At 45.4% G+C, this 288,358-nt stretch overlaps 2 protein-coding genes across 3 annotated transcripts; one reads left to right on the top strand and one right to left on the bottom strand.

The window, feature by feature from the left end:
• Positions 1-59,514: 59,514 nt before the first annotated feature.
• SELENOF (selenoprotein F) lies at positions 59,515-90,567 on the bottom strand. The gene is made up of 5 exons (XM_073571503.1): positions 90,429-90,567; positions 84,506-84,673; positions 66,303-66,366; positions 61,995-62,044; positions 59,515-61,371 (listed from the first exon to the last, which is right to left on the bottom strand). The coding sequence occupies exons 1-5, from the start codon at positions 90,474-90,476 to the stop codon at positions 61,240-61,242; spliced, it is 462 nt and encodes a 153-aa protein (XP_073427604.1). The 5' UTR covers positions 90,477-90,567; the 3' UTR covers positions 59,515-61,239.
• Positions 90,568-90,684: 117 nt separating this feature from the next.
• Positions 90,685-256,827, top strand: LOC141085886 (heparan sulfate 2-O-sulfotransferase 1). Of its 2 annotated transcripts, none has more exons than XM_073571501.1 (7): positions 90,685-90,791; positions 204,480-204,718; positions 232,140-232,225; positions 232,657-232,795; positions 235,415-235,512; positions 253,372-253,529; positions 255,920-256,827. In XM_073571501.1, the coding sequence occupies exons 1-7, from the start codon at positions 90,740-90,742 to the stop codon at positions 256,144-256,146; spliced, it is 999 nt and encodes a 332-aa protein (XP_073427602.1). In that variant the 5' UTR covers positions 90,685-90,739; the 3' UTR covers positions 256,147-256,827. The 2 variants fall into 2 exon arrangements, with proteins under 2 accessions (XP_073427602.1, XP_073427601.1); XM_073571500.1 differs by lacking the exon at positions 90,685-90,791 and adding an exon at positions 90,876-91,267.
• The last annotated feature ends 31,531 nt before the right edge of the window (positions 256,828-288,358 follow it).

Below are 288,358 nucleotides of genomic sequence, written 5' to 3'. Positions count from 1 at the left end.
GTTGCATCATTGCCAAGAAGACTCATGGCTGTACTAGCTCAAAAGGTGCTTCTACTGAATACTGAGCAAAGGGTCTGAATACTTATGACCATGTGATATTTCAGTTTTTCTTTTTTAATAAATTTGCAAAAATGTCTACATTTCTGGGTGTTTTTCAGTAAAGATGGGGTGCAGACTGCACATTAATGAGCAAAAAAAATTAACTTTTTTGAATTTACCATATGGCTGCAATGAAACAAAAAGTGAAAAATTTAAAGTGGTCTGAATACCTTCCGTACCCACTGTAATGCCTTCCCACAGTGCTATGTATTAGTACATTGTGATAAGTGGGTATTTTCTGCAAATTGTGTGCAAGTAGCAAAAAAAATTAGTTATTTACTGTCTGTTTTCTATTAGTCTACCATAAACATTAATAAAACTTGTACATTTTATTATAGGTATTTCAGAGTTGTGCAATGAAAACCTAAAACTTATCCTGCAACAGACCAGCCCTTAATGCATGAGTTAAAAAAAGAAATGTTAGATATTACAAAAATATTGCCCAGAACAGAGGTCAGCAGGTGAGCACTTCGTCCATTCGTTTCCGGCCGTCCCATAGAGAATGCATGTAGCTGAAGAGCCACATTCTTGTGATCATTGGGGTTTTAGTAATCAGATCCCCAGAGATTAATAAGTAATCGTCTATACCAGTGATAGTGAACCAACGGCATGCATGCCAGATGTGTCGCTCAGAACCCTCTGTGTCGACACACGCCGTCGCCCCAGCACTATGACCTTTTCTGGGATTAGGCAGTTCTCTGAGCTGGCTGTCATGCTGACAGCTAACACAGAGAAGGTGCAGAACGCTGGCTCCCAGCAATCAACTCCACTTACATCTTTCAGATACAAGTACAATTGAAGACCTGAACACCGGTTCTTCTGGGTCAGGGTGCTGTCAGCAGCGCGATCACATCATCTGATCCCGCTGCTGATATCACTCACTGGTGCTGCAGAGACGCAAACAGTGTTGGTAAGTGCTCCAGTGGACACTAAAGATTTATTGTAATTGGAAGACAGTTTGAGGAGCGTGAATGTGGACAAAGAATGGGGAGCAAATCAGCGTTCCAACGCTGATCTCGTCTCTTCATATATCAGTCCTACCTGTGGGCACGTGCGCCATCTCGGCAATAGCGCCGCCACTCTCCTCAACCCGCATGCCATCCCCGTCCTGAGCACGCACGAAATCCCCATCCTCAGCACGAGCGCAGACTCATGGAACGGCGCGCAGCCTGATGGGAGAGTTAGGAGCAGAGGGGAGAGGATGCGGCGCTAGTGATGGGGGAAATTATGAGCAGAGAGTGGTGGCAGCGCTAGTTTTGAGGAGATGGCGTGTGTGGCCACCAGGAGGGCCCTGCGTACCCCCTCTGGCACGCGTGCCATAGGTTCGTCACCACTGTTATATAGGGACAGCCCTGAAAAATCGTATCAATGACCGTCTAATGCCAAGCACGTTTAATTTCTGCTCGTATTTTGGTTTCTAAAAATGGAAATATGGCGAAAATTTTGAAAATTTTGCAATTTTAAAACTTTAAATTTTTATGCCCTTAAATCAGAGAGATGTGTCACACAAATTTCTTAATAAATAACATTTCCCACACGTCTACTTTACATCAGCACAATTTTGGAAGCAACATTTTTTTTTTTTTGTTAGGAAGTTATAAGGGTTAAAAGTTGACCAGCGATTTCTCATTTTTACAACAAAATTTACAAAACCATTTTTTTTAGGGACCACATCATATTTAAAGTCATTTTGAGGGGTGTACACGACAGAAAATACCCAAAAGTGGCACCATTCTAAAAACTAGACCCCTCAAGGTGCTCAAAACCACATTCAAGAAGTTTATTAACCCTTTAAGTGCTTCACAGGAACTAAAGCAATGTGGAAGGAAAAAATTAACATTTAACTTTTTTTTGCAAAAAATTTACTTCAGAACCAATTTTTTTTATTTTCACAAGTGTTAAAAGAGAAAATCAACCACAAAATTTGTTGTACAATTTCTCCTGAATACGCCGATACCCCATATGTGGGGGTAAACCACTTTTTCAGCACACGGCAGAGCTCGCAAGGGATGGAGCGCCGTTTGACTTTTTCAACGCAGAATTGGCTGGAATTGAGATCGGATGCCATGTTGCGTTCAGAGAGCCCTTAATATGCCTAAACAGTGGAAAACTCCAACAAGTGACCCCATTTTGGAAACTAGACCCATTAAGGAACTTATCTGGATGTGTGGTGAGCACTTTGAACCTTCAAGTGCTTCACAGAAGTTTATAACGTAGAGCCGTGAAAGTAAGAAATCCATTTTTTTTCCACAATAATGATCTTTTTGCCCCCAAATTTTTATTTTTACAAGGGTAACAGGAGAAATCATACCCCCACAGTTATTGTGCGATTTGTCCTGAGTACGCTGATACCCCATATGTGGGGAGGACCACTGTTTGGGCGCATGGGAGAGCTCGGAAGGGAAGGAGTGCCATTTTGGAATGCAGACTTTGATGGAATGGTCTGCCCAACTCTAACCCTAGCCCTAATGGAAAACTGAAAAAAAAAAAATTTTTCTTTATTTCATTATGTTTGCCTATATAAGGGGGTGATAAACGGGGGGGTTATGTACTATTTTTTTTTTATTTTGATCACTATGATCGTTTATCATAGTGATCAAAATAATAAATGGAATCTGCCAGCCGGAGCCGGCAGATTCACGGCGGGCGCACTGGACCACGGGGGGATCGGGGACCCTATTTCTCTCTCCTCTGATGTGCGATCACATCAGAGGAAAGAGAAATTTAATGCATAATCGCGGCTTTTTTTTTTTCTTTGTGCTCGCCGTTATCGGGTTAATAACGGCGATCGCAAAAGCGGGGTCGGTAAAAACCGACAGATTCATGTTCTCTGGGGTCTCGGCTACCCCTGGCAGCCGAGACCCCGGAGAAAATCTGACACTGGGGGGCGCTATGTACTTTCTCCACAGCGCCGTGAATTAACGGCGCTGTGGTTTTAGTACACTCAATTACCGCCGTTAAAAGGCGTATTGACGGTCGTTAAGGGGTTAATGTCCCCAGTATATTTCCTATACCTTATAATAATGATGCTGCTCCATGGAAACTAAACGTGCTACAGAAAAACTATGCACATTTTTTAACTCAGGACAAAAAGATGATGCAGAAAAGTACAAAGTCACCTGCAATGATTACAAAAAATATTTTTTTGTAGACCTGTGATTATTTATTGCAAAGTGCCAACACGGCAATGTAACCTGAATACTGAGGTTTTAGTTTAGAAAAATTAACTCATACATGAACATTTTTTTTGTCTTAAAAGAAAAACATTATACAAGCAACTTTTTCGTAAGGGTAAAAGTTTACATTTGGCATGCTTCTCTGCAAAGTCATAGGTAGTCTTCGGAAAGCATTGTGTTAGCGTGCTTTCATATTGTGTTCTGTGTCCATGTCGGGGAATAAGTCCAAAATCCTCAACAGAACGGGGTTCAGACACATACTCTGACTGGGCGATAGACTGTAATAATGACTGCGTCTTAGTGTCTCAGGCAGAGCTCACGTTTGCTTTGCCGTCACCATTACAGTTTATGTGCCCGTCAGCACACGCATCCAGACCTCGTTTTGCAGGGGATTTTGGACGTATGTCCCGACGGGGACACAGAGCGCAATGTGAAAGCACCCTTATGGCTGCTCTCTAGAAGGCATTGCGTTATGGGTACTCTCCAGAAAACATTGTGATATGGGTGCTCTAAGGAAGGCACTCTGTTATGCGTACTCTACATAAGGCACTGTAGACTGACTCCTTGGCTCCAGCGCAAGTCATTCTAGTGGTCTCCGGCTAGACAGGGAGCAATAATATCTAATTCTTTGGCCACTTGACTACTCAGGCCTGTAACAGGGCATCAGCAGACGCACATCTGATGTTTTTTCCAGTCACCTGAGGTCTTAGTAATCAGGTGACCAAAGAACGGATGTCATTACTTCCTGTCCTGCTATCTGAGACCACTAAAGCAGCTTGTGCTAGACCCGGGGTAGGGAACCTTATTTCTGCTAAAGTCCATTTGGATATTTATAACTTAGTTCGGGGGCCATACTAAATTATCAACTTCAATCCCCAGCAGTACAGAAACATTGCCAGAACCATCATTAGTACAGAAACACGTCACAAGAATAGAAATACATCATCAGAACCACCAGCAGTACAGAAATATATTACCATCAGCACATGAATACATCACCGGAACCACCATCAGTACATGAATTCATCACCAGGTCCATCAACAGTACATGGTTCATCAATTGTAATATCCAATCAGCCCCATATAATTTGTATCACATGAATCTATAATTCCCAGTATGCCCTTAACAATGGTAAGAAGATGATGGTAGACAGTTATGATTATTAGTAATTACCAGAATGTGGATCATACAGGAACCACAGTACTGATGAGAATTAGTCAGTATCACAAATAAACATTTACACCAGGTACTTTATAGATGACATCTCTGATTGGAGCTGTTCTACTTCTTTTCTTCATCTTGTCCAGACCCCATGATGACTTTTCTCCTCCACAGCTCATCTCCACGGTCTTCCCTCTTCTCCAGTCTTCTGCAGCACATCACCACACTATGCCCTTAAAAATAGCAGTGATAATAATGCTCTTTAACCCCTTCCTGACATCCGACGGTATATCCCGTCCATGGGACCTGGGCCCCTATGCCCATGGACGGGATAGTACGTCGGGCGCGATCAGCGGCGCCCACGTGGTGAGCGCCGCTGATCGCGGCCGGGTGTCAGCTGATTATCACAGCTGACACCCGGCACAATGTGTCAGGGGCGGTCACGGACCGCCCCCGACACGTTAACCCCTTGCACACCGCGATCAAACATGATCGCGGTGTACCGGGAGTTAAAGGGAAGCGTCGGCAGGGAGGGGGCTCCCTCCTTGCTTCCCTGAGCCCCCCACGGCAGCGCAATGTGCAGCGCTGCTGCGGGGGACTCCTTTCCTCCAGGCCCCCGAATCCAAGATGGCGACGGGGGCCTTCGGGGGCCTGAGGAAGCTGGCTTCCTCAGTGCCTGCAAAGCGCAGGCATGAGGAAGCCTTCTGCAGTGCCTGTGTCAGATCGCTGATCTGTCACAGTGATCTGTGATGTGACAGATCAGCGATCTGTCACAGGACAGTGATGTCCCACCTGGGACTATTTAATAAAGTTAAAAAAAAATAAAAAAAAAGTGTAAAAATAATTTAAAAAAAAATCGCCAAATAAATTAGAAAAAAAAAAAATATTCCCCCAATAAATCCATTTTTTGGAAATAAAAAAAAAAAAAAACAATAAAAGTACACATATTAGGTATCGCCGCGTCCGTAACGACCCGCCCTATAAAACTGTCCCATTAGTTAACCCCTTTAGCGAACCCCTTAAAAAATAAAAATAAAAGACGAAGCAAAAAATGATTTATTATCATACTGCTAAACAAAAAGTGTAATAACGCGCGATCAAAAAGACGCATATAAATATCCATGGTACCGCTGAAAACGTCATCTTGTCCCACAAAAAACGAGCCGCCACACAGTATCATCAGCGAAAAAATAAAAAAGTTATAGCTCGCAGAATAAAGCGAGGCAAAAATAATTATTTTTTATATAAAATAGTTTTCATTGCATAAAACCGACAAAAACATAAAAAAAGACCTAAATGAGGTATCGCTGTAACCGTACTGACCCGAAGAATAAAACCGCTTTATCTATTTTACCGCACGCGGAACGGTGTAAACGCACCCCCCCCCAAAAGAAATTCATGAAACGCTGGTTTTTCTTCATTCTGCGTCCCAAAAATCGGAATAAAAAGCGATCAAAAAATTTCACGTGCCCGAAAATGGTACCAATAAAAACGTCAACTCGTCCCGCAAAAAATAAGACCTCACATGACCCGGTGAGTCAAAATACGGAAAAATTATAGCTCTCAATATGTGGTGATGCAAAAACTATTTTTACAATAAAAAGCGTCTTTTAGCGTGCGACAGCTGCCAAAAATAAAAACCGCCATAAATAGTAAATCAAACCCCCCGTTATCACCCCCTTAGTTAGGGAAAAATAAAAAAATAAAAAAAATGTATTTATTTCCATTTTTCCATTAGGGTTAGGGCTAGGGTTAGGGCTAGGAGTGTGTTGGGGTAGGGTTAGGGTTAGGGCTAGGGGCATGTTGGAGTTAGAATTGGGGGTTTCCACTGTTTGGGCACATCAGGGGCTCTCCAAATGCAACATGGCGTCTGATCTCAATTCCAGCCAATTCTGAGTTGAAAAAGTCAAATGGTGCTCCTTCCCTTCCAAGCTCTACCATGCGCCCAAACAGTGTTTTACCCCCACATGTAGGGTATCAGCCTACTCAGGACAAATTGCAAAACAATTTTTGGGGTCCAATTTCTCCTGTTACCCTTAGGAAAATAAAAAATTGGGGGCAAAAATATCATTTTTGTGGAAAAAAATGATTTTTTTATTTTCACGTCCGAGTGTTATAAACTTCTGTGAAGCACTTGGGGGTTCAAAGTGCTCACCACACATCTAGATAAGTTCCGTGGGGGGTCTAGTGTCCAAAATGGGGTCACTTGTGGGGAGTTTCAATAGTTTAGGTACATCAGGGGCTCTCCAAACGCACATGACACCCGCAGACCATTCCATCAAAGTCTGCATTCCAAAACGTCACTACTTCCCTTCCGAGCCCCGACGTGTGCCCATACAGTAGTTTTCTCCCACATATGGGGTATCAGCATACTCAGGACAAATTGGACAACAACTTTTAAGGTCCAATTTCTCCTGGTACCCTTGGGAAAATAAAAAAATGGTGACTAAAAGATCATGTTTGTGGAAAAAATACGAATTTTTTTATTTTCACGCCCGGGCGTTATAAACTTCTGTGAAGCACTGGGGGGTTCAAAGTGCTCACCACACATCTAGATAAGTTCCTTGGGGGGTCTAGTTTACAAAATGGTGTCATTTGTGGGGGGTTTCCACTGTTTAGGTACACTAGGGGCTCTCCAAAGGCAACATGACACCCGCAGACCATTCCATCAAAGTCTGCATTCCAAAACGTCACCACTACCCTTCCGAGCCCCGACGTGTGCCCATACAGTAGTTTTCTCCCACATATGGGGTATCAGCATACTCAGGACAAATTGGACAACAACTTTTGGGTTCCAATTTCTCCTGGTACCCTTGGGAAAATAAAAAAATGGTGACTAAAAGATCATGTTTGTGGAAAAAATACAAATTTTTTATTTTCACGCCCGGGCGTTATAAACTTCTGTGAAGCACTGGGGGGGTCAAAGTGCTCACCACACATCTAGATAAGTTCCTTAGGGGGTCTAGTTTCCAAAATGGTGTCATTTGTGGGGGGTTTCCACTGTTTTGGTACATCAGGAGTTTTCCAAACGCGACATGTTGTCCGATCTCAATTCCAGCCAAAAACGTCAAATGGCGCTGCTTCCCTTCCGAGCTCTGCCATGCGCCCAAATAGTGGTTTACCCCCACATGTGGGGTATCAGCGTACTCAGGACAAATTGCACAATAACTTTTAGGGTCCTGTTACCCTTGGGAAAATAAAAATTGGGGTGAAAAGATCATTTTTGTGGAAAAAATATGATTTTTTAATTGTACCGCTGTACGTTATAAACTTTTGTAAAGCCCTTGTGGGTTCAAAGTTCTCACCACATATCTAGATAAGTTCCTTGGGGGGTCTAGTTTCCAAAATGGGGTCACTTGTAGGGGGTTTCCACTGTTTAGGTACATCAGGGACTCTCCAAACGTGACATGGCGTCCAATCTGAATTCCAGCCAATTTTGCATTGAAAAAGTCAAACGGCGCTCCTTCCATTCTGAGCTCTGCCATGCGCCGAAACAGTCGTTCCCCCCCACATATCAGGTATCTGCGTACTCAGGACAAATTGCACAATAACTTTTGCAGTCCAATTTCTCCTGTTACCCTTGGTAAAATAAAAAAAATTGAACCTGAATTATTTTTTTTTATGAAAAAAAGTTAGATGTTCATTTTTTTTAAATATTCAAAAAAATTCCTGTGACGCACCTAAAGGGTTAATAAACTTCTTGAATGTGGTTTTGAGCACCATAAGGGGTGCAGTTTTTAGAATGGTGTCACTTTTGGGTATTTTCTATCATATAGACCCCTCAAAGTGGCTTCAAATGTGATGTGGTCCTAAAAATAAAATGGTGTTGTAAAAATGAGAAATCGCTGGTCAACTTTTAACCCTTATAACTTCCTAACAAAAAAAAATTTTGGTTCCAAAATTGTGCTGATGTAAAGTAAACATGTGGGAAATGTTAGTTATCAAGTTTTTTGTGTGCCGCATCTCTGTGATTTAAGGGCATAAAAATTCAAAGTTGGAAAATTGCGAAATTTTCAAAATTTTCGCCAAATTTCCGTTTTTCTCACAAATAAACGCAAGTTATTTGAATGAATTTTACCACTAACATGAAGTACAATATGTCACGAGAAAACAATGTCAGAATCACCAGGATCCATGGAAGCGTTCCAGAGTTATGACCTCATAAAGGTACAGTGGTCAGAATTGTAAAAATTGGCCCGGTCATGAACGTGCAAACCACCCTTGGGGGTGAAGGGGTTAATAAAAAAATATCTTCCTTATGCTGAACCCCTGAATAAAAAATTACCCCTCACTATATTCCCTGCACAAAATATGACCCACTCACACTCTAATGGTGGTAAATGCCCTCTACTCTGCCCTCTCCTTTCTATAATGGGCTCACATTGTGCCCCTCCTATACTGCTCAGTCTCTACAGTACGTCCCCTCATCACACTCTCCCTTCGCAACATACTGTTCCCTCCTGGCTGTGCCCTTACACTCTCCCCCCATGCTGCCCCCTCTCTATATTGACTTCCCACACTATCCAGTCTCCTCTTACTTCTCCCTGCTAACTGTACTGTCTCCTCACATATTTACCCCATTACTCTCCATACTATCTTCTCACATACCCAGCCAGCTAATGATCGGCCAACCTCTGGATGTTCGAGTTCGGCCGAACATTTAAGTTCAGTTCGGGTACCAGAACAATACCCGAACCTGAACCCAGAACCCATTCAGATGAATGGGGGGCCCGAACATCCATTGTTTTACACACTGTCATTTGCACAACAGCACGACAAACACTGCCTCTGATCGTCAGTAAGATTATTACTGCCATTCAGAGAGCTGCAGTTTACCGCCGTTCACAGTGGCGTCTGCTGATCAGAGTACTACTCCCATCAGCCTACATCTGCTGTGGCTGATAACAGCGAGAACAGGTGTCGCAGATGGGAGTATTCATAAATAAATTAATTTTTTTAAATGACTTGGGGTCTGTTTTATTTTTGATAACCATGGTGCTCGCAGTGATCTTATTGAGGTCACTGCAGTTCATCATTCCAGCTCACAGAGAAGTGCTGATGGGAATGCAGCCTCAGTGACCTTTGGTAACCTTGATGACATTATTTATTATATCTATTTTTTACAGGGGAAAAGGGCTTCAATAGAATGGTCGTAAGGTGAGAATAACTTTGATATCTTTAAATAAATTTGTAAGACTTTATTCTTGGTGTTTTTTATTTACAATATGACTATGGGGTTAGTAATGGACAGGTGTCTTAGGGCTTGATGTCACCTAACAAAACAATATACATGGCCCCTTACCAGCCTGAGAATATGAGCCCACAGCTGTCTGCTTTAGTTTGGCTGGTTATAAAAAATGGGGAGGAATCCACGCCTTTTTTTTTAAAATTATTTATTTAAATAATTTAAAAAAAAAAGTGTTAGAACCCCTTGTGATAAAACACTCCGGGATCGCCTTTGCTGGGGTCAAAGGTCACGTGCGTTCAGCATGAAACTCAGGCGCAGAGCTGGGATTCGTGTATAACTGACCCTGGGTCAGGTTTATTAACGGTGAAAGCAATGCAAAAGGAAATAAAACATAAAACAAATCCTTGCCTGTCCGGCACTAACTAAACAATGGACAACCTAACTACCAACTGGCGGGCTTCTCCCGTCCAGCCAAACCACAGTTGCAGTGGGCACTGCTTCCACTCACGTGTGTCTCTCACACAGACAGGCTCTCTGTGTTCCCAGGCTGAGACACTCACACAACCACCTTGCATCCTTTTATATCCACCTCCCATTATCCATTAGTAAGCAGGTGCGATACTGACCAGACTAGGCCACATAGGAAAGGAATCTGGGCGAGATATACCTGCCCTCATCCACTATTCCCACATGATTCTCACACCCTCTATTCTTGATAACCATCCATGATAACGTTGACAGCTGAAGGTTGCAGCCCACAGCTGTCAGTTTTGCCTGCACTGGTTTTCAAAAACAGAACAGACTCCACAATGTTTTTTCATTATCTATTTATTTATAGCGCAGACATTGGCTGATGAATATGCCTATCAGTGGCGCCTGCTCTCACTGTTATCAGCGCTCTAACCAGAGGTAATAATCTTACAATCGATCAGTGCCACCAGTGTTTGTCACTCTGTCATGCAGATGACAGTGTGGGAAACACCAGATATTAGGGGTGACTAACCTGAACATTAACACGGACTTTCTGGAGAAGTCCGTGTCTGGGTTCTGTTCCCAAACAGTAGGTGTTCGGTACAGACCCCAAACTTTACTGTTCGTGTTCGCCCATTACTACTTCTTCTTATACTGTGTCTGCACCCATCCCCCTCTCTCTCCATATTGTGTCCGCACCCATCACCTTCCCTTCCCATGTGTCCGCATACATTCCCTCTCTCAACACTGTGTCCTCATACATTGCCCCTCGTTCATCATACTGTGTTAGCACCCATTCCCTCCCTACCTCCTCATACTGTGTCAGCACCCAACCCCTCTCGCTCCTCATACTGTTTCTGCACCCATCCCCTCCCTCGCATCACATACTGTGTCCTGAAATTTCTTGCTCCCCATATTGTTTGCATTCATCCCCTCCCTCGCTCCCTCACCATACTCTGTCCTCAAATTTCTCCCTCCCTCTCCCTTCCCATGCTGTGTCCATACTCATCTCCTCCTTTGTTTTACATACCGTGCCCTCAAATTTTTCCCTCCCACCTCGCTCCCTATACTATGTCTGCACCCATCCCACTCTCATACTGTTTCCTCATACATGCCTCCCACCTCTGCTCCACATACTATATCTGCACCAACCCTTCTTCACTAACCAAACTGTGTCCTTAAATTTCTCCACCCATCACCATGTGATGGTGTCTCTGCGGCTTGTGTTTTTGCATATTTCCCATAAGGGATGGGGGCATTGCTCTAGAATCACTGTGTTGAGAAACACGTGATGGTGTCTCCGCAGTGTTAGATGTTGATCATAAGCTCATTCATCCTAATTTTTCACAGTCTTTTACTAGGCATTGATCCTACTAGCCAGTTTCCTACTCCACACTGATGAGGGGCAATACCCCGAAACAGCTGTATGTGGATGGATACCATGTTTTGGCATACGTGGTTTCCTTCATTGGAGACTGCCCTTCCCGTGGTTGTTCCTTCCCGGGGAAAGACCTGGCTAGTCATTGCTTGCGTTGAGAAACATGTAATGGTGTCTCCGCGGCTTGTGTTTTTGCATTATACAGAATGGAGCATCCTGTGGGACCATTTACAGTATGGAGCATCAAGTGGGACCATTATACAGTATGGAGCATCATGTGGGACCATTATACAGTATGGAGCATCATGTGGGACCATTATACAGAATGGAGCATCATGTGGGACCATTATAAAATATGGAGCATCACGTGGAACCATTATACAGAATAGAGCATCACATGGGGCCATTATACAGTATGGAGCATCGTGTGGGGCCATTATACAGTATGGAGCATCGTGTGGGACCATTATACAGAATGGAGCATCATGTGGGACCATTATACAGAATAGAGCATCACGTGGGGCCATTATACAGTATGGAGCATCACGTGGGGCCATTATACAGTATGGAGCATCACGTGGGGCCATTATACAGAATGGAGCATCGTGTGGGGCCATTATACAGAATGGAGCATCGTGTGGGGCCATTATACGGTATGGAGTATCACGTGGGGCCATTATACGGTATGGAGCATCACGTGGGGCCATTATACCGTATGGAGCATCACGTGGGGCCATTATACCGTATGAAGCATCATGTGGGACCATTGTACAGTATAGAGCATCATGTGGGCCATTATACAGAATGGAGCATCATGTGGGACCATTGTACTGTATGGAGCATCATGTGGGGCCATTAAACTGTATGGAGCATCATGTGGGGCCATTATACTGTATGGAGCATCATGTGGGACCATTATACAGAATGGAGCATCATGTGGGACCATTATACAGAATGGAGCATCATGTGGGACCATTATACCGAATGGAGCATCATGTGGGACCATTATACAGAATGGAGCATCATGTGGGACCATTATACCGAATGGAGCATCATGTGGGGCCCCGTTATACTGTTATAGAGCACTATGTGGAGCCCATTACATTTTATGCAGGACTATGTGGGGCCCATTACACTCTATGGAGCACTCTGTAAGGCCCATTACACTGTATGGAAGACTATGTGGAACCATTGTACTGTATGGAGGATATTTTCTGCATATTATACTGTATGCAAAGCTGTGTGGGGATTACCTTTGGAGAATCACACTGTGATGGGGGTCATCATTCTTTGTTGGGAGAATTGAGGGAGGGGGATAAAGTAGGGTCATCATACTGTGCATGGAGGAATACTGTGTTTATGTATCCTTTATATCCGGCCATTGGGCCATATGCTTTTTACTGCTGTTACATACAGTAACATATTATATTATTCCACTACAATTCCAAAAGTTAATTGTTTTAATTGATAAGGAAAAACTTCCTTAATTGTAGACATATTTTTTTAGACAAATATCAAGGTTGGCCCACGACTTTGTCAAAGCTTTTAATTTTGGCCCTGTGTGTATTTTGTTTGACATCCCATGCGTAAAGGGTTATTCTCATCATGATAAAGGGCTACAATTGCAAAGAGGTTTGCTACTGCAATCGGTGGCTAGTATTTTAAGCTTGGAGTGCAGCGCTTGCAAGCTCTTCTCTATAGACGCTATAGCACGCTAATGTAGGAGTCCTTTTTCTAATCTAAAACCTCAGTGTTCCGGTTAAATTGCCATGTTGGCACTTTGCGATAAATAAGTAGGTTTTAGATTGCAGTTTGGGCACTCAGTCTCTAAAAGGTTCGCTATCACTGCTATATAACATCTAACAGTAGTCTGCCATCATTGAGTCATTCCAAAAACCCTGGTAGCGATGTTCCATTACTTTATTGTGCTGGTGAAATCCTTTGCCTTTTTCATCGCTTACATCCCCAAGATTTTGAGGGAAGAAATCTAAATGTGAATGCAAAAAGTGCATTTTCAGAAACATGCGACATCCAAGACACTGGTATGCATTTAGCAGTTCCTCAACACCTTCAACATACTGTATTCTGGAGATTTTTTTTCCTAAGAAGTTTTCATAGATCCACTTGAAGCTTTTCCAAGATCTCAATTCCTTAACATTTAGAGTTCCTTCAAACACATCATTTCTCATAAGCTCTCTGATCTGAGGACCAACAAATACCCCTTCCTTCAGTTCTGCTGGTGAAATGCTGGAGAATTTCTGTGAAATGTACTGGAACCCTTGTGAATTTGTCTTTGCCATGGCTTTCACAAAGTTTTTAATCAATTCCAACTTTATATGTAGTGGAGGAAGAAAGATTTTTGTTGGAGCAACCAGGGCTGCCACTAGGAATTTCGGGGCCCCATACTGGCAAAATTTTCAGGCCCCCTTGAGATTCCATCCAGGCTCCACCCCAGCTCCGCCTCCACACCTCAAACCTTCCAGAGTCCCACCGTTCACTCTTGGAAAAACTCATCTTCTGCACCACGTTCTCATCATCTGATATTAACAGTTTCCAGCAGACACAAGATCACATACATAGCCAGCAACTTTTTTTTTGGCCAAAAGAATTTTTAAGCCACCACCTCGACAAGGTAAATTCTTTTGGTGGGACCCTACTCTAACCTATTAAAAAATTCTTAAAATATCCAAAACTTTTTTTAGGTCTATTTTTTTATTTTTCTTTAAGGGATTGAGTCACATATTTTTTAGAATGACCATTAATACCACGTACAAGGGGCAAAAACGGTCACACCATGACCAGACCATATATTACCACCACATAGTGACCAAATAATACCACATACAAGGAGCAAAGACCTCCATTCCTTTACCAGATCACATACTACCACCACATAGTGACCAAATAATACCACATACAGGGTGAAATACAGCCACACCATAACCAGATCACATACTACCACCACATAGTGACCGAATACTACAGTACTGATCATTAATAAAAAACACAACACTGATGCCATTATACACAGGAGCTCTGTGTATAATGTCAGTGTACAGGTAATACAGTGATCACTAGTGACATTATACACAGGAGCTCTGTATATAGTGTCAGTGTATAGGTAATACAGTGATCACCAGTGACATTATATACAGGAGCTCTGTATATAGTGTTCAGTGAACAGGTAATAGTGTATAGTGTTTACTGTACAGGTAACACACTGACTCACCAGTGATGTCTCTACCAGAAGTCCGTCATCATTGCTTGTCTTTTTCATGCAGCGCAGACCACCATCATTTCTTCCAGCCAGGACTTGTCTCTGCATAAAATAGCACAGTTACCTAGAGCCCCGCTTCCAAAGCACATTCCCCACTTTTTCCCTTCTACACTACACATCTGAATACAGGTGTGCTACCCACCATTAATATATAATTAGTTATTATGGAATCCACCTTTCCAAATATAAATTATAATCCACCACTGCGCCCCCACCAACTACAAATAGCCATTTTCCCACCTAATAAATATATACATTAATTAGCCCCTGTATTCTATCCCCCAATTCATTACCAGTCACTGCATCCTCAGCGCCCCCCACTATGTGCCTCCCGCTCCCCCGATTCATTATATTTACATGCCACATCTGCCCCAGTTCATTGTCATATCTTCTTTCTCCCACCCTCTATTCATTATCAACCGTTCTTCCCCACATTCAATACATCATTTACTCCCACCACTCTCAAAATTCATCATTATTTGCTCTCCCCAGGTCCTCATTTGCTCTCCCCATCCCCCACCTTTAATTCAATTGCTGTCCCCGTCCCTCACTTCATCATTTGCAGTCCCTCTCACTTCATCATTTCCTGTCCTCCTCCCTCTCACTTCATCATTTGCAGTTCCCCTTCCCCCCTCACTTCATCATTTGCTGTCCCCCTCACTGCATTTGCTGTCTTCCTCCCTCTCACTTCATCATTTGCAGTCCCTCTCACTTCATCATTTCCTGTCCTCCTCCCTCTCACTTCATCATTTGCAGTTCCCCTTCCCCCCTCACTTCATCATTTGCTGTCCCCCTCACTGCATTTGCTGTCTTCCTCCCTCTCACTACATCATTTGCAGTCCCCCTTCCCCCCTCACTTCATCATTTGCAGTCTCCTTCCCCCTCACTTCATCATTTACAGTCCCCCATTCTCTCTCACCCATGACAGCACCATGGAGAGAGGGGATCCGCCCTTCAGGGACAGGAACCTACAGATAAAAAGGGCGGTACCTCTCCTCTGCCTTCAGTTGGGTTCCTGTCCCTGACGGAGGGACCCACAGGACGGTACCTTTCGTGTGTCCAGAATCCGGGGCCGGCCTGACCGGGAGGGTGCGGTGCCCGAAGCCGCCACTGCTGGGGCCGATGGGGGCTGCCGGGTGAGCGGGCGGGAGTGACGCCGGAGCCGCCGCTCCGGAGAGGAGGTCGGGGCTCGCGGGGACCCAGTAAACATGCGGGCGGCGCCGGGGTACAGAGGTGTACCAAGATGGCGGCCGCCCCGGAAGTAGAAGCCGGCTTCCGGGTCCCCAGAACCAGCGCATGCGCAGGAGCGCTCTCCCGGGGACCGCGGTGCAGGATGGGAGCGGTGATGCCAGCCGAGAAATTTTAAAATGGTGGCTGCACAAGCGCTCCAGGCTGGAGGCGATCCTGAAGGGGATAGTGACCAGCAACAGGAGCAGCAAGCCAGGCAGCAGCTGAGCAGCAGCAGCACCACCACAATCATCGTCAAAAGAACGCAGTACAGATGGTCGTTCCAGTAGTCACTCCACGCAGCATAGCATGTCAGCTGCAAGGAGCAAATCGCCACCAGGAGAGCAGCCTATTCAGGACCTGACTCCATCTCCCGAATCGATACCTGCAGCCGCATACCTTTGGGTGAGTGATCTTCGTGAATGTTCACCATTGTATTTAAAGTTCCATTTCCCTTACTAGGGAAAGAATGGGAAAAGAAAAGGGAGTGCCCCACTTGTGCTAGTCCCCTACCTATTTCTTGGGAAAAAAACAAAAACAAAAAAAAAAACGGAGCCATGTACAAAAGAAATCCCCTGTTAGGAAACTCCGGATTTGGCCTCTGACCTAAAAGCTGCAATTAAATTGGAGGTCAGAGTGCCCTTACATCCCTTAAGCATAGGGACAAATCAAAAAAGAAAGACACAATGGTGACTTCCCAGTCGGATTCCTCGACATCGGAAGAAATCACGTCAAAACCCTCAGATTCCAGTTCCTCATCCTCAGACGAGGAAACAGAGGGGCGTCACTGCTTCCCCCTAGATGAGGTAGACAGACTAGTGAAAGCGGTAACGTCTACCATGGGGGTGCTGGACCCTAGGCCTGATAAAACAGTCCAGGACATAATGTTCGGGGGACTGGGCCAGAAAAGGCGCGGAGAGTGTTCCCGCTAAATGAAAATGTGCGGGGTCTAATCAAAAAGAATGGGATAAACCGGACAGGAAAAACACCACGGTCCCTTCCCTTAAAAGGAAATATCCCTGTGAGGAAGAGGGCCCGAAGCTCAATGTAGCTGTCGCAAAGTCCTCAAAAAAAAAAAAAAAAAGTTTGCCCTCCCCTTTGAGGACATGGGCACCCTCAGGGGTCCCCTAGATAAAAAGGCAGATACCTTTCTTAAAGGTGCATGGGAGTCAGCTGGAGGTAACCTCAGGCCAGACATAGCGGCAACATGTACTTCGAGAACCCTAATTGGTGGACCAACTAGGAAAGGCCACCGGCCATTCTAGGCCGAGCGTGACTGCATTCGTCAGGTGGCGGCCCCTAAGCAGCTTGAGCCTTGGCCGGAACCCGAATGGGAGACCAGCCCCAAAACTAAGAGAAGGGACGCCAAGGGATAAAATCCTAGACTCTATTCCAGTAATAAGGGGAGCGGCTGCCTTCCTAGCGGACTCATCGGCAGACTCAGTCTGGTTATCGTCCAAAGCAGCAGCACTCTCAAATGCAGCTAAGAGGCCCTTTCGGGATAGAAAGTTTCTTTAGCGGAGACCACCGAGAGAGCAAAAGTGGGCTGACAAGAGAAGAGAGAGAGGGTTCCTCCTCGGCAACTTGTCCTGAGACAAAAAGCCCTCTAGGTGACAGTTTTCTCAGGGTGGGGGGAAGGTTAACCCCCTTTTCTCCCAGCATGGAAAAGAAATCTCAAACAACCCATGGATAGTAAACCCCTAATCCAGGAGGGCCTAAGGATAAACTTTCTCTCCCTCCCGCCTCAAAAGTATGTAATGACTCCGCTAAGATCCAGTATGCAAGAGCAGGAAGCCCTAGGAAACGAAGTCCTAAGCCTGGTAGAAAAAGGAGCCCTCCAGGAGGTTCCCCTGCAGGGAAGGGGCAAGGGGTTTTACTCCCCTCTTTTTCCTGGTGACCAAGCCAGGCGGCAGGTTTCGGACAATTATAAATTTAAAAAAAAAAAAAAATTTTAAAACTTCAAAATGGAGTCAATCAGGTCCACCACCAAAATCCTGGTCCTGAACTGCTTCATCTCGGTGTTAGATCTCAGCGACGCCTATTATCACGTCCCCATTCACAAAAACTCCAGGAAATATCCCAGGTTAGCTGTCTCGATAAAGGGCGAGATAAGAGAACTCCAGTATAGAGCCTTGCCATTCGGAATATCTGTGGCTCCATGGGTATTTACCAAAATAGTGTCAGAGATGATGGCCCATATAAGGGAGCAAGACATAATAATAATAATCCCGTATCTGGGCTATTTTTTAATAGCAACCAGCTCGGCTCAAAAACGCTGGGAACAGAGGGACAGAGTGATGGACACTCTGCAAGGCCTGGGCTGGCTCCTGAATCTAAAAAAATCAAGATCGGAGCCCAGCAGAGTACAGGAATTCTTGGGTCTAACACTGGACTCAAACATTCAAGAGTGCCGCCTCCCAGACTGCAAGAAGGAGAAAATCGCTCAAATTGTAACAAGAGGCATCCAAAATCCCTCCATGACATTAAGAAAAGCGATGTCACGACTAGGTTCTCTCTCCGCCTGCCTGCCAGCAGTCCAATGGGCTCAGTTACCCACGAGAGATCTACAGTGGGATGTACTAGCCAACTAGTCTGCAAGTAGGGGGACACCTAGAGGGTCGTATTACCCCAAATTCAAAAACTACTCATTCCCTAACCTGGTGGAAAAGCCAAGACAACCCTTCCAAAGGGATCCCCTGGGTAACAAAAATAACACACATAGTTACCACAGATGCCAGTCCCACGGGGTGGGGAGCACACATGGGCAACGAAGTGGCCCAGGGTACGTGGGGAGTTCAAGAATTAGAAGCCTCCTCGAACCAGTAAGAGCTCTTAACAGTGGGCTACGTATTAACACACTTCTTACCCCTGCTCCGGGGTCATCATGTCCGCATATTTTCGGACAATCGAGTCACAATAGCATATATAAATCATCAGGGGGGGAACCAGGTCCCGAGCCCTAATGGACACATTCTCCAGAGTCCTCAAATTAGCAGAGGCAAACCTGCTATCTCTGTCACCACTACACATCCGGGGCACGGAGAATCAAAGGGCAGACTTTGAGTCGCACCCAATTACGACAAGGGGAATGGGTCCTAAAGCGGTCCGTTTTTCGGCAGATCGTAAAAATGTGGGGGGACCCGGGCATAGATCTGTTCGCCGACTTCAGAAACAAAAAGTGGGAACTTTCTGCTCCATAGACCCCAGGGGGAATCCTCTAGCTCTGGACGCCTTCATGCTCCCATGGACATGGGGCCTAACATATGCCTTTCCCCCGATCATGCTGATCCCAGCAGGGCTAAGAAAAGTCAGGGAGGATGGGGCAAGAATGATTTTAATAACCCCCTTCTGGCCCAAAAGAACCTGGTTCTCCTGGCAAAGAATATTCTCTCTAACCGACCCATGGATCCTCCCAGATCTCCTGGACCTGCTATCGCAGGGGCCAGTGTTACACCCTCAGGCAGGGATATTCCATTTAACAGCATGGAATTTGAGAGGGCACTGATGAGAGACAGAGGGTTTTCAGAGAACCTGATAACCACATTGCAAAAAAAAAAAAAAAGTAGGGAACAGGTTACGATGAGAGCCTACGGGAGAACGTGGAAAAAAGAAAAAATTCTTATCCACTTCTGGGGTAAAGGTTCAGGATGAGGTTCACATTGACAAAATCCTAGAATTTCTACAAAGGGGCCTAGAACAGGGTCTAGCGGTCAACACATTAAAGGTACAAGTAGCGGCCTTGGGCACCTTTATAACCATAATGTGGTAGGTAATCCTTGGGTGACAGATTATTAAGGCCGTATCCAGATCCATGCCGATAGCTAATCAAAGATTACCATCATGGGATCTAAATCTTGTACTATCCATGCTAACAGGTCTCCCCATTCGAACCTATTCACTCAGCATCCCTAAGAATCCTGTCGTTAAAAACAGTGCTTCTCTTGGCGCTAACATCAGCTCGCAGAGTGAGCGATATGCAAGCTTTATCAGTAGGGCCACCTTTCACAAAGATTCTAGATGATAGGGTCATTTTAAAGCCTGACCTGGCATATCTACCGAAGGTGTCATCACACTTCCATAAGTCCCAAGAGGTAGTCCTTCCTACATTCTGCCCAAATCCTAAAAAGAAGGGAGAAGACAAATTCCACACCTTAGACGTGAGGAGGTGCCTAGTGCAGTATCTAGAGGCCACCAAAAAATATAGGAAGGAAGGCTCTCTCTTTGTGTGTTTTCAGGGACCTCGGAAGGGACTCAAAGCATCTAAGAGTACCCTGGCAAGGTGCATAAGGGATGTGATTGCCCTGGCATATTCATCCAGTGAAAATACCATCCCGGAAGGGTTGAGAGCCCATTCCACAGGAGTGATGGCGACCTCATGGGCTGAAAGATCTGAGGTATCAATAGAACAAATCTGTAAGGTGGCCACCTGGTCATCACCTTCGACCTTTTTCAGGCACTATAGATTAGATCTAGCCTCTACGCCTGACCTGACCTTCGGGAGTAGGGTCCTTCAGGCAGTGGTCCCTCCCTAAGCTACCAATCTCTGTAATTCTCTCCGTGGTGCTGTCATGGGTGAGAGAGAATAGCTTAGTTACTCACCGATAACGGTGTTTCTCGGAACCCATGACAGCACCCGCTTATTCCCCTCCCCTTCACGAGTGTGGTGGGCACGTTTTACTGTTAGTAGAGTGTTTCCGTTTAGGCACGGTGCTTCTGATAATAAGCAATATTATAATGTTGTGCATATATTTCTGTTGTTTAACTAACCTGGAGACCCTCTGATGCTCTGTAACCAACTGAAGGCGGAGGAGAGGTACCGCCCTTTTTATCTGTAGGTTCCTGTCCCTGAAGGGCGGATCCCCTCTCTCCGTGGTGCTGTCATGGGTTCCGAGAAACACCGTTATCGGTGAGTAACTAAGCTATTCTCCCCCCACTTTATCATGTGCAGTTCCCTTCTATTCATGTGCAGTTCCCCTCCCCCCACTCCATAATGTGCAGTTCCTTTCTGTTCATATGCAGTTGTAACAAGGTGGCACAGGGTGGTAGTCATGGGCGAGTCCACTAGGTCACAATCAAATAAAGCAGCACTCTGTAGCGCCATAGCATGCAAATATGAAATATGAAAATTGAATTGTATTACTGCACTAGAAATATGGCCAATTCATGTGTACCTGGAAGCCACCTTAAGGCGATTCTCGTTTCCAGGACCTAACAATGCCAATCCTCTCTTAGACTAAAGTCTTCATCTGTATGGGAACCTAATGTGAATCCTCTCATGGACTGAAATCTATATCTCTGTGGAGGGGTAGGGTCCTGATGTGATTAAAAACGCCTGAGGCTAAGAGGCAGAGTGCTCAGTCAGAAGGCTAATGAATACAAATCAAGAAACTGACTGTCACATCCAAACATAAACTAGATGTGAAAAGGTGCTTACCTAGAGTCACCAACTCATATACAATCAAACAAATAAAGCAGCACTCTGTAGCGCCATAGCTTGCAAATATGAAAATTGAATTGCATTGCTGCACTAGGAATATGAAAAATTGAAAAAGCTTAGCGCATAAATAAGCCAATTCATGCTAAGATCTGTTTCATACCTCCGTCCAGAGGCATATCTAGGCTTTCTGGCACCCGGGGCAAGAATTTGGTTCGGCGCCTCCCCCCCCAAAAAAAAAGTACATATGTGACTTACACACTTAGCCATGTACCCACGAGCTGCTCTCCCTAATGCTCTCAATGTTCAGTAAAAAACTGAAAGCAGGAAGAGAAGCTCGTTGTCACAAGACCACATCTATGAAAATCGCATATGAGTGAAGTGTCCATGTGATGACACTGGAACCTGCAGAGCTGAGTCCTGACATTGGAGCTTCTGAATTCTCACAATGAATGCACTGCACACTTTTAGGATTCTCCCTTGCCGATGTACAGTCATGTCAGCACAAGTATGTGATTTGTATACTTCTGGCCACATTCCAACTAGACGTGCCCGGCCTCGCTCTGTTCATTTTCATTGAGTGAGGCCACACATGTCTAGTCAGCATGTGACCGCATGTATGTAAGTTACCGGCACGAGAGAATCCTGACAGCATTCAGTGAGCACTGTGAGAATTCAGACGTCTGCAGTCACATAGTATGACTGTAGACTCAGCACAAACCTGGACATCCCCTTTAATGTTCCTAACAAATAAAAACATGAGAATTAGTCAGTATCACTAATATTTACATCCAGGTACCTTATAGATGACGTCGTCTCTGAAGTCGTTCTCCTTTTCTTCTTCTTGTCCAGACCCCATGATGAGTTTTCTCATCCACAGCCGTCTCTGCAGACTTCCATCTTCTCCGGTCTTCTGCAGCAAATCTTCACACGATGCCCTTAAAGATAGAAGTGTCATTATAATGCTCCTAAATAAAAATGTCTGCAATATACTGTCGCCTCACACTATTCCCCTCCCTCCTCATACTGTCTCCTCTATCATCCTCCTGTTCACCATACTGTCTCCTCATATATTTACCCCCTCACTCTCTATACTGTCTGCTCACACATATCCTTGACTCCCCATACTGTGTCTGCACACATCCCATCACCCTCACTCCCCATACTGTGCCCACATAAATTCATCCGTTCGCACCCCTTACTGTCTGCACCCATCCCCCATACTGCTTCCTGATATATGCCCTCATACATACTCTTCATTTTGTGTCCTCAAATCTCCCCACACACGTTAAATACCATCCCCACTCCAAATCCACCACACACATTAAGTACCCCCCATCCCCACTCCAAATCCCCCCACACATTAAGTATCCCCCATCCCCACTCGATAATCCCTTGTCCCTACTCCCAAATCCCCCCACACATTAAGTATCCCCCATCCCCACTCCCAAATCCCCCCACACATTATGTACCCCCACCCCCACTAATTAACCCCATCTCCACTCATTAAACCCCATACATTAACCCCCCTTCACATTAACCCCCCCACTTATTAACTCCCATCCCCACATTAACCCCCATAGCCACTCATTAACCCCCACACTCATTAACGCCCCACTCATTAACCCCCATACTTTAACCCCCACACATTAACCCCCCCACTCATTAACCCCATCCCCACATTAACCCCCACACTTTAACCCCCATCTCTACATTAACCCCCATCTCCACTCATTAACCCCCCACTCATTAACCCCCATCTTCACTCATTAACCCCCCCCACTCATTAACCCCCATCCCCACATTAACCCCCTCACTTTAACCCCCATCCTCACATTAACCCCCTCACTTTAACCCCAATCTCCACTCAATAACCCCCCACTCATTAACCCCCATCCCCACATTAACCCCCTCACTTTAACCCCCATCCCCACATTAAACCCCATCTCCACTCAATAACCCCCCACTCATTAACCCCCATCCCCACATTAACCTCCTCACTTTAACCCCCATTCCCACATTAAACCCCATCTCCACTCATTAACCCCCACTCATTAACCCCCATCTTCACTCATTAACCCCCTCACTTTAACCCCCATCCCCACATTAACCCCCATCTCCACTCAATAACCCCCCACTCATTAACCTCCACTCAATAACCCCCCACTCATTAACCCCCATCCCCACATTAACCTCCTCACTTTAACCCCCATCCCCACATTAACCCCCCACTCATTAACCCCCCACTCATTAACCCCCCGACTCATTAACCCCCATCCCCACTCATTAACCCCCATCTTCACTCATTAACCCCCCCACTCATTAACCCCCATCCCCACATTAACCCCCTCACTTTAACCCCCATCCCCACATTAACCCCATCTCCACTCAATAACCCCCCACTCATTAACCCCCATCCCCACATTAAACCCCATCTCCACTCATTAACCCCCATCCCCACTCAATAACCCCCCCACTCATTAACACCCCCCCATCTCCCATCTTCGGTGGTTCTTCAGCTCCACAGAGGAGCACACTTACCACCAGCGTTTGCTCTGGGCACCGGGGAGTGACGTCAGCAGCGTGATCACATGACATGATCACGCTGCTGACGTCGCTCTGACCCGGCGGTCAGAGCTAATTGTACTGGCGTCTGTATAGACGCCAGTACAATTGCTGCCTGGGAGCCGGCGCGGCCTCCTTCTCTGCGTCGGCTGTCAGCTTGACAGCCGTCACAGAGAACAGCCGGCTCACAGGATGGTGGGCGGCAGAGTGCAGCCGCCGGGGGGGAGACACTGCGGACCACTGCATTAGGCGGCCCGACTGCGCCCCCCTGCTGGCTGCGCCCGGGGCAACTGCCCCGGCCCCCCCCCCCCTGGATACGCCACTGCCTCCATCGGTGGCGGTCAGTTGAAATCCGCCAAAGGATGAGAGCAACTGATCCTTGACAGATGGATGGCAGCGGAGTTGTTGAAGGAAGGATCAGCGGGAGAAGCGACGTGGCGTAATTTAAAGCGACCGCGAGTTGGATCGCGAGCGGTCGGCCGGGAGGTGGATCAAGAAATTCCGGTAGTTGGAGCGAGATCGCGCGGACGGGATGCAGGAACGTGAGGTGAGGAGAGAGAGATTTTAGCGGCTCCAGGAAGGGCATTTATGGGTTAATGTTCAAAATAGCGGACCGTCAAAGCAAAAAAACATTGCAGGGTCCGTCTCATCCGCCCGGGAGCCGCTAAAATCTTGGCGGATCCGTATAAAAACGGGTGGGACGGACGACCGTCAGTCAAGATCCACCAATAATGTAAGTCTATGGGGGAAAAAAATGGATCCGCCCCTTTTTGCCTGACGGGAAAATACGGAAGTGTGAAACAGGCCTAATCAATTGTATTCACGTCTTACAGACACAAGCACAATTGAAGCGCTAAACACCAGGGTTGTTGGTGGAGCTGAACACACTGAAGATGGGGGAGGGGTATTTAGTGCTTGGGGAGCATTTATTGCTTGTGGGGGAGTATTTACTGCGTGAAGGGGGTATTTACTACTTGGGGGAGAATTTAGTGAGGGTGTATTTACAGTGTGGAGGGGGTATATACTGGGTGTGGGTGGTGTTTACGGTGTGGGGGGTATTACTCTCTGCGGGGGTGTGCTTAATGTGTGTGCAGGGTACTTGCTTTCTGGGTTAGTACTCTGTGGGGGAGAATATTTACTGGGTGTGGGTGGTGTTTACTGTATGGGGGGAGTATTACTGGGTGGAGGGTGTATTTACTGTGTGGGGGGTGAATTTAATAACTTTGTGCGTGGGTGTGAAACAACACCGCTAAACGCCTAGTGTGAACTTAGTCTTAATGTCATAAAAACAGGAGAAAAGAGAAAGGGGTGGAAAATATAACCATGCTAGGAGCAGATAAAAATTGTAAGGGAAGAGAAAAAAACAAGAAAAGACTGAATAAATGAAAAGAAAAATAAAAGAGAAATAAACATGAAAAACAATAAAAATAAAATTAATAAAAATAAAAGAGGAAAAAACAAAGATAAAAGCGAAAAAATGGAAAATAGACAATAAGTAATGAAAAAACATTACTAAGAAAGAATCATTAATAATAATAATAATAATAATAATAATAATACAAATTAGGAAAAGCCTGATGTGCTCCAGATTCCTAAATACATGGGATGAGGAGATTCCGAATATAAAATGGATCAAGAAGAGTATACTGTTTTCTTGAATTAATGTATACTTTGATCTCTGCTACATTCACATAATTCTGATACTGCAGATGAGTGCAATGTCCTAAATATTAATATATTTTACTGTATTGCAATTATCTATTGTTAATTGTATGATACAATACCTACAACATTGTTTTAAAATGGATATTTTACAATAATTGTAACAATAATAATTCTGCACAGAGATATTCTCATAAGAAAGACCAAGCCTCACTTATATTTTCCTAAATATTCAGGGTTTAGGTTTATTAACCTTTTGAACTAACCAACAGCGCTGTAGATGTGTGTGTGTGTGTATGTATGTATGTATGTATGTATGTATGTGTATATATATATATATATATATATATATATATATATATATATATATATATATATATATATATATATATATATATATATATATATACACACATACACCAGCAAAAGTTTGGCTTGCATACTCCAGATTTTATATTTATTTATCTATAAAGAAAAAATCTATCATCTCTCTCATGGTGACATCACAATAAAACCGATGTCACAAGTGAGTGATGACATCATCACATTCTATATTCCATTGTTGCGGTCTAAGGGAAATCACTGCCTTACAGACTCCCTAGGCTGAGGCAACCCCTTTTGTTTTTCGTGACAAACGAAGCAAAAATTGATTACAAAATGGATAAAGACAGAAGAAGAGCCCAAAGACATAGGGTTCTGAGGGAGAAGAGAGGAATTAATGAAGAGCAGGTACCATTGTTCGCTTTAGGGCGAAAAGACTTTACTCTACCGGACATGGACATTGACGCCTCAGAAATGGCGTCCAAACGTCGAACTCTGGAGAAAATGAGAAAGACCAAAAGACATGAGATCCTTACAGAGAAAAGGAAAATAGAGACCCTCATGGAGTCTCACTCTGCAGCCTCTGGTGAGCTTCAGAGGGCCATTATAATCTCCTTGAAAAAAATTGGAGATCTGGTCCCTGAAATGAGGAGGAGGAACAAAGATGACATCCTCAATAAGCGGAGAAACATCAGTGCAGAGTTAAAGCTTGAGGAGGTTCTCCTAGAAACACTGAGACATGTCACATTCTCCAGATCTGAAAGTCTGGAGACACTGAACCTACAAAGAGCGGCAGCCCAGAAGAGGATCAGGAACAGCAGAGACTGGGTTGTCCAATGTAGGAGATGTCTCATCTATGCTAAACCCATTATAAATGGGAATGGTGCATTACTGCGGTCCAGGACATCAGCTGGGAACATCTCCATCCCAGAGAACAAACAGCTGAGTGATTCTCCACTAAACACCTCACCAGATAAAGAAGAACCAGGTAAGATGGACACTGCTCTGTGTAATAAGACTGGGGTGAGGGGGATTATACTCCTAATATTATGTACAGGCCACAGTTATCAAAAGTGCAGAAAAACTGTCCTTGTTGTCCATAGCAACCAATTACAATGCAGCTTCATTGTTCTATGGAATGTTAAGAAATGGAATCTGTGCTGTGATTCGTTGCTATCGGCAACATGAAAATTTTTGCTTTTGGACAGTTTTGATTAATGAGAGCCCAAATATTAGATATTTCCTGCTCATTTACATAATTCTGTTTAAAATTATAACATATGCTCTGGAGCTATATTTGTTAACCCCTTCTTGACGGGATAATATTCCGTTTTTTTGCATCCCTGCTTCGAAAACACATAACTTTTTTTAAAATTTTTCTGCCAATGTAGCTGTAGGTGGACTTGTTTTTTTACTGGACCAAGCTGTAGTTTTGCAGGACACTATTTATTTTATCACTCAAGGTTCTGGAAAACAGAGAAAAAAGGTTTAAAATGTGGTAAAGCTGTGGAAAAAATGATTCTTCCATTTGTTTAACTGTGTTTATTCGTTTGTGGTGAAAATGACCTCACAAGATGTTTCTCCACGCCAGTTACAACTAGGATAGTGCTGAACATGCATAGGGGTTTATAACAGATAATAAGGAATTATATTTATACATTGGTTCGTGTCCTCATTATTCTAAGACATTGTTAATGTTTGATTTTGATAACTCAATGGAGTTGTGTGATTTTTTTGCTCGGCAAGCTGTAGTTTTTATTGATACCTTTCCTGGGTAGAAACATTGTGATATCGTTGTGTTGCAATTTGCTGGGTGGATACAGCGCCCTCAGAAAATGCAAAAAAAAATCAGGTGGCAGCTATGTAATACAGTGAGCATCTTCCTGGTACGGTGCATGCTCAGCTACTGAGCCCGCTCCATACATTTGCTGCACAACATGACAAACATTTCCATTACGCATTTGCAAAGGGGTTAATAATCTTGTATCATCTCAGCAGATGGAAGCCTTATGATACCTTGTGGCCTAGCAGCCATGCCAGCAGAAGACCTTAGTGAAGATAAAATATGTATTTCACCCATGAAAGAAATGGTCAACACTCCAAATACTATTGATCTTGCCAGCCTTGAATTCCAGAAAGTTCTTACACACGGACGCTTCGGAAAAGTAAGTGTGAATTTATCCTCCTCCGTGTTCAACCAATGCATCCTGCACAGATCCCCAGGAGGGATGTACATATTCATTACAGGATGCTCATATGTAAGGATTATTGGGATAAACTAGTGACATATTACACAGTAATAGATGAGCTTTTGGTCTGATCTGTTGTGATTTTTCTCCAGGTCATCTTGACATCAGATCTGGTCAATGAAGGACTGCTAGCCATTAAGATCATGGACAAAAGATCTTGTAGGGAGGACATTTTCTCTACAGAGGTAGAAGTCATGAGAACGGCTGCTGGGTGCCCCTACCTAATGTCCATGCGGGCGTATATGGAGACACAAACAAATTATGCCATATCCATGGACTATATGGCAGGAGGAGACCTGTATTACCACATGGCAGATTCGATGTTGTTTAACACAGAGACAACAAGGTAAGTGTCTTGTACTAAATGTTAATAATCCGCTGCCCACACATTGTAGTCCTAGAGCAATGGACAATGACAATAGGAAAAAATAATTACATGAAAGGGACACATGTATGATCTCCTCATGTTCTTTGTATGATTGTGCTTGTAACCACTGATCCACCCTTTCATTTTTACTCCACAGACTCTTTGCGGCAGAGATGGTGTGCGGACTCCAATTCCTGCATGAACACGGCATCATACATAGGTAATCATTTCACCTCCATAATTCTGTCACCTGGGACTCTGTTCTCTCCTTACATATCTATTGTAGAAAGTTCTTTTCATGAATTATCCTCACAATCAGTGTCTGCTCCTTCTCCCTGCAGTGACCTGAAGCCAGAGAACATCCTGCTCCAAGACACCGGACACATCAAAATCTCCGACTTTGGCTTATCAGCCATGAATGTGTTTGAGAATGGCATAGTGAATAAATTTGTTGGCACTAAGGGTTACATAGCACCAGAGGTAAGAAACATCTCTGCGTGATTGGTGCCGATAGTAGGATTGAGGGATAATCTGATCCCAATGTATCCTGCTCACATCTAATCACAGACCGATTCTCATAGTCTCTTTGTATAAATCCTGTGCCTGGTATATTCAGCTTCTCTCCAATCTCATGTTTCCACAGATAATGGACCGTGAAGGCTACAACCATCTGGCAGACTCATTTTCATTCGGCGTCATCCTATATATGATGAGTGTAGGTAACCGGCCATTCTATAGCGAAGGCTCAATGGAGGAGTACCACCAGTCTCTGCGTGAGCACATCCCTTATTTTCCATCAGGGATCTGCATTAATACCATCGATATCATAAAAGGGGTGAGTAAGATCTGAAGGATAAGGATGATGGGGGATTACAAGAAGAGATGGAAGATAAGATGTGGACAGTCCATAGACATTGTGCAATAACTTATCAGTAATAATATATAATCTAATGACTAATGGTGGCTTTCATTTTCTAGCTTCTTCGCAAAACTCCATCTGCCCGATTTGCCATTACATCATTTATCAGATCCCATCCGTTCTTCCACTCCATAGACTGGAGCGATGTGGAGTGCGGCAGATCCGACCCACCATTCCCATATTACTATGTAAGTACAACACATACGGACATCCATAATGTTATGTCTACCTAGTAACACACTTACCCACTATACCCCTTATTGTTATATCCCCCAGTACACTGTATATAATGAATGTGAGGCGCTGATTCTCAGACGTGTATATTTCTCTTCTTACAGCAGGAGTATTAGGCTGATAACAATCAGCCCCATTCCAGTAACATCCAGGAATGAAGATTTACATTAATCGGATGAGACAACAAAAGTGGACTTTCTCATTTACCGGACTGTGACAAACCTACCGAGCTTCCACCACATAAAATCCATGTAGATTTGAGCACCAAACATCCAGGGATTTATTCCGATCGCCATATTTGGGGTCAGGAAGGAATTTTTTTCCCTTTATATGAGGATAATCCAAGAACGAATCCTCAGGGTTATTTTTCGCCTTCCTCTGGATCAACATAGCAAGTAATTAGCTGAAATTGAGGGACTTCTTTCAGCTATACTTGCTATGTCATCATCTGGACAACTCATCTACAATGTGGTGGTAAGGAGAAGACTACCAGATATGGACTGAACGAAGGCAGCGGCTGCTCCTTCACGTATCAGATATGGACAGAAAGAAGGAAGAGGCTTCTCCTTCCCTTATAGAAAATGTACAGACATAAGGAAGCGGTTGCTCCTTACCTTACTTGGTCATGTACAGGCAAAAGGCAGCGGCTGCTCCTTCACCTACTTGGCCATGTACAGAGAGAAGGAGGCGGCTGCTTCTTCACCTACAAGGCCATGGACAGACAGAAGGCAGCGGCTGCTCCTTCAACTTCCTGCCCATGGTCAGACAGAAGGCCATATGGTTGATCCCCATGCTGGAGGAATCCAGGAAAACTCCAACTACACAGATCACACGTCACACATTCCTGCTCTTCTCTCTCATGTGTGATCCAGACCTGGATGTCCGAAATCGGCACAAGTGCAAACCAAGGCCCGAGGAGCGGAATGATCATCATCTGCTCCTCTCTACAGAAAGCGACAGAATTTATACACTTTCTATTATCATCATTGCAAATTAATAACAACTTTATTGCACAAATACATTTATAAAACATCTATGCTGTTTTGGTTAGATTCTTCTCATATACAGACCTGCTTTTTTTATTTTTATCGATATCATCAAGACCTGGACAAGGTATTTTGGTGCTTAGGCAGATGAAACCAATGGCTCCCCACGAGAAAAGGAGTTGGTTAGAAGCTATAATAACAGGACTTCTAGCACTGCAGTTCTAACCTTCAATCAGTCCGGTAACAATCTCTGATGACCACTTCCATTAATTGTTACCTTTTTCACCAAAATATATCAGCAAAAGTAAAAAAAAATGTGGTGTACTTTAGAGGTGAGGTATAACAGGTAGCGCAATTTCAACTTCGCCTCCAGTCCCCACTAGCCTCCCCCTGAGCCCTGTTGGATGTGGGTCTCCAGTCACCACTAGCCTCCCCCTGGGCCCTGTTGGATGCTGGCTCCCTGGGCCCTGTTGGATGCTGGCTCCCTGGGCCCTGTTGGATGCTGGCTCCCTGGGCCCTGTTGGATGCTGGCTCCCTAGGCCCTGTTGGATGCTGGCTCCCTGGGCCCTGTTGGATGCTGGCCTGGCCCCCCTGGGCCCTGTTGGATGATGGCCTGGCCCCCCCTTGGCCCTGTTGGATGCCAGCATGGCTCCCACTGGGCCCTGCCCTCCCTGGGCCCTGTTTGATGCTGGCTGCCCGGCCCTCCCTGGGCCCTGCATGTTTGATGCTGGCCGCCTGGCCCTCCCTGGGCCTGTTGGGTGCCAGCCCCCCTGAGCCCTGTTGGCTGTTGGATGGATGCAGCCCAGCAGGCCCCCAGCCACCACTGAGCACTGTCTGCAGCCAAGCCTCTTTTCACTGGCCGCGACGCCTGGACTCCGGAGACTGGAGGGAGACTCACCCTGCTCGCCCGCCGCCTCCACCTGGTTGTTCGGTCTGCGGCCTGCCCGTCACCTCGTCTGGTCCACCTCCTCTGGTCTGGCCTGCCGCCTCCGCCTGGCCGTCTGCCGACAGCTTCCACGTAGCACACCGCACACTGCTTTGCTCCAGAATGAGGACGTGGAGCAGTGTGTGACGTCACGTCGGGACCATGATGAACTCGGCTTAAAGCTACAGTGCCCATTTCCGTTCACCCATGCATTTACAACACTGTGGTGTCTCTTTAAAACACCACAGTGTTATGATTCGGGGGGCGTTTGGAAGCTGCAGCCTGCCCTGAACAAAATGTTTGGGGGTCCGAGCGCGGACCGGGGGCCCGAGTGCAGACCGGGCTGCCAGCGTGCTTAGGGCCCTCGGCTGGGCCCCCATTTTTCCTCCTAATCACCGGGCCCCATACTGTAGTAAGGGCAGCAATGCCCTGATGGCGGCCCTGGGAGCAACTAAAGGATTATGCTGAACTTGGTCTCTGCCTGGAGCATAGATGTTTCCCTGTCCCCAATCACGATGAACATAATGCTCTACTGTATTTCTACTGTCCCATAAACACAAGAAGCAGCAATACTTTGTGAAACCTCCTTGCATTCCCATTAGCAGACCAATCACTTTCAAATCTCCACAGATATTCCATTGATGATGCTTATATTGTATAACATCCAAAACAACTGACAGATTTTCATAACTTTCCTTTAGATGACTTGAGTGAGCAATAGGAATTGATGTTTCATATTTCCATTGTGAAGCAACACTGCTTTCAAACTTCTCTGGGAAGAGTCAATAAACAATCGCCAATCTGCAACAAAATACTCTTGATTCAGTTCTTCAAAGAGACCATTCACATTGTTAGGCTATGTGCACACGTTGCAGAATTGCCACAGAAATTTCCACGGGAATTCCGCAACTCCCTGCCACGGGAAATATGCTAGAATTCCGCATGCGTAATTCCTGCGTATTTCCCAAGATAAATTAGCGTTTTGCAAGCGTAATTAGCTTGCAGAATGCTAGTGCTTTCCAAGCGATCTGTAGCATGGATTGGAAAACTGATTGACAGGTTGGTCACACTCGTCAAACAATGCATTCCTACAGTTGTGGCCAAAAGTATTGACACCCCTGCAATTTTGTCAGATAATACTCAGTTTCTTCCTGAAAATGATGGCAAACTCAAATTCTTTGGTATTATTATCTTCATTTAATTTGTCTTAAATGAAAATACACAAAAAGAATTGTCCTAAAGCCAAATTGGATATAATTCCACACCAAACATAAAAAAGAGGGTGGACAAAAGTATTGGCACTGTTCGAAAAATCATGTGATGCTTCTCTAATTTGTGTAATTAACAGCACCTGTAACTTACCTGTGGCACCTAACAGGTGTTGGCAATAACTAAATCACACTTGCAGCTAGTTGACATGGATTAAAGTTGACTCAGCCTCTGTCCTGTGTCCTTGTGTGTACCACATTGAGCATGGAGAAAGGAAAGAAGACCAAAGAACTGTCTGAGGACTTGAGAAACCAAATTGTGAGGAAGCAGCAGCAATTTCAAGGCTACAAGTCCATCTCCAAAGACCCGAATGTTCCTGTGTCTACCGTGCGCAATGTCATCAAGAAGTTTAAAGCCCATGGCACTGTGGCTAACCTCCCTAGATGTGGACAGAAAAGAAAAATTGACAAGAGATTTCAACGCAAGATTGTGCGGATGTTGGATAAAGAACCTCGACTAACATCCAAACAAGTTCAAGCTGCCCTGCAATCCAAGGGTACAACAGTGTCAACCCATACTATCCGTTGGCGTCTGAATGAAAAGGGACTGTATGGTAGGAGACCCAGGAAGACCCCACTTCTTACCCCGAGACATAAAAAAGCCAGGCTGGAGTTTGCCAAAACTTACCTGAAAAAGCCTAAAACGTTTTGGAAGAATGTTCTCTGGTCAGATGAGACAAAAGTAGAGCTTTTTGGGCAAAGGCATCAACATAGAGTTTACAGGAGGAAAAAAGAGGCATTCAAAGAAAAGAACACGGTCCCTACAGTCAAACATGCCGGAGGTTCCCTGATGTTTTGGGGTTGCTTTGCTGCCTCTGGCACTGGACTGCTTGACCGTGTGCATGGCATTATGAAGTCAGAATACTACCAACAAATTTTGCAGCATAATGTAGGGCCCAGTGTGAGAAAGCTGGGTCTCCCTCAGAGGTCATGGGTCCTCCAGCAGGACAATGACCCAAAACACACTTCAAAAAGCACTAGAAATGGTTTGAGAGAAAGCACTGGAGACTTCTAAGGTGGCTAGCAATGAGTCCAGACCTGAATCCCATAGAACACCTGTGGAGAGATCTAAAAATGGCAGTTTGGAGAAGGCACCCTTCAAATATCAGGGACCTGGAGCAGTTTGCCAAAGAAGAATTGTCTAAAATTCCAGCAGAGCATTGTAAGAAACTCATTGATGGTTACCGGAAGCGATTGGTCGCAGTTGTTTTGGCTAAAGGTTGTGCAACCAAGTATTAGGCTGAGGGTGCCTATACTTTTGTCTGGCCCATTTTTGAGTTTTGTGTGAAATGATCAATGTTTTGCTTTTTGCTTCATTCTCTTTTGTGTTTTTTCATTTAAGACAAATTAAATGAAGATAATAATACCAAAGAATTTGTGTTTGCAATCATTTTCAGGAAGAAACTGAGTATTATCTGACAGAATTGCAGGTGTGTCAATACTTTTGGCCACAACTGTATGTGTGTGGAATTCCCGCGATTCCGCACAAAGATTGAGCATGCTGCGTAATTTTCCGCGATGCGATTCTGCCGTGGAAAAACACGCAGCATTAGCACAGCATGTGCAGAATGCCATTGAATTCAATGGGTTGCTTATTTTATGTGTTTTTGCAGCGTTTTCGCTGCGAAAAAATGCGGCAAACGCATAAATTCCGCGGGAATTCAGGACGTGTGCACATAGCCTAACAGTACACCATTGGTCCATCAACTGTGAAAAATTGGGTTAGTGTTACTTCTGTTTTAGGTAATAACACACTTTGATATCATCATGAAGAAGACTCTTCTGTTTCAACCTAAATGCAAGAAGTTCAGCTTTATCTTTTGACAATAAAAGTCTCTGATGAGATCATTTAATTCATGTTTAGTGAAGCATTCTGGCTGCTCTGCTGCTCCATCTGGTAAATACTCATCTTGACTAGAGGTCTCCATGTCTTCGCCAGTAGCTTCAGCTCCATAGTCTTCATATTCTACTTCATTTTCATCCAATCCAGATGACGGTGGTAAAAGAACTGGCAAGATACCATCATGTGGAACTGGCCTAATAGCTGATTCAAGTTCATGGTAATTAATCTTATGTTTGTTATTTGTAGAAAAGCCCTTCAGTTTGACAAAACAAAACTAGTAGTCATCACTATGATTTTTGGGTTCTCTCCAAATAATGGGAACAGCAAATGGCATAGCCACTTTCCTCATATTCAACCAGTCTCAAAGACCATTTGAACAACGTGAGCAGATCACATGAGGGGCCCAGCTTTTGTCTTGATCACCAAGTGGACACGTAAACTACATTTGGTACATCTTTTTAATGTAGAGTTGAGCGACTTTGGTCGCATCGGGTTTCATGAAACAAAATTTGTTTCAGATGAAACTCGTCCGACTAGGGAAAAAAAAGTCGGAGTTTCGTCTGCTCAATGCCGACTTTTATTCCCCATTGACTTGCATTGGGGTCGGGTTTCGGACGAAACTCCGACTTTTTTTGCCCTAGTCGGACGAGTTTCATCTGAAACAAATTTTGTTTCATGAAACCCGATCCGACCAAAGTCGCTCAACTCTAATCATGAGTGATTGAACATACTTGGCCTTTTGGTGGAAAAGAACCACACACATAGCAGAATCTGTTCGGATGATTCGTTCACTTTCGGGGAATTTTTCTCCTTTAAATCAGATCATACAGTAGAGTAAGTTCAGTTCCATGGTGGTGACAAACTAAAAAAAAATGCGATGAGCCGACCGACTATATGTAGATATTTCCCCAGAGATGACAGAGGCAGCTTGTATTTAGAGCTGATGCTACTGGCGGTAATCTGGTAGATAACTATATACAGTTATGAGCTAGATGGGTCAGCCTATTCCTTACAGATGACCATTTGCAGACAGGCAGTTTCTCAGTGTGATAATGGCTGCTTTCAGGTTCTCTCTCTGTGGAGACCCTCACTCAGTTACACCCAGTGGCGTATCCAGGGGGGGGGCAGCCGGGGCAGTTTCCCCGGGCGCAGCCAGCAGGGGGGCGCAGTCGGGCCGCCTAATGCAGTGGTCCGCAGTGTCTCCCCCCCGGCGGCTGCGCTCTGCCGCCCACCATCCTGTGAGCCGGCTGTTCTCTGTGACGGCTATCAAGCTGACAGCCGACGCAGAGAAGGAGGCCGCGCCGGCTCCCAGGCAGCAATTGTACTGGCGTCTATACAGACGCCAGTACAATTAGCTCTGACCGCCGGGTCAGAGCGACGTCAGCAGCGTGATCATGTCATGTGATCACGCTGCTGACGTCACTCCCCGGCGCCCAGAGCAAACGCTGGTGGTAAGTGTGCTCCTCTGTGGAGCTGAAGAACCACCGAAGATGGGAGATGGGGGGTGTTAATGAGTGGGGGGGTTATTGAGTGGGGATGGGGGTTAATGAGTCGGGGGGTTAATGAGTGGGGGTTAAAGTGTGGGGGTTAATGAGTGGGGGGTTAATGAGTGGAGATGGGGTTTAATGTAGGGATGGGGGTTAATGAGTGGGGGGTTATTGAGTGGAGATGGGGGTTAATGTGGGGATGGGGTTAAAGTGAGGGGGTTAATGTGGGGATGGGGGTTAATGAGTGGGGGGGTTAATGAGTGAAGATGGGGGTTAATGAGTGGGGGTTAATGAGTGGGGATGGGGGTTAATGAGTCGGGGGGGTTAATGAGTGGGGGTTAATGAGTGGGGGGTTAATGAGTGGAGATGGGGTTTAATGTGGGGATGGGGGTTAAAGTGAGGGGGTTAATGTGGGGATGGGGGTTAATGAGTGGGGGGTTATTGAGTGGAGATGGGGGTTAAAGTGAGGGGGTTAATGTGAGGATGGGGGTTAAAGTGAGGGGGTTAATGTGGGGATGGGGGTTAATGAGTGGGGGGTTAATGAGTGAAGATGGGGGTTAATGAGTGGGGGGTTAATGTAGAGATGGGGGTTAAAGTGTGGGGGTTAATGTGGGGATGGGGTTAATGAGTGGGGGGGTTAATGTGTGGGGGTTAAAGTATGGGGGTTAATGAGTGGGGCGTTAATGAGTGTGGGGGTTAATGAGTGGCTATGGGGGTTAATGTGGGGATGGGAGTTAATAAGTGGGGGGGTTAATGTGAAGGGGGGTTAATGTATGGGGTTTAATGAGTGGAGATGGGGTTAATTAGTGGGGATGGGGGATACTTAATGTGTGGGGGGATTTGGGAGTAGGGACAAGGGATTATTGAGTGGGGATGGGGGATACTTAATGTGTGGGGGGATTTGGAGTGGGGATGGGGGTACTTAATGTGTGTGGTGGATTTGGAGTGGGGATGGTATTTAACGTGTGTGGGGAGATTTGAGGACACAAAATGAAGAGTATGTATGAGGGCATATATCAGGAAGCAGTATGGGGGATGGGTGCAGACAGTAAGGGGTGCGAACGGATGAATTTATGTGGGCACAGTATGGGGAGTGAGGGTGATGGGATGTGTGCAGACACAGTATGGGGAGTCGAGGATATGTGTGAGCAGACAGTATAGAGAGTGAGGGGGTAAATATATGAGGAGACAGTATGGTGAACAGGAGGATGATAGAGGAGACAGTATGAGGAGGGAGGGGAATAGTGTGAGGCGACAGTATATTGCAGACATTTTTATTTAGGAGCATTATAATGACACTTCTATCTTTAAGGGCATCGTGTGAAGATTTGCTGCAGAAGACCGGAGAAGATGGAAGTCTGCAGAGACTGCTGTGGATGAGAAAACTCATCATGGGGTCTGGACAAGAAGAAGAAAAGGAGAACGACTTCAGAGACGACGTCATCTATAAGGTACCTGGATGTAAATATTAGTGATACTGACTAATTCTCATGTTTTTATTTGTTAGGAACATTAAAGGGGATGTCCAGGTTTGTGCTGAGTCTGCAGTCATTCTATGTGACTGCAGACTTCTGAATTCTCACAGTGCTCACTGAACGCTGTCAGGATTCTCTCGTGCCGGTAATTTACATACATGCGGTCACATGCTGACTAGACATGTGTGGCCTCACTCAATGAAAATGAACAGAGTGAGGCCGGGCACGTCTAGTCGGAATGTGGCCAGAAGTATACAAATCACATACTTGTGCTGACATGACTGTACATCGGCAAGGGAGAATCCTAAAAGTGTGCAGTGCATTCGCTGTGAGAATTCAGAAGCTGCAATGTCAGGACTCAGCTCTGCAGGTTCCAGTAGTCATCACATGGACACTTCACTCATATGCGATTTTCATAGATGTGGTCTTGTGACAACGAGCTTCTCTTCCTGCTTTCAGTTTTTTACTGAACATTGAGAGCATTAGGGAGAGCAGCTCGTGGGTACATGGCTAAGTGTGTAAGTCACATATGTACTTTTTTTTGGGGGGGGGGGCGCCGAACCAAATTCTTGCCCCGGGTGCCAGAAAGCCTAGATACGCCTCTGGTTACACCTCAGTGGCTGAACTGTTTTCTTCTCTCTGAGGTGACTTGCCCTCCCAGAAATGCAGTGAAAATCCTCTCACAATGGCGGCTGTCCACTGCCTTCCCTTCTATCCCCCTGTGGCAGAGCTCAGATCCCCATAGAGGCCTGTCTCCTGTCAGAGTCTCACATACCAGTCCTTGCTGCCATCACCATCCTTTTCTGACTGACTCAAATCTTACCGCCTCATAACAGTTAGCTCCTCCCCATAACACGTGACTTTCCGAGGAGCAGTCATTGGGTGACTGCACTGTCAATACTCCTTCCCATAAAACTCACTATAACCTTTACTGATGTTTTCCCTGTAAGAAAATTCACAATTAAGTAAGACAAGCAAAGAAATGGGAATAACATAGGAAAAACCACATACATTGAAAATGCAGAAATAACGTAATGACAAAAATACTTCTATCTCAGAAACTTTATGTGATAGAGCAAAACTAAACATATTTTTGCAATCAGCACATCAAACTCCATAAAACAGACATATTACCTTTGCTGATGATTTTTGTGTTGACCAGTGAAGTGGGTTTTGGGTTGCAGTTTGGGCACTCGGTCTCGGTTCGCCATCACTGGTCTATACTATTAGTGAGGGATAACTTATATACTTTGTACAATCTCTTAAAGGGGTTAATTCACAATTAATTTAGGATAAAAAAAATAACACTATTGAGATCAGTTCTACATTTTCCAACTATATAAGCAATGGCTGTGAATCTATGTGAGGTCTCTCGGGTGCTGTGTGGACATATAGCAATGTCTGTCCATAGTATCAGATCAGTAATGGATGTCCGTGGTGGGTGATGGCCCCTGGGGCTTCACTCCTAATATTCCCGGAGGTGATGGAAGGTAATGATCCACAATTACCACGATTGGAATTTACCAAATTGTTGTGATTCATTGTGCCCAGAGATCAATAAGATGGATTGGAGCTCGGCAAAGTCATTGGAGCATTTAAGTATCCATGAACGAGCTAATCCATCGCAGGGGAAAGTCGTTGTGATTCACTGTGGTATTGACGTCTCGGGCAGGAGATCTATGTGCCGCATTGTTCATCGGTATTTTTAAAGGTTATCGGGATTATGATGTACGGCCGCTAGTGAGGGCGGAAAACAGGGAAACTGTGGGATTTCACTTTCAGTTAACTCTTTAGGGTTAGCACTACAGGAAAGCAATGGAAAGTTTATATTTTATATACATCTGCATGATCAGACATTGCAGGTGCGGCACAAAGCTCCAGCCCATGAGTGGTGTAGGCCATTGTTAGGCTAGGGTCTCAATCAAGGAGCACTCGGTGCTTCCAACGTGTGTCCGAGCCCGTGCGGCTATTAACAACCCATTTCATAAAACTAACAGCCTATTTGTGCTGTATCATTAGAAATTAATCATAAATGCTTCACTTATTGTTTATTTCTTCAAAACCATGTGTACATGAACAATAAGCAAGCAATCTCCACTGAAAAGGAATTTGTCACTAGGTATTTGGCCCCCTCATCTGAGAGTGGCATGTTATAGGGCCAGAGACCCTGACTCCAGTGATATGCCACTTACTGGGCTTCTTGATGTAGCTTTCATAAAATCCCTGCCGATCTACAGAACTCTGAATGCTGAGCTCTGTATGACCCCGCCCACACACTGATTGGCAGGTTTTTTATTTGTACTGTGCATAGGCAGAAAATTGCCAATGGGGGGGTTATACAGAGCTCATGAATATGAAGGAATACATGACATCCAGCTTACTAGTCCTCTAGTGATAATCTCCTTCTGATAAAACTGTGATTTTATTAATACTAGATAATGCAGTGCAGTGAGTGACACATCTCCAGAATCAGGGTCTCTGCCCCTACATCATGCTGCTTTCAGATTAGGTGGCAAAAACCTGGTGACAGATTCCCTTTAATTTCTAATTGTATAATGGAAAGATGCTGCAATTTGAATCGGACTCTCCTCCCCTCCCCCTAAATTGAAATCACTTACCCCTTTCCAGTGCTTAATCCCCCTACTCCGGATTATAACATACTGCCCCATTGCAGTAAGGATACCCTCACAACTAACTCCGTCCCTTATCATAATACAATCTGGTTTCTGCCCCCATCACTCCACTGAGACAGCCCTGACCAAAATTACTAACGACCTACTTGCAGCCAAATCAAATGGACAATACTCTATACTCCTCCTTCTAGACCTGTCCTCTGCATTCGACACAGTTGACCACTGCCTCCTACTACAGATCCTCTCCTCCTTCGGCATCAAAGACCTCGCCCTATCCTGGATCTCCTCATACCTTTCCAACCGCACATTCAGCTTCTCCCACTCCCACACCACCTCCTCATCCCACCCTCTCTCTGTTGGAGTCCCCCAAGGCTCTGTTCTAGGACCCCTACTCTTCTCAATCTATACACTTGGTCTGGGGCAAGAATCCCAGAGTGTCTATCAGCCATATCCTCCTTCTTCTCCTCTCACGTCCTCAAGCTCAATGTGGATAGATCTGAACTCATCATCTTTCCTCCATCTCACAGATCTTCCATACCCGACCTAGCTATAACAATGAATGACATCACGCTTTCCCCAGTACCGGAAGTTCGCTGCCTCGGAGTAACCTTTGACTCTGCCCTGTCCTTCAAACTGCACATCCAAGCTCTTTCTACCTCCTGTCGCCTCGAGCTCAAAAACATTCCCAGAATCCGTCCTTTCCTCAACCCTCAATCTACTAAAATGCTTGTGCACGCAGGGCCGCCATCAGGGCACTACTGCCCTTACTACAGTATGGGGCCCGGTGATTAGGAGGAAAAATGGGGGCCCAGCCGAGGGCCCTAAGCATGCTGGCAGCCCGGTCTGCACTCGGGCCCCCAAACATTTTGTTCATGACAGGCTGCAGCTTCCAAACGCCCCCCGAATCATAACACTGTTTAAAAAGAGACACCACAGTGTTGTAAATGCATGGGTGAACGGAAATGGGCACTGTAGCTTTAAGCCGAGTTCATCATGGTCCCGACGTGATGTCACACACTGCTCCACGTCCTCATTCTGGAGCAAAGCAGTGTGCGGTGTGCCACGTGGAAGCTGTCGGCAGATGGCCGGGCGGAGGCGGCAGGCCAGATCAGAGGAGGTGGACCGGACAAGGTAATGGGCAGGCCGCAGACCGAACAACCAGGTGGAGGCGGTGGGCGAGCAGGGTGAGTCTCCCTCTGGTCTCCGAAGTCCAGGCACCGCGGCCGGTGAAAAGAGGCTTGGCTGCAGACAGTGCTCAGTGGTGGCTGGGGGCCTGCTGGGCTGCATCCATCCAACAGTCAAGAGGGCCCAGGGGGGCTGGCACCCAACAGGCCCAGGGAGGGCCAGGCAGCCAGCATCAAACAGGGCCCAGGGAGGGCAGGGCAGTCAGCATCCAACAGGGCCCAGTGGGGGCCAGGCCAGCATCCAACTGGGCCCAGTGGGGGCCATGCCAGCATTCAACAGGGCCAAGGGGGGGCCAAGCCAGCATCCAACAGGGCAAAGGGGGGCCAGGACAGCATCCAACAGGGCCCAGGGGGGGGGGCAGGCCAGCATCCAACAGGGCCCAGGGAGCCAGCATCCAACAGGGCCCAGGGGGAGGCTAGTGGTGACTGGAGACCCACATCCAACAGGGCTCAGGGGGAGGCTAGTGGGGACTGGAGGCGAAGTTGAAATTGCGCTACCTGTTATACCTCACCTCTAAAGTACACCACATTTTTTTTACTTTTGCTGATATATTTTGGTGAAAAAGGTAACAATTAATGGAAGTGGTCATCAGAGATTGTTACCGGACTGACTGAAGGTTAGAACTGCAGTGCTAGAAGTCCTGTTATTATAGCTTCTAACCAATTCCTTTTCTCGTGGGGAGCCATTGGTTTCATCTGCCTAAGCACCAAAATACCTTGTCCAGGTCTTGATGATGATATCGATAAAAATAAAAAAGCAGGTCTGTATATGAGAAGAATCTAACCAAAACAGCATAGATGGTTTATAAATGTATTTGTGCAATAAAGTTATTAATTTGCAATGATGATAATAGAAAGTGTATAAATTCTGTCGCTTTCTGTAGAGAGGAGCAGATGATGATCATTCTGCTCCTCGGGCCTTGGTTTGCACTTGTGCCGTTTTCGGACATCCAGGTCTGGATCACACATGAGAGAGAAGAGCAGGAATGTGTGACGTGTGATCTGTGTAGTTGGAGTTTTCCTGGATTCCTCCAGCATGGGGATCAACCATATGGCCTTCTGTCTGACCATGGGCAGGAAGTTGAAGGAGCAGCCGCTGCCTTCTGTCTGTCCATGGCCTTGTAGGTGAAGAAGCAGCCGCCTCCTTCTCTCTGTACATGGCCAAGTAGGTGAAGGAGCAGCTGCTGCCTTTTGCCTGTACATGACCAAGTAAGGTAAGGAGCAGCCACTTCCTTATGTCTGTACATTTTCTATAAGTGAAGGAGAAGCCGCTTCCTTCTTTCTGTCCTTATCTGGTATGTGAAGGAGCAGCCGCTGCCTTCGTTCAGTCCATATCTGGTAGTCTTCTCCTTACCACCACATTGTAGATGAGTTGTCCAGATGATGACATAGCAAGTATAGCTGAAAGAAGTCCTTCAAGTTCGGCTAATTACTTGCTATGTTGATCCAGAGGAAGGCGAAAAATAACCCTGAGGATTCGTTCTTGGATTATCCTCATATAAAGGGAAAAAAATTCCTTCCTGACCCCAAATATGGCGATCGGAATAAATCCCTGGATGTTTGGTGCTCAAATCTACATGGATTTTATGTGGTGGAAGCTCGGTAGGTTTGTCACAGTCCGGTAAATGAGAAAGTCCACTTTTGTTGTCTCATCCGATTAATGTAAATCTTCATTCCTGGATGTTACTGGAATGGGGCTGATTGTTATCAGCCTAATACTCCTGCTGTAAGAAGAGAAATATACACGTCTGAGAATCAGCGCCTCACATTCATTATATACAGTGTACTGGGGGATATAACAATAAGGGGTATAGTGGGTAAGTGTATTACCAGGTAGAGATAACATTATGGATGTCCGTATGTGTTGTACTTACATAGTAATATGGGAATGGTGGGTCGGATCTGCCGCACTCCACATCGCTCCAGTCTATGGAGTAGAAAAACGGGTGGGACCTGATAGATGATGTAATGGCAAATCGGGCAGATGGAGTTTTGCAAAGAAGCTAGAAAATGAAAGCCACCATTAGTCATTAGATTATATATTATTACTGATAAGTTATTGCACAATGTCTATGGACTGTCCACATCTTATCTTCCATCTCTTCTTGTAATCCCCCATCATCCTTATCCTTCTGATCTTACTCACCCCTTTTATGATATCGATGGTATTAATGCAGATCCCTGAAGGAAAATAAGGGATGTGCTCACGCAGAGACTGGTGGTACTCCTCCATTGAGCCTTCGCTATAGAATGGCCGGTTACCTACACTCATCATATATAGGATGACGCCGAATGAAAATGAGTCTGCCAGATGGTTGTAGCCTTCACGGTCCATTATCTGTGGAAACATGAGATTGGAGAGAAGCTGAATATACCAGGCACAGGATTTATACAAAGAGACTATGAGAATCGGTCTGTGATTAGATGTGAGCAGGATACATTGGGATCAGATTATCCCTCAATCCTACTATCGGCACCAATCACGCAGAGATGTTTCTTACCTCTGGCGCTATGTAACCCTTAGTGCCAACAAATTTATTCACTATGCCATTCTCAAACACATTCATGGCTGATAAGCCAAAGTCGGCGATTTTGATGTGTCCGGTGTCTTGGAGCAGGATGTTCTCTGGCTTCAGGTCACTGCAGGGAGAAGGAGCAGACACTGATTGTGAGGATAATTCATGAAAAGAACTTTCTACAATAGATATGTAAGGAGAGAACAGAGTCCCAGGTGACAGATTTATGGAGGTGAAATGATTACCTATGTATGATGCCGTGTTCATGCAGGAATTGGAGTCCGCACACCATCTCTGCCGCAAAGAGTCTGTGGAGTAAAAATGAAAGGGTGGATCAGTGGTTACATGCACAATCATACAAAGAACATGAGGAGATCATACATGTGTCCCTTTCATGTAATTATTTTTTCCTGTTGTCATTGTCCAATGCTCTAGGACTACAATGTGTGGGCAGCGGATTATTAACATTTAGTACAAGACACTTACCTTGTTGTCTCTGTGTTAAACAACATCGAATCTGCCATGTGGTAATACAGGTCTCCTCCTGCCATATAGTCCATGGATATGGCATAATTTGTTTGTGTCTCCATATATGCCCGCATGGACATTAGGTAGGGGCACCCAGCAGCCGTTCTCATGACTTCTACCTCTTTAGAGAAAATTTCCTCCCTACAAGATCTTTTGTCCATGATCTTAATGGCTAGCAGTCCTTCATTGACCAGATCTGATGTCAAGATGACCTGGAGAAAAATCACAACAGATCAGACCAAAAGCTCATCTATTACTGTGTAATATGTCACTAGTTTATCCCAATTATCATTACATATGAGCATCCTGTAATGAATATGTACATCCCTCCTGGGGATCTGTGCAGGATGCATTGGTTGAACATGGAGGAGGATAAATTCACACTTACTTTTCCGAAGCGTCCGTGTGTAAGAACTTTCTGGAATTCAAGGCTGGCAAGATCAATAGTATTTGGAGTGTTGACCATTTCTTTCATGGGTGAAATACATATTTTATCTTCACTAAGGTCTTCTGCTGGCATGGCTGCTAGGCCACAAGGTAACAAAAGGCTTCCATCTGCTGAGATGATACAAGATTATTAACCCCTTTGCAAATGCGTAATGGAAATGTTTGTCATGTTGTGCAGCAAATGTATGGAGCGGGCTCAGTAGCTGAGCATGCACCGTACCAGGAAGATGCTCACTGTATTACATAGCTGCCACCTGATTTTTTTTTTGCATTTTCTGAGGGCGCTGTATCTACCCAGTAAATTGCAACACAACGATATCACAATGTTTCTACCCAGGAAAGGTATCAATAAAAACTACAGCTTGATGAGCAAAAAAATCACACAACTCCATTGTTATCAAAATCAAACATTAACAATGTCTTAGAATAATGGGGACACGAACCAATGTATAAATATAATTCCTTATTATCCGTTATAAACCCCTATGCATGTTCAGCACTATCCTAGTTGTAACTGGCGTGGAGAAACATCTTGTGAGGTCATTTTCACCACAAACGAATAAACAGTTAAAAAATGGAAGAATCTTTTTTCCACAGTTTTACCACATTTTAAACCTTTTTTCTCTGTTTTCCAGAAAATTGAGTGATAAAATAAATAGAGTCCTGCAAAACTTCAGCTTGGTCCAGTAAAAAAAAACAAGTCCACCTACAGCTACATTGGCAGAAAAATTTTAAAAAAAGTTATGTGTTTTCGAAGCAGGGATGCAAAAAAACGGAATATTACCCCGTCAAGAAGGGGTTAACAAATATAGCTCCAGAGCATATATTATAATTTTAAACATAATTATGTAAATGAGCACGAAATATCTAATATTTGGGCTCTCATTAATCAAAACTGTCCAAAAGCAAAAACTTTCTTTTTGCCGATAGCAGCGAATCACAGCACAGATTCCATTTCTTAACATTCAATAGAACAATGAAGCTGCAGTGTAATTGGTTGCTATGGACAACAAGGACAGTTTTTCTGCACTTTTGATAACTGTGGCCTGTACATAATATTAGGAGTATAATCCCCCTCACCCCAGTCTTATTACACAGAGCAGTGTCCATCTCACCTGGTTCTTCTTTATCTGGTGTGGTGTTTGGTGGAGAATCACTCAGCTGTTTGTTCTCTGGGATGGAGATGTTCCCAGCTGATGTCCTGGACCGCAGTAATGCACCATTCCCATTTATAATGGGTTTAGCATAGATGAGACATCTCCTACATTGGACAACCCAGTCTCTGCTGTTCCTGATCCTCTTCTGGGCTGCCGCTCTTTGTAGTTTCCGTGTTTCCAGACTTTCAGATCTGGAGAATGTGACATGTCTCAGTGTTTCTTGGAGAACCTCCTCAAGCTTTAACTCTGCACTGATGTTTCTCCGCTTATTGAGGATGTCATCTTTGTTCCTCCTCCTTATTTCAGGGACCAGATCTCTAAGTTTTTTCAAGGAGGTTATAATGGCCCTCTGAAGCTCACCAGAGGCTGCAGAGTGAGACTCCATGAGGGTCTCTATTTTCCTTTTCTCTGTAAGGATCTCATGTCTTTTGGTCTTTCTCATTTTCTCCAGAGTTCGACGTTTGGATGCCATTTCTGAGGCGTCAATGTCCATGTCCGGTAGAGTAAAGTCTTTTCGCCCTAAAGCGAACAATGGTACCTGCTCTTCATTAATTCCTCTCTTCTCTCTCAGAACCCGATGTCTTTGGGCTCTTCTTCTGTCTTTATACATTTTGTAATCAATTTTTGCTTCGTTTGTCGCTAAAAACAAAAGGGGTTGCCTCAGCCTTGAGAGTCTGTAAGGCAGTGATTTCCCTTAGACCGCAGCAAAGGAATATAGAATGTGATGATGTCATCACTCACTTGTGACATCGGTTTTATTGTGATGTCACCATGAGAGAGATGATAGATTTTTTTCTTTATAGATAAATAAATATAAAATCTGGAGTATGCAAGCCAAACTTTTGCTGGTGTGTGTATGTATGTGTGTGTGTGTGTGTGTGTGTATATATATATATATATATATATATATATACTGTGCGTTCAATTTGTATTTTTGATGAAACATTTCATTATTCAACAACTACAGCGCTGTTGGTTAGTTCAAAAGGTTAATAAACCTAAACCCTGAATATTTAGGAAAATATAAGTGAGGCTTGGTCTTTTCTTATGAGAATATCTCTGTGCAGAGTTATTATTGTTACAATTATTGTAAAATATCCATTTTAAAACAATGTTGTAGGTATTGTATCGTACAATTAACAATAGATAATTGCAATACAGTAAAATATATTAATATATAGGACATTGCACTTATCTGCAGTATCAGAATTATGTGAATGTAGCAGAGATCAAAGTATACATTAATTCAAGAAAACAGTATACTCTTCTTGATCCATTTTATATTCGGAATCTCCTCATCCCATGTATTTAGGAATCTGGAGCACATCAGGCTTTTCCTAATTTTTGTTAGAATTATTAATAATAATAATTTCTTAGTAATGTTTTATTTTTCATTACTCATTGTCTATTTTCCATTTTTTCGCTTTTATCTTTGTTTTTTCCTCTTTTTTATTTTTATTGTTTTTCATGTTTATTTCTCTTTTATTTTTCTTTTCATTTATTCAGTCTTTTCTTGTTTTTTTTCTCTTCACTTACAATTTTTATCTGCTCCTAGCATGGTTATATTTTCCACCCCTTTCTCTTTTCTCCTGTTTTTATGACATTAAGACTAAGTTCACACTAGGCGTTTTGCTGTGTTGTTTTTCACACCCACGCACACAGTTATTAAATTCACCCCCCACACAGTAAATACACCCTCCACACAGTAATACTCCCCCCATACAGTAAACACAACCCACACCCAGTAAATAATCTCCCCCACACAGAAGGTACTAACCCAGAAAGCAAGTACCCTGCACACACATTAAGCACACCCCCGCAGAGAGTAATACCCCCCACACCGTAAACACCACCCACACGGAAGTATGAAACAGATCTTAGCATGAATTGGCTTATTTATGCGCTAAGCTTTCTCAATTTTTCATATTCCTAGTGCAGTAATGCAATTCAATTTTCATATTTCATAGTTGCAAGCTATGGCGCTACAGAGTGCTGCTTTATTTGTTTGATTGTATATGAGTTGGTGATTCTAGGTAAGCACCTTTTCACACCTAGTTTATGTTTGGATGTGACAGTCAGTTTCTTGATTTGTATTCATTAGCCTTCTGACTGAGCACTCTGCCTCTTAGCCTCAGGCGTTTTTAATCACATCAGGACCCTACCCCTCCATAGAGATATAGATTTCAGTCCAAGAGAGGATTCACATTAGGTTCCGATACAGATGAAGACTTTAGTCTAAAAGAGGATTGGCATTGTTAGGTCCTGGAAAAGAGAATCGCCTTAAGGTGGCTTCCAGGTACACATGAATTGGCCAATTCATGCGCTAAGCGTTCTCAATTTTTCATATTTCTAGTGCAGTAATACAATTCAATTTTCATATTTGCATGCTATGGTGCTACAGCGTGCTGCTTTATTTGATTGTGACCTAGTGGACTCAACCATGACTACCACCCTGTGCCACCTTGTTACAACTGCATATGAACAGAAAGGAACTGCACATGATGGAGTGGAGGTGTAGGGGAACTGCACATGAATAGAAGGGGACTACACATGATGAAGTGGGGGGAGAATGGGGGACTGTAAATGATGAAGTGAGGGGGAAGGAGACTGCAAATGATGAAGTGAGGGGGGAAGGGGGACTGCAAATGATGAAGTGAGAGGAAGGAAGACAGCAAATGCAGTGAGGGGGACAGCAAATGATGAAGTGAGGGGGGAAGGGGAACGGCAAATGATGAAGTGAGAGGGAGGAGGACAGGAAATGAAGTGAGAGGGACTGCAAATGATGAAGTGAGGGACGGGGGACAGCAATTGAATTAAAGGTGGGGGATGGGGAGAGCAAATGAGGACCTGGGGAGAGCAAATAATGATGAATTTTGAGAGTGGTGGGAGTAAATGATGTATTGAATGTGGGGAAGAATGGTTGATAATGAATAGAGGGTGGGAGAAAGAGAAGATATGACAATGAACTGGGGCAGATGTGGCATGTAAATATAATGAATCGGGGGAGCTGGAGGCACATAGTGGGGGGCGCTGAGGATGCAGTGACTGGTAATGAATTGGGGGATAGAATACAGGGGCTAATTAATGTATATATTTATTAGGTGGGAAAATGGCTATTTGTAGTTGGTGGGGGCGCAGTGGTAGATTTTAATTTATATTTGGAAAGGTGGATTCCTTAAAAACTAATTATATATTAATGGTGGGTAGCACACCTGTATTCAGATGTGTAGTGTAGAAGAAAGGGAAAAAGTGGGCAATGTGCTTTGTAAGCGGGGCTCTAGGTAACTGTGTTATTTTATGCAGATACAAGTCCTGGCTGGAAGAAATGCTGGCGGTCTGCGCTGCATGAAAAAGACAAGCAATGATGACGGACTTCTGGTAAAGACATCACTGGTGAGTCAGTGTGTTACCTGTACAGTGACACTATACACTCTATTACCTGTTCACTGTACACTATATACAGAGCTCCTGTATATAATGTCACTGGTGATCACTGTATTACCTATACACTAACACTATATACAGAGCTCCTGTGTATAATGTCACTAGTGATCACTGTATTACCTGTACACTGACATTATATACAGAGCTCCTGTGTATAATGGCATCAGTGTTGTGTTTTTTATTAATGATCAGTATTGTAGTATTTGGTCACTATGTGGTGGTAGTATGTGATCTGGTTATGGTGTGGCTGTATTTCACCCTGTATGTGGTATTATTTGGTCACTATGTGATGGTAGTATGTGATCTGGTAAAGGAATGGAGGTCTTTGTTCCTTGTATGTGGTATTATTTGGTCACTATGTGGTGGTAATTTATGGTCTGGTCATGGTGTTACTGTTTTTGCCCCTTGTATGTGGTATTAATGGTCATTCTAAAAAATATGTGACTCATTCCCTTAAAGAAAAATAAAAAAATAGACCTAAAAAAAGTTTTAGATATTTTAAGAATTTTTTAATAGAGTAGAGTAGGGTCCCGCCAAAAGAGTTTACCTTGTCGAGGTGGTGGCTTAAAAATTCTTTTGGCCAAAAAAAAAGTTGCTGGCTATGTATGTGATCTGGTGTCTGCTGGAAACTGTTAATATCAGATGATGAGAATGTGGTGCAGAAGATGAGTTTTTCCAAGAGTGAGCGGTGGGACTCTGGAAGGTTTGAGGTGTGGAGGCGGAGCTGGGGTGGAGCCTGGATGGAATCTCAAGGGGGCCTGAAAATGTTGCTAGTATGAGGCCCTAAAATTCCTAGTGGCAGCCCTGTGTGCACGCCCTCATCATCTCCCGCCTCGACTACTGCAACATCCTTTTCTGTGGTCTCCCTGCTAACACCCTCGCACCTCTCCAGTCCATCCTTAACTCTGCCGCCCGACTAATTCATCGCTCTCCTCGCTACTCCTCTGCAAATCTCCTCACTGGCTTCCATTCCCTCAGCGTATCCAGTTCAAATTACTAATATTGACCTACAAGGCCATCTACAACCTGTCTCCCCCATATATCTCTGAACTAATCTCCCGATATCTTCCCTCATGTAATCTCCGGTCATCCCAAGACCTCCTTCTCTCCTCCACACTTATTCGTTCCTCACCCAACCGCCTCCAAGACTTCTCCCGAATTGCCCCTGTCATCTGGAATTCTCTGCCCCAACAAATCCGACTATCAACCACATTTGGATCCTTCAGACGGAACCTGAAAACCCACCTCTTCAAGAAAGCCTACAGCCTGCAATGATCCCGCTACCTCCTTCTCTCTCACCACTACCGGAGATATCACCTCAACCAACACCGGAACTGCTGCAACCCACCAACCTACTGTCTCCTTCCCCACCATCTTGTAGAATGTAAGCCCGAAAGGGCAGGGTCCTCTCTCCACTCTGTATCAGTCTGTCATTGTTAGTTTGTTTACTGTAAGTGATATCTGTAATTTGTATGTTACCCCTTCTCATGTACAGCACCATGGAATCAATGGCGCTATATAAATAAATAATAATAATAAATATTCACCTCCCATGATTGTAACATACACCCCCTGCAATAATAAACTCCCACCCTAGATTACACCGTACCCCGCACAGTACACCCCTGTTGTATAATTAGATACATTTCACCAAAATCAAATCCCAAATGTTCGCGCTGCGCCACTTTACCGCAGTGAATAAATAACCAGGAGAGCGCTGCCACAAGGGTGACCCAACCAGATGCCCATAAGCTAACGGCACCGGACAGCTCCACATTCTCGGTACTTCTGTATGAATGATCCATCAAACCTGTCAGTGTCACAGGTAGCCACGCAAAATGGCATCTTCCAGCCCACAAGTGCTACTCGCCAGCGGGTGACATGAAGAAGCGCTTCTTCAGCAGACGCTGCTGTGTTTGGGCGCATTTAACATATTGTGATGTGAACGCAGATGATTTACATAAGTCTACAATAAAGGTCTTTTGGGTACAATTAACCAGTTTATCCTTGTTTTACCTGGAATGTGCCTTGTAAGAGTCGTATACCGCCGTTACACTGCATTAGATGATTATGTTGAGTGTATTTCTTGAAGTATTGACAAAAGGCTGCGATGGGGGGGTCAATGTATTGGACTATGGTGTTCCACCATAAAAAAGAAAAACAAGAAAACACGCTTTAAAACGGCATTGAATGGTGAAGCAGACTGCGCTTTCCTGTAGAGTGAAGAGAAAGGTAAGCTGATGGGGGCATGGGGCGCGATGCTGGTCTTTCGTGTCATGAGCCGTCCTGGAGCATTGGCCAAACATAGTTAATAGTGAGGAGAGAACGTGGTCTGATAAGGAGTTATCAGAGTATCTCTGGCCTACTCAAATACTCTGTTCGAGTCAACGCGGCTGCATGTGTCACAGCTTGTTAGCAGCAAAAAGACAATCCCTGCATGTGTTGCTGCTGTCAAACAGCCGCTGCAGCCAGGGCTGTGGAGTCGAAGTAGTGAAGTTGGAGTCAGTGTCATGGAAATTGAGCAGTCGGAGGTTTGGCTTAATGACACCACAGCCCTGGCTGCAGCTGCGGGGACTGGAACATAGTATTCGAGCACGCCGAAGACACTCGGATAACACCCGAGCATGCTAAGATAACACCTTATCCCAGCGCACTCACTTATCACTAATAGTTAACATACTGAAATAAACTCAATCACTGATGAATCTCAGACCTGAAGTCACAATGTCTGCTAGTTGTTCTCAAACTGGCATGGGTCTTACTTGACAGGTATGCTGCCTGCTGACCGCCTCCACTGACTGACCGTGACATCCACTTGAAATGCTCCAACCAGGGAAATAAAATGACCTGGTGCCATTATTCAGTTCAGCTAGTGTCGCCGGCTAAGGACCCCCACACATGCGGATAGCAGTCAGCCATGCCTGACAACCCAATACACAGGAATCCTTGGCTCACACTCCAAATACGGGCTCTGAAATGCCAGAAACAACGGGTCAGTGAATTTCCATACTGTGCCGTGTGGATTTTAATCTTTTTTTTTTTTCTATTTCTTATCTTTTTGGTTCTTTTTTAGCATCATAAAGAAACAACAGTTTGTTAATGCGAATTGTAGATGAGCCTTTTTCCTCAAAATCCCCCAAATGTGCAGCACTCGAGCGGTACTACAGATATTGTGCTGCCGTCTGCGTTTACTCTGCGCACAGTCCTGCTGTCTACTTGTGCCGCACAGCTCCTACCTACGCCACGTGTTAGATCTAATTGTGCCTGGATGAGACGCTCATTTGGACACAGGCGAATTGGTCTCCATATTTTTTTTTTTTTTTTTACAAGACTCTCCTATTTTCAATGTGTATTGAGTATACTGCTCTGCATTACATGATCCCTGCACGACACGTCCTGTACACACCGCTCCCTGACGCTACGTTCCCATAGTGAGTTTTACTTGTTTCCATACAGTATTCCTGGATATTGTACATTCAGGGAGCGCGGCATTAAAAGGTTTGTCTTGGATTATTATATATTATTAGCAATTCCCTAATCCAGTGCCTTGCGAAAGTATTCGGCCCCCTGGAACTTGTCAACCATTTCCCACCTATCATGCTTCAAACACAAAGATACCAAATGTAAATTTTTGGTGAAGAATCAACAACAAGTGGGACACAATTGTGAAGTTGAATGCAATTTATTGGGGCGTGCAATATTATTCCGTCCCTTTAATTTAATACTTTGTTGCGCCACCTTTTGCTGCAATTACAGCTGCAAGTTGCTTGGGGTATGTCTCTATCAGTTTTATACATCGAGAGACTGAAATTCTTGCCCATTTCTTCTTGGCAAACAGCTCGAGCTCAGTGAGGTTTGATGGAGATCGTTTGTGAACAGCAGTTTTCAGCTCTTTCCACAGATTCTCGATTGGATTCAGGTCTGGACTTTGACTTGGCCATTCTAACACCTGGATATGTTTATTTGTGAACCATTCCATTGTAGATTTTGCTTTATATTTGGGATAATTGTCTTGTTGGAAGACAAATCTCTGCCCCAGTCTCAGGTCTTTTGCTGACTCCAACAGGTTTTCTTCAAGAATTGTCCTGTATTTGGCTCCATCCACCTTCCCATCAATTTTAACCACCTTCCCTCTCCCTGCTGAAGAAAAGCAGCCCCAAACCATGATGCTGCCACCACCATGTTTGACAGTGGGGATGGTGTGTTCAGGGTGATGAGCTGTGTTGCCTTTACGCCAAACATATTGTTTGGCATTGTTGACAAAAAGTTTGATTTTGGTTTCATCTGACCAGAGCACCTTCTTCCACATGTTTGGTGTGTCTCCCAGGTGGCTTGTTGCAAACTTTAAATGACACTTTTTATGGATATCTTTGAGAAATCGCTTTCTTCTTCCCACTCTTCCATAAAGGCCAGATTTATACAGTGTACAACTCCCGACTGATTTTTGTCCTAAGTACAGACTGTCCCACCTCAGCTGTAGATCTCTGCAGTTCATCCAGAGTGATCATGGGCCTCTTGGCTGCATCTCTGATCAGTCTTCTCCTTGTTTGAAATGAAAGTTTAGTCGGACGGCCGGGTCTTGGTAGATTTGCAGTGGTATGATACTCCTTCCATTTCAATATGATTGCTTGCACAGTGCTCCTTGGGATGTTTAAAGTTTTGGAAATCATTTTGTATACAAATCCGACTTTAAACTTCTCCACAACAGTATCACGGACCTGCCTGTTGTGTTCCTTGGTCTTCATGATGCTCTCTGTGCAGCAAACAGAACCCTGAGACTATCACAGAGCATGTGCATTTATACGGAGACTTGATTATACACAGGTGGATTATATTTATCATCATTAGTCATTTAGGACAACATTGGATCATTCAGAGATCCACAATGACCTTCTGGAGTGAGTTTGCTGCACTGAAAGTAAAAGGGCCAAATAATATTGCACGCCCCACTTTCCAGTTTTTGAATTTCCACAAAAATGTAAAATAACCAATAAATTTCGTTGAACTTCACAATTGTGTCCCACTTGTTATTGATTCTTCACCAAAAATTTACATTTGGTATCTTTATGTTTGAAGCATGATATGTGGGAAAAGGTTGAAAAGTTCCAGGGGGCCGAATACTTTTGCAAGACACTGTCTATCTCTGCGCACCCCCCCCCAGTTTACAGATAAAGAGCGGGTCTGGAGGGCAATGAAACTTTCCACGACTGTTCCACCTGATGTCTGACTTCTGTGGTCACGCAGATAGCACTGACTGCAATTAGCGCAATCCTTCAGTAAATGTGGACTTTTGCCTTTGTGTTTGGTGCATGATACAATTCATTTGTATGTAATGTAGTTTTCTTTCCGAGAGAGTGTAATATGGCCACGCTGTACAAATAGTATTAGCTTTAATGTGTCTCATACATTTTCTGGAGTTGGAGCCGTTCACCCTTCTGATCAGGAGATGGCAGCATAATATCCCTACATCAGCACATGTAGCGCGCGGCTGGGAAGTGCGTCTGACCTGACCCAAATGTGTATCAGCTTATTAAAAGACTTTAGTGTTATTAGGCGTGACTTGACATTTGTTTTAAAGTACAACTGAGAGCAAAAAAAGGAAGAATTAGTTTTAATGGCAATTCGGTTTCTAGGAACCTTCCATGACAGCGCCACGAGTTGTCTCTACGCCATAAAAGAGACAGCAGACAAAAAGGGGTTAAAGGGAATTTGTGACCAGGTTTTTGCCATGTAATCAGAAATCAGCTGTTTACCAAATAAGTAGAAAGACATCAATACTCAAATTATTAGTTTTCCCCAAGAATACATAAAGAAGGGTAGGAAATACTCATGCTGTTGTGGAGGGTTCATGGAATCCAAATGACTATTTCTAGTTTCTCTAGTCACCCACCATGACGGTGTAAAGAGACGGCGGGCGGTAGCCATGACCGAGCTGCTGCTCCATAACGCCCCGGCACTTTACAGGAAAATTGTGTCCCAGTCCCAACGTGCTGTCACGTGTGGGGTGGATCACACTGACTTGTAGGCCGCAAACTCTTTGGCATCACAGGCCTCCATCCTCAGAGCTGTCGCACATGGCTCTCTGACCTTTCCCGGCCCCAGCGCACTGCAGTACTTTACTCTGCCCTCAACAGGACAGAGAAGTAGGCCTGTGCAGAAGTGCTATACTGGGAGCGAGGAAGTAGGAGGGCGGCATTGCAAGAAGATGGGAGGTGCCGGACCCGGACCTGCGACACCCATCAGACCGGACCGCCCCCTTGGGGGAGTATAATAAAACGCATTTTTCTTATCGTGCAGGTCAGACCAGGGGCTTATCTACAGCATTATAGAATGCGGTAGATAAGCCCTGAAAGGCAGTGACCATATCTTATAGAGGCGAAAAGTGCTGACAGGTTCCCTTTAAACAATAAAAGTCACGACTGGTACAGGAGAAAAGAGGACCCTGCCCACGAGGGCTCACAATCTACAGATATGACGATTGCAATATATTAAGGGGATGAACACTTTGATGGGAGGAGGAGGAGTGCTTCTTTAAGTCCATTGGGGTAAAGAATCAAAATGGAGATCACTTTAGGTAGGACAATATTCAAAACCCATGATAGGACGACGTTGGAAACTCTTGATGATAAATTGAGAGACTGCAGTAAAGAACCTTCTTATCCAACGATGATCAGCCAGATCTTCATCCAAGTATGAACTTACAGCTGAAATCTGGTCTCTTGCAGTCAGTCTTGTAGAAAATGCAGGATTTTCATGATATCCGGGTGAACAAGATCAAGAAGAATTTCACTATACCAAGAGTTCAAAGTCTTCCATACTTTTTCATGAACATTTGCATCAATATTTTTTTTAATTATTTTGTAGGGTAAGGATGACGTTATCTGAAAGACTTCTAGCTTTTAAGATCGGGGTATAAGGGGTAATGTTTCTCCTTGTGGAGACTGACAAGCCAAGCCTGGAATGTCAGAGTGAGGAGACTTATAAACCATGCATGCTCCTCTGGGAAATGAAATATGCAAATTGTCTCTTCAGAGAGGAAGAGGACTGGAACTCTAGTGCCACCTATTGAAACCAGAGATCCTAAAAGTCAATATTGACTCTTTAACCTGAGTCCTCTTCCTCTCTGACAATTTGTATATTTAATTTCCCAAAGGAGCATACATGGCTTATACATTTCCTCATTCTGACATGTCAGACTTGGCTTGTCACTCTTCACAACAAGTTACCCCTTAGACCTCAGTCCAGAGCCGCTCATACAGCCAAATCAGATCTCACGCTTTGCACTGATGAGGAGCAACACCCCGAAACACTGTGTTGCAAATTGAGATTTTGGTTTGGCTTTTTACCCCAAGTCATATCGCAACACTCATTAAAAAGTCGATATCGACTTTTCAGATTGCTGCTTACTATGGGTGGAGCTAGAGTTCTAGTCATCTTCCTCTCTGAAGAGACAATTTGCAGCCTTTAATATCAAGCTTTTCAGAAGGCAGACTGCAGGGCATAATCTTGTTGACCGAGATCCTTGGTGATCGGAAGAATAAGAAGTTCTTCTAGGTAGCTTCAGTTTTTAAAAAAAATCTGAACTCGTCTTTGGTCAAAGAGGGGCTGTGAGTATTATCTGAATCCCTTCTGTTCTGATCGTTGTAAGGTTCTATATAAGAGAAATGCATAAGCCAACAACTAGCTCCCAATGGTGAGAAAAGGTGTCTACTCCGATAAAAAGGATTTCATGGGTTCAGAGAGAACAGAGTACTGAGAACTGAACATGCTTTTTGATGGGTTCCAAATAGAATGGCTTCTAGATAGCCTCAGCTTTGGGTTGTGATCTGAAACATCTTGATATTTAGATGCCAGTCTCCAGGATTCAAGACTTTTCTGTATAGCAAGTCTGCCTGAATGTTGTAAGACCCATTCAGGTGGAGCGCTGACAGGGAGAGGTGATATCGCTGTAGATTTCTTTCCTTGATAAAGCTGAGAAACAGTAATCATGTTGCCGGAATAGGTTTTGACATGAGTCCCATGAACAATGTTGACTGCAGCTTCGAGGGTGTCCCACACAGCTGTTTGAAGTTGGGTCTCAGGAGATCAGTCAGTAGAGTCCCTATAAAAAACTTTTGGGAGATCATGGCTCCACATCCCCCATTATAGGCATCTGTTGTATAGGTGAAATAATTATGGTTGAGGCATATTCCCCACTCACCATTGTGTGCACTTTTTTGGAGGAGTCAGGAGAGACACTGTTGTCGTCTACTCAAGCCACATTGCTACTCTGGTTGTGACACAGGTCACACAGTCAAGGATTGCTAAATGCCATAATGCAAGTCCGGCCACATTGCAACCCTTCAGATAGAGGCAAGCAACGCACACACAAAAAAGAAAAAAAAAACAGAACCAGGTGAAGTTAATTATTTTGTGATTTGTTGTGGTCTGTTGCAGGCAGCATCGTGGCCCAACTCACTTTCATTATGCAGCGACAAAGTAACTAGAGACCAAGCCTAAAGTTTTTTGGCCGATGTAAAAAAAAACAAAAAAAAAAACAAAACCCCAAAACACAGAGGTGTTATCTGCAATCATGTGCTTCTCCCCCCCCCCCACAGGGCAGCAGCAGCACCACCACCATTATTGGACCATAGCCTCTAGAAAAGCACCTTGCAATTAAAGTGACTGTCAGCACAGAATGACTGTCCCAACAAGAACAATAGCGTGGCCACACCTTTAAGTGCACCTTCCCATCTGCTTGTTTTCAATCTTCCTCCACCCTTCTCTGACATCATAGAACCAATCAAGGAAAATGGAGTGGGGAGGAGAAAGAGGGAAAACAAGCAGGTGGGAAGGTGCACTGGCGGCACCATCATACTTGTTGGAACAGTCTCTCTGAGAGTCCCATTAAAAGGAACTGTCAGTTTGGAAGTGGGATCCTTATATGTATATGTGCATGTAGCTCTTGCCAACGCCGATCCAACAATATGTTTAGCTAGACTGTTCTTTCCTCTGTTATGGAGAAATCTGCATTTGAATCTGTATGTAAATGAGGCTGAAGTGCTTTTGACACTGGAAGCACTTCCCAAGCCTCAGGTATGCCAGCTTTTTTCCCCCACCCAGCACTGCCTGCTTCATCTTACACAGAAAGGAACTGTCCATCAAGCAGAAGACTTCAGCACTGATCAGGGAAGCGATTCACCAGGGCAAAGCACTTCAGACTCATTTGCATATCGATTAAAAAGCAGATTTTGAAGGAGGTACAGACTGGCCATGTAAAGGTAGAGTGCTACATGTGCATAACAAAAATTGAGGATGTAGGAAGGGGGGCAAGAAAGGGTGATATTTTGCAAGGATTCCCTTTAAGTTCTGTGTAAATCAGTCATTTGACATTTGGTTTGTCTGTGGGACGAAATATGAAATCATGACCTAATTAGTTCTCAAGAGATGGAAATATTCATAGATCAGGTACTCAGTAGTGATGAGCGAGCATGCTCTGATAAGGTGTTATCCAAGCACACTTGTGTGCTAATTGGGCATTTTAGGTGTGCTCGAATACCATGTTCGAGTCCCCACGGCTGCATGTCTCGTGGCTGTTCGACAGCTGCAACACATTCAGGGATTGCCCGCTTGTTAGGCAATCAATGCATGTGTTGCGGCTGTCGAACAGCCACGAGACATGCAGCCGCGGGGACTCGAACACGCCAAAGATACTCTTAGCACACGAACCTGCTCGCTCCTCACTAGTGCTCAGCCTTTGAATGTGAATGCTGCACATATATTTTTCAATCATCAGATATGCTAGAGAAATCAGGAGCTAGACGTCTCAATGGTCATCCTATCATGGCGAATAGAGTCCCCATCAGTGATTTACATCCACATGCAGATAAAATATAGGGTAAGACACTCGAGGTTATTTTTCCAGATACATTTTTTTATTGAAACATTTCCATCGTTAGCATGTCAGTCTTTTCTTGACTCATATTCAAAGCAGCAGAGCTCAACATGAGGGTTCAAGACACAGCACATCAGACATCCACAAGCCTTATGAAGGTTTTCTGTGTAGTCTTCACAAAAGTGCATGACCCTAATGTGTCACATCTAATGCAGTGAACGGAGCCCTTTCATCATCACTAAACAACATGTCCTTTCAGCATCCGGCAAGATGCTGTAAATAAAAAAGAAAAAAAATCTCAGATACAAAATGCATACGAAAAAGAAAAAAGGGCACTAGAGGTCGTGGTGACAGCCATCAAATAGGCTTTAAATTGTGCCAAATAGAAAGATTACAAATTAGCATTTTTCTTTCCAATAACGCAAATCAAATGTGGCTAAATGTGATCTAATCCCCATGTAATGAAGACCACACCACACTTATAATGCCCTAGTTCATTGCACTTATCATAAATGAAAGCCATTGTTCTAACTAATGATTCGACCCCAGATTGGCCCAATAAAGTCAGTGTTGTGGATATAATGCAATTATTAGATGCGCGTTTCTTAGCACGCTTATATCTACGTGTGCAACCAATGTGTCCTTTACATTCCTGTTCATTGCTGGGCTAGAGTTGAAGGGGGGGGGGGTTCCATATGGCTAGGACATGCTATGAACTCTTGGACCCCCATGACCTTGAGAATGAAAGGGTTGCTGTGCAAGAGTTACTGTAGATGTCCAACTAGAAAAGGAAGCAGTACTACACCCCTCCATTCTCAGGGTCTATAGGACCATCAATAAAGGAACGGCATGTCCCACCTATGCATGGTAAAAACCCCTTTTGTCTAGGAGATGAGAAAACATGGCAGCTTTCTTACAGCTATGGTCTTTGGACTCTTAAGAATTACAGATCAGCCCCAATCACGTGAATGAAGCAGAGCTGCAAAACTCCCACAGCTAATGGGCGAGAGTGGCAAAGTTTCTTAAAGAAGTCAGACATGTTTTCTCATGAAAAACTATTTAATCAATGGTCAAAGGAAGTTGTGGTTTGAACTGATACATTACAAATGCAGAGTTCTCATGAACATCTGGAGTAGATTAGTGGGACTACAAGTGTCAGAATGCAGAGGCTTGTCTCCCACTGGAATTATAAGAAATGTATAAAGTAATATTCCAATCTACAAGTGATATTGGTCTAGGTCCCTGGAAGTGGAATTTGTGCTTCCTGATAATGTATAGATTAGATGTGTTTCTATGCAGAGGGCCACATTCAGGAAACAAATACCAGGTCTGACCAAGGTCCAAACAGTTTACCTACTGGGTTACATAGTCTACCTTGTACCGATGATGGCAAGAACACGATTGTGTAATCTGCGTATCATGGGTCTGGTAAGACCAGACGTTCATGGGCAGACATCGGTGTTCAGGCTAGCGTTTGCCCCATTAACATTTACAATTCTGTAAGTTGCAGATCGCTGTCACTTGCTTCTCAGCAACAAACAAAATTGTAAAGGAAAGGTAGTAAAAATCAGAGAGCCTAAACTCACATCTTAACTTGATGTGAACACAAATGTAACCACAGTTGTTATAGGGAGAAAATCAGGGCCGGTAGTTGATCGATATGGAAGATACCCAGCAGAATATGTGACACTAAGGAAGGATCTACACAGTCTGATGGAGCAGGCCTGGGATATGCATGAAAAGTTATAAGCGGTGCAGCTTCTCGCTCAGGAATTCTTCAACGATGTCTGTGTTCCATTTGGTGATGCTCAGTTCTTCAGAGATGTTCCCATTGTCATCCAGCAGCTTTAGTATAGGATCAGAGCCACGCACATACTGAAACAGGAGAAGAGAATCGCGGTTTACACATCTCAGGATAAAACAATGGCAACATTCCTGCTTTACCGTGCTTATTTCTGGAGGAAAGGAAAACAGAACGAGAGAACATCCAAATTTTATACAGATCTTGCCCTGTCAACTGCAATTTATAGTGGAAATCTTCATAAGGGTTCAGCAACTTCTCTTAAAGGGATTGCCCTGAGGCAAAAAAATGAATTTAAAAATGAAAAAGGACTCAGGATGGTATAAGTAATAATAACAGTAAGTAGCAATAGTCGCCTCACTGTTCTGACACTTACCTAATTCTCACTGGTCTCTATTCCCTGGTCCCGTCTCAACACACCAAAGATGGCTGGAAATTCCTGGTTAGCTAATCACCGACTGCGGAGAGTCACCGCTGTAGTCAGCGATTGGAAATTCCCATTTAGCCAGTCTGTTGAGTCAGAACCTGGAAGTAGGGACTGCTAGGAGATCATGAAAGCATCAGAATAGGAGCTGCGAGTTATTACGGATTTTATTTTTAAACGCAATCCAGTCCATGTAAATGTAAATTTTTATCCCCTTGAAAACAGATTTAGAATCAAAACAGTAAAGTATAGGCGGTCTAGTCCAATTCATACCTTGATTTGCAGGCCCCTGAAAAGCTTGGGCTTATCACTCCTGACAAAAGCTGAAACACAAGACATAAAGGTATTAGAAAAATAGAAGTATAAACATCCCCCCACAACTTTGAAAATCGAGAAAATGAATGAAGTGAATAAGTGAAAACTATTAAAATAAGATTTAGGCCCAGATTCCTCAGTGTTTTCACCACAAAACTGGCATAAAACACTGCAGAGTTGCACATTTTTTAGTAAGAATTTTGCAACTTGATACCATCACGTTGCATTGAAACCGCCATGCGAAAATGGGCAGAGCTGTGGAGGAGGCGAAGCGAGAGGGGTGACTATGCAAGCCAATCAAATTCTGGAAAAGTGGCAGCGTTTCTTACGCCAGAAATGATACTCCAATTCAGTCACATTTACGATCTGTGGGTGGGATCCAGATTCTCTCTTTTCCTTTAATACGAATCCTTAAGTCGCAGGGGCCCCGGGGTCTCATTTCCGCTCTATACACTTATAAGCTGTCTGTGGGAACCGGCTGTGCCCTGGTAGCGGTTAGGGGGAGGTGGGGTCTTATTCCTGATGCTCAGGACGAGGATTGGGAGGAGGTTCTTGAGTCTTCGATTGGGGTTTCTCCATCGATCAATAATAAGATGATTCAATTATATAGGATACACCAGTCACAGTTAACCCCGTCATGCCTCTTTAAAATGGGTCGACTCCAGTCTTCGGATTGTTTGAGATGTCACTCAGCAGAGGCAGACTATTCATATGGTGTGGAATTGTCCCATTATCCTGTCCTACTGGAGTGAGGTAACATCGCTGCTGACGTCACTAGTACAAATCCCGATTCCCCTTAGCCCGCTGGTTTGTTTATTTGGGGTGTTGGACGGGGAGATGTGGGGACACCATGTTAGAATTTTCTTGAGGGAGACCCTCTTTCTGGCTAGAAAGATGCTGGCGCTACGGTGGATGGGTGGTGCACGTCCTTTTCTCGGAGCATGGATTGAATTGGTAAATTCAGTTATACCGTATGAACGAACGCTATATCAGAACCGGGGCTGTCCAGGGAAATGTGATAAAATCTGGGATAGGTGGAACTCCTCTCCTCTCACCATTCTAGTGCGTATTGGTTCAGTACCACCATAAATACTATGGTTAAAATATTTTAGGTTCCTTATGGCATTGACTGGCTATTAATACTGCATAAATATGTTTGGCAGTGTGTTAACAGTAGTTGAAGGATAATTAGATATGTAGTGTCATTTTGAGATGTATATTGCCAAATGGATATAAACAAAATGTTTTGCTCACTTGTTGATTTGGTTTATTAACACTGCAACAATACTTGGACTTATGAGTTCAATAGTTGTACTAAGGATCTAACATTTAGGCTATGTGCACACGTATGCAGAAAATTTCTGCATAAAAACAGGACTCCTTCCCAGAAAACGTGCGTTTGTTTTTTTCCGCGCCTCCCCAGACACATAGAAAATAGCAAGAAATGCGGAAACAGTTTACATTCTGTAGATTTCCTTCAAGTCTGCAAGAGGAAAATAAGCAACGTGTGCATGAGATTTCAGTAGTTCTGGGACAGTAAAATGTTGCTAATTTTCACCGAAAAAACACCATGTGTGAACTAACTGCTACAATATTTCCCCCATTCCACCAGGCTGTCTTAATTAGGAGCAGTCCGAGTGAAGCCACCAGCCCTCAGTGCGCTCCTGGCCAGATAGGATCCCTGCAAAAAAGATATTTTTATTGGGGGGGGCACTAGCGCCTATTCAGCCATAGCACTAATTAATGATATATAAAAATGTACAGAACTGTGCAAGACTAAGGATCTCTTTTCCGGAATGCGCATCGGGGCGCGTTCTCTTCACACTGCCATCCACATCCAGGTATACTTATCTGTTTATAGATTATATGCGGTCCAGCACAAGTTATGCTATATTATCCCTGGCCTTTTTTCTATGGCACAGAGCTGAATGTTAGTTTAAGCTTCAATCATTGTCAACGTGCCTTAGTTAACCTATTGATGTTAATTGTGGATTCAGTTCCTCTTTTTGGTCTACATTTTAAGTGTTACCTGGTGGGGTTATTTTATTATCTTGTACATAGCTCATATCTTTTTATTTGTGCCACTTCAAATGTATTTATGGTTAGCTGGTGGGATTGACACAGCTTTTTTAGTGGCACAATATTGAGCTTTATTTATGCAATATGATTGGCGATTGTGTTGGTATATATATTTTTTATATACGGTAGTCTTTATTTTTTATTTTTTTTTTTTTAATTGTGTGCGATTTATTCAAATATATGTATTTTTATGACTTGTACACTTATTTGCCACATTTAATAAAGGCACTTTTATTATACATCTTTGTGCCTTTACATTTCTTCTCCCCCTTGTTGTGTTCTCCACTCCATTCCTACTGGCCCCTTTCTTTGTTCATAAAAATGTACAGACAAGTTCAAGTTTTCTTTGAAAGAGCTCATCTGTCCTTGAGCGTGTAACATGATAGATGGGACTGAAAGCCCAAACCTACAATTACTGCCATCAACCTGCCTTCTACATGGGGATCGTCTAATACCTCAGCCAGTGCAGGGCACATCTGCATTATAGAATTGGTTCTTACATCAGACAATGGTCAACAGTCTTGGAAGTGGCAGCTGAAAAGGTGATAAATTCTCACTTTGCCAATAGGCGTGAAGGCACAGGACATATTCCTCAAGGTTACCGCTACCAGTGGAGACCTTAATGGTTGAACCGCCATAATCTAACACAAGTACATAATTGATCTCACTGCTGTCTTTCTGGCAAAATATTACAGCTTTAAAACCTCCATAAAAATGCTGTATATGTGCAATTTCTACATCAGGAGTGGGGAACGTCTGTCCCGCAGGCAGTTTATGCCCCTTTCTCCATCCCCCCATGGCAGATTCCAAGGGACAACAGGACCCTTTAAATTTCTTCTTGCACTGTATGCAGCATTCACTGCTGAACACTGCATTGCATGCAATCAACGATTACATCCTGATGCTGGCCACTTCCAGCGTCTGGACGCACTTAATGGAGTTTGACCGCAGCTTCTCCCATGTGACGCATATGCCCCAGCGTCTCCTATGTGACGCATATGCCCCAGTCCCAGCGTGTCCTACGTGACACATATGCTCCAGTTCCAGCGCCTCCTATGTGACACATATGCTCAAGCCCTGTGTCTCCTATGTGACGTATATACAACAGTCTCGGTGTCTCCTACATAATGCATACAGCAGACCTCCAACTGCTTGAGTTCTAGGTTACATAAGAATGTCACATTAGGGGCCAGTTGATTGTGGCTCATAACGATGGAAAAATTGATTCTCTCCCCCCCCCCCCCCCCCCACAAAAAAAGGGGTTCCCCACCCCTGGTCTACATTGATTCAGCATGTCTGTTATGGTTTCATGACCTCCACCCGCACGGCGTCCAATGTGCTGGCATATCCTGGGGATATATGATGAGAAGAGATGGCATAGACCTAGGGGTAATTATACTCAAGCACCAATCATAGCTTCTTCTCAATACCCGCTTAAAACCAGTGCCACTTCCCAGCTCTTTTGGCACAAAATGGATAAGGGAATTACATTTTTAAAAACTTGGTTTCATGAAACCTGCAATCAAAAACAATTTTCTTCCATTATGCACAGACATCGCCAATCGCCCCCTCTCCATAGATAGCAGCGCTCTTTTGTTTCAGGATCCACACGTGCTGCAGAGATTTTTCTTGTGGTTCTGAAAGGGATTGATTTAACTGCGAGACTTAAACGTGAAGATCTGGAGAATACAAGAACAGCTGAGCCATCCCTTCTGCTTAATGCTAGGAGCAAGGAGGAGAACTCAAAACGGGAGCCGGCAGATGCAATAGTCATAAGAGACCGCGCCGTGCCAAGTCTTCCCAGCAATAGATTACACATCCTCAAGATTTACAATATGGAAATCAACAAATAATAGATCTCTGCAATTCCACAAATGAAGGGTCCGGTAATTGATAACAGGATGAGAGGGGGCGGGAGGGAGGCTCGCTCGTAAAATTTCGGAAGGCCGCTTCCCTGGTAATTCTGCAGCTTGATAATCCTTTCCTGCTGCCAGGCAACAAGCAGACAACATGAGTTACAGACTGACGAGGCATTGGCAAATTCGTAAAATATTAAGTTGCTCTCCGGCTGCCGAGGATACTAAATCCTAATGTACCTCATCAGCCAAATATTTACTACCCAATATTACAAAGAGCTGGAAGCCTGGCCGCAAAATATAGAAGAGACTGCAGAAGTATCAGACTTACCCTGGACTTGAGGGAACCTCCCCAGTTTTCATCCGCAGACCTCCAGGATGGCCCCTGCGTACATCTGTAGAGACATGGCAAGTAACAGGTTAATGCTGGAAGACATTGTATCTGTGCTACAATGAGCAGATTTACAGCTATAGCCTTACAGAAAACCCATCAGCGGCACTTCCAGCTCTAATGAGTGTTTGCGTACAACATTCCCTGAAAAAGTCAAGCAAATAGAGAAACTTTTTATGCAAGGAAACATACAGAGCGGGCTCTTCGGTTCTCCAAGTGTGGTACTGTGGAGAGGAGAGTGGGGGGGAATCTACGGACCCAGAACCATTTGTGCCTCATTCTTCACATAAATTCTGCATTCATTTTCCAGAAGTGTCCCATGCAGTTAATAAAAGGACACAATATTAGTTTCTACATATCTAGTTTTTTTTTTTAATAAACTTGCAAGGATTTCTACATTTGTTTTTTTTCAGTCAAGATGGGGTGCAGAGTGTACATTAATGAGAAAAAGTTTGTTTTTTTTCTCATCAAATGGCTGCAATGAAACAGAGTGAAAAATGTAAAAGGGGTCTGAATACTTTCCGTACCCACTGTACATATGTATATATATGTTCTCATGCCATTATAATCAGCATAACACCCTAGTATTAGCAGCTTTTTTTCTGCCGTAAAAGGTTTCTTTTTTTATGTGTACCATTGCTACCGTGTGGTGTGCAATAAAAGCCAAGCTCCACTGTGAAGTCCCATTAAATCTTCCCTTTGGGGAATTACACATTGAGGTCCCCATGTACATGTACTACAAGCAGGAGTGAGTGATGAATATTGTATGCTGCAATCTCCGGCCACAGTAACAATGCAGATTTATTACCAATACAGCAAATGAATGATGAGGGTCTACCGAGCGCAATGTCAGCAGATTTACTGGAGGAGTCATTTCCTCAATGGGTGCTTGCAGGATTCTCCAATAGATATTTGCTTGGTTTCTTAATGAAGTGAATTTCGCCAATCCAGCATTGTGATATCGCCCAGATGAGCTGCCACAAGCTGTTGGCCTATAGCGGTCCTCACCAGTCACCATCCGGAAGGAATGAAAAACCGAACAGAATGGGAAAAAGATGGCAACGTGAAGCAACGCGGGAAAAACTTGTGCAGCCCAGTGTTAAGCGGATGCATCAGACATAATAGGCGAGGTCACAGGGCCAGATACAAGGGTCGCTCTATGACAAGCCAGCTTTGTGAAGTGTTTCCAGACACTTTGGATGCCCCGAGAGCCAGAAGAATCCCATATTCTGCATACGGGATCGGATCTGTAGACTTAATCAAGTGTACTTGTGCTAACAATAAAGGAGGATATTCATGAAGCCAACAGCTGCGCTCCGCAACATAAAGCCGGGATTCAATTCAATCACATACGTTTAAAATGGCGCTCTGCAAAACGAGCCATTGCTGACAAGTCCTGCAGATATTTCTGCTGGGAGTGGAGGCTGTATCCTCAGACAAAAGACAAAAATAAAATTTGCATTATGAAAAAGTGAAACACAAATAGGCGCATATTTCAGTCCCGAATTCTGAAATCTCCTAACTAAATGCTAATTGAGTCAGATTGCAGTGCTGCATCAATGGACCCAACTGCTTTTGATGTAAGGCGGTTTCCTTTGAGCCCGCATAATCCAGCCCAATTCTTTACAAGGGAAAAATGCACTTGCAGTAGAAATCGCTGCAAAAACCATGTGGCCGTCCCATTCATCTGTATGGCATTTGCAGAAGTTTATGTCCATGCTGTGCATTTACATAAGAATCTGGCTGCATGCTGCGTGCACCCGGGTATATGCATGGAATGTAGTAAAAATGTGTGATACAAATAGTGATCAGATATGAAGAGACGTCCTAGTGTCAGTCACTTAAAAGGTAATCTGTCAGCAGGTTTTTTTCCATGTTATTGGAGAGCAGCATAGTGTAGGGGCTTAGACCCAGATCCCAGCAATCTGTCACTTACTCAGCTACTTGCTGTCATTTTGATACAAACCCTGTTTTCTCTGTTGCAGATCTAGCAGAGCTGAGAATGTAGAGCTGTGTATAATGCCACCAACAGATTATCAATCTACAGTGTGCACAGATCGATGATGGAAGCAGAGTTTACCCCGAACAGTTGACTGGGAGGCACGAGACACCTAATCCTCCAGTGATCATCTTCTGCTGAGGTCACTTAATTTAGTAAAACACAGTCCAGCAAGTGACACATCACTAAACAGGGTCTCTGCCTCTACATCATGTTGCCCTCAGATTACATAGCAAAATCCTGCTGACAGATTCCCTTTATTAGTTATATTCAGCCTTATATACTCACATTTTTTAATCACTTGCTTGCTTTGCTTCTTTCCTTCCTAGTTCTTTATTTGTAGGATGAACAAAGGCTGCTCACCACATTTTGGATACACTGGATTCTATATTGCACGACTGAAAATCGATTTGATGTATTATTTACATGATCGTGTTAGATATTTTACATAGCAACTGATGTGCTGCCACCTCACGTTTTATATTTCACTATGTTTGGAATGTATTTGACGTCCCCTTATATTTCACTATACATATATGTGCATATATATTTTTGTTCACATTATATAACTTATCATAGTTACCGGTATCTTTTTTCGTGTTTTTACTTCTTTCCTTGTTTATCCAAAATAAATACACAAACTGTATATATAGCCACTTGTATCTTTAGACACATTTGTGTGTCGATACTCGTGGGGCCTTTCCCCTTCTTGATCATAGGACGATATCTGTAAGGGTCTCTATGGGCTGCTCGACATTCTATCATTGAGTTAGGTTTGGAATTTCTTGAGCAATGGAACACTCATTCAGGTAGCGTTTTTTTTTCATCTAGGAGGCTTAGATTTGTATGCCTTCAAAGATATAGGAGTCTCGCTCATATTTTGGGGTTTATTCAGCTCCATTACATTACTCTGATATTTTTATTGTTCCCCTTTCTTGGTTTCTTATTGAGCTGGCAGCACACCATTTAAGTGGTTGTTATACTTTGCTTTTTACATATTATGTGGCACTTGTTAAGAATATTTTTCTTTTTATTGTTCTCATGAAAGCAACTATGCATTGGATAAATTTCCCTTCCACCATGAGATGATTGTTTGGGGAGGACCTTATCACTTTGGCCTTTGGGCGGTTTTGTTTTTAAATTTTCATGTGGCTTGTATGTTGATACATTAGCAAATATTTAAAGCTGATCCCTTTGTTTTGCATACTTTTTCTCTTGTTCCAACTCTAATCTATTCAGTATGCGTTAGGTTGATCCGTGGTCTAAGGCTGTGTTCCCACGATGTGATTTTTAAGCGTTTTTGCCGCGATTTTCGGCGCGAAAACGTTTCAAACTCGTACAGAACGCCCCCCATGCATTCCTATGGCATTCCGCACATGCTGTGCTAATGTTGCGCTTTTTTCCGCGGCGGAATCGCAAAGAATTGCCGCGATTCTGCACCCATAGGAATGCATGAGAACCGCTTACTTCCCGCATGTGGCTATGCCCACCATGCGCAAAGTTAAGTGTCTCATGTGCGGATGGTACCCACGGTGTGGAGGAGAGGAGACTGTCCTCCAGGCCCTGGGTACCATACCCCTGTAAAAAAAAAAAAAAAAATAAAAAAAAAAAAAAAATAAAAAATCGGGGTATATTTACCTTCCGGCGTCCCGTGCAGCCTTCCCGGGCCTCAGCGTTCCCAGTAATGCCTTGCGGCAAGGACCTGTGATGACGTAGTCTCGCGTTACTCTATCGGTCTCGTGAGATCACTATAGCAACGCGAGACCAACATCATCACAGGTCTCGCAAGGCATCACTGGGAACGGGAGCGTCGCTGAGGCTTCGCGGGACGTCGGAAGGTAAATATTCCCCGATTTTTAATTTTTTGATCATTCTATCTTTTACTGTTGATGCCGCATAGGCGGCCTCAATAGTAAAAAGCAGCTCACACTTGTCAAACACTATGTTTGACAAGTGTGACCAACCTGTCAATCACTTTCCAAGCGATGCTTCAAATCGCTTGGAAAGTGCTTGAATTTTGCATGCGAAAATCGCGGTACTGTCGCGCGGAAAAAAAAGCGCATTTTCTGGGAAGGAGTCCGGTTTTGAGAGTCCGGTTTAAAATGCTACGTGGGCACATAGCCTAATACAGATTATTTGTGGTGCCCACCATCACAAAGTATTTTGCTGCAGCTTTCCTCATTGAGATCAAACAGATTTAGAAGCAAAAAAAAGTACATTAAAATAAAAATAGAAAAATCTGCGGGAAAAAAAAAAAAAAAAAAAGTATCAAAAACGCTACGTGTGAATATAACCAGTGTGATTTTTGGGTCCCTGGTGTTGATACATACAGGAAGTATTTAGACTATGTGCACACAGTGCGGATTCTGCTGTGGAATTTTCCACGCCGATTTTGCTAAATCTGCAGGTAAAATGACCTGCGTTTTACGTGCAGATTTAGTGCAGTTTTCTCATGCAGTTTTCTATAATCGAGCAGGTGGAAAACTGCAGCAAAACCGCACAAAAGAAGCGACATTCTGCTTCTTTTAGGCTAAGTGCACACGTAGATTTTCCTCCTGCGGATTTCTTCCTTTTTTCCAGCGGTTTTTGTGCGGTTTTCCACTGCGGTTTTCCCCTGCGGATTTGGAGAATGGAGCAGGTGGAAAACCGCACAAAAGAAGTGACATGCTGCATTTTTTGTACCGCGCGGAAAAAAACGCAGCGTCTGCACAGCGGGTTTTTTTTGCATTGATTTACATTGTACTGTAAATCACTTTGCGGATCTGCAGCGTTTCTGCGCGGTAAAATCCGCTGCGGATCCGCAGGAAAAATGCATCATGTGCACATGGCCTTATTCCGCACCAAATCTGCGCAGAAAAATCTGCAGCATGTGCACAGCGTTTTTTGTTTTGCATAGCCTTAAATGGTACTGTACATCACGTGTAGTTCTGCAGGGCCAAATCTGCAGCGTGTGCACACACCCTAAGGCTACGTGCACACGCTGCAGATTCATCTGCGGTTTTTTCCGCGCTGATCCGCAGGTAAACCGCAGGTCACGTGACCAGCAGTTTATCTGCGGATTATCCTACGGTTTTACACCTCTACTATGGTAAAGGTGTGAAACCGCTGCGGAAAACGCCCAAACAATTGACATGATGTGGTTTGTAAACCGCAGCAACACCGCACAGAAAAAAACGCACCGTCAGCACAGCGTTTTTGAAACCCCATAGGGTTTCACTGTACTGTACTTTGACAGCGGAACTGCTGCGTTTCCGCAGGGGCAAAGCCGCTTCGGAAACGCAGCAGAATCCGCACCGTGTGCACGCAACCTACGGCTGAGTACACACGTGGCATTTTTTTCGTGTTTCCGCGGCGGTTTTAACCACGCAATTTTGCCGCGAAAAATAAGCATCCCATGCATTCCTATGGGATTCCGCAATGCTGCGGTTTTTACCGCGGCGGAATCGCTTCGCGGTAAAAAACGCAGCATGCTCATTAATTTCGCGGAATTGCAGCGATCCCGCACCCATAGGAATGCATTGTTCTGCTTACTTTCCGCATGTGGCTGTGCACACCATGCGAAAAGTAAGCAGAACATTTGCGGATGGTACCCACGGTCCGGAGGAAAGGAGACTGTCCTCCGGGTTTTGGGTACCATATCCCTGTAAAAAATAGAATTTAAAATAAAAAATATTGTTATTCTCACCTTCTGACGTCCCGCGCAGCCTTCCCGCCTCTCTCCACTCTCCTGGTCCCAGTAAGCCTTTGCGAGTGATGACGTCCGTTCTCGCGGGATCGAGAACAGACGTCATCGCGGTAATTGTCGCAAAGGATTACTGGGACCAGGAGCGTGGAGAGAGGCAGGAAGGCTGCGCGGGACGTCAGAAGGTGAGAATATTTTTTTTTTTTTTTTTTTAAACATTCTATCTTTTACTATTGATGCCGCATAGGCGGCCTCAATAGTAAAAAGTTGGTCAAACTCGTCAAACACTATGTTTGATGAGTGTGACCAACCTGTCAATCAGTTCTCCAAGCGATGCTCCAGATCGCTTGGAAAACGCTAGCAATTCTGCAAGCTACTTACGCTTGCAAAATGCTTGTTTTTTCCGCGGGTAAATCGCGGGAATTTAAAATGCGATTTTCCAGCGGAATGGAATTCCGGAATTCTCATGGCAATTTCCGCGAAAGTTCCGCTACGTATGAACCCAGCCTAAGACGATGTACACACGTATTGAGAAAATTTCTGTGTGAAAACGTGACTCCTTGCCAGAAAACGCGCGTTTTTTCCTGCAAGTTTTCAGTGCGTTTTCTGCACAAAAAACGTGTTTTTAATGCGTTTTTTTCCCGGAGCGGTCCCAGTCACATAGAAAATAGCTAGAAATGCGGAATTTTCCGCGAAATTAATGAGCATGCTGCGTTTTTTCCACAATGCGTTTTTTTCGGGGAGAAAAACGCATCAATATGCACAGAAAGAGCAGAATTCATTAAAATGAATGGGAAGCTTCTTTTAAGGGTTTTTTTTTTTTTGGTAAAAACGCGGAAAAAAACCCCGCAACGTGTGAACACAGCCTTAAAGGTGAAGAATCGTCAGGACATGCCTTTTGTGAAGACGGAGTGTAACAACCTCGTTCTCTCCAATACCTACATACATACAATGGTTCAGCTGCATTATACACACAAACAACCCCTAAGGGTATGGACTATAAAATATAATAGAAGGAAATTGCTGGGCAGATGGCTATGATTTTACAGCGCTTGCATCAGAGTCTCTGCATTACTTTTTAAAAATAATAGCCTACTGATTGCTGAGGTTCTGCAGGACCTTCTCTGAATGGAGGTCGCACATGTGCACCTCTGCTCCAGTCTATGAGAATGCAACGCCCTGATAATGTGGAATAGGAGCTGATCTGCAGTGCCCAGCAGCAACCACTGCACAGTGTAAAGAGGTCTTCTTAGCTCAGTGGTTACATCTGCCCACCGAAGGAGGAGCTTACAGCTGATCAGTGAGAGTGATGGTGTCCATCCATAGATAGTTGAATCATTAGTCTGGACACTCCCTTCTAAAGAAAACCAGTCAATTGTCGCTGGTTAATAGGGCAAAGGGATGAGGTCTCTAAACAAATCAGTATAGAAATGGTGTATAATGAGGAGTGAGCCACAGGCAAAATGCCACCATCTTTGAGGTGGTTCCTCACAGTCAGAGAGCCAGCTGCTTCCAACGTACAGTATGTGCAGATGAAGCAGAGGCCAGTAAGCCTCACTTTACTACACATGCGCAGGCCTCCAAATAAGTTACCAGATCAATGCCATTGAAGCCCAAAAGAGCAACGGCGTAACTAAGAGTCTGAAGGGTCCCGATGCAAAATTTGTACTGGCTATGTTGGTCAGATGTTTGGGCCCTTGTAGTGTTCTAAATCATACAAGGACATACGAGTTGCACCTCCTCCCCCATTACATAATAATGTTCCCCATCTTGGGCTCCTTCCTGATGTATATGTACCCCATCCTGAGCCCATCCTAGCATATAGGTCCTCACTCCTGGTTTGTATCTGCCTCTTATCCTGGTATATCCGGAAAAAAACAAAACATTATACTAACCTTCCCTCCACGCTGACATCAGCTGCTGACCTCAGATTGGTTGGCAATGTACTAACCCGGTAGGTCTCTGCCTTACAATACACTTCAGCTGAATGTGTGTCATTCTCCTGCACGAGCCAAGTCGTGACCTCTACAACTGCATTCATCTCACCCACAAGGAAGAGGTTGGTCAGCTTGACCGTTCAGAAGAGTAACCACCGCTGTGACTCTTCAGCAGTCGTAAGTGTGCACCAGCATTTTTTATGAGGAGGCCGCCATAAACACTATGCGTCTTCGTTCATCTACTCACATAATACAAAAACTGCATGCGCCTGTATGCAGAACCCAGGATTATCCCCACAGACTTAGGCAGGATTCACACATTGATGTGTTGCGATCTGGGTACACACTGATGGATCAACCTCAGGTTTCTTAACAGCCCATATCTTGCCTAGGAGGCTGTTGAGTTTGGACAGTTCATAAATCATGAACCGTGACACACGGATGTGTGATTGCAGCCCAAGTGAAGGGGTCATCAGAGACAGAATCAAATTGTTACTATACAAAATCCACAATGAGATGGATCTGATAAGTAGTGATTAAAGAAAGAAAAGCAAGTAAAGCAGCGCAAGGATACTGGTACAAGACGTATCTGGACTTAAGAGGAGACACCACATGAAGTCTAGTGGAATGGCTTTCTCATCGTAGACAACCGTATGCTCACCTGAAATCCGCTGCCTTGGAGTAACTCTCCACTCTGCCCGGTCCTTCAAACCGCACGTCCAATCCTGTCGCCTCCAACTCAAAAATATTTCCAGAATCCGTCCCTTCCTCAGTCCTTAATCTACTAAAACTCTTGTACATGCCCTCATCATCTCCCGCCTTGACTACTGCAACACCCTCCTCTGTGGCCACCCTTCTAACTCTCTTGCACCACTCCAGTCTGTCTTCAATTCTGCTGCCCGACTAATCCACCTCTCTCCTCCCATCTCTCCCCTCTGCAAATCCCTCCATTGGCTCCCATTTCCCCAACGAATCAAGTTCAAACTACTAACACTGACCTACAAAGCCATCCACAACCTTTCCCCTCCCAATATCTCTGAACTAATCTCCCAATATCTTCCCTCACGTACTCTTCGATCCTCCCAAGACCTCCTATTCTCCTCCACACTTAATCGTTCCTCACACAACCGCCTCCAAGATTTCTCCCGAATATCCCCTATCCTCTGGAATGCCATGCCTCAACACGTCCGATTATCCACCACCCTCGGATCCTTCAAACGGAACCTGAAAACCCATCCTTTCAGGAAAACTTACAGACTACAATAACCATTCTGCCACCACCTGAGCTTCCGCCTCATCACCACCAGAGCTGCTGCACCCCCGACCTGCTGTCTCTTCCCCGTGCGCACCACGTTACCGCACTTTCTCCTGACGTTCGGGATATGTACTTATGGCATAGTAGGTGACTCTTATGGGTCACTATTGAACGTAGATCCAGTCAGCATTTAGGACCCGTTTGTCTTCTATTTACAGATAATTCCTTGATAAAGGCCTGCGAGCCGAAACGTTGGATAATTTTGTCTGTATTTTTCATTTTTTTTGGTCCGTTTAAAAAAATTTTTTTGAATAAAAACTATTAGCAGTTATGTGCATCTTTTTCTCGAAATTCATATAAGTGTGCCGGGGTTATCTTTTCTATTAGTATTTTCTTTACCCCTGAGCACCCACTTTATTGTGAGCACCCCATTACCTATACTACATTATAATTTATGATAACGATAAATTTAGGTCTATATGTTTTGTGTTTAAGAAAAAAAATTAGCAATTTTCAAACTTATCCAGATAGCTATACCATACAAAAATATTGAATAGCATTTCCCACATGTCGGCTTTATATCAGCGCCATTTGTAAAATGTTAGTTATCTTATTAGCATTTTAGGAGGTTTAAAATAGAATTAGACTTACCGGTAATTCGGTTTCTAGAAAACTTCCACAACAGCATAGGAGGTTGTCTCCACACCCTAATGGGGGACAGGAAGCACAAGAGGTTGAAAGGTCCCTCCCACCTCCCTCTCACCAGTGACTTATAACTGATCACCATAGCACCAGTTACCTTAAGATTCTCAGAGTTTTGTCCAAGAATATAGGGAGGGAAATAGTGGTGTCGTGGAAGGTTTCTAGAAACCGAATTACCGGTACGTCTAATTCTATTTTCTCTAGCAACCTTCCACGACAGCATAGGAGGCATAACAACCTATACTGCACTGGGGGGGGGGGGGGGACAACAGCCTGAAGAACCTTCCGGCCAAAGACTAGATTCCTGTTGGACACAAGGTCCAACCTGTAGTGTTTAGTAAAAGTATGTAAGGAGGACCAGGTTGCTGCCTTACAAATCTGCTCTGAAGATGCACCTACCCTCTCAGCCCATGAAGTAGCGGTAGATCGTGTTGAATGCGCTTTGATCCCTGTAGGGGGAGTGATGTTCTGCGCCAGGTATGCTTCAGAGATGGCCCTCTTAATCCAATTGGCAATGGTTTTCTTTGCTACCTTTTTTCCCTTGTTTGGACGAACAGGTTGTGGTCGATTCTATAGGGCTTGGTACACTCTAAGTAGTGGAGAATTATGCGCCTTACGTCCAGCGTATGAAACACCTGCTCTTTAGTGTTTGCTGGGTTTTGACAAAATGAGGGAAGAATTATATTCTGTGATCTATGGAAGTCAGACACAACCTTTGGTAGGAACGATGGATCAAGGGAGAGAACTATGGAGTCATCTCTGTTAGGTAGGGTTCCCTGATTGAGAGAGCTTGGAGTTCTCCTATTCGCCTTGGTGAGGTTATTGCTATAAGGAAGGCCACCTTACAGGAGAGTAGCTGAGGAGTACAAGATGGCAGGGGCTCAAAGGATGATTGAGCGAGTCCCATAAGTACCACATTCAAGTCCCATGGTGGAATGGCAACTAGCCTTTTTTGGATGTAGCCTAGTGGCTGATGTAATGAATCTTTTTATCCACCTGTGGTTGGCCAAGTCACAGTCGAACATGGAGCTTAATGCTGATACCTGTACTTTCAGTGTGCTAGGCTTTAGACCTAGCTCAAGCCCCCTCTGTAAGAAATCCAGAATACGGGAAATGTTAGGGTTTTCTGGGTCAGGCAAATCTGGCAGACACCATGAGGAAAACTTTTTCCATATTTTGTTATAAACAGCAATGGTGACCGGTTTCCGAGATTTCTGGAGGGTCTTTATTACCACTTCTGATAGCCCCCTGGCCCTCAAGATCTGGGTCTCAGTAACCAGGCCGCTAACCCAGAAATTTGGGTGATGTAGAGGGCACTGCAAGAGAAGGTCGTTTTCCAGGGTTAGGAGGAATGGCCCGTCTACCTGTAGTTCTGTAATTAGAGAATACCAGCTCCTCTTTGGCCATAGCGGGGCTACTAGGATGGTTTGGGTCCGATCCTCACAGATTTTCCTCAGGGTTGCGGCAAGGATTGGAACTGGCGGGAAGGCATACGCCAGACGAAACCTCCACTTGTGGGCGAAGGCATCTACCCCCAGGATCTGTCCCTGGGGTTCAGGGAGAAGTAGTTTCTCACTCGAGCATTCTCTCTTGAGGCCAGTAGATCCACCTCTGGAAGGCCCCACCTGTTGATCAGCCTCTGAAAGATTCTTTCGTTTAGGCTCCACTCGCCAGGCTGGATGCATTTTCTGCTCAGGAAATCTGCTTGAAGATTGGAGGTACCCTTTAGGTGGACTGCTGTTAGAGAACAGAGGTGTCTTTCGGCCCAGCAAAATATTCGGCCTGAAAGGCCCTCTAGGCTGCTGCATCTTGTGCCACCTTGGTGTCTGAGATGGGCCACTGTTATGTTGTCCGAGTAGACTCTGATATGATGGCCCTGGACTAGGTGTCTTGCTGCCAGGAGAGCTTCCTCCACTGCCTTCAGCTCCCTGAAGTTTGAGGATTTTGAACTCACTTTCTGGCTCCACAACCCCTGGAATGGTTGTCGGGACACTACGACTCCCCAGCCTTTCTTGCTGGCGTCTGATGTTACCGTGACCAAGGGGATCTGGGACCAGTTGATTCCCTTGCACAGATTTTTGTGGTCCATCCACCATGCCAGTGAAGCTTTCACTTTTCCCGGGGTCTGGACTCTTTTGTTCAGGCAGGTGTGATCTCTGTTCCAGTTTCCTAAGATGTGGGACTGGAGTATTCTGGAGTGGGCCTGCGCCCAAGGCACTGACTGGATGCAGGAGGTCATTGACCCTAGTATGGACATGGCTGACCTGAGGGTTGGGGACCTCTGTTTCCTGAAATTCGAGATCTTTGATATTATGGACCTCTGATGTTCCTCCAGGAGGAAGGTCATTTGTTTTTTTGAATCTAGGAGGATTCCTAAGAATTTTCTCCTCTGGGAGGGTTGGATCTGCGACTTTTTTATATTCGGGATCCACCCCAGCGATTGGAGAATACCCAGGGTTTGAGTCACCTGGGTTTCCAGGGTCTGGTAGAAGGCTCCTATTATCAGCAGGTCGTCCAGGTAGGGCACAATGCATATGCCCTGGCTTCTGATGTGGGACACAGCTTCCGCCATAATCTTGGAAAATACTCGAGGGGCAGAGGATATCCCAAAGGGAAGCACGTTGTACTGATAGTGCTTGATTTCTGTACCCTGACGGATCGCAAACCTTAGATACTTCCTGTGAGAAGGATGTATGGGAATGTGGAAATAAGCATCCTTCAGGTCTATGGTTGCCATGAAGATGGCCCTATGAGAGGAATGCCGGTCTTTACCGACTCCATCTTGAATCTGTGATATGCGATGTGTTGATTGAGGCCTTTAAGATTTATTATTATTCTTGCCTCTCCTGTGGGCTTTTTTACTAGGAACAGTCTGGAATAATGCCCCCTTCCCTGTTCCTGTTCCTCCACAGGGACCCGAGAGATGGCGTTCGATTGCAGAAGGATCTGGATGCCGGCATTCTAGTGCTGGAGTCTCCCGAGGAGGTAGGGAGGCAACCCTTATACCCTGCGGGGGGGGGGAGGGTTCGAGTTCTAGCAGTGGGCCCTCAGTGATCACGCTGAGGACCCAGGGGCTATTGGAAATCAACTGCCAAGAGTGAAAGAACCTCGAAAGCCTTCTCCCCCACTGGGGTCGAGTCATTGTTTTTCTTGAGGCTGTTGCTGCTGGGGGGGGGGGGGACCAGGATGTTCCTGCCTCTCCCTCTAGCATAACTCCATCTTCCCATCTTTCCCTTCCCTCTCGGCTGGGATGGCTGATTCTGGGGGGCTCGAAAAAGCCGCATTTTTATGGTCCTCTGCTCAGGAAACACCTTTTTATTTGTGGCCTTTTCAAGAATTTCATCTAAGGCCGGGCCAAAGACATGTTCACCCTTGAAGGGTAAAGAGCAGAGTTTAACCTTGGAGGTCACGTCCCCGCTCCACGTTTTAAGCCAGAGGGCCCGCTTGCAGAATTGGACTGTCCCTTAGCCCTGGCTGAGGTGCGGATCATCTCCATTGATGCATCCGCCAAGAAGCCTGTAGCTCTCTGTAGTACAGGAAAGGAATTAAGGAGGTCACCTCTTGAGGTTCCCCAAGAAATATGACTCTCTAGTTCCTCTATCCATTGGAAGAGAGACCTAGAGACGCATGTGGACGCAATTCCTGACTTTAGGGAAAAGGCAGAGGTTTCCCAGGCTTTTCTTAGGAGGCTCTCTGCTTTACGATCCATCGGGTCTCTAAGCTGGGACGCATCATCAAATGGAAGGACCGTCTTCTTCACCACCCTTGCCACCTGGACATCAACCTTTGGGATGTCCCATTTAAACTCCTCTCCCTCCAGGGGAAATCTATGCCTGAGTTACGAAAGGGCCAAGTAGCGCTTCTCTGGGTACTACCATTCCTGAGAGATATCTACTATGCTCCTATGTACTGGGAAACCTATTTGTCTGGGTCCCTCAAATCCCCCAAACATGCAGTCCTGTGCTGACTGAGTAATGGGTTCATCTTCTAGGCCCATGGTGGCCCGTACTGCACTGACCAGCTCCTCCACATATTCCGCGGAAAGGAGGTATTTCCTAGTTTCGGCTGATTTAGAGGTTCCCGGTTGTTCCCAATTTTCGGAGCCTGAATTGTATGACCTTTCTGATTCGGACTCCGAGTCCTCTAATTGTATTTTCCGCTTTTTTGGGGATGGTGAGCCTACAGTCGGAGGAGGTGGAGGAGGAGGGGGACATGGTTAAAAGAGGCTAAAGAGGTCTGAACCTGATGAGTGACCAGGCTGCGGATCTCGTCAATCAATGACGGGTGCTCAGCCCTGACCACCCTGTCCGTGCAAGCACCACTAGGACCCACCCCAGGTACACTTACTGTGGCTGGGGCAGCACTGGGTTCTGCAGACGCAGGGCAGGAAGAACCGTCCATGCTGACAGGGGATTTCGTCTTACCTGTCGGCGTCTTCTGGTGGGTTAATAAGGGGTTAACCCCGCCCTCAGCGCAGCCTTTTCATTTCCCCCTCCTCCTCCCTGAGTCCCGGAGCAGGCACAGCAAGTGGTGCTGGCGTGCTCCACGCGCCGGCAGCTGAATGGGGGCTGCCATGACAGGAAGTCGTCACACATACCCCGGAAGTGACCACGCGTGACGTCACTTCCGGGTCACTGCACGGCGCGCAGAAGGAGGAGGAGAGACCGGAGAGCTGCGGGAGGCCTCCGGTCGGGGATCACTGGCCAGCTTTACTCCCCGTAGGGGAGCGCGGGTGGGCCAGGAAGGTCTCGTGTTCTAAGAAGACGGGAGCAGTACGAAGGAGTGGAGGCAGCGCCGCCGACCACCACTGCCTGGCTTAAGGATTACAGGTACGCTGCAGCAGCCGGCCACACAGCATACCGAACCTCTCCATGCCCCATGGGGGACAGGAAAGACACTGGTGAGAGGGAGGTGGGAGGGACCTTTTAACCTCCCGTGCTTCCTGTCCCCCATTAGGGCGTGGAGACAACCTCCTATGCTGTCGTGGAAGGTTGCTAGAGAAAAATGCACCAGCAATTTTGTTCTCTCATGGAAATTTATAATTTTTTTTTTTTTTTTTTATTAGGGACCTATAGAGGTTTGAAGTGACTTTAGGGGTCCTATATATTGGAAACCCCCCAAAAGTGATACCATTTTAAAAAACAGCACCCCCTGACATACTGAAAACTTGTCAGATTTTTTGTTAACCCCTCAGGTGCTTTTCAGAAATGAATGCAAAGTGGCATAATAGGAATGAAAACATTGATTTTTACCACCTAAATGTCACTAACCTTTGAACAGGCCACTGGAGCCGGCAGACTAAGGCCACTATTTGACTGTGAACTGCCATGGCAAACACCGGGACCACAGAATCGTGATCTCAGGGTGCCAATAAGGATAAAGCGGAAGCCCCCACAATCTTTTAACCATTTATATGATATAGTCACTATTGACATCAGCATCTAAGGGGTTAAACAGATATGGACGGTGCCAACACTGATCGTGGCTGATGCAGCAAGTTGTCAGCTATAGTGTACAGTCGACAGCTGCTGGATTGTCACCTGTGCGGGGATGCTATTCTCTTATATCTCAGGTCAGTAAAAAGACTTATTGATGATCATTAAGGGGTTGTCCACTAACTTTGTACTCATGACCTCCCCTTATACATAGTACGAGATCGGTGGCGGTCTGACACCTGTACCAGAGTTTGCACTAATCAAAGCGCTAAATAGCTTTCATCTACAAATGATCCCTCTTTGAAAGAATATTCCCCTTCCTTTCTGCTAGCCAGTACAGTCGTGGTCAAAACTTCCGAATGACAAATTGTGATTTTCACAAAGCTTGCCGCCTTAGTTTTTATAAATGCCAACTTGCTTTGACTCTGCATTGTTATTCAGCGTGATCACATGAACTACAAGAAAGTGCAGTCATTTCTTGCTATTTAAATTAACTGAATCACAAAAAGAACATTTCCACTGATTTTTGGCCTTGCCACAAAGTGACCTGTTTACATCACATCATTTCAGTGATCATAATCATTCAGAAAAAAAAAAAAGTGCTAATGAGGACTAGGTTCTCCGTCATGCTGGTTAAATTAGAAGATCACATTGGTTGCTTTAAATCATTGTCTTCTTGTGTTGATCATGGTTAGCTCCAAGGAACCGTGTGGTTACCATTGCTTTGCATCAAAACTGCTTTACAGGCAAGGACATTGCTAAATGTAATATTGTTCCAAAAAGCAACCATTTTTCAGATCGTGAAGAACTATTTATAGAGAGGATCAAGACAATTCAGCAAGTACCAGGATCATCTCCAAAAGAGGTTTTGGTACCAGTGCAGAGCTTGGTCTGGTATGGCAATTGTCAGTGCAATTGCATGCCCAGCAAGGCGAAGGCCGACACACATGTTCTGCTATACCGCCTGATGAAAAATCATTTTCTGGAGAAGAAAAAAAAAAAAAAAGAAAAAAAAAAAAGGATGGTAGCTACCATGAATGTGGTCATGTCAATAGTAAATTATCCTGACACTATTTGTGTGTGGAGTTTCTTTCCAATTGTGTGTGGGCTCACTCAATTTTACATAAGAACACTGTCAAAGAAAGAATGGAACATCTTCCAAGAGCATCTTCTCGCAACGATCCAGGAGCAATTTGGTGATGAACAATGCTTTTTGTAGCAAAATGGAGACCATGTCACAAGGCAAAAAGTGATAACCAAGTGGCCGGGCAACCAAAACATTGAAATTTTGGGTCCATGGCCAAGAAACTCCCCATATCTCAATCCCATTGTGAACCTGCGATCAATCCTCAAAATGCAGGTGGACAAACGAAAACATAGAACTTGTGATCCACTCCAAGCAATGATTAGACAAGAATGGGTTGTCATCAGTCAGGAATTGGCCCGGAAGGTCATATTCAGCTGACAGGGAGAAGGGCAGAAGTCTTGCAAAAAAAATAAAGACCAGCACTGTAAATAATCAGTCTGGGCATAAACTTTAAGTGTAAAAACCAATGAACTGATAAGTGTACATCAGTAACTACAGAAACATCTGGCTAAATGATCTAGAAAATGGGAGCAGCAAAGTTTAAAAAAATTTTTTTCCAGTCTCAAAACTTTTGTCTACGGCTGTTGGTAAATATAGAGATTTCGGCACACACAGTGTTGGTTTACTGCTTTTTTTTTTTTTACAAGTCTTTCAGAATGCATGCTTGGTCGGGATATTTCTAGAAAAAATTTAAAACACAGGTTTTCCATGATTTGCGTTCTTTTCTGCTAGATTAGGATCCAATGTCAATAGGCTTTATAATAAAAAAAGTGTCCTCTTCTTACAGAGACATTAACAGCACGGCCAGATAGTTTTACTATGGAGATCTTCAAGGCAGCTCGGTGTTGAGCATGTCACACTACGCGATATCGCTAGCAATATCGCTATAACTTGTGACGTTATAGCGATATTGCTAGCGATATCGCTGTGTGATACTTACCTACGACCCACTCCCCCGCTGATCGCACGAGAATGTCCTGGACAGTTTCTCGTCGTCAGCTTCCTGCGGAGAGACGAGCGTGGAGCCGGGCGGGAGGACGTCAGGATCGCCTAGTGTGACAGGTAAGTAGCGACCCCTGCGATGTCGCTGGTGAGATCTGCCTGTGTGGCAGCTCACTAGCGACCACTTAGCGATGCACCAGCGATCCTGACCGCGTCATATCGCTGGTCGGGATCGCTGGTGCATCGCTAAGTGTGACAGTACCTTTAGAGCTTAAGAAGTTTCACAACTATTATTGGCTGGAGAGAGGTCTGAGGTTTCTGTCCATTTCAAACGATATTGTACTGACAAGTCAATTATAAGCCTGCACTTCTTGCAAGTATTACAAGCACAATTATCCCCCCCCCCCCAGTCTATACAGAAGCGGAGCGATCTGTGTCCGAGCGTAACACATTTTAGACACCAACGCCGTTTCAACTCTTTCTGACATCAGGCACATATGTACAGAATCGAAGGAACTGTATAGAGCAGTCACAGAAGTTGAACGGATGAAACCCACCTACAGATTACTTTGATCCTGGCAGTGTAACCCCCTCAAATGACAGTCAATAGCGATCATAGCACTCGGCAGAGACCACTAGACAGTAGGACACAGCTCTACTCTGTACATCGCTTACATTCGGCTGCTGCCAAATGCAGGTATCAGCAGAATGGGGAGGGGGTCATATGTGAATCTCCCACCAATCTTATATTGATAACCGATTCTATTGATAGTTTAGCAAAATATTCGGCCCGTACAATACGATGATGGATTACAGAAATATTGCTGTGTATTATACCAGCTATTAAAAGATTTTTTGATCAAGTCCTCTACTAAACTCAGGCCTCATTTTGCGGTCCATTTTTACAGCTAGAAGATGTTTATAGCGGATTGAATGGTCCACAAGAAAAAAGAAAAAAAAAAAAAAAAAAAAAAAAGACAAAAACGCAAGCCGTCGTAGTTCAAAACTGACATCAAATAGCTGCAATGAAAGTGAAGAAAAAAACAAAAAAACAAATGACTGACCATGGTGGAAAGATGCTAGTGGAGTAAATTAAAAACCTACTTTTCTTGATTCCAAATGAGTCTCTTCCTGGCAGCATCGTCTACAAAAGGGGTCGATGCTGTTCAGCCCGAACTGCCCAAGCAGGTCACATGAGCTGCAGAGCAAGTTACTGGAAAAGCCAACATCTCTGCAGGCCTCCGAGGACAGCTCAGCTCCGTATGTGGATATCTGAAAGAGCAGAGAAAAGCCAGACATGAGATAATAGACAGCAGAATAATGTAGATTGTGGAAAGATGAACCTTTCACCAAACAGATCCTCTAAACACTTTTTGGAAGCTCACGTCAGTTATTTTTCTCATATGTAAAGACAAGCAATGACTTTTAGAAGTGTTTTGGATTAGATTTTCACTAATATTTGCTCAGAGAAAAGATTTTAGACTTGTGATGTGAAAAAAAAAATAAAAAAAAATAAAGATCCAACATGGTCCATGTTTTCGTACGTTTATAATATGGCGCAAGACAAATGACACTTTTTTTCTTAATTAATAACAAACACCTCTGTGTAAGGTTGAAGGCTGAAGGAAGTAATTCAGCTCACCATTACATGCAAGTGCGGTGATCCGGAGCACGGATAGTGTATCAGCCTGTACGCCCCAATTGGAGGAAGAAAGGAGGTAGTCCGGAATCACAGAATAAAATCTTTTATTGGGTGTGCAAATAGACCAGCGACAGGTTAAAATGCAATCGTCTACGAGTTTTTGGTGCCAAAAGGACCCATAGACATGATCAAGACAGAACGGTGCAGATGTTTGCATTCTAACTAGTACTAAGCGAATGAGCTCGCATAAGATATTATCTGGGCATGCTCAGGTGCTGAGTGACTCCGGCATGCTCGAAAAATATGTTCGAGTCCCCGCGGCTGCATGTCTCGCAGGGGTTCAACAGCCTCAATACATGCGGGGATTGCCTGTTTGTTAGGCAATCTCTGCATGTGCTGCGGCTGTCAAACCGCCATGATACTTGAACATAATTTTTCCATTCTTCCTCAAAGTTAAAAGGCACAGAATGGCCCATGGTAGTCTACTAGTGCACTACTATGGATCTGTTCTGTGCGTGGGCCATAAGGCTTAAGTGGTCTCTAGCCAGTAGTGGATAAAATAATCCTTATCACTGTGCAAAGCCGCTGTTGAGCACGTCAGTCTTAACTCTCATTCACATGTCCATATTTCAAACAGAAAGCACACAAAGGCAATAGAGGTGAAAACTGGACCAAAGTAAAGGTACGGTCACACTTAGCGAAGCACCAGCGATCCCGACCAGCGATAGGACGCGGTCAGGATCGCTGGTGCATCGCTAAGTGGTCGCTAGTGAGCTGCCACACAGGCAGATCTCACCAGTGACATCGCAGGGGTCGCTACTTACCTGTCAAACGAGACGATCCTGACGTCCTCCCGCCCGCGTCCACGCGTCTCCACAGCAAGAAGTTGACGACGAGAAACGGTCCAGGACTTTCTTGCTCGATCAGCGATAACCAGCGGGGGAGCGGTCGGAGGTACGTATCAGACATAGCGATATCGCTAGCAATATCACTATTACGTCACAAAAACCAGTGACGTTATAGCGATATTGCTAGCGATATCGCTTAGTGTGATGGGCCCTTAAGACTTTAGGATGTATCCTAGATAATGAGGGAAAAGCCTCTGTAAATTCTAACCCTGCAGTCACATAGATCAGGTGCTGATGTGTAGTCTCAGTACCCCAATAGGGGAAAACTAATGCTAGAACTACACAAAGCTGTGTCAGTTTCTAGACCAGATGCATTTGCAGTGACTGACTGGTCCACGAGCATCATCAAAAATGTTGACTAACAATTTGTGATCTGATGTGGCTTGTTAACAGATCGGGCCCATGGACCTTCTGAAGGGGGCCATAGCTGTACAACATGAAGTTTCTGTTACCTGGTGAAAAAGGCTGCTGCATCTCAGGTCAAAGTTTTGGCAAGACGTGCACCTTACAGAACACAGAAGCGGATGAGATGCTAATCAGCTTGAGACTGCAGGTATAAAAAGTGGCCTACTTGCAGTCACATGACAACAAACTAGCTAGTAGAGGCGAACCCTACAGTGTATATATTCCAAGCTACAAATTCCATAACTTGCTGAAAGTTTTCCCTGGGGTGGACAAGTCCTTTATCACTTAGAAAACAGGAATAGATGATCGACTATAGGGGCTGTTTGTGCTAAACATCCGCATCATGGACCCTGCCATGATTTCTCTTCCAGTGGTAATGACTTTGCATTTACCCTGGCATTACCAGCTCAATACTTCCAGTGCTTTCATCCAGAGCATCCAGCCCTCAGGCTGCACCCAACAAGATGAAAGGTATGTGTGAGACCCCAAATGCTCCCATACAACTCATCCCCCTGTACCAGCCTTGTGAGGTGTGCACAAAGGTCCTGGTAGAAAGTCACTGCACAAGCCAACAATTCTCTCCTGAATAGAATAGCCAGTTCTCATTTTTCTGCCATTTCTCCATCGACATACTTATACGAGGGGCATGTTTTTGTGGGACGAGTTGTAGTTCTGAGTGACACCATTTATTATACCATGGGGCAAAAAGGTGAAAAAGATGCAATTCCACTTTTTTTAGATTGTGATTTAGTGGTGATTATTAGACGGTAAAACGATTCTGCAGGTCAGTACAATTACAGCGATACCAAACTGGAATGGTTTCTTGCTTTTAATTAGCATAAACAAATATCAGCAATTTTAAAAAATAAAGTGGTTTGTGTCACCATCTTCAGAGATCGGTAGCTTTTCTGTCGGTGGAGGTGTATGAGGGCTTTATATGGGTGATGTTTTGGGGTGCATATAACACGTTTGCACCACTCAGGGGGAGCAGCAGTGACTGAAAATCAGCAATTCTGGCATTTGCTTTACTCCAAGTCTTAATTAAGCATGGTAAAAGTACATTTTGATATCCTCTATGTACAAAGAAAGCATTAAGTAGCGATTTTTTAAATTATTGCCTTTTTATGTACATTAAGTGTGCTTTAAACTTGTTTTTTGTACTTCTATATTCTTAAAGTTAAATTACTTCTCACGTTATTTTTTCACCCACTTAGCAGACTGAGGATTTGATTGCTTGTCCTATCTACTCCAATACTACAGTTTTGCAACATATAGTAAAATGAATGATCCCCTACGCACTAGTGCCGGGGGGGGGGGGGGCACTGCAATAGTGCCAAGGAGGAGGGGGGGGGGGGGGAGGGCGCTGCACTGGTGCCAAGGAGGAGGGGGGGGGGAGGGCGCTGCACTGGTGCCAAGGAGGAGGGGGGGGGGGAGGGCACTGCAATAGTGCAAAGGGGAGGAGGGCACTGCAATAGTGCAAAGGGGAGGAGGGGCACTGCACTAATGTCAAGGAGGGAGGGAGAGGGGGCACTGCACAAGTGTCAAGGAGGGAGGGAGAGGGGGCACGGCACAAGTGTCAAGGAGGGAGGGAGAGGGGGCACGGCACAAGTGTCAAGGAGGGAGGGAGAGGGGGCACGGCACAAGTGTCAAGGAGGGAGGGAGAGGGGGCACGGCACAAGTGTCAAGGAGGGAGGGAGAGGGGGCACGGCACAAGTGTCAAGGAGGGAGGGAGAGGGGGCACGGCACAAGTGTCAAGGAGGGAGGGAGAGGGGGCACGGCACTAGTGTCAAGGAGGGAGGGAGAGGGGGCACGGCACTAGTGTCAAGGGGGGAGGGGGCACGGCACTAGTGTCAAGGGGGGAGGGGGCACGGCACTAGTGTCAAGGGGGGAGGGGGCACGGCACTAGTGTCAAGGGGGGAGGGGGCACGGCACTAGTGTCAAGGGGGGAGGGGGCACGGCACTAGTGTCAAGGGGGGAGGGGGCACGGCACTAGTGTCAAGGGGGGAGGGGGCACGGCACTAGTGTCAAGGGGGGAGGGGGCACGGCACTAGTGTCAAGGGGGGAGGGGGCACGGCACTAGTGTCAAGGGGGGAGGGGGCACGGCACTAGTGTCAAGGGGGGAGGGGGCACGGCACTAGTGTCAAGGGGGGAGGGGGCACGGCACTAGTGTCAAGGGGGGAGGGGGCACGGCACTAGTGTCAAGGGGGGAGGGGGCACGGCACTAGTGTCAAGGGGGGAGGGGGCACGGCACTAGTGTCAAGGGGGGAGGGGGCACGGCACTAGTGTCAAGGGGGGAGGGGGCACGGCACTAGTGTCAAGGGGGGAGGGGGCACGGCACTAGTGTCAAGGGGGGAGGGGGCACGGCACTAGTGTCAAGGGGGGAGGGGGCACGGCACTAGTGTCAAGGGGGGAGGGGGCACGGCACTAGTGTCAAGGGGGGAGGGGGCACGGCACTAGTGTCAAGGGGGGAGGGGGCACGGCACTAGTGTCAGGGGGAGGGGGCACGGCACTAGTGTCAGGGGGAGGGGGCACGGCACTAGTGTCAGGGGGAGGGGGCACGGCACTAGTGTCAGGGGGAGGGAGAGGGGGCACGGCACCAGTGTCAGGGGGAGGGAGAGGGGGCACTGCACCAGTGTCAGGGGGAGGGAGAGGGGGCACTGCACCAGTGTCAGGGGGAGGGAGAGGGGGCACGGCACTAGTGTCAGGGGGAGGGAGAGGGGGCACGGCACTAGTGTCAGGGGGAGGGAGAGGGGGCACGGCACTAGTGTCAGGGGGAGGGAGAGGGGGCACGGCACTAGTGTCAGGGGGAGGGAGAGGGGGCACGGCACTAGTGTCAGGGGGAGGGAGAGGGGGCACGGCACTAGTGTCAGGGGGAGGGAGAGGGGGCACGGCACTAGTGTCAGGGGGAGGGAGAGGGGGCACGGCACTAGTGTCAGGGGGAGGGAGAGGGGGCACGGCACTAGTGTCAGGGGGAGGGAGAGGGGGCACGGCACTAGTGTCAGGGGGAGGGAGAGGGGGCACGGCACTAGTGTCAGGGGGAGGGAGAGGGGGCACGGCACTAGTGTCAGGGGGAGGGAGAGGGGGCACGGCACTAGTGTCAGGGGGAGGGAGAGGGGGCACGGCACTAGTGTCAGGGGGAGGGGGCACGGCACTAGTGTCAGGGGGAGGGGGCACGGCACTAGTGTCAGGGGGAGGGGGCACGGCACTAGTGTCAGGGGGAGGGGGCACGGCACTAGTGTCAGGGGGAGGGGGCACGGCACTAGTGTCAGGGGGAGGGGGCACGGCACTAGTGTCAGGGGGAGGGGGCACGGCACTAGTGTCAGGGGGAGGGGGCACGGCACTAGTGTCAGGGGGAGGGGGCACGGCACTAGTGTCAGGGGGAGGGGGCACGGCACTAGTGTCAGGGGGAGGGGGCACGGCACTAGTGTCAGGGGGAGGGGGCACGGCACTAGTGTCAGGGGGAGGGGGCACGGCACTAGTGTCAGGGGGAGGGGGCACGGCACTAGTGTCAGGGGGAGGGGGCACGGCACTAGTGTCAGGGGGAGGGGGCACGGCACTAGTGTCAGGGGGAGGGGGCACGGCACTAGTGTCAGGGGGAGGGGGCACGGCACTAGTGTCAGGGGGAGGGGGCACGGCACTAGTGTCAGGGGGAGGGAGAGGGGGCACTGCACTAGTGTCAGGGGGAGGGAGAGGGGGCACTGCACTAGTGTCAGGGGGAGGGAGAGGGGGCACTGCACAAGTGCCATGGGGGGTAACACAGGTGGTAATCAGCCACGGTGCGGTATTGAAGGAGCAGCCTTGGGGAGGCAGGAATCCACCACTGGCTGATAACAGAGAGCAGGCGCTGAGGGAGCAGCATCTGCATTGCGCAGAGATACAGAGCCGGGATCACGGGCTTCACTTCCGTGCAGCCGCCGGAGCAGGATACAACCCGGAAGAAGCGCGGAGCCACGTCACCCGTGTCACAGACAGAGGCGGCATCACCTCCCGGCGCCGCCAGCTCCGCCCCCACACCACGAGGGGTCTACACGAGAAGCCCCGAGGACAAGCCCCCCGCAGGGACACGGCTTACCGCCTGCAGCGCGGCAACAACCCACAGAAACAGCCTATCCGCCGCCATCTTGGAGCCGGTACTGAGCGGGAGGCCCCCTGAGCTGTCCTTATAGCTGCCTGAGGAGGGACGCTGGGCGCGATACACGCCACCTAATATAGATTTTTTTGTATACTCCGGCACAGGACGGTTCTCCTCCTCCTGCTCAATGACTAAAGACAGCGATACCCGGATATAGTTATCACGGATATTTTCATTCCGCAGTATTACCGTCACACGCTGTCTGGTACAGAGGAGAGGACGGGGTCTGTGCTGCGCGTCCTGTCATAGAAATGAACATATTTGGTTACGTGCTGTTATCCTGTCAGGCAATGATGAGGACAGGTATGTGCTAGGTCCCCAGAGTGTACGAGGCATCGCTCAATGGGAGAAGAGCGCCGGCCAATGGGAAGGTCGGAAATGCCCGGGTTTGGTTACCTAGCAACCAGTCAAACGGAGGAAGGTTGCGTTCGTCACGCGCAGGAGGCGTGGTAACGTGACGTAAGACGCAATGGGCCGGCGCTGCTGCTGCGGCTAGAGCTGGAGCAGCCTCAGTGTACAGACAGTGAGCGGATCACGCTGGAGCCGCAGCCTGTGGTGGCGCCTCCTCCTCCGCGGAACCTGCCGGGTGTCTCTGCGCTGGGGGCCTCTCGCCACAACCCCCGATGCCCACGTTATGTCGCCATAGATTGGGTTGATGGGTCTCCTAAGGATTATGATGCCGCCCAAGTTGCAGCTGCTGGCGGTGCTGACCTTCGGGGTCGCGATGCTCTTCCTGGAGAACCAGATCCAGAAGCTGGAGGATTCCAGGGGAAAGCTCGGTAAGCGGCCCCGGGGGAGGGACGAGGGATCCGAGCCCCAGACACTGCTCTGCATGTCTGCCTGCTGCTGCCGCCGGCCCTGGCGGAGGGGGGAACGACAGGACTGTGCCTGCAGCAATGGGGGCTGTGCTGGCTGGGAGTAGAGTCTGAGCTTGGGGCCAATGAGGGGAGGAGGGTCCTGGCTGCTGCCAACAGGTGATCACCCCATGGGAAGGAGTCTCTCCTGTTAGTGCAGTAGATGTAAGGAGCAGAGTGACCCTTGTTACTGTGATGCATCTCTTGCTATCTCTGCTGGATGGTCAGCGGTGACTGTGGCCTCACACTGTGCTGCTCGCTGTACACGGTCGGCGTCTCCTGCAGATCCTGTCGCTTTTTGCTTCCTATAAATGTCTTCAGTGTTCGTGTCCCAATGTTGGGAGTGGTTGTTCTATTAGTCTGTGCCTGATCCCCTGCCCGGCACAGACCTTCGTGGCTTCTTGTGGCTGGCAGTGATTGTGGCCAAGTGTGTGTCCCTGAGCCGCCCGCGGTCCCATCCTAGGAAGAAGATGCATGAAGGATTACTTTACAGTTCTCTGCTTGGCGCCTGTGTCTATTCCTAAACCACGAAAGAGCTTGTCATTCCGGAGCCTGGGATAGCTGGGTGACGGCCCTGATGGATGCTCTGTTCCTCTTAGTGGTCACCCAGACTGAATGAAATGTGTAGAAGCTTAAAAGGGGGTGACCAAAACTGGGCCTGCGCCTGCTTAAAGGGGTTCCTGTACTAGATAGTCTTATAACTGTGCCCCTGCTGTGTAATGGCTGTGTCTGACCGTGCAGTGACATGGTGTGATCATACCGCAGCTCCTGGGCAGGGGAGGAAGCAAAAGAGAGTAGACAGACATTACAGCACGGGATCACAGCTCCTGCTTTCTGTGAGATAAAACGTGTTTAAAAGCAAGCAGCAAATGTTTTATCTCACAGAAAGCAGGAGCTGTGATCACATGCCGTCCTGTCTGTATACTCTTTTTCTTTTTTTTTCTCCTCCCCTGCCCAGGATGTGGTATGATCAGACTATGTCCCTGTATGGTGAGACACAGCCATTACACAGTACACAGCTGGGGCACAGTTATAAGATTATCTCAGCACAGGAACATTGTTTGTTTTTTTTTACTCATCCAATTATGGAACATTTTTATTTAGAAAATATAAACCATACTAACGCCCCACGGAGCCGCTGATCCTCCAGTGTTGGTGGTGTTACTCCTCAGGGGAGGGTGTCACGTGACCGCTGCAGTCCTTCACCAGCCGCTTAACATCTGCCCCGTGTATTACTTCATCTGAGCAAACATCTGATCTGATGGAATATTGGCGAGCTGCAGCCGATCGGTAGCTGCTGATTGGCTGCAGCAGGTATGTGATCTGCTGGGAATAGCAGCGCCGTCATCGGGAGGACAGGAGCTTCTGTGGGAGTTGAGTATAAATTGTGTTGATTTTCTATGGGATGCAGCAGCCTCTGAACAGTCTATGGACTTGCACTGTTCTGCTTTGTACATTGCTTACGTCGGACCTACGCTGATTTTATAGTGATGATCTATCCTCGGGATATTGAAGTAGTGGACATCCCCTTTAAACAGATTTTTGCAGATCCATTTTTGTCAGAAGTGTCCAGTCCTGTCTACTTCTGGTAGAACCTCCATTGATTGGCTACAATCAATAGGGGCAGGGATGTCATTGAGCAAGTGTTCGTTTCTTCTCTAGCGCCCTCACAGGAGAGATTACGCATTACACACCATTAAATCAATGGTCAGATACATGATTATCCAGGGTCCTCCAGAACAAGGTTCTCCGCACGCTGGCTGATATATGGGGGTCTTGTATAGAGGTCCCCTTTTGTATGAACTCACAATTCCGATACAAATTAGGCTTGATAAGTGGGAGAAAAGATTTTAAACAATTCCACTTTTATTTTATTCTTTGCAGATGTTGCTTTTGTGTTCCTGTATCTGCAGATGTCTGACGCTCTTTGTGTGGCTCATAAAGTTGTATCTTGCACTTTTCTTTCGGTGCCCGGTATGTGGCATAAGAATGTCTTTGTCAGTGACCCCCAGGCGATGTTATTGGGTTTAGTGCAGAAGTCTGCAATAATCCTTGATGTGCTGTCAGTGCGCTCCCCCATTGTCCATGTTCTATAGCGCTTTCAATCTACATTAAATCTGATTTAAATTAAAAAGCTTTTGGCGCAGAGCAAATGACTGGACTCCGATGTGCCATGCGAATATTCCTTATGGTTAGATATCTCGGCGATAAAGTAATTCTATAATCACACTAATAATGGCTTGTGGTGCGGAGTTCTGTCTTATTTTTAGGAGCATTGCCCAATGTATGGCACTGTATATAGGCTCTAGGGATGGGCGAACGTGCTCCGGTAAGGTGTTATCCAAGTGTCTTCGGCGTGCTCGAATAATGTTCGGTTCCGCGCTGCTGCTGAACATATTATTCAGGCATGCTAAAGACACTTGGATAACAATTTATCCGAGCACGTTCGTCCATCACTAATGGGCACCTTACTGTTGTATCTTTGGCCATGGGCCCCCATAATAAAAACATGAAGGAAAAAAAAAACCTCACCCACACTATGCACAGTGAATAGGAAGGGACCTGCCAATCTAAGGGGCAGCGAGAAGCTACCGGAGACCTGCTTTGGACTAGGCATCCTCCAAGCTGCTTTTTATTTTATTCATTTATACAGCACCCTTAATTCCACAGTGCTTTACAGATCTCACCATCATTGTCCCCATTGGGGCTCACAATCTAAATTCCCTATCAGTATGACTTTAGCATGTGGAAGGAAACCTGAGAACCCGGAGTAAACCCACACAATCACGGGAAGAACATACAGACTCCTTGCAGATGTTCTCGGTGGGACTAGAACCCAGGACCCCAGTGCTGCAAGGCCTCTGTGGGCGCTGCCCCTCTTTGGTCCTCTGTGGGCGCTGCCCCCTTTGGTCCTCTGTGGGCGCTGCCCCCCTTGGTCCTCTGCGCGCTGCCCCCCTTGGACCTCTGCGCGCTGCCCCCCTTGGTCCTCTGCGCGCTGCCCCCCTTGGTCCTCTGCGCTCTGCCCCACTGCCTTTTCATCGTATGTTCCCACGTACATCCCAGTGTTTCAAAGTAAAAATGAAACCGCAGCAATAACGCAGCCACGTTCTGATTCTTGCTGCGCGTGGTCCTAGGGAGCCTAGGCATTTAATGGCTGCCATTCAGAGTTTGCTCTGCTTCTTTGTTGCTCCCTTATTGGATCATAGGAGGGAAATCCGGAGTTGTCTACTTTTGTGACATTGGGAAAAGAAAACGGCGTTGTACTGATGAGGGAACCTCATTTTTAAGGTTTGTCACCTATTTTGCACCAGCTCCCATCTTCTCCCCTCTGAACCAACACTTGATTAGGAACTTTTTTTTCGCAATACATTGATTTTTGTATCTTACCCCATTCCCACCATGCCGACCTCGCTCTGGATCCCACCTCTTATGTCTGCCCTGGCTTCTGTGATGTCCTGTCTGATGGTTTATCGTCTGGACACGACATCATATAGGCTGAATGGACTTTGCTGAAATCCTGTGCTTGATGCAGAAGTGAGCCCAATCTGATGCGGTAAATCTTCCCTTATAGTGTCTGATCCACGTCTCCAAGCCACGTTCTGACCACCTCTGATTATACATCTCTGCGTATGAGAAAAGTCAGAAACATGAGTGAACATGTCGTAGTTTTTTTTACTTCTACAGTTGACAACACATGATGACACATAAGGAATATCCCGCTGATCCTGACCTGCATCAAGGCTGTCGTACAGCCACAAGACATGCAGTCTCGGGCATTCGAACATATTTTTCGAGCACCCCGGAGACACCTAGTTAGCACCCAAGCATGCCTGGATAACACCTTTTCAGTGCACGCTCGCTCATCACTAGTAGTAATCTTACAATGCTCACATGGACAAGCAAGGCTTTTCTTTTTTTTTTTTGCTCCTACTTACTGTGTTTATTTATAGGAAGAGTTTTCAGCAATCTCCTTATCAGCAGAGGCTGTATTTTAATGACAGATAAAGCGCTGATAGCATTGGACCTAGCAATCACAATAGACAATGTCACAGCTCACCTTCTCTCTTCAGTGACCTTTGCACACACATTAGATGCTTCAATACACAAGATAGGGTCAGAATCTGTTTATTGTGCCTAATGTGGGTTTCCTGAATTTTCCAAGCTTTCTATTCCATTTTATTTTTAGTACAGATTGCTATGAAAACAATTTAAAAAAAAATGTGTAACACAAAAGCCTGACTTAATTAATAGGTCATTCTCTGGTGATGACTCCACGGCAATGTAACTCAATGCTGATTAATGCTGTTTGCAATCATGCACTTGATAAGCTGTTTGAAGTCAATTGGGAATATGAGATGTCACCCCCACCCCCATCCTCCCCCCAATCCCCCTTCTCTTTGCCAATTCTGAAAGGGTAGGCACAAATGAGGGAATGCATTGCCATAATACAATAACTCCCACTAATTCCCACTATGATTTTAAATATATCTAATTAGAATTGTAGTTTAGTTCTTCTGATTAGCTTTCTCGCTTAACTCATGTGCAGGGCATTGCACCTATGGTTATCGCCACTAACAACTGTCTCTGAGTGGTCATAACCATGGATTCTTGAGCTATTGCAATGCCCTGTAAATGAATTAAGCAACATAGCAGATCAGAAGAAATATACCATACTGCATTTTTAATTGGTGGTATTTGCTAATATTACCTCTATTGCATATTGTATAGGATCTTTGAGATGGGAATACCCCTTTAAGTGTATACATAGGGCTGTTCTGTTTCTTCTTTAATTCTCAATTGGACTTCCAGAGATAGCTGAGTGCAGTGCTCCTTTGGTGTTCCTCACCACCATAAAAGTGGATGGATCATAGGGTTTTTCAGAGTCACTGTCCTTGGGATTCGTATTGTCCCAGTGGTCAAATGCCTATTGATCGGTAAGTTATCCAATATCCCATGAATAGGGGTCAACTTTCAAACTTTGGAAGGCTCCTTAGACGGGTTGCTAAGCTGTCATTGTCAGGTAACGCCAGGGAGTGGGCCAGGTTGCTAGGCTATTGCTGGCATATAACATCAGGGACGGAACTGGTTGCTAGGCTGTTGCTTTCAGGGAAGGGACTGGTTGCTAGGCTGTCACTGTCAGGTAACACCTGGGAAGAGACTGGTTGCTAGGCTGTCACTGTTGGGTAACACCAAAGAAGGGACCGGTTGGTAGGATGTTACTGTCAGGTAACACCAGGAAAGGGACTGGTTGCTTGGCTGTCACTGTCAGGTAACACCAGGAAAGGGACTGGTTGCTTGGCTGTCACTGTCAGGTAACACCAGGAAAGGGACTGGTTGCTTGGCTGTCACTGTCAGGTAACACCAGGAAAGGGACTGGTTGCTTGGCTGTCACTGTCAGGTAACACCAGGGAAGGTACTGGTTGCTCGGCTGTCACTGTCAGGTAACACCAGGGAAGGGGCTGGTTGCTAGGCAATGATTTCCTAGTAACCAGATGGTCAGATGTCCCACATCTCATTGCTGGACCTGTGGCAGAATGAGAGCTCCTTGGTGCTGTTACGCTGTGCCGTTACTAAGCCTGCAGCACTGACCATATACGGTTGTGTTCAGAAAGGGTTACACATTGATAAGCGTTTGCTCAATTAACTTCTTTATTGATTAGGAGTCCAAGCCGCTCGAAATCCCCGGTTATAATTGGAGCGGGTGCTGTATGAAGACAAGGAGTGGACAGAGGCAGTAACCAGCTCTACAAGGCCGGTATTGATGAATGCGTTTCATCTGCTGCATCTGTAATTTTCATGCGTCTCCTCGGCTTTGTCTAATTTTTTTTTTTTTTTTCCGTAAAAGCTCCTGAAATAGCGGCTCCTGTATCAGTAGTTAATAATTGTGTCCGGGGAAATTCAGTTTCTGCTCAGTTAATTTCCTCGGCTTCTTCCAGGGACTGGAACCTTTTATGCGGTCCTAGGGCGAGCACATGGCAGCGTGCTCATGGCAGCGTGCTCGGAGAAGGTTGTTATACAGTGTATTAGCGGCCACAAGGCTCCTAACTGAATTATTCTATGTAATGTGGGAAATGTTAGATTCCCAAAGGCAATAAAGCCCAGCGCTCGGCGTGAGGCCGCGCAGACTCTGTCTCCGCACATCCAGCTCATTTAGCCAGTTGTTTGCTTATACAAGTGGAAAATTGTATTGTTCGGAGCTATTTTGTGTCCATCAGATGGTGATTTGTGTCCGGACATGAATTTCCTACCACAAATTAATATGTCGTACTGGGTAATCGGAAAAATACTGAGAGCAGTGGTCAAGGTCTGTAAAAATATTCACCTTCTCATGCTACAAGGCCGCGTGGTCGTGTCCTCTTCACTAAAAGCGAGCGTCAGATATCTGCACCCCACAATAAGGGTGTATTAAGACTCCCGTACAAATCGCTCCGAGACTGGACGTCTATGAAGAGGTCATGCTTGGGTGGGAGACCCACGGCCTTCGTGCATTGCGGTCCAATCGCAGAGCGATTTGTACGGGCATCTGAAGTCACACCAGGGTAGGAAAGTGGTGTGGCTCCAAAGGCCGTCTAGTTCATTACCACCTGTGTTCCTTATTTCAGACATGTTACTCCAGTCAGTGACAGTACCATTTCTGACATGGCAAATCAAGTCGCACACCACTGATTGATTCATATGCCCCTTAATTAAAACTATTGTGAAAATAGCCAGTCTTGATGAATCAGGGCTTCTATGGCCAATTCGCCAAAACTTCCGTAACTCACGCACACGACCCTCAATGAATTTGTCGCATCTTCTGAGTGGCGTGTACAAAACAGTGGCACTTTTGAGGACTAGAGAAGACGTGGCCAGGACCCCCCCCGGCTCCTCCCTGCTCTGCCCATTTTGGCAGAGTAGATTCCAGCTAACATGAAGACCCCCCAAAAGCCGTAAGTTTTTGGCCTCAAAGATTTTACAGCTTTTACACCACTTTCCTGGTATAAAAGCTTTGATGGCTCGGTCCCCTTGAGTCTAATATTGATCCTAATGGTCAATATGATATTTGTAAGATTTCTATATCCAAAAAATATACATCAAACCATAAAAAAGCAAAATCCAGTTATATTCATAAAATCCTGAAAAACAATGGGCTGCACTCGTAGGAAGGCGCATTCTTGACCTTCGGCCCATCTAAACAAGCCATCCCCCAAGGAACGAGGAGAAATGTCTTTTAAGCAAGCTTAAGAATCCTTGTTTTCAGTAGGACATTGTCCAACGTAAACTGTCGATGAGATCCAGGTAGTGTGATGTTGTGTATGCACAGAACGGTCAGAAGAACGATTGTTCTGTGCTAATAGAAAGCTCTGCAGCTTGTCTAAACACTCCAGTAAACGACCACCGGCTTGAATATAACCGATTGATTTGAGTTTTCTCCCACAATCTAATAGATCTGAGGCCAGAAATTAGATTGTGATCCCCATTGGGGGAAGGACTGATGTGTGTGTGGTGATGATGATCGCTCCTCAGCGCTGCGGAATATGATGGCGGGCAAAGTGAAGAAAGTTATTTCTTTGCTTGTACTTGGGGAACTCCATGTTGATGTTGCCCTTGGGTCAAATTCAAACCCAGAACCCTTGTGATGCAAACCGTGCTATAACCACTGAGCCATTGTGTGCCCGGATTTATGAATTTACAGTATAAAGGTTTTTATTATAGCTGATTCTAAAATAATATTTTATATCTTATCTATGATCTGCAAAAAAAAAAAAATATATATATATAATTTATTATTTTTTTTTTTTTATTGAACCGCTGGAGTGGTGCTTTAAATTCAAGTTCCCTGTCTCAAACTCAACTGGCGCCGTCTTCATCCTTTTCCAGCATCGCTCCTGTCTGTCTCTGGGGAAAAGTGACCTGTCGGCAGCTCCAGTGTTTCATGGAGCACACCGGGGCCATTTTTCAATACAAGTCTCTAAGGCCTCTTTCACACATCAGGTTTTCGCCGTCAGGCGCGATCCGGCGCTTTTGACAGAAACCGGATCCGGCGAAATGCAATGCCGGATCCGGTTTCCCCCCCATTGACTTGCATTTGCGCCGGATCGCGCCGTATGGCCATGCGTTTCATCCGGTTTTCGCCGGATCCGGCAATGTGTCGCGATCCGGCGTCTGGAAAAAACGGCTACTGTAACGTTTTTTGTCTCCGGCGAAAAAGCCGGACACGCCGGATCCGGCACGTCCGGCTTTTTCACACAATGAAAGCCTATGAGCGCCGCAATGCGCCTGATCCGGCGAAAGCCGGATCCGGTAGCCGGATCCGGTTTTTTTGGTCTGAGCATGCTCAGTAGCTCTGCTCACAAGACATATAAAAGCAAGACAGTGGGACCCACAGCCACACCCAACATGCCACCCAAGAAAGCAACCAAGCGAAGCAGGAGACCACTGCAGCACCATCAGCACCACCACCACCCCAAATGGAGCAGCAAATGGAACATGCTGAGGAGGGGAGGCCAGCAGCAGATGAGAGACGGTAATTATCAAATCCCCCATTCCTCCAAACTAGGGCTATTGAATATCAAGATATTCATTGGCCCTTTGTTTCTCTTTATTCAACAGCCGCCCAATAGATGCAGCAGCAATGGCAGCAGCTGGAACACCACCCACAGGCATGGAGTGTGGTCACCGGGAAGACAGCACATCATCTTCTGGGAGCCCTCCCTCGCATCGTCAGCGTTTGACGGTAAGTTTTTATTTCCAAAATCCATCATCTCTGTAATATATGTCTATTCATTGCCTTTTATTTCAAAACAGGATTCACAAGATGAAGAGGAGCTCCCAGAAGAAGAAGGAAGGGGTGGACAGACACCTGGAGTGGGCTCACAATTGGTAAGTTTTTTGCATCAAACGCAGAAACACAACATCACACAACACATAGAAAACAATGTTCTGCAGACCACACACAGCAAACAAATGCCTACATCCAAAGACATAACATTTTTTGTTTTCTTCTCTAGTCTTCCCAATCTGGTGCTCGGCCAAGAGGTCCTCGCAGTGCCTCCCAGGGTCGTCGGCGACAGCAACGCGGCGGTCACCAGCGTGTAAGTATAAATATTTTTGCTTTGTTTTTTTGCACTTTTTATTTCATTTCTTTTGTGGAGGCTAATTATGTTATTTTTGTCTTTTTCTTTAACAGCCTTCACAGCGTGCTCCCGACTCTGACGGTGAGGATGGAGGACTCGATGTGGACCACCTCATCGATCTCGTCAGAGAAAGGGAGCCGCTCTGGAATATGGCTGACCGCCGCCACGCTGACCTTATCGTTACCCGACGACTCTGGGAGGAAATCTGTTCGCTCCTTGTGGGCCGCTGGGAGGACCTCGATGTTCGGGCCCAGATTAAAGAGCGTAAGTATATACAGTACCGGTTGCTTGATGTAAACCAGTGTTTCCCGAACTCCAGTCCTCGTGGTCCCCACAGATCATGTGTTCAGGATTTCTATTTACTATGGAAATCCTGAAAACATGACCCCTGGGGGCCATGAGGACTGGAGTTTGGGAAACACTGATGTTGTATACTAACCACTTTGTCCTTTCTCGTTTCAGGGAACAGAATTGTGAATCGGTGGCGGTCTGTGAGGGATCGTTTCAAGAAGGAGTTCAATAAAGAGATGCGGGCCCCGAGTGGATCTGGAGGACGCAGGAGCAAGTACAAGTACGCAGAAGCCCTGTCGTTCCTCCGGGAAACAATGGTCACTAGAAGGTAAATATTACACACCACGTGTGAAAAAAAATGTTAGATGTAAATTTTTTTTTTCAGCCAGGGCCATACCATGTCAGTATTTTAATTGTTTTTTTTTCTCTTTATTCCACAGCACGGTGAGCAGCACTCGGGAGCCTGCACGATTGGACCCTTCTGAGGCGATCCCTGAGGAGACCGGCACCGAGGGACACTTCGACCGCCCCGGTACATCTGCACCTTCCCAGCCTTCCCACACATTCGACCCATCTGTCCCATCCACCAGCACAGGAGCATCGTGGCCGCCTACATTACATGAAGCTGCTGGTGAGGAGATCGCTTTCCCTTTACCCCACCCTTCTGCCCCTGCCACCTCTAGTACACCTGCGGGTACTGGGCGGCAGCGGCAGAGGGGTCAGGAAAAGAGTTATGCGCCAGAGTTCTTGCATCTGAATGCATCTTTCCAGAACTGTCTAAAAGTCTTGTCAGAGCAAATCTCTGCAGGCTTTCAGCAGATCAACTCCAGCATTCTGGAGGTGAAGACACTTCTGCAAACCATGCATTCAGAAGCAAGATCTTCGCCAAACCACACCTTTTTCAGGTCTGTTGTGGAGCGCATGGAAACGCTCTCTCCTGCCCAGCAGATGCATGTAATGCATTCATGCCACGCTGCTCTCCAGCAAGTTACCTCCCAACCTCCTCCTCCCACCACAGTAGTTCCTCCACCTGCACCCCCTCCAGCCACTTTCCATCCTCCCCCTCCTATTACATCTACACCCCCTCCAGCCACTTTCCATCCTCCACCTCCCCAGCACCATCCACCTCCCCAGCACCATCCACCTCCCCAGCACCATCCACCTCCCCAGCACCATCCACCTCCCCAGCACCATCCACCTCCCCAGCACCATCCACCTCCCCAGCACCATCCACCTCCCCAGCACCATCCACCTCCCCAGCACCATCCACCTCCCCAGCACCATCCACCTCCCCAGCACCATCCACCTCCCCAGTACCAGCAACCTCCCCAGTACCAGCAACCTCCCCAGTACCAGCAACCTCCCCAGTACCAGCAACCTCCCCAGTACCAGCAACCTCCCCAGTACCAGCAACCTCCCCAGTACCAGCAACCTCCCCAGTACCAGCAACCTCCCCAGTACCAGCAACCTCCCCAGTACCTGCAACCTCCCCAGTACCAGACATCTCCCCACTTCCAGCAACCTGCCCCGTACCAGACATCTCCCCACTTCCAGCAACCTGCCCCGTACCAAACTCCTTCCCCATACAACTTGCCATCAACATCATCTGCTCCTACAGTCCCTGCCCAACCCTCCACTCCACCACCCACCACCTCTTCTGCTTCCCACATGTCCACCCATTCTGTAGTTTTTTCCACACCTTCACCTCTAACTGTTCCTTCCCCACCACGATCCCAGTCCTCTCTCCACACTCCCAGTGTCGAAGTGTCCCGCAGCCCCTACAGCAGTATTTCCACCACACACTACACAGATTTATAATGTGTGTATTTAAATAAAAATGACCAGTTTTATGGTTTCAGTTTTATAGTTTCAAAGCTTTAACAAGTTTATTAAAATTTTAAAAAAGTTTACTAAAAAAAAACATTTTTCAATAAAAGTTAAATTATTTTACACTGGTTGTCTGTCATTTCTTTCTGCGGCGAAAAAGGTTAAATACAGGGTATTTAAAAGGTGAAATGGTATTCAAAACTAGGTATATAACTGTGGGTAAATTTTAGCTTTTTGCCACAGTTGTGTTCCTGGTTGTGTTTGAAGCAAAGTATTTCACCTAAAAAGTTGTGTTTATTGTTGGTGATTTCCTAACAATGTACACAACTTTTGTTAAAAGGTGAAATACTTTGCATAAAACACAACCAGGTACACACCTGTGGCCTAAAGCTAAAAATAGAGACCATGACAAGATAGCCAACTTTTGTTGGCAAAGGTATATACTGTTGGTACAGAAGGTACACAAGTTTGGTTAGGGCACAAATCTTTCACACTCTGTCATCCTGCCAGTGTACTCTGCCTTGAGGTGACATAAAGTATAGTGCAAAATTGTCCCTCATTACTGAAACCGTCACAGAACTTCTAGTGGTAATGTCATGATAATCTGGCAAGGTGGTTTCTTCAGAGGTGTCCTCAATGGAAATGGGTTCCTTGCAGATAACAAAATTGTGGAGTACCACGCACGCTTTGATAACCTCGTCCACAGTTTCTGTCTTGAGGTTGATCGCAGTCAATAGGACCCGCCATTTGGCTGTCATAATACCACAGGTACATTCAACCATTCTTCTTGCTCTTGTGAGGCGGTAATTAAAAATGCGTTTTGGTCTTGTCAATCCTCTGCTAGAGTACGGTTTCAAAAGGTGTTCTGACAGCTGGAAGGCTTCATCCCCTACACAGACAAATGGCATAGGTGGACCAGATGTTTGCGGCAGCGGTCTAGGTGGTGGGAACTGGAAGGTATTTCCATACAGTTTACGCCCCATGGCAGACAGTTTGAAAACTTGAGAGTCATTGGAGCGGCCATAGGCCCCAATATCAACCGCAATAAATTTGTATTCCGCGTCAGCGATGGCCATGAGGACAATTGAAAAATATTTCTTGTAATTGAAATATTCCGATCCCGATCCAGCTGGCTTTACAATGCGGATATGTTTCCCGTCCACAGCGCCCAAGCAGTTTGGAAACTGACATATCTGTTGAAACTTGTCAGCAATTTCAATCAGGGCTGTGGAGTCGGAGTCGTGGAGTCGGAGTCGGTGCTCATTTTGGTGGAGTTGGAGTCGGTATAAAATGGACCGACTCCTAAAATATATAATAAATTGGGTGCAGTAATTCAATGCAGGATGTGCTGAATATTTTTTCATAGGAATTTGGGAAAGTTATGAAATGTCCTATAAATGGCTGTTCTATTCCTGATCTAAGGCTACATTCACACACAGCGTTTTTCCTGTGTTTTTTGAGGATACGTTTTTCAGCTGCAAAAGCTGATCATCTATTTAAAAAACCGCATCACCTGAAAGGTTTTTGAGCTCATAGATAATGTTTTCAATAGCAAAAGCAGATTAGAAATCTGCTCTATCTATCCATTTATCCATATCTGTCTATCCATATCGTATCTGTACCAAAAAGAATGAAAACCGGGTAGTACACCAATATATATTCTGTTCTATCTAAATATCTTGAATATGGGATCATAAAAATGATTAAATGTCTGAGGTTCACATTGTACTACAATAAATTTTTCACTTAAATATAAGCAATATGTGTGGGAGTCGGAGTTGGAGTCTGAGTCGGTGTAAGGGAAATTGAGGAGTCGGAGTCGCAGGTTTGGCTTACCGACTCCACAGCCCTGATTTCAATCCACCTCTCTGTTGTGGTCTCTGGTAAAAACTCTTCAGCTAAGGAGTCCCACAGTGCACGGCATGTGTACTTCACAATTCCAGATATGGTGGAAATCCCGTGTCTGTACTGGAAATGCAGTGACGAAAGGGATTCTCCAGTTGCAAGAAATCTGTGGGGAATTAAAAAACAATAAATTAGTTTTAAATCACAGCATTACATACCAAAACTGACCTATAACACTTGGAGATAAAAAACTACCACCAACAAGATTGCAGTGAAAGTGTGCTCTGATGCGAGCATATCCAATAAATGTGGCTTACCTTAAAGTCACCATCAGACGCTCTGCGGGTGAAACAGAGAAGCGGCAATAGGTGTCCGCTTTTCTTATGAGGTGTGCAATGCGCTCCACCAAGTAATCAAAATTCTCTATTTTCATCCTAACATATCCAAAAAATTTATCCGGGTTTCGTCGAAGGTCCATGCATAGTGTAGAATAGACCCCACGCGTCATTCTCTTGGCTGTGATGGGGTGGATCCACAAACGTCGTCTACGATGCCTGATGCACTGCTGTCTCGCTCTCTCCTTCTCCAGAACAATCACCCTCAAACGATTCGCCTCCGCTATAAAATCCGCCAAATTCTTCAAAATATTTCCAATGACAACATCCATCTTCGCCAGTAACTTGCTCTTCTCTCCAACCTGCACTTTCTCCTCTACAACCTGTCAAAGAAGGGCTGTAGGAACATGCTATATATAGTTTTCCAGTAGCCAATCCCGTTCGGAAGGCCACAAGGGTCAATTTTAAAAACCGGATCCGGCGTAATCCGTCGAAAAACGGATAGAAAAACGGATGAACCGAATGAGACGGATCCGGTTTTGTCTTTTAAGAAAAAGACGGATCCGGCAGAAAACCGGATCCGTCACATCCGGTTTTACGAAACATTTGCCGGATCCGGCGTTCCGGCACGACGCCGGATCGCGCCTGACGCCGAAAACCTGATGTGTGAAAGTAGCCTAAGAGCCTCGCTCAGGCTCTCATAGACTTGCATTGAGCTCTTGTGACGTGACTTCCGGCCAATCAGAAGTTACAGGTACAAGATGGCGCCTTTTGACCAGAGCGGTGTCAGTAAAAGGTGAAGCCACTGGCAGGTGAGTAAAAGAACGGGGTCAGTGCACTTACATTTAAAGCGCCACTCTAGTGCTGAAAAAAAAAAACCACGCTGGAGTGGCGCTTTAAAAAGTTGTGATGCATTAGGTAAAACGTTTGAATATTAAAAAATGCACCCATATTGTTGAATTTAAAAAAAAAAAAAAATCTAAGGAAGTAAAGCTAAGTTTCCACCATGTAAAAGCTGATTGTCCTCTGCGTCTTGCTGTGAGATGAAACGTGTGACTTTCCCACACCTTATTTAGCACTAATATCCGTGGGAACCGGAGGTCTGCAGCATCTGCGGTCCATAGGGATGGTGCCTAAAGATGACAAAAAAAAAATCATTAAATAATGAGTAAAGTGCAAAACTTGAAAGTGTAGCTGTCCTTTTATAAAAATTTTATTATAAACTCTGCATAGTGTTGCTGATTGGTGGGGTTCGGGTCACGAGACCTCCACTGCTTGGTAAAAACAGAGTATGACCTGTGTGCACACAGCAGAGTATGCGCTCTATGGTAAGTCTTTGCTTCTATACTTTTCAAATGACTATTAGAGCCATATTTTCACTCCAGAAAAAAACATAATGATGGATCGATGCCTATGTCTAGATAAGAGGTCCCCAGGCCTCTTTAAATGTGTATTTTGCATGATGTTAATGGGAATCCGTGAGCAGGTTTTTTCTATCTAATCCGAGAGCAGCATACTGTAAAGCCAGAGACCCTGATTCTAGTGATGTGGGCTACTTACTGTAGTTTTGTATAAAATCAGTTTTATCTGGAGATTATCACTGGAGGATTAGTAAACCTGCTGCCATGTAGTCCTATATATTCATGACCTCTGTATAATCCCGCCTCCCCAACACTGACCGCTTTCTGCCTATGCACAGTGCACATAGAATCAGTGGTGGTGTGGGCAATCCATGCATGTGTTGCTGCTGTCGAACAGCCGTGAATTATTCCAGCACACCCGAGATACTCTGATAACCCGAGCATGCTCACTCATCACTAGAAGCAACCAATTTGTAATTTTAATGGATTCTTGCTTGGTAATTTTCAGCCTTTAAACCACAGAGCGACAATAGCCGCTTTATGTGAGCAGCTTATTAAACGGGCAGGAGGAGGACTTGCGCTCAGTTTGTGCTCTTCCATATTTTTGTTTGCAGCTGCTGATTTTTTTTTTCCTCTCGTGTTGCAATAATGACTGTAAAGGCCGTGTTTAGTCTCTCTGAATAGGAGCTGGAGCGGCGTTCGGTATAATTTCGACATTAGGGCTTTGGCTAAGTGTACAGCTGGGAGCTGCCATGCACTGCAGGTGCCGGGTGCCTTTGTGTACATGGAGACGTCAACCTTTATATATCTTAACACATCAGTTTTCAAAGAATGCGCAAATCTGTAAAATGGTCTGAGAGTTCCAGGAGTTGTGTATCAGCGCTGTGCTGTCCTGATCTGCCACTGCTTTATTCTGGATAAAAGAAACTTGTGTCAAATTTTGCTCTGAAATTTTCAGAACACTTATTTACGCAGTATAAAAGCATTATGAAGTTGTCACCCCGCACACAATGTTTTGCAGCGTGAATGGAAACCAGACATGGGGCAGCACGGCGGCTCAGTGGTTAGCAGCACTGCAGCCTTGCAGCACTGGAGTTCTGGGTTAAAATCCAACCAAGGTCAACATCTACAAGGAGTTTGTATGTTCTCCCCGTGTTTGTGTGGGTTTCCTCTGTGTTCGCTGGTTTCCTCCCACGCTCCAAAGACTGATAGGGAATTTGGATTATGAGCCCTAATGGGGACAGAGATGATGATGTCTGTAAAGTGCTGTGGAATGAATGGCGCGATATAAGGGAGTAACCTAAATATTAACTGTAGTTTTGTAGGAGAGCCCAACCCCACAAAGAAGGGATAAGGCCCTATATATTGAGATTTTCGCAGTTGGGAATCTTCTGCACTCCTTTTTTTTTTTTTTTTTTTTTAGTTTTATTTTTTTTATGAGACGTGATTAGAGAAGACCCTAAGTAAAACCACACGGTGTGCACTAGGCCTCAGAGATTTAAGCCCAGATTCATCATATTTTGCCTATTTTCTGTCCTAAAACACTTTGTGCAAAAAAAAAAAAGTATAACTTTAGAATGCAAAGTTATGCAGAGCTTTTTAAACTTTTGGCATTTACACGCCAGTTTTGGGCAGCTCTGCCAAATGAGCAGAGGTGGGGAGGGGACGTGGTGTGATTAGGCCCCCCCCCCCCCCCCCCCCGTCAAATTTTTAAAAGTGCATTTCATACATCAGCAATGTTACTATAGTTTTTGACTAGAGTAACATTTCTGGCGAGGAGCACGGGGTGCATTTCACGAAGAAGATGCATGCGCCTTGTTAAGATTGGTGCACTAAACAGTGTGACCCCACCATATAGACTACCATATGTCCCCAATATGGAATCAATAGACTTTCTCTCCCCAGCTCTGTGTGTGTGTGTGTGTGTGTGTGTGTGTATATATATATATATATATATATATATATATTGCCTGATCAATATTACCTTGGACTGAACGTGACTATACATTTCTTGTGTAAAGTTGCCCTAGCTGGTGCCCTCCATTTGCCTCCCGCTGCTTGCTGAGATTGGTGTTCCTCTCATGCTTCCAAGATGGCCACCATAGTGGCCTGGGGAATTCTGAGTTAGGTCTATACTACACATACCCTGCCTTTCCTATTCCCCACCACAGGGAAGGCCTGGTTTAAACTCCCGTCTGCACCCGCCATGCCACTGTTGGCCATTCTTGGAAGCAATCAGAACGCCAGTCTGCGCGAAGAAGGCAGTGCAGCCAAATGGGGAGCGTCAGGTAGGGTGACTGTATCAGAAATGTATAGTTGGATGTCGGCCGCCGGGTCATTTTAAGACCAGTTAGCTACTCAATGGTGAGATGCAGGGTAAAATGGAGAGTGAAGGCCATTATTGGGCGAGGTACTTGTTGCCGCCCTGTAGAGGGGGCTCAGCGGTGCCGAATATGCTCGTGCTTCATAGATACATTCTACTTACAGGGATGGCTTATTTTTCTAGCATCTCATCACTTTAGTTTCACGTGAATACATACCCCATCATTCCTTCTGTAGGGGAGCGTGCTGTGACCTATACATGGTAACCTTGCTTTGGGGAGCTTTTTCAATTTTCTATCTGTGGTAATTTACTACATGCTTATTGGTGGGTCCTCCAAAGTTATTTCTTTTCTCCCCCAGGGAGGTCATTATCATCCTGTCATTAGTCAGAAAGTCCAAGCTCCTAGATAATTGGGGAGTGTCACTGCAGGAAAGGACACAGAATAATGGTGTCATTAAAATTAGAGCGCAAGTTGCTGCAAGAAAATACAAAAGCAGGTAGAGAATATTGGGTTTGGCATTCAATTATGGTGATATGGAAATCTAATTGTTCGTGTGTCGTATTCTTCCTGACCTAGAAGTGACCTGTGTGTTTTTTTTTTTTTTTTTTTTTTTAAATACAGCATTATATATGCTACGAAAGTGGCTCTCGCCCAATCCTATACATATTCTAAGGGCCCATCCGGGATGCTTCGTGGTGTTGGCCTTCAAATAGTCTTTTACCACTAATATTTTGTTTTCTCCTCTTTAATGGAGAATATAGCAAAATTCTTGTAATAAGAAGTAACTTTGCAATTCCTTTTTCTTAAAGATCCTCTCCTCTCTCAAGAACAGAGGGATCTGTAACTTTGCAGTTTCCTGCTGGGTGCCTGCCCTATCGGCCACCGCTGTTTGCTAAACAGCTTGGAAGCACCCCTCCAAGAGGGTGGAATCTGGCAAGCTTCAGTCCAGCTCTCCTCCATTGCTAGAGGTCAAAAGTCGCCACTGTTTGTAACCTGGGAGAGCGCAAAGTCTGAGCTGTCAGTCTGACAAATTATTAGTCTTCAGGAGCACACAGCTCCCAGCGACTAGGAAGTTGGGAGGCACGGGAGCGGTGTGCTCCTGATGAAACAAGATGAAGCAATCCTTTCGAAACATTTTTAGAGGAAGCCTAAAAAAAAAATTGAAGGCCCTGACTAACCTAATAATTGCCTATTCCACATGTTACAGTGGTCAGGATGGAATATGGGTGAAGGTTAAGGTCAGTTCTGCAAGGCATCGGAACTGCCATCTGCAATTGTTCATGTTTCACTGCTGATTTTAACACTGTCCCATTAAATGGGTTGTCCAGCGATGCCAATAATATCACTTTCCCTCACACCTGTGGGGTGGTACGTATAATCGGCAAGTGCATTATATGGGTCTTGTACAACTGTCCTATTCAATATTACGAGAGTGTCGCCGGACAGCAAATCCTCAGCATACGCAATTTTCCATGCAAAAAATGTCTGCGGCATGTGGATGAGATCTGTAAGACTCCTCCACTGTCCTGCTTTTACAGCCCACTGCTCATTTAAAGGCAAAATCTGCTGGATTTTGCAGTAACAATGTATATGAGATCTTAAGCAATCGCATGCACATGCTGCGGATAATATCTGCAGTGTAAAGTGCTTCAGATTAGAGATTTGCAGCATTTCCATTGATGCTGTGAGCGGCGGTGTAAGTTTCACCTTGGCTTATGCACGGGGTGAAATATGTTCTCCACACACACACACACACACACACACACACACACACACACACACACACACACACACACACCTTTTTCTCAGTGATATACTGTGTCAGTTTTGGTTGGGCCTCTCTGCTGTGAGAAAGTAGCTCTAGATTCGGGATTCACGCTGGTTGAAAATTGAATAATAAATTTGCAATTAATTTGGCAATCCGTATAATTTTTACTTTTAAAATCCTCACCGCAGCTTGTTTTGCATAGTACATAGATTTGATTTGGTACATTCTCATCCACTGTTACACACTGCAGATTTTCTGCTTGATAAATGTCTATCTGCCCTGTGGGAACAGACTATAGGTTACAGGGCAAAAATGCTGTCTAGTTTAATAAATCCTTAATGCAGGCTGCTGAGTTTTTCTGCAGGGAAATCCATTGGCACCTCGCCATTTTTAATTTAGAGGGGTAAAATCATCTGAAACCCTGCAGGAGAGCTTCCAGTGGACTTCTCTGCCATGGGATGGGACTTTGCTTACAGAAACTTTACAGTGGACAACTGCATTGTCTTTCCCATTGACAAAGCTTGGCGAAACCACTTTGATAAACATTGAATAGAAGTCTGTCAGACACTATTTGGATATTAGGTCCTGCAGAACGTTCTGGCTTCAACATGGAAGCCAACGGACTGATATATACGGCCTTACATAGGTTCTTCTATTCCTAGAAATGGCCAATACACAGCCAGCTAGGTGCCGTGAAAGATGCTTAATTTTCATATTGATCTAGTAGGTTTGTCAGCGATTAGGTTTGTGTCAACATGGTCAGCGAAAGCCACTGTGACATGCTCTCCGTATTTAGTAATTTGTTCATTTGCTGTGATAAATGGCGAGTTAATGGTTTGGGAGAAATTGAGACAATCACTGATGATTAGTATCATTATGTGATTTCAGGGTCGCGTTCTTGGTTTATTTTTACCATTCTTCCTTGGTCAGCACGTGTTTCAGAAAGCTTCACCTAGTGTTATTTATCACCCCTTCTTTTAATCAAGGGTCTAATTATCTTTGAAAGGTCGTCACCAAAAAGGAATTAAAATGTCAATATAGAACAGTAATTTATATTATGCAATCAGCATGGGCTGTAAATCGGAGATAATTAGGTGGTTCCTGGAAGACCTCCGGCTTGTGGAAGTGCCGGAGATTACGGAGAGGAGCCCACATGTAATACTTTTTATGTTTATTATTACTAAGCCGTTTTTGTGTGTCCAGGGCGGTCAGTAAAATGTAATATGGATGATGATGATTATCAGCCTTTAGATATCTGTTTTTTCTGCCAGCGTCCCCTTTGTCTGTATATGAACTAACAAGAAAAGTTGCATTTGATGGACCTTGGTCTTTTTTCTATCTGTAATTTATAGACCGTTTTACTACCCTTGAGCCTAAACATGGTGCAGACCTAAACTGATCAGGAGCGACCCTGTAAGCTTCTGGTTCCCACAGACTATCTAGTGAGTAGCCTTGCTGACTCCTGGTGAGCCTCCAAATTAGATCCCATTACCATCACACAGGTACCTGGATCAATGAAGTAAGGAAGAAAATTAATTACTATGGTCTATTATACTTAATCAAAAGAAATATTAAAATATATAATCTTATTCAGTCATAATATTAAAATATAACAATATAAGAGATAATAAAAACACAAAGGATGGAGGGAAATGGAACAACAAAATAAACCCCTGCACAAAATTGTTAGTAATTTGTATAATTTATTTAAATATATATAATATATATTCTCATAGTAATACAGAATAGCTTTGCGTACAATAGTAATATATTATGTGTGTGTGTGTGTAACATCCTACACATCGGCATAAAGAAGCAAGAAAGTACAATAAGGCTGGTTTCACATTTGCGTTAAAACAACGCTGCGCCCTGCTTCGTTAAGCCCCGCCCCGAGCCGGCTCCCTGCCCGCCCCATCCGGGATCACCGCCTACTTTCGCATTTGCACGCATGCGATCGGCGCACCCTATCTTTAGCATAGGGTGCGCAGATCATGCGCTACCAGTGTGAAAGTAGCGTGCTGCGCACTTTTGACGGTGCGCCGTGCGCGCCGAAATGCAACATGCTGCATTTCGGCGCACACGGCGCACCGTCAAAAGTGCGCAGCACGCTACTTTCACACTGGCAGCGCATGATTTGCGCACCCTATGCTAAAGATAGGGTGCGCCGATCGCATGCGTGCAAATGCGAAAGTAGGCGGTGATCCCGGATGGGGCGGGCAGGGAGCCGGCTCGGGGCGGGGCTTAACGACGCAGGGCGCAGCGTTGTTTTAACGCAAATGTGAAACCAGCCTAAGAGAGTATATACCAGTAGTCAGTACCGCGTGGCTCCTGTGACTCCAACGTAAGTTTCAAGTTTTGTGACGCAACAGCGATCTCACCAGCGAGATCGCTGTGTGTGACACTGACCAGCGACCGGCCCCCCTGCCGGGTATCGCTGATCGTCCTGGAATGGCCAGGACATTTTTTTGATCGCTGGTCTCCCGCTGGCCAGCACGCATCGCTGCGTGTGACAGGCAGGAGACCAGCGATCAATCAGCGCGCTGGTAACTAAGGTAACGTCTGGTCTCTAAGCAGCGCGCAGCGCTTAGAAACCCGATGTGTACCTTAATTACCAGCGCGCTGGTGCAGGGAGCTGGTAACCAAAGGTACACATCTGGTTTCTAAGTGCCGCGCACTGCTTAGAAACCCGATGTGTACCTTGGTTACCAGCGCGCTGGTAACTAAGGTACACAGTGGGTAACTAAGCGACGTGCGTTGCTTGTTACCCGTGTGTCGCTGGTGCTGATCGCTGGTGAAGCTGCCTGTTTGGCAGCTCACCAGCGATCATGTAGCGACACACCAGCGATCCTGACAAGGTCATATCGTTGTCGGGATCGCTAGTGCGTCGCTATGTGTGACGGGGCCCTAAGACTGTCATGTGCTCCATCCTGTGGATGTCGGCTATTCTATCCAAAACCTTCTGATAAGAGGGGGGAGTTGTCTGTCTCCAATGAAGGGCAATCAAACATCTAGCTGCCGTCAAGAGGTGTAACAGCAGTCTGGTCGAATTCTTCCCCATCCCTTTAGGGGAAACATTTAGTAGGTATATAGCAGGGTCCAGCTCAGCCTCCACATGTAGAACCTTTTTGTATTAAGGTTTTCACCTTTTCCCAAAATCCAACCAGCCTAGGGCAAGACCAAAAAATGTGGAGCTGAGAACCCGGTGCTCAGCACCATCTCCAGCAAATATTTGGGAGCTGGTGGTTCAGTCTATGAAGGAGCTCTGGAGTGTGATACCAAAAGCATCAAAATGTTGTACTGGTTTTCCTTATAAAGGGTGCAGATAGTGGATTTGGACGCCTTTTCCCATATATTCTGCCAGCATTCGGGAGACAACGTCTTTCCCAGAAGAGACTCCCATCTAACCATATGCTTAATAAAATGATATATTTTATATGTATTCTTTGTGATTTGGTTTATTCACTGCTTTGGAGTAGGTATATTGATTTTGTTTCAGTAAATATCCATACTAATGTTGTAATTTATTGGTGAGCTTGTCTCGCCCTCGTCGTTGTTCAGTTGGTCTTATACTTATTAACATCAGGAAGCCATGTTATTTATATTATTAATCTATTTTTTTGAACTCTTGGATTTTTTTAAAATAGTCCCGCATCTTGTTGTATTTGTTGCCAATTATTGTACTTGTGTTTAAAGCTGACGAAGGCTTTGCGAAGCCGAAATGGATTTCCTTTCATTCTGTTAAAGTGCAGACTAAGGCTAGTTTCACATTAGCGTTTACGGCCGCAGCGTCGGGCTGCGCACGGCCGCCGCTAATCCCCGCCCCTGCCGCGCCTCCGCTGGTAGCTCCGCCTACGGACGCATGACGCTGCATGCATCCTGTGTCCCTTATCTTTAGCACTGGGGACGTAGGCCGTGCGCAGTATGCGTTTGGCGGCACATGCGTCCTTTTGACGCTGCGCCGACCAGCGCCAAACACAACAGGTTGCAATTTGGTGCGCTCGGCGCAGTGTCGAAAGCACGCATGCGCCGCCAAACGCATACTGCGCACGGCCTACGTCCCCAGTGCTAAAGATAGGGGACGCATGCAGTGTCATGCGTCCGTAGGCGGAGCTACCAGCGAAGGCGCGGCAGGGGGTGGGGCTTAGCGGCCGTGCGCAGCCCGACGCTGCGGCCGTAAACGCTAATGTGAAACTAGCCTTAGTCTGCACTTTAACAGAATGAAAGGAAATCCATTTCGGCTTCGCAAAGCCTTCGTCAGCTTTAAACACAAGTACAATAATTGGCAACAAATACAACAAATCTGGGGCGAGATGGCGGCACGTGTCGCATTACTGCAGTTCTCTGCTAGATCATGCTGGAAAAAAACATCCGTGCAACCTGTCTGCAATTTGCTGTCGTGTTATTATTTTAGAGGTCTGAATTTGCTGTATATGAAACTGCCAAGTCCTGTTTTGCAGGCAACTTGCATTGAAGGTTGCATGACGACAACTTTTGTGGCATATGCCTCGCGTCCAGAGACAGAAATCCAACCCATTAGGATACTGTTTGCAATTCTTTGTCGTAACGTTACGCCATAGGAAATAATTACACCCAAGGTTGCTATGAGTCGTGGCTCACAAGTCGCCATGTAGCCATCAGAATTATCCTCCTTAGTATATTGCCGTCATCATATTATACAGCACTCTGTACTTACAATTGCTCAGTTTGCCTTTTTACACGGTTAATTTGTCTTTTTCCATTATATGACATTACATGATTAAAAAAACGGACTCCTTCTAAGCTCTATGTAGAAACAGAGGTTGATTTTCTCTGCATGAGTCATCAGTCAGTGCATGAGTCATCAGTCAGTGAGTGACGCCAGTGGATATGACTTTTCTACGAAAATGTTTGCTTGATCCTTTGCGCTAATTCTTTAAGAGCAAAAGTGACAACTTCTACACCAAAGTACATACAGCCACAAATATCACTGATTTTAGTGGCATTTAGTTTGCTTTCGTAAAGTGATTTGCCAGGGTCAAGGCCTAATAAGGTCAGGATGGGGGCGTCCAGGACTGTGGAGTCAGGAAGTGAAACCTCGGACTCCGTCTTCCGACTCTTCAGCTCTTTGGACACGAATCCATTGCTGTCCACACAATCTCTTCTGTTGATTTGGTGACCACTAGTACTAAATTGCGGAGAGCCTCAGTATTGCATTTTGATATCTCCTGTATCATAACTATTAAAGTGCAGTAAAGCCGACATTTCCTTTATTAGGTGTCATCCTATAGTTAATGTTGTGCATGAATCAGGGTATAATAGAGCAGTAGCTGCACTAGACTTTGCATAAAGGTTTACTTACGGTCGTAAATCTGTGTTTTGATGTAACTATCCACCGATGGATATAAATCTCCGCTAAAGAAAATTGCACAACTAGAAAAGTTGATTAAATAGATTGATTCACATGAAGACTTTCTGCGGGAGTATTGAAAGAAGGTTGATTTAAATCAATCGCTCCTGAGAAAATAGCTCTGCCTTGTTAGACTGCATCGCTGGAGGATGTGTCAGATATGGCTTATTGAGTATCGCCTGTTAGAGGAAATGCCAATAAACACTTCCAAGGGTTCTTACACTTGGAGCTGAGCTGCTTATGAAAATTACGGGACGGAAAGAAGATATTAGCCGGCCATGGACGCTACCGGGTGAGTGGCCCGTTGAGCCAAAACTTATAAAATGGCATGCCACTATTCAACAAGTATTCTGATTATACAAATGCTTTTTATTATACATATCTCTATAATCTAACCGGAGACGTGTCCTCCTGTTCGAAGCCTCTGGCGCATGTGCAGGAGTCGGCGCATGCCAGGACGTCTGTTGGAGCCGCAGCAGCTTCAGTGAGACACAGAACGAGGCTCTCCACCTGGGCGTAGAATGGGTTTAATAGCTATTTTTTATTTTTTTTATTTTATAATCTCAGTAGCTGAATTTCTTCATGGGTTGATGCAAATAATTGCCTCCTCAAACCGCAATGAAAAGTTGTTTTTTTTATGTCCAATTGTGTCATGGATCTGGATGTGATGAGGCGCCTATTAGATAGAATAAGGTTTCATTCAGATCAATTTGCTGTAGGACCGTTTCAAAGGAGAGTATAAGATTATTTGGATCTGTACATTCTTCAACCAAGAATCTGCAAAAAGCCTAGTCCATACCCTCATCATCTCCCGCTTTGACTACTACCTCCTGCTCTGTGTCCTCCCCTCTAACACTCTCGCACTCCTCCAATCTATTCTAAACTCTGCTTCCCAACTAATCCACCTGTCCCCCCGCTATTCCCCCGCCTCTCCCCTCTGTCAGTCCTTGCACTGGCTCCCCATTACCCAAAGACTCCAGTTCAAAACCCTAACCATGACATACAAAGCCATCCACAACCTGAGTCCTCCTTACATCTGTGACCTCGTCTCCCGATACTTACCTGCACTCAACCTCTGATCCTCACGATCTCCTTCTCTACAACCCCTCTTATTTCCTCTTCCCACAATCGCATACAAGATTTCTCCTGCACATCCCCCCTACTCTGGAACTCTCTACCACAACATATCGGACTCTCGCCTACCATGGAAGCCTTCAAAAAGAACCTGAAGACCTACCTCTTCCATCAAGCCTACAACCTGCAGTAACCACCGATCCACCAAACCACTGCACGACCAGTTCTACCTTTGCCTACTGTATCCTCACCCATCCCCTGTAGATATTGAGCCAATCGCGGGCAGGGTCCTCTCTCCTTCTGTACCAGTTGTGACATGTATTGTTTAAGATTACTCTTCTTGTATTTATTAAGTACACCCCTCCTCACATGTAAAGTGCCATGGAATAGATGGCGCTATTATAATAAATAGTAATAATAAATTTGCAGCCCATATCCTACCCTGATGTGACGTTGAACAATACAAAACAATGGGTGATTAAAAAAAAATTACAGACACACTTCTTCTGATCCGTTTTAGGATTAGTCTCGTCTAAATAAAAAAATTTAATTGGAAAGAAAAAGTGCAAGATTGGAGATATGCATCAGAGGTGGATGTTCTCTGTGATGTAAACCTGAAGTAATGCTCTAGTACACATAGTACTAAGAGGGGTTAATCGGCCATAACAAGGGCTGGGTTTAATGTAAAAAGCTGGAGAGTTGGGTGGGACATCTGCTCACCATATCTCCACCTCTTGGTGTGATTCACATTGTAAAATTGGATCTGTTTATCTCACACATGGGCTGCGTCTGGATGTGTGCAGACCTCCAAGATTTTGTGCCGTTTCTAAAGGACTAAGGGTCCCGTTTCACATAGCCACGCACCAGCAATCCTGACAACGATACTACCTGGTAGGGATCACTGGTGCGTCGCTACATGGTCGCTAGTAAGCTGCCAAACAGGCAGATCTCTTCAACGACGCACCAGTGATTCCGACAATGATGCAAACTGGTAAGGATCGCTGGTGCGTTGTCTCACAGCAGCTATTCTGAACGATTCCAGCCTGCGTCCCTGAGTTCTGTGTCGCCAACGAGGTCTCTCGTCCGCGTCAAACGCAGCGATGCATGCTGGCCAGCGGGACGCCGACGATGAAAAAATGGCCTAGGACATTCGAGCACAATCAGCGATATCCAGCGGGGGGGCTGGTCACTGCTATGTGTCACATGTAGCGAGATCGCTGTTGCGTCACAAAATCGGTGACGCATCAACGATCTCGCTGTGTGAGACGGGGCCTTAAGAAGCTGGACTAACTCAAGTGGGTGAATCAGCTCTGTTGTATGGACTTTTAACTTTGTTTCACTTTGTGCCAGACAAAAGCTGTATTTGAGATTCCTGTGATGTGGATTATGAGGACTGAAATAAACCAGCAGGGCTTTTAAATAGAAACTGTTCCTGTGATACCTCAGATCGCTCCTAAGTGAGTAGCATTGGAAGAACTGCAGTACAATACTTGTTTATGGGCATGCTCATATGTCCACCGGGTTTTGTGTTTTTTCTCCTTCGCCTCATTGGGGAACACAGGTACTGTGGGTGTATGCTACTGCCACCTGGAGGCTGACACTAAATGAAAAAAAGGGGTTCGCTCCTCCGCCGTATACACCCTCGCCCTGGTTGCGGGCAGACTCAGTTTTTGCTTAGTGTCCATTGGAGGCACACATCTGGTCTTTTTTTTACAGACTCTGTCATTTTTTTCCATGAAGCTAAGACAGGGGCAACGGATCTTATTGAAAGGGTCCGATTTCCCCAAACCAACAACGGGTGAGCACGTGCGAGTATCTTCTCCACGTATCCTTTCCCGCTACGTGGGACACGATGCCGGATTGAGCCCTGACCACCCTAAGGTAGTGAAACCCTAGGCTGTACAGAGGCCTGCGAACAGTCCGTGCGGCCCCCACTGCATCACCAATGCCAGACAGCGGTGATGGAAGGTGGCGGACGGTCCCTCTCCTCATCCCCTATAGGGAAGATGGAGCTAGGGTGCCTGCACCGTCCTTAAACTTTTTTTTCGGCCCCTCCTAACCTGAGGATCAAGATGGACGTCGAGAGATGAGGCATGGAGGAGGCGGGTCTCGGAGCTGGCAGCTCTATCCTGCTGAGCTCCGTTTCTGGTTTTCCTCAAATATAAGGTGGTTCTTAGACCAACTCCATCCTTTCTGCCGAAGGTCGTTTCCTCGTTTCACATTAATGAGGATATTGTCTTGCCCTCTTTTTGTCCAGTACCGGGACACTGTGTGGAAAAGGCTCTTCATACGTTGGACCTGGTGAGAGCACTCAGGATGTACGTGTCGCGGACGGCACCCTTTCGTCAGACGGTCACACTGTTCGTGCTTCCCGAGGGGCGCAGGAAGGGACTTGTTGCCTCAAAATCGACCCTAGCCAGATGTATTCGTTTGACTATTCAGGAGTCTTCCCGCATCAGAGGCACGCCACTTCCAGCAGCGATCAGAGCACACTCTACTCGGTCATTAGGCGCTTCGGCACCAGGCATCGGCGGAACAGGTTTGCAAGGCTGCCACCTGGTCCAGCTTGCACACATTTGCAAAGCACTACAATATCCATACTCAGGCTTCGTCAGATGCGAGCCTGGGTAGAAGGATTCTCCAAGCAGCGGTGGCGCACCTTTAGACAGGAGGTGCATGTAGCTTGGATCTGTGAGTCAACTTCCCACCCAGGGACTTCTTTAGGAGGTCCCACAGTACCTGTGTCCCCCAATGAGGTGAAGGAGAAAGGGCTGTAGAGTCGGAAAGCCAACCCTGCGACTCCGACTCCTCAATTTCCCTTACTCCGACTCCACGACTCCGACTCCAACATATATTGCTTATATTTAAGTGAAAAATTTATTGTAGTACAATGTGAACATCAGACATTTAATCATTTTTATGATACAATAATCAAGATATTTAGAACATAATATCTATTTATTGGAATACAACTTTAGAACACAAAAAACTAATAAATTGTAAATATGTAATACAATATGTAATATTACATAGTGTTCTATATATGTGTGTGTGTGTGTATATATATATATATATATATATATATATAACTATGTAATAAACTATGTAAGTGTCAAAAAACTGTTTTCAACAAAAACATAAATAACTAACATTTGTGCAGTCTATGAATTTGTTCTAAGAAATAGAATTGCCTCCATCAGATCCTCCTTCATAGATGACCTCAAATCTGACCTAATAATTTTAAGGCTAGAGAACCATCTCTCTACACTAACTTGGGTTGGAGGCAAAGCCGTAACCACATGGGCAACATCTCTAACAATTTCAGGGTATAAAGGAATTGCCTCATGCACAGTCAGTTTTGATGAACGGTTGAATTTTTCTATTTCTTTGAGAGCAAGAGAAACATTTTGCTGAAATATGGTCAATCTTCTTGCTATAGGAGACGGAGTGAAATCTTTTTCCTTGCGGCAACGCTTTGCCTGCTCCATGTCATCCAAATACTTGTCAAAGTCAAACGCCTCATCTGATGAGGATGAAGATATGGCAGCAGTAGCACTGTCGGGACCCAAGTCCTCTTGCGCCTGGCAGTCCTCCTGTAGGCCACACATCCTAACTGCTACCTCAGTCAGAGCTTCTTTTCCTTAGTAAGCTGTTGATATTCAAGCAGTATACGATGACTTGGGTACACATAAACAGCTGCCAGAAAAAAATTTATTTTCCAGGATGTCCCTCCTGACAGCACCAGGGAGGACGTCCCTCGCCTCCTTGCATGACAGGAAGAGCACACAAGAGGTTAAAACAGTCTCCACCCACATTCCTTCAGTGCTTCTTCCTGTCCCTGCACGGAGGGACGCACAAGAGGATTCATCTTACCGGAGGGGTCCAGGGGGATCGGGCGGCCCAGCCAAACCTTCCTCCTGTGTAGCGACCCCGGCGCTGAAACCCTCCTGGGTGGGGGTCCCTCAGCCGCAGAGACCAGGGGAGGGACGATTCCCCTGGGTAGAGCTGCCTCCTCCCGCAGCGGAGGCTCTCAGCTCCAACGCCGGCAGCAGCACGGGGACCGGAAGTCGCGTGGAGGGAAACTGCGGCGCACTTACGGTGACGTCAGAGCGCCGGAAATACAGGCCGCCGGTGGGCACTCTGAAGGAGCAGAGCGCGGCAACAGCGAGACAGGCAGCAGCTTTCCTGACCTCGCAGAGGCTCACAGCACGGAATGGAGAACCAGGGCAGAGTCGACCCGGACGGGATAAGTGCACTCAGCGCAAACCGACCGACCGAGACCCTGACTACCCAGATCAGAGCCTGACTGTCCCTCTCTTGCACTATGCAGGAAAAGGCACAACCGACAACGCCCACTCCCAAGCAGATGGAAAAAGACCCAGGGAAGCCCAATAAGTGTCCCGTATGCAGGATTAAGCTCCCCAGCAAGCACAAGAAGTTGTTGTGCGACACCTGTACAGCCAAAGTAATGAAGGGCGAACAGCCATCCCTCCCATCAGAGATGAGATCGCTGATTCGAGAGGAGGTCCAGGCTTCCATGGCCACCCTTTCCCAGCCACAACCAGCCAGTCCAGGCCCCAGTGCCAAGCGAACCCGACAGGAGATGGAGCCTAGCTCAGAGGAAGGTTCCTACTTCTCGTAGTCGGATCAGGAAGAAGGCGAGTTGTGCGCTAATGAACTGGAGTATGGGAAGAGATACCTCTTTTCCTCGGAAGATACGAACAATCTGGTACAAGCGGTCAGACACACAATGCAGATTGAGGAGGTCCAGAAACCTCAGTCCAGACAGGACATGATGTTCGGGGGGGCCTTAGGGCGCAGAGGAAATTAGTATTCCCAGTGAACGACCATGTGCGAGCTATGGTCCTGGAGGAATGGGAGGAGGTGGAAAAGCGTCTTGTGATGTCCCAGGACTTTAAGAGAGGTCTCCCCTTCGACCCCAAGGACATTAAAGAGTGGGAGGAAGTTCCCAAAATTGATGTCCCTGTAGCAAAAGTCGCCAAGAAAACAGCGATCCCTTTCGAGGACGCTTCTAGCCTGAAGGACCCTATGGATAGGAAGGCGGATAACCTACTACGGCCGGCCTGGGAAACGTCAGCAGCCTTAATTAAAACAAACGTAGCAGCTACTTTGGTAGCAAGATCTGTGTTTTTATGGTTGGGGCAGTTAGAGGAACACTTGACTAATAAAACCCCAAGGGAGGAAATTATAGATTCACTCCCGATCATGAAGTCAGCCACAGCTATCCTAACCGATGCATCGGCAGAATCTGTTAGATTTTCTGCCCGGAATGGCTCTTTGTCAAATTCGGCTCGCAGAGCCATTTGGTTGAAGACCTGGACAGGTGACGGAGCCTCTAAAAACAAGCTCTGCGCCCTTCCCTTCTCCAGGTTAAAAGTCTTTGGTCCAGCATTAGATGATATATTAGAAAAAGCATCCGATATAAAGAAGGGGTTCCCAGAGGAAAAGAAACCTAGGGACCAACCCTTTCGTAGACCCGGGGGATATAGAAGACAGCAGTACTATAGATATCAGGGGAGTTCTCAGAGGGGTTCCTACGGTAACACCCACTCTAGAGCTAGAAGATCTAGAGCCCCCCTTCGGGATCTCGTACTAGATCCAGAAGAACATGACTATACCAACATAGGGTGTCGACTCTGAGAATTCGGTTCCCAGTGGTCTCAAATCACAAAAAATCAGTGGGTACTGAGAACAATAGCAGAGGGTTACCAAATAGCATTTTCATCCCCTCCCCCCGAAAGGTCCATTTCTCCCCGCAGGATAAGACTACTCCCAGATGTGGGTCGACGTGACAGACCTGGAAAACTCCGGCGTGATAATTCAGGTTCCCCGGCAGAAATTGGGGCGGGCCACTATTCGTCCCTATTTGCCATCGCGAAACCATCAGGAGAATCCCGTACCATTATAAACCCTTAAATGCCTGGGTCACGTACAAAAGATTTCAAATGGAGTCAATCAGATCCACAGTTCATCTGATAGACCTGAAATGCCCTGATGTGTACCCTGGACCTGAAAAGTGCCTACTATCAGGTACCAATTCACCCAATGTCACAGAGATTCCTGAGGTTTGCAGTAAGTCTTCAGAATCGGACCTGCCACTTTCAATTCCAGTGTCTTCCGTTTGGTTTGGTCTGGCCTCGGCGCCTCAAGTCTTTACGAAGCTTATCGCGGAGGTGGTAGCGTTCCTAAGAAATCGGGGAATAATCATCATTCCATATCTGGACGACTTCCTCCTGGTGGCGAAATCAACAGAGGAACTGCGGCGGCACAAGGAGAAGACAATAGAGGTTCTCAAGTTCCTGGGCTGGATCATAAACAAAGAAAAATCGGACTTGGTCCCAGAAAAAAGGAAAAAAAATTTTTGGGAGTACTACTGGACTCCAGAAGCAGAACTTCCTTCTTACCTCCAGGAAAACAGAGGAAGCTACGAGACAGCATAAAGGAGCTTCAAAAAGGCTGCGTTTCCATCAGAGTAGCAATCTAGCTCTGGGCCTCATGACATCCTGCATCCCTTGTGTCCGATGGGCACATTTCCATTCAAGAACCCTTCAAAAAGAAGTACTTGCCGCCTGGGATCCGTCAACAGGCCTCCCTTGACAGGAAGATATCCTTGTCTCCAGCAGTAAGAAGATCCCTGGTGTGGTGGATGCAGCAAGAAAACTTAGGGAAAGGTGTCCCCTGGATCACCTCCCCATGCGTCGTAATTACTACAGATGCCAGCAAATGGGGCTGGGGGGCACATTTAGTAGGCAGAATTCTTCAAGGGGAATGGCCAGCAAACATGCGGTCCACTTCCTCCAACTACAAGGAGCTTTATGCCACATGAGAGGCCCTAAGAAGAAATCAGGACCGACTGAAAAACCAACACGGCAAGATTCTACCGGACAATGTGACGGTGGTGTCCTTCCTGCGGCATCAAGGGGGAGCAAGGCATTGGGCACTCCAGGACCTGGCAAAAAAGATTTCCTCCTGGGCAGAAAATATGGTTCTGTCAGTCACAGCCGTCCATCTCGAAGGGTCGCAAAATACAGTGGCAGATTATTTAAGCAGGCAGAAGATCTGTCCCACGGAGTGGGAGCTGAACACAGAGATCTTCCAGAACCTATGCCAGTGCTGGGGAAGAAAGCACATAGACCTTCGCAACCAGGAAAAATACCAAGATGTAGAGGTTTTTCTCTCTAAATCCGCAGGACAATCCAGAAGAGGTAGACGCCCTAAGCCAGAAGTGGGGGCAGACTCTCTCTTATACACATTTCCCCCGATGGCTCTCATTCCAGCCATCCTCAGGAAGATTCAGGAGGATCAGGCAAGAGTGCTACTGATAGCACCTTATTGGCCGAAAAGGAGCTGGTTTCCACTCCTGGGCATTATGGCAGAAGATCGACCAGTCCTGCTTCCACAGAGGGAAGACATCATTCACAAAGGGCCGGTCATTCACCAAGACCCAGGAAGACTTCACCTGTCAGCCTGGATCCTGAACTACAGAATTTGAGGGCTCGAGGCCTGTCAGACCAGGTCATATTGACTATTCAGGCCAGCAGAAAGCCCGTAACTTCTGCGATATACCACAAAATTTGGAAAAGATTCTGTCTAGATTGTGGCAGGCCCGACTCAGCGGAAGGAAAACCAGACATCCCAAAGATTCTAGATTTCCTTCAGGCAGGCTTTAATAAAGGACTTAGGCCTAGCACGCTGAAGGTCCAGATCTCAGCATTAAGCTCCTTTCTCGATTACCCCTTGGCCTCCCATCCCTGGGTAATAAGATTTATCAGGGCAATTCAGAGGTTACGTCCCACAGTCAGGAGGTCAGTCCCCCCATGGGATCTTAGTCTTGTCCTGCGATCTCTTTGCTTAGATCCCTTTATCCAGAGCCAGAAGATGCCCATTTCACATCGAACCATGAAAGTAGCATTTTTAGTGGCGGTGACCACAGCGAAACGGATAAGTGAGATACAGGCGCTATCTATCCGAGACCCATATCTTCGAATCTGGGATTATCGAATAATCATGACACTAGACCCCACCTTTTTGCCCAAAGTTGCGTCGGTCCAAAACCTAAACCAGGAAATAATCTTGCCTTCCTTTTGCAAGAACCCCTCAAGTGACAAAGAAAGGGCCCTGCACGAATTAGATGTACACCAGGCAGTTATTGATTACATCAAGGCCACGCAGGGTTGGAGACAAGACCATAACCTATTTTTATTCTTTGGGGTGAAAAATAATGGGAGGAAAGCCCCAAAAACCTCCATCGCGAGATGGATAACATCGCTAATCAGTTTGGCCTATGTCTCCCGGGGGGTTCCTCCCCCAGAAGGGTTAAAAGCTCACTCAACATGAGCATTATCAGTTTCCTGGGCAGAAAGGGCAGGGGCTTCAGTAAACCAAATCTGTAGGGCCGCAACCTGGTCCAGGTTGGACACATTCTGTAAACACTACAAATTGGATGTGTTATCTAACCAGCAGACTGCTTTTGGGAGAATGGTTCTCCAGGTAGTCATCCCACCCTAAGGGGATACTTTGGTATTCTCCCTGGTGCTGTCAGGAGGGACATTCTGAAAAATAGGCATTAGACCTACCGGTAATTACGTTTTCAGGAGTCCATCCTGACAGCACGGATAGTTTCCTTCCCGAAAAAAATTGTCATATGTTGTAATATGATTCTGTAAATAAAGTGTTCAGTTGCATCATCCACGGTGTGGTACTTGGAAAAACACTGAGGGAATGTGGGTGAAGACTGTTTTTAACCTCTTGTGTGCTCTTCCTGTCCCTGCAAGGAGACGAGGGACGTCCTCCCTGGTGCTGTCAGGATGGACTCCTGAAAACATAATTACCGGTAGGTCTAATGCCTATTTTCCAATAGCAGAAATGCCATCTGCGATTAAACCTCCTCCTTGGGACAGGCAAAATAGCAAGTTCTTCCACTCCCTTATGAAAATGCTAGGAGTTAAATCCTCAGCTTGTAATTTTTTAGTCACGGTAAATGGGTGATTTTAAGCAATTCCTTCAATTCAGCCACCTGTGTCCATTGACCTTCATTTAGGGTTATCTGAAGGTTCGTCATATCGATAAGAAACGGTTGTAGTTCAATCTATCGCTCAATCATTAAATAAGTGCTGCCCCGACCGAGTGGCTTGATCGACAATTGCCCCTTTCCCAGCACGTCTCTTCAAGATGGAATCAATTTTAAGGGTTCTGGCGGCAATAACCAATTTCCTCACTTTTCCAATCAGATTTCCAGCATGTCCCTCTTGCAGACTACAGTTGTGGCCAAAAGTATTGACACCCCTGCAATTTTGTCAGATAATACTGTTTCTTCCTGAAAATGATAGCAATCACATTCTTTGGTATTATCTTCATTTAATTTGTCTTAAATGAAAAAACACAATGAAGCAAAACATTGATCATTTCACACAAAACTCCAAAAATGGGCCAGACAAAAGTATTGGCACCCTCAGCCTAATACTTGGTTGCACAACCTTTAGCCAAAATAACTGCAACCAACCGCTTCCGGTAACCATCAATGAGTTTCTTACAATGCTCTGCTGGAATTTTAGACCATTCTTCTTTGGCAAACCGCTCCAGGTCCCTGATATTAGATGGGTGCCTTCTCCAATCTGCCATTTTTAGATCTCTCCACAGATGTTCTATGGGATTCAGGTCTGGACTCATTGCTGGCCACCTTAGAAGTCTCCAGTGCTTTCTCTCAAACCATTTTCTAGTGCTTTTTGAAGTGTGTTTTGGGTCATTGTCCTGCTGGAAGACCCATGACCTCTGAGAGAGACCTAGCTTTCTCACACTGGACCCTACATTATGCTGCAAAATTTGTTGGTAGTCTTCAGACTTCATAATGCCATGCACACGGTCAAACAGTCCAGTGCCAGAGGCAGCAAAGCAACCCAAAAACATCAGGGAACCTCCGCCATGTTTGACTGTAGGGACTGTGTTCTTTTCTTTGAATGCCTCTTTTTTTCTCCTGTAAACTCTATGTTGATGCCTTTGCCCAAAAAGCTCTACTTTTGTCTCATCTGACCAGAGAACATTCTTCCAAAACGTTTTAGGCTTTTTTCAGGTAAGTTTTGGCAAACTCCAGCCTGGCTTTTTTATGTCTCGGGGTAAGAAGTGGGGTCTTCCTGGGTCTCCTACCATACAGTCCCTTTTCATTCAGACGCCGACGGATAGTACGGGTTGACACTGTTGTACCCTCGGACTGCAGGGCAGCTTGAACTTGTTTGGATGTTAGTCGAGGTTCTTTATCCAACATCCGCACAATCTTGCGTTGAAATCTCTTGTCAATTTTTCTTTTCCGTCCACATCTAGGGAGGTTAGCCACAGTGCCATGGGCTTTAAACTTCTTGATGACACTGCGCACGGTAGACACAGGAACATTCAGGTCTTTGGAGATGACTTGTAGCCTTGAGATTGCTCATGCTTCCTCACAATTTGGTTTCTCAAGTCCTCAGACAGTTCTTTGGTCTTCTTTCTTTTCTCCATGCTCAATGTGGTACATAAAAGGACAGAGGTTGAGTCAACTTTAATCCATGTCAACTGGCTGCAAGTGTGATTTAGTTATTGCCAACACCTGTTAGGTGTCATGATCCAGGACGGGATTTCGATTTGACCCGTCCTGGTTAGACTATGGGTTAATTGTGCTGCCTCTCTCTGGCTGAAGGAGGCTATTTAGTGCTCACTGGACCTGGGTTCGGTGTCAGTTATACTCCTGCCCCCTCGGCTGAGTTAAGTGACCTCTTGTATACGTGTGCCTTGTGCCTGATAACTTGTTGCCTGCTTGGTTGTGATCCCGTTCTGTCCCTGTTACGAGTTCTGCCTGACCCTCCTTGTACTGCGCTACCTCTCGTGTATGACTCTCTGCTTGTGACCCGACTTCTCTCTGCTTGTCCCCTTGGTACCACGTCGCCCTCTTGGGTATGACCTTTGGCTGTCTGACTACCCGTCTGTTTGTCCCTCCTGTGCCTCTTTTGCCCGTACTGTTGTGACCTCCGTTTTGCCTGACTCTGAGTTGTTGTATGGTGTCCTGTCATATCTGAAAGCAGGATGCTAAGCCACGCCCCCTTGCAGTCACATGACCATAGGTCCTGTGCAAGCTTGCTCATTTTCAGTGTCCGCAGGTTCCGTGCCTCTTTACTTTCCAGCGCTGACTGGACCCTGACACTATTAGCTTGTAGCACGCATTGTCACCTCTGCTGCCCTGCTCCCCTGGTAACTCTTAGCACTGCTTCTGTACTCGGGACACGTGCACTGGCTCTATGAGCAAGTGTAGTGCGGTGTCTCTGACATTAGGTGCCACAGGTAAGTTACAGGTGCTGATAATTACACAAATTAGAGAAGCATCACATGATTTTTCGAACAGTGCCAATACTTTTGTCCACCCTCTTTTTTATGTTTGGTGTGGAATTATATCCAATTTGGCTTTAGGACAATTCTTTTTGTGTTTTTTCATTTAAGACAAATTAAATGAAGATAATAATACCAAAGAATTTGTGTTTGCAATCATTTTCAGGAAGAAACCGAGTATTATCTGACAGAAATGCAGGGGTGTCAATACTTTTGGCCACAACTGAATCTCTTATTGCCAGCTGCAGCGTGTGCACGACACAGCGCATGTGATGAATATGAAAGTGTTTTGAAGCAGCTTCAACAAGATCATCTATTGCTACAGTATAATTTTGCTGTTCTTCTGTAGTAATATCTGTTTGTTCCTCAGTTACTTAAACAGCACTGTGGCCTTCCATCTCAAACATACTGAATCCTACATTTTCTTCTAGCTGTTCATTACTCTCATTCATCAGTGTAATTGTACTTACAATGTTTGAAGCATTGTCCGTTACAATAGCAAGAACCTGTTCTTGTGTGAATGTAGCCTTAGATCAGGAATAGAACAGCCATTTATAGGACATCTCATAACTTTTCCAAATTCATATGAAAATAATATTCAGCACATTCTGCATTTAACTACTGTACCCAGTTTACTTATATATTTTAGGAGTCGGTCCATTTTATACCGACTCCACGACTCACCGTAAAAGCCTTTTCTCTGAAACTCTCATTGGGGGACAGCACCCACCCTGATAGCCCAGTTGGCTTCTGTTTTGTTTATTAACATACTTTTTTGAATGATATTAGGGAGATGTTTTTTCTAGACAGGTTGTTACCTGCATTAAGGTTGATGTCTGATTTTGTTTGATCTCCTACTGCTTTTGCACCAAACTGATTCCGCCCGCAACTGGGGCGAGGGTCTATATGGCGGAGGAGGAGCTAACCCTTTTTTTTCACTTAGTGTCAGCCTCCAGGCGGCAGTAGCATACACCCACAGTACCTGTGTCCTCCAATGAGCGTCTCGGAGAAAAGGATTTTACGGTGAGTTTATCACAAAAATCCATGTTTTTTTGCGGCGCTAACAGTCCATTTATAATCAATTTGCAAATCAATCTCTCTCATTCATCGGAATGGATGCATAAAACTGCTAGCATGTTTATGAAGGATGCCTTCCCTGTGTGATCTGTTTTCAATTTTTCACTGAGCAGTTGATAGCGGAAGCTTTATGATAGATACAGTATATAGTCACTTTGTGCATTAAATTGCTGGTCCACAGCTTAGTGATCAGGGCTGTGAAGTCGGTAAGCCAAACTTCCAACTCAGACTCCTCAATTTCCATGACTCCGACTCCACCCAAATGGGCTCTGACTCCACGACTCCGACTCCTCATCCCTGTCAGGGCTGTGGAGGTCGGTAAGCCAAACTTCCAACTCAGACTCCTCAATTTCCATGCCTCCGACTCCACCCAGATGGGCTCTGACTCCACGACTCCGACTCCACATCCCTGTCAGGGCTGTGGAGGTCGGTAAGCCAAACTTCCAACTCAGACTCCTCAATTTCCATGCCTCCGACTCCACCCAGATGGGCTCTGACTCCACGACTCCGACTCCACATCCCTGTCAGGGCTGTGGAGGTCGGTAAGCCGAACTTCCATCTCAAACTCCTCAATTTCCATGACTCCGACTCAACCCAAATGGGCTCTGACTCCACGACTCCGACTCCACATCCCTGTCAGGGCTGTGGAGGTCAGTAAGCCGAACTTCCAACTCAGACTCCTCAATTTCCATGACTCTGACTCCACGACTCCGACTCCACATCCCTGTCAGGGCTGTAGAGGTCGGTAAGCCGAACTTCCAACTCGGGCTCCTCAATTTCCATGACTCCACAGCCCTGCTTGTGATCCTACTACTAATACAGTAGTTTGACGACTGTGATAGATGCCCTAAGATACAGATCTTTCCCATTTTCTCTACTGACCTTTTGTTTCATATGAACCAAGTTTCCAGGGTAAGCTACATTCACATATTCTTTTCCATAGTAACATCTGCAAAAAAACACTGTTTATCTCATTCGTCATCTGTTTTGCATCTGGGGTTTTTCTTTTCAAATTTTCTTTTTCTTTCCCATCTCTTTAAGACCTCATTCACACCTCCCCGTTTAAAATACATACGTGAAAAAACGGTGCCGGTGTCCTCAGTGTTGTGCATCTGTGTCCGTTTTTACCATCAGCGTCAGTGTTTTTCACGGATGCATAAAGAAATAAAAAAGCTTCCCCCTTACTTTGCATGTTTAATCACAGATCGCACACTGATGCCATCCTTGGGCTGTACGTGTTTTTCACAGACTCACAAGCTTGTATTGGCCCTGCCGGAAAAACGCAGACGTGCACCTCCGCATAGGTTGCAATGGAACAACCCGTACGTGCGTCTGAATGAGGCCTAAAGGTGGAAAGTGGTAAACGGAATTATTTTTTTTCCAATGGGAAAACTGATTTAAGGAAAAAAAAAAAAAACCCTGCCAGCACTAGATGTGCACGTAGCTTTATATTGTCGCAATCCTGTGCCGGGCAGTAAGAGTTTCTGGACTACCAGATGCCAGACAAAAGGAATTGCAGTGTGATGTTTTCTAGATCCGTTATAATTACTCTAAATATTTCTGTTTTGTGGAAGGAAAAAAAACCTAATGTTCCTGTTGGCGCCGTCTCCCTGCGCGGTGCTGACAATCTCAATGATATTCTCCATTTGTTTCCCAAATCCAATTAGATCAGTCAAGCTGTTTGATCCGCGCGTTACCGGCGAGCGAAAGCCGGCAGTTGTTTCCCTGAAATTCTCTAACGTCTTTAAATAGAAATATTTCTCTCTAATGAATAGTGCATCACGTCGCCAGGAATGACCGGTTATCTGCCAGTTTACATGATGGCAGAAAAACCTCGGGGACCAGAACTGCTATATGTGAAATCATGACTGATTATAACCGTCATCAGTCATCAATGTAAGAGTCCTCCGGGGAAGGGCCTGGGAAATGGCCATTTTTTAATGCAATCTCATTTACAAGAACTTATTTTGGTATTTTCCTCCCTCTGTAATGCCTCATCGCCCTATTGTAAAATATTGTTTTGCCTGAATAAAATACCTGGGAGAAATGGCTATTTTGTGTATCGAATTATTATTATTATTATTATTATTTTTTGTATAATTTTTCTCATGTCATTGCGTTGACAATATGCCTCTGTAGGGTAACATAGATAGTAGAGATGGTTAGCTCTCGACTAAATGATTTGAGTATACGGTGCTAGTGAGAAGGAACCAATGGTCCCATAAGTATAGATTTGATATAGAGTCACTGCTCGAAGTGAAATATTTCTATTTTTATTTGACGATGAGAAAGCGACAGCTGACGTTTCGGCCTGACCATGGCCTTTATCACATAGTCGCCCTTTCGAGAAGAGAGTTTGTGGTCACCGGGTTAATAGTGTCACTGCTAGGCAATATCTCATTCACTGCATAGGCACGGCGGTGCCTGCATCCCCCATTGCGCCACCTATGATCCTCGGGCTCATTTCCTCAAATTTTGGCTTCTCAGTAACCAGGACCAATGGCCACAGAGGATGAGCCACAAATTTTAGAGATATTGCCTAGCAGTGACACTATTTACCCGGTGACCATAAACTCTCTTCTCGAAAGGGCGACTATGTGATAAAGGCCATTGTCAGGCCGAAACGTCAGCTGTCGCTTCCTCACCATCAAATAAAAATATTTCACTTTGAGCAAAATCAACGTGTGCAGTGACTCCATATTAAATCTGTAGGGTAACATGGCGGGGGTTATTTTATAAGGGTAAATGTGCCAGAATTTTGCTGCAATTTGCACCAAAATCTTATGAATTAAACCATATTTCTTTTTAAACACTTATGCACCGTGCGAAAAAAAAGTGCCAAAGTTTTAGCACAAATGTTAGATAATATAGATAGTGATGAATGAGCGCTCTTGATAATTGACCAGTGAGCAAAATGCTCATTCATTGGGCAAAATGGTTTTTAACCCGTCAACGACCACCGATATGCTTTTTAACGGTGGAAGTTAAGGGTGCTTGTGTCTCAGCGCCGCTTTTTAACGCGCAGAGAAATAAGTGAATAGCGCCCCTCAGCATCTGAAAATCTCCAGGGACTTGTCTACCAGGGATAGCTGAGACACTGGAGAACATGATTTGGGTCGGTTTTTACCGTCCCCTGTCACGTTATCACCGTTATTCACTGAATAACGGCAATCACAATAAAAAAAAAAAAAAAAAAAAAAAAAAAGTCGGTTTTCCATTCATTTCTCTCTCCTGTGATCTGATCTAGCATACCAGAGGAGAAAGAAAAAAGCTCCCCGGTGCCCCCCAATGCCGATACCTCCGCCATCCCTGGATCCTCCTGCTCCGGTCCTCCACGTCCTCTTCCTGACAGCAAATGGCGGGCGTATGCGCAGTGCGCCCGCTGAGAACTGCAGGCCGCTACCCGTCAACAATAGGAGATTTTTACATGGTTCCCGGCCATTGATTCCAGCCAATTTTATGTTCAAAAAGTCAAACAGTGCTCCCTCCCTTCTAAGCCCAGTCATGTACCCATCAGTGGGTTTCTCCCCCACATATGGGGTATTGGTGTACTCAGGAGAAATTGCACAACAAGTTTTGTGCTGCGTTTTGTGCTGCATTTTCTCCTGATACCCTTGTGAAGATAAAGTTTGGGTCGAACGTAAATTTTTTTTGTGAAAAAAGTTAAATTTTATGTTTTTTCCTTCCACATTGCTTTAGTTCTCGTGAAGCAACTGAAGGGTTAATAAACGTCTTAGGCTGTGTGCACACGCTGCGGATTTTGCTGCGGTTCCGCAGCGGTTTTGGCTGCTGCGGACCCGCAGCTTACAGTACCATGATTCCCTATGGGAATCAAAAACCGCAATGCAGATGGTGCGGAATTTTCCGCGCGGATTATCTGCGGTTTTCAATCCGCAGAAAGAATTGACATGTCAATTCTTTCTGCGGATTCCGCAGCGGTTTGCCATCTCCTCCATTGAGGAGATGAAAAACCGCAGGGCAAAACTGCAGAGCAATCCGCAGGTAAAACCGCAGGTCTTTTGACCTGCGGTTTCACCTGTGGATTTTACAAAATCAACGCGGATGAATCCGCACCTAATCCGCAGCGTGTGCACACAGCCTTAAGGTTTTAAGCACCTTGAGGGGTGCAGTTTTTAGAATGGTGTCACTTTTGGGTACTTTCTGCCATATAGGCCCCTCAAAGTCACTTCAAATGTGAGGTGGTCCCTAAAACAAAAAAAAGAAAGTTTTGTAAATTTTGTTGAAAAACTGAAAAATCGCTGGTCAACTTTTAACCCTTGTAGCTTCCTAACAAAAAAAATTAAATTGCTTCCAAAATTGTGTTGATTTAAAGTAGATGTGGGAAATCATGAGCTAAAATATGTCACAGAAAAGCTTCTCAGAATCATTGAGATCCATTGAAGCGCTCCAGAGTTAATACCTCGTAAAGTGACAGTGGTCAGAATTGTAAAAATTGGCCTGGTCAGGAAGGTGAATGAAGATTAAAGGGAACCTGTCGGCTGATGCATGTGGCCCAAATCTGGCAACATGTTTCAGCCACTGGCCATAGTATCACAGCCATATATGTTCTATTTTTTGAAACGCTGTGACGTTTGAGGGAAAACTTACTTTTAATAGCTGAGGACCAAGCCGCACTTTTGACTAGTCATACAAGCGGCTCCTCGGCAGCTTCACCTTCAGTGCTACTCGGCTGATGCATGCTGCCAGGTTTGGCCCCATTGTGTTAGGTGAACGGTAGCTTTATGTTTAATTATACCTTTCACATTTCTATCCATTTACATAGAAAAATGCAGAGTTCTAAGACCAGTTGCTGCAAAATTGTATTTAGACTTACACAAGCCTTGAAGAAAACTTTTGTACTTTTTTGTCCATGTCCTCTCTCACCCCCCCCCCCCCTTTTTTTTTTTTTTTTTTTTTTTTTTGCCTACTCCCCATCCGAAGGCGACACAACCTGTGATTATTTTATTTATTATCCTAGTTATTGCCAAATTAAAGATATTGCCGCACCCCTCACACATCGACCGGCACTTCTGCCCACATAATGGAGCGTGTGACCTCGTCCCTGCTCTCCACTTGCCATTTTGCCAGCTGCAATGAAGCCTGGAGATCACTTGCTCACCTGGAACTGGGCTTATCTAATATATAAAGGTGTGTGTGTGTGTGTGTGTCCGGGATTGGCATCTGCACCATCGCAGCTACAGCCACAACATTTTGCACAGTCACACTTCTGGACCCCGAGAGCGTCATAGGCTATGTTGCGAGGTGAAATTTTAACCCTGCGCGTTCCAATTCACCAAACAATTTTGCCTATTATTCTTATAATTTCTATGGTGTTATCGTCCTTCTGTACAACTGGAAATAACACAATTTATTACCGTGCCAACACAGACCACCCTCTGACACAGACTGCAGGGGGAGCCCAGTATCACACAGGATAGGATTAGATACAGGGCTCAGTAGTCAGTATAGGCCCTTTTACATTTAGCGATGCACCAGTGATCCGACCCGGTCAGGATCGCTGGTGCATCGCTAAATGATCGCTAGTGAGCTTTCATACAGAAAGATCTCACAGCGATGCAGCAGCGACGCAGCGCACGATACTTACCATTCACACACAGCGATCCTGCGTCCTCCCGCCCGCGTCCAGCGTCGCTCGTCGGCACAGCAGGAAGTCTCAGCAGGAAGCGCCCGACGAGAAATGGAGCCGGACATTCTCGCGCGATCAGCGATGGACAGCGGGGGAGCCGGTCGCTGGTAAGTATCACACATAGTGATATCGCTAGCAATATCGCTATAACGTCACAAAACCAGTGACGTTTTAGCGATATTGCTAGCGATATCGCTTAGTGTAAAACCCCCTTATCACACAGGAGAGGATTAGAGACACAGCTCCGCAGTCAGTATCACACAAGATAGGATTAGATACACAGCTCATCAGTTGGTTATTTAGGAGGCTATGTGGGGGCTCAAGCTGTATTTATTTAGGAGGCTGTCGGACTTCTTAATTCTGCTCCATATTAAGTGATTCAGTTAATATTCTAAAATATTTATAATATGGTATTAATATTGAGCAGAATTAATTTCGGCCTATTGTTTTATCAATCACAACAGTCAAGGTCTCTCAGGAAAATCAATTGCCCACCCCTGCCTAGGAGATATCACTAGTCATCTTGGTACAAACCCTTTAATTACAGGTTGGTGTAGTTGTGAAGAGTGTTTCCATACATGTAATACAAAGATGAGTTATAAGTAAACCTAAACTGCAAGTAAGTGCAGAGGGCTGAGGACTCTTTTGGGGTTAAGGTGATGGAACAGCTCAGGTGGTAATAAGGCTCCAGCAGGGTTATTGCATGAGGAGATGGGTTTAAGGTTACATGTGAGGCTTCAGTTGTGGAAGAGTATCTGATAGGCGGAGGAAGAGGGTTCCAGATTATGGAAAGGGGAAAAATGCACAGAAAAACTCTTGAAGGCGACTGGAAATTTACGTGTGGAAAGGTATTGGGAGGTTAATTCGGAGATCTAGGGAGGAGACAGATTATGGACAACTTTGTTTGGCTTCCAATTACCCAGACAATTAAGTTAAATCCTGTGTATGGATTGGGCGATGGCAGAGTTGGATTATCATCCAACAATTGCTGCTATTAGATGAGCAAATAATTGGGAAACATTTGTCCCAAAATGTCAAGTCTTTAAATAAGAGGGAAACGCTCAGGTGCACTTTTTTTTTTTTTTTTCTTCTCCAGTCGCTTGCTCCTTGAAATGACTTATAAACACAGCTTTTCTCTGCACATACACCACTCAATGGCATCACGCTAAGGGTATGTGATCACACTTTTTTCCCAGTGGTCAGAAAACAAAGTTTTAGGCCCCATGCACACGCTGAGTATTTTGGGAGGTTTTTTTACCTCATTATTTGTAAGCCAAAACCAGGAGCGGGTAAGAAATGGTGCACGTGTTTCTATAAAGCTACTTCACATGATGAGCTTTTGGTGAGTTTTTGGTGTTGCAGAATTTCCGTAACTATTTAAGTTACTTAGGTTATTTCATTGCGTTTGTGTGAATTTTTTAAACGTATTTATTGCGTTTTTGATGAATTCATAGTCTCGTGTTGGCGAGTCGTGCTTTAATTATATCTGCTTTGTTTTTTATACTTCCTGTTTTTTTGCTTTGACAAACTTTGCTGTGGATTACATTCGTTTTTGAGGTTTAGACCATGGACGCATGTGCGTTTTTTACCTGAGGAATTTCCGCACTCAATGCAAGTCTATGGGGAAATTCCGCGTGTAGTTCTGAGCGTACACGTAAGAGCAATGGACATGCTGCGGATTGGAAAAAGGAACCATAGGTGGGCAGGAGATTTCTATAAATCCCATCCACTTTGGTAGAACCTTTAGACGCTGAGTTTTTGATGGAGCAAAAATGCACCGAAAGCTACAGTGCCTACAAGTAGTATTCAACCCCCTGCAGATTTAGCAGGTTTGATAAGATGCAAATAAGTTAGAGCCTTCAAACTTCACACAAGAGCAGGATTTATTAACAGATGCATAAATCTTACAAACCAAAAAGTTATGTTGCTCAGTTAAATTTTAATAAATTTTAAACATACAAGTGTGGGTCAATTATTATTCAACCCCTAGGTTTAATATTTTGTGGAATAACCCTTGCAATTACAGCTAATAATCGTCTTTTATAAGACCTGATCAGGCCGGCACAGGTCTCTGGAGTTATCTTGGCCCACTCCTCCATGCAGATCTTCTCCAAGTTATCTAGGTTCTTTGGGTGTCTCATGTGGACTTTAATCTTGAGCTCCTTCCACAAGTTTTCAATTGGGTTAAGGTCAGGAGACTGATTAGGCCACTCCAACACCTTGATTTTTTGCCTCTTGAACCAGGCCTTGGTTTTCTTGGCTGTGTGCTTTGGGTCGTTGTCTTGTTGGAAGATGAAATGACGACCCATCTTAAGATCCTTGATGGAGGAGCGGAGGTTCTTGGCCAAAATCTCCAGGTAGGCCGTGCTATCCATCTTCCCATGGATGCGGACCAGATGGCCAGGCCCCTTGGCTGAGAAACAGCCCCACAGCATGATGCTGCCACCACCATGCTTGACTGTAGGGATGGTATTCTTGGGGTCGTATGCAGTGCCATCCAGTCTCCAAACGTCACGTGTGTGGTTGGCACCAAAGATCTCGATCTTGGTCTCATCAGACCAGAGAACCTTGAACCAATCTGTCTCAAAGTCCTCCAAGTGATCATGAGCAAACTGTAGACGAGCCTTGACATGACACTTCGAAAGTAAAGGTACCTTACGGGCTCGTCTGGAACGGAGACCATTGCGGTGGAGTACGTTACTTATGGTATTGACTGAAACCAATGTCCCCACTGCCATGAGATCTTCCCGGAGCTCCTTCCTTGTTGTCCTTGGGTTAGCCTTGACTCTTCGGACAAGCCTGGCCTCGGCACGGGAGGAAACTTTCAAAGGCGGTCCAGGCCGTGGAAGGCTAACAGTAGTTCCATAAGCCTTCCACTTCCGGATGATGCTCCCAACAGTGGAGACAGGTAGGCCCAACTCCTTGGAAAGGGTTTTGTACCCCTTGCCAGCCTTGTGACCCTCCACGATCTTGTGTCTGATGGCCTTGGAATGCTCCTTTGTCTTTCCCATGTTGACCATGTATGAGTGCTGTTCACAAGTTTGGGGAGGGTCTTAAATAGTCAGAAAAGGCTGGAAAAAGAGATAATTAATCCAAACATGTGAAGCTCATTGTTCTTTGTGCCTGAAATACTTCTTAATACTTTAGGGGAACCAAACAGAATTCTGGTGGTTTGAGGGGTTGAATAATAAATGACCCTCTGAATAAACTTTTCACAATTTAAAAAAAAAATTAAACAAAGAAATAACATTCTTTTTTGCTGCAGTGCATTTCACACTTCCAGGCTGATCTACAGTCCAAATGTCACAATGCCAAGTTAATTCCGAATGTGTAAACCTGCTAAATCTGCAGGGGGTTGAATACTACTTGTAGGCACTGTAATTGCAGGAAAGTAGCCTTATACTCTTCTTCTTACTGTTCCACTCCTGGTTTTGGCTTAGAAATACTGAGGTAAAAAACTCAGTAAATGCTCGTATGCACGTGGCCTTATAGTTGAAACCACATCAGGAAACGCTCCTCCGTTGGGGAGAGTTTTTCTACTTTCTGAAGCTATTTTTGAGGAGTTTTTTTTATTCGAAGCATTTTATGCGGCCTTTTGGTTGGTTATGGCCTAGTTCGGAACAGTTTCTTTTCTCTAATCAGGCATTTTGAAAGCTTTAAATCTATCCTATTGATCAAACCTATAATCAAGATATTTTCTCAAAGAAATAAATAGGAATTTTTTTTTTTTTTTTTTTTGAATGCTTCAAGAGCATTTGTTCTATGGCAGTTCTAGGAGTGGAGCTGCTAAAAAAAAAATAAATAAAAATAATAGTGTGAACATACTCTTTAATCTGCATCATTTAGTGCTATGAAAAATGAGTAATAAAAAAATAATTAAAAAATCCAAAAAGAAACAAATGCCTTCATACAGCTTTCAGAAAAAGAAACCTCAGTAGAACTTAGGTATTCTTGAAGCGAAATGTGAAGTAAATGTGAATACACCAATATGCTAGTCATTGTCTGCTCACCTCATTATGGAAACTAGCCTTCAATTCTCCGCTGCAGAAGGTCCATGTACAGCGATCAATAGCTGTAAATCATGATTTTGTGCGACGCATTGGAGATTTGCAGCAATGAAAATGCGATGCTTTTGTTATAGGAGGAAACTTCTTGTGATATCGCAGAGACATTCTCTCCCGTCCAGTATGGTTCTCATTTACTGGATTATGGGTTTGATTATTGTAATGGATAAAGAGGAGGGCAATATCTCTGCCATACATAAGATTTATGGTGCTCCGCTTGCCATAAAACAGTACATCTGAAATAACATTTAATTGGGCTTCAAAATGTATTCAGACGTTCAACTGGGCTGTGATGGTAATTTTTAGAAGGCCGTGACTTGGCCACCGTAGACACGGCGTTTTCATTCCGATTTCATAGCAAAATCGGCGATATGCAAATCCCTTGAATTTAAAAATGTGGTCCTCCCCCCAAAAGAGCTCCAAACTGCCGACCCTTAAGTGTCTACCTCCTGCCTATCTTTCGGTCCTTTGCCTGTTGTCAAGTGTAATCCATCAGGAGCTCCTACCTCACTGACTTGATTAATGAGCTCAGGGGACTGGAGAAGCAGCAGAAACTTTGGCTCCTGTGATAAAACAGGCAGGATAATGGGCAGCTGCCAAAACAATTTTTAAGCCAGACTAAAACTCGCCGTACCTGAAGAATGAGTTTGAGAGAATAACCGCTTGTCCTCACTAGTTTCTTCTGCCCACTCGGCTGGACTGATGGGTCACTCCTCACAGGGTAGGCGCACACTTTTTGATTTTTGCTGCAGAAAAATATACTGCAAATACTCAAGTGTTAGGGAAAAATGCTGCATAACAAAACCACAAACACATGTTATTGACTCTTATGCATTTTTACTTATGTTTCCCCCCCCCCATGAATTTAAATGGGTGAAAAAGTTGACCTGCTGCAAATCTGAAAAAAAAAATCAACCACCACAAATCAACGTATTGAAAGTTCAGATCCGCCATAAAAAAATCACGTGCATGAGATTTCAGAAATCTTATTCAGTTGGCTGGCAATTTTTATGTATTTATTTTTTTTTGTGTGGCAAAAAGACATGGAATAAATAAAACTCGGTGTGTGAACAAGCCCTTAGGCAAACCGCAAGAGTGAGCAGTCGGCAGGGACATACTTTTTGGACTAGACATCTTGTTCCATGTCACACTGACCAAAACTTGATCTGGAACAAATACTTGCAGATAGGTAGACAATGTGGCGAAAATGCTTATATGTATGTGTATATTGTAACAGTGCCATTTACTTGGGAGCGATCTGAGGTATCACAGGAACCATTTCTATTTAAACACCGGCTGGTTTATTGCAGTCCTCATAATCCACATAACAGGAACCTCAAACACAGCCTTTGTCTGCCTCAAAGTACAACGTAAAGCATAAAGACCATACAATAGTGCTGGGTAGTCTGCCCTATATGTACTAAAGTGTGTGTGTGTGTGTGTGTGTGTGTGTGTGTGTGTAAGCATATGTGTGTGTATATGTGTGTGTGTGTGTGTGTGTATATATATATATATATATATATATATATATATATATATATTATATATCGTCTTATGGTGTCTGTCTGTCTGTAACTGAGATTCCGCGGCGCCGACTGGTTGCGGCCACTAGGCCGCGACCAATCAGTGACAGGTGCAGCTGTTTGTAACGGTAAGCTGCGCCTGACGCTGATTGGTCGCGGCGACCAATCAGTGGCAGGCACAGCGCTCAATCGGGCGCAGCGCTTAATCTGTAAAAAATAGAATTAAAATAAAAAGGTTATACTCGCCTTCCGACGGCGTCCGATCTCCATTCCACGCGCCCGACCTCGCGATCCCAGTAATGCCTTGCGCCTTAGACTGGAGATGACGTCACTCACGTGAGAGCGCGACGTTATCAGCGGTGTTTCTAGCAAAGCATTACTGGGACCGCGAGGCCGGGCGCGTGGAGTGGAGATCACGGGCTGTCGGAAGGTGAGTATATAACTATTTTTTATTTTAACAGAGACCATGCATACCAGGAAAGGGGGGGTGAGGGGGGCCATGCATATCAGGAAAGGGGGGTGAGAGGACCATACTTACCAGGATTGGGGGGTGAGAGGACCGTGCATATCAGGATTGGGGGGTGAGGGGACCATGCATATCAGGATTGGGGGGGTGCATTATTATTAAAACTTCATAAATAAACTACATACATGTTCTAGAATAACCGATGCGTTAGAATCGGGCCACCATCTAGTGTGTGTATGTATGTATGTGTGTGTGTGTGTGTGTGTGTGTGTGTGTGTATGTATGTGTATATATATATATATATATATATAGCCTCACTGCTATGGACTTGTACAGTTGCGTAGATTAATCCAGGATGTAGATGGAGCTCAGTCCAGGATTAATTGACATGACTGTACAAGTCCATAGCAGTCCAGACAGGAGGAGATTGCCATCTGTACTATCTTATCTGTCAATGGTTAGGTTTGCTAAAAGCTGCTCCAGCAGCTGTGCAGGTTTTATTTCTCTCTGATAACAGCCACAGGCGCGTAACCTTACTTTTTCCAGTGTTATAAACTTTTCATGATACAAAATGGGTAATCCCATTCTCCGTATTGATTTTTTTCTGGTATTTTTTTTTTGTATATCTTACATTTGTAATGGAAAACATGGCCACGCATTGTGAGGGTGCAGTCACACTGGGCCTGAGGTGTACATTGGAGGTACACGCTCGGATTTCTTGATGTGTACCTCTGACAGATGCCACTTTATAACTATACAAAGGCATCGTACAGTTAGAGGCCATAAGGACACATGTGAAGCTTTTCATACATTTGATAGAAGCTTTTCACGTGCATATGCTAAACCTATGCCGCAAATGCAGTGTGCATACACTTTAATATAAGATGCCATTTTTAAAACTTTTATGATATTGATGAAATTCTGTCAACATAACATGACTGTTCAAACCAGCACAGGCACTCATAACACCCTTGGAACGGCCATACAGTTAAGTGACCTTTTTTGGCTTCCAAAACGCCAGAAATGTTACTCAGGGAAGATGAGAGGCGGCAGAGATAATGCTGAACCAAAACAAGTAGATGTGAATGTGCACAGAACGGTTTAGCCACATTAAGGTCTGCACCCAAGTGCTTGCATTTTGGTTTGAACAGTCATTTTGTGTTTACAGACTCTGTCTAAAGTCAAAGAGGAAAAAAATGGGGTTGAACGGGACCATGTAATACACAAATGAAGTGACCTAAATCCAAAGCCATAGCTCTTGGTCAAAACAAAAAAAAATTGCCTAATGGTAAGTGTTTCGCCATAAAGCTTCATCAGGGGAAAATGGGACACTACCACACCGCATGGCGAAACGTAATTTTATCAGGCAGTCACTGATTCTTTCCAGGATGTTTTATTATAGTTATTAATGTTTTATGTTACATTAATGTGTTTGGCCCCATAGCTGCAGTATAGGTGTAGACATCAGACCACTACAGACGGTGGTGATTCCAGTAGTGGCTGGGAATTACTGTTAGTCTGTGCCTTACTATATTATGTAAAGCACCTCAAAATAACCGGCGCTGTCTAGTTCTGCTAGTACACTAACCGCCTGCTCCGGTGATACTGTCTATTAGAGCAGCCAGGCAAGAGACGGGGCAGAAGCTATTTCCGAGGTAAGATATCTTCCTGTGGTTTCATCCTGTAAGCGGCTTACATAACCCTTACTCAGCACTAAAATCCCAAATCAGACGGAACAGCGCAGGCCGGGGTTTGTGATGGGAATACACATGTAAAAGACCTAGCTCAGATGACCACATTTCATACGTCGGCCGAGAGACTTCGCCTATTGATCCGGCTGTTTTGTGTGCGTCTACAAAGATGAGAGATTTTCTTTCAAACATCAGTCTTCTGGTCGTGTATTGATTTAGTAACCACAAAAGTAGAAGCGCTCCATGTAGCACATGCTCTGATAATGGCTGTCCGTGCTCGTACTTGACAGTCACTGCGCCGTCGCTCCAGCCATGCCCGATCTCATCAGTGCGATTTATGTAGCATCTCATTTCCCTCTAAACCTCTGTGATACAGGCTACACGTGAGAAACAAATCGTTCCACTTTTCTGGATGAAACTCTTTACATGGAGATGCACATCTCTTGAGAACAGATCCCCAGGAATGGAGAGGTGGCTGCACTGTTGGACATTTATGGCATATCCTATGAGTGTGCCAAAGACAAACCAGATGGGACATCCCCCATTACTGGCAATAGAGGTTGTTCACTACTTTTACGTTTTCAATATCGGACACCTGGCACCCACACCGATCAGCGGTATCGGTCTGTGGCCACCGTCCAGAAGTACTGACTTGCAGAGCTGATCTGTCTACTTGTGGTCAGGGCTCTGAGCTGCACAATCGCCTCCTATTCAAATTAATAAGAGGCAGATGTGTAGTTCCCTGCGGTGGCCACTAAAAGTAGACGGATCAGTTCGGCAAGTGAGTACTTCTAGCCGGTGACCACAGACCGATAATCGCTGATCGGCAGGGGGTTCATGACCGCCTGATCAGACATTGATGTACTCTCCTAAGGATAGGTCATCAATGCCAAAGTAGAGGACTCCCTCTGTAACGGGAACTGTTGTGAATTCACTTTCTGGCCTACCTCTGGTTGCTAGTGGAGCTGGTTGTATTGACAGAGGGGTCGCGAGTTCTCTTTCCAGGCTCCCTCTGGTGGTTACAGGAGGTAATGGAGCTGATCTAATTGACAGAGGTCTGCCACCTGATAATGAGGACGATTGGACATCTGGAGTTTCTGATTGGATTTAAGACAGCCGACTCCCTCTATCCCTGCTGGTGATTTTTTTTCCTTCTTCCTGAGATCTTAGTTTCCAGCTCAGTCCCTGCATGCTCAAGCTAAGTGTTCTTTTGCTATTGTTCACATTTGATTTGGTTTTGCCTGTTTCAGTTTTGTGTGGTCAGCCAGCCCCGGCTGGGGCTGTGCTCAATTTCCATCCTTATGTTACTGTTTGTGCCAGTTTGCTTTTTGTCCCTTATTAGATTGGCCTCTCTTTGCTCTGCTTTCAGAATATACCAGAGTGCTGATATAGTGGGCGAAGTCTAGTGACTTCAGTGTTTTTTCTATCAGATGTGTTGGGCATTTTTGCAGGGTTTTTCGCGTGATTGCAGACATTGTCTTTCCTGTCCTGTCTCGTTAGTTTGGACCCCATCGTTTGCTCCGCCTATTGTCCTACCTGCGTTTGTGTTTTCATCTTGTCTCACCGACAATATATGTTTTGGGGCTATCTATTCCTTTGGAGTCTGCTCTGGGGCAGTTTGGATTTCCCCTTTCTTGCTTTAGGCTTATTTAGTTCTCCGGCTGTGTCGAGGCGCCTAGGATCATCGTAGGTACGCTCCACGGCTACTGCTAGTTGTGTGGATAGGATCAGGGGTCTGCATCCGCTTAGTTACCAACCTCTCTGGTTTTCTGAGGCTTAGCTTGGTCTTGCTTTCCTCCTCGGTAACCCAATCATAACAGGGAACCTGTCATATTATCCTAAATTTGGACTGCATGGTATAGAGAAGAAGCATAGCATAATGATAAATTTGTGGGCAAAAAAAAATCAGTATTACTTGTATTCGGTCAAATCCGTTTGTGTGCAGGAGTCCAGTGGGCGGTCCTGTTAGTGATTGACCTATATCTCTGCATGCAGTCATACAGGGAAGACTGTCGATCACTGAATAGGACCGCCCCCAGGACTCTGATGTATAGAAACACCATGGATATCTCTGAATAAAATCCAAGTGACACTAAATGATTCCCATCAGACTATATATTCATCCAATCGCTCGTCCTGCTCTGTAACATCCTGCCTGCAGATCAGGTGACAGGTTCCGCCTAAGCTCCATTCATCCAGCGTCTGGCAGACTATTTCAAGTACAGGGAGTCAGGATTGGGTTTCTAGTAGTGTAATCCTAAATCCCCTATACAGGATGTTCACCTTGGTTGAATTCAAAACCTGGACCCAGATTCTATTTTGAATGTACAATCTACTTATTTTTAAATACTGATTAGAAAACCATATACGGTATTTCAGTGTTTTATTTTTTGGATTGTATTTTTTTCCCAAACTGTCTATCTTGGACTTTTGCTAATCACATTTATAGCCATATAGACCATAAACTGTAGATGATCATTGACTTCTTTGGAGGAGTCGTGTGTTCCTGGTCTGAGCAGGGAGTGGGAGGAGGTGGGCTGTGATCATTACCTTTTGGCAACTGATTGGATCCTGTGTTTCATGCCTGTGATGGGATTCTATGGGGTAATCTCACTCTAATAAACAAGGAGAAACAAGCCAAGCCTGGCATGTCAGAGTGAGGAGACTTGTAAGCCATGCACGCTCCTCTGGGAAATTAAATATGCAAATTGTCAGAGAGGAAGCCTGTGATGGTTATGAGAGGACTGCTGAAAAGTAACCTGTAAAGGACAGGAACTATCAGCCTAATATATTTATTTCAGTTGTTGTTTTTTTTTTTTTCCATATATTGTATATGGAAAAAATTGGTAAATGTTATTTCTTTATCGCCTTATTGGGGGACACAGAATACCATGGGTGTATGCTGCTGCTGCTAGGAGGCTGACACTATGCAAAACAAGAAAATTAGCTCCTCCCTGGCAGTATACACCCACCGACAGGCACTAGGCACCTCAGTTTGTGCTTAGTGTCTGTAGGAGGCGGACCGGGATCTTCCCAGATCCGCAATTAACCTTTCTTTCCTTTAGGTGTTCTTGTAGAACTTTTTAATTTTTTGTCTTTTGTTTTGCAGATTCAAGTCGGGAAACAGGGTGGAAGTTCACCCTGCTTTCCCATATCAGGCGGCTGAGCGAGCAGTGTGGCTGATCTCACATCGCACCTCTCAGTATGCTGGCAGGACTTTTTCCATATCACCTTCTGGTGCTATGGGATGTGGACAGGTGGCTGGTCCTTGCCAAATCCCCCTCCTCACCCCTCTCTCGGGACAGGGCTGAAAGGAAGACGGCGATCGCAAGATTTTCCTCGCCATCAAGAGGTTAATGCCGTCTTCTGCAGGATCCGGGTACAGAGGACAGCGGCTTACCACTACTCTTGTGAGAGGCCCCTGTGGTCATCCTCTTCAGGGACGTCAGGTAAGTGCCTGTACAATCCCTCCAGCCCGCAGCATTACCAAGAGGCACATCGGTGGAAAACTGAACAGCCGAACACATCAGGCTGTTTGAATCTCCCGCCCCTCTCCCTGCCTGACGGGCGCCGCTCTCTAGCCGCGCGCCTCTCCACTTAGCTTAAGGGGCTGAATACAGGGTTTCTCTCCCCTTTTTCACAGCTGGGCAGTATTCTCTATTCTGCGCGCACAGTTCTCCTCACAGGCGATTCCATCACGGGGCTGCGGGACTTCCACTTTCACTTTCGCTTTCAGCTCCCGCTCTCAGCGCGCCGCCTCCTCTTTCTGAGCGCGCTGTACTCGCGCCTTTTTTAGCCCATCACAGGGCTCCTTTTTCTCTTCTGGTCTGTCAGCTCCAATTGCGGCGCAGCCGCTAAGCTCCGCCCACCACTCACCTCATCAGGCATTTCCTGTTTTTTCGGTCCTGCCTTTCTGCGCTGCCTGGGGGACACTTCAGCGTTCCTGCTGCTCGCCGGAACTAGGTAGGCTCTGTCTATGCAGAAATATTAGTCGTCCTCCGCAGTTCTTCCCCAATTCCCGCGGCCATTCAGCGCAGTTTTCCTTATGCCCAACCCTGCAGGGGAACTCTGTTTTAGGCCCACCGCTACTCATTACGCCTGTGCGCGCTGTAAAAAGAAGTGGGCTTCGGGTCGGCCATCGCCTTTCTGCCCATCCTGCAGTCCTTCAGCTATGTCGGCCTCTCAGGAGCACACAGATTCCCGTGATGAGGGCACTTCTCCTCTCCCGGAATGGGCCGTAGCTATGTCAAAGTCGGTCTCCGATCTGACCAAAGTCTCGCAGTCCCTGGTCCAGGTCCTAGAACGTTTGCCTCAGCTATCTACAGCCACCGCTGCCCCGACCACCTCTCAAGGTGAGTCGTCCGGTCCTGACCGCGACCTTCAGAGGGACAGGCCGAGTAGGATGTCCAGGAAGCGTCTCCTATCGGGCTCGTCTTCCAGCTCGCTAGGCCCATCTGCTTCACCCAGATGTCCGTCTCCTTCAGTGGACGACCTTAGGTCAGATGATGATCCTCAATCAGGATCTAGTTCAGAAGCAGATGACATGTCTAAAACACGAAATATGGTCAATAGTCTTCTTTCAGCTATCTTCCAAACCCTAGAGATTAAGCAGGACAGACCCCTTCCTCAGCAATGTTCTGTTCCATTTAAACGATCAAGGCCCCCACCCAAAACTTTTCCAAACCACAACGAGTTTGATACTACTCTAGCCAAACATTGGGAGCACCCTGAGCAACGCTTTTCGGGCCGCAGGTATTTAGATGTTCTGTACCCATTTGAGGCTGATTTGCTTTCTAAATGGACCAAAGCCCCTGAAGTGGACCCTCCCGTTTCTCGCATATCCTCTAAGACGGTTCTGTCCCTTCCAGACGGTGCATCGCTTAAGGATCCAACAGACAGACAGTTAGAATCTTTGGCGAAGTCTATCTTTGAGGCCTCCGGCGCCTCCCTCTGCCCTATTTTCGCCTCCTCCTGGGTGGCTAAAGTCATTTCAGCTTGGGCTAAAATTCTTCGCAGGGGCATCTTAGCGGCAGCTCCCCAGGACGAGCTGGCGGCTCTAGCAGATCAAATTAATCAATATAGTGGCTGTACGCCGAGTTCTTTGGTTAAAGTCATGGAACGCGGATACCACCTCAAAAAAGTCGCTCACCAATCTGCCCTTCCATGGTTCTAGGCTCTTTGGGGCCAAGCTGGATCAAATAATTTCCGATGCCACTGGGGGTAAAAGTACTTCTCTCCCCCAGTCTCGACCAAGACGCCTTTTTAATAGAAAGGGTTTTCGGCCCTTTAGGCCTTTTTGTCTGTTCTCGTCCACAGAGAGATCTGTCCAGCAAGAGCGTCCTTCTGCATCTAGGGAGCGAGAGCAGAAGAAACCTTCTTACAAGCCCGCTCCCCGCTGGAGATCTAGAGGACAATACTCCAGATCCTCAGGTGCCCGTTCCGGTAGGTTTGCCTCCAAGTGACGGGGCACCCCCACCTGGAAGTTTTTCCAGGGTGGGAGGCAGACTTTCCTTTTTCATGGACGCTTGGCTGTCGGTTGTCGACGACGCTTGGGTCAGGGAAATCATCGCATCCGGTTACAAGATAGAATTTTCGTCCCCTCCAGACAGGCGTTTTTTCCCATCTGGACCTCCAAGACAGCGGTCCCACATTCCAGGATTCTTTCAGGCCGTCTCCTCCCTTCTTTCCGCCGGAGTGATTGTTCCTGTTCCCTCAGACGAACGGTTTTCAGGGTTCTACTCAAATCTCTTCGTAGTCCCGAAGAAAGACTGCTCCCTGCGGCCAATCCTCGACCTCAAATTGCTCAATCGCCACGTGAAGATTCTTCATTTCAAAATGGAGTCTCTTCGATCGGTGATAGCCTCAATGGAGCCCGGAGAATTTCTCTGTTCTGTGGACATACGGGATGCCTATCTTCACATCCCTGTTTGCTTGCAGCATCAGAAATATCTCAGGTTTGCGATTCAGGAAAATCATTACCAGTTCACGGCTCTTCCCTTCGGCCTAGCCTCGGCCCCCAGTGTTTTCACGAAAGTGATGGCGACTGTCATGGCCATCCTTCGATCCAGAGGGATTCTCATCATTCCTTATCTGGACGATCTCTTAATCAAGGGCTCGTCCCGTCAAGACTGTCTCCTAAGTCTTCAGATAACCCTGGATACTCTCGACCGTCTCGGATGGTTAGTCAACAAAGAAAAGTCCATTCTCAGCCCCACTCAGCGTCTGACCTTTTTAGGCATGGAGTTCGACACGAACCTGGCCCGAGTGTTTTTTCCGAGGGAAAAATTTGCGGCTCTGGTCAAAGGGATTCGAGCCCTCAAACGGCCAACGCCCATTCCCCTTCGATTCTGCATGAAAGTTCTGGGGAAGATGGTGGCTTCCTTGGAAGCAGTGCCCTTTGCACAGTTTCACCTTCGTCCTCTTCAGCTGTCCCTCCTTTCAGTCTGGGACAAGACGACGAGGTCCTTGGACCGGCCCATTCTCCTTCCTCTCAAAGTAAGGCAATCCCTCACTTGGTGGACGATGTCCTCATCAGTCCTCCAAGGGAGGTCCTTCCTCCCACTTCGGTGGCAAGTCATCACCACCGATGCCAGCCTCCTGGGTTGGGGAGCAGTTTTTCACCAGAGGACGGCTCAAGGACGCTGGAACCCACAGGAAGCTCTTCTTCCTATCAATCTGCTCGAGATCAGAGCGATCTTTCTGGCCCTTCTTCGCTGGCAACCCCTTCTCGTCGGCAAGCCGATCCGCATTCAGTCGGACAACGCCACGGCTGTGGCGTACATAAACCATCAGGGCGGCACGCGCAGCCACCAAGTCATGTCAGAGGTGGCCAGGATTCTGCGTTGGGCGGAACGTTACGTCCCAGCAATCTCCGCCGTTCACATTCCAGGGGTGGAAAACTGGGCGGCCGACTTTCTGAGTCGTCAAGGCATAGCGTCAGGCGAATGGTCTCTCCATCCTTCAGTCTTCGATCAGATATGCAAGCGCTGGGGTTCTCCGGACGTCGACCTCATGGCATCTCGGATGAACCACAAAGTTCCGCGCTTCGTAGCCAGGTCCAGGGACCCTCTAGCCATCGCTTGCGACGCCCTAGTAATTCCGTGGTCCCAGTTCCAACTCCCTTATCTTTTCCCACCTCTTGCCTTGATCCCAAGAGTGGTCAAAAAGATAAAATCGGAAGGCGTTCCAGTAATTCTTGTGGCTCCAGACTGGCCGAGACGGCCTTGGTATGCAGAACTGGTGAACATGCTCGCGGATGTTCCCTGGAATCTTCCAGACCATCCGAATCTTCTCTCGCAAGGCCCCCTTTGCCACGAGAATTCTCGGTCTCTGAATTTAACGGCATGGCTGTTGAAGCCGCAATCCTAAAAGAATCAGGTTTTTCCAGCCAGGTGATTCAGACGATGATCAAAGCCAGGAAGCCAGCCTCTTCCCGCATTTACCACAGGTGTTGGAAGGCTTTTTACCGTTGGTGCGACGATAAAAAAGTTTTTCCAATGGCTTTTTCCATTCCGTCCATACTGGGTTTTCTCCAATCTGGCTTAGATTCGGGGCTGTCTCTCAGTACCCTGAAGGGCCAGGTTTCTGCCTTGTCTATCCTCTTTCAAAGAGAGCTCGCTTCCTTACCGCAGGTTAAGACGTTCCTCCAAGGAGTCGCTTATGTGGCTCCTCCTCATCATTCACCAATAGAACCGTGGGATCTCAATCTCGTTCTGGGCGCTCTCCAAAAGGCGCCGTTTGAGCCCATCCAGGACATTCCTTTGTCACTTCTGTCATGGAAGGTAACCTTTTTGATTGCCATTACATCCATCAGAAGAGTTTGAGTTAGCGGCCTTGTCATGCCGTTCTCCTTATCTGGTGCTCCATCAGGATAAAGTCGTCCTCAGGCCCGTTCCTTCCTTCCTGCCAAAAGTGGTTTCCTCCTTTTCACATCAACGAGGATATCGTTCTTCCATCGTTTTGTCCGACTCCTTCTCACCCTCTTGAGAAGTCACTCCACAAGCTGGATGTTGTTAGAGCCTTGCGTGTCTACCTCGCTAGGACCGCTTCACTTCGTCAATCCGATTCATTGCTGGTCATCTCTGAAGGTCACCGGAAAGGGCTTCCGGCATCCAAATCCACGATCGCTCGCTGGATTCGTTCTACCATTCAGGAAGCATACCGACTTCAGGAAAAACGGCCCCCTCCGGGAGTGAGAGCTCACTCCACCCGGGCTGTGGCAGCTTTGTGGGCCGTTCGACACCAGGCTTCGGCTCTGCAACTTTGCAGGGCCGCGACCTGGTCATCCTTGCACACATTTGCGAGGTTCTACAAGGTTCATACCCAGGCCTCGTCTGATGCAGTTGTTGGTAGGAAGGTTCTGCAGGCGGCGGTGGTGCACCGGCCGACCTAAGCCTTTCCTGTTCTTTCGTTCCTTATTGCTGTTCCCGCCCTTGGGACTGCTTTGGAACGTCCCATGGTATTCTGTGTCCCCCAATAAGGCGATAAAGAAAGATGGATTTTTGGTTCTTACCGTAAAATCTCTTTCTTGGAGCCTTCATTGGGGGACACAGCGCCCTCCCTGTCTAATTTGTACCGTGTTGGGTCTTTGAGTCCCTTGTTGGGTTGGTACATATGTTTAGAGTGTTCCGTTGCTTCTCCTACTGCTTTCTCACCAACTGAGGTGCCTAGTGCCTGTCGGTGGGTGTATACTGCCGGGGAGGAGCTAATTTTCTTGTTTTGCATAGTGTCAGCCTCCTAGCAGCAGCAGCAGCAGCAGCATACACCCATGGTATTCTGTGTCCCCCAATGAAGGCTCCAAGAAAGAGATTTTACGGTAAGAACCAAAAATCCATCTTTCCATGACATCCCCCCTGACAGCACCAGGGAGGACATCCTCCACCTCCTTGCAGGGACAGGAAGAGCACACAAGAGGTTAAAAGACCGTCCCCACCCTCATTCCCTCAGTGTTTTTCCTGTCCCTGCATGAAGGGATGCACAAAAGCAAAAATGAATATGAAAATGTTTTCCATAACAAAACACGATTTCTACTACCGGCCCTTTTCTTAGGACACGTTTTCTTTGCATTGACGCTAACTGAGCCAAGCATTTTTGTATCTTCCTACTGTTGGTATGCAATCAATCTATACAGATTAGGATTTCCATTTCATAGCTACTGTTTCTTCTTTTTTTAATCTCTCGACTTCTCGACTTTCAGGTTTACCATACATGATGATGAAATACCAGGGAGAGAGGCGTTTTGTTGGCATTTTGCGACCTCTTTTGCGCGTGACCTGTAATGACTGATGGCAGTGAATCCCAATATATAGTTAGGGCTCCCAGTGTATGAGAAGATCTTCTCCTTGACAATCTGACGGCATCATACATTATATCTGTATCCTGATCCTCCCTGTGTATCGGTTTAGGACGGAGCCCTTGTCCATCACTGAGCCGGCTCTACCACCGTACAGGGCTCCTGGGATTCAGGCTGTAAGCTGCATTAAATCATAAAATATATTTTGATTCTTGAAATTTCAAACGGAAAAAAAAGTCAACCTCCTCCCGCTGTCTCTGACTTGTGGCGAGATCCTATTTCTCAGCCCTTAGATTACCCCGTAATATTCTTGTCTCAAGGTCTCATGTCCCTAGTGACGAACACTCGCCGAGAGCTTAACCTGCGTTGTACGAGTGAGGTTCATGTGATGGATGCTTGTGTGTTCTTTGCCTGCCAGGCTCATCCGTCTAACTTGCTGAATATCTACATCTTGTACTATAGTTCGTTTACACTTCTTCCATCACCATCAAACAGTGCGGCCTAAAAGAGGGCGAAATCACATGGTGAGTCCATTAGGCTTCATCACCAGCTGTTAACTCTTGGCTTGCACATAAAGGCAGCCTGCAGAGTGTTTTGACCATGTGTATCTTGCTTACTACACACCTTTTTGATTGGTTTTTATTGCCAGATTTACTCCATGGTAGATCCCATGAATGGGATGCAATGCATTTACAGGTCTGCTCAAAAGTTTACATACCCCGGCAGAATTTTTGCTTTCTTGGCCTTTTTTCAGAAAATATGAATGATAACGCCAAAATGTTTTCGCCACTCATGGTTAGTGGTTGGGTGATGCAATTTATTTTCAAACTACTGTGTTTTGTGTTTTCTCTTTTTAAATCATAATGACAGCCCAAGACATCCAAATGACCCTGATCAAAAGTTCACACACCCCATTTCTTAATACCGTGTATTGCCCCCTCTAACATCAATGACAGCTTGAAGTCTTTTGTGGTACCTGTGGATTAGGTTCTTTATTTTCTTAGATGGTAAAGCTGCCCACTCTTCTTGGCAAAAAGCCTCCAGTTCCTGTAAAATTCTGTGCTGTCTAGCATGAACTGCGCGCTTGAATTCTCCCCAGAGTGACTCAATGATATTGAGGTCAGGAGACTGACATGGCCACTCCAGATCCTTCGCTTTTTTCTGCTGTAGCCAATGACAGGTCGACTTGGCCTTGTGTTTTGGATCAATGTCATGATTGAACGTCCAAGTACGTCCCATGCGCAGCTTCCAGGCTGATGATGGATGTTATTAACCTCTTTTGTAAGAATATCAAAACACTTCTACTTTCCATATCTTTGGCTGGAAAACTCACAGGGTGACGATAGGAGCATTTCATTTTCCCCTGCGAATTTACCTTTCTTTTGAGACCATCCCCCCTAGATAGAAAACAATCCTCTGGAATGGTGCTTTAATGGCCAGAATGCTATGCAAAGAGAACCATTGTCAGTTTAGTCGTTTTTTGCCCATAGTTATCGGCAGCACAACAGCTGTTGACAGCGGGCGCTGTGCTACCTGCTGCAATGATTTTTCAAGGGAACCTGTCACCAGGTTTGGCAGATACGAGTTACGCCCACTGCCTTTCAGGGCTTATCTACAGCATTCTATAAGCCCCGATCTGACCTGCAAGAGAAGAAAAATAAGTTACCTGCGGGTTGGTCCAGTCCGATGAATGTCGCAGGTCCTGGTCTGGCGCCTCCCATCTTCATGTGATGCCGCCTTCCTGTTGCTTCATCGATCCCCGGCATCGCGCTCATGTGCAGGCGTACTTATCTGCACTGTTGAAAGCAGAGGAAATTACTGCAGTGTGCAGGCGCTGGGCCTCTCTGACCTTTGCCGGCACACTGCAGTTCTTTCCCAACTCCTTCCCAGGCAGATAAGCACACCTGCGCAGGAGCGCGATGCCAGGGAGCCATAAAGCAAGCAGGAGGGCAGCATCGCAAGAATATGGAAGGCGCCAGACTGCTCCCCGGGTGAGTATAATAAAAGTTAATTTTCTTCTCTTGCCGGTCGGATCGGGGGCTTATCTACAACATTATAGAATGCTGTAGATAAGGCCTGAAAGGTGGTGGCCGTAACTCGTATCTGCCAAATCTGATGACAAGTTTGCTTTAAGCCCACTTTAATAAACATTGCACCCGAAAGTCAAGTGATTGCTGTCCTGTTTTGTTTTGCATGGGCTGATTAGTCTGGAAGGAGTGTTACGAGCGCATGTTCCCCTCCATTAGTGCCTTGTCTAAATGGTCCAGAAGTCTGTTTTGTTTTTGTTTTTTTTACCAATATTCTAAATTTGACCTAATGGGGTTTGTTCCATTTCATACAATGTTCTACATCGGCTGTAGATTGTTAAAGCATGACAAACCGCACTGTGCTCTTTCCCAGGGCCCACCTGCAATTTCCCACTGCTGTTCTTGGTGTATGACCTTGGCAGCAGTGGCGGTGTCACGTTGACATTGCGGTTGCCTGTCTGAATTCAGCGGCTCTGATGGTGGAATTCTGTCTACAAAGACAAGGCCGTTGAGCTCACTGATTGGCTGTCAAAGTGACTATCAGGGCTGTGAAGTCGGTGCTCATTTTCGTGGAAATGGACTTCCAAAATATAAATTTGGTACAATGCAGGATGCGCTGAATATTGTTTCATAATTTGGGAAACTTATGAAATGTTCTGTTCCTGATCTAAGGATCTGGGCTTTTAGTTGAGATGAATCTGTGCTGCACTTTATGTACATGCTCAGTAGTGAGGCAGGGCTGTGGTTTTGGAGTTGAGATGAATCTGTGCTGCACTTTACGTACATGCTCAGTAGTGACCGGTGCTGTTGGGTTGGAGTTGAGATGAATCTGTGCTGCACTTTTTATACATACTCAGTAGTGAGGCAGGGCTGTGGGGTCGGAGCTGAGATGAATCTGTGCTGCACTTTATGTACATGCTCAGTAGTGATGTACACCAACTGAGGCTTACAATCAAGCCCCAACCAAAACATGAGCATTAGTCTTTTTAAATATCAAAGTTTATTAATAAATTATTAAAAAATGTTTGCATAATTATATTACTAGATACAGAAACAAATATTAATGACAAATCTGGCTCCATGGTATAAATTTAAATTGCCGCATAGTATGAGACATGATACAATCAGTTTGTAGAGCAATAAATCCACTATAAAAATCCCTGTGAAAACCAATCCCCCACATTTACCTATGACTACACAAAGCCAATAATGCCACTCAGGGAGCTAAGTGCCGTGAATCCACTGCATCTCAACTCACAAAACTCAGGGATTCAGCAACTCGAATCTTACTGGTAAGGCTAGTTTCACATTAGCGTTTACGGCCGCAGCGTCGGGCTGCGCACGGCTGCCTCTAAGCCCCGCCCCTGCCACGCCTCCGCCGGTAGCTCCGCCTACGAACACATGACGCTGCATGCGTCCTGCGTCCCCTATCTTTAGCACTGGGGACGCAGGCCGTGCGCAGGTATGCGTTTGGTGGCGCATGCGTCCTTTTGACGCTGCGCCAACCGGCGCCAAACGCAACAGGTTGCAATTTGGTGCGCTCGGCGCAGCGTCAAAAGGACGCATGCGCCGCCAAGCGCATACCTGCGCACGGCTTGCATCCCCAGTGCTAAAGATAGGGGACGCGTGCAGCCTCATGCGTCCGTAGGCGGAGCTACCGGCGGAGGCGCGGCGGCCGTGCGCAGCCCGACGCTGCGGCCGTAAACGCTAATGTGAAACTAGCCTAAGGGTTAAAGGCAGGATCCAATACACACAGCGAAGTAACTAACACAAAGACGCTCTAACAAAGGTAGATAATCCACATGTACACATTACCTGGATCACAGCAGCATACACCACAGTAGACAGGAGCCTTGTCACCCGACCCCGACGTGCACGTTTCGCCCTGCTTCCTCGGGGGGGCGTGTCCGAACAGAGGGTGTGCGCTCCTTAAAAATGCACTTCAACCAATGGGTGAGTCCTGGTCATTAGCCAGAATACGCTTGCCGGTGTGTGCGCTCTAGGTGCATGCGCCAACGGAGCACTGCTCTCATCAAGGGAGGCATATCAGGCGCGGTCTCGATGGCTAAACCACACCCCCCCGCGAGTAGTGACGCGGAGATGGGATGTGGCGCCAGCGTTTATGACCATCGTCTTATACCCCAAGCACGCTCGAATCAGCGCATGCGCACTGGCACCTATGAGGCTAAAAAGGGAAAGGGCCATACCAGGGTTTTACTAGTGTTTTACTATCGCACATCTGCCCATGCGTGGAGCCGGTGCTACACTGAATGATAAAAAGAAAACAAGCGTCAACACAGCACCGTAGAAGGTGCGAACATGGTTTTAACACAAGTATGACTGGCCCAAAGACTAAATTGCCTAAGGCATACTAAACTATCGCCCAACCAACCGCGCATGCGAGATACCCGCATTGAAGCACCAAATGAGAATTCCAAACCTAATTAGCATGGAGAACAGCACTAGCATAATATTCATGAGCATGCATGGCAAAAAATCAATTCACTAAAATATGCAGATTATTGAAAAGTTTGCACATATGCCAAACACCCAAAAATTGATGCAAGCAAAAAAAACATTTTGCTGGTACACAAAAGGCACCCAATAAAGGGAAAAATACGGACTAAAATCACCAAACAAGTAAAGATTGCTAGCACAATTAAATACCAAAAAAAGAAACCATATATCAAACACATTTTGAAAAAATGACATACAGTATGTATATTATCCTATTACATCAAAATAGTGGCATTCAAAACATACAATAAATCCCACCTTATAAATTCCAACCATACCCACCTACATATACAAAATTCTTTAAAATCCAAGGTGGGAGGGGAAATCTATAAATTTTTAACCCAAGTTGGAAAAGCAGGAAGAAAACTTTCTATTTTTTATTTTTATTTAACCCAGCTACTATAGAATATACAAAAGTTATTTTATCTTAGAAAAAAGGGTCTATTAAGACAAAAACCAATCATGGTCTAGAGCTAATGCTCACAGATTTGATGTAATAAAAGGGGTCCTTATTGAGCCAAAAAGTCCAACATAATATCCCCCGGGCTTCCTTCAAAGAACTTCAGTATTTTGACACAGAGTTTCTCCACGTTGATTTTATCACCAACATCATTTTCAGAACTGTTCACATGAAAATATGACAGGCTCCACCACGCCAGAAGTATAGCACACTCCACCAAACCCATGGCAAGAATATGCAAAAAAAAAAGGAGAGCAAAAATAAATACAAATTAAAAACTATGCAAATACAGCATAAACCATCACCTACATAAAAAGTCAAGAATGAAATACTGGTGATGGTGATAGTGAGGCAGGGCTGTGGGGTTGGAGCTGAGCTGAATCTGTGCTGCACTTTATGTACATGCTCAGTAGTGAGGCAGGGCTGTGGGGTCGTAGATTAGATGAATCTGTGCTGCACTTTATGTACATGCTCAGTAGTGAGGCAGGGCTGTGGGGTCATAGATGAGATGAATCTGCTGCACTTTATGTACATGCTTAGTAGTGAGACAGGACTGTGGGGTTGGAGTTGAGATGAATCTGTGCTGCACTTTATGCACATTCTCAGTAGTGAGGCAGGGCTGTGGGGTAGGAGCTGAGCTGAATCTGTGCTGCACTTTATGTACATGCTCAGTAGTGAGGCAGGGCTGTGGGGTCGTAGATGAGATGAATCTGTGCTGCTCTTTATGCACATGCTCAGTAGTGAGGCAGGGCTGTGGGGTCGTAGATGAGATGAATCTGTGCTGCACTTTATGCACATGCTCAGTAGTGAGGCAGGGCTGTGGGGTCGTAGATGAGATGAATCTGTGCTGCTCTTTATGCACATGCTCAGTAGTGAGGCAGGGCTGTGGGGTCGTAGATGAGAGGAATCTGTGCTGCTCTTTATGTACATGCTCAGTAGTGAGGCAGGGCTGTGGGGTCGTAGGTGAGATGAATCTGCTGCACTTTATGTACATGCTCAGTAGTGAGGCAGGGCTGTGGGGTCGTAGGTGAGATGAATCTGTGCTGCACTTTATGTACATTCTCAGTAGTGAGGCAGGGCTGTGGGGTCGTAGATGAGATGAATCTGTGCTGCACTTTATGTACATTCTCAGTAGTGAGGCAGGGCTGTGGGGTCGTAGATGAGAGGAATCTGTGCTGCTCTTTATGTACATGCTCAGTAGTGAGGCAGGGCTGTGGGGTCGTAGGTGAGATGAATCTGCTGCACTTTATGTACATGCTCAGTAGTGAGGCAGGGCTGTGGGGTTGTAGGTGAGATGAATCTGTGCTGCACTTTATGTACATTCTCAGTAGTGAGGCAGGGCTGTGGGGTCGTAGATGAGATGAATCTGTGCTGCTCTTTATGTACATTCTCAGTAGTGAGGCAGGGCTGTGGGGTCGTAGATGAGATGAATCTGTGCTGCTCTTTATGTACATTCTCAGTAGTGAGGCAGGGCTGTGGGGTCGTAGGTGAGATGAATCTGTGCTGCACTTTATGCACATGCTCAGTAGTGAGGCAGGGCTGTGGGGTCGTAGGTGAGATGAATCTGCTGCTCTTTATGTACATGCTCAGTAGTGAGGCAGGGCTGTGGGGTCGTAGATGAGAGGAATCTGTGCTGCACTTTATGTACATGCTCAGTAGTGAGGCAGGGCTGTGGGGTCGTAGGTGAGATGAATCTGTGCTGCACTTTATGTACATTCTCAGTAGTGAGGCAGGGCTGTGGGGTCGTAGATGAGAGGAATCTGTGCTGCTCTTTATGTACATGCTCAGTAGTGAGGCAGGGCTGTGGGGTCGTAGGTGAGATGAATCTGCTGCACTTTATGTACATGCTCAGTAGTGAGGCAGGGCTGTGGGGTCGTAGGTGAGATGAATCTGTGCTGCACTTTATGTACATTCTCAGTAGTGAGGCAGGGCTGTGGGGTCGTAGATGAGATGAATCTGTGCTGCTCTTTATGTACATTCTCAGTAGTGAGGCAGGGCTGTGGGGTCGTAGATGAGAGGAATCTGTGCTGCACTTTATGTACATGCTCAGTAGTGAGGCAGGGCTGTGGGGTCGTAGATGAGAGGAATCTGTGCTGCACTTTATGTACATTCTCAGTAGTGAGGCAGGGCTGTGGGGTCGTAGATTAGATGAATCTGTGCTGCTCTTTATGTACATTCTCAGTAGTGAGGCAGGGCTGTGGGGTCGTAGATGAGAGGAATCTGTGCTGCTCTTTATGTACATTCTCAGTAGTGAGGCAGGGCTGTGGGGTCGTAGATGAGATGAATCTGTGCTGCTCTTTATGTACATGCTCAGTAGTGAGGCAGGGCTGTGGGGTCGTAGATGAGAGGAATCTGTGCTGCACTTTATGTACATTCTCAGTAGTGAGGCAGGGCTGTGGGGTCGTAGATGAGAGGAATCTGTGCTGCTCTTTATGTACATGCTCAGTAGTGAGGCAGGGCTGTGGGGTCGTAGATGAGAGGAATCTGTGCTGCTCTTTATGTACATGCTCAGTAGTGAGGCAGGGCTGTGGGGTCGTAGATGAGAGGAATCTGTGCTGCACTTTATGCACATGCTCAGTAGTGAGGCAGGGCTGTGGGGTCGTAGATGAGAGGAATCTGTGCTGCTCTTTATGTACATGCTCAGTAGTGAGGCAGGGCTATGGGGTCGTAGATGAGAGGAATCTGTGCTGCATTTTATGTACATTCTCAGTAGTGATGCAGGGCTGTGGGGTCGTAGATGAGAGGAATCTGTGCTGCACTTTATGTACATGCTCAGTAGTGAGGCAGGGCTGTGGGGTCGTAGATGAGAGGAATCTGTGCTGCTCTTTATGTACATGCTCAGTAGTGAGGCAGGGCTGTGGGGTCGTAGGTGAGATGAATCTGTGCTGCACTTTATGTACATGCTCAGTAGTGAGGCAGGGCTGTGGGGTCGTAGATGAGATGAATCTGTGCTGCTCTTTATGTACATTCTCAGTAGTGAGGCAGCGCTGTGGGGTCAGAGTCAGGGAAATTGAGGAGTAACAGGTGTGGCTTCTCCAGTGGATCCGTGTAAAGGGACTACAGTGTCATGGCAGAACATATTCTGGAAGTGGACAGCCCCTTTAAATTTGCAAAAAAAAAGAGATATAGGAGACCGTAAAAAAGACTAGCTTTTTTCCATCTTCCACTTTGTGCTCCTGGAATCCACACTTTTCTTGTAGAAATGTTACCTGCTAGGAATTTGCCTGTTTAAAAAAAAACATTAGTGGAAGCTCCAGAAAAGAAATGTTCATGTTGGGTGTACAGACGCTGCAGGCAGCGAGCCTCCTGTGTGTGCTCAGGCATTATTAGCAAATATAGACCTTTTTTTGGATGTGAACGATCTTTAATATTTCATTATTTTTTTTTTTCCTAGCTGGCAAAAGTAATTACATCACTGAATTGCTTTAGGCTTTTTGGCCACCTGTTGTCTGGTTGTGTTGATTTTTGGACAGATAGCCGGTGCATATACCATTTCTTGAGCCCGCCGAGGTGTGCGCTATGCCGGAGTTGCCCATAATCCTAAAATGTAATGAATTTTTTAGTCTTTATTTCTTTTCACTGTCTTGTTAAGCCATGCTCTTTGGCACCAAAAGTAACATCTAAATGAATGATTACTAGGTGGCTCCTTGTGGGAATCTTGACTTTGCCTTGCAAGATGTAATCCCAAGGTTTGTTCTCTTCAGTCCAGATCTAATGCTGGAGTTATTCTGCAGAGCATCAGCGCGGCGGTATTGACAGCTACTGTATCCATCACACAATTACGTGACCTTGGTTTCTGCTTTATGGATCACTAAGTAGAGCCGTGCAGGATCCTTCCTCCGGGGTCGAGGTCATTAATTCGTTCCTCAGTTGTGTGGGTTTATAGAAGCTAACCACTCCACTTTTCATGGTCTTTTCTCCGATGTAATATTGCCTTTAAGGAGACGTGTGCCTGGTGTGACTGGACATGTTGCCTTCATGCTAATAATAATTTGCTGCAGCAATCACTTGGATGTTCACCTTTGGCAAATGCCAGGAAGTCAACACAAGGCTTGTACATTTCTAAAATAGCGTTGCACAACATGATCTCAGTTTGATATATATATATATATATATATATATATATATATATATATATATATATATATATATATACTGTATATATATATATATATACTGTGTATATATATACTGTGTGTGTATATATATATATATATATATATATATATATATATATATATATATATATACACACGTACAGTACAGACCAAAAGTTTGGACACACCTTCTCATTCAAAGAGTTTTCTTTATTTTCATGACTATGAAAATTGTAGATTCACTCTGAAGGCATCAAAACTATGAATTAATACATGTGGAATTATATAATTAACAAAAAACTGTGAAACAACTGAAACTGTCTTATATTCTAGGTTCTTCAAAGTAGCCACCTTTTGCTTTGATTACTGCTTTACACACTCTTGGCGTTCTCTTGATGAGCTTCAAGAGGTAGTCACCGGAAATGGTTTTCACTTCACAGGTGTGCCCTGTCAGGTTTAATAAGTGGGATTTCTTGCCTTATAAATGGGGTTGGGACCATCAGTTGTGTTGTGCAGAAGTCTGGTGGATACACAGCTGATAGTCCTACTGAATAGACTGTTGGCACCTTGGCAGCTTCAGCAGCTATTTGCCACCAGTTTTGCCATATTTCAGAGCTACAACGTTACTGGAGTATCAAAAAGCTCAAGGTGTGCCATACTCAGGGACATGGCCAAGGTAAGGAAGGCTGAAAAATGACCACCTTTCAACAAGAAACATAAGATAAAACGTCAAGACTGGGCCAAGAAATATCTTAAGACAGATTTTTCTAAGGTTTTATGGACTGATGAAATGAGTGACTCTTGATGGGCCAGATGGATGGGCCCGAGGCTGGATCAGTAAAGGGCAGAGAGCTCCACTCCGACTCAGACGCCAGCAAGGTGGAGGTGGGGTACTGGTATGGGCTGGTATCATCAAAGATGAACTTGTGGGACCTTTTCGGGTTGAGAATGGAGTGAAGCTCATCTCCCAGACCTACTGGCAGTTTCTGGAAGACACCTTCTTCAAGCAGTGGTACAGGAAGAAGTCGGTATTGTTCAAGAAAACCATGATTTTCATGCAGGACAATGCTCCATCACATGCATCCAAATACTCCACAGCATGGCTGCCCAGTAAAGATCTATAAGAAGAAAAAATAATGACATGGCCCCCTTGTTCACCTGATCTAAACCCCATAGAGAACCTGTGGTCCCTCATAAAATGTGAGATCTACAGGGAGTGAAAACAGTACACCTCTCAGAACAGTGTCTGGGAGGCTGTGGTGGCTGCGGCACGCAATGTTGATCGTAAACAGATCAAGCAACTGACAGAATCTATGGATGGAAGGCTTTTGAATGTCATCGTAAAGAAAGGTGGCTATATTGGTCACTGATTATTTATTTATTTTTTTTGAATGGCAGAAATGTTTATTCCTAAATTTCGTGTTGTTATATTGGTTTACCTGGTGAAAATAAACAAGTGAGATGGGTATATATTTGGTTTTTATTAAGTTGCCTAATAAATCTGCACAGTAATCGTTACCTGCACAAACAGATATCCTTCTAAGATAGCCAAATCTAAAAACCCCACTCCAACTTCCAAAAATATTAAGCTTTGATATTTATGAGTCTTTTGGGTTGATTGAAAACACAGTTATTGTTCAATAATAAAAAGAATCCTCTCAAATACAACTTGCCTAATAATTCTGCACATGGGGTGTGTGTGTGTGTGTGTGTGTGTGTGTATACACACACGCATCCGCGCGCACACATATATATGCGCATGCGCGCACACACATATATATATATACACACACACGCACGCATATATATACACAAGCATGTGCGCGCACACATATATACACACACGCATGCGTGCGCACACATATATACACACACGCGCACACATATATTTTTATATATATATATATATATATATATATATATATATATATATATACACACAAACACAAACACACACACACACACACAAACACATGCACGTACGCACACATATCCCGTGTATACACACTCATGCACGTGCGCACACATATACACACGCATGCACACATTTATATATGTTCTATGATTTGATGTTATTTTGACAGATTTAAATGGTTGGTGACATCGATATTTCTTAAACCTCTACGTGTTGATGCATGTTGTAGGTCTAGAGTTTTGTTTGTCGTAATTAATAATCATTAAATTTTCACCTTTTTTCTGTTTAATAGCCATGTTGCAGGTTTTTATTTCGTCTGTGAGCTTTTTGACACTTTTTTTTTCACCCAATTCATCATATGCAACTTTTGGAAAAAGTCTTTTTTTTTTTTTTCTGTCCGATTATATATTTTGGAAACTTGTTTTTTGGCTCAGTTGAAGACTTGTGCTTCAAATTTCAAAGGATCTTGCAAGTTTGTACTCCTTCTTTTTTTTTTTTTTAAAGGTTTAAATGAGCCAAAAAAAGGCTCCTTTTATTCACTCAAGTCATCAAACATCGTGCAACTTTTTTTGGAATTTGGTGCAAAATTCGCAAACGATAGAATAAAGAAAAAAATGCAATTGATAAATCAGGGCCTAAAACATTGGTAAAGCTGGCTATAATCTGCAAGAATGTAGCTGAAGAATTGTTCATGGGGTCGTTCATAGGAACAATCTTGCCAGCAACATGCCAAACTTGATAAAAATTAAATAAAAAGCCCGTGGTTCCTTACACGGTGCTGTGAATAGGGGTTTACAGCCTTTGGCTGCTTGTTATTTTACACTTGTATGGGTTTATTGGTAAAGCCCAAAAATTGGATTGCATATACTGTTCACGTTCTTTATTCCTAAAAGAAATGTATTCCATGTTTTGAACTGGAGATACTCACTGGTACATTACCAGTTGCAATTAGTGGAGGTTGGTTATTGCTATGTCATGTTTTGTGTTTTTTTTTTTTTTTTTTTTTTTTTTTTAAATGTTTTTATTAGTCTGTCTCATTGCCTGTGATGTTGTTTGTAATAAATATTTTTGTTACTAAACTTTGGGTGTTCCCTATTCTTTGAGCATGCATCTCCTCTTCCTTTTTCTTGATCTGTACACCCGATTTCTGGTGAAAGCACTCTGATGAAACCGGGTGGGGGTGTTTTAATTATAGGTCAACCTCTTTTTAAGGACAGGGTAACCTGAGTGTATATTCTCTCTATGTTCGAGAGAATCTGATCAATTTTCAAAATGACTCTAATCTGCGTCTAAGAGTGTTGGCATATCGTGATCTAATTCTCTTGGAGAGATCGCCATACCTCACTGAGGAGAAGATGGAGGAAGATGTCACCATCTTTTCCATTGTGTCAGTCCACGAAAATCAGCCTGCACTCGGATGTCATCCGACTGCAGTCTGATTTTTTTTCCATGCACCCATAGATTTGAGTGGGTGCGTGCCATCCAACTTTTTTTCTTTTAAGATCATGCTGAATCTCTATGAGAATAAAACCCTCTGATCGTCAGTGCCCAATAGAATAACATTGGTCCCAGTGCTATCCTATAAAACATCGGATAGCGCTCGTCCGATATGATAGAGCCCTAGGGCAGAAAATGGAGAAAATGTCAGCCAGGGAATGTCCTAAATTACCAAAATTTGCTGCACTCTATTGCCTTAAATAACTGCAAAGCCTGGAGGTATTAGTGTAATGTCCATGGCCCTTTACGTTTTCGAGCCCTTTCTTCTGTCGTTAGACACCAGGGTTGTTCCCTCCTGGGGATCGGATGTGTCAGTCATTGAGATTAAACCCTTCACCTATTACTTCCATTGATTTAGCTAGTCTCAAATGAGAAATTCGATTGACACGAGGGTCGCAGACGGAACCTTACTAGTCTGTCATTATTAGTCTTCTAACAACGTTACTTGGATTTTTGTAGCCGTTTTGCTGAAGTTTGTTGGGTTCGATTTGGATTTCTGCTTTTCTGTCCCTCAGCGCGAATCATCAGGGTGGTGGTGGGGGTTTGGTATTACCGATCAGTTCTTCTAACACCTCTAATGCTTCAGGCCTTGGAATTAGTGACCTTATTACTGTATATTCACGTAGCATTCCTACCGCTGATGATACCATTTTACCAGCTTCTCACATCATGACACGTCCTATTACATCTGTCATTAGTCGTGATGCAGTTTAATTTACATTTTTGCTGCTGTCGGAGCAAATATACTATTGTAGTGCCATTCATTTACGAGCTATTGCATTTTCTACAAGTGTTTTTTTGTTGTTGTTTTTTTGTTTGTTTTATATTCCTAATCACGGTTAATATAGGTGAAATTTGCTTCTAGGAATTGGTTACGGATTGCTGTTGGCAATCAATATGGTCCCTACTTTTCTCTTTATAGATGTTGAAGACCCAAGCATGGCATTAATGAGTAGAAATGTTAATTGCCTTTGCCGAGCTAAGATCTCGGAGGCTGACTCTACAAATAGTTACTGAATGAGCCGTGCGGCTCTAAGCTTTTGATTGAAGGCCTGAAGGTTACACGAGTTTCATGTAGCCTGCAGAAGAGCATTCCAGAGGTTCAGAGAGGCACGGGAGAAGTTCTGGAGGTGAACGTGATGAGAGAAGTGAAGGATAGACTTTGTAAAGGGAATCTGTCTGTCAGCACAAACTGACTGTTCAAACTAAGCGCAGGCGCTCTGTGCACGCTCTGTGCACGCTCTGCATGGCCAAACAGTTTGGTGTCACTTCCCACCTTTTTTGTTTTCCATCTTCTTTCTCCGCCATCACTCTTTCTTGATTGACATCACTGGCTTTATAGGGGCCAGAGGAGGCGGAGAGCCAATTGGAACTGTGCATGGGGCAAACATGCTTGGTTTGAGCAGTCATTTTGTGCTGACAAGCTTTAATTTACAGGGAATCAGCAGGTTTTTGCTAAATAATCTGAAATTCGTGCGAGCACTACAAAAAACGTGCTTGCCAACAAGGGTTTTGCCAACAAGTATAAGTCTTGTTTGCAGAGGGACCAAATACTTATTTCTCACTGCAAAATGTAAATGTGTATAATTTATACAATATGATTTTCTGGATTTTATTTTTGATATTTTACCTCTCAATGTTAAAATTAACAACCTACCCTTAAAATTATAGACTGTCAGTGGGCAAGCTTACCAAATCTGCAAGGGAACAAATAATGTATTTTTAGGACTATAAGACACACCTCCCCCCCCCCCCCCAAGTTTGGGGGAATACGGGGGTGCGTCTTATAGTCGGAATGTATTTACAGTTGGCATGGGTGGCAGCAGCGATTCTTCCAGGTGGTCCGATGCTGCAGGGGCTGGTGCGGCAGTTTCGGTGGTGCTCGGTGCTGCGGGGGGCTCTGGCGACATAGTGCGACAGTTTCGGCGGTGCTGTGGGGGGCTCCGGCAACCTTATTTGAAAGCCAAAGCCCCCCGCAGTCCCATTGCCTCGATGCTGTGGCCCCTGGGAAAATGGCCACCGGAGGCAATGCATTTGCAGATTGAGGTCTCGTCTTCCGAGATCCTGAGATCTCAATCTTCACCTGGGGAATCAATCTGGCCTCTGGGAAAATGGCCGCCTGAGGCAGCATATGTGCAGATTGAGATCTCGTTGCAGAGATTTCAATCTGCGCATGCGCTGCCTCCGGAGGCCACAGAATCAAGGCAATAGTACTGCGAGGGTTTTGGACTTTCACATGATGTCGCCAGAGCAAACCCCCCCCCCTCCCGCAGGCTGGGATGGGAGCGAGATGGTCGGACCACCGGAAGAATTGCCCGACTCCTGCAACAAGTGCTGCCTGTCTCCCCCCACCCCTGGGTAAGATGAATTCAGGACCACCATTTGATGCATTTAAATTTTTTTTCCCCATTTCCTTCTGAAAATTGCGTCTTATAGTCCGAAAAATACGGTGCTTATTTCCCCCCACTGTATTGAGCCGAGCATGATTGTGTATTGGGATTACACAAAGAGAGAGAGAGCTCAGCTGACTGGTATCTAGTGTGTATGGCCACTTAGGTTGTGTTTTGGGCATTTTCCAGCAAGGCAATCATTTTACGAAGTCTTAGGTCACCGTATGAGGCAGATATTTTCTGTAGTACGTGCATGTGCTTTGGATTTGAAATCTATCCTGTGGTTGGTGGTGTGTATTGCAAAGGGCAAAGTGACTGACTTAACGCAACCCCATTTTCTCAACCATTTCACTTCTCCATTTCTACTACGGGCTGACCGCCGAGGAAATACAACAGAAGAACATCTCCTTAATGTCTGCAGGTTATGGCTGAACCTGTTGAATTATTAAAGTTCAGCTGAGAACTATTTTGGTAGAGGGAAACAAAAAAATTGGGTACCACTAAGGCCTCTTTCACACTTCAGTTTTTTTACAATCAGTCACAATCCGCCAGGTTTTGAAAAAAACGGATCCTCAATTTTCTTTTGAGGATCCGTTTTTTTCTCCATTGACTTTCCTTAATGGCGGATTGTGACGGATTGCCGTCCGTTGCATTCGTTTTTTTTTTTGAGGATCCGCCAAAAGTTGCTGTCCGTCACCATCCTCAAAGTTTTCAAAACGGAGCTTGTAACGTTTTTTTTCTCTGGCGGATCCTCCAGAGACTGATTTAACCCGAAATAATTCTTTCTGGTTGCCGGACAGAAAAAAAATCTCTCTCTCTCTCTCTCGTAAAAAAAAAACGGACAGGTGGCATCCGTTGTCATCAGTACTAAAACGGATCCGCCATCCGTCCTTTTGGCGGATTTTGACTGATGCAAAATACTGAAGTGTGAAAGAGGCCTAAGATGGTGCCTGCGCAGTAGGATCTATCGTGTTCTGACAGCTGCTAGTTTTGTTGGAAAAAAATGTCTAAATAAAAATGAAACCGGGCATATTATCCACCGTATCACGCTACAGCATCGGTGCCTACCTGATGAATGTGAATATTTTATTTATTTTTTTAAACCATATTATGTGCAATATGTAAAATAGGGGGCAGGTCAGTGAGGGATCACTGACCTGTCATAAGCTATCGGTAGGAATACCTAATCGGAACGCTACATGAAGACCACACACACGCCGCCCCGAAGCACGAGATATGATGATTAATATTGTTTGTTCTTTATGAACAGAATGGTCTATAAATTCTAATTTGGCATGATGAGGCTGGTATATTTACACTGAAAATGCATATCAGAAATAATTCTTTAACGGTTTTCTTCCTGACATTACATTGAACAAAAGGGACATTTCTCCCTCATAAAAAAAAAAAAAACCACATACCATAAGATACGGCTTTCCCAAAACCCTGTCTGATTACAAAACCACATCCAGCAAGATGCAGCCCCCACTAATAAAGGCAAGGGGCAGCACAGGTGCAAACTACTGATAAAAACAGCCACCCCCACACCTACTAGATTATGGAGGCGTTGGCTGCCTAGTAGGAAAAATTGCACATTGATATGGCTTGTGTAGGGCGCCAGTCACACAGGTAAGTGTGATGCCAAGTGTCTGGCTTGCAGCCTATTAATGACGCCCATAATATTAACAGGCAGGCTGCCCAGCACTAGAACATGCAACATACAGGGACAGACGCCCTAATAGACCAAGCCAACAAAAAGAGGCCTAGCTGCATCCTGCAAAAAAATAAGTGCGAAAAAATTAATGCATATGATAAATACATTAAATGAGGTATTGGTTCATATTTTAGCCAAAATAAATAAGCTCGCAAGCCACGTCAAGGGTCCTCATATTTGCGAGTCCTAACACTAATATCAAAACAGCTTACATAGAAAAATTGGGAAGGCCGTATCTTATGGTAAATGTTTCTTTTTAAAAAAAAAATTAAAAATCTGGCATTGAAATTGAATGTGCCCTGTCCCTCTTTACCATGACATGATGCGTCAAAGAGGCTTTTATTGCGATTTGTCAGCCAACCGTCCCCTCCCCCGCCATATTGGTGCTCTTGGCTTTTTGTAGACAGTGACCTGTGCAAAGCAGGATTTTGTTACATACAGAGAAAAAATTTTTTTTTTTAAGTATCCTGAACTTTATTAAAAATAAAAAAATTAGTTGTAGCCTTGCAATTTTCATCCTGGGATTAGTTTAAACGCCTACTTCCTGTTTTGAGGAAGAAGTTTTCAGCAGAATTCCAGTGCCAGGTGATTACACAGGTGATCACAATGGGCTATGTCGCAGCTGTCCCTGCTACCCGTCCTTACACAATGATGCTTGGACAGGAACATTTAAACACTTTGATACAAAAGCTAGGATTAGGAGCCGATCACTGTGGCTATGTACAGTACATCCGATGTTTCCTGAAACAGGAAGTTCTGCCTACAGCAGCCCCAGTGGCCAGTGTGAATATTGAATCATTTATATTTTCTTATTTTTAATACAGATTGGGATACATAAAGAAAAACAAAACACAAAAACCTAATGTAAGCAAAAAGTCCTTTTCTGAGGATGGCGGCTTACCTTTTTAAGCTTGGCCTCCCCACCCAGGGGTACCCTTTAAAGCCTGCCTACTGTAGTCCACCTTTATATCTATGAGTGTAGAGCGCTCTTCTCTTGTCATTCTTTCTTTATAAAATAGGGGGAAAAAAATAAATTTAGACAGCACAACATTTATTGAACTGCCGTCTAACCGGCTGCCAACCAAAAGCAAAATTGGGAAAGGTTTATTACAGGATGAAAAATTAGCAGTGAAAAAAGACAGAAATGCAAATGTTGTGTTCAACAAAGGAGTGCAGACATGAGTTTTTAAAAGCGGGCGATCATCTCCACTGCAGCGCAGAAAACGGGACCCGGACACAAAAAGAGATCATGTAGGCAAGTGAAAATAAATGGACGACCCCTTAAGAACAGCTTGTCCTTACATCTGCCCCCGGGCACAGAACAGTATCGGCTGGGACAGGCATCTATGTGAAGATACTTTTAAAACTAGTTCTCGGCATTGGCTCAATAGAAAACGCATTGACCTGTAAAATTATCCTGCTGAGCAACCGCTGCACTTGACTGCAAATATACGTGGTCTAAGGCCGGCGATTGTGGAGCGATGCGAGGGAGCCGGCAGATATTCCAGTGCTAGGATCACTCAAAGGGAGTCTGAATTGTTCTTTCTCCCGGTGATTATGAAATGCAGAGTACAAAGGAGCTGATTGAACACAGTGATTTTAGGTAATCCGGTGCTGCCGACCTTAAGGCTTTTTTTTCTTTTATGAGCTTCAAACGGTAGCCGCGTAAGAAATATAAAATTACAATTGTTCATCGGGGCATTATTACATACCGGGCAGGAGGAGGGGCGTTTGGTCTCTCTCGCCGTAATTAGTGACTTTGTCTGGAAGGCAGACGTTCCGTTTATTATTATTTTTTATATACAATGGAGCCAAATTGTTGAGTGAAATATTAACGTTGAACATCAAGGGGATTTTTCAGAACGTTTGATTTTTGCTTTTCCGGAGCTCAGCGTGACACTTTGTTCGCATTTGTGCTAATCAGACCTTGCAGAGAAATGTTCCATAACATTCTCCGCCCGGTCGTGCCCGTTTTGGTGGATGTACTCTTGGCGCACATCGGAGTGGCTTGTATTGTTGGAAAGTCTGTTCTCTGTCGTGCTATTGGTTGTCTATAATGGATAGCGAGATGAAAAATTAAAACTGTAAATCCACAACGGCAGTTCACAGAACCCCATTCACCCATGGTTGGGGGAAAAAATCTGCACAAATTTTGCACTATGCCCAATGCGCCAGGTGTTTAAGTTTTATTTTAGAAACCTGCTTCTACTTTTATACTTTGTAGTGCAAAATCTATGGCGGGAAATTACTACCAAGGTAGCCAAAGGTCAAGCAGTGAATATTCAATGGCACAACAGGTCCTATATGAATCTACCAGTGTCCCCCAACCCTTGTCCTGTAAGCCCCTTCTACGTGGCTCATATGCCAGGCACTAGACTGGAACGTCTCTGTGGTCTGCGGGACAGAGGTCACCCATTTATGAACTCTAAGGGGAAGCCAGTGGTGATCAGGAGAAGTGTTGGTAAATCTTTGCAGCTCCCTCATCCACAGTTTGAAACCTGTCAGTTACTCTTCATTTCTGCAGGCGACTCTCCCTTTCCTATGTAACCTGAAAGAGAAGAAAGACAAGTTAGATTATACTCACCTCGGGATCCGGTGCCTCCCATCTTCTAGAGATGACGTCCTCCTCCTTACTTCTGCCGCGGCTCCTGCGCAGGCGTACTATATCTACCCTACTGAGAGCAGAGCAGAGTACTGCAGTGCGCAGGTGCTGGACCTCTGACCTTTCTCGGCGCCTGCGCACTGCAGTACTTTATTCTGCCCTCAATAGGGCAGATATAGTACGCCTGCGCAGGAGCTGCAGCAGACGTAAGGCTATGTGCACACCTTCTTTTTTGGTGGTGCGGATTTTTCCACGCGGATTTTGGAAAAACCGCTGGTCAAAAAGACCTGCGGTTTAGCCCTGCGGTTTCACACTTCTACAATGGAGGAGATGTGAAACCGCAGCAGATTCCGCACAAACAATTGACATGCTGCGGATTGTAACCCGCAGCAAATCCGCGTGGAAAAATCCGCAGCATGTGCACAGCGTTTTTGGTTTTACCATTGGAAACAAGGGTACTGTACAACGCAGCAGAAACTGCTGCGGACCGGCAGGGCCAGAAACACTGCGGATCCGCAGCAGAATCCGCACCGTGTGCACATAGCCTAAGGTGGTCATCATCGCTAGAAGATGGGAGGCGCCAGACCGCGACACCCACCGGACCGGACCCCCGGGTGAGTATAAGCTAACTCGTTTTTCTTATCTTTCAGGTAACATCGGGGCTTATCTACAGTATTTCAGAATGCTGTAGATAAGCCCCTGATGGCGGTGGCCGCAGCTGATAGGGCTAAAATGTGGTGACAGATTCCCTTTAAGATGTTCATCATCCATTAACAAGAGTCCTCATCCTCATGAGTATTCGTCACCAGGTCAAGTGGCCAGTTTTTGCTCTTTTTATCCCTTTGCTCCAGTGAGAATGCAGTGGGTGTTTTTTTTTCAATTTGTTTGTTTAAATCCCCATACATTTCCAGAGATATAAGCTTTCTCTTAATTGCACATTTAATATGTAATTTAATAAGGGGGAGGTGCTCACAGGGTAATAATACAGAGCGGCAATCCATGTGAACGCTTCCCCCTTTGGGAGACACTATAGAACTTGTTGGTAAGTAAAGGACCCCATGTCTGGTGGAGTTTAAATAGATGACGGGAAAACTCAAAGGAGCAACGGGAATAAAATAAAAGGGAAAATGGCCATGTTTGAACCGGCCTTCTTTTTGGGCTTGTGTAGATCAACGTATTATCGATCAGAGTGTGATCTAACACCACATCGGAATATACACAGGCCAATGGTTTTTTTATGGGGCTGTGCACATGTTCAGATTTTTTTTTTTTTTTTTTCCCCCCCTTGGACAAAGTCTGTCCAAGAAAATCACTGCATGTCAGAGTTTAATCCAATATTTGGATCTCACTTAACCATGCAAGCCAACGAGTGCGTGGAAAACACCGGCCAGCACTCGGATGACATCTGTCCGATTTCACACTATGCTGGTACTCTGATCGGAATTTGGTCCGTGTAATTTGTATAATTGGCCGGAGTCTCTCAGATGAGACAGTCTACGGCCGTGTGCACCTGCCCTTAAAGGGGTAGTCTAGTGACCCTTCCTTCTGTCTCGTTTGACATTGGGCATGGACTCTGCTGCACCCCTGGGTGGGACAGATGACGCAGGGTCTGATATTCAGCAGGTATTGTACACAGAGTAAGACCTGCAGTTGTTCACATTAAATTTGGCTCGTAGCTCTTAATCGTCTCTGTAAAAGTAAATGAGGCTGGGGACCACTGCTGGATGATGTCTTGTGCCATAGGTGGATGGCTTTTCTGTTGCGCAATGCTCTGTAATATGATGTGCTATGGTTTTTTATACCTTGAGAAAGACGCTGGTCCCGTGTCGGCATTAATAAAAAACGATTTGGAATCCCAAGGCTCTTCGTTCCTGCGGGGCAGTCCGCCCGACCGTGCCGGCGGGGCAGTCCGCCCGACCGTGCCGGCGGGGCAGTCCGCCCGACCGTGCCGGCGGGGCAGTCTGCCTGACCATGTAATTTTTTTCTTTTTTCTTTTTTTCTGTTTGAGTTGTATGAAATCTAATGGAAGATCAACTCTGTATGCCTGCCATTTCATACAGTCCTACCTGACCCCGTGCGCCCACATGGGTTGACTACACCTGTGCTATTTTAATAAGCCGTACTCCTGCTTGAATATATGATGGAGACGAGGTGACATGTTGGGTATGGCATGGCTGTGCCCTCCTCCTTTTTTTTTTTTTTTTACCTTCTGAGACATTTCAGAGCGGCACAGGATATAATTTATGTAGATGTAGCATTGATAATTCCCTGCAATCAGGCTCCCAGCACCGCACAAGCAATTGCTACAGGGAGAACCAGATTGCGATTCTGTATCTTGCTCGCTCCTTATAAATGTGCTTGTTCATCTCGGTTGGAATAGAATTCCATTGACCTCATTATCTGAATACATTTCTTGAAACGACACTTGTTAAAATAATATAGGGGGGGGGGAAACCCAGAGCAAACCAAATGTTGTAAAGCGAAATACATGCGTGACCGCCATTGCTGACAGCGCAGTTTAGCCTTGGGGCCCCAAAAACGCAGAATGTCTGATTTTTGTGGGCAGAGTCATTAGTATTAGCAGATCTCAATCAAAGTGCGGAGTGACGGGATGAGCACGGCCCGCGCCATGGCGCCGCTAATGAAGTTATGACAGGTGCTCTAATCTCTAAATAAGGTTTGATGTGTTACTACCTGCATCCGCCGCCATCTATTAGGCGAGCGCTGGTAGCGGCGGTTTAGTCATAACATCCGGCGTCCCTTGGGAATGTTGGGAATAATGTGAAGATTTTAGCACTTTTACTGCTTGCTAAAAAGCTCTCTGGTGTAAAAATATGCGACTGCTCCAGCATTGAAGGGTGCAGTGTCGTGTGGTTTACCGAGCCGTTACAGGCACTACTCATTAAGGGAAATGATGCAGACTAGTGGCGTTTACATTGACGGCCCTTGTGTATCCTTGTATACAAAGTGAGCAGAATAAGTCTGCATCGAGTCGGGGTTGGGAGCCCAGAGGGTTTAATGCGCTCCTCACCGCGAGCTATAGAGGCCAAATTTAGCACATTTTTTTCCATGCTTCCCAATTAGGCTTTTTTTTTTTTTTTATAGTAAAAATTTCTGCTTCTCGGCAGTTTTGGGATTTTCTCTGCATATCATGAATTAATTTACAGTTTCTAGGAGTTACCGTAGAATGTGGAACGTAAAACAGGGTGTTGCATAGACTATAGCGGTGTATGTATATGTATGATTATATTATACATAGAATATATATATATATTCTATGTATATTATTTATTATTATTATGCTAATATCTCAGAAGTGTGTTTTTGTTTTTCTTTGTTAAAGGTTCTTTTTTCAAAAGGGGTTGTCTGGATAGAAAAACAACAAACATGACTCCTATTCGACACAGGCAACATCTTGCTAATCAGCGGATGTCCCACCAGTGGGCCCCTCATTGATCAATTGCATGTAAAAGTTTGGGCACCCCTGGTCAGAATTACTGTTATTGTGAACCGTTAAGCAAGTTGAAGACGTAATGATCTCTAAAAGGCCTAAAGTTAAAGATGACACATTTCCTTTGGATTTTGTGGAAAAAAAAAAATATTTTTTTCATTTTTGGAATTGCAGAAAGGAAAATGGTCCGATGTAAAAGTTGGGGCACCCTTGGAGTTTTGTGTGATCAGATAACTTTGACCAAGGTTTCAGGCCTTAATTAGCCTGTTAGGGTTATAGCTTGTTCACGATCATCCTTAGGAAAGGCCAGGTGACGCACATTTCCAGCATTCTAAGAACCCAGCTTCCTCTAACCTTGTGCCAAATAAACTGCAGCCATGGGTTCTTCTAAGCAGCTGCCTAGCTCTCTGAAAAAAAAATGCTGGAGGCCCACAAAGCAGGAGATGGTTATAAGAAGAGTTCTTAAGTTGCCCTTCTTCTCACTTCAAAATGTAATTAAGAAATGGCAGTTAACAAGAACAGTGGAGATCAAGATAAGGTCTGGAAGACCAACTAAAATTTCAATAAGAGCTGCTCATAGGATTGCTACAAGGACAAATCTGAAGCCCCCCACTTGACTGCAGAAGACCTTCAAAAAGGTTTAGTGGATTCTGGAGTTGTGGTACATTGTTTTAATGTTCAGAGATGGCTGCGCAAAAATATGGAGTGTCAGAAGAAAACCTCTCCTGTGTCCTCATCACAAAATTCATCGTCAGAAGTATGCAAAAGAAAATTTGTATTTAGGTTATATATTTTTTGCCTATAATACAAAGGAAATGTCAGCTTTAACTTTAGAGATCATTTCATCTTCAGCTTGCTTAACTGAACTGTTCACAATACCAGTAATTTTGAGCAGGGGTGCCCAAAGTTTTACTTTCCACTGTAGTTGGGGGAACTTTTATCCATTTTGGATGCCCGACTGTCACTCCATTCATTCTGAATGGGGCTGCCAGAAAAAGTCAAGCACAGCACTCGTCACACCACAAGGGATGAATAGAGCGGCCGTCGACCATGTGTGCTTCTGCTGATCGGTGCAGGTCCAAGCGATCGGACCTCCGCTGATCAGCAAGTTGTATCCTATGGATACCTGATTTCACTGGACAACTCGTTTTAAGTTGCAGATCTCATTCTGTATGTGTGTGTCAGTTTATTAGTTTCTTCCTTCTACAAAATATCCAGCGTCGGTGACAATCATCCACGTGTTTGATGTCCGGCACATGAGGCCTCCACAGACCTTCATTATGGAGTTAATGGCATGGTGTTACTACTTTCCACAGATGTCGGGGTTTATCAGCATTCATCAGAGGAATGTCTGCTGCTATTGTCTGTCAGTCACTGCCTGGATTACATGCAGAGCAGCTGTGCGGAGATGTTTGGTGCCTCAGGACTTGGCGCTCATCACAAGTGTCTTTCCAAATAGTCCACCAATTTCTGTCCATTCAGAACAATATCAGTTACAGAAGTTGAAAAAAAAGACCTTGATCCATCAAGTTCAGCCTTTCTCCACCAATTGTACATTTTGTCACTAAATAGTTAAATAGTTGCAGAGTTTAAATTGGGAAATTGATCTGATTGAAAGCTGCCAGAACAGTCCTCTGAGGTGCGAAACACTGGGCAGACAGATGTTATCTGAAATGGCTGTATCTTATAGGGAAAAGGACCCGTTTCATCATGTGTAAGATTGGTCTGATTGATCAGATAGTGGGCGCGAGTGTGAATCCAGCTTAACGGAAACCTGGCGGCACTTTTTACATATGAAAGCCGTTGTATGGCCTCATAGGCCCTTATCCTCCCTTATACATATGATGCTTTACTTGTAGAGATCCAATGTGCCAGTCATGAGCAATCCAGTGTAGAAGGCTTATGCAAATCAGGCTAGAAGTGCGCTGGAGGTGTGTCAGTGCACTTTGTATTGATCCGCCCCCAGCGCACTTCCTACCAGATTTGGGTAGGGTCCCAGGACTGTCTTCTCTACATCCAAGAAAAATGGTCCTATTTACTCTGATCAGAGTTTGATCAGAGTAGCATCATTCTCTTTTTCCACTATGTCCACCATGAAAATTGGATGTCATTCAAGTGCAGTACAGTTTTCTTTTTTGTTTCCCACAGACCCATAGATTTGCTTTGACATGTTTCCATTTATTTTTTATTTTTTCTTGCAGCACTAAGTCCAAGAAAAAAATTGAATATGTGCACTACAGCCTCCTAGAATATCATGGGTGCGAGAGCTGTCGGTGAAAATCGCAGATAATCAGTCTTGTGCAGGAGCCCTAAATAAGATCTCCTTTTTATTGGGGAGAAGGACATACAGCCAAATCTGTGTGCTCTATAACCTGCGACAGGTTCACGAGAGGAACATATTCTGTATCGCTTCATGTTTTTATTGTACGACTCCATTGTAACGTAGGACCTCTCCTAAAGAGGTTTACCGCTGTGGTTCTCATTGCGCAGAAGGCCCCGCGCATTTCACCATTTGCATTGATATTCGCTCCTACAGCCACAGTATAGATTGCCGTGCTGTGGATCTGAACTCGCAGCTGCTATCAGTTTACACTGTGGATGTTTTTTGTAGCCTGGGTCTGAGCGGTCTTAAAATCTCCATCACCCGGTAGAACGCTATGGATTTTCTGCAAGCCCTAAACCAGTAGAAAATCCGGGTCTCTGCCGACCACTAGGACATGCACCATGATCCTCACCGATTAGGATTGTGCCCTCTGGCTCAGTTTTGTACCACACTTTAATATTTCAACAACAAAAGATGATTGACCACATTTGCTGACTTCATACCAGGGCTGTGGAGTCTGAGTCGGTGTAACGGAAATTGAGGAGTCTGAGTTGGAGGTTTGGCTTACCGACTCCACAGCCCTGTTTCATACAGAGTCAAAGGGTGCTGTATTTTTTTCCAAAACTAATACTTGAAAAATGAGTGTCATGCTCCATGTAACTCCATATGTAAGGAAGTATTCATCCTGCCAGGCATTGCTTAAGGTCACATTCACACTATCAGTGTTTTACCTCAGTATTTGTAAGCCAAAACCAGGAGAGGAACAGACGAAAAAGTATAAGAGAAACCCGTCACCACTCCTGTATTTATCACGCTCTCCTGGTTTTGGCTTACAAATACTGAGGTAAAATACTGACCAATTACTGAAAATGTGAACATGGCCTAAATGTCAAGATGTCATTGCATATACGGGGTCCAGTAGAAGCCGCACCACATAGAGCCTTACAGACCGATTAGCGCTAACCTCTTTCCAGAGTTTAGTAGATTACTCTGCACTGGGCGACTGTAGGCCGCCGCCAGTAGTGATGAGCGGACATGGTCCGACAAGGCAAAACTCAAGCGTGCCGCTCCTTTTTTTTTTTTTTTTTTTTTCTAACCTGCGTGTGTTGCGGCTGTCAAACGGCCTCGAGACATGCAGCTGCAGGGACTCGAACATAGTGTTCGAGCACACCGGAGACACTCGGTTAGCACCCGAGCATGTTCAGATAACACTTTATCCCAGAACATTCACTCATCATTATAGGCCAGTAATTATATAGGGGTTACATTATATTCTAGAGGACCTAAAAAACATCTGCTTACATTACATGTATTTATCCACTCGGCAGCCTATGTAGACCTGATGGAAACCGTATGAGTCGATCCCATTAATTATGGTACGTGAACATGAGGTTTGTTACAGAGGGATGGAGTGCACACATCCCCCTGTACACCCCCCAATCAAGCTCCAGTAAATATTGCAGGTATTATTTATCGTTGCATCTAAGGGGCTAAACCGCCGGGATCAGGTCGGGCTCCTCCCAGCTGTGCATCACAATAGAGCTTCTGCCGGTTGATCACATTCTTCTAGTCCCTGTGCTATTCCGCACCCCTCAGGCCCTGCACTAGGAATGATAGATCAGGTTTTTTTTAATTTTCTGGATTTGACTAAAGCCTATACAATTGTATATTCTTTTTTATGGTAGTGTAATTTTTTTTTTCTTCTAGCACCTAACTTTCATATGACGTGTTGATATTATTTTTTATGGCGCTCGTCGGATTTGGCTCCTTTTGCGGTTCACCCCATCTACAGAAATGTATCATGCTCACTCTCCACAATATATCTAATATTTCAGTCAATTATTGTCTCCCTTAGACAGAGACCGTGAAGCGTTTGCTAACCATACGTGTGCCGGACCCCTCCAGTCGGCCGGGCTCCTTCATTTAGCACAGCAGCCGCCCGATTTGTCATCCTGTTAAGTGTGTCATCTCTGTGTGCAGTCTTTCCGCCATCAGTAAAAAGCAATCTTCATGTAAAGAACGTCGTCGCTTCATTTTCATCCGACTCTTATTACCTCCTCTATGGAATGGGAAATGGTCACACAGAAAGTCATCAAATGGGAAAGAATATATGTATATTTGTTTTCCGCCTCCATTGGATCTGTGGGACTTCTCAGACTTTATTTTGTGAAATGTCCTCATCCAATTTTTTTTTTCCCTCATTTTAATTTGGTGTCAGTGATTTCAGTGCTTCTATGAAAAACGCGTTTTTGAAGTAATTGTTATTTTGGATAAATTGGAATTGTCCGTTTTTTGGTTTTGCACCTTTTCAGGAAGAAGCGATGTGTCTAGTCTCTCCTGACAGCTGTGATCATACAGAATTTTTCTGTTGGCGCTCTTGTCCTCCGAGTGCAGGAGGGTCTAAAACCCAAGTTCCGTTTTCTGAGCCGCTTCAAAGAATAGATGATGTCTCTGGGGTCATGGCAGAATTGCTTCCATGAACTTCTTGTAATAAGCTGCAGGTCTACCTGGAACTTTCATGTGGTTTGATTGATGACTGCCCCGCGTGTGGGCCGTTAATTGATCTGCAGGGCAGCAGTGGAATATCCTATAGAATATAATTTTATTATCTGTATTTACTCATGGTTTCATCTTTCAGAGCACACCCCTCTCCTGTTTCACTCCTTAAAGAAGCACACGCCTCAGCATTTTTATCCTTTTAATATATTGCAGTCATCATATTATATAGCACTGTGCACTTACAATTGCTCATTTTGCCTTTCTACCCAGCTAATTCTTCTTTCTCTGCTCTATGTAGAAACAGGAAGTCTCTTTTCCCTGCCTGAATCGTTCCTCTTCAACTCCTGTACCAACTGTTCCCTGCTCCTCCTGCCATTGACTTTGCAGTGACTGATGACTCATGCAGGGAAAATCGACCTCCTGTTTCTAGATATAGCTTAGAATGATTCAGCTAGTCAGTTCCAATCACGCGATGTCATAGACCAAATGGAAAAGGGAAGAATTATCTGGGTAGAGAGGTAAAATAAGCAATTGTAAGTACACAGTGCTATATAATATGTTGATTACAACATATTAAGAAGATAAAAGACTTTGATGGGAGGAGGAGGAGGGCTACTTTAAGGCTGCCCAGACCAGCAGCATGGTTGCACCACTGGCCCGATCTTGGCGCACTCTGATGCTGAAAGCAATGGCCGCATTGGATGAACTCCATGTTGCTAAAATTGGCCAGATAGCACGATCCAGCTAACATTAGATCAGTGCTTACAAGCTCCATTTTAAGAGCTTGTAATGCTGTTGCTCGGCCACCACTGCTAGACTCCAGCAGTGACTGGCAACCTAGACAGTGAGCATCAAATGGGAACTTGTCCTCAGAAAATGACCTATTGTTTAAATTATGCTCTTGCGCTGCGTGTATTTAAAAAAAAAAAAAAACTTGGCTGATGAGTCGCCAGAATTTCGTTATCCCAGATGCATACATTACTAAATATTTTCAAAATAAGTACACCAGTCTCATCAGGATGAAACTGGTGTACTTATTTTGAAACTTCATATCAGAATGTCTGTACAATCCTGATAATAGTGACTGATTATTTTCAGTGCAGATAAAGATTAAGAAATCTCATGAATCCAAGTATATTATGTCTCAGGCTCCAGATTGACAGCTGCAGCTTTTTCTGAGCTGGGCGAGATATACAGAGTAACCATTGTTTTAATTTTTATTTAATAAATTAATCGTACTTGTGAAAATAAGATATATTGCAAGGTTTCTTATCAGAGAAATCTGCTTCTTTCTACTCCTGGACTGATCTTTCATGATCAGTTCACAGGTAATGTCGGTGTTCACTGAACACAGGTTTTCTCATTACTGAGATGACAGTTGGTGCTTATAAAGTTCTATGGAGAACTGTAACTGATGTTTCAGGAGAACTTGCAGCAGAATGTCTGTCTGCCTCTAGCTCCTCTCTAGAGGAGGACGACTAACTGACATTTCCTATCCCAGTCTTTTTTGGTTTGGCTTTCTATCCTGACTCGCATGGCAAGGCTCATAAAAGGGTTGAATGCCACATCCAATAGGTGACACTAGATTTCAAGTCCTCTTTTTGCTTACTCCTATCCTAGTAATGTGGAGAATCTGTCTTCTCTGAACACAGATTTTACCTTTTTTTTTTTAATTGAAAGTAAAACATCCAATAATCCAAAAGGAGAAAGAAGCAGATTTGTCAGTTTTAAAATATGGCAAAGTTTCTTATTTTCATGTGATCTATTGACTTGAGATATAAAAAAAAAAAATTAAAATGATATTTTAATCAGCAGTGGGGAAGAGGGGCGCTGAGGAGCTGTTAGCCAAGCGAGGTAGGCGGATATTACGTTTAAACTTTTAAAAAGGTTACACAGCCCTTCTCGCATGTAGTTCTAACAGTAAGTGCACCAGCATCATCTGGTCTGATATCTATGTAATAATGTATGCTGTTTGTATTATGAAATCTGGTGACAGATCCACTTTTACAACTTGTAGTCCTCTCTCGCATGGGTATGACCAGCTGAGTGCCCCCTGCACACACTGCGGTTGTATGAAGGCACACAGGGGGCTTATACTATATAGCGCCAAGATCTCCATCACAGTATACAATGCTTGTAGGGGATTAATGCGCTGTAATATGACATCCAATGGAGCATATAGAATAGATCTGAATATATGAAAGCCGTTCTGCGTCCCAGCACCTGCAATCTGTACTATGGCCGTACCCATCAGCCCTAAGGCTGTGAGCTTTGTCCATACATGCAACCTAAATATGACCATATATCAGAAAAGACCCAACCGTTCACCCCTTAGGGCTCGTAGTTTATACCTGTATTTTGGGTCACAAGCTGCATGTCCTGTACTCTCCGGATGGTGACCTCTCACCTTCACCAAAGCGGTTTTAGGCGAGAGCCGTCTTGTCCGCTGGGGTACGGGACCTGTTCTCTGACAGAGTCTTGGTCGTTCTCTATGAATATAGTGTTCTGAAGCCCTGTCCAAAAATTACTGTCCCAGACTCTATTCTCACTAACCCAAATATTTTGCTATCCACGTATATTTAATAATTCATAACTTATGTGCCTATTGTTCCCTCTGAAACTAACCCCGACTCCCATACGTTGCGTGCCGCAGCGGTGCCGCTGGTATTGTTCAGCCATGGTGATAAAGCCCATTGCGGATTTATCTCGTTTCCTGGATTCCTTGCACACAGCCATGATACGGTTGCATTATTAATTTTCTGTTACAGTAACTATGATAAATGTGGATCCTAATCCCTCGTCTACATAAACCACCAAAGACCTCAAGTCGTTGTTGGCCTCCTACATAAATTTCGTAAAAAAATGATCCCGCTCTGTCCCTTCGTTCCAAAAGTTTGAAGCAGAAGAGCAAAAAAAAAAACCCCCCAGACCCCTGAACATTAGTGATGTTCTCTGTCGAGCAGAAGACAAACACGCAGTAAATTCTTTATGATGTTATTCCATGTGAGCGGAAAATTCGACTGACTTACTATATCAATACCTGTCAGCCGATATGGATTACCTCCAATCATTGCCCGCTGTTCGCCATAAAGGAGGACTCCCAGGGGGGAAAGACCCATTAATTAGATCGCAGTTAAACAAAGTAAGCACTACACGGTGATCGGATTATACACCCCTTTACTAAATATTAAAGTGGACTTATTCGGCCAAATCAGTCGTCGTGTAGGAATTCTAAGTGTCGGTTCAGCTTCGGTTCTCCAGGTCCCGGCTTGTTACGGAATTGCAGCGACCTAATCTTTTATCGGAAGTGCTACATTTCAGGAGGAAATCTGCTAGGAAATCTTATCTCTGTGCTAAGGAAAGCCCACAAGGGACTGATCTGCTGCCGAAAGTGCATTAATTTACGGTATTTATTTCAAATACTTTGCAGCGGTCAAATTTTCACTGGAAAAAAATAATCATGGATTTCCTAAAACGCAGGAGGGTTTCTGTATGCAAATCCATGGCGGAGAATCCTCTCTGCATCAGCCCTATGTGTTGTACTCTTAAAGGGTTATAATAGGTTGCGGGATAACTTAGTGTTCACTGCAACCTCAATCAATCCTTAAAATGAGGCGCAGGAAATCAAAACAAAAACAAGGCTCTGCAGAGCCCCATCTTACATGGAGCAGAAAGTGCACCGTCTCGGCCTCTATTCTATTCATTGTCAGTGAAATGGCCAAGCACTTTTCCCCGGCAGTCCCATAAACAGCGAATGAAGTAAAGTTCACATGCACTTCTTCACCATTTAGGACAGGGCCATTCAAAGCCCTGCTCTCCGGATCTCTGGGTATTTTACCCCACTGATGAGTAATTTATCTGCTATCCCATGGATTGGGGATGACTTTTGTTTCTGGAAAGATTTATTTGAGGTGTACACCACTCCTAAAACTGTTTAAACTCCTTAAACAGTCTTAAAGGGATGTCCACTATTCCAACTACTCCTTCTCAATCCCTATGTTTCCACCTTGTAAAATAGCACCTATACTCCCCTTCAATGCAAATACAGTGTTGTTTGCATTCACTGTCCTGGAGATTGCATGACAGTATGTCACGCAATCCCTGCAGCTTCACTTTCCCCGCATTTGAAATAATCTGATACATCAAGAGGCAGTGAGAGCTGCAGACTTGTGAATACTCGCAGCACGCACATTCCACACTGTGAGGATTCTGTGGTGTCGGGAGCAGCAGACCTGTGACTAGCAGGTATGTGGTTTTCATCTATGCGGTCACATGCACCATTTTGAAAAATTTAGCAAAAAAACGCCCCAAAACTGGTTTCAAGCTATGGGCAAATGATGAGTTGGGGCCTGAATGTCTGATTTATGCTGCCTGTGGGTCTATTGACCTGTTCCCTTTTTAATGCAGATTTTTCGGGGGGAGGTGCAGGCATCTGCGATTTTAGATTTTTCAAATCCACTTATTCTTATGAATGTATTTTCCTATTTTTGGTATCCTCAGATTTTGCCGTGGTCTATGAATCCGCTCTGTCGGAGATTTTCTTCTTGGCAGTGACCGTTGGGTGCGAACCACATCCAGTGCCTGCGAGTCTTCAGATATAAAGTGCCAAGCCGTCTGCACTGTATAAGTGGGATGCAGGAGACGCTGTATTGATCTGCTTGCCTTTTTCGTCTTGGATACAAATGACAGGCTTTTTGTTCCTAAGTACATACGTGTCTACAATGGCCGGACTCCATGCTCCACTAAAAGCTTGGTTAAAGAGCAAATCATCTTGTTTAAGTCCATTTTGCTTCTTTGGTTTCTTTGTGCAGAGTTTCTAGATGAAAGTCCCATACTGCTTTCTGCTATGTATTCTCATGTCTTTGATTTATGGCCTTTTTTATGTGTTACGTAATTGCATTCTCCTTACTTTCCCAGCAGTCTGTCTTTGATGCCAGTTACATCTCATGTAGATTAGATGGAAGGAGACACTGTTTTATTAGACATTGATGGAACCCGAGATGGATTTGGCTGTGGTGGCTTTTACGGTAATTAAAAGAAAGTGTATAGATATAACTGTATCCACATTTTCTTATTTCCCCTGTTGCATTAGCGCTGTAACATGAGCAAAGCTCCAATGTAGATTCCAAATAATGGCTGCCATAAGTGAGGTGTGCAAGTGTCGTGCCCAGGCACTTACGCCCCCCACTAACGAAAATGGCAGCCCCCAGGGGCAAAAGTAAAAGTCAATAAATAAAAAGCTATGAAAGTAGTTCATTTAATTTTGTATTAAAAATAATTGATTATATAATCAATAATTATTCCCGTAATACAAACATTTAAAATCATGGCACCTTCCCTTTAAGGTATGGCTTTCCTGGATTCTTGGGCAAATCGCCATGTGCAAAGACCGAAGTCTCTTGTGCAGAAACGCAGTGTGAACCGGACGTTTGACGGAAAATACTATTTGGCCTGTGGGCCAGTGTTTGACACATGTGCTCTAGATATGTGATTTGCCTGAAGTAGGGGAAAGTGAAATCAGCGCCGATTGGCCCCAGGGATCAAGTGACATAACAATGTCTGGCGATCCTTGGGAGAACAGCACTGGCACCAGGATGAGTAGAGGTGTAATTTTACATGGGGAAACCACAGGGACTGAGAAGGGGTTGTCCAAGTAGTTAACAACCCTTTTTAAACTCTGAGTCAGTGGGCTGTTAATCAACATACGGATTAAAAAAAAATAGCTGCCCTTAGGACAAAGTCAGCTGAATCTGCAATTTCAGCAGCATCAGCTAACTGCTATGTATGTAGGGGGCTTCCATACCCTCCCTAGACAGATGACCTTGCGTGAAAGAAGGGTCCGCTATGTTGACTTTTTCGGTACCAGATCCTTTTGTGCTGTTTGGGATGAGGCTCCTACAGGGTTGTCTGGTAGTGGCTTACTCTCCATTTGAGACTCTTGCATGTGTATGCAATGGGGGAGAGGATCGCCAACAATAGCTGTTGGTCAAATGAACATTCGCCTATCGGCTTTTGAAGGTGAATGGGTGCCATCTAGTTTTCATTAAAATTCGACTGCAGTGTGCTACTCAGCTTTTAAACTGGTCGTCCGGTCACAAGAGATTAACGATCCTTGCATTGGATAGGCCATGACTCATGAATATCAGATTGGTGGGTGTCCGATATCGTGCAGTCCCACCAATCAGCTATCATAGGTGGCAGTGAGATGTCAGCATGTTGGAGAGAGCTGCAGTTTTCAGCTACTTTTCATTGTTAGGACAGCCCCTAATTTTATTGGTTATTAGCTATTCTTATCCGGTCCGTATAACATCTGGTAGGTCGGTGGGGCTCTAGCATCCAGACCAATCCTAAATATGAGCTGACAATGTCTTGGTAACCTTTGCTCTAAAGTGGACCCTGGTTTTGGAATGCAGCATAGATCCAATGTATGTCAGGATCTCCTGAAGAAGCCCAGAATGAGCTGATTAAACTTCTTCCAAACGTCGTCGGCGTGATCATATCCTATAATATTAGAATATTATAATTGTGTGAGGTTACTACTTACTAAGCATGGCTTGTTTAGGCCTTTTTATGTTAATTTCCACAGGTTAGAGATGAGTTCTTCCCTGCACCCTTCTATATATGGACCTCTTGGTGAGCCCTCCCTCGAGGTACTCTTCTTGAGTCTCATATCTATGGACACACAGTATGGAAGCAAACAAGCGTGCCGAACCCCTGAAATGTGAATTGTATGCTCCGGCTTCTTGTAAATGCTGTGAGATTGCTGGTCTCACAGCGTTCATTGATCTTCCTTCCACAGTCCCCTTCACTTGTCCTGTCTCGTGCTTGGTCAGCATGTCCTCATCTTTTTATTGCGTGTAATAAACCAAAACCAAATCCTATTTACGTCCTAGTTTATAGAAGGAGCGTGGCGTTCCAGAACCCGTCCCTCTATAAATTCCCTTTTTGAACCCTGCTGTTCTCCGTTTCGGGAATCTGTATGTTGCACTTAATAACGGTTTAACAGATAACCAATTCCAGGCGGAATATGAAATGTGAGTGAGACGGTAGCGGCTTTTCGGCAGCAGTAGGTGAGGATTTTCAGACAGCTGCTGCATTAGATCTTGGTTAATGATCTCGAGGCCCAGCTGGAATTCAGTCCTGACCGCTCGACGTTTTCCGCTCACACACCAGTAACGCAGAGCACCAGGTGCGTCCTTTGGTGTGTGAAGATTACTTACTGTTTGCAGCTTAATGTTACTTAAGCATCATTTTTCTTTCATAATGTATTGCTTGGTATTCTACACACAACAGATTTTCGAGCCAGCAAGTCTGCAGCTGCACCGTGGTGAGACGTTGTGTGCTGGTTACCAGAGGGGTCCATGTCTGGAACATACACTAACTGCTTACACCCTGAAAGCGTAGTGCCAGTTAAAGAAGCGCTCCCAATAAAAACATTTATTCTCTTAAATATGTGTTGTATACTTGTATTTAAAGGCAACCTGTCACCAGAACAAAAAAATTACTATTGACCTGCAGATATGGGGTTAATCTGGAGGTTAATCGTGTTTGTCAGGGATTCGGGGGGGGGGGGGGGGGTTTGCCAGTTGTCGTGAATATATATATATATATATATATATATATATATATATATATATATATATATATATATATACACACACTCACTGGCCACTTTATTAGGTACACCATGCTAGTAAGGGGTTGGACCCCCTTTTGCCTTCAGAACTGCCTCAAATCTTCGTGGCAGAGATTCAACAAGGTGCTGGAAGCATTCCTCAGAGATTTTGGACCATATTGACATGATGGCATCACACAGTTGGCGCAGATTTGTCGGCTGCACATCCCTGATGCGAATCTCCCGTTCCACCACATCCCAAAGATGCTCTATTGGATTGAGATCTGGTGACTGAGGAGGCCATTTGAGTACAGTAAACTCATTGTCATGTTCAAGAAACCAATCTGAGATGATTCGAGCTTTATGACATGGCGCATTATCCTGCTGAAAGTAGCCATCAGATGTTGGGTACATTGTGGTCATAAAGGGATGGACATGGTCAGCAACAATACTCAGGTAGGCTGTGGCGTTGCAACGATGCTCAATTGGTACCAAGGGGCCCAAAGAGTGCCCAGAAAAAATTCCCCACACCATGACACCACCACCACCAGCCTGAACCGTTGATACAAGGCAGGATGGATCCATGCTTTCATGTTGTTTACGCCAAATTCTGACCCTACCATCCGAATGTCGCAGCAGAAATCGAGACTCATCAGACCAGGCAACGTTTTTCCAATCTTCTACTGTCCAATTTCGATGAGCTTGTGCAAATTGTAGCCTCAGTTTCCTGTTCTTAGCTGAGAGGAGTGGTACCCAGTGTGGTCTTCTGCTGCTGTAGCCCATCTGCCTCAAAGTTCGACGCACTGTGCGTTCAGAGATGCTCTTCTGCCTACCTTGGTTGTAACGGGTGGCAATTTGAGTCACTGTTGCCTTTCTATCAGCTCGAACCAGTCTGCCCATTCTCCTCTGACCTCTGGCATCAACATGGCATTTCCGGCCACAGAACTGCCGTTCACTGGATTTTTTTTCTTTTTCGGACCATTCTCTGTAAACCCTAGAGATGGTTGTGCGTGAAAATCCCAGTAGATCAGCAGTTTCTGAAATTCTCAGACCAGCCCTTCTGGCACCAACAATCATGCCACGTTCAAAGGCACTCAAATCACCTTTCTTCCCCATACTGATGCTCGGTTTGAACTGCAGGAGATTGTCTTGACCATGTCTACATGCCTAAATGCACTGAGTTGCCGCCATGTGATTGGCTGATTAGAAATTAAGTCTTAACACACAGTTGGACAGGTGTACCTAATAAAGTGGCCAGTGAGTGTGTATATATATATATATATATATATATATATATATATATATATGTGTGTGTCGGGTGATATACAGCTCTGGCAAAAAATTAAGAGACCACCACGTCGAAACCCTGTCATGGGCAGCCCATTCTCCAGACCCGAACCTCACTGAAAACCTCTGGAATGTAATCAAAAGGATGATGGATAGTCACAAGCCATCAAAGAAGAAATGCTTAAATTTTTGCACCAGAAGCAGTGTGAAAGACTGGTGGAAAGCATGATTAAAAATCATGGTTATTCCACAAAATATTGATTTCTGAACTCTTCCTTAGTTAAAACATTAGTATTGTTGTTTCTAAATGATTATGAACTTGTTTTCTTAGCATTATTTGAGGTCTGCAAGCACTGTTTTTTTTTATTTTTTTTATTTTTACCATTTCTCCTTTTCAGAAAATGAATACAAAATTTATAACTTGGAAATTCAGAGACACGTTGTCAGACATTTGTAGACTAAAAGAACAATTTACATTTTACTCAAAAGTAGACCTATAAAGAGAAAAATCAGATAAACTGAACATTTGAAAGTGGTCTCTTAAGTTGTGGGGATTTATACAGCTCTGGCAAAAATTATGTCTACACTTTCAGTTTTGGTTTGGAACTTGCAGCTCTCTGGTGCCCCTTTAACCTCAGGTCAGTCAGGGAACTACAGCTAGGTTAAGTAGTCGCCGGAAAGGCTGCCTTGTTGCATCCTGGTTATTGGTCACTCTGCAGTGAGGGCGGTGTGTATATCACCAGTCCCAGGCCAGGAATACACACACAAACCTCCAATCCATCACTGCCAGGGTTTCCCAATGCCACCAGGGGCGCTATGCCTCCACCAGTTCCTCGTTCGATATAGAAATTTATATCGGGCCAGGAACCAACCTGCAGGTAGCATAATTAGGCGTGGAGTACGTGTCGGTTCGTTCATAGAGCAAGGAAAACAAAACTATACTTTTTTAAGTTTACTCCAGAAGAGATAGGCAGTGTTTCCAAAATACAAAGATATTAGAAAGAGAGACAAAATACAGTATGTACAACAGTTAGCGAATAAAAGGGATTAAAATAAGAGACTTACTCCATCTCAGTCACAGATATGATGTGTTAATAAAAGGGGAGGAGTGCCTTCCCAAGAGTGAATGGTCCTTCAGCACAGATTCTTAGCTGGCACTCCTGGCATCTTGCAACCCCCCCTCCCCAAATGAGCGTCTCCGCTTTATTCTTTTTCTCTTGCTGACCTCACTAGATGGGCTGAGCTAGGGGATCTATGCCCCTTTTTTAAAATAAAGTTATTGAAACTTTTACTTGCCATATCTCCGGCTGGGAAGTTCACAGAGTGACCACAAGGGTATTATCTTTTTCTATTACGAAATTACCTTTCTTTTGAAATCAAATATGACACGTCCGTGTGCCACTGGGGAGCAGAAACTGTTTTCTCGGTTTATGATGGCGCACAGGTTGCAAAAATGTTGCTGGGTGTAGCCTAAATTATACTGATTCTGAAAATGTGTTTCCTGTCTCTAGGATAAATGTGTGTTATTAAATTTGAGTTTGAACAGACAAAAGATCGTGTGATTGGAAAAAAAAATGCATTTAACTGGTCTGGCATGAAAACCTCAAAAAGAGGAAAAAATCCTCCAAAAAATTCAGATACAAACCGGACAGGCCTAAATGCATCTGGACTCTGTAACTGTATTAGTGCAGATGCATTTAGGCCTGTCCGGTTTGTATCTGGATTTAACTGGTCTGGGTAATAAAGTGTCCAACAGCTGAAAAGGAGAGGGAGGGAGAAGGTGGATAGTATTTTACACAGGCACATGGTGGGGGGGAAGCTGTGAAGGGGGAGTGTTTGTGAAGTTTGTCATTCACATACCAAGGAGAAAGGCAACAGGCAGCTGTGGATGGGTACTTTTGTTATTTAGGAATTACTCATACTTTCCTGACCAGCGTTATTTTGGGTTTCAGTCACAGGCGTGGCACCCCTCGTTGGTTCAGTACTTCTCTGAGTATACAGAGCGGTGGATGTAACTGCGCCCCCAGTCACTGACTGTCACTGGTCTGCATTGGGGACGATAGCCAATCAGTGCTGGGGTTGCAGTGACTGAGCTTGCGCCGGTGCCACCCCATGGTTGAAACCCAAATGCTGCCGGAGAGGGAAAAAATTAATTTTCTTCACGCAACGTTTGGCTGATTGTGGGTACTGGGCATGTTATAATGCTATTATCCTACAAGTTAGGGGTTGAAGAGGGGGATGACTCCTGTCAGGAAAAGGGACTTCCTGTTTCTACATAGAGCAGAGAAAAAAGAACAATTTGCTGGGTAGAAAAGCAAAATGAGCAATTGTAAGTAAACCATGCTATTTAATATGATGACTGCAATATATATAGTAAGAGGACAAAAACTTTGATGGGAGGAGGAGTGCTTCTTTTAAGAAGGGTATAAAAATGTGCACTGCTCATTGTAGGGGGGAAAGGGGCAGTCAATTATAACATTACATTGCAGCAAACTATCACGATAGGCGAGAGATTTGTGGTACTTGGTCTTGTAGACAGAACTCTTAAGAAGAGCAAGTCGCCTCATCACTTACCATTTTTAGACTTTAAGATTCTCTCGTATCAAACAGTGCCCTTAAAAAAAAAGCACCAAAATGCTGTAATTCATGGAGAATTGGCCATCTTCATTTTAAAGTAATTTTAAATAATAATTGTATAATGTTTCTCCGCATCAGATAGATATAACTAACAAGGATTAGGCTTCAGTAACTTCTGTAATTGTGTTGGAAAAAATGATTTTAGCTTGGACAACAATTGCAGCATTATTTATAGCTGTACATTCCAGCATCTGTGTCCGGAAACGGAGACTTTTTTAAACTGAAACTTGAGAATAATGTATCTATTGTTTGAGCCAAAGATTTATTGCTGGCCATGTCATGAGCTCATCAAATTGTAATGATCATTTCTTTTTTTGTACCCAACAGAAATGTATTGTAGTTATATTTTGGTATGGTATTTTCATCCTGTATCAATGAAGTCTTGAGTCTTGACAGCGTAATTGCTTGGATTTTTTTTTTTTTTTTTTTTACATAACAAAGGAAAAAAAAGATGTTGTAGAGAGACCTTAAAGAGATTTCAATTAACTTTTTTTCTACTTAAATGGAGCAGGTCCTCCAATTGCCTCTGCTCCACTGATTCTGGAACAGTTTTTCTTTTTCTTCTGTGCCCCTGTGTTCCAGAGTTTTACCCCCCTACTAATAATGGTGAAAATCTTCCCTTTAACTAAGTGGGTGTGTACCACAGAACTCTATGGGCGTGGCCATTTTTTGATTGGGCAGAGGAGAAAGAAACGCCCACAATTCTGTAGTTCACGCCCAGTTATTAAAGGGACAGTTTGCACCATTCTTACCGAGGGGCATAACTTTGGAACGGAGGGGCATGGAAGAAAAATAAAAAGTGTTCCAGAATCAGTGGAGCAGAGGTGCTCTGTTTAGATTTAAAAAAAAAAAATCCAGGGAACTGCTCTTTGAGCAATAAATAGTTGTTCCCTGGTATACAAGTAGTATTCTGATATCCACATGTAGGCCATTTGCAGATTAACAGTCGGATATTGCGCCTCTGTCCTTTCCTAGCCGTGAATAACCTGATCTCTGGTCGGATTTGACATTTTGTTAATGCAAGTTATAAAAATAGCCGCCACCACTTTGGGCACAACACCCGCAGCATATATTCCTGGGACCTTTCCGATAACAAACTTCTGCACAGTATAATTCATTGGTCCCGAGGGACCGGTTCACCTGAACATCATTCATTGTCCTCCAGCCGCCTGACATGTTTTGACTTGCTGTCGTCATTTATCCTGCAGTAGCAGATTGTGATTGTGGCAGCGGGTAGGACGTGCGGTGTGGCCGGCAATCTCTGCCAGGCTCGCAGTCCTTCTGCAGGGGGCTTGAGTAATTGGCATTAAATCACAATGTGCGTGTGAAGCCGGGGAGAGTGTTGTCAGATTTCTTTTATTTGGCCAGTTTATTTTTCAGAAGTGCATGGCAGGGGAAATATTGATTCCTCCTTAAAGCTCAGGTAGTTACTTCAAAAGTAATCTAAGCGGTATTTGACACTTCTCATTACATTTGTAACTGCCAACGGCCACCGCTTTCTGTCCGGAGGCCGCCATGTCCTCGTTTTTAGCCCGATTCCAAGGTTCGGAGACGTTGAAGACCAATCTGCAGATGTGTCTGGAGGTTAATGGCTGATACATGGCCTACTGACTTCCCATCACATTTATTTAGGTGGTTCCTGATTTTATTTTTTTTCCACTACAATAAATTATTTTAGCCTTCTGAATTAAAGATGATCAATAACAGCTATTGATTACCATCTAGTTGATTTTTTTTTTACATTTTTTTTTTTTTTACTTATTTTACTAATATGCTTTCCGTATAGGGTTTTCAAGATCTCCACTTTTTATTTTTTACTTTTATTGTTTACATCCAGCTTATAAAAATCTGTCATGTGATTGACATGCAGGTTCTTGATTTTGTTAGTTTAATGCCTAGCGACTGCCAGTTCTCCTTTTTTATGGTGGCTTCTTAAAAAGCCTCGTAGAATCAATTTAGTATGAGAAATAACATGCAGAATGTGCCCATTTTATAACATAGCAAACTGTAAAATTCAGTTACGGTAATTATTACCATAACAGAAAAAGTGAGAACTGTATCCAAAGCAGGGCTGTGAAGTCAGGGAAATTTAGGAGTCGGAGGTTTGGCTTACCGACTCCACAGCCCTGATCTGAAGCCACCAGAAATAAGCCCACATACAGTTTCATTGCCTTTTTTTTTCTTATTTAAAAAGGGAGTATAGTTTTACAGTATGATGGGTCTACATGAGAAACGACACTATTTCCGTGCATTATATGATTGATATGTTGTTTTTCAGCAGTTTTCCCTTCTGCAAACCATCTGATTTTTCAGTTACCGTTTCTATTATCTATCTATTCAGTTATCTTACCTAGTGGGTGAAACCAGCTGCTATGATGTATCCTATGCACATCACACACACAAAGAAGGATGTTAGCTGCTGCCCGTACAGAAGCACTAACACAATGGAAGGCATTATACAGAGCAGTGTAGCTGTGAATCCAGCTTTGTGCAGATTCTAGCTAGCTAATCCCAATCAGTTGCTCTGCCTATCACTCTGCTTTCCCCACCACTACCCTATTCAGATATACCAGATCTTCTCTCATTTCCTCCCCCCCCCCCCCCCCATACCCACCTCTATGTCAATATGCTGTGTAACCTGACTACTCACTTTGCTGACATTCTGTCTTCAGGTAAAGAAAAGGCGCATAAGTAGAGAAAATAGTAAATTTTGATATATTGGGGATCTTAATATATTCTTGTTTGCTATTTAACTGTTTTATAGAGATAAAGCAATGAAAACCTATACTTCATTGTAAAAACAAAAGACAATGGTGGAATTGCTTTCTTCCCTCAATTCTCTCAAAACAAAGAATAAAAGTTTTACAAAATATACAAAGTGATGCAATAAAAAAGAGAAATACAAAATAGCCATGTAAAAGCTTGCATTTTTTTTTTCCCTATAAAAACATGTCAATGACTTAAAAAAAAAATTAAAGCTCATGGAATGTGACCATGAAAGAGGGGGCAAAAGAAGGGGAACAATGCATGGCCATTAAAGCCTCAAATCTACCAGTTAGGAGCTAAAAGGCTGCGCTCTGATATGTGTAAGAAGCACTTTGTAACCATCGCAGGATCAGGAGACGTTCGTATCAAGTGGATGCCAATAATGAAGGATGGCAAGCAGAGATCTTAACGTCCTAGAAGCATTGAGACAGAAAATATATTGGGAAATTTAGATAATTTTTCATGGCAGAAAAGATTTTATTTCTCTTTTAAATACAATAAAATCAGTATAAAACGACTTTTTCTGTTGTGTCCTGTGTGTGGAGATGCGTTTTTTTGGCTTTCATCCCCATTAAAGTTTTGTTGGAGGCGTAGGTTGACGTTCTGGAGGTGCGCAGGAATGCTCCCACCAGTCCTGCTCCTCTGTAGTGAATGGCCTGTTACTAGGCAGCCGCTGGTACTGGATTGGCATTGCTTAACACGGTGGATGCAGAAATGATTCTTCAGGGTGTCTAATGGGCTCTAATGAATAATCGCAGTGGGCTAATTTAATTTTAGAAGAATTTTTCTGACATATGGGATGGGCGGTATTGTGTTGCTGTTGTTCATCGAAATCCAGCAAGTCATGTGTTATTGCTTATTGCTTCCTTGGAAATTGTGCTCCGATCACTGGTGTGATTGATTTCTTGTACTGGTGTCTGCAGGATCGGGGAAATAAGAAAAGAGCATTCAGCAAGCAAACAATTGCTCCATTATAGCACTGAGATGGAACTGAATGCTGAAGACATTCCCTGCAAGCCTTAGAGAGGTTGATGGGTAGTGGGATTATATCCTTGGTTATGTATAGCTTTGATTACTGTTATATACCATATATTGTCAGCAGATAGGATATCTGTTTATAGTTATTGTATATCTGATCAGGGTTTATCGTCATCTGGTGAATTTGTTGTAAGTCCGAAGAAGAAAGCTGATAGTCACAGGATGGCCTGCTCTTCTTTTATCCTGACATACAGAGCACTGTAAAACATCCGCTCTTGAACAAGTCTCGTCAAGTAGCTTAAAGAACCTGTTAGCACGATTTTATAATGTAACGTACAGACATGGTTGTAATGGCGCTGTGACACGGATAAAATTGATATCTTTGGTGAATCAGCTTTGTGGTTCTTCTTTAATCACTGTTTGAAGTTTTCTTCTTATTAGATTCTTGTGCACAGGGGACGGACAGTACAAGGGGTCTTCTTCATGTCTGTGATTTCCCAGCTCTTCCACCTGCCTCCAGATTGCCTCATTTGTTTGAGATCTCAGCAGTGATCTGTCATTCATAGACCAGAGGCAGCAGAGGGCCCCGAGGAATGACAGATGGGGAAGAGAAGACTGAGTGCACAGTCCGGCCCCTGTGCACCGCAATCTAATGAGCAGAAAACTTCAAATGTTGATTATAGAAGAACCAACAAGTGGATTATGTCATCAAAGGTATCGAATTAATCTGTGTCACAGCGCCATTTCAGACATTTCTTAATTTACATACTGACCGATGAAGTTTAAATTTTGCACCTGCCTAAGTGCATGGCAGAATAAATTGGTTTCTATTGTTTTTGACAGCTCATGATAGAAGTTTGTAGATTTGTAGCATTGCTAAGTACGTAGCTAAAACTCTTTAAAATAAGAAAATATTGTAAATTGTGTTCTTTATACTGTATATATTAATACAAATTCACATGGGCTGATTAGCATGGTGTTTTTTTTTTTTGTTTTTTTTTCTTTCAACATCAGATATGGACGATATGCAAATCTCTCCTTCAACCTGAGGTTCTTCTCTGGGGGTGTTTATTTTTTCCCTCTCCTAAGACATTGACCAATCATAAGAAGATTGCATCATATGGGGGAAAAATTACTAAGTACCCCTCTAGAGAAGGTCAGAAGGTGATCTGGGAGACTTGTCTCATTCTATCACATTGACAACTTCTTACTCTCGTCGTTTACTGTCAATCCGGCACTGGTAGAGGAGGAGAGCTGCATCTTGTGAGCATGTGCGAGCAGTACGCGTCACATACAGCACTCTGGAACTAATACAGGTATGTAACATGCTGCTTCCATGCTCAGACACTGCAGCTCTCCTCCTCTCCAGGTACTGTAATGACAGGAAACGATGGATAAAGAATTAAGCCTTTTCTGACCTACTCTGTAAGTGGTTGGCTATTTTTTTTCCTGTATGACACTGCCTTCTTGTGATTGGGCATCTTCATACAGAGAAAAAGGTAAACACCCACAAAGAAAAATCCTGTTAATGCCCCTTAGTTACTAAGGTATCTGGTTACCTGGTTAGTTGCTCTTTGTGAAAATTGCTAGAATACTTATTTTTATTTTTAGTATCCACTGCTGCTTTTTTAGATTTGTATTTCCAATCCTTTCAGGAAGAGTTTACAGGAGTTTCTCTATCAGAGGCAGGAATACAATGACCTATAATACCTCTATAGATTGGTGGATCCTGTGTTGCCAGTCACAATAGGTGATATCCCAGCTGACCCTTCTCCCCGTCCCTTCACCCATCGCTTTGCACACGCTCATTAGATGCTGCAATATAAATCATGGGCTGAGTCTGATCATTGTGGCTAATGTGCATGTGTTCTTTCCTGCCCAAACAGGAAGTTATGGTCTAACTGTCAGCTGTTTTGGAGCGTGTTGGTGGTCAGTGTAGCGGGACTCTATGCCATCAGACGTTTATTATCTATCCCGTAAATAGGTGATGGATACCACTGATGAGTTCAAGCGCTTGTTACTAGTGCTTGCTGAGGGTACGTGGGGTATTCACTGAATAACGCGGCTGCTCAAGAGAGATATTCACGCCCCCACATGTTTTGCGGATGTTAAACACAGGCCATCTCTGCATGTTTCGTGCCTGTCTATCAGTTAAGTCCCGCATGTTTTGTGGCTGTCTATCAGCCGTGAAACATTCGGCCGCGGGAACTCGAACATCTCACTCAAGCACCTGCGATACCCGAGCACCCTCGGCAAACTTGAGTAACGAGCACTTGCGCCATCACTAATAAATACCTATTTTGGGACCACTTTGGCTGAGACTCCCTGCCAATAATTGTAGTTTTGAGTTGTTGAAGACCCAAGTAATCATACAGACATTGGTGACAGGCAAGGATACACCGCTTTATTGCAAGAAATGGTTGTCAAGCAATCAACCCAATTGTCAGACGTAACTCAACTAATGGGTCTAACAGAAAAAGAAGCCAAGGTTCACCTTCAGAATCCAGGTTTCTCCAATAGAGAGATTTTTAAATACCGATCCTTGGCCACTATTGCATCTGCCAACCACATGATAGAGCCGGTGAGCTTTTGCAGATTATAATGGGACTTTTGGTCAATTCATGTTTTAAAGGTAGATACTGATCACTTCTGCTTTTCCGACATCTTTTCATATCGTCCCCATAATCCGTCATTATTCTCCATTACTCTAGAATTATGGGGTAGAATAAATGGTGCCGGGTCTTGGTCTGAGATTAGAGCCCTGAATGGGACATCTGGTGGGTGCGTTATCCGAGGGGTCACTTCAGCACTGGGCAGGCTGGCCATGTATATACGGTATATACACCTGTTGTGAGCTTGTATACCTTTCAGCTTCTTTCAGATTTTTACAGTATTTGTTCTATCCCTTTATTCATGTTGACATTTATAACTACTAATTTGTTTATCGTGCCTCGTTGTGGTGTTATTACATATTTATGTCGTTAAATCCGCTGATCTTCAGGACACGGCGGACTAAAAATAATATTTATGTCCTGTTTATGGCTTAACCTTTCAGCACCAGGAGGTGGCTAATTAGCCGGAGATGGGCCCTGGAGTCCTACTATATTTATCTTCCCATGAAGTTGCTGTTGATTGATGCACCCTTGGAAAAAAAGGAATATACACCGTACAATTCAGTGGAAATACCGCATATTACTCAGGCTGTGTGTAATCGAATCAGTCCAAAAAAGTAATGTGCCGATTCCTGCCGTAGTCCCGAATCCTACCCTTATTCTCATAGGTAAACCCCAAAAAATGGAGCCAGGTGCGTGCAATGCATATGTGTGCGTTCACACTGCGCCCATTTAACAAAAAGAATCTAAGATCAAAACAAAATGATCAAATACCCTGTAGTAAGTAAATGGCGATAGTGCATGAAAATAACAGAGTACTTTGTTAATTGTTTTAGATTAAAAAAAAAAATTAGTAAAATAAAAGCCTTTGCTTTCTGTCCTTGCTCCCATTGAGGGTGTGTGCACACGCTGCGGATTCTGCTGCGGATTTGGCCCTGCGGATCTGCAGCAGTTCCGCAGACAGTGTACAGTACAATGCAAGTCAATGGGTTTTCAAAACCGCAGTGCCCACGGTGCGTCTTTTTCCGCGCGGATTTGCTGCGTTTTTAAAACAGCGGTTTGCCACCTGCTCCATTGACCAGGTGTCAAACCACAGGAAAATCCGCAGATAAACCGCAGGTCACTTTACCTGCGGTTTTACCTGCGGATCCGTGCGGAAAAATCTGCAGCATGTGCACATACCCTTAGGGTATGTGCACACACTGCAGATTCACCTGCGGGTTTTTTCCCGCAGAACCGCAGGTAAAACCGCAGGTAAAGTGACCTGCAGATTGGCCTGCGGTTTTGCCCTGCGGCTTGACACCTGGACAATGGAATAGGTGGCAAACCGCAGCAGAATCCGCAGAAACAATTGACATGCTGCGGGAAAAAAAACGCAGCTTTTCCGCAGGTAAAAAACCGCAGCGTGAGCACTGCGGTTTTGAAAACCCATAGGCTAACATGGTAAAGTACCATGTCTGCGGAACTGCTGCAGTTCTGCAGGGCCAAAACCGCAGCAAAACCGCAGCGTGTGCACATACCCTTAAGGAGTTTTTCCTACACTAGACATTTCGGGGAATGCTGTACAATGACGTTCCCCATGTGAATTGCCAGTAACCCCAATGTTTGTCTATGTGGGAATTGTGTGGTTGGAATTAGTGTAAATATTGCCGCTTGTGCAAGTGATTGGAACACCAAAAGTGACCATGGAGCTCTAGGATTAAGGCGTAATGCCTAATTCATTTTTTTTATTTGACATTTAGTGCCCTAGGGTGCCTGACCTCAGTTTGTGGGGTAGACCTGAACACATCGTCACACTTTTAATTAATGCTTTTGCGAGCAATGGATTCTGCCCCTACTTTCAGTATCGGAGTCCTAATGGTCAGATGATCCCCTAAATACGTGGTTTATAAAATTGTCTAATTTATAGACAGTAGTGATGAGCGAACATACTCGGATTAGGTGTTATCCGAGCATGCGCCGGTGACTTCGGCGTGCTCGAATAATATGTTAGATTCCCCACGGCTGCATGTCACGCGGCTGTTCGACAGCAACAACACATGCGGGGATTGCCTAACAATGGCGAACAGCCGTTAGACATGCAGGCGCGGGGACTCAAACATATTTTTTGAGCACACCATTATCACTCAGCTAGCAATCGAGCATTCTCGGATAACAGTTCATCCAAACACGTTGGCTCATCACTAGTACACAGTAAGGGTAGGTGCACACGGTCAGTAATCGGCAGCGGTGTGGACGCAGCACATGTCCGCTGTGTCAAAAGTACCGCCAGCTTTTGAACGCAGGTGATTCCGCGTGTGTTCACTGAACTGTGCGGGATCACTGTGCCCAATACATTGTATGGGTGACCTTTATCTTGCGGAGGCTCGAGGCTCAAGATGAATTGACATGCTGGGTTCTGGAAAGACGTGCCACATGTCTGTCTCCGCTCGTGTCTGTGGACGCATAGTGGAGATGGGATTTCTTGAAGTCCCATCGACTATGGTGTACGCAGCATAGTAGATGGGAAGTACGCAGCGTCCAATCCACAGCGTTTACTGACCGTGTGCACCTACCCCTAGGAATTTTACACAAATCGGCCATAACACTCTTTTGATAAGCTGAATATTTCCTTAGGGCACCGGTCAAGGAGTGGAATATATCCGTCAGCAAGTGAACAGTCAGTTCTTGAATTTTTATGTGGAAGCAGAAAAAATTGCCAAGTATAAGGCTCTAAACGAGTTGCATTGACCAAGATGTGATGGTTGGGTGACTGCATCAGAACATTTACAAAATTGCTAGTCTTTTTGGGGTGTCCTCAAAATATACTGTTTAGCAGTTAACAAAAATTCTTCATAGGCGGACAACTGATAAACGTCGGTGTAGTTATCGCTGACTGTTAGTGTCCTGTTTCACATAGCGATGCACCAGCGATCCCGACAATGACACGACCTGGTAAGGATCGCTGGTGTGTCGCTAGTAAGCTGCCAAACAGGCAGATCTATTCAGCGACGCAACAACGATACGGCGATCCGTATAATGACCTCGGCGGTCGTTGGTACCTTGTCACACAGCAGCTTATCTGACGACTCACGCCTGCGTCCCTGATTTCTGCGTCGTCAACGAGGTGGCTCGTCAGCGTCAAACACAGCGATGCATGCTGACCAGCGGGACCCCAACTATCAAAAAATGGCCCAGGACATTCAGGCATGATCAGCGATATCCAGCGGGGGGGGGGGGGGGGGGGGGGGCAGTCGCTGCTATGTGTCACACGTAGCGAGATCGCTGGCAAGATCGCTGTTGCGTCACAAAATCGGTGACTTTTCAGCGATCTCGCCAACGATCTCGTTATGTGAGACGGGGGCTTTAGGGCCCGCAGTGCTGGCCAGTGAGTATGTGATCATCACTCTCCCGGCTCCATGACGGACAGCCTGCCCTGCCACATGGGTGTATTGAGTAGGATGTGCGTCGAGGTGCAGGCGGAGTGAGTGATGACTAACAGCTCCCTGTACCGCCCCAATTACAACAACCGAGCAGCTGCAGGGAGAACATAACTTCATATCCTCCCTGCCGCCGCACTACCAGTTAGACTGCTTCACATGTTTAAAATAGTATTTACCTGCAGTTTACCCCTATGGATGAAAGTACAGTCTAGTTTTTTTTGTTTCCCCCACCCCTCTGATAAGCAAATAGTGCTATGCTTTCACTGTGGGTAAAGGACTGTTGAAGGGTAAGCAATAGCAGTCTAATGATCTGAATAATCGTGCTGGCAGACTGGGCACTGCCTACTGGGACTGATGGTGGAGCGGGAATAGGAATTTTCATTTTAGATTTTCAGGATTTTCTTCTTTTTCAAAATATTGTAAGTTGTCACGTTGCGCCTATCATGTACTTTGTAATAGAAGATCCCGCGGTCGCATGTCAGCATGAAGAAGCGACTGCTGTAGACGTAATGTAAAATCTATTTTAACACTTTTCCCATTTTGCTGATGTTAATAACTTAAAAGCTACAGAACATAATGAAAAGAAAATATATGCCAAACGGATTTGTAATTGGACGCCAAGCTGTACAAAATAAATGACAATCTGCTCTCCCGTGGGTTAGAAATTACTGGGTAAAATGTCACAATGTACTCGTCTGGTGAAAAAGTGCTTTATAAAGTTCAGGACGCTGTTTACGTTTTCTTCTTGCATCTTTCCCATTCTGACATTTCCTTAATGAGTTTTTACATTGGAGGCATTTGTTACGACACACGGCGTTAATTAAATTTGTAATGTTTTGATTATTGGGTAATAATCATTTTGTTGCGACGATTAAAAATGACACTGGGGAAAGTCCTGTATAATGGATGCCGTAAGAAAAAATACATTATTCTACTAGCTAAAATTATAATGCACCAATTATTGATTAACCCATAGTGATCTGTGACTGCAGACTTAAAGGGATAGCCACAGGATATTCCGGAGATTCCTGGTAGGGTTGGGTCCAATTGGTGGAATCCATATCCACCCAAAATAAAACCCGATCTTGTGCCGGTGGTAATGGAGAGCTGATCGGGCATGATGGCATACCTGGGGCTCCCATAAAGGCGAATAGAGAGAACTGCTTTGGGCACCCACTTCCATTCCTGGGGATGAGAGATGGGGGGGGCCACATTGTCTAGGTAGATGTGGGACCCATGTTTATGGCATATCCTGTACACAGACCCTTTGTAGGGTTACCTTTTGGGCAGTGCCGTTAAGTACAGAGATAAATATTACATATTGGGCGAAACGCCTATGCCCTCATAATTGCAGCTTCTGGGGGTAAAACATAGAGAATTACCTCTTATAATGGGTAAGCTACAGTATATCAATGGTGGTTGGCATGAACCATTGAAAAACTTGGCTTCAGATGCAAAAGGAGTTCTCAGTAATCATAAGCGGACTCCTGACTTGCTGATAAGTGCTTTCTATCATTGGGATCCTCCTTCTTCCTAGCTGCCGGTGACCTCCTACCTGTTTTATATCACTATAGCTGTACCCCCCCTTTGGTTATTCTGTGGCTATAGCCCATCGCTGGGGGTCCATCCACGAGGCCCACCCAGCAATCTCAAAATCGGGTCTCTGGAGATGTGCATTCTTAACTTCCGTTCCATTCATTGTATATGGGCATGCCAGAGAACGCCAGGCGCTGTGGTCGGACGTCCCGTATACAATCAGTGGAGCGGAGGCTATTTAGGAAGGAGCAGCAGAGCCCCCTTCTTGGAGGTTCTGAGCCCTGATCTGTATTACTGGGGGTCCGACCACTATCCTTTTGGATAAGGGATTAACTTGTTTCTTGGGGAATAACCCTTTTAAATTGGTAAATGATTTATAGAGGGAGAAATTTAGTTTTGGAGCAACACCATATCTATTGCACATTGATAAAGCCTGGAGATGCCGGTCCATTGGGACCGAGTGTTGAGCGAAGCTTGTTGCACTAAACGCCTCTCCGATGAATTGTTTTTCATTTTGTGAAGTGTGGCATTGAATCCCAGGGGGGAATTATGTTTAGACAGTATATTTAGCGGTGGAGTAATAGCTTTGTTGATTTCTTGTCAAAGGCAAACCTTATTACGTGCCTACATGTACACTATAATTAATAGAATATTCCAGTCTTTCTGAAAAAAACAAACACAACTATTTGATTCCAGCTAAGAATGTTTTTTTCAGAAAATTAACTATTGTATAAATCAGGTAAAATTATTAAAACATTTTTTTTTCTTCAACTTTTCATATCACTATTGTATTTAAAAAAAAAAAAAAAAAAAAGTGCAGTAATCAGAAATCATGCAATTCTCACTCTTACTGCTACTAGACAACTAGTTCCTATTCTGTACGGGTAACTTTTCAGCTGTCTCATTACAGACAAAATAATAATGAAAGGGAACACCTCTATCTAAAGTAGATGGCACAGAAATCACAATAGACAATGGTCACAGCTCACCTCCCCCCCCCCCTTTTCTTCACAATGACCTGTGCCTAGATCAGAGCATTCCTAGCTCTTCTGTATAACTCACTGTAAGGCTATGTGCACACGTAGCAGAAAATTTCTGCTTAAAAACCTGACTCCCTTCCCAGAAACCGCAGGTTTTTTTCTGCGCGTTTTCCGCCCGTTTTTTTGTGCAAAAAAATACCTCACCACGTCTTCCTCCCCCCTCCCCCCGATTTCGGTGTATCCCGTTTTAGCCTCTTTGCTCCAGGCCAGGACTTCCAGTACGGCTAGACCTCTGACATATGTGTGCCTTGCCATTGTTTTGCATGTAATGAAACGTGTCACCTAACAACATGGAGGACTAGGACATCAAAGGCCTAGTTGTGCTTTAAGTCCTGGTCTGTAGTGAAGAAACCGAAGGGGAAAAGAGGTGCTGAAGACCGGTGGACAGAACAATCGAGGGGTGAGGTAAAAAAAAAAGTAAAATACATCCTACATTTATTATGCTCCAGGGTCTTGAGAATAATAAGGAGCACTCTATTCTTATCGAATAACTTCACATGGATTTAACAGGGAAAGTCGATTCATAGAGTAGTTATTAAATACGAATTGAGTGTTCCTTCCTTATTATTCTCAAGACCCCGGAGCACAATAAATGGAGAAGGTAAAAATTAAATGCCTCACCGCTCACTTGTCCTGTCAACCAACTAATCTTCAACACCTCCTTCTTTTCCTCTTCCCTCGCATCTTCTTCAGCCTCTTCACTCCAGGCCAGGACTTCCAGAATGACTAGGCCTCTGACATCTCATCTGCCTTACCATTGCCCAAGTGACGGCATGTTGCCCAAAGACATCAGAGGCCTAGTTGTGCTGAAAGTCCTGGTACAGAGTGAAGAGGATGTGAGGGAAGAGGGAAAGAGGAGGTGCTGAAGACCGGACAGCGGGACAGGTGAGCGGCGAGGTGAGTAGGTAATTCTGTTTTTTTTGGTTTTTTTTTTGTTTTGTTTTTTTTTACATTCTACATAAGTTTTCTCTGGGAGGTTGCGAATAAAAGGAACACTCAATTCATGTCGAATAATTTCACTGCAAATCGAATTTCCCTGTAAAATCCATGTGATTGGTTGAATTTGTATTTTGGCAGATCCGTTTATATCTAATACAGATACTTTAAGGTGTGTCATAAAATGTGGTCTCTCGGGAGATTTCGGTTGCCTTAAAGCTTTTAATATTGGTCTAGCACACAAGTCAATTCTCGCAGGATTGTCCGGCCTAGTTGTGTGGGGCCCACTTTAATCTCTGCTCCAAGTCCATACCTTGTCAGTGTTACTGATATTCCTCTATATTTCTGTATTTCAGAGAGGGCCATCGCGCGCCATGAAGTCCGGGAAATAGAACAGCGCCATTCCATGGATGGATCCCGACAAGACATTCCGCTCGATGAAGACGATGACATTTTGATTATTTATAATAGGGTTCCTAAGACTGCCAGCACTTCATTCACAAACATTGCCTATGACCTGTGTGCGAAAAACAAATATCACGTTCTTCATATTAACACAACCAAAAATAACCCTGTGATGTCTCTTCAAGACCAGGTAAGAATATTCGTCGACCATGAGACTTCATACAGTTATGTTTATTTTTGTTTTATTCTATTTTCTGTAACCTTTTTGAGCATGTTGGTCAGACTTGTGGTCTTGCCGGGCGTCCTACGTATCGGTGGTGGGAAATCTTGGCGTAACTAGTCGGTGGATGAGAACATGAGGCCTGGAGGTCTTTCTCATAAAACTGATTATAGTGATCATTGTTACTGCTCTGCCTTAGAAAGCTTGATGATTTCCTGGCAGAGCAAAGCCGTTCTGGAGAGTTTTGTTCTTCATTATGCACTGTAGGGGACATTCACAAACACTGCTCTATATATAGCTGTTCGATGTAGGTATTGCCAGAGCAACCGGTTTCTACATGTCATTTTTTAGTAGAATTAGCAAATTAAAAGCAAATTGTAAGACTGTCACCATCCTCTGTGCAGAAATCAGAGGAACAGTATATAGAAATATATAGTTACTGGAGGAACTGCCTTAAAGAGGTAAAACCCCATGTTACTGGATGATTGTCAAAATTGGGGGTCTTCCTTACTGCCATTCTTGTATGCAAGGTTCCTGGTGCATAGTCATTGTATACATTGGACACGTGAAAAGCTTACTGTGTTGAGTTGGTGCAAATCAATTCTCAGGACCCTGGCCCATCGGCCATACCAGTAATCTGTAGTCAATGGACTGAAGCTATGGGAACAATCTCCTCCCTCCTGACATCCTTGGCTCAACTTCATTCCAAGCCACCACATAAAAAGAAATTGTTCCAGCTAATCAGAAGAGGTGCCGAGTGTGCCTGTAGGTAGGAGGTGGCTCCCAGTGCTTCTGCATATGTTTGACAAAAAGGAGAGAAAGAAATACGCCATAAGCAGGGGATCACCCAGAATAGGACATAGCATATATAATACAAATTTTATTAAACACCGGAAACAGCAAAAATTCTTAAAAACATTAAAAATGGTCACAAATGTGACACATACACAAATAATACAATGCTCATAATAGAGCAACCCACCTGCTACCAACTATCACCCTCACCGAGAATGATGCCTATATCCCTAGGTCCATGTAAACAGGATTCTCAATAGGAGAATTAGTAAGCCCACACATAGGTAATATAGAGCATATGAGTCAGAAACACCAATAATATACAAATACAATGATAAAATGATGCAATTCCAACCCAATAATTACAAAAATCAGTACAAGGGATAATGTAAACCCAAGACGATGCAGATCACTATGAGGTGTACAAAAAAGATAGAAATGCACACTAAATAGACCTCATATATGCGTAGAGGTACCCCAGCCCAAGATCAGGCATAGGGAACATCAACAACCAGATCAGCCAGACCATTAAGGGCTAGAGAGGGTCTAAGTGGACAGAGAAAATCTCCATAACCACCCCAAATGATAACCACACATACAAATCAGCACAATACAAAACCCATGAGAAGTGAAGTGGGGCAGGTAGAGCCAGAGACCCGACACTCTAGGCACTCTAGGTTTGTTTCTCAGTGCTTCCGCATAGTCGCTAATCATAGACGTGACCAACAAACTTGGTCCTTTGATAAATTTGATGCGTCTCTACTTGGTCAACTATATAAGGAGTGTCCAATAAGTAATCTACCCCAGCATGTTGTTTCCGTATTAGAGAGCTGAGGTTTTCTGTTCATGTTGAGAACAGACACAGTTGAAGGTAAGTCTGATGAAAGCATTGGAAGTGACAGGATGGCAAGTGCAGTACAGTGTGGCTCTACCTAAACAGTGAGGGATTTGGGAATTTTGTTCCTTGATTAAAATTCTTTAAAAAAGAAGAAAAGTCTAATGAAATCCATGAAAGGATTATTGCGGCATATGGTGATGATGCACCTTCCAGCTACCAAGTAAAGTTTTGGGCCTAATGGTTTAAATGGGGTAAGAAGTCGATTGAAGGTGACTCCCGTTCAAAGTTACCTGTGAAATCAACTTCAGAGAAAATGTACCGCAAACTGGAGGCCATGATTTTGGAAGATTGTCGGGTCAAAGTCCATGTTGTTGTTAATGTATTGGGCATTTTTCAGTTGGCAGGATTCCACTATAATGGATAATGTCAAAAGAGTATATCTGTGAACATTGTGGCAATTTGGGTTTCTAAAAAAAAAAGAAAATCTAGAATATCCTTAACACAGAACCAAGTCCACAGCCCACCAGTGAGAGGGAAGAGATTGTTAGTTAGCCAGTTGCAAATGTTTGGATAGTTGTTAGGAGGATAGAATCTGGATTCACGTGTTTTAAGTTGAAGAGAATGTGATGTCTGAGTATGACTCAAGTCTTTAAGTTATAATTATTTCTTACTAACTTTTTTGTAATATTTCATGATGTAACTGAAGTTCTTTATCACCAGTAGATGTATAAAATCAGATCCACTTTTCACGGTGGCATACTTTTTCCCACTCCCTGCACAGTGACCTCTGCGCAGATCACAGAGCATGCCTAAAACACACTCACCTAGACAATTAAAGTCTGCTACTAGGATAACCCCTTCTTGATCAAAATGTTTTAACCCCTTGCCATCACTGCGGTGTTGGCACTCTCTCTCTCGAAGCTCCTGTGCGGTTGTTGCGACACGTGATGACACAGCCTCTCCATTTGTGCTTTCCTATGGCAGATTCCATCTCTCTCTCACCCCTCGCCCCAGCAACAAACATGGTGGATGAGTTGACTTGCTCCTCTCTGATACCTGCTCCTTTACCCAATTCCTTTGCCACCCTCCGCTACTCTTCCCTCGTTCGAGGTGCACTCCGTCCGCATCTATTCCCCCTCCAACCTCCAACTGGCTGTCCTCTACCGCCCCCCCCAGAACTAGCCATCTCCACCTTTCTCGACCACTTCACCACCTGTCTACTCCATTTCCTTTCTGCTGACATCCCCACCATCATGGGTGACTTCAACATCCCCATTGACACTTTCACCCCGGCTGCCTCTAAACTTCTATCGCTCACGGCTTCCCTTGGCCTCACTCAATGGTCCTCTGCGGCCACTCACAAAGATGGTCACACGCTGGACCTTATCTTCACCCATCTCTGTTCCCTCACTAATCTCAATAACTCACCCCTCCTCCAGTCTGACCACAACCTACTGACATTCTCTTCCCTCTCCTCTCCTACTGCGCAACCCCCGCTCCATAAACTCGCTCACCCTAGCAGGAATCTCAAACACCTCAATTTACAATCACTCTGAGTCCCTTCTCCCTCTTACAGACATAGCTTCCCTTCATGACACAGATGCTGCTGCCACTTTTTATAACACCACAATAACAGCAACACTTGATTCGGCTGCCCCCCTCACGCAGAGCAAAACTCGTACAATCAACAGGCAGCCCTGGCTGACCAGCCTGACCAAAGAACTGAGACGGGTTTCCAGGCCGCTGAGCGGAGATGGAAGAGAACCCATTCTACTGAGCACTTCAGCGCATATAAGCAGTCCCTTGCCAGCTTTAAGTCCATGCTCTCTGCCGCTTAACAAACTTCCTTCGCATCTCTCATATCCTCCCTGTCTCACAACCCTAAACAACTCTTCGACACTTTCAATTCTCTACTCCGTCCCACAGCACCTCCTCCCCCTCCTCTCATTTCTGCTGAAGACTTTGCCTCCTTCTTTAAGCAGAAGATCGACAAGATCAGACAAAACTTTGGCCCGCAGCCCCCAATGCCCCTCTTAGCTGCTCAGCCCTGTTCTGCAAAAGCCAGCTCCTCCACCATGACAGAAGATCAGCTCTCCACCCTTCTGTCAAGATCACACCTCACCACTTGTGCCCTCGACCCACTCCCGTCTCACCTCATCTCTAACTTGTCCACAGTCTTCATCCCATCTCTAACACACCTCTTCAACCTTTCACTTACGAATGGTGTCTTTCCCTCATCCTTCAAACATGCCTCAATCACACCCATCCTCAAAAAGCCCTCCCTTGATCCATCCTCTGTGTCTAACTATCGCCCGATATCTCTTCTCCCTTACGCCTCAAAACTACTGGAACAGCATGTATATCTTGAAATGTCCTCCCACCTCTCCTCCTGTTCCCTCTTTGACCGGTTACAATCTGACTTCCGACCGCATCACTCAACTGAAACTGCCCAAACTAAAGTCACTAACGACTTACTAACCGCCAAGAGCAAGCGACACTACTCTGTTGTCCTTCTCCTGGACCTGTCCTCTGCCTTCGACACCGTAGACCATTCCCTCCTGCTACCGACTCTCTCATCTCTTGGCATCACAGACTTGGCCCTATCCTGGATCTCATCATGCCTAACAGACCGAACATTTAGTGTCTCCCTCTCACACACCACCTCCTCCCCTCGCCCCCTGTCTGTTGGTGTTCCTCAAGGCTCTGTCCTAGGACCCCTACTATTCTCCATCTACACCTTTGGCTTGGGACAGCTCATAGAATCCTACGGTTTGCAGTATCACCTCTATGCCGATGACATGCAGATCTACCTACCAACCTCGCCTCCTTACTGACTGAAATCCCACAATGTCTGTCTGCTATTTCAGCCTTCTTCTCTGCTCGCTTTCTCAAACTGAACATGGACAAAACAGAATTCATCATCTTTCCCCCATCTCACTCTACCCCTCCACCAGACCTATCCATCAATGTCAATGGCTGCTTTCATTCCCCAGTCCCGCACGCTCGGTGCCTTGGGGTGATCCTCGACTCTGCGCTCTTTCAAACCACTTATCCAAGGCCTTGCCTCCTCCTGCCGTCTCAAACTCAAAAATATTTCCCGTATCCGCTCATTCCTCAACCACGAAACCACAAAAACACTAGTGCATGCTCTTATCTCCCGCCTCGACTACTGCAACCTCCTACTCGCTGGCCTCCACTCTAGCTCCGCTCCAGTCCATCCTACTACACTCTGCTGCCCGACTAATCCACCTTTCTTCCCGCAATTCCCCAGCCTCCCCCCTATGCCAGGCCCTTCACTGGCTTCCTATTGCCCAGAGGCTCCAATTCAAAACCCTAACCATGACATACAAAGCCATCCACAACCTGTCTCCTCCATACATCTGTGACATGGTCTCCAGGTACCTAACCGCACGCAACCTTCAATCATCTCAAGATCTCCTTCTCTACTCCCCCCTTATCTCTTCTTCCCACAACCGCATACAAGACTTCTCCCGTGCTTTCCCCATACTCTGGAACTCTCTGCCGAAACACATCAGACTCTCACCTTCAACGGAAACCTTCAAGAAGAATCTGAAGACCCACCTGTTCCGACAAGCCTACAGCCTGCAATGATCCTCGGTCTACTGAAGCACCGCACGACCTGTTCTACCCTCTCCTACTGTATCCTCACCCATCCCTGTAGACTGTGAGCCCTCGCGGGCAGGGTCCCCTCTTCTTATGTACTTGTGTGTCCCTTGTCTTACACATGTTTATTATACTTGTCTTTATTTCCCCTTTTCACATGTAAAGCGCCATGCAATAAATGGTGCTATATAATTGCATAATAATAATAATTACCGTATATACTCGAATATAAGCCGAGATTTTCAGCCCGTTATTTTGGGCTGAAAGTCCTCCTCTCGGCTTATATTCGAGTCATATACAGCGGGGGGTGGGAGGGGGGCGGGGGTGTCAGGTCATACTTGCCCATCCTGACGCTGTCTCTTGAGCCCCCAGCTTCTCCGCGCTCTCTCTTCCTGCCTTCAGCGGTCACGTGGTATCGCTCATTAAAACTCATGAATATGCGCATATTCATGAGTTTTAATGAGCGATACCACGTGACCGCTGAAGGCAGGAAGAGAGAGCGCGGAGAAGCTGGGGGCTCAAGCGACAACGTCAGGACGGGTAAGTATAGCGATACTCACCTGTCCTGCGTCCATGGCTGCTTGCTGCTGTCATCGGTCAGTGACTTCAGACAGCAGAGGGCGCGGTGGCGTGTTTAGTGCGCGCCGCGCCCCCTGCAGTCTGAACGTCACTGACCGATGACGTGGCAGATAGCGGTGAGCAGCCATGGACGCAGGACAGGTGAGAATCTGACACCCAGCGACGGAGAGGTGAGTATGTCATTTTTTTTATTTTTACATGCTGCAGCAGCGGCAGCACATGGGGGAATCATCTAAGGAGCTTCTTATGGGGGAACAATATGGAGCTTCTTATGGGGGCAGCATATGGGGGAATAATCTATGGAGCTTCTTATGGGGGAGCATATGGGGGAATAATCTATGGAGCTTCTTCTGGGGACACCATATGGGGGAATAATCTATGGAGCATTTCCCACCCTAGGCTTATACTCGAGTCAATAAGTTTTCCCAGTTTTTTGTGGCAAAATTAGGGGGGTTGATTTATACTCGGGTCGGCTTATACTCGAGTATATACGGTATGTACAATTCTGTATCTAGGTAATCAGCAGAGTAAAATCCGTAACCGGAACAGCACTGCTATCTCGCCATCGGTATCAGTCGCGCGCACATCCCCCGCAGAGGAAGAAACCCCCTTTGGTAGAATTGGTTAATTAACACTTTTTCTTAAGATTCTGGTAGCAGCGTGATATTAATTGTTAATTGCAGCACTCGGATTGGAAAGGTGTTGGGTTCTCAGCACAATCTCCGTGGCTGCGGTTATTCCTGAAAATCTGCACAATTGATATGCCAAAATATGCGATGTTATTATAATAAAATGAATCAAACTGTCAGCGGTTTATGCGTCGAATACAAATGTCATACATCATTGTGTCAGGTGCTGCGAGGTTACCAGCAAGTCAGCATCACATCGGGCACGGCTACGGGGTTTTTTTTTTTGTTTTGTTTTGTTTTTTTTTTAATTCTCTTCCATTTTTTTTTTCTTTGATTTTAAAGGAGATGTGCATTCATATTGGTTATCAAATATATAAATGTATATTAAGGACCCTCAGAGTTTTGGCTCTGACTGTTCTTAAAGAGCCGGTCACCTGATTTATGTTGCGCTAACCCAGGCGGAAGGAATTATAGCTTTGTTGTGATTGCAGCCCAGTATAGACGTTCAGCTTTTCAGAGAGAATCTAGTTAGAAGATCTGGCTGGGGACGAGATGGTTCCTTTTTACAGAGACAATATTTTCTTATTAGCTTTTAGCGCACAAAACCTTTTTATTAGTGATGAGCGAATGTGCTGGGATGAGGTGTTATCTGAGCATGCTCCGGTGCCAACAGTGACTGCAGCATGCTCGAAAAATATATTTTCTAGTCGCCACGGCTCCATATCTCATGACTGTTCAACAGCCGCAACACATGCAGGGATTGCCTGTTTGTTGCTTTATGGAATAGTCGTCTTTATGGCTTTATTGATTTAAAGTGATCATGTCCAATTGAACCTTGAACCAGCAGAATATTATCGGCTAAGAGGAGATGAGTAGACTGACATAACGTCCTATAACATAATTACCTATAACTTGTAATTAATAAACTTAAAAAGGGCAGGGTTGTACATCAAGGAGTCCAGTGGGCGGTCCTTATCGGTGAGGATCTTCTGTCTCTATACACATGCGCAATCAGGGAAGGCTGTCACATATTTAGTGAGATCTCCTACCGGACTTAGTAGGAATAAAAAAAGACCATTGATGCTGCTGCTCGCAGCATGGTGCGCACTGCGGAGCCCCGGTTACTGGCAGGAACGCCACAGTGTTATCCATTTAAGGGACTGGCACCTGATATTGTTCCTGAAAAGCTCAGAAGGGGACCAGCACTACTCTTCTCAGGATTGGTGAAAGTCTCCCCATCCAATTTAATACCCCTTATTAGAAATGGCTTTGGAGGTCCATGACTTGCATAAATGTACTTGACTTGGCTCTATATGTCACATGTCTGTATTATGATGTATTTGCTATAATTTCCTTTTAAAGGGAATCTGTCACTAAATTTTTGTCCACAAATCTGAGAGAAGTATCAGGTAGAGGCAGAGACTCTGATTCCAATGACGTTTCACTTACTGGGCTGCTTGCTGTGGTTTTGTATAAAATCCGTTTTTTCCAGAGGAGATTATCACTACAGGACTATTAAACCTGCTGCCATGTAGTCCTCCATATTCATGGGCTCTGTGTAACCCCGCCCCCCCACCACTGACTGGCAGGTTTCTGTGTAAAGCTGCCAATCGGTGTGGGGGCGGGGTTACACAGAGCTCTGCGTTCAGTGTACTGGTAGATCTGCAGCAGATAAAATGGTGATTTTTATCAAAACTGAAGCAAGCAGCCGGTAAGTGATACATCACTGGAATCTGGGTCTCTGGCCCTAAATCATGCTGCTCTCAGATAGGATGGCAAAAACAAGGTGACAGATTCCTTTTAGGACACGTTTGCTCAGTGTGGCAAAATTAAGGCATTATACTGAGCCCTCATTATTCCTGTTCCATACTATATTTAATACTACATTTTGTGTACTATATTCATAGTCTGCTGTCTCCGCCACAATTATTTTTTTGAGGAAGAATTTCCACAAGAAAATCACTTTTCAGTCATTTGTGTGGATTTCCATTTATTCCGGGCGTTCCGTATTGTATTTTCCTTGAGGTACAGAATATTGCTAGAAGTCTATTTTCCTATAGCGCTCGCTGTGCCTTGTACCTAATCATTCCCCATGACAGTAGACAAGGGAGCAGATATTGCTGGAGTACGTGGGCACAATGTACAAAAAATAGAAAAAAGCCATTTTCCATGTATCTTTCTCCACGGGGGCCGTCTGTTCTGCCGCAGATTTTAATATGTCGCCTAATCCAGAAAGACTTTACAATATGAAGGTAATTGCTCATGTAACGCTCCTGCTGTACTACACTCGTACATGTGGCGTTCGCTCCATTTCATACGAATGGAAGGATTTGTTCAGCTTTATATTTTGCTCCAGGTCTGCAGTGACTCTCCCGATGATGAGTGTATGAATATTGCAGGAAATTGCATAAATAGCAGTCGCCTAATCCTCAGAAGCCCTCCCTGTCGTACTTTAAAGTGATGCTGAGAAGCTACTGACAGGGCTGGATAGCCCACGCAATTTTTTTTTTTCCATTTTTTTTTTTTTTTTTTTTTTTTTTTTAACTTAAACAGATATTGCGTTTAAGGCCGGGGTCACAGTTTATGAGAAACTCGCACAAGTCTCACACCTCAATACCCGGCACTGCCGCCGGCACTCGGAACTGGAGTGTGCGGCTGAATGTATTTCTGGGTGGCACGGTGGCTCAGTGGTTAGCGCTGCAGCCTTGCGGCGCTGGGGTCCTGGGTTCAAATCCCACCAAGCACAACATCTGCAAGGAGTTTGTATGTTCTCCCCGTGTTTGCGTGGGTTTCCTCCGGGCACTCCAGTTTCCTCCCACATTCCAAAGACATACTGATAGAGAATTTAGATTGTGAGCCCCATTGGGGACAGTGATGATAATGTGTGAAAACTGTAAAGCGCTGCGGAATTTGTTAGCGCTATATAAAAATAAAGATTATTATTATTATTATGCAGCGGAGTGCTCCAGTCCGAGAGCCGGCAGCAGTGCCGGGTATTGTGGTGTGAGTTTCTCGAAAAGTGTGACCCCAGCCTAACACCGATTATTTTTCTATTGATGGATATATCTATAGATACATGGATATATCTATGTATGTATCTATAAATATATCTATCTCATTCTTTCTATCGATCGATCGATCGATATGGGATAGATATTGGATAAATATGTGATAGATGGAGAGAAAGAATGAGATTGATAGATATATCTATAGATAAATAGATCTTGATCTATCCGTCCTCGATCGATCTATCCGTCCTCTATCTATCATCTATCTTTCTATCTATCATCTATCTTTCTATGTGTGTGTAATGGATTGTCGGTTGGACAAATGTAAAAGAGGAGGTTGAACAAGAAATTAAGATAAGATAAGATAATAATCCTTTAATCCTTAAATTACATCACAAATCTTTTTTTCTCCTTCGCCTCATTGGGGAACACAGATACTGTGAGGTGTATGCTTCTGCCGCTAGGAGGCTGACACTAAGTGAAAAAAAGAGGTTAGCTCCTCCTCCGCCATATACACCCTCGCCCCTATTGCGGGCGGAAATCAGTTTTTGCTTAGTGTCTGTTGGAGGCACACGTCGCTCTGTCTCAAGACTGACCTTTTTTCTTTTTTCAAATGAAGATAAGACAGGGGCGAGTCGACGGACCCTATTGAAAGGGTCCGATCTCCCCAAACCAACAATGGGCGAGTGTCCCTCCACGTATCCTCTCCCGCAACGGGGATTTTTTTCCGGATGTTCCCTTTTTTCGCATGAAGATGAGATGGGGGTGACAGATCCTATTGAAAGGGTCCGATCTCCCCAAACCAGCAGCGGGCGAGCACGTGTGAGTGTCCCTCCACGTATCCTCTCCCGCATCGTGGGACATGATGCCAGACTTAGCCTTGTCCACCCGAGGGTATTGAAACTCCAGGCTGCACAGAGGCACAAGCGTAGTCCGTGCAGCCCCCACTGCCCCACCAATACTAAGACTGCGGTGGGGCAAGGCGGCGGATGGTCCCTCTCCTCACCCCTTGAAGGGGCTAGATGGAGCTAGGGTGCCTGCACCGTCCTTGTTTCATATGGCCCCCCTCCCCTCTACCTGACATGGACGAAGGTGGATGGCCAGGGAGGGCTCCTGCAGCGGCGCAGGGCTGGAGCCCTTGGCCTCTCCCGGGCAGCAGCAGAGACGGGCGTCCGGTCCAATCCTTGATTCTGGCGTCACGGTGGCCCCACTCCCCATAGCCTGGGCGGACGCCGAAAAAATTTAGGCCCCGGCTGCAGGCCGAAGCTAGGCCGCAAAAGGAAGTACCGCCCGGGGGCCTGCCCACAGTGCTGGCGTGCAGATAAAGTGACGCCTCGCACGCTGAACACAGGATAGGACTGGGGTAAGTGTCTCCTGTCGGTCCGTTTTTTTCCGCGGGTGCAGAGCGAAGTCTGCGAGTCCGAACGCCTTCAAGAGCCCTCCAATGTGACCGAGCCCCGGAATGGGCGTTATCACTGTCGCAACCTATGGCGTCACTTACGAGAGATTTTGAGTCCCTTCGGGCCCCAAATAGGGGCAGGGACAGTGGCTTGCCTGTTTTAGAGGGGTTCTCTACCTCACAGGAGCCTCCGGCCTGCAGGGGCCGCTCTCACTCCAGGCAGACCCGGTGGGGAAACGAACCCATACGGTGTCTCCCGGTGCCTCGGCGTCCGTGAGCTCTGCTTCTTGCTCCCTGTCACCAGTGGTTGATAGCGAGCAGACCTCAGATGGCGACTCGGACGATCCCTTGACCTGGACACTCCAGGGTCACGTGAAACAGTGGACAGCCTCATAGAGGCCGTCAATCAGACCCTGGGGATTGAGGATGATCCCGCAGCGGCTACGGGGCATAAAGTGGCATTTAAGCGAGTGAAGCGCCCGCACAGAATTTTTTCCTCTCACCCAGAGTTTGAGGACATAGTGCAGCGGCACAGAGAACGTCCAGACAGGCGTTTCTCGGGTCAAAAGGCACTCGAAACAAGGTATCTGTTTGCTCCGGACCTCCGTAAAAAATGGGTGGAATCCCCGATGGTGGATCCTCCGGTTTCGCGCCTAGCCACTAAGACCCTGCTATCCGTCCCTAGGGTTTCCTCGATTTTAAGGATCCCACGGGTCGCCTTATAGAGAGCTTAGCTCGCTCAGTATATGAGGCGTCAGGGTCCACGCTCGCTCCCTCATTCGCAGCAACTTGGGTAGTCAAGGCTATGATATCATGTTCAGAAACATTAAACAAGGTCGCGCAGGCGCATGATCTACCTGCAGAGATTTCGGAGGTCGCAGGTCAGATGGCGATGGCCGGAGACTGTGTAATCAATGCGTCTTTGGATGCGGCCAATTGCTCGGCACTTGCTGCCGCGAATGCAATTTCTATCAGAAGAGCACTATGGTTAAGGACATGGCGATCCGATTCTACTTCTAAGAAGTCCTTGACTTCCCTGCCTTATTAGTGCGGCCGCCTATTTGGGTAGAAGTTGGATCAACTTATCTCCGACTCCACAGGAGGAAAGAGCGGGTTTCTCCCTCAACAAAAGGTCAAAACTCTTTTTCGTCACCCGTTTCAGGCACGTTTTCGGGCCTTTTCGCAACCCCCGGGTGGACTACAGGGGACAATTCCGCCATCTCAGGCCGCCCCAACCAGGATAGGGAGCGTCAGGTCTCATATAGAGCCAACCCATTGGGGAGAATGCGTACTCAGCAGCCCAGATCAAGGGGATCCAGATCCCAAAGATAGTCGGCCAAATGACTCTAGGTCTTTACCAGACGACACAGCAAGGGGGGCGGCCGCCTACTCTGGTTTCACCACATCTGGGTCAATGTCGCTCACGACGCATGGGTAAAGGAATTGGTGGCCTCAGGTTACAAAATAGAATTTTTCAGATACCCTCCAAGACGGTTTTTTCTTTCCCGGCTTCCCGGGGTGGATACCCAGGCAAGGACTCTATTGGGAGCCATCAAATCGCTCCAGCACAATGGAGTCATTGTTCCAGTGCCGGAACACGAAAGCTCAGGGGTTCTATTCCAACCTTTTTGTGGTTCCCAAAAAGGACGGGTCTGTCAGGCCTGTTTTCGACCTGAAGCTTCTGAACAAATTCATCAGGATCAGACATTTCCGGATGGAGTCTCTCCGTTCAGGTAATTCTCCCTCAGGAAAAGGCGCTAGCTCTCCGGCAGGGAGTCTGGACACTTTGCCAACCGGTCCCTCATTCCATCCGATCCGGGATGAGGATTCTAGGGAAAATGGTGGCAGCAATGGAAGCGATACCTTTCGCCCAGTTCCATCTTCGCTTCCTGCAGTGCGCCCTCTTGTCAGCCTGGGACAAGAATCCTTTCACGCTCGATCGGTGCCGACTGTCCTCTCAAGTCGCTCGGATGGCGGATAACCAGTTCCTCTCTGGCCCAGGGGAAAACTTTCCCCCCAGATCATTGGCTGGTAATGACAACCGACGCCAGTCTCCTCGGCTGGGGAGCGATGTTTCGCCACCACACAACCCAGGGACGGTGGTCACCACAGGAGGCACGCCTCCCGATCAACTTATTGGAGATACGAACAATTCGGCTGGCTCTGCAGAAGTTTCATCACTTTCTAGCAGGCCGCCCCGTCCGGATTCAATCGGACAACGCCACGGCGGTGCCTTACATAAATCACCAGGGGGGCACCCGCAGCTGAGCAACCATGCGTGAGGTGGGGCACGTTTTTTTCAGGGGGCCGAAGCAAACCACTCGGTGATTTCGGCTGTCCACATCTCGGTCGTGGAAAATTTGGCGGCAGACTTTCTCAGCCGGCAGGGTCTTGCATCCGGAGAGTGGTCTCTACATCCCGAAGTTTTTCAGCAGATTTGTCAACTGTGGGGAGCTCCAGATGTGGACCTGATGGCTTCCAGAGTGAATGCCAAGGTGCCCACATATTTCGCTCGAGCCAGGGACCCACAGGCATTCGCAGTGGACGCGTTGGTTCTGCCACGGAACCAGTTTCGCCTCCCATATCTATTTCCCCCACTGCCACTACTTCTGAGAGTCATCAAAAGGATCAAGACGGAAGGGGTGCCGGCAATTCTGCTGACCCCAGACTGGCCCCGTCGAGCGTGGTACGCAGATCTAATGCAGCTGCTCGCCGACATTCCTTGGCACCTGCCAGAGCGCCCAGATCTACTGTCTCAAGGGCCGATTTGCCACCCGAACTCAGGGACCCTGCGTTTTGACGGCATGGCCGTTGGATCTTGGATTCTAACCCAGGCAGGGTTCGGGAGCGAGGTGGTCGCTACAATGATTAGCGCCCGGAAGCCTGCTTCAGCACGAATTTACCACCACACCTGGAAGGTGTTCTTTGCTTGGTGTCGAGGCCGCGGTGTTTCTCCACTGAGATTCTCGATCCCCAACATCTTGGCTTTTCTCCAGTGGGGCCTAGACTCTGGCTTGGCCCCAAGTTCCCTCAGGAGACAAATATCGGCCTTATCTGTCCTGTTCCAGCGCAGAATTGCTACCAATTTGCAGGTGAAGACTTTCATTCAGGGAGTCTCCCACTTGGTACCTCCCTATTAGGCACCTATGGACGCCTGGGACCTTAACATGGTCCTAAGTGTTCTGCAGGAAGCTCCATTTGAACCACTTCAGGTTATCTCTTTGAGGTACCTTTCCTGGAAAGTGGTGTTCCTAGTGGCCATCACTTCCATCAGGCCGGTTTCAGAGCTGGCGACCCTATCCTGCCAAGCTCCATTCCTCACTTTCCATAAGGATAAGGTGTTCCTCAGACCAGCCCCTCCTTTTCTGCCGAAAGTCGTGTCCTATTTTCACATTAATGAAGATGTGGTTTTGCCTTCATTTTGTCCAGCACCGCTGCACCGTGTGGAAAAGGCTCTTCACATGTTAGTCCTGGTAAGAGCCCTCCAGAGGTACGTGTCGCGGACGGTACCCTTTCGTCAGACGGACACGTTCATGCTCCCCGAAGGGTGCAGGAAGGGACTCGCTGCCTCAAAATCGACCATAGCCAGATGGATTCGTTTGACTATTCAGGAGTCTTACTTCATTAGAGGCAGGGATCAGAGCGCACTCTACCCGGGCAGTGGGCGCCTCTTGGGCGCTTCGGCACCAGGCTTCGACGGAACAGGTTTGCAAGGCAGCAACCTGGCCCAGCCTGCACACTTTTGCCAAACATTATAATATCCATACTCAGGCCACAGCGGATGCGAGCCTGGGTAGAAGAATTCTCCAAGCAGAGGTGGCGCACCTTTAAACAAGAGGTGCATGTACTGTAGCTTGGATCGGTGAGTCAATCTCCCACCCAGGGACTGCTTTAGGACGTCCCACAGTATCTGTGTCCCCCAATGAGGCGAAGGAGAATCATGGATTTTTGTGATAACTCACCGTAAAATCCTTTTCTCAGACGCTCATTGGGGACACAGCACCCACCCTATTAGCCAGTTGGCTCTTGTTTTGTTTAAATTAATTTACTTATTTGATATAAGAGTGGTGTTTTCTTTGGACATGTTGTACCTGTATTAAGGCTGATTTTGTTGTCCTTCTACTGCTTTGGCACCAAACTGATTTCCGCCCGCAATAGGGGCGAGGGTGTATACGGCGGAGGAGGAGCTAACCTCTTTTTTTTTTTCACTTAGTGTCAGCTTCCTAGCGGCAGAAGCATACATCCCATAGTATCTGTGTCCCCCAATGAGCGTCTCGGAGAAAAGGATTTTACGGTGAGTTATCACAAAAATCCATGTTTTTTTTGTTAAATAACATATCTTTGTTTAGCTTACAAAAAACGCATACAAATCTGTATGAAAAAAACACACCTGCGTTTTCTGCCAAGAGATGCGGATTCTGTACAGAAAATTCCGCAGACAAATCTGCAACGTGTGCATATGCCCTAAAATGAGGAGACACTGGTGAGAAGCTTCAGTGGTGCACAATGGATAATACCAGAGAGATTGTGCATCCAATAGAAGCAGATCTTGAAACCTGCACATGTGAGGATGGAGGCACTGCAGGCGAGGCCACGCTGGTCGCTTCCTCCTCCTTCATTCTTGTTCACCAGCGTGGCCTCGCCTGCAGTGCCTCCATCCTCACATGTGCAGTTTTCATGATCTGCCTCTTTTGGATGCACAGTCTCACCAGGGTCTTATCATTTGCCATCTCAGTAACATGCCCCTATGCACTTTCTACATCTACACGGCTTTATCCTTTTTCTTTCTATTACACCATTATGTGTTATAGGATCCATATATGTTTTTGCTTATGTTAATATAGCTGTCCAATTTATTTTTTCTTATTTTTTTCTTACATATTTTTGCTTATTTCTCTTTCTGATCATCGCCTCTATGTAGCAGAGGCGATCAGATGATCACAGCTTCTAGTGTCCCATGGAGACTATTAAAGCAAGCGAAAAGTAAAAAAAATAAAAGTTCAAATAACCCCCAATTCACCTCATTCAAAATAATAACATTTTTTCTCCTTCGCCTCATTGCGGGACACAGATACTGTGGGTGTATGCTTCTGCTGCTTGGAGGCTGACACTGCGTGAAAAAAAGAGGTTGGCTCCTCCTCCGCCGTATACACCCTCGCCCCTATTGCGGGCGGAAATCAGTTTTTTGCTTAGTGTCCTTTGGAGGCACACACGTCTGGTTTGCTCCAGACTTTTTCTCTTTTCTTTTTTTTTTTTTTTTTTTTTGCTATGAAGATGAGACTGGGGCGACGGACCCTATTGAAAGGGTCCGATCTCCCCAAACCATCAACGGGCGAGCACGTGTTGAGTATCGCCTCCACGTACCCTCTCCCGCACCGTGGGACATATCTGGGCCGTTTTCCCCCAGACTTTTTTTTGTTTTCTTTCTTCCATGAAGATTAGACAGGGGCAATGGATCCTATTGAAAGGGTCCGATTTCCTCAAACAAACAACGGGCAAGCACGTGCGAGTGTCCCTCCATGTATCCTCTCCCACGACGTGGGACACAATGTTGGACTTAGCCCTGACCACCCCTAGGTATTGAAACCATGGGCTGTACAGAGACACAAGACTAGTCTGTGCGGCCCCCACTGCTCCACCAATGCTTAGACTGCGGTGCTGCAAGGCGGCGGACGGTCTCTCTCCTCACCCCCTGAAAGCGTTAGATGGAGCTAGTGTGCCTGCACCGTCCTATATTGTCAAGGCCCCCTCACATATCTGAGCTGGGAAGCTGAAGAGGATCGCCAGTGAGGAGAGGGCTCCTGCGACGAAGATCTAGGGCTGGAGCCGTAGCTGTCATGCCACCGGCCATTCCTGGCTGAGCGTAGCTGCAGGAGCGTGGTGCGATAAAGCCCGCGCCAGTAAATAGCGCCATTGTTTGCGGCGCCATGAAGTCGCACCCCCCCCCGTTTACCCCCGTTCCCCCCCCCCCACACCCCGTCGCGGGCAGGGGAGAAAATCGAGGCCGTGGCTTTAGCCAGAGCTAGGCCGCAACCGGAAGTTCGGACTCCGGGCCGCGCGTCACTTCCGGCGGCCCGCCCCCCAGGCTGGGCGGCGGTGAATAAATTTAGCTCCCAGCTTCGGAGCGCGGCTAGGCCGCAGACCCGGAAGTTCACCCCTGGAGCGGTTTATATGCCGGCGGTCCGCCCCGCAGCTGGTGGCGCGCAATTTCGATGGTGGAGGTGTCCAGGAACGTGGGGGGCACAGGACTGGGGTAAGTGCTGCCCGAGAGGCCACGCTACAGGGAAACTAGATGCTACCTCCTCCCACTCATCCCCAGCAGTGGACAGATACAGCATGTCCGAAAAGGCAAAGACACACGTTTTTTTTTACGCTGCATGCATCTCTTGTCGGGCTATGTTTCCGCGGGCACGGAGCAAGCAGTTATGCGAAGCCTGCGAGTCTGAACATGCCCAGGAGCCCTCCCCTGAGACCGTCGCTTACGAGCCCTCCACCTCACTAGAGCCTTAGGCCTGCAGGGGCCCCTCTCACTCCAGGCAGTCCCGGGGGAAGAAAATCCACATGGTGTCACCCAGTCCATCCAGTGTTTTGGCGTCCGTAAGTTCTGCTTCTCGCTCCCCGTCACCAGTGGTTGATGGCGAGCAGACCTCAGATTTCGACTCAGACGAGCCATTGACCTGGATGCTCCAGGGTCACGTGAGACAGTGGACAGTCTCATAGAAGCCGTCAATCAGACCTTGGGGATTGAGGATGATTCCACCGAGGCTTCAGGCCATAAGGTGGCGTTTAAGCGAGTTGAGCGGCCGCACAGAATTTTTTCCTCTCACCCTGAGTTTGAGGACATAGTGCAGCGACACAGGAAACGACCAGACAGGCGTTTCTCGGGTCAAAAGGCACTCGAAGTAAGGTATCCATTTGCCCCGGACATCCGTAAGAAATGGACGGAATCTCCGACAGTGGATCCACTAGTGTTGCATCTAGCCACTAAAACCCTGTTATCCCTTCCTAGTGTTTCCTCTATTAAGGATTCCACGGATCGCCTCATAGAGAGCTTAGCTTGTTCAGTATATGAGGAGTCAGGATCAGCGCTCTCTCCCTCGTTCTCAGCAACTTGGGAAGCCAAGGCCATGATCTCATGGTCAGAATCCTTAAACAAGGTCGCGCAGGAGTGAGAACTACCTGCCGAGATATCGGAGATCGCGAGTCAGATGGCGATGGCCAGAGACTATGTAATCAATATGTCTTTGGATGCGGCCAATTGCTCGGCACTTGCTGCCGCTAACGCAATTTCTATCAGAAGAGCTCTATGGTTAAGGACATGGTGGGCCGATTCTGCTTCCAAGAAGTCCTTGACTTCCCTGCCTTATCAGTGCAGCGGTCTATTTGGGGAGAAGTTGGATAAACTTATCTCTGACTCCACAGGAGGAAAGAGCGGTTTTCTCCCTCAACAAAAGGTCAAACCGCCTTTTCGCCACCCTTTTCAGGCATGTTTTTCGGAACCGCCTTTTCGCCACCCTTTTCAGGCACGTTTTTCGGACCTTTCGCAACCCCGGGTGGACCACAGCGGCCAATTCCGCCGCTTCAGGCTGCCCTAACCAGGATAGGGAGCGTCAGATCTCATATAGAACCAACCCATTGGGGAGAATGCGAACTCAGCAGCCCAGATCGAGGGGATCCAGATCCCAAAGATCGTCAGATAAATGACTCGAGGCGTTTGCCAGACGTCACCAGCAAAGTGGGCGGCCGTCTTCTCTGGTTTCGCCACGTCTGGTTCAGTGTCGCATGCGACGTGTGGGTAAAGGAGTTGGTGGCCTCAGGTTACAAAATAGAATTTGTCAGATGCCCTCCAAGACGGTTTTTTCTTTCTCGTCTTCCCAGGGTGGATACCCAGGCAGGGGCTCTGTTAGGGGCCATTGAATCGCTCCAGCACAACGGAGTCATTGTTCCCGTGCCAGAACACAAAAGAGCTCAGGGTTTTTCTATTCCAATCTGTTTGCGGTTCACAAAAAGGACGGGTCTGTCAGACCTGTTTTGGACCTGAAGCTTCTGAACAAATTCATCAGGATCAGACATTTCCGGATGGAGAGTCTCCGTTCAGTCATATCGGCCATGGAGTAGGGAGAATACTTGGCCTCGATCGACATCCAGGGCGCATATCTGCATATTCCCATTTTTCCTCCTCATCAGAGGTTTCTACGCTTCGCCATCAACGGTCGAAATTTTCAGCTCGTAACGCTACCCTTTGGGCTAGCCACAGCTCCCAGAGTGTTCACAAGGGTTATGGCAGTTGTCATGGCCATACTGCATTCTCGAGGCATAATTATCTTGCCTTACTTGGACGACCTCTTGGTCAAGGGCCCTTCAATACGGGCATGCAAGGAAAATGTCAACATCACGCTGGATACTCTTGCCCGCTTAGGGTGGTTGGTCAGCGCGAAGAAGTCATCTCTTGTGCCAGCTCAGGGGATTTCCTTCTTAGGAATGATCTTCGACACTTGCCGAGGGTTGGTAATTCTCCCTCAGGAAAAGGTGCTAGCTCTTCGGCAGGGAGTCCGGACACTTCGCCAACTAGTCCCTCATTCCATCCGGTTCGGGATGAGGATTCTAGGAAAAATGGTGGCGACAATGGAAGCAATACCGTTCGCCCAGTTCCATTTTCGCCCCCTGAAGCACACCCTCTTGTCAGCTTGGGACAAGAATCCTTTCACGCTCGATCGGCTGTGCCGGCTGTCCTCTTAGGACAGGCAGTCGCTCGAATGGTGGATAACCAGTTCCGCTCTGACCCAGGGGAAACCCTTTCCCCCAGACCATTGGTTGGTGATGACAACCGACGCCAGTCTCCTCGGCTGGGGACCAGTGTTTCGCCACCACATGACCCAGGGGCGGTGGTCCCAGCAGGAGGCCCACCTCCCGATCAACTTATTGGAGATAGGGGCAATTTGGCTGGCTCTGCAACAGTTTCATCACTTTCTAGCAGGCCGCCCTGTCCGAATTCAATCGGACAACACCATGGCGGTGGCTTACATAAATCATCAAGGGGGCACCTGCAGCTGAGCAACCATGCGCGAGGTGGGGCACGTTCTTCAGTGGCTGAAGCAAACCACTCGGTGATCTCAGCAGTCCACAGCCCGGGCGTGGAAAATTGGACGGTAGACTTTCTCAGCCGGCAGGGTCTTCCGTCCTGAGACTGGTCTCTACATCCTGAAGTCTTCCAGCAGATTTGTCAACTGTGGGGAACTCTGGATGTGGCACTGATGGCTTCCAGAATGAATGCCAAGGTGCCCACATACGTCGCTCGGGCCAGGGACCCACAGGCAATCGCTGGTGTCGAGGCCGCGGTGTTTCTCCACTGAGATTTTCAATCTGGTCCTAAGTGTTCTGCAGGAAGCTCCATTTGAACCGCTTCAGGATATTTCTTTGAGGTACCTTTCCTGGAAAGTGGTGTTCCTGGTGGCCATCACTTCTATCAGGCGGGTTTCAGAGCTGGCGGCCCAATCCTGCCGAGCTCCGTTCCTCACTTTCCATAAGGATAAGGTGGTGCTCAGACCAGCCCCTCCTTTTCTGCTGAAAGTCGTGTCCTCATTTCACATTAATTAGGATGTTGTCTTGGCTTCATTTTGTCCAGCACCGGTGCACCGTGTGGAAAAGGCTCTTCACACGTTAGACCTGGTATGAGCCCTCCGGAAGTACGTGTCGCGGACGGCACCCTTTCCTCAGACGGACACGCTGTTCGTGGTCCCCGAAGGGCGCAGGGAGGGACTCGCTGCCACGAAATCCATAGCCAGATGGATTCGTTTGACTATTCAGGAGTCCTACCGCATTAGAGGCATGCCGATTCCAGCAGGGATCAGAGCGCACTCTACTCGGGCAGTGGACGCCTCTTGGGCGCTTCTTCACCAGGCTTCGACGGAACAGGTTTGCAAGGCAGCAACCTGGTCCAGCCTGCACACATTTGCCAAACATTATAATATCCATACTCAGGCCTCGGCGGATGCGAGCCTGGGTAGAAGGATTCTCCAAGCAGCGGTGGCGCACCTTTAAACAAGAGGTGCATGTGGCTTGGATCGGTGAGTCCATCTCCCACCCAGGGACTGCTTTAGGACGTCCCACAGTATCTGTGTCCCCCAATGAGGCGAAGGAGAAACAGGGATTTTTGTGATAAACTCACCGTAAAATCCTTTTCTCCGAGACGCTCATTGGGGACACAGCACCCACCCTATTAGCCAAGTTGGCTTCTATTTTGTTTAATCGATACGCATTTATTTTTGTGATTATAAGGGTGGTCTTTTTTCTGGACATGTTGTACCTGTATTAAGGCTGATTTTGTTGTTCTCCTACTGCTTTGGCACCAAACTGATTTCCGCCCGCAATAGGGGCGAGGGTGTAAACGGCGGAGGAGGAGCTAACCTCTTTTTTTCACTTAGTGTCAGCCTCCAAGCGGCAGAAGCATACACCCACAGTATCTGTGTCCCCCAATGAGCGTCTTGGAGAAAAGAATTTTACGGTGAGTTTATCACAAAAATCCCTGTTTTAAAAATATACATTATTTGGTATCACCGCTTTCAGAATCGCGAGATCTGTCAAGATATAAAAAGAATTAATCCGATCGATAAAAGGGGTAGTGAAAAGAATAGTCAAAACGCCAGAATTACAGATTTTTGGTCCCCAGAAGATTACATTAGAATGCAATAACGGGCAATCAAAAGATCTTATCTACACCAGAATGGTATAATTAAAAACGCCAGCTCGGCATGCAAAATTAAGCTCTCACCCAACCCGAGATCAAGAAAAAAGGAGACGATACAGGGCTCGGAAAATTACGCAATTTTTTTGTAAACAAATTTTGGAATTTTTTTTTCACCACTTAAATAAAAAAAGAACTTAGACATGTTTGGTGTCTGTGAACTCGTAGTGACCTGGAGAATCATAATGGCAGGTCAGTTTTAGCATTTGATAAACCTGGTGAGAAAAAAATCAAAACACAGTTGTGGAATTGCACTTTTTTTTTTGCAATTTCACCGCACTTAGAATTTTCTTCTCATTTTCCAGTACACGATATGGTAAAATTGATGATGTCGTTCAAAAGTAAAACTCGTCCTGCAAAAAAACAAGCCCTCACACGGCCATATTGACGGAAAAATAAAAAAGTTATGGCTCTGGGGAGCGAAAAAACATAAATGAAAACATGAAGAAGGGCTGCGGCTTGAAAAGGGGTTAAATACCTAATGATTTGGGTTGGTGGTGTGCTCTAATGCCAGCGCATGTTGCAGGACTTTTCTGTTCAGCGCTCGTAGCTGTCTGTAAATCCAGGGATGTTTTCCGCTGTTTGACATTACGGCTCTGCAGTCCGGCGCTCCTTGGAGCTACGAGCCAAGCGTCTCCTACAACTCCTCTCCAACCTGTGCTGCAAACACACAGCAAAGCCAAAATGTAAGTTAATGGCTTTCCACCACAACTGGCAGCAGAGCTGGGTGCCGAGCGCTCAGCGGTGGCCGTTTTTAGCTTTCTATTATAGGTGATGAAATGCCCTTGGGAATAGACATCTCCTCCATGAAGGGAGTCATATTGTTTGTACACACAAGTCGATCCCATCCGCAGCTGAAAATACTATTCACGTAATACACCAGTGTCCGGTCATATTTCTAGAGCGAGAAATGGGTTTGACAACTCCAGCTTCATTCCTAACATTACTGGATTGCATTAGCGCTTTTTTTTTCTCGCCTCCAAAAAGTGTTTAGTTTTATATGTGCATCTACAGCACTTTTTTCTTTTTTTTTCGCCTCTTAATTTCAATTTAAAGCTCAAAATGTCTCCATTCGTAAAGTGGGGAATATAAATGTGCCCCCCAGCAAAGAGGAATGGGTTCACTTTCCATTTGGTGGTTATAGTCCGTGAATGTTCCCGACACGTATTATGGTAAGTACCTAGAGGAATCACAAGGTGTGCCAAAAGTTAGTGGCGCTTTTATTTCCCCCCGCTTATACTGAGAAACGATGTGGACGACTCCTTTGACGATAGGGGTATCCTAAAAAAAAATCTGATACAATGTCATGTATAAAATTCTTTTACTTGACCTGCAACGGTATAGTTATAGTCGGGGCTGTGGAGTCGGTAAGCCAAACCTCAATTTCCGTGACTGCAACTCCGCAGTCCTGGTTATAGATGTTATACTTTGGTGGGGGGGGGGGGGGGGGAGGGGCACAAATCTGTGCAGAGAAAAGATACAAAAGCTCAACTTATGTACGGACCCTTAAAGGAATAGATTGTAGCGTCTCTAGGATCTACCATAAGAGTTCTTCCGTATCTCCCATTGGTTGCACTGAAGAGGGCAGTATGATGGGTGATAGGTGAGGGTGTCATCTGTCGGGTGTATATGAGATATCCGTGGGATCTCCCGTAGAGGCATCAGATGTGAAAGCCCCCTATAAGATGGAATATGTTCATGAAATCACTTTGAAGTGCATGCACGTTTCTGATGAGCACCAGTGATGTCTCCTAATCCCGGCCAGCTTCAGTGTAGCTCTTACAAGCAGCGGCGGTCGGTCTCCTAGGCAACGAGCTGTAAAGAGTTTATTTTCTCATCTCGGGAATGGCTGCAAATTTTAATACACAGTAAACTGCAAGGCTATGTGCATATGTTGCGGATTCTGCTGCGTTTCCGCAGCGGCATTGGCCCTGCAGAAACGCAGCAGTTCCGCAGACATGGTACAGTACCATGTTAGCCTATGGTATTTCAAATCTGCTGTGCTCACGCTGCGGTTTTTTCCGCGCGGTTTTGCTGCGGTTTACAAACCGCAGCATGTCAATTGTTTGAGCGGATTCCGCAGCGGTTTCATACCTTTAACATAGTAGAGGTGTGAAACCGCAGGGCAAAACCGCAGACAAAACCGCAGGTCACTTTACCGCGCGGAAAAACCCGCAGGTGAATCCGCAGCGTGTGCACATAGCCCAAATGTGCTTGTGTTTACAAGTCACGTCCAGCAACGCGTCTGTATGAAGATGGCAAGAACCCCGGTAAGGTGGCCATGCACATGAAATAAATACAGGCCAAACTCACTGACCATCTAAGGCTGTGTTCACACTGCGTTTAAAGCTACGGTGCGTGGCACTGTCAGGGATGACATAAAAAGGCCTGGAAAACTGGATACGGACTTTAGGGCTGATGGAACCATGGAGTTTAATGATGGCAGAAGGAGTCTGTACTCTGTCAGACATCAATTTCGGCAATATCGGCCTATTTGAAGCAGCCCCCAAAATGTAGTGGACTGTGCTTCAAATGGGCGGATTTTGCTGAAAATGATGTCTGGCAGAGCACACAGTGACTCCATCTTGTATCATTAAAGGGCTATTCCCATCTGCAAGATCCTATCCCACTATGTAGTAGGTGTAGTAATAATAATATTAGCAAATACTTCCAATTAGAAATGTAGTATAGTTCTTCTGATTCGCTATGTCTCTTTCCTCATGTGCAGGCATTGCAGGATGTTAGGTATCCATGGTTACAACTAAGGATATATTGACAGCTAGTTGCTAGTGGTCGTAACCATGGATACCTAAGGTCCTGCAATGCCTGCACTTGAGGAAAGAGACATGGCGAATCAGAAGAACTATACTACATTTCTAATTGGAGGTATTTGCTATTATTATTATTATTATTATTATTACACCTACTACATATTGGGATACGATCTTGGAGATGGGAATAGCGCTTTAAAGTAATTGGTCCCATCAGCAAAACCTTCCTCATCCTGTTTAGTATGGCTTCAGACGCGATCCCAGGCGCAGCCACTGCCAGCCGAAAGCCCAATGTGAGCACGGCTTTGTGTAGTGCGGTGTCCTGACTCTTCCCGGACCGCAGATCTGTGCTCATTCAGCTGACCGCCATGTGTACGGTTGGTGTTCTACAAGTTAGAATCCAGGAACAATGCTTTTCACACTGCGACTGGGGACGTGTGAGCCTGACTTGACGGTTTTGCCCCCCCAAAAAACCTACTCCACCCCTATTAAAAATGAAAGTCCCCTTCGGTATAGTGGTGCACCCCCTACACCTTTTAGTCCTGCGCACATTCACGTTGGCGGTATTGGGGCAGCAGGGAGCCGCACCATTGCCATATGGCAGCACTACATCAACATGCGCCATCTTTTGCCCAAGTTTTATGGTTATTTACAATTTTGCCACCGTGCAGTTTTCCTGGGACATTGCCGTAAAAGAGGCCACATGTACTCACAAAATGTTGCATTTTGCTCTGCCGTATTCTTACCACCACATGTGAGTACACCCCAAAATGATATCCCTCTGCCTCCCACTGTCACCATTCTCCACTCCCAATCTTGCTGCTCCATGTTTTTTTCCCACCAGTGTTGATACATTTATACTTTCTTTCTTTACAGTTTTAGATTGTCCAGACGTATGATTATAATTTACAGTGTATCCAATATGTATAGAACGTATCTTCCTGCCCCAAAATGACGCCATCGATTCTGTTTTTTCAGTGTTAACTGTTATCAAACAGAAATCACACTTTTTATCCAAAGGAAGTGCCGTTTCCTGGAGACCTCGCTGCATTTTCCTACTTACAGTATAGCGGACCCATAAACTTCAATCACTTTTTATTTTTGGGTCCCGTTATCCTCTGACTAATCGGTACCGGCCAACGACTTCAGACCTCAATGCGTCTTCTAGTTATAGGTAGGGATTGTATAAAAATGTGCCCACAGCTACCAACGCTAAGGAAATAACGGAAAACTGGCATTTATTATTTTTGCAGTTGGGGCTCATTAATGTTTTTTGCAACTTTGATGTGATCTGTGGCCATAAATCAGCCGAGGGGGAGCCCCAAATAAGACCAGGAAGAGTTTCAAACTCTTCCGTCAGACTGTCAAAATGAGCTCGCTGACTGTTTCTCTGTTAACTCATTCTGCAGCCAGCAAGAGACAGTTCTACAGCATAGGCTATGGAAGACAAAAGGTGCAGGTTCATTTTAAATAAAACCATTGTATTTTTAACCAAAAAAAAAATAAATGCATTTAAGAAAAAAATAAAAATTCTTCCCAAAGCTGGACAACATTAAATTATTTAAAGTTGTGTTCTCACCCATTTAACAATAACGAATGTAAAAATTACCTGCACAACTCTATAATCCAAGTTATTCACACAGTCCGGAGAGTAAATTCCTACAGCAAATATTGGAAGTTTGCCTGACCATTGTGCATTGTTTAAATCCAGAATTAATTAAAAATCAAAAACCTTTTATAAACGCCATGTTGATATAGCTTCTTTACTCCATTTCTATCCCGGGCATGCAGAGATACCTTTGAGGAAGGTCTACATGGAGCGAAACTTGATGTACCAGTCTTTGCACATAGCGGAATATATCCTTTTTATTTTTAGCATCCCTCATCTTAATTATTTTCACAAATTACATTTTCTGTTTACAAAATGAATTCTTGCTGTTGGTGCAGACATACCATTGGTGCAATCTGTGCAGCTGCACATAAGCACAAGAGGTACCGTAATGGGGGCCGCACCATCTCCAGAGCAGGTGGAATTGTGACCAGTCCCTGTTCCTGGAGAGTGATGTGTCTTGTCATATGCCAGCTTCAGCCAATTCATGGCCGCTAATCAGCAGCAGCCCTTACTGTTGTCAGAACGGGTGTTCACCCTGATGGAGCATTGATTTGCTGCTGACAAAGAGCCGCGCTTGTCCTCAATCCACGATCAGCAGGGCCAGCGTCACTTGGACAGCGGCTGCAGGAAGGAGAGGTTGTTAGTTTTCATACTTTAATTAGGATCCCATATTGATTTAACTGAGGTTATTTAGTACTGGACAACCCCTTCAAATATGTGTTTCGGATTAAAAATAATTAAATAATTTTTGCTATTTTGAAGTCATTTAAAAAAAAAATGCATTTTTTTAGCAGCTTTGTTGGTTTCCCTGCATATTTAACTTTGTGTGATCATAAATCTCCCCTTGGATCCCCCCAGCGTGATCTCGCTGAAACATTCTCAGTTAACTCATTCTGCAGCCAGCAATAGACAGTACAACACACAGGCTGTGGGAAACCAACGGTGCAAAATTATCAATGAATCCCAGTTACAAAAGTGATTGCATTTAAGTAAGAAAACAAAATGCCTCCGACGTTGGACAAGTCTATAGAGAAGTGATAAAATATATATATATTATTTTGGGTGTCTACGACTCTGCAAAATTTGTTTTGGTATTTTTGTTGTTTTTTTCCTTCTTTTAAGAAGCGATGCGACTTGTGTAATCATTTTTTTTGCCGGGTATATAAGTCACAGGCGACATCATTACTCCAATTTTTTTGTCTCCAGCTGAGTGCAGGGAATAAGCTTGATCCGCGTTATTTCAGAGTTTTTGGAAGGATAGCATTGCTGAAACTTATACCCGAGGCCTGCCCTTAAATAAAGGCTGCTATCCCACTAATGTAATGTGGGGCTGCTATGAGCTTTTATATCTGGAGTATAAATATTATTTCTAATATTTTGTTGTTTTTCCAGATGCGGTTTGTGAAGAATGTAAGTTTGTGGAGAGAAATGAAGCCCGGCTTCTACCATGGACATATCTCCTATCTGGACTTTGCAAAGTAGGTTTTTAATCGTTTTCCTTCCCTCCTTTTTTTTTTTTTTTTTCCTTCACTCTTCTCATCCCAGCACGGTAGATTTCTGCCACATCTGAGAACTACAATTGTGCGGTGGTAAGCTAATCTATTGTTACTTCATGGGGGCTGCAACGCATTGCAGAATAATTCAGGACGGCGGCTCATTGCCGTTATAGAGCAGCGCCCTCTAGTGAGCGCACGGCATAAGGACCTGTCCTGAACATTTTTTTTTTTTTTTCATCTCAGTTTTATTAACGCTAAGAAGGAACCTAATGCTGCAGCCTCTAAATCAGAGTTTTTATTTGTATACTTCCACACATCCAAGAACTACGGCCCATCGTTGTCCCGGAAACGAGCCTGATGCTGGCGGCCATCATCTCTCATTGCCTGTTTTTCACATTTGTGTTATGTTTCAGGTTTGGAGTCAAGAAGAAGCCCATTTATATCAACGTGATCAGGGATCCCATCGAGAGGCTCGTATCCTACTATTACTTCCTTCGATTTGGTGATGACTACAGACCAGGCCTGCGCCGGAGGAAGCAAGGAGATAAAAAGGTACAGACTTCACATGTAGTCAGATATGGAAGTTGGGATTTAAAGAGAATCTGGTGCCAGGTTTTTGTCACCTAATCTGAGAGCTGCATCATGTAGAGACATAGACCCTGATTCCAGTAATGTGTCACTTACTGGGCTGCTTCATGTAGTTTTGATAAAATCTGTTTCATCACCAGGTTATCAGTAGAGGACTAGTAAACCTGCTGCCATGAGAGAGATGATAGGAGTAGTAATCGGATTTCTCAGGGCGCCACGCTTCGATACAGGAGACCAGCCGGGTCAAGAACCATGAAGATTTATTAGCATAATGCGTTTCTGGGACGATCCGTCCCCTTCTTCAGGGGCTATGGAATAATCACTTCTCTCCGTGCTTTAAAACAGCACTGATGTGATTGATCAACCAATCAAATACGTAAAATGGTTAAAGCATGCATAAAGTGACAGATACAGATCCATTAAAAGAGATCAATTAATAGAAAAAATACAAACAAATCCCCGATGTCATCACATCCTGCTGAGGTCCCCATTGGCCTGAACATAAAATATAGTATTTGTTTCTAATGCATTATTGGACACCACCAGGTGCATCATTATTAACGGAAAAGTACGAGAAGTCAGCTCACCACTTTTAGTCCATCTAGATGTCCAGCTTGCTTCATAGTGCTCCGCACGGACAAGGGTGAAGCAACCACGGCAGGATCCAGTAATGAAGAGTAACGTCCAGCAAATGATCAAAAGATAAAATTTAACTTTTAATGCAAACAATGGTTAAAATTCCATTTAGATAATGTCCAGCACAATACACACACTGGCTCAATGCCGCTAATGATCAACGCGTTTCGACCTGTGGGTCTTAATTAGTATTATAGTCTAATTACTACATCTTGTGTTCCGGCTGAAGGGTCCCCAGGGGGATGTGATTACATCGGGGATTTGTTTGTGCCTTTTCTTTTAATTGATCTCTTTTAATGGATTTGTATCTGTTATTTTATGCATGCTTTAACCATTTTACATAGGTGGTTGGTCAATCACATCAGTGCTGGTTTATTTAAAGCACGGAGAGAAGTGATTATTCCATTCCTACCTGATGAAGGGGACGAATTTCCCCAGAAACGCATTGTGCCCAATAAATCTTCATGTTTACTGACCCCGGCTAGTCTCCTATACCTGAACATGGCGCCCCCCCCCCCCCCTGAGAAATCTGATTACTACTCCCATCATCTATCCTCTTAGACGGTTTCTGCATTATACACTGGGGTGGGCCGAAGGTCCTGCAGCGCTCCCTGACTCCTGGCTTCTAATGTCTGTTCACATTGTTGTCCCTGGTCTGCACAACCATTGGAGGCGAGTTTATTACCTCCCCCTCCTCTCCCCACTGATCTGGGGTGTCCTTTCAGATGGAGCACTCCCCCTGTCCTTTGTTGCCATTTAGTCCTCCATATTTAGGAGCTCTGTATAACCCTGCCGCCACCACTGAATGTGCATAGGCAGAAAGCTGCCAATTGGTGGTGTGGGCGGGGTTATACAGAGCTCGGCATTCAGAGAACTGCTAGACCTGCAGCAGAGAAAACTGCAGAAAGCAGTGCAGTACGTCACTGACTCATCACTGGAATCGGGGTCTCTGCCCCTACATTAAGCTGCTCTGAAATGGGGTAGAAAAAAACTTGGTGACTGATTCCCTGTTTTATCTCCTGTATATGTATATAATGGCATACCTCACCCATAGAATTCTTTTTTTCTTTTTTCTTTTTTACGGGATGCCTCTTTATTGATTAGCAATTACACAGTTAAAAAAAAAAAAAAAAATATGCAACCAGTCATACATTTTGGTAAAATGTCGGGTGCGGAAGCAATATTTAAAGGGTTTTTCCGGGTATTAAGGTACTTTTCTGTCCCCAATCAGCTTACACAATACAATTATGAACTCGGATATTCTTTCCTTCCCCAAGTTCAGCTGTCCATATCCGCCACTGCTTTCTGCTTTTTTTGATAGGCTGCAGCGGTGATGTCCAGATGGCAGCACGCGACTGCTGCAGCCAATCACCGGGTTCATTGGGCTCTGCCAGTGTAACTGGCTCATGCTGCTGAGTCCAGTGATGTCACTGCTGCAGCTTGTCAACAAAGACTGGCAGCAGCGGCAGAGAAGCAGCACTGGACCACTGGAGGAAAACGTTTTTTTTATGGGAATCCATTTAATGTTTCCCGTTTCAACCATTAAAAAAAAAAAGATGCTTTTCAAAGCACTGACAGAATCTGCCCCGAATTTAATGGCAGGACTTTGTCATGAGCGTTGACTGAGGGACAGGCGCTGACTATGTATAGGGCATCACTGATTGGAGGAGAACCGGTTTTGTATGCAAGGCTTGAGGATAGGCGCACAGCCCCCTTTAATTCCATAGTCCCCCTTATACTATATACACATACATATGCTGTAGAGTTATAATTTAGTTTGTTAAATGGCGTCCGTCTAGAGTAATGAGTGATATGCCAGGCTGTAATCCTTTTGGCCCTAGAGAATTTGATATACTCTAGGAAGACATCTTGTAGTTTATGGATAATACGTGTGTAATACATTTGGCCGGAATTTCCATTTCACATTACACCTTTCTTTATCTCCAGACCTTTGATGAATGTGTAGCAGCTGGAGGATCTGACTGTGCTCCAGAAAAACTTTGGCTTCAGATCCCGTTCTTCTGCGGCCACAGCTCTGAATGCTGGTAAGGACGGTACAGAACTCGCCGTCTTCACAAAGAATCTTCTCTGGTCCGGCATCTTGATGGGAAAAGGAAGCCGCTCACATCTGCATTGCATTTTGATTATTTTTTTTTTATTTTTTATTTTATATTTTTATTTTATTTTTTTTTAAATGAGGTTAAATTTGACTTGTACTGTATATACTCGTGTATAAGACGAGATTTTCAGCCCATTTTTTTGGGTTGAAAGTCCCTCTCATCTTATACACGAATTATATACCTGGGGGTCGGCGGGGGTGGGGGAGCGGGGGTGTCAGAGATCATACTGACCCCCCGGCGCGTTCTCTGTAGCCCCCCGCTTCTCCAGGTCTCCCTTCCTGCCTTCAGCGGTCACGTGGTACCGCTCGTTAAACTTATGAATATGCACATATTCATGAGTGTAATGAGCGGTATCACGTGACTGCCGAAGGCAGGAAGCAATACCGTGGAGAAGCCGGGCTGCAGAGACCGCGCCAGGAGGGGTAAGTAGGGCGATATTCACCTGTCCCCGTTCCCACTCTGCTGCGTCATGTGTCAGTGACGTTGAGCCAGCAGGGGGCGCGGTGACGTTGTTAGTGCGCGCCCTCTGCTGGCTGAACAGTCACTGACAGATGACGTGGCAGACAGCGGTGAGCAGAGATGGAGCCCGGACAGGTGAATATCTCAGGTGCCGGGTCCTCAGCAGGAGAGGCGAGTATGGCATTTTTTTTTGCAGCAGCAGCAGTGTATGGGGGCATAATATATGGAGCATCTTATGGAGGCAGGATATGGGGCATATTCTATGGGGCAGCATATGGGGGCATATTCTATGGGGCAGCATATGGGGCATATTCTGTGGGGCAGCATATGGGGGCATATTCTGTGGGGCAGCATATGGGGGCATATTCTGTGGGGCAGCATATGGGGGCATATTCTGTGGGGCAGCATATGGGGGCATATTCTGTGGGGCAGCATATGGGGGACATATTCTGTGGGGCAGCATATGGGGGGCATATTCTGTGGGGCAGCATATGGGGGGCATATTCTGTGGGGCAGCATATGGGGGGCATATTCTGTGGGGCAGCATATGGGGGGCATATTCTGTGGGGCAGCATATGGGGGGCATATTCTGTGGGGCAGCATATGGGGGGCATATTCTGTGGGGCAGCATATGGGGGGCATATTCTGTGGGGCAGCATATGGGGGGCATATTCTGTGGAGCAGCATATGGGGGGCATATGGGGGCATATTTTGTGGGGCAGCATATGGGGGCATAATCTATGAAGCATCTTATGGGGGCATATTATTCTATGGAGCATCTTATGGGGGCATTATTAACCTTTGTGCAGCATTATATGGGGCGTATTTTGTATGGAGCATCTTATGGGGCCATCATGAACTGTATGGAACATTATTTGGGGCTCCTGATTCAATATGGATATTCAAAAACAATTAACCTACTAATGTCTCAATTAATTTTACTTTCATTTTTATTTTTGAAATTTACCAGTAGCTGCTGCATTTTCCACCCTAGGCCTTATACGCGAGTCAATAAGTTTTCCCAGTTTTTTGTGGCAAAATTAGGGGGGTCGGCTTAGGCTACTTTCACACTTGCGTTTTTTTTGCTGCGCGTTTTTTGCGCACACAAATGCATGAAAAAAACGCATCATGCGTTTGTGAGTTTTTTGCGGGTTTTGGTGCATTTTTTAAAAAACCCGCATGCGTTTTTTTGCGCATACGTGTGCATTACAATGCGCACGTATGCGCACCCATAGACTTTAATGGGTGTTTTGCTGTAAAAACCCGCATTGCGTGCGCATGCGTTTTTTGGGGGCAAGTCGGACGCACAAAAAATGCAGCATGATGCATTTTGTGCGCCCGAGCGCACACTGCAAAAAAAAAAAGGCATGCGCATACAAACGCGTACGTGCGCTTATGTATGCGCACCCATGTTAAAGTATAGGGGAAAAAACGCAAGTGTGAAACCAGCCTCATACACAAGTATATACGGTAACTTTATTTTTCACATTTAACGATTACGCTATTTTCAGGCCTTAAAGGGGATAATCTGTTTCTAATCACTTCCACATCCAGAGGTGAGCAGGGCTGGTGACGTCACATCAGCGAATTTCTGCTGGCCTTTGTGTCTGGGAGCCGGAGATATCACGCACATGTCCCGTCCTAGTGAATGGGATATGTTTGCGTTACGTGACGCTTCTGCATGTCAGTAGGCTGATATCCAGGGAGGTGAAGTCGCCGGCTCGCTCACCTGATGCGGAAGTGTGTAGAGCTGGATCACACTACGAGGGATTTTCCAGTGTCGCGTCCACTGCTGCTGCTCTCTGCAGCTCAGTCCTGATCAAGTGAATGGAAATCCGCTGCGATATTGTTAGTTTATTTTATATTCTGTAGAATCCCTTTAAATCCATTTACTGCCAGAGGAGTCCGAATGCTTCTTTCTCCGATGAACATGCATTTTCATATCCATCACATGATGCAGGTTCATGGGGGAGTTGGGAAAGGTAACTTGGTCACATAGGTGACTGTTAAGCTCCAGGAACAACAAGAAAACAGAACTGTGGACATTTATCAATTACAGATTCTCTGCCAAACACTGGGGTTCCACACATTTTCCGGCAGAGGAAGAAAGAAAAAAAAAAAAAGCCTTTTTTTTCATAGCATTTTTACCAGTATTTCCCTAAACTTTTTTGCTATTTACCGTATTTATTTTTTTAACATTCCCTTACATTACATAGAATTTTCACATTTGGGGCCACCAAAATGAAGGGTGCTCACCTGTAACGTTGACGTAATGTTAACTGTGGTGTAACCAATGGCTATGAAATCCAATGATAAATCCTGTCTGAAGCATCTCCCAATGCCTCTAGGAGTGCAGTTCCTTCACTCTAGTATAAGACGTACTATTACATTCTACATCGTACAATATATATACAGTCATGGCCAAAAGTTTAGAGAATGACACAAATATTAATTTTTACAAAGTCTACTGCTTCATTTTTTCTAATGGCAATTTGCATATACTCCAGAATGTTATAAAGTGTGATCAGCTTAACAGCAATTACTTGCAAAGTCAATATTTGCCTAGAAAATTAACTTTATCCCCCAAAACACATTTCAACATCATTGCAGCCCTGCCTTAAAAGGACCAGCTAACATCGTTTCAGTGATTGCTCTATTAACACAGGTGTGGGTGTTGATGAGGACAGGGCTGGAGATCAATCTGTCATGATTAAGTAAGAATGACACCACTGGACACTTTAAAAGGAGGCTGGTGCTTGGCATCATTGTTTTTCTTCTGTTAACCATGGTTATCTCTAAAGAAACACGTGCAGTCATCATTGCACTGCACAAAAATGGCCTAACAGGGAAGAGTATCGCAGCTAGAAAGATTGCACCTCAGTCAACAATCTATCGCATCATCAAGAACTTCAAGGAGAGAGGTTCCCTTGTTGCCAAAAAGGCTCCAGGGCGCCCAAGAAAGACCAGCAAGCGCCAGGACCGTCTCTTAAAAGTGCTTCAGCTGCAGGTTCAGGCTACCAGCAGTGCAGAGCTTGCTCAGGAATGGCAGCAGGCAGGTGTGAGTGCATCTGCACGCACTGTGAGGCGGAGACTCTTGGAGCAAGGCCTGGTCTCAAGGAGGGCAGCAAAGAAGCCACTTCTCTCCAGGAAAAACATCATGGACAGACTGTTATTCTGCAAGAGGTACAGGGAGTGGACTGCTGAGGACTGGGGTAAAGTCATTTTCTCTGAAGAATCCCCTTTTCGATTGTTTGGGATATCTGGAAAACGGCTTATTTGGAGAAGACCAGGTGAGCGCTACCACCACTCTTGTCTCATGCCAACTGTCAAGCATCCTGAAACCATTCATGTGTGGGGTGGCTTCTCAGCCAAGGGAATGGGCTCTCTCTCAGTCTTGCCTAAAAACACAGCCATGAATAAAGAATGGTACCAGAATGTCCTCCAAGAGCAACTTCTCCCAACCGTCCAAGAGCAGTTTGGCGATCAACAATGCCTTTTTCAACATGATGGAGCGCCTTGCCATAAAGCAAAGGTGATAACTAAATGGCTCAGGGAACAAAACATAGAGATTTTGGGACCATGGCCTGGAAACTCCCCAGATCTTAATCCCATTGAGAACTTGTGGTCAATCATCAAGAGACGGGTGGACAAACAAAAACCTTCAAATTCAGACAAAATAAAAGCATTGATTTTGCAAGAATGGACTGCTATCAGTCAGGATTTGATCCAGACGTTGACTGAGAGCATGCCAGGGAGAATTGCTGAGGTCCTGAAGAAGAAGGGTCAACACTGCAAATATTGACTTGCTGCATTAACTCATTCTAACTGTCAATATAACCTTTTGTTACTCATAATATGTTTGCAATTATATTTCTGTATGTGATAAAAACATCTGACAAACACACATAAAAACCAGAGGGCAGCAGATCATGTGAAAATATAATATTTGTGTCATTCTCAAAACTTTTGGCCATGACTGCATGTGTATATATATATATATATATATATATATATATATAATATATATATATATATATATATAATATATTAGTGATCGTAGTTCTCAAATATTAACCATATGTGATTTTAGTATTTTCACCATGTTTGCATCAGAAATTGTTCTGTCGCTAAGCAACCACAAAGACTATTGGAATATTGAAACATTGTTTCAAGGAAAAATTACAACAAAACACACAGGCATTTTCAGCTTTTTTTCTTTTTTGCTAATATGCTAGAAACTAGTTGTGGGAAATAAGGCAGATAATCTAGACCTATTATCCGGGTAATTGACGCTCCACGGTATGTGGTGGGCACACACAGCTGTGCTGGTTATTGATTGGCTTGTATGAGCTAAAAGGAAAGAGAATATTTTGCCACCCAATAACAAAAGGTTCACACCATGAACGAAGATGTGGCTTTTCTATACAAGCTTTGGGGAGCTGATTTTTAGATTCTTCATATATTTTATCTCGTGATCACTTTTTTTTTTTTAAACGAATTTCCTTCTTACAGTCCAAAACGTGGTGACTATATATATATATATATATATATATATATATATATATATATATATATATTAGCTGAAGAGCCCGGCGCTGCCCGGGCATAGTGACTAAGTGTGGTTAGTTATAGCAAATTATAATTATCCACCATCCCATAGTCGAGTGCCCATATACCCATCATACATATTCTTCATCCCATAGTCCCGTGCCCATATACCCATCATACATATCCTCCATCCCATAGTCTCATGCTCATATACCCATCACACATCCTCCATCCCATATTCCCGTGCCCATATACCCGTCATACATATCCTCTATCCCATAGTCCAGTGCCCATATACCCATCACACATCCTCCATCCCATAGTCCCGTGCCCATATACCCATCATACATATCCTCCATCCCATAGTCCAGTGCCCATATACCCATCACACATCCTCCATCCCATAGTCGACCATTATGACATCATAATGAGTGGCGGGGCTTGCAACCTATGATGACATCAGCGTCGCCATGGCAACCATTGTGACATCATAATGAGGGGCGGGGCTTGATACACACACTGCTTCCCCATTATGTAGATAGGGGCAAAATTGTTTGGTGAATTGGAAAACGCGGGGTTAAAATTTTGCCTCACAACATAGCCTAGGACGCTCTCGGGGTTCAGACGTGTGACTGTGCCAAATTTTGTGGCTGTAGCTGCGACGGTGCGGATGCCAATCCCGGACATATACATACATACATACACACATACATACATACATACACACATACATACATACATACATACATACAATACACACTTGAGCTTTATATATTAGATATATGTGTGTGTGTGTAATATATATATCCACCTCCAAGATCAAAGGTCGAGCTGCTTCTATTCTAAAAGAGAATATACTACAATCCATCTTGCAAAAACAATATGGGGGACAAAAACGAGGAGTTAAAGGGGCGTAAAGAGGCAGATGGACAAAATCACTGCTTAGCCAATCACCAGATAGGGTGTGTCACTGCTGGGTGTGATTGGCTGAGCGGGCATTTCCAGTAAGCTGATAGGGAGAGACCAGTGGGTACTGGATAAGTGCCAGAAGAGGACCTGCAGGGAATAAAGGCCCTCCCTGATTCCCCGCAGGTCCTCTTCTGGCACTAATCTGGTACCCACTGGTCTTCCAGTATGATTTATTTTATTATTTTAAGGTAGCCTAAGCAATTTAAAAAATAAATGCTATTAACCATTTATTTTTTTCCATTTTTTTTTTTACTTTTGGTGTCCTTTTAAAAATATGCAAATGAGCGTGAATTCTGTTGAAACCCTTAATTCCACACAGATCGATGGATCATTACATCACGAGCTGAATGTAACACTTCAAGTAATCAACATGAAGCGGTGTAAAATCAAGTCCTATCTTTTCCAGGCTGGGAATTCACTAATTAGCTGAAACTCGCTGTAAACAGACAGCAGGATATTGAGTAAAAGTGTTAAAATGTCATCAAATATTTATGAGACGATCAAGGTCTCATTAGACTTTCAGCAAATACGTGGCCCGCAGCCTGCCATGAATCCAGCAGCCTGCCTGCTCCCTCTAATCACAGGTGTCATTGATGGACCGTTATCTAGTATGATGGTGTATATTGGCAGAGCAGATATCTCCACGATTATCCTGCTCCCACCTATTAACTGCAACGTAAAAATATTTGTGTATGTTCCGTAGGGGTCAGTGATCCCTATTCTGTTTTAATACCTATCCAGTACCTTACATCAAAAAGAATCTGACACCAGGTTTGTGCCTAATCTGAGAGAAGCATGATGTAGGGACAGAGACCCTGATTCCAGTGATGTGTCACTTACTGGGCTTCTTCATAAATCACTGGTTTATTAGCAGGAAACTATGCCTAGAGAACTAGTAAACCTGCTGCCGTTTATTAATCCATATTCATAAGCTCTGTATAACCCCGCCCCCACCACTGATTGGCAAATTTTGGTGTACACTTTGCAAAGGCAGAAAGCTGCCAATCAGTGGTATGGGTGGGGTTATGCAGAACTCAACATTCAGAGAACTTGTAGATCTATACCATTGGAATACAGGAATTTTGTCAAAACTGCAGCAAGCAGCCTAGTAAGTGATTGCTGGAATCAGGGTCTCTGCCAATGCGTCATGCTGCTCTCAAATTAGGTAGTTAAAACCTGGTGACAGATTTCTTATAACTACCATTCGTTGCAGCCATCATACAGTATTTGGTTTTTGAACACTGACAGTTGTTCGGAAAGTAATATATGGTAAGTAATGTCTCACCATTTACTCTCCATAGATTACTGAAAATTGAGATTTTATGGCTCCATAGCTGCTGCTTTATTACTTGGGCTTCCCAAATAATTTGTTGAAGAAAAAGCTATATAACCGTGGTCCTGGGTGTCACTAAAAATGTTATTATAATGTAGATAGTAGATTTTGGGAATATATTAATTGCTCCCGCTGAGACTAAACTTTTTCTTCATAAGATGTATAAAGTTATTTTTATCGGTCGTCCATGACAGCACCACCTGAGAGAGGGGATCCGCCCTTCAGGAACAGGAAACCTACAGATACAAAAGGGCGGCACCTCTCCCACGCATCAGTTGGTTTCCTGTTCCTAGAGGACGGGACTTCCTTCAGATCGTCCATCATGGAGTCGTCGAGGGATTCCCAGGCCGGCTGACCGACTCAGGTAGCGGGGGGATCTCCTACCTCGGTCAAGCTCGGGGTACCTGGAAGCGCCACGGTGGGGCCGGGTAGGTCGCCACGGCAGTGGTTAGAGCAGGCGGAGCAAAGGGTCCGGTGGACAGCCGTCTCCAGAATGCGGGCACCAGGTATGTATGCAGGCCCCTCCTGATGCATTTTCCCCCGGGGTCCGGTCTCAAACCCCCTCCGGCCAGGTCGGCGGTTGCGTCCGGTCGCCAAGTGCAGGCTGGCGCGCATGGGGGCGGCGGGCATACCGGAGCCGGGGGCGCCGTGCCGGCTCCTTTCCGCGCGCTCCCGCGGCCTCTGACGCGCGGCGGAGGTGACGCGGTGGAAGGGGCGGGGGCGCCAAAACCGGAAGTCGGGTGCCGGCCGCCTTCCTAGTGTGCGCCGCGTGCGCGCGGTACCCGAGGCGGTGGGGGGGGACGGTTCATGCGGGGGAAGGTCGCGGGAGGGTTCCTGAGGGAGGTGCCGCGCCAGTGCCCTGCTGACCGGATACTGGGAGGCCTTAAAGGGCAGGAGGTGATGCTGCCGGGGTGCTTCTGAAGGCCCAGCGATGGTTGACAGAACCCCCATAGAGCAGCAGGACGTGCAGGAGCACCCACAGAAGGAGGCCTCGGTGAAGCCTCATACGAGTGGAAGCGGACGAGTGAGCAGAGCCGCAGAAGTTCCTCCAGTCTAAAGGATTCCCCCTGCCTCCCTCCGTGATCCGGTACCTGCCTCATCTGCATGGGTAAGAGATCTCCGTGAATGTACCCTGATGCAGTGTTCCCTTATGCTGGTTTCGCAGGGGAGGAAAGCTACAGTAAAACAGAAGCACAGGGAATGTGCGCTCTGTAGTTGCCCCTTACCAGACGGCCACCCCAAAAGACTATGTCAGCCATGTGTGCGACAGACGGTAGGGGTTGGAAAGGGACGGGGGCCCAGGCATAGACTGACAGGCCTTGCACTCTCCCCCATCCTTACAGGGACAGAGATGAAAGCCCTATCTAAAAGGGACTCTTCTAGGGGGAGAGAATTTAGTTTCTCAGGGTCGGAGTCCTCAGCTGCCCCTAGGAACAATTACTCCTCGGATTCCCCGGCCTCCACTTCATCCTCTTCGGATGAAGACTCAAGCCGATTCTGCTTCCCATTAGACCAGATGGACAAGCTAGTTAAAGCAATAAGGTCCACCATGGCGGTAGCAGACTCAAAGCCAGAACTTTCGGCACAGGTAATGTTCGGAGCTCTAGATCCCAGGAAACACAAAGCTTTTTCCATTAAATGATAAGGTCCAGAGCCTGATAGAAAGGGAATGGAAGAGACCCGAAAAAAGGGGCTCCTTACCACCTGCCTTCAAACGGAGGTACCCATTTGATGACCCAGTGGTAAACAGATGGGATAAGGCCCCTAAGCTGGACGCGGCAGTAGCCAAAGCCTCCAAAAAGTCCTCCATACCGTTCGATGATATGGCCTCCTTAAAAGACCCGCTGGATAAAAAAGCGGATTCCTTTCTAAAGGGAACATGGGAGATGTCAGCAGGCACCCTAAGACCAGCGATAGCTGCCACTTGTATAGCCAGATCCGTGATGGTCTGGCTAGATCAACTAGATTCCCATCTGAAGGACGGAGCCCCAAGAGCATCCAGTCGGAAAACTCTACCGATCATCCAGAGTGCTGCGGCTTTCTTGGCTGATGCCTCAGCAGACTCGGCAAGGATGGCGGCTAGATCAGCTGGGTTATCAAACGCAGCTCGAAGGGCCCTCTGGTTAAAATGCTGGCCAGTAGATATCCAGGCCAGGTCACGACTCTGCTCCATTCCATATGAGGGGAATATCTGTTTGGCCCCGTCCTGGACGAACTTTTAGAGAAAGCCGGGAACGATAAAAAGAAGTTCCCCAGCCTCCCGAATCCTTCTTATAGACGCCCCTTCACCAGGAAAGGATATTTCCATAGAAGGCCGTCCAGAGATCAGGGCAGATGGGACGACAAAAGGAGAGGTACAGGTTTTATGTTCGGAGGAGGGGGGCGCCAGGAATGTCCATCACGTGACACTAAAAAACCGCCCCAATGACTAGATGCTGTGGGGGGAGACTAGCTGCCTTCTACCCAGCCTGGTCGCTGATCTCTAGCAGCAACTGGATACTGGGGGTGATAGCTGCGGGTTTACGACTAGAGTTCACCCGTGTTCCCCTAGATCGATTTAAGGTCACCCCTCTCAGGTCTTCCACATCAGAACAAGCTGCCCTGGAGGCCGAGGTTCATGAGCTTTGCCACAAGAAAGTCCTGACTATGGTTCCAGAGGGAGAAAGGGGGAAAGGTTTCTACTCCCCTCTGTTCCTGGTCCGCAAGCCAGACGGCTCCTTTAGGACTATAATTAATCTCAAGTCCCTCAAACGATTTCTTGGTTATACGGCCGTTCAAAATGGAAACAATCAATTCAACAATAAAGTTGTTGTTTCAAAACTGCTTTATGGTGGTGTTAGATTTAAAAGATGCATACTACCATATACCCATTCATACAGCCCATCAGCGCTTCCTCAGAGTAGCGGTTCAGTTAAATGGGTCAGTTGAACATTTCCAATATGCTGCCCTCCCCTTTGGGGTGGCAGTCGCTCCCCGGGTGTTTACTAAAGTAGTGGAAGGAAGTTATGGCCCATCTACGTGAATCTAACATTCTAGTAGTCCCCTACTTAGATGACTTCCTGATTATAGGGAAAACTGCAAAACATTGTAAGGAACAGCTACAGAGGGCAATGTCGGCCCTAGAGCGGTTAGGTTGGCTGCTTAATATCAAAAAATCTCGGTTACAGCCGATGAGAATTCAGCAATTTTTAGGCCTGATTCTAGATTGAGAAACAGGCTGCCTCCGGAGAAGCTTGTTCGCCTACACTATCAGATCCTAAACGCTGCCAATAACCCCACCATGTCCCTCAGGAAAGCCATGTCCCTTCTGGGTTCCCTTTCCTCCTGTATCCAGTGGTCCAGTGGGCCCAGTTTCATTTAAGAACACTACAGTGGAGGTCTTACTGCATCAAAAAATCCTTGGAGGTTACTTGGAGGGCCAGCTAACCTTGTCCCGAAGCACAAGGGAGTCCCTAGAGTGGTGGCTAGAAAAGGATAATTTGTCCAGAGGGGTTCCCTGGGAGTGTGACATATCCCCCATAGTCACTACGGATGCTAGCCCTTCCGGTTGGGGGGCTCATATGGGTGAAGTCCTAGTCCAGGGCCTATGGGACCATCACCAGATAAAAATGTCATCTAATTTGAAAAGAACTGACAGCAGTAGAGCAGGCAGCTAAGAAGTTACTTATGTATCTGCAGGGCCATCATGTGCGAGTGTTCTCCGACAATCAGGTCACAGTGGCTTATGTCAACCACCAAGGTGGGACTCGTTCCAAACCCCTGAGGAATGTGGCAGAACGGTTGTTCCAACTAGCAGAACAGCCATTCTAAGCTGAATGTGCATGCCCTCGTCAGAGCGCAGCCGTTAAGCAGCTTGAGGCCGGGCCAGTACTGGCATGGGAGACTGGCTGGGAATCCCTTGTCCTGTTGACATAAATGCCGCAACCTACTAAAACAAGGAGAATGGTCCCTAAACAATTCAATCTTCGACCTGATTATACAAAAATGGAGACAGTCAGAGGTAAATCTCTTCGCCACCAAGGAAATTAAGACTATTCTGCTCCCAAAATCCCAGAGAGAACCCCCTGGCGGTAGATGCCTTTCTGATAAAGCGGGACTTCAGGCTAGCATACGCCTTCCCTCCCCTATCGCTACTACCCTTGGTGTTGAGAAAAATCAAGAGAGACAGAGCAAGGGTCATAGTCATTGCTCCATTTTTGCCCAGGAGGGCATGGTTCTCATGCCTCAGGACCATGTCGGTGTCCGATCCTTGGGTTCTTCCGGACATCCCGGATCTCCTATCCCACGGCCCAGTCTTCCACCCTCAGGTGGCTGGCCTACATCTGACGGCGTGGAGTTTGAGCGGGCACTCTTAAAAGAAAAAGACTTCTCCCCAGACTTGATTAACACCCTACTTAAGAATAGGAAGGCCATTACTACCAAGATCTATGCTAGAATTTTGGAAGAAGTTCCTGCAGCGCTCTGAAATAGTTGCTGGGGGTTCAACTCCAATAAATCAGATCTTAGAGTTTCTTCAGAAAGGTCTGGATATGGGACTTTCCACTAGTACTCTTAAAGTACAAGTATCAGCTTTGGGGGCTCTCTTTAGCTGCAACATCGCAGGTAATTACTGGATCCGTAGGTTCATTAAGGCAGCAGGTAGGTCCAGGCCAGTAGTGAAGGATAGATTCATGCCATGGGACTTGAATCTAGTCCTTACGGCCATGACGGAAGCTCCATTCGAACCTATTTCATCAGCTTCCATTAAAAATCTGTCCCTCAAAGTAGCCTTCCTGGTAGCTCTAACCTCAGCTCGCAGAGTAAGCGACATCCAGGCATTATTTAGGCGTCCTCCTTATATACAGGTTAGGACGGGTAATACTCAGACCTGATCCGGCGTACTTACCTAAAGTGGTTTCTAACTTTCATAGGACTCAGGAAATAGTCCTTCCATCCTTCCTCCCTAATCCAGCTAATGAGAAGGAAGAAAAACTACATACCCTGGATGTTAGGAATTGCCTCATAGAATATCTGGCAGCTACCGATCCTTGGAAGAAAGATAATGCCCTATTTATTTCCCACCAAGGCCCTAGGAAAGGTTGTAGAGTGTCAAAAAATACACTAGCCAGGTGGATTAGAGAAGCAATTTCTGTAGCATACACTTCAAAAGGCAGGTCTCCACCTGGGAAGCTGAGGTCGCATTCCACCAGAGCCATGGCGACCTCGTGAGCCGAGAGATCAGAAGTCTCCATCGACCAGATATGTAAGGCGGCTACTTGGTCCTCTCCGAGCACCTTTTATAGTCATTATAGGCTAGACCTGGGTGCTTCCACAGACCTCTCTTTTGGTATAAGGGTGCTGCAGGCTGTAGTCCCTCCCTAAAATAGTTATTACTCTCTGTAAATCTCTCAGGTGGTGCTGTCATGGACGACCGATAAAGTCTTAGTTACTCACCGGTTAACGGTATTTTTCGGAGTCCATGACAGCACCCGTATATTCCCTCCCTTTTAGTCTATTTTGGGTGTGCACTCCTTCCTCTTATACGTACACGGGTAATTTAAATAGTCGTGTATAGTATTGTATATAAGTTATGCTATTAACCATTGTGGTCCTCTGTGCTCTGTAATCCAACTGATGCGTGGGAGAGGTGCCGCCCTTTTGTATCTGTAGGTTTCCTGTTCCTGAAGGGCGGATCCCCTCTCTCAGGTGGTGCTGTCATGGACTCCGAAAAATACCGTTAACCGGTGAGTAACTAAGACTTTTCTATTTCTCGCTGTCCTGCTATTTCCTAAGCTATGTGAGATAAACACTCAGCAGATAAAAGGTAAATGATAAAATTGGAGGATTTTATAAAGTGGCACAGAGAATCATAGACCCCAGTCTGGAAAATCTTAGACAGCCTGCCCTAGAGTGTACAGGCAGAATGCTGACACCTCGGACCAATGCTCATTGAAGTGATGACGTAAAAAGCCTTTCTGTTGCAAGTTCATTTGATTAGTTATATACAGTGGGTGCCGAAAGTATTCAGACCCCTTTAAATTATTCACTCTTTGTTTCATTGCAGCCATTTGGTAAATTCAAAAAAGTCCTTTTTTTTCTCATTAATGTACTCTACTACACCCCATCTTGACTGAAAAAAAAAAAAACAGAAATGTAGAAATTTTTGCAAATTTATTAAAGAAAAATCGAAATATCACATGGTCGCAGTATTCAGACCCTTTGCTCAGTATTGAGTAGAAGCACCTTTTGCGCTAGTACAGCCATGGGTCTTCTTGGGAATGACGCAACAAGTTTTTAATACCTGGGTTTGGGGCTCCTCTGCCATTCTTCCTTGCAGATCCTCTCCAGTTCCGTCAGGGTGGATGGTGAACGTTGGTGGACAGACATTTTCAGGTCTCTCCAGAGATGCTCAATTGGGTTTAGGTCAGGGCTCTGGCTGAGCTAGTCAAGAATGGTCACAGAGTTATTTTGAAACCCCTCCTTTGTTATTTTAGATGTGCCCTTAGGGTCATTGTCTTGTTGGAAGGTGATCCTTCGGCCAGGTCAGGTCCAGAGCACTCTGGAAGAGGTTTTCATCCAGGATATCTCTGTACTTGGCCGCATTCATATTTCCTTCAATTGCAACCAGTCGTCCTGTCCTTGCAGCTGAAAAACTCCCCATAGCATGATGCTGCCACCACCATGTTTCACTGTTGGGATTGTATTGGGCAGGTGATGAGTAGTGCCTGGTTTTCTCCAAACATACCACTTAGAATTATCACCTAAAGGGCCTATCATCATCTCATCTGACGAGAGAATCTTATTTCTCGTAGTCTGGGAGTCCTTCATGTGTTTTTTTAGCAAACTCTATGCGGGCTTTCATATGTCTTGCACTGAGGAGAGACATCCATCTGGCCACTCTGCCATAAAGGCCCGACTGGTGGAGGGCTGCAGTGATAGTTGACTGTGTGAAACTTTCTCCCATCTCCCTACTGCATCTGTGGAGTTCAGCCACAGTGATCTTGGGATTCTTCTTTACCTCTCTCACCAAGGCTCTTCTCTCACGATTGCTCAGTTTGGCTGGATATCCAGGTCTAGGAAGACTTCTGGTGGTCCCAAACTTCTTCCACTTTAGGATTATGGAGGCCACTGTGCTCTTAGGAACCTTGAGTACTGCAGAAATTCTTTTGTAACCTTGGCCAGATGTGTGCCTTGCCGCAATTCTGTCTCTGAGCTCCTTGGCCTGTTCCTTTGATCTCATGATTCTCATTTGGTCTGACATGCACTGTGAGCTATGAGCACTTATATAGACAGGTGTGTGCCTTTACAAATCAAGTCCTATCAGTTTAATTAAACACAGCTGGACTCCAATGAAGGAGCAGAACCATCTCAAGGAGGATCACAAGGAAATGGAGAGCATGTGACTTAAATATGAGTGTCTGAGCAAAGGGTCTGAATACTTATGACCACGTGATATTTCAATATTTCTTTTTTAATAAATTTGCAAAAATGTCTACACTTCTGTTTTTTTCAGTCAAGATGGGGTGCAGAGTGTACATTAATGAGAAAAAAATGAACTTTTTGAATTTACCAAATGGCTGTAATGAAACAAAGTGTGAAAAATTTAAAGAGGTCTGAATACTTTCAGTACCCACTGTATGCACTGCAACTCCTCTGTACAAATGGCCAAGCTGCTGTCAGGCAAATCTGCATGTCCCGGTACTGGTGTTGTGCTATTGACATAAAACTTCCTGGTGGCTTATTAAGGGGAATCTTTCAGCAGGTTTTTGTTGTATAATCTGAGCACAGCTTAATGTAGGGGTTAAAACACTGAATTCAACAATGTATCACTTATAATGCTGTGTGCTGTTATTTACTTACAATGAAGGTTTTATCACTAGGACATTATCATTGCTGTGATTTGCTGGCGCGTGAGCAGTTATCAGACTCCGCCCCCTTCTGTGATGAGCAGCTCACTGTTTATGGATGATGTACACAGAGACTGTTGATTTTCAGCTTATGGTCGTTTCGTTCTCTGGGAGATGAGCTGCTGCCAGTGTAGTTCGGCATCATATTTTTCATAGAGAATGTTTGAGCAATCCTGTGTACAGGGGAAATTGCCTTTTTTCTAATCTTTATGTGGGTCCTATTTGTTCTTGGCCACCAAAAAGACTTCACCTTTTATTTCTAGATCTCAGTGGATGTATTAAATCTAGATTACTGGGGATTACCAGCAAGGTTATGATTACACAAAGGTGTATCCCATACATTATCGACTAGAAACTGTTGAACACTTTACTTTTGCCTTTTTGTTTATTTTAAGATGAAACATTTAAGTTAGTGTTTTATTAATTATAAATAAGGCATATTTATGTGATTAGTCATTTTAAAGAAAAAAATCCTGACTAGTTTATGACCACTACTAGTGCTATCTTTACTGCTGCCATCTTTACTCCTTGCAATACACTGATATTTCTGCTTTTTGCAGTTGACTTTCCAGCTTTGCTGTGTAGACTGGAGCAGATCTCCCCATCTTAAGAAGGCAGGAGAATCCGTGACTGCTGCACTGTAGTCTCTGAGGTCTTGATAAGGCTACATGGCAACTGTTTACTCACAAATAAGACAAATCTGTCACCAAGTGTTTTGCTACTTCATCGGAGAGCAGCATAATGCAGGGACAAAGACCATGATTCCAGCGATATAACACTTACTACTGCTGCACCCAGTAAACTGACACAATCAAGAGTTTTTAGATGTACAGAGCATAAAAACAAAAAAAATCTGCCCCCATCTACACCACAGCCCTCAATGTACATTGTAGATTGACAGTGAGCTGCTCTTCAGTGCTGGGGACAGAGTTGGACCAGGCCTCATGGGGCACCTAGTCCGGGGCAGTGATAATCTCCTGCTGATAAAACACTCATTGTAGGAAAACAGCTTAGTAAGTGACACATCACTGAAATCCGTGCCACTATCCCTACCTCATTCTGCCCTCAGATTACATAGGAAGAGCCTGCTGACATATTCCTTTAATAAGGAGGTCTTTTAAGATTCCCCGGTTTGTCCGCCATCTCCTTGTGGAGATTATCGGTCTGTTGGCACGTCTCTGTCCATTAGCTCCTATTTATTACTGCTATTGTGTTTCTGGACTAAGTAATTGTGCCTCCAAAGCTATGACTAATATCTCATCAGGTGCTTTCCATACATTAATGCCTGGCGCTGAGGATTGTGTAGGTTTTATGGCTCCGTAGCTGCTTCTTTACTACTGGCGCTTTTTGTTTGTTGAAGAAGAAGCTATAAAACCATTATGGTGGTGCGAGGTGCCTGTAAAAATGTTATTCTAATGGTAACGACTTGTAGATGGTGGGTAAGGGGAACACTTTAATCACTCCCTGAGACTAAACGTCCACATTTTGTGAAAATAGTTTTCTCTTTTATGGTAAAATATCTCTCAGCTAATGTTTATTAGGGAGGAAGGAGACAGTCAGCAGATAAGTCAATGGAGGATTTCATGTATTATACAGGGATGGAGAATATCTCCGCACTCGGCAGTCAATCCCGACGACAGATCAGCCGGTGTGTTATAGCCTGTGGTCTGGACTCTGTTACATGGCCCAGTCTTTTCTGAGACCGGTCTAATGTATGAGATGGGAACTAACCTTGCTGCAAATCGATTCACAGGTCCCGGCCCAGCAGCCTGGTCTGAAACCTTTTCCCCTGGACTGGAGACCTGAGAACTGCCGTCCAGCTCCTGGCATACGCGGCTCTTCTTCAGACTAACTGGCCTGGTATGACGTAATTCTTGCGGCACAACGTGCGGCACTCTGGAATGATGATATCACGTGAGGCCGGCTAATGGAAGCAAGAGCCGCAGATGCTGGGAGATAGGCGGTTTTAAGGGATCCAGTCCAGCGGCCAGAAATTACTGAACCTTTCGTTGGGTCCTACAAATCAACACCAACTCTAGTGTGAACCATATGGGAGTTTGGAATTTCTTCTGCACCACCATACTAGTGTCCTCATTGTTAATGTTCAACTTGAGATCAAATGGCCATCTTGGTCAACAGTAGATGCTTGTATGATATAGAGAAAGAAGAAGAAAAATCCCTGAAATGTTTATTCGTATGAGTATGAGAAGAATCTGCTGGACATACTGATGTGTTGGCAGGAAAAAAAAATCTTCATAATATGAGCTTTTATGATACTTTTTTTTTTAATTGTGTTTTTGGGAATTATTTCCAAATATGCCGCATGTCCATTCATGTTTTTGCAGCATTTTTCACATTTTTGGGGGGGGGGGGTGGAGGGAGTAACATGTGCATGAGATTTCAGGAATGTCCTTCACATTTCTGCTACTAGGAAATGCTTCAGTTTTTGTGACAAAACTGTTTAAAAGGAAAAAAAAAGCCCCTAATGTGTGCACATACCATATCTATTGCCATTTTTTTTTACTTGACCATCATGGTGTCCGCTCCCCTTCTGCAGAAAAGACGCCTATAACTGAGTTCTCATTTCAGGAATGTGGGGAGCAGATGGGCCCTGGACCAAGCCAAGTACAACCTAATTAATGAATACTTTCTGGTGGGAGTGACGGAGGAGCTGGAAGACTTTATCATGTTGCTGGAAGCTGCATTACCTCGTTTCTTCAGAGGTGCCACAGAGTTATACCGTTCAGGTACTGAGACGCCTTGTGATCAGTTGTCGCAGTAAGAGATAAATCCTGTGGACCGCCCAGAAGCAAAACACATCTGTTCCTTCAGAATTGCTGCACGTCCTGGTAGTGCTGTCTAAGGGAAGCTTCACCATTAAACACTTTCTGGGTGATGCCGAGAAATGTCATGACACCTTGAGACCACCAGGATCACAAAGTGTTTATTGGCGTGCCATGCCTTTTTATTGTATGACTTGAGATTCAAAGATCTTGAGACAGAAAATACAGGAGTACATCTTTGTCCTAGTGATTACCAACCAGCGACCAGTTCACAGTTCTCTCGGTGACATCAGAAGGTGTTTTGAATTTTTATTATTGAAAGATTCGTCTTTTAAAGTGCCCATAAATGTTTTATGCTTGGTCACTTTTTTTTTTTTTTCTTTCCCGTTTCTCCCCTTGATCTGAGTAGAGAGTGGCGCGTGTCCATTGATTGTTTATGCTTTATATGTCTTCAGTGGGTATAACAATGGAGAGTTCCAGACTGTAATAAAGGTACCATGGAGATAAGTTATGGCCCCAATTCAGGCCATAGACCCGTGGTCAGGCTAGGGCTTGCATCTGTAATGCAGGTGTACAAAGGCGCCTGTAATCGATTCACGTTCCAGACCACCCACAGGTCTAAGAACCTCACCTGAAGCTTCATGTGTAAAGCAATCGGGTCCTTGGACCTGCTGCACCCATAATACGATCATGTTCCGGCCTGACCACAGGTCTAAGAACCTCACCTGAAGATTCATGTGTCACTATAACGCGGTCAGGTTCTTAGACCTGCTGCACCCATAATACGATCATGTTCCGGCCTCACCACAGGTCTCAGGAACTCACCTGAAGATTCATGTGTCACTATAACGCGGTCAGGTTCTTAGACCTGCTGCACCCATAATACGATCATGTTCCGGCCTGACCACAGGTCTAAGAACCTCACCTGAAGATTCATGTGTCACTATAACGCGGTCAGGTTCTTAGACCTGCTGCACCCATAATATGATCATGTTCCGGCCTCACCACAGGTCTAAGAACCTCACCTGAAGATTCATGTGTCACTATAACGCGATCATGTTCCGGCCTGACCACAGGTCTCAGGAACTCACCTGAAGATTCATGTGTCACTATAACGTGGTCAGGTTCTTAGACCTGCTGCACCCATAATACGATCATGTTTCGGCCCGACCACAGATCTAAGAACCTGACCTTATGTCTTCTTAGATCCCTATGAAGATGTCATTTTGCAGATACATATCCCATACTAATGACATAACTAAGGACACAATGTGGAAGCACAGATACATCCATAATAATCTCAGCTTAAGAAAATTCATGATCGACCAAGCAATGCGTCTTTTTTATGGCGCTCCTGAGATTTCCTGGGTCCTGGCTATTAGAAAAGCCATTTAAAATGAACTTGTCCTCAAGTATTAAAAAAAAAAAAAAAAAAAAAAAAGTGTCAAGTTTTTGCCCTTATTTTATTCCTGCTGTTCCACTGAGAACTCAGCTTTTTTTTCTTTCTTAAAGGGAACCTGTCACCAAAAAAAGCTATTATCCTGCAGATATGGGTTTAATCTGCAGTTTAGTAGCATTATTAACCTGCTTTGCACCTGCACTTACCCACCCGACCGCTGCAGGGAGAAAATGACCTTTATTCCCCCAGCAGCGTTCCGTTTTCAGTCATAGAGGCGGCGTCTGTTAAGTGGATGTAACCCACCTCCCCCGGTCCTGACTGGCACTGGCTCTGCATTAGGACCGCCTGATCCGGCGCCGATAACATAACTGAAACGCTGCCGGGGGAATAAAGTTCATTTTCTCCCCGCAGCATTCAGCTATGTGCAGGCGCATAACGTTATTAACCTGCAAATTAACCCCATATCTGCAGGTTAATAGCATTTTTTTTTTCTGGTGACAGGTTCCCTTTAAAAAACACCATTCAGGCCTTACAAAGTGGATGTTGCTCACAGTGTAACACAGAGCAGACTGAAGTTTTATTTTCAGTTAGTGTTGGTCCTGTGGTGTCTATAGGGTGGTGTGGCCCGGAGCCATGGGGCCTGCGCTATGCAGAATGGGGTGCAGTAGGGCGTCGGGTTGCCTGCCCTGCTGGTGCACAATCACTGTGACTTTGGTTTGCACCTGTAAAATCAGGGACCCACTGAAAGATTTGCAATAGCCGTAATAGATCAATGAATGAGTTTTGAATGTAAGGGCCATGTGTTTTGTTTTTTTTATTACAGCAATGCACGATAAATAGATATAAAATATATATATATATATATAGATAGATAGATAGATAGATAAAGAAATAATTTTGTGCATTTTTTTTTTCATTTTCTAAATCATTTTTGTTTTGCTTTTTCATGCAAAAGGTAAAAAATCTCACCTAAGAAAAACAACCGAGAAAAAGGCACCTTCCAAGGAGACGACTGCAAAACTTCAGCAGTCAGACATCTGGAAAATGGAGAATGAATTTTACGAGTTCGCACTCGAGCAGTTCCAGTTTGTCAGGGCGCACGCAGTACGAGAAAAAGACGGAGAACTGTACATTCTGTCACAGAACTTTTTCTATGAAAAAATATACCCAAAGTCAAACTAAGGACACTGAGCGCTGTTAGTTTAATGGACGGCACCTTTTGTTCATAAGACTTTAATTTCTGGCGCCTACAGACTGACTGATACTCTCGAGACGGTTCACTGATGACTTCTTCGAAGGTTGTCCTCTGATGAGCCAGATCAAATGTTCACCACTAAGAAAACAAGACCGTGAGCTGATCACCAGCCTGTGTGACTCGATCGTACCGATGAATGCAGGACGCGAGCTCTTGGCTCTATCAATATGGACACTGGACAATCTGGAATAAACACTGTACAGGCAGAACTAAACTGTTACTTTGTTTTAATTCAAGTGTTAAAGACAATTTTATTTTTTTTTTTCCTTTTTACATTTTTTTCTTTTGTGTTTAGTCCAAACTTGCTATCGATTCTGTACTTTTCACCTGTGAATATTTCAACACATCAAAGAGCTGTATGTGACACGCTGCTGTGTAACTCGTCCATTCTTCCACTGGTGCTCAATTAGACTCGTGCCAGTTCACTGGCGATGGCTCAAAATGAAGGCAGTATTTTAGTAGTTTTTGATTTTTAATTTTTTGTTTCTTGCCCTTTCATCCACTTCCATGAAAGAATTAAAGAATGGTACATTTTTTATGAATATATGTATTGTATGGCTCTTGTTGAGTTAAGAAAAAAAATAAATAAAAATCTGTTAGATACTGTATTCAGAAAGTTTTATAACTGATGTGATCTGTAATCTTTAAATACGCAATATTTCTGGAAAATCTGAGAAACATATTTGTGGATGATTTACCAGCTACAATCCAAAAATTGTCCAACTCCGACATTAGTGTTTGAAAGGGTCGTCCATCCTTTGCCCACAAGTCTGCAGTTACTTTATGTGACTGCAGACTTGTGAATCCTCACATCACGCGCACACTGCACACCGTGAGGATTCTCCGGTGCAGGCACCAGGAGTGGGCAGTCATGTGACTGCAAGTATGTGATTTGTATACTCCAGCCACATTCTGACTAGACTTGTCCGGCCTCGCTCAGTACACTTGCATTCAGTGAGACTGCTCCCATCCAGTCAGCACGTGACCCACACGTATGCAAATTATATATTTGTGGTCATGTGCCCGCCCCTTCCGGCACTGGAGAATCCTCACAGCATGCAGTGTGCGTGATGTGAGGATTTACAAGTCTGCAGTCACAGAGGCTGCAAGTCTGCAGTCACTGAACAGCTCCTTTAAAAGGTATCTTGTACATTTATGGCATATCCTCAGGATACTAGATGTGAATCCTATCAATGGAACCAACTTGTATTTTTGGAGCGGGGACCCAGTCGCAAGCTTCTTTCAGTGGCATGGTAGGCAAAAATTCACATATTCATAAATGGAAATGCCATTGACCTCTCCCCTAACCAGGACACTTACTGGGGCTTGAAGTCGAGAGAGGTGTACGTCCGTAATATCCTGAAGATGTGGTATGATAAAGATGACCATGCTCCTTTTTCACATTTAAAGGGGTAATTGATCACTTCCCCAGGTCCACGGCAAAATACTCCAGAAATAGCGACAGTCCAAATGATATCGGCACTCACATCATCTTCAGAGAATTGCATTATTCATCCAGGCACAAAAAAATGGTTGAACACAACAACACAAAAATTAAAAAGGCAGAAAAGAAATATCCGCTGCACACCCTTGTAAGCACAAATCACAAAAAAATGTTGACGATGCTCTAAAGGGGCGTTCCAGCAAATAGGCACTTTTCTATGTGTACAGAGTTTTGATTGAATTTAGTCTGGTTTTGATAAAAAATTTAAAGTGGATCCCTTCGTACAGACTGACCGATGCAACCAAGCACCTGTTCAGTGCACCTTACTGTCTACTTGTTTTGCACCATTCTGTGCCTCCTTGTGCAGGGAGGGGAGGAGGAGGTGTGCTGTGACAATCGCCTTTTAACAATGTCCTCGCACAGATCACAAAGTGTGCCTAGAAAAAGTTCTCCTAAAAGTCAGTCATTTCCAGACTATTTTATGCCACAGTGGCTGTTATAAAGCATATGTCCAGATAACAGCGGCTCAGGCAAGAGGACCACCCTGCATAGTCAACTATAGTACATAAAAAAAAAAAAATCAAAATAAAATATCAGTAACTGGTTTTATTAAATAAAGAAAATGTACTGCCACCTATATTCTTTTAGGGACAGACAAATTTAGCGATAAAAAGTTATAGGGGCCGCTTCATCAAAGCTTTTATGCCATAAAAGTTGTATAAAAGCTTTGAAAAGTCACAAAATGGTTGTGTAACTTGGTTGTGTAACTTAGTGTTGCTCAAAAATGTTGTGACTTTTGACATTTTCATACCAGCTTGAATCGGCTCCGCTGAAATGGGAGGTGCTGGGATGTGGCTACTCCCGTCTGTCCAATTCTTCAGAAGTGGAGGGGCGCCTCTTAATATATTTGGCGCACATCAGAAATGCTACTCCAGTCTAGACACTTTTGAAGAATTGGACCGGCGGGTAAAGCCGTGCCTCGGCTCCACCAATTTCAAGACTGGTGTAGTGTAAGCATCTGCTATGCCAGTCTTGATGAATCGGCCCATCGTTTTCTTGAAATGAGCCACAGATTATATGATCGCTAAACAGTGCAGATTATCGGACTCCTTAATGGAGAAATGCTGGCACAAAATATAGGCAAACTGGGGCATCGGAATAAAGATATCGCTTGTCTGTATCAAGGGATCTCTTCACTTTCCTCCTCCTGCCTGGACTAGGCTCTGCCCTGGTTCTGGTTATATAGCCCATACCTTGACATCAAGATCATCCAGTCCTGGCTGGGGATGTTTGCCACTAGATTGGGAACACATATGTGTCAAGCTCGCCGCAGTAGACTTCCGTTTGTGTTCTGAGCCCTGGAAACGCTGCGTCAGAGTGTAGGGAAATCGCATAAACAGGAGAAAATCCAGCTCAATGAACTTGTGAACAAGCTTCTTTCTTTCTTCACCAAAAGTGCTCAGTGGAGGAAAAAACAATCAGCGATGCAAGTTACATGATATGTGACATTGACTCGTTTCTGGTGACTGCGCACCCTTTATCAGGATTTTCTCCTTTTTTGTGACTAGATTGGGAACTTTTGCTTGTCCTCCAGTCATGAGCTGAACATGTGCAATTGTGTAGAAAATGATGTCCATCATCTCTATGTGCCACTAAAACAAATACAATGGAGAAAATTATATACCGTATTTTATTCGGTCGTCCATGACAGCACCACCTGAGAGAGGGGATCCGCCCTTCAGGAACAGGAAACCTACAGATACAAAAGGGCGGCACCTCTCCCACGCATCAGTTGGTTTCCTGTTCCTATAGGACGGGACTTCCTACAGATGGTCCATCATGGAGTCGTCGAGGGATTCCCAGGCCGGCTGACCGACCCAGGTAGCGGGGGGGTCTCCTACCTCGGTCAAGCTCGGGTCCCTGGATGCGCCACGGTGGGGCCGGGTAGGTCACCACGACAGTGGTTGGAGCAGGCGGAGCAGAGGGTCCGGTGGACAGCCGTCTCCATAGGGCCGGCACAAGGTATGTATGACCCCTGGAACCCCTCCTGTTGCATCCACCCGGTCTCCGCTTGCTCCTCTCTCTCCGGGGGCTGGCGGTCGCGCCTGTGCGGCGGGCGCAGGTCGGCGCATGTGGGGGCGGCGGGCATTCCGGAGCCGGGGGCGCCGTGCCGGCTCCTTTCCGCGCGCTCCCGCGGTCTTGATCGCGCGGCGGAAGTGACGCAGCGGAAGGGGCGGGGCCGGGAACGCCGAAACCGGAAGTCGGGTGCCGGCCGGCTTTCCGGGATGCGCCGCCGGTGCTCGGCGGTCTGGGGCGGCGCGCGGTACCCGGGGAGGGGGGGGGGGACGGAGCATGTGGGGGGGGGAGTCGCGGGGGGGGGGGGACCCGGGGGGAGGTGCCGCGCCAGAGCCCTGCTGACCCGGACACTGTGGGAGGCATTAAAAGACAGGAGGTGACGCTGCTGGGGTGCTTCTGAAGGCCCAGCAATGGATTCGACAGAAGCCCCCACAGAGCAGCAGGACGAGGCGCAGGAGCGCCCAGAGAAACAGGCCACAGTGAATTCACAGACGAGTGGCCAGCAAAAGAAGAAACGGACGGGCGAACAAAGCCACAGAAGTTCCTCCAGGCTAAAGGACCCTCCTGCCTCCCTCCGTGACCCGGTACCTGCCTCATCTGCATGGGTAAGAGATCTCCGTGAATGTACCCTGATGCAGTGTTTTATTTTTGTTCTTTCGCAGGCAAGGAAAGCTACGGGGAAGCAGAAGCACAGGGAATGTGCCCTCTGTAATTGCCCTTTGCCAGACGGCCACCCTAAAAAGTTGTGTCAGCCATGCGTGCGACAAACGGTAGGGGTTGGATAGGGGTACCCCAGGGGTAGATTGACAGGCCCTTACACTCTTCCCCGTCCATACAGGTGGCGGAAGAAACACCGGACTTCACCACAAGCCTGAGGGAGATAATCAGGACAGAAATGAAGGCCCTATCTAAAAAAGACTCCTCTAAGGGAAGAGATGTTAACCTCTCTGGTTCAGAGTCCTCGGCCGCACCTGGAATCGATATCTCCTCAGATTCCCCGGCCTCCACTTCATCATCTTCAGAGGAAGACTCGAGCCGTTTCTGCTTTCCCTTAGACCAGATGGATAAGTTAGTTAAAGCAGTAAGGTCCACTATGGGGGTAGCAGACACAAAACCGGAACTTTCGGCACAGGACGTGATGTTCGGAGGCCTAGATCCTAGAAAGCGTAGATCCTTCCCGTTGAATGATAAAGTCCAGAACCTAATAAATAGAGAATGGAAAAAGCCTGAAAAAAGAGGTTCTTTGCCACCTGCCTTCAAACGAAGGTACCCGTTTGATGACCCAGTGGTAACCAAATGGGACAAGGCCCCTAAGCTGGACGCGGCAGTGGCCAAAGCCTCCAAAAAGTCCTCCATACCTTTCGATGACATGGCCTCCTTAAAAGACCCGCTAGATAAAAAAGCGGATTCTTTTCTGAAAGGAACATGGGAGATGTCAGCGGGTGCATTGAGACCAGCGGTAGCGGCCACATGTACGGCCAGATCCTTGATGGTCTGGCTGGATCAGCTGGATTCCCAATTGAAGGATGGAACCTCAAGAGCATACATTCGAAAAGCTTTACCAGTTATCCAAAGTGCTGCTGCTTTTCTGGCTGATGCGTCAGCAGATTCTGCGAGGATGGCGGCTAGGACCGCAGGTTTATCCAACGCAGCTCGAAGGGCTCTCTGGTTAAAATGCTGGCCAGGAGACATCCAGGCCAGATCTCGACTCTGTTCCATTCCTTGTGAGGGCGAATACCTCTTTGGGCCCGTCCTGGATGAACTTTTAGAGAAGGCCGGGGACGATAAAAAGAAGTTCCCCAGTCTGCCGAACCCCTCTTTTAGACGCCCCTTTACCAGGAAAGGATATTTCCGTAGGAGGCCGTCCAGGGATCAGGGCAGATGGGACGACAAAAGAAGGAGAGGTACTGGATTCATGTTCGGAGGAGGGGGGCGCCAGGAAGGTCCAGCACGGGACACTAAAAAGCCGCCCCAATGACTAGTTGCTCCGGTAGGGGGGAGACTAGCTGCCTTCTACCCGGCCTGGGCATTAATCTCTAATAGCAACTGGATACTGGGGGTGGTAACTGCGGGCCTACGACTAGAATTCTCCCGGGTTCCCCAAGATCGTTTTAAGGTCACTCCTCTTAGGTCATCCTCATCAGAACAGTCTGCCCTGGAAGCTGAAGTTCGGGATCTTTGCCATAAAAAGGTCCTAACTAAAGTTCCAGAGGAAGAAAGGGGGAAAGGTTTCTACTCCCCTTTGTTCCTGGTCCGCAAGCCAGACAGTTCCTTTAGGACCATAATAAATCTTAAATCCCTCAATGAATTCCTGGTCACACGTCCATTTAAGATGGAAACAATTAATTCAACAATAAAATTACTGTTTCAAAACTGCTTCATGGTGGTGTTAGATTTGAAAGATGCCTACTACCATATACCCATTCATGCAGATCATCAGAGTTTTCTCAGAGTGGCAGTGCAGTTAGATGGATCAGTTCAACATTTCCAGTATGCGGCCCTCCCCTTTGGGGTAGCAGTCGCTCCCCGTGTGTTTACTAAAGTAGTAGCGGAAGTTATGGCCCATCTACGTGAATCAGACATTTTAGTAGTTCCCTACTTAGATGACTTCTTGATTGTAGGGAAAACGGCTAACCATTGTTTGCAACAGCTACAAAGGGCAAGATCTGCCCTAGAACGGTTAGGATGGCTGCTTAACATTAAAAAATCTCGGTTACAGCCGATGAGAATTCAACAATTCTTGGGCCTCATCCTAGATTCCGTAAAACAGGAATGCCGTCTGCCCCCGGAGAAGCTGGTTCGCCTACACTATCAGGTCCTGAACGCTTCCAATAACCCGACCATGTCCCTCAGGAAAGCCATGTCCCTTCTAGGTTCACTTTCCTCCTGTATCCCGGCGGTCCAGTGGGCCCAGTTTCATTCAAGAACTCTACAGGGCGAGGTCTTAAGGCATCAAAAAATGCTTGGGGGTTAATTAGAGGGCCAGCTAACCTTGTCCCGAAACACAAGGGAGTCCCTAGAATGGTGGCTAGATGAGAATAATTTATCCAGAGGGGTTCCCTGGGAATATGACATATCCCGCATAATCACCACGGATGCTAGCCCTTCCGGTTGGGGGGCTCATATGGGGGAAATTCTGGTCCAGGGCCTATGGGAGCATCATCAGATAGAGATGTCATCCAACTTGAAAGAATTGACAGCAGTAGAGCTGGCGGCTAAAGAACTGCTTGTGTATCTACAGGGCCATCATGTGCGAGTGTTCTCCGACAATCTGGTCACCGTAGCGTATATCAACCACCAAGGCGGGACCCGTTCCAAATCCCTGATGAATGTAGCAGAACGGCTGTTCCAGCTAGCAGAGCAGCATTTCCTATCATTAACAGCTCTACATATAAAGGGGAAAGAAAACACCACGGCAGATTTCCTGAGCCGCAATCTCTTAAGGCAAGGAGAATGGTCCCTAAAAAACTCTATCTTCGACCTGATTGTACAGAAGTGGGGGCTGCCAGAGATAGATCTCTTCGCCACCAAAGAAAACAGGAAAGTAAGGCAGTTTTGCTCACTAAATCCCAGAGAAGACCCCCTGGCGGTAGACTCCTTGCTGATAAAGTGGGATTTCGGGCTATCCTATGCCTTCCCTCCCCTATCGCTATTACCTCTAGTGGTGAGGAAAATCAGGAGAGACAGAGCGAAAGTTATAGTGATCGCTCCGTTTTGGCCCAGGAGGGCTTGGTTCTCATGCCTCAGGACCATGTCAGTGTCCGATCCTTGGGTCCTGCCGGAGATCCCGGATCTCCTATCCCAGGGCCCAGTCTTTCATCCTCAGGTGGCTGGCCTACATCTGACGGCGTGGAGTTTGAACGGACACTGCTGAAAGATAAAGGCTTCTCCCCAGACCTGGTTGACACTCTACTTAAAAGTAGAAAGATCACTACTACCAAGATCTATGTCAGAATTTGGAAGAGATTCCTAAATAACTCTAGAGTAGTCGCTGGGAGTTCGGCTCCTATAAATCAAATCTTAGAATTTCTTCAGAAAGGTCTAGAAATGGGGCTCTCCACTAGTACCCTCAAAGTACAAGCTTCAGCCTTGGGGGCCCTCTTTAGCTGCAACATCGCGGGTATTTACTGGGTCAGTAGATTCATCAAGGCAGCAGGTAGATCCAGGCCAGTGGTGAAGGATAGATTCATGCCATGGGACTTGAACCTAGTCCTCACAGCCATGACAGAAGCTCCATTCGAACCCATCTCATCAGCCTCTATAAAAAACCTGTCCCTCAAGGTAGCCTTCCTGGTAGCTCTAACCTCAGCTCGTAGAGTAAGCGACATCCAGGCATTATCTAGGCGTCCTCCTTATTTACAGTTTAAGGACGATAGGGTAATACTCAGACCTGACCCGGCGTACTTACCGAAGGTAGTTTCTAGCTTTCATAGAACACAGGAAATAGTCCTTCCATCCTTCCTCCCTAATCCAGCTAATGAGAAGGAAGAGAAATTACACACCTTAGATGTTAGAGAATGCCTTAAAGAATATCTGGCGGTTACTGACCCCTGGAAAAAGGAGAATGCCCTATTTATCTCCCATCAAGGTCCCAGGAAAGACTGTAGAGTGTCAAAAAATACACTAGCTAGGTGGATTAGAGAGGCTATTTCAATTGCATACACCTCAAAGGGCAGACCGGCACCTGCAAAACTGAGGGCGCATTCCACCAGAGCCATGGCGTCTTCGTGGGCCGAGAGATCAGAAGTCTCCATTGACCAGATATGTAAGGCGGCTACTTGGTCCTCTCCGAGCACCTTTTATAATCATTATAGGCTAGACTTGGGTGCTTCCACAGACCTCTCTTTTGGTATAAGGGTACTGCAGGCTGTAGTCCCTCCCTAAAATAGTTATTACTCTCTGTAAATCTCTCAGGTGGTGCTGTCATGGACGACCGAATAAAGTCTTAGTTACTCACCGGTTAACGGTATTTTTCGGAGTCCATGACAGCACCCGTATATTCCCCCCCTTTTTGTAGTTAAAATATGGATATGCACTTCTTTCTCTTATATGTACACTAGTAAGGAATAGTTGTATAAAAAACACTGTGTATAAATTTTGCTATTAACCATTGTGGTCCTCTTGTGCTCTGTAATCCAACTGATGCGTGGGAGAGGTGTCGCCCTTTTGTATCTGTAGGTTTCCTGTTCCTGAAGGGCGGATCCCCTCTCTCAGGTGGTGCTGTCATGGACTCCGAAAAATACCGTTAACCGGTGAGTAACTAAGACTTTTCGGCTTATAGGACGCACTTTTTTTCCACCAAATTTGGGAAGGAAATGGGAGTGTGTCTTAAAATGCGGATATACCTTACCGGCCGCGGTGGAGAAGGGTCCCTGGGTGGCTGCTCAAGGAGGCAAGAGTGACGCGTCGCAGCAGGCCACAGGTGTTAGGCGTCGGATTCCTGGCACTGCACAGCGGGAATCCAGAGCCAGACATCCTGCGGTCTCCCATTCTCCGACCGCTCAGACTCCTGCTCAGCATTCTCGGCGAACCAGGCATTTCCCTCAGACTTGTTCTGTGAGCCTGGATGTTGCTGCCACCTCTGGTGCAGCAATGGTGGCGCAACCTGCTTTGCAGGGAACTGCTCCGGAGGCTAAGTCCTCGTGCCGTGCTACTGGGCATGCCCGCAACTTGTCTTCTCAGTGGAGAGCAGGGGTCACATGTGCAGGTCCTATGTCGGATCTGATTGGTCCTTCCTATATTACTGGAAGGTCCCGGAAGCGCATGGCTATAAAAAGCCCGCATGGCGGCTCGGCCATGCGCTAGTGTAGCATATTATGCTGTGTGTGTATGGTGATGGATGCATGGACTGGTGGCTGACTTATTTGAAACCCCTTCCCTCGGTTATTACGAATGGTGACAGATTGTTGGGTAGTCAGAAGCTCCAGATTGTGGCAAGCTACACGCCACTGTGCCTCCTGCACTGCACACTAGCGTCCGACGGTGCTCGGTCATTCCGGCGCCGTCGTTCAGCGGCCATAGTAATTGCCACGCTGCAGTAGCAGCGTCCTTGTTGTCTGCGTTTACAACGTCACTCGCTGGTTAGCCTGTGAAGTGAACAGGGCCAGCATCCTCATAAGTCTTTTGTGTTAGCGACTCTGTGTGTGAACAGAGCCGCTCTTAGCGTTCGGGTGACGTTAACCCGAGCGCAGTACTTCACCTTTTGGTGCATTCGCCATTACTCAGCAGCGGTCTTGTCACCTACCGCACGGTGGACCCCGGGCGGCGAACGCACCCCATATTATTTATATCTGGTGCGTTCCGCCGACACTAACATTACACTAGCGCCAGGGTCTGGCTAGTAATGGCGGATGAACAGCGACTGCTGCAGTACATCCGGCAGCTGCAGGGCAGGTTGGCGGCTCTCGAGCGTTCAGCCTCAGCTGCGGATGTTACTGCAGTCGCTGTTCAGGCAGCCACAGAGGCTGTCTCCCGTGTGACCACAGCCATCCCTGTCCCGACTTTGTCCCACCTCCCGCTGCCCGAAAAGTTCTCGGGTGATAGTGCTGCTTGTAGGGGTTTCGTAAGCCAGTGCTCTATACAGTTGGAGCTGCTGGCCGCCCGATTCCCCTCTGAGCGGGCTAAAGTGGGATTTATCATTTCCCTTCTGTCGGGCAGGGCTTTGGAGTGGGCCACACCGCTGTGGGAGCGTGGTGATCATGTGGTGCAGTGTGTCTCGCGGTTCTTAGACACGCTGAAACAGGTCTTCCTGGGACCACGAGTCACCCATGACACCGCGCTCCGGCTGCTGGCATTATCACAGGGCTCGTCCATGGTCAGTCACTTCGCCATCCAGTTCCGGACGCTGGCCTCAGAATTAGAGTGGCCAGATAAGGTCCTCATTCCGGCATTCTGGAGAGGTTTGGCTGGCCATGTGAGGGACGCTCTGGCCACCAGGGAGATTCCCGCTACACTGGAGGAGCTTATCACTGTCTCCACCCGAATAGATCTTCGCTTTACCCAGCGAGGGTTGGAGCGGGACCAGTGTAGGCATAGGTTTAGGTTGGCACCTTGTTTTTCTAAACCTCTGGAATCTTCCGATCGGGCGTCCGAGCGTCAGGGGGCTTCCCGTGAGGGATCTAGGCTCCGGTCCGCTCGAGCTCCTGTGAGCAGTCATATTTGTCGGCAGTCCGGTCACCGTGCCAACCGGTGCCCACAGCAGCAGGGAGAACGCTCGCGCCTAGTGGCCGTAGGAGGCGGCGCACTAGAGTCAGCGACGTTTTCCTCCAAGCTGTCCTTTAAGGGGACTCTTGGGTTTGATTCTTCCACTCTGGCGGTGGAGGTTTGCGTGGATTCCGGGGCAGAGGGCAATTTTATGTCGTCAGCCTTCGCCCAACGGCACGCTATACCCCTGGTTATGATGTCTACACCAGTCACCGTCAGAGTGGTGAACGGCACTACCCTACCCTCACAGATAACTCACCAGACCGTTCCCTTAGTACTCTCAGTGGCCCCGTCTCATCAGGAGACGATATCCCTCTTTGTCATGCCCGAGGGTATTGACCAAGTACTTCTAGGGGTTCCCTGGCTGCGGTATCACTCCCCCCATATAGAGTGGTCCTCAGGGAGGATTATTGGGTGGAGTAAATCATGTGAGGGTAGATGTCTGAGGGAGTGCGTTCAGGTTGCCTCCACCGAGGTTCCCGCTGATCTCTCCTCGCTCCCCAAACACTATCGACAGTATGCAGATGTGTTCTCCAAAAAGGCGGCGGAGACCCTTCCACCGCATCGCCCCTATGACTGTCCTATTGACCTCTTGCCTGGTGCTGAGCCACCCCGGGGTCGAGTCTATCCCCTGTCTCTCCCAGAGACTGAGGTCATGTCTCAATATATCAGGGAGAATCTGGCAAGAGGATTCATTAGGAAGTCAGTGTCACCAGCGGGGGCGGGATTCTTCGTCCAGAAGAAGAGTGGGGAACTACGTCCTTGCATTGATTACAGGGGTCTTAACGCCATCACCGTTAAGAATAAGTATCCACTGCCCCTGATATCAGAACTGTTTGATAGGCTACGAGGAGCGAGGGTATTTACCAAACTTGATCTGCGGGGGGCTTACAACCTGATTCGCATCCGTGATGGGGATGAATGGAAGACGGCATTTAACACCAGAGACGGGCACTATGAATACCTGGTGATGCCCTTCGGCCTCTGCAATGCCCCGGCCGTCTTCCAAGACTTTGTAAACGATATCTTCCGGGATATGCTTACCACCTCGGTTGTAGTCTATCTGGATGATATTCTCATCTACTCTCCAGATATTGACTCCCACCGGAGAGAGGTTTGCAAAGTCTTCGATCGCCTGCGGGCGAACTCCCTCTATGCCAAGTTGGAGAAGTGTGTGTTTGAGCAGGAGTCCTTGCCTTTCCTGGGCTATATCATCTCCGCCCAGGGATTGGCCATGGATCCTGCCAAGCTACAGGCGGTGATGGATTGGCAGGAACCTCATTCTCTCAAAGCGGTGCAGCGCTTTATGGGGTTCATAAACTATTATCGCCAATTCATTCCCCACTTCTCGACTTTGGTAGCACCCTTGGTAGCCCTCACCAAGAAGGGTGCAAATCCCAAGTTGTGGTCGGAACCGGTCTCCAAGGCCTTCTCCACCATTAAGTCCCATTTCGCTAGTGCTCCCATTCTACATCGCCCCGATGTAGACAAGCCCTTCATTCTGGAAGTGGATGCCTCTTCCGTCGGTGCTGGAGCGGTCCTGTTCCAGAAGGACACGCAAGGTCGGAAGCATCCATGCTTCTTTTTCTCCAAGACCTTCACACCGGCGGAGAGGAATTATGCCATCGGGGACAGGGAGTTGCTAGCGATGAAGTTGGCCTTCTCGGAGTGGAGACACCTCCTGGAGGGGGCTCGCCACCCTTTCCAGGTGTTCACCGACCACAAAAACTTGGTATATTTACAAACAGCCCAGCGGCTAAACTCTCGCCAGGCCAGATGGTCTTTGTTCTTTTCCCGGTTCCATTTCACCCTCCACTTTCTCTCCGGGGAGAAGAACGTCCGGGCCGATGCTCTCTCCCGCTCCGTGGTTTCATCGGAGGAAGAGGAGGAGGAGCCTCGGCTGATCGTCCCATCTGAGAGCCTGAGGACTGTGGCTCCGGTTGCCCTTGAGTCAGTACCTCCGGGCAAGACATTTGTCCCTGCCCGTCTGCGACCGGAGGTCCTCTCTTGGGCCCATTCGTCCAGAGTGGGTGGACATTTTGGGACAAAACGGACCTCTGAGCTTTTGGCGAGGACGTACTGGTGGCCACATATGGCCCGTGACGTCAAGGACTATATTGAGGCGTGCGTCTCTTGCGCCCGGAATAGGTCCTCTCGGCAGCGGCCCGCTGGGCTTCTTTTTCCTCTGCCGATAGCAGACAGGCCCTGGGAGATGGTCGGTATGGACTTTGTGGTGGGGCTACCCAAGTCCAGCGGCAGCACGGTCATTTGGGTTGTCACCGACCATTTCTCTAAGATGGTGCACTTGGTACCTCTCTCCCGGTTACCTTCAGCGCGGGGCCTGGCAGTCTTGTTCATCAAGCATGTTTTCCGCCTGCACGGCATGCCGGACAAGATTGTCAGTGACCGTGGCCCTCAGTTTGCGTCCCGTTTTTGGAGAGAGCTCTGTTCTCTACTCAGCATTGAGCTGAATCTCTCCTCGGCCTATCATCCCGAGATGAATGGGTTGGTAGAGAGAGCCAATCAGACCCTGATAACATATCTTCGACATTTTGTCTCAGCCAGACAGGACGACTGGACATCCTTGCTGCCGTGGGCAGAGTTCGCCTTGAACAATGCTGTGGCCGACTTCACCGGTCAAACCCCATTCCTCCTAAATTACGGTCAGCATCCGCGCGTCCCTGTGCCCATGCCCGTGTCTTCCACCGACTCCAGGGTGGCAGACTGGGCGGTGGAGGCACGTGACATTTGGGATCACACCCAGGATGCTATCCGAGCTTCCAAGGAGAGAATGAGGATCTCCGCTGACGCACACCGGCGTCCGGCTCCAAGCTTCTCCCCTGGCGACATGGTATGGCTCTCCACCCGAAACATTAAACTGCGGGTTGAGTCGCCCAAGTTCGTGCCACGATACATTGGACCATTCAAGGTCCTTGAGCGACTTAGCTCGGTGGTCTACCGCCTGGCTCTTCCTCCACATTTGGCCATCTCGGACGTGTTCCATGTGTCCCTCCTCAAACCAGTTCACATGGCCCGGTTTTCCGAGCCATCTGCAGGATCATCAGACTTATCGTCTGACGAGTTTGAAGTTAACGCCATCGTGGGGCGCAGGTTTGTCCGTGGCAAAAAATTTTATTTGGTGGACTGGAAGGGTCATGGTCCCGAGGCTCGGACCTGGGAGCCGGTGGAAAACATTCACGCACCGCTCCTGATCGTGACTTTTGAGCGCAGTGGTGCTCAGAGGGGAGGGGGCCCTAGGAGGGGGGGTAATGTTAGGCGTCGGATTCCTGGCACTGCACAGCGGGAATCCAGAGCCAGACATCCTGCGGTCTCCCATTCTCCTCCGACCACTCAGACTTCTGCTCAGCATTCTCGGCAAACCAGGCATTTCCCTCAGACTTGTTCTGTGAGCCTGGATGTTGCTGCCACCTCTGGTGCAGCAATGGTGGCGCAACCTGCTTTGCAGGGAACTGCTCCGGAGGCTAAGTCCTCGCGCCGTGCTACTGGGCATGCCCGCAACTTGTCTTCTCAGTGGAGAGCAGGGGTCACATGTGCAGGTCCTATGTCGGATCTGATTGGTCCTTCCTATAGTACTGGAAGGTCCCAGAAGCGCATGGCTATAAAAAGCCCGCATGGCGGCTCGGCCATGCGCTAGTGTAGCATATTATGCTGTGTGTGTATGGTGATGGATGCATGGACTGGTGGCTGACTTATTTGAAACCCCTTCCCTCGGTTATTACGAATGGTGACAGATTGTTGGGTAGTCAGCTCCAGATTGTGGCAAGCTACACGCCACTGTGCCTCCTGCACTGCACACTAGCGTCCGACGGTGCTCGGTCATTCCGGCGCCGTCGTTCAGCGGCCATAGTAATTGCCGCGCTGCAGTAGCAGTGTCCTTGGCGTCTGCGTTTGCAACGTCACTCGCTGGTTAGCCTGTGAAGTGAACAGGGCCAGCGTCCTCATACAGTGGGGCAAAAAAGTATTTAGTCAGTCAGCAATAGTGCAAGTTCCACCACTTAAAAAGATGAGAGGCGTCTGTAATTTACATCATAGGTAGACCTCAACTATGGGAGACAAACTGAGAAAAAAAAATCCAGAAAATCACATTGTCTGTTTTTTTTTCATTTTATTTGCATATTATGGTGGAAAATAAGTATTTGGTCAGAAACAAGCAATCAAGATTTCTGGCTCTCACAGACCTGTAACTTCTTCTTTAAGAGTCTCCTCTTTCCTCCACTCATTACCTGTAGTAATGGCACCTGTTTAAACTTGTTATCAGTATAAAAAGACACCTGTGCACACCCTCAAACAGTCTGACTCCAAACTCCACTATGGTGAAGACCAAAGAGCTGTCAAAGGACACCAGAAACAAAATTGTAGCCCTGCACCAGGCTGGGAAGACTGAATCTGCAATAGCCAACCAGCTTGGAGTGAAGAAATCAACTGTGGGAGCAATAATTAGAAAATGGAAGACATACAAGACCACTGATAATCTCCCTCGATCTGGTGCTCCACGCAAAATCCCACCCCGTGGGGTCAGAATGATCACAAGAACGGTGAGCAAAAATCCCAGAACCACGCGGGGGGACCTAGTGAATGAACTGCAGAGAGCTGGGACCAATGTAACAAGGCCTACCATAAGTAACACACTACGCCACCATGGACTCAGATCCTGCAGTGCCAGACGTGTCCCACTGCTTAAGCCTGTACATGTCCGGGCCCGTCTGAAGTTTGCTAGAGAGCATTTGGATGATCCAGAGGAGTTTTGGGAGAATGTCCTATGGTCTGATGAAACCAAACTGGAACTGTTTGGTAGAAACACAACTTGTCGTGTCTGGAGGAAAAAGAATACTGAGTTGCATCCATCAAACACCATACCTACTGTAAAGTATGGTGGTGGAAACATCATGCTTTGGGGCTGTTTCTCTGCAAAGGGGCCAGGACGACTGATCAGGGTACATGAAAGAATGAATGGGGCCATGTATCGTGAGATTTTGAGTGCAAACCTCCTTCCATCAGCAAGGGCATTGAAGATGAAACATGGCTGGGTCTTTCAACATGACAATGATCTAAAGCACACCGCCAGGGCAACGAAGGAGTGGCTTCGTAAGAAGCATTTCAAGGTCCTGGAGTGGCCTAACCAGTCTCCAGATCTCAACCCTATAGAAAACCTTTGGAGGGAGTTGAAAGTCCGTGTTGCCAAGCGAAAAGCCAAAAACATCACTGCTCTAGAGGAGATCTGCATGGAGGAATGGGCCAACATACCAACAACAGTGTGTGGCAACCTTGTGAAGACTTACAGAAAATGTTTGACCTCTGTCATTGCCAACAAAGGATATATCACAAAGTATTGAGATGAAATTTTGTTTCTGACCAAATACTTATTTTCCACCATAATATGCAAATAAAATGAAAAAAAAACAGACAATGTGATTTTCTGGATTTTTTTTTCTCAGTTTGTCTCCCATAGTTGAGGTCTACCTATGATGTAAATTACAGACGCCTCTCATCTTTTTAAGTGGTGGAACTTGCACTATTGCTGACTGACTAAATACTTTTTTGCCCCACTGTAAGTCTTTTGTGTTAGCGACTGTGTGTGAACAGAGCCGCTCTTAGCGTTCGGGTGACGTTAACCCGAGCGCAGTACTTCACCTTTTGGTGCATTCCCCATTACTCAGCAGCGGTCTTGTCACCTACCGCACGGTGGACCCCGGGCGGCGAACGCACCCCCTATTATTTATATCTGGTGCGTTCTGCCGACCCTAACAACAGGCTAGGATAATGGGGTATTCCGATGTGCGCCCCTGCAGGTGAAAATGGCTGCGGTGTTCTGTGGTTCAGTGCGGGGGCTCCACCAGCATTTTGTGAAAGCCCGGGGTCCACCGCACATCCATTACTGCAATGCGGTGGCCTCCGGGAAAATGGCGTCGGGGGCGGCGCATGCTCGGATTGAGATCTCTGCAATGAGATCGCGTCCCGAGATCTTGGGAGACGAGATCTCGTTGCCGAGCTCTCAATCTGAGCATGCGATACCCCTGGCGGCCGTTTTCCGGGAGGCCACCGCATTGCAGTAATGGTTGTGCATCAGACGCCGGACTTTCACAAAATGCCGGCGGAGCCTCCTGCACCACTGAGCACCGCAGCGGAACACCCCCTCATCCCAGCCTACGGCCTGCAACAACGCGCCGCTCTTGCCTCCTCCAGCATCGACCCTGGGACGCCGCTTCACCGCAGCCACCACCCCCGCTAAGCAATAAGACACATGGAATATAAGAGGCATCACCATTTTATTTAAGTTTTTTTTTCTATTTTTCTCCTCAATTTGGGGTGCATCTTATAATCCGCAAAGTACGGTATATAATAGATGATTATTATTGTAAACTTATCCATGCGTGATCTGGGAAATGGTCCAAGCGTCATCAAGATAAATTTTTATACCCATGATGTATTCAAAATCTACCTTCTACCAATTTAAGTCTCAAAATCTAGACACACTTCCATAAAGGTTTACTGCACTAATACCGGGGCACTTCTTTTCCGAATGATAGCTGGGAAGGTGCCAAACCAAGACCAATAATTCATCGGTTCCTGGCTCTCCCTCTGGTTTGAGCTTCACCAGACATTACGCTGGTAGCCGCTTCATGAACACAACCAGATGCCACAATTTGCTCCGTTCGGTGAGCCTTTAATGTTATGATTTTAGAGTAGACATGTGAGATTTGGAAAGCTAGGAGAGCGAGCAGAACGTGCTGCGGAAGAACTGCAGGGACAACTCTGATGTATCCTCCTGCTTCCTGTGGGTGTTAATAACTAATGTTCCTGACCTTTTTCTGGAGCGGGTCCAAGGACAAGTGTTAGGTGTAATTTACACTGTCCATTTCATTACTACTTCTAATTGAATTAATGCCATGATCAGAACTAGGAAGGAAGTTTTTAGTTTCACCTGGAAATTGTTTTGTTTTTTTTTTGTATATATTCATTTCTGAAGTCCTTTTTCAGAATGTATTAAATAAACCTTTAGCATACCATTTACCCCACATTTTGAAAGGTGATGCCATAAAGGGCTTGTATACATATAATTAAAACCGCTCCACTGTTGCATATAGGCTGTGTAGTATTGCATCTCACCCCTAGTCACTTTGTAGCTATATATTGCTGTAGCACACTTGTGTAAGTTGGTTTTTGGTTTTTTTTTTTTTGCATGGAGAATAAATTTACAAAGGGATCTTTTTTTCTTTATAGAGAGGTAACCATTAGGACATAAGTTAAAGGGGTTGTCTGTTTTGGAGTGATCTGGAACGTAGTTGATCTCAGCTGTTCTGATGGGACCCTAGTGATAGCTGTAATCTGTGAATGGAGCATTAGACATTGCCCAGCCCGGCTTTATATAGTTACATAACTTACTACTATACATCAATATGAAATTTGTCTCTTCAGAGAGGAAGAGGACTTGAACTCTATAGCGCCACTTATTGGAGGTAGCAATCCTACAAGCCATTATCGAGCCTTGGAACATGACTTGGGATGAAAGCCTAATCAGAATCTCAGTTTGTAGACAATGTGTTTTCAGGGTATTGCCCCTCATCAGAGCAAAGTATGAGATCTGATTTGACTGGGTGAGAGACTAAGACTGGGATCTAAGGGGTAAGGTTTCTCGTTGTGGAGAGTGACATGCCAGGACTGACACACCCAGGTATAGACTGGTCTCGGTGTGTGGGTTCACTATACGCAATGACTCCATCTTCTGCCATACATCTATGGTAGATGACAGAAGTGAGAGGATGCCAGGCAGAAGGTGATGCGGTTCATTACCAGCACACGTGCTCCATAGCAGGCACATAGTCTACCTGCCCGTCCTAATTGAACTGTAATAGTAACTTATATAATTCACTGTTTAAAGGGTTTGTCTCAAGATGAATCATTGGAACTGCACCGCCCCCAACTTCCTGGTTTGCCAGCGGCGTTGTTCTCCTGAAGATTGACATATCGGAGCAGTGGCATGGCCTTGCTGCTGGTCCCAATGGTGCTCTGTCCCAGGCTGCTAGCAGAGGCACTGTAGCATGGGAGAAGCACAGTGAAAATCCAGCCAACGCAGAGCAGTGTGCCCTCCGGATGGGTCTGCAGGGTGGTGGGCGTCAAGCTGTACACCCTAAAATGAAAAATTCTGTTCTGGAGAATGGAGATTATTTCTTAATAAGAGGTAAACTGTGAAGTTTCTTTTGCAAGCACTTTGCAATTTTACCCATTTATGAACTTGTGACAACACCTTTAAATTGGGTTTATCTATGTACCTTACTGCTTATATCTCGTCACATTGTGGCCATTTCCTTTTTTGTTAGGGTCTGTTTTAAAGTGAATTTTCTTCTAGAAGCGCGATCATTTAAGGAAAAATTGAGTCCATCTAACAGGATGAAATTAGGCATTTGCACAACAGACTACACAGGAGTAACACACAGCTGCTCCCATTCATGTGAAAATGGCGAAGCGCCAGGCCCAGATTTAGGGGGGTGGGGGGGCCAAGTGGCCCGGGCCCTGGGCCACCCATCAAGTGGGGGCCTCCCACCAATATAGGAATAAATATTTCAAAACATGTAAAATACGCACCTCTCTTTGCCGTGAAGCGTTTCTAATGATAAGGAACATTTAACAAAAGAGAAACTATTGAAAGTGTAGGGACCTGGCTACGGTCCTACATTTCAGTAGCTGGCGCAGAGCGGCAGAGTCATGGCACCTGCATCAGCATCCACTGACCTGGCTAGCCAGACTTCCTTAGTATCTGTACCTAATGCTTAGCTTATGGCATGCAGCAGCCTCCTCTGACCCCAACAGAACCTTCTAGGCGCGCCGCGCTACCTATTCAGCTATATTGGTCCCTGACCCTCGGATTAGATCAGATGATAGTTTGTTCAGTTCAGCTACCTTCGAGGAAGGAGGCAGAGCCATGACGTCAGTCACTGAAGATCCAGAGTGAAGTGGTTCAGTCTTCACAGTGTCGCAGTGGGTGAGTATGATCTCTGTCTGTGTGTGTGTGTCTGTCTGTATCTTTCTTGCAGCTCCTGTCCTACACAGTACCATACTGTATATACAGGTCCACTCTATATCCTGGATTACAGTGTGTCTGTGTATACTGTATGTATATAGTATGGACCTGTTTACACTATAGTGCTGTGTATACACTTTATGCAGCCCCTCAGCTTCTATTTTATATACAGCCAGCACAGCAGCAGCCTCTGATATATACAGCCAGGTGAACAGCCTCATATATATACAGCCCAGCAGCAGCCCCTCATATATATACAGCCCAGCGGAAGCCTCTGACATATAGAGCCCAGCAGCAGTCTTTGACATAGACAGCCCAAATTTCTGCAATGTAAATATGTATATATTTTAATCTTTAATTCCCTTTCAGGACTTCAAGGGTTGACAAGGTAATTTTGTTACTTTTAGATTACCATCATGCACAATCATGAAGGAGATGGGCACAGACATTGCTCAAGAATTTGGGAGTCTGGGGCTTCTAAAAGACGTAAAGCAAAAGAAGCAACAATGAAATCAACACAAGAGATAGCGAAGACAAGAAAATTGGATGAGTTCTTCACTGTTCATTCAAGGCAAGTGTCAGAAAGGAGTAATGACCTTGTAGAATTTGATCAACCTGACAATGCTTCAGTGGAAATGCTTGTTGATCCTGGCAAAGAAAAGGCTGAAATGGTAATGTATACAACTGAAGAACACACAGAAAAGGAGACTGATAGTGGCACATCTTATGAAGGAGGTGAAGTTGAGGGCCCACCAGGGGGCGATGACATTGGACTTTGGCCATCCAATATTTTGGAACAGATGCGAGATTACTGGCTGAAAAGGAGTGTATCAACAATCCAGCACTGTGATGAAAGTTTGTTCATTGCACACTCGGTTCAGCAACCTAGAAAGGACTGCAATATTCCAAGAATGTGCACACTTGGGCTTTTCCGTCGTCAAAATCATAATAGAGAAGTCATAACGAGGAATTGTTTATGCTTCTCTCCCTCTAAAGGACACATTTACTGCTTCACGTGCAGATTGATGTGCTTTATTACAGCATCTGAGTCTTCTCAGCTTTCGTCTAATGGATTCTGTGATTGGAAACATTCACAAGCACCTATAAAAAGTCATGAGCAGTCAGCGGAACATCTGAACTCTACAATTGCTTTCAATATGAGGTTAAAAGCGATTGGGCGGATTGATACAGAGCTAACAACAGGTTGAGGCTCAAGAGCATTATTGGAGGTCAGTATTGAAACGAGTAGTAAATGTTATTCAGTTTATTGCCGAGCGTGGCTTAGCATTTAGAGGAGATAACGAATTGGTTGGATCACCTAGAAATGGAAACTTTCTGGGCATTCTTGAACTCATCGCCCAGTACGACGACTTTCTTGCACAGCATATCAAAACTCAAGCCAATCGCGGCAAGGGTCATACAAACTACCTGTCATCTACAATTATGAAAGAAATTATCAATGTAATGGGCGAACAAGTCCTCAGAGAAATTATTTCTTGAGTTAACAAATCAAAATACTACTCCATCTCTTTGGACTCCACACCCGATGCAGCTTACGTTGACCAACTAACCCTTGTATTGAGGTATATGGAGAAAGATGGCCATGTGGAACGCTTTGTAACATTCATGGCAAACACAGGCCTTGGCGCTCAAGACATGTTCAATGCCTTGTTGGAATTTTTGAAGAGACATGACCTAGACCTGGGAAATTGCCGCAGTCAAAGTTATGACAATGCATCTACAATGAGCGGCAAATACAATGGCCTGCAAGTCAAAGTGAGAGAGAAGAACAATCTTGCATCCTGGATTCCTTGTATGGCTTTACACTCTTTAAATCTGGTTGCTAAAAATGCTGTAGAAAGCTGCTCGAGTGCTGTACATTTTTTTTTTTACTTCCTTGAAAAGCTGTTCCTCTTCTTCACAGTTTCAATGCATCGGCATCAGCTCCTGACTGAGGCTTTGAAAAATATTGACTCAGCAACAGCATTGACTCTCAAACGTGTACAACAATGCATTGGTCCTGCAGAGCTGACGCTACTAGGGCCCTTAAGCATGACTATCAGCAGATAAAAGATGTACTTAAACAGATTGCTGATGACTTTGAAAAAAAAAAGCTGTGTACGGTGTGAAGCAGAAGGACTGTTAAGACAAATGAATCAGCTTGAAACTGGTATTAAACATCACCTTCTGGAATAATATCCTGCAAAGAACAGATGCTACTAGTAAAAATCTACAATGCGTAAAATTCGATCTAAACACTGCTGTGGCATCACTGACCAGCTCAAAAAAACTATGTCGCATCAAAGCGTGACTCTTTTAAAATTTATGAGAAGCAAGGTGAAGAGTTGTCTGGTTCATCTGAGTATGTACAGGCGATAACTCGACACAGGCGCCGAAACGTGTGTCTCAATCCATTGGATTATGGCCTTACAGAAGAAGTACAACTCAGCCCTTCTGAAAAATACAGAACAGAAACTTTCTTGCCTATCATTGATCAGTTTATCGTTTCTCTTGACCAACGTCTTCAAGCATATAAAGATATATCATGCAAATTTAGCTTTTTTAGCCATCTGAAAGAACTGTCTTCAGCCGAGCTTAAGGCCGCAGCAGAGCAACTCGTCAGATCTTATTTATCGATGAACTGTGTCAGTTTGTAACATTTGCCAATTTATTTACAGACGAAGAGCCAAAAGATATCGGCACAGAACTTTTCATGTACAAGCTTATCATGGAAAAGGGTGTGCAGGACACTTTACCAAATATTGAGATAGCTCTAAGGATATATCTAATTTTGATGGTAACAAACTGCATTGGTGAGCGTTCCTTCTCAAAACTCAAATTAGTTGAAAACCGATTAAGGACATCCATGAAGCAGGAACGACTTGTAAATTTGGCTATGATGAGCAACGAGTCAGATATACTGCGGGAATTGGACTTTAGTGACATCATTAGTGATTTTGCAGCACGAAAATCAAGGAAAGTGCCTGGATTGTAAAAAATGAATGATTTTACCTGAATAACTCTGCGTAAATGATTTTTGTAAATAAACTTGAGTTCATTTCATTTTGTGTTTTTTGCATTACATATTGCAACACCTTGAAAAATGGGCCTCCCACCAAAATGGGCCCCGGGCCACCCACCTCTTAAATCCGGCCCTGCCGAGCGCCTTTTTCACTGGTCAGGGTTTCATCAGTAACTTGTAAACCAAAATCGAGAGTGAAACCTATAGAAAGAAAAACTAGACTCAAAAGACCTGTTCTGTGTTCTGGACCCCCTACTGATGAAACACAAAAAAATACTGATCTTTGAATGGTTAACTAGACAACAGGAAAAAAAAAGTTCTAGCCGAATGCCTGGTCTGCGTCAGTACTGACCCCAATATTGCACCACTTACCAGCTTTTCTTTTCCAACCCGTAATTCAGATTCCATCCTATATGAAGTGTAATTCTTTCTGAGACCATTTCTGATTATTTATTTGTGTTCTTCACATTGATTGGTGAAAAATATTAGCTTGTGTTGAAAAGTGTAATTGCATTCTGTCATGCTTTTGTACAGCACAGGTCTATATCTCATACAACCCAAGACTTTACCACTAATCAATACCTCGGTGCCAGCAATTGTCCTCAACCTAGTTCCAAATAGCAATCAGACAACAATATGAAATTGCTAGTAAGCGTGGACAATTTTCTACACTGTAGTATGTAAAAAAAAAAAAAAAATCAACTTTGTTTTCTTTTTAAAGGCATTCTTGTTTTTTTCCTTAATTGGTAATATTAAGGGGGTTACAAGCAAATATTAGAATTAATTTCATTATATATCATTAACGTTTTATTTTCTGCACATGAAATAATTCCAAGCTCTGCAGGTCACTATGACCACATGGTTAATACATTACTGCCCTCAATAGTGAACTTTTTTGTCCTTCTTGTAGAGAATACTGTAGTCTCTGTGAAGATACATAAACACCATATAAAGAGTCACATATACTCATGAGAAAAACTCTCTGGGGTCTCTGCTACCAGAGGTAGCTGAAACCGGAGAGAACATGATTCGGGTCGGTTTAACAATATAACGGCGACTGCAAAAAAAGTCTGATTTCCATTTAATTCCTTTCTTCTCTGATGAGATCGCACATCATAGGAGAGAGAAATGGGGTCCCCCGATCCCTCCTCTGTACCTCCATTGTCCCTGCAAATCCCCTGTGAAGTTCCTTGAGCATCTTCTTCTGGGAGAAAATGACGGGCGCATGCGCAGTGCGCCTGCTGAGATCTGCCGGCCAGTACCCGGCAACAATAGGAAATTTTTCCTATTGGTTCATTTTGATCACTGTGGTGTCACTTTTGGGTATTTTCTGTTCTATTGCCCCCCAAACTGACTTCATATGTGAGGTGGTCCCTAAGAAAAAATGGTTTTGTAAATTTTGTTGGAAAAATAAGAAATTGCTTGTCAACTTTTAACCCTTATGATGTCCTAAAAAAAAACATTGTTTCCAAAATTGTGCTGATGTAAAGTAGACATGTGGGAAATGTTATTTTATTAACTGCCTTGTGTTACACCACTCTCTGATTTAAGGGTAAAAAAAAATTAAAAGTTTGAAACATGCAAAATTTTCAAAATTTTTGCCAGATTTCCTTTTTTTTTTATAAAATAAATGCAAGTTATGTCGAAGAAATTTTACCACTAACATGAAGTAGAATGTCACGAAAAAACAATGTCAGAATCAGTGTGAAACGTTGAAGCGTTCCAGAGTTATAACCTCATAAAGTGACAGTGGTCAGAATTGTAAAAATTGGCTTGGTCAACTTTTGAGCAAAACTGTATTTATACACAGGCCGGTGAAAAACAGAAGACATGGCGTTTTCACATAGAGTGGAATGATCATTATCCTTGTTTGGTATTAATAGTTTAGTTTGTTTGATAAATATAACTGCTATTCCCCAGCCTCCCCCCATCTCAGGCCCTTCACTGGCTTCCTATTGCCCAGAGACTCCAGTTCAAAACCCTAACCATGACATACAAAGCCATTCACAACCTGTCTCCTCCATACATCTGTGACATGGTCTCCCAGTATGTAACGAATAGAAGCGGAGGCAGGGATGGTGAAGTTCACATTCGATTTTATTTTTAAAGTGGAACCTCAGGACCACGGTCCGGGGGGATCTGAAGGGGGCGTGACTAGTGAGCCCCGGGCACCCGTAGTAAAGCCCCTCAGACAGGGCCAGAATGGAATACCGGAGGACACAGGTGCTACCTCCAGTTAGACCCCGAACACGTGGCAGCTGTCCCAGCAGGACCAAAAGGGATAACAGTAGTCAGGGCTGCCAGTAGGAATTTCGGGGCCCCATACTGGCAAAATTTTCAGGCCCCCTTGAGATTCCATCCAGGCTCCACCGCAGCTCCGCCTCCACACATCAAACCTTCCAGAGTCCCACCGCTCACTCTTGGAAAAACTCATCTTCTGCACCACGTTCTCATCATCTGATATTAACAGTTTCCAGCAGACACCAGATCACATACATAGCCAGCAACTTTTTTTTGGCCAAAAGAATTTTTAAGCCACCACCTCGACAAGGTAAACTCTCTTGGCGGGACCCTACTCTACTCTAACCTATTAAAAAATTCATAAAAAAACCAAAACTTTTTTTAGGTCTATTTTTTAATTTTTCTTTAAGGGAATGAGTCACATATATTACTTGGAATGACCATTAATACCACATACAAGGGGCAAAAATGGTCACACCATGACCAGACCATATATTACCACCACATAGTGACCAAATAATACCACATATAAGGAACAAAGACCTCCATTCCATTACTAGATCGCATACTGCCATCACATAGTGACCAAATAATACCACATACAGGGAGAAATACAGCCACACCATAACCAGATCACATACTACCACCACATAGTGACCGAATACTACAGTACTGATCATTAATAAAAAACACAACACTGATGCCATTATACACAGGAGCTCTGTATATAATGTCAGTGTACAGGTAATACAGTGATCACCAGTGACATTATACACAGGAGCTCTGTATATAATGTCAGTGTACAGGTAATACAGTTATCACCAGTGACATTATACACAGGAGCTCTGTATATAGTGTCAGTGTATAGGTAATACAGTGATCACCAGTGACATTATATACAGGAGCTCTGTATATAGTGTACAGTGAACAGGTAATAGAGTGTATGGTGTCACTATACAGGTAACACACTGACTCACCAGTGATGTCTCTACCAGAAGTCCGTCATCATTGCTTTTCTTTTTCATGCAGCGCAGACCGCCATCATTTCTTCCAGCCAGGACTTGTCTCTGCATAAAATAACACAGTTACCTAGAGCCCCGCTTCCAAAGCACATTCCCTACTTTTTCCCTTTCTTCTACACTACACATCTGAATACAGGTGTGCTACCCACCATTAATATATAATTAGTTATTATGGAATCCACCATTCCAAATATAAATTATAATCCACCACTGCGCCCCCACCAACTACAAATAGCCATTTTCCCACCTAATAAATATATACATTAATTAGCCCCTGTATTCTATCCCCCTATTCATTACCAGTCACTGCATCCTCAACGCCCCCCACTATGTGCCCCCCGCTCCCCTGATTCATTATATTTACATGCCACATCTGCCCCAGTTCATTGTCATATCTTGTCTGTCTCCCACCCTCTATTCATTATCAACTGTTCTTCCCCACATTCAATACATCATTTACTCCCACCACTCTCAAAATTCATCATTATTTTCTCTCCCCAGGTCCTCATTTGCTCTCCCCATCCCCCACCTTTAATTCAATTGCTGTCCCTCGTCCCTCACTTCATCATTTGCAGTCCCTCTCACTTCATCATTTCCTGTCCTCCTCCCTCTCACTTCATCATTTGCAGTTCCCCTTCCCCCCTCACTTCATCATTTGCTGTCCCGCTCACTTCATTTGCTGTCTTCCTCCCCCTCACTTCATCATTTGCAGTCTCCTTCCCCCTCACTTCATCATTTACAGTCCCCCATTCTCTCCCCACTTCATCATGTGCAGTCCCCTTCTATTCATGTGCAGTTCCCCTCCCCCACTCCATCATGTGCAGTTCCTTTCTGTTCATATGCAGCTGTAACAAGGTGGCACAGGGTGGTAGTCATGAGCGAGTCCACTAGGTCACAATCAAATAAAGCAGCACTCTGTAGCACCATAGCATGCAAATATGAAATATGAAAATTGAATTGTATTACTGCGCTAGAAATATGAAAAATTGAGAACGCTTAGCGCAAGAATTGGCCAATTCATGTGTACCTGGAAGCCACCTTAAGGCGATTCTCGTTTCCAGGACCTAACAATGCCAATCCTATCTTAGACTAAAGTCTTCATCTGTATGGGAACCTAATGTGAATCCTCTCTTGGACTGAAATCTATATCTAGGTGGAGGGGTAGGGTCCTGATGTGATTAAAAACACCTGAGGCTAAGAGGCAGAGTGCTCAGTCAGAAGGCTAATGAATACAAATCAAGAAACTGACCATCCCATCCAAACATAAACTAGGTGTGAAAAGGTGCTTACCTAGAGTCACCAACTCATATACAATCAAACAAATAAAGCAGCACTCTGTAGCGCCATAGCTTGCAAATATGAAATATGAAAATTGAATTGCATTACTGCACTAGGAATATGAAAAATTGAGAAAGCTTAGTGCATAAATTAGCCAATTCATGCTAAGATCTGTTTCATACCTCTGTCGGCGGCGGTCAGTTGAAATCTGCCAAAGGATGAGAGCAAGTGATCCTTGATGGACGGATGGCAGCGGAGTTGTTGAAGGAAGGATCCGCGGGAGAAGCGACATGGCGTTATTTAAAGCGACCGCGAGTTGGATCGCGAGCGGTCGGCCGGGAGGTGGATCGAGAAATTCCGGTAGGTGGAGCAAGATCGCGCGGATGGGACGCGGGAACGTGAGGTGGGGAGAGAGAGATTTTAGCGGCTCCAGGAAGGGCATTTATGGGTTAATGCTCAAAATAGCATCCGCCCGGGAGCCGCTAAAAAAACGGCTGGGACGGACGACCGTCAGTCAAGATCCACCAATAATGTAAGTCTATGGGGGAAAAAAATGGATCCGCCCCTTTTTGACTGACGGGAAAATACGGAGGTGTGAAACAGGCCTAACCAATTGTATTCACGTCTTACAGACACAAGTACAATTGAAGCGCTAAACACCAGGATTGTTGGTGGAGCTGAACACACCGAAGATGGGGGAGGGGTATTTAGTGCTTGGGGAGCATTTATTGCTTGTGGGGGAGTATTTACTGTGTGGAGGGGGTATTTACTACTTGGGGGAGAATTTAGTGCGTGTGAGGGTGTATTTACAGTATGGAGGGGCTATATACTGGGTGTGGGTGGTGTTTATGGTGTGGGGGGTATTACTCTCTGCGGGGGGGTGCTTAATGTGTGTGCAGGGTACTTGCTTTCTGGGTTAGTACCTACTGTGGGGGAGAATATTTACTGGGTGTGGGTGGTGTTTACTGTATGGGGGGAGTATTACTGTGTGGGGGGTGAATTTAATAGCTGAGTGCGTGGGTGTGAAAAACAACACAGCAAAACGCCTAGTGTGAACTTAAGGGCATGTCACACTAAGAGATATCGCTAGCAATATCGCTATAACTAGTGACGTTATAGCGATATTGCTAGCGATATCTCTGTGTCTGATACTTACCTACGACCGGCTCCCCCGCTGGTTATCGCTGATCGTGCGAGAACGTTCAGGACTGTTTCTTGTCGTCAGCTTCCTGTGGCGCTTCCTGCTGTGAGGATGAGCGACGCGTGGAGCCGGGCAGGAGGACGCAGGATCGCCTGGTGTGACAGGTAAGTAGCGATCCCCGTCCCCTGCGATGTCGCTGGTGAGATCTGCCTGTGTGGCAGCTCACTAGCGACCACTTAGCGATGTACCAGCGATCCTGACCGCGTCATATCGCTGGTCGGGATCGCTGGTACATCGCTAAGTGTGACAGTACCTTTAGTCTTAATGTCATAAAAACAGGAGAAAAAAGAAAGGGGTGGAAAATATAACCATGCTAGGAGTAGATAAAAATTGTAAGGGAAGAGAAAAAAACAAGAAAAGACTGAATAAATGAAAAGAAAAATAAAAGAGAAATAAACATGAAAAACAACAAAAATAAAAAATAAAATTAATAAAAATAAAAAAGAGGATAAAACAAAGATAAAAGCGAAAAAATGGAAAATAGAAAATGAGTAATGAAAAATAAAACATTACTAAGAAAGAATTATTAATAATAATAACAATTAGGAAAAGCCTGATGTGCTCCAGATTCCTAAATACATGGGATGAAGAGATTCCGAATATAAAATGGATCAAGAAGAGTATACTGTTTTCTTGAATTAATGTATACTTTGATCTCTGCTACATTCACATAATTCTGATGCTGCAGATGAGTGCAATGTCCTATATATTAATATATTTTACTGTATTGCAATTATCTATTGTTATTGTACGATACAATACCTACAACATTGTTTTAAAATGGATATTTTACATTGATTGTAACAATCATAATTCTGCACAGAGATATTCTCATAAGAAAGACTAAGCCTCACTTATATTTTCCTAAATATTCAGGGTTTAGGTTTATTAACCTTTTGAACTAACCAACAGCGCTGTAGTTGTTGAATAATGAAATGTTTCATCAAAAATACAAATTGAACGCACAGTGTATGTATATATATATATATATATATATATATATATATATATATATATATATATATATACACACACACCAGCAAAAGTTTGGCTTGCATACTCCAGATTTTATATTTATTTATCTATAAAGAAAAAATCTATCATCTCTCTCATGGTGACATCACAATAAAACCGATGTCACAAGTGAGTGATGACATCATCACATTCTATATTCCATTGTTGCGGTCTAAGGGAAATCACTGCCTTACAGACTCCCAAGGCTGAGGCAACCCCTTTTGTTTTTCGTGACAAACGAAGCAAAAATTGATTACAAAATGGATAAAGACAGAAGAAGAGCCCAAAGACATCGGGTTCTGAGAGAGAAGAGAGGAATTAATGAAGAGCAGGTACCATTGTTCGCTTTAGGGCGAAAAGACTTTACTCTACCGGACATGGACATTGACGCCTCAGAAATGGCGTCCAAACGTCGAACTCTGGAGAAAATGAGAAAGACCAAAAGACATGAGATCCTTACAGAGAAAAGGAAAATAGAGACCCTCATGGAGTCTCACTCTGCAGCCTCTGGTGAGCTTCAGAGGGCCATTATAATCTCCTTGAAAAAAATTAGAGATCTGGCCCCTGAAATAAGGAGGAGGAACAAAGATGACATCTTCAATAAGCGGAGAAACATCAGCGCAGAGTTAAAGCTTGAGGAGGTTCTCCAAGAAACACTGAGACATGTCACATTCTCCAGATCTGAAAATCTGGAGACACCGAACCTACAAAACGCGGCAGCCCAGAAGAGGATCAGGAACAGCAGAGACTGGGTTGTCCAATGTAGGAGATGTCTCATCTATGCTAAACCCATTGTAAATGGGAATGGTGCATTACTGCGGTCCAGGACATCAGCTGGGAACATCTCCATCCCAGAGAACAAACAGCTGAGTGATTCTCCACCAAACACCTCACCAGATAAAGAAGAACCAGGTAAGATGGACACTGCTCTGTTTAATAAGACTGGGGTGAGGGGGATTATACTCCTAATATTATGTACAGACCACAGTTATCAAAAGTGCAGAAAAACTGTCCTTGTTGTCCATAGCAACCAATTACAATGCAGCTTCATTGTTCTATTGAATGTTAAGAAATGGAATCTGTGCTGTGATTCGTTGCTATCGGCAACAAGAAACATTTTGCTTTTGAACAGTTTTGATTAATGAGAGCCCAAATATTAGATATTTCCTGCTCATTTACATAATTCTGTTTAAAATTATAATATGTGCTCTGGAGCTGTATTTGTTAACCCCTTCCTGACGGGGTAATATTCCGCTTTTTTGCATCCCTGCTTCGAAAATACATAACTTTTTTTAACATTTTTCTGCCATTGTAGATGTACAGTAGGTGGACTTGTTTTTTTTACTGGACCAAGCTGTAGTTTTGCAGGACTCTATTTATTTTAGCACTCACTGTTCTGGAAAACAGAGAAAAAAGGTTTAAAATGTGGTAAAACTGTGGAAAAAAAGATTCTTCCATTTTTTAACTGTGTTTATTCGTTTGTGGTGAAAATGACCTCACAAGATGTTTCTCCACGCCAGTTACAAGTAGGAAAGTGCTGAACATGCATAGGGGTTTATAACAGATAATAAGGAATTATATTTATACTTTGGTTCGTGTCCCCATTATTCTAAGACATTGTTAATGTTTGATTTTGATAACTCAATGGAGTTGTGTGATTTTTTTGCTCAGCAAGCTGTAGTTTTTATTGATACCTTTCCTGGGTAGAAACATTGTGATATCGTTGTGTTGCAATTTGCTGGGTGGATACAGCGCCCTCAGAAAATGCAAAAAAAAAATCAGGTGTCAGCTATGTAATACAGTGAGCATCTTCCTGGTACGGTGCATGCTCAGCTACTGAGCCCGCTCCATACATTTGCTGCACAACATGACAAGCATTTCCATTATGCATTTGCAAAGGGGTTAATAATCTTGTATCATCTCAGCAGATGGAAGCCTTATGATACCTTGTGGCCTAGCAGCCATGCCAGCAGAAGACCTTAGTGAAGATAAAATCTGTATTTCACCCATGAAAGAAATGGTCAACACTCCAAATACTATTGATCTTGCCAGCCTTGAATTCCAGAAAGTTCTTACACACGGACGCTTCGGAAAAGTAAGTGTGAATTTATCCTCCTCTGTGTTCAACCAATGCATCCTGCACAGATACCTAGGAGGGATGTACATATTCATTACAGGATGCTCATATGTAATGATAATTGGGATAAACTAGTGACATATTACACAGTAATAGATGAGCTTTTGGTCTGATCTGCTGTGATTTTTCTCCAGGTCATCTTGACATCAGATCTGGTCAATGAAGGACTGCTAGCCATTAAGATCATGGACAAAAGATCTTGTAGGGAGGACATTTTCTCTAAAGAGCTAGAAGTCATGAGAACGGCTGCTGGATGCCCCTACCTAATGTCCATGCGGGCGTATATGGAGAAGCAAACAAATTATGCAATATCCATGGACTATATGGCAGGAGGAGACCTGTATTACCACATGGCAGATTCGATGTTGTTTAACACAGAGACAACAAGGTAAGTGTCTTGTACTAAATGTTAATAATCCGCTGCCCACGCATTGTAGTCCTAGAGCAATGGACTAGAGTTG

The sequence above is a fragment of the Dendrobates tinctorius genome, unplaced genomic scaffold, assembly GCF_039654945.1.
Source record: "Dendrobates tinctorius isolate UK_male_01 unplaced genomic scaffold, ASM3965494v1 ptg000029l, whole genome shotgun sequence".
Lineage (NCBI taxonomy): Eukaryota > Metazoa > Chordata > Amphibia > Anura > Dendrobatidae > Dendrobates > Dendrobates tinctorius.
This window is presented reverse-complemented; position numbering and strand designations above follow the sequence as displayed.

Bases quoted from the DNA above. Each gene is read 5' to 3' on its own strand.
- LOC141085886 (XM_073571500.1), top strand. From the start codon at position 91,144: ATGGGTCTCCTAAGGATTATGATGCCGCCCAAGTTGCAGCTGCTGGCG. The intron at 232,226-232,656 runs GTAGGTTTTTAA...GTTATGTTTCAG, and splicing joins TCCTATCTGGACTTTGCAAA to GTTTGGAGTCAAGAAGAAGC. The intron at 232,796-235,414 runs GTACAGACTTCA...CTTTATCTCCAG, and splicing joins GGAAGCAAGGAGATAAAAAG to ACCTTTGATGAATGTGTAGC.